The 244930-nt window shown below is 35.4% G+C and overlaps 7 protein-coding genes across 15 annotated transcripts; 5 read left to right on the top strand and 2 right to left on the bottom strand.

Moving 5' to 3' along the window:
- The first annotated feature begins 6702 nt into the window (after window positions 1–6702).
- Window positions 6703–22736, top strand: LOC126763453 (limbic system-associated membrane protein). Its single transcript, XM_050480982.1, has 8 exons — window positions 6703–6837; window positions 9118–9202; window positions 9768–10106; window positions 10600–10869; window positions 11088–11185; window positions 14036–14338; window positions 14514–14684; window positions 17267–22736. Exons 2-8 carry the CDS (start codon window positions 9118–9120, stop codon window positions 17432–17434), a joined length of 1434 nt encoding a protein of 477 aa, XP_050336939.1. The 5' UTR covers window positions 6703–6837; the 3' UTR covers window positions 17435–22736.
- A 3842-nt stretch (window positions 22737–26578) lies between these two features.
- On the top strand, window positions 26579–39872 carry LOC126763458 (uncharacterized). Of its 3 annotated transcripts, XM_050480992.1 has the most exons (7): window positions 26579–26866; window positions 29269–29384; window positions 31832–32119; window positions 38040–38188; window positions 38861–39235; window positions 39301–39461; window positions 39559–39872. In XM_050480992.1, exons 1-6 carry the CDS (start codon window positions 26654–26656, stop codon window positions 39441–39443), a joined length of 1284 nt encoding a protein of 427 aa, XP_050336949.1. In that variant the 5' UTR covers window positions 26579–26653; the 3' UTR covers window positions 39444–39461; window positions 39559–39872. The 3 variants fall into 3 exon arrangements, with proteins under 3 accessions (XP_050336949.1, XP_050336950.1, XP_050336948.1); XM_050480993.1 differs by having other exon boundaries at window positions 38043–38188; window positions 39301–39872; XM_050480991.1 differs by having other exon boundaries at window positions 39301–39872.
- Window positions 39873–45857: 5985 nt separating this feature from the next.
- Window positions 45858–52156, bottom strand: LOC126763454 (GDP-Man:Man(3)GlcNAc(2)-PP-Dol alpha-1,2-mannosyltransferase). Its single transcript, XM_050480983.1, has 5 exons — window positions 52038–52156; window positions 51785–51977; window positions 50895–51353; window positions 47128–47804; window positions 45858–46067 (listed from the first exon to the last, which is right to left on the bottom strand). Exons 1-5 carry the CDS (start codon window positions 52049–52051, stop codon window positions 45986–45988), a joined length of 1425 nt encoding a protein of 474 aa, XP_050336940.1. The 5' UTR covers window positions 52052–52156; the 3' UTR covers window positions 45858–45985.
- A 2538-nt stretch (window positions 52157–54694) lies between these two features.
- On the top strand, window positions 54695–59807 carry LOC126763466 (uncharacterized). Its single transcript, XM_050481002.1, has 5 exons — window positions 54695–54866; window positions 54920–55086; window positions 56765–56898; window positions 58829–58899; window positions 59607–59807. Exons 1-5 carry the CDS (start codon window positions 54786–54788, stop codon window positions 59697–59699), a joined length of 546 nt encoding a protein of 181 aa, XP_050336959.1. The 5' UTR covers window positions 54695–54785; the 3' UTR covers window positions 59700–59807.
- A 5366-nt stretch (window positions 59808–65173) lies between these two features.
- LOC126763443 (dynein regulatory complex protein 11) lies at window positions 65174–73152 on the top strand. 2 transcript variants are annotated; one of them, XM_050480957.1, is made up of 9 exons: window positions 65174–65956; window positions 66038–66368; window positions 66432–66721; window positions 68542–68698; window positions 69597–69863; window positions 71165–71322; window positions 71914–72500; window positions 72580–72704; window positions 72814–73152. In XM_050480957.1, the coding sequence occupies exons 1-8, from the start codon at window positions 65224–65226 to the stop codon at window positions 72682–72684; spliced, it is 2628 nt and encodes an 875-aa protein (XP_050336914.1). In that variant the 5' UTR covers window positions 65174–65223; the 3' UTR covers window positions 72685–72704; window positions 72814–73152. The 2 variants fall into 2 exon arrangements, with proteins under 2 accessions (XP_050336914.1, XP_050336913.1); XM_050480956.1 differs by having other exon boundaries at window positions 72770–73152.
- A 5950-nt stretch (window positions 73153–79102) lies between these two features.
- Window positions 79103–191484, bottom strand: LOC126763455 (transcription factor AP-2-epsilon). 4 transcript variants are annotated; one of them, XM_050480986.1, is made up of 9 exons: window positions 190774–191484; window positions 190661–190708; window positions 104469–104699; window positions 96957–97142; window positions 90058–90265; window positions 87312–87501; window positions 83520–83784; window positions 81750–81917; window positions 79103–81674 (listed from the first exon to the last, which is right to left on the bottom strand). In XM_050480986.1, the coding sequence occupies exons 2-9, from the start codon at window positions 190697–190699 to the stop codon at window positions 81564–81566; spliced, it is 1398 nt and encodes a 465-aa protein (XP_050336943.1). In that variant the 5' UTR covers window positions 190700–190708; window positions 190774–191484; the 3' UTR covers window positions 79103–81563. The 4 variants fall into 4 exon arrangements, with proteins under 4 accessions (XP_050336943.1, XP_050336944.1, XP_050336941.1 ...); XM_050480987.1 differs by having other exon boundaries at window positions 96957–97124; XM_050480984.1 differs by lacking the exons at window positions 190661–190708; window positions 190774–191484 and adding an exon at window positions 142565–143429.
- Window positions 191485–194800: 3316 nt separating this feature from the next.
- Window positions 194801–234633, top strand: LOC126763452 (protein cortex). Of its 3 annotated transcripts, XM_050480978.1 has the most exons (8): window positions 224326–224724; window positions 225332–225483; window positions 225760–225894; window positions 225953–226199; window positions 226306–226488; window positions 229628–230008; window positions 230659–230808; window positions 234165–234633. In XM_050480978.1, exons 1-8 carry the CDS (start codon window positions 224691–224693, stop codon window positions 234437–234439), a joined length of 1557 nt encoding a protein of 518 aa, XP_050336935.1. In that variant the 5' UTR covers window positions 224326–224690; the 3' UTR covers window positions 234440–234633. The 3 variants fall into 3 exon arrangements, with proteins under 3 accessions (XP_050336938.1, XP_050336935.1, XP_050336936.1); XM_050480981.1 differs by lacking the exons at window positions 224326–224724; window positions 225332–225483 and adding an exon at window positions 194801–194859; XM_050480979.1 differs by lacking the exon at window positions 225332–225483 and having other exon boundaries at window positions 224329–224724.
- The last annotated feature ends 10297 nt before the right edge of the window (window positions 234634–244930 follow it).

The raw sequence follows: 244930 nt of genomic DNA, 5'->3' as shown, positions 1-244930 counted from the left end.
GTGGTGTATGTCATCAATGTACTGTACTACCGTTGACAAAACAGCCAATCTGGCACAAATTTACATTTTTCAACAACAATTTTTATTTTTAAAGTTTTTATATTTTAATCATAATTCCCGTTTACGTCATTAAAAAAACTTATTCGGAGTCAGAAGAATCGGAAGAACAGTTGCACGAAAGGTAATTTTCGGTTGAAAGTAAGGGTTTCACTTCTTCATCCAATTTACGAGCCTTACTTTTTTTGTTGGTTAGTATGTTAAAAATATTCAATAACCTTGCAGTCATTGAATAAACAATATCATATTTTTTCATTGTGTTGAAAATGTCAAATTTTGCACCGAAAAGTGATGATTTGCGGAAAGCATTAATTTTTTATTTCCATTTGAGGAAAATGCTTATTAAGTTTGTCGAGGCTTATGGTGATCATGCTCTATCAGAAGGAACATGCAAAAGATGGTTTCAAAGGTTCAGAGATAATATTTTGATGTGAGAAATAAAGAACGTGGACCAAAAGTTTGAAGACGCCGAACTACAAACAATATTGGATGAGGTTGATACTTTAAGTCGAAAGAAAATTACAGGCATGTTAAATGTTGCACAACAAATAATTGTAGACCGTTTGAAAGCTATGGGAAAGCTACAATAATGGGGAAAATGGGTGCTACATGAATTGTTTGAAAGAGAACTGGAAAACTGAAAAGACACTTGGGAAATTTTGTTTCAAAGACACGAACGAAAATCAGTTTTGCATCGAATTGTCACTGGCGATGAAAAATGAATTTATTAAAATCATGGGTTATTCCGGGTCAACCATCACCATCAACTGCAATAGTAGTTTGATTTGGTAAAAAAGCAATGATCTGTGCTTGGTGGAATCAGAAGGGTGTGGTATATCATGAGCTTCTAAAACTTCGTGAAATTGTTAATGCAATCTTTACAGACAACAAATGACCAATTTGAACCAGGAACTGATCGAAAAACGACCGAAATACACGGCAAAGTAATTTTGTTACACGGCAATGCACCTGCACACAAAGCAAAATCGGTTCAGGATACAATCAAAGTACTTGATTGGGAGCTGCTACCCCACGCGCCTCATACACACGACTTGGCCCCTTTCGATTACCATTTGTTTTCATCAATAGGACACGCATTGGTTGCGGTCCACTTTGTTTCCTATGCAGAAGTCGAAAATTGGGTGTCTAATTGGTTTGCTTCACAAAGCGAATATTTCTATTGGCATGGCATCCACAAATTGCCAGAAAGGTGACCAAAATGTGTTAAAAGCAATGGTCAATACTTGGAATAATTTTTTTTTCTTTCCCAATCATTTTCACAATAAACCGGCACACCTGGTATTGAATATTCAGCAATCATGGGTCTAATAGGTAATATAAATTATCTAACCCTTTCGTCCCGAGTGGTACACATATTTACCAGCGCAATTTTAAATACCCTTAAAGTCTTAAATTGCTCTAAAAACGGTATAAAATTATACCAGCCGGTAACTCTAAATATTTTTGAAAGTATGGCAGGCGTAAGTTTTACAGTTTGTCTCTTATCCACGTGTTACCGGAGCTGAATGTGTAATTGCAAGTGATTTTTAGTAAAAAGAGGGCGAATCAGAAGTTACATTATAAACATTTGTTTTATTTCCGTACACGAAACTTAGAGGAACATAGGTAAATATGAAAAAGGTTTTATTTGAAGCAGGTGTATATATTATATGCACTTTTATATCGTGGTACATATATGTACCAGCAGTATTTTTTACTGGTATTTATATGTACCAACAGGTGCGTACACGTTTATGTTTATTCCAGGACTAAAATGTCGAAAAAATCTTTGAGCCAAAAGGAGTTAGAGAGAGTGGTTGAAAGTCTGTCGGATTTTTCTGCGGGTTCATCTGACGAATATGAGCCTAGTGAAGATGAAACAGATTCATCATTTGAAGATAGTGAAGAAGAAACTGCATCAGAAAATGAGAATGAGTGTGAATATATTCAAGGTGATTTTCAGGAGTCGTCAACATCACACCCAGCCCAAAACCCATTGCACGATTCTGAGGATTCATCTACAGAATCTGAAGCTGAATGTTTTCAACCTAATATCATCAATCGCATTTTTGATTGGTTTGAGCCGAGCGATTCATTCCGTCCTGCCAAAACTATTCCACTACAAAGGTCCAGTGAAATATTAATTGATGTATCAAAACAATCCACTGCAATGGAAATTTTCCATAAACTCTTTCCGCATTCCTTATATTTACATATAGTCGCTTGTACTAATCAACGACTTGAGTTATTGAACAAGTGTAAAGGACAACAACAAAAAAATGATAAAACTAACAGATAAGGGTGAAATGCAAAAAATTATAGGATGTATGCTCATCATGTCATATAATAAGCTTCCTGGACTAAAGCATTATTGGAGTCAAAAAGAATCCATGGGAAATCGAACAATAGAAAACTGTATTTCTCGTGATAGATATATGGTCCTTACTTCCAAGCTTTACTTTTCCCAGCCAAATAAACCACCGGATGCCACAAAATCATATTATGTCGATGACTTGATTTCCTGTTTGAAACACAGCTTTAGTAAATGTCGTCAAGATAGTCCATTCCAAAGCATTGATGAGAGTATGACTAAGTTCAAGGGACGTTCTTCTCTAAAGCAATATATGCCCTTGAAACCAATCAAACGAGGCATAAAACTATGGCTTCGTTGTGATGCCGATTCTGGATATACATATGATTTCAATGTGTACGTTGGTAAAGGTACAGAAGTAAGTAGCGATGCACTAACTCTTGGAGAAAAAGTTGTTAAGACACTTGTCGGAACAATTAAAGTTCCTGACGTTGTTCTATGCTTTGATCGCTTTTTTCACCAGTGTAAATTTACTGGAAACTATCAATTTTGCGGCGGTTGGCACCTGCATGACTAATCGCAAAAATGTACCATCAATAACAGGAAAACTCAAAAAGGGAGAATCGAAGTTCAGATGCACCGACACAGGACTTATGTGTACGAAGTGGCAAGATACGAAGGAAGTCTTATTAATGAGTAATTGTCATAAACCTAATGTAACTAAAATTTCAAAAAAGGATAAGACGGGCCAAACAGGGGAAATTGACTGCCCGGAAGCAATTGCATTCTATCGGCAAAAAATGGGAGGAGTTGACCGCGCAGATCAATTCATAAGTCTCTACCATCACGACAGAAAGTCCTCGAAGTGGTGGAAAAAAGTGTTTTATACTTGCCTTGGGATGTGTACAACAAACGCATGGATTATTTACAACGACTTGAGGCGTAAGAATGAGAAAGTTCCTTATCTAACATATGTGGTGAATCTTGCCGAGGAATTGATTGCCGAAGGAAAAAGTACTACTGAGTTACCATTACCAAAAAGAGGTCCAATTTCGAAGAAAAGAAAACTTTATGGATCAGCATTACATCTCCCTATAGAAGGTGCCACTAGAAGACGCTGTACTCGTTGTTCGGTAATGAAAATCCAAAAAAGAACCAAAACGATTTGCGATGAATGTAATGTACCGTTGTGTAAAGATTGTTTCAAGCTGTATCATACAAAATAAACTAATACATTTCCAAAATATATGAGTAACACTAAAAAATATATAAAAAGTTGTTAGCTTCTTCTTACCTGTTGGTACATATTTGTACCAGATAAAAACCCTACTGGTACCCATATGTACCAACACTCCCCCTTCCCCCCATGGGTTCCGTAAACATTTTTTTTAAATTATTTCAAAAGAAATGGTATATGTTGATGCAATATAGTTATTCTAACCTAGTATTTTGATTACATACACGAAATTGGTATTCAGGGACGAAAGGGTTAAAGCCGTATAGTGCTCATCAGATGTAGTGTCATTTGTTTGCAAATATAAACTCAATGTTCGGAAAGCATTTGGAGGCTGGTGAATAGTTTCTTCTACCGATCCCTCGCCGTCACTCTCCGTTCCGCTTAATATTGGATCATCTAATTCAGGGCAGTAATTCTCAACAATATCAGCATCTGTAGGAAAGCCAGTTGTGCAAAGGTCATTATCTACTGCAATATAATCCTGAAGAGTAGCACTGCAAGTTATTTTGTTTGCTTTTAACCATGCTTAGTAATCAGCTTCAATTACATTTCGATATTCATCAGTAGTACTTAAAAACTCAGAGGTATGTCATCTTCCTCTTCCCATTCAGAGTATTGACCAAATCCAGCTTTTTTGAAGCAATTCGCTATGGTTTGATTTTTGACGTCAATATCCCAAGCTTTTGTTACATGATTGATGCAATCCGTAAGTGTAATATCTTGTTTTTCGTTTGCCTCTATACGCTTTAGTGCTTCTTTTACTATTCTGGTACGATAAAAAACTTTCAAGTTTTGAATTACTCCCTGATCCAGCGGCTGTAATTTAGAGGTCATATTCGGTGGAAAAAATGCCAGTTCAATGGCTTTCAGTTTGCTTTGTACGTCTTTAGAATGTGCTGGGCAATTTTCAATAAACAATAAAATTTTTTGGCCAGTACTTTGAAAGCGTTTATCCAAATTTAGAACCCATTCTTCAAAAATTTGGCCAGTCATCCAGGCCTTGGAGTTATAGGCCAGGATACTGCGAGTTGTAGAATGAGAGAAAAGCACATTACTTCGAGTTATAGAAGTCATAATTATGTATTTTCGTTCGAGTTATGGAGAACTTCGAGTTATGGAAGTTCGAGTTACGGAAGGAAATTTATATGTTAATTACTCTCTTAATGCTACTGCCAACCCATTTAGTTCGAGTTAGAGAAAATTCGAGTTAAAGAAGTTCGAGTTATGGAAGTTCGACTGTAAATCAAAATATTTAAATCAGTGGCATTGCTGTATATTCTGGAAAGCTGGGATCTCTTGTATTTGAAAACCGTCTGTATTGGAATCGTATTAACCCAATTGAAAAGTGATACACTGACCTTAGCGGAATAATTTATTACTTTTTTTGAAACTTTGGCGTGTATTGGTCGTGGGTTTAGAAAAAATGTCAAGGAGTAACTAATTGCATTTCTTTAAAGGCTCTTTTCGCAGTAGTGCGTTGACAGCATGACTGCCACATAACGTGTGGTCCATTCCCTGTCATATAGCCTGAACAGGTTTTAAGATGGCACCATCCAATGCATGTATTACACTTAACCAAAGTGGAGTCATCCAAAGTTTTGGCGCAGACAAAATTGAAAAATGCCTTCAGGACTGATTGTACTCATCAAGAAGATATGGCGGCAACTTTATTACCAGGTGTTGCTCCGAGGATTTAAAATTAACTCGTTACTTAGAGATTCCAACAGGATTAGATTTTGTAACCATGTGAGATTCTTCTCTTATATTTAACACGGTAGGTTGCCTTTTTATTTCATGATTTGCCAACACTAGTGTTGTTATCTTGAATCACAGTTTTGTCGTTAAGTTTGACATTTTTGATGGTATGCAAACTCAGAACGTTTTGATATACGAGCACTATTTGTGTTGTTTACAGAAACATAAAATATGCTTTTCGACCACACAATGGAGTTAAATCTCAAACATTTTCGTTGTTCGCTTACGCAGCGCTTCCAAGCAAATGGTTGCCTGTCTTTTTGGAGAAACTGGACATGTCACACCATTCCTAGAATAGTAAATTCTGAGTGGTATACAACCACACTGCCAGTTTTCTTTCAGGAAAGCACGAAACTCAACCGCCGAAAACGGATTGCTCTTCACCGCGATAATGCTAGCTCTCACACAACGTTTTTCAAGACCTAAAGAGGCGGTTAATGTATATAGATATTATTGGAGAATATTCTGAAAAACAATAATGCAATTTTCGATGATTAAACTTGTTTTTGTTCTCAAATCCCGAAATATAAAAGGAAACCTACATATGTATATTAATGTACATTTTTGGGAATTAAAAAAAAACTACTGTATCAATTAGATAAATTTTATAAATATATCCTTTTATTTATACATATTTTAAGAATACACAGTACATTTTTTTAAGAAAAAAATTTAACATTTTTTGAGCTACATATAAGCGATCTCCGGCGGCGTTAAAACAAAAACGTTTTTCCAGCAGTCATTGCCCTACAAACAAATCGAAAATTGACAATCGTTAACTATTTAAAAAAAGTGGAATTTTACTCAAAAGTAGATCATCGTATGGAGAACTTTATATCGTCCAAAGCGATTACAGATTCCTCTCCCAAAATATTTATATTGAAAATATATTTTACAGACATCTTAAAATCATACGTATTTAATTCTTACGAACACACAAGAGCATCAACGGTTCGGATGCGTCCAAATATTGTACCTTACCTTACTTATGTAAAATAAATTTGACAAATGACATTTAATTTTTATTTACTTTTTTCTCATGGAAACCGAATCGAAATTAAGTAAAATTAATTGATACCATTATATATGCAGATGTGAGTTACTTAATTCGTATTTTTATTGAAATAAGTAGGGGAAAAATAGCCTTGAATAAAACTGGGACACCCTTGCGTTGTCGTTGCGCACGGGTTTGCAAAAATGTCAGAAAGTAATACAGTTTCACTTAAATTTAAGGGTTAATATAGGTGACAATATTACTACGTTAAGCTATTTCTTATGGTTTTCTATGAAAAAGCTTAGAAAAGCTCAGGAATTCTCGAGTCTGCGTACTGATTTACAATACGCCAGGACGATTCCTATAGAAATTTGTGTAAGCTATTATTAAAACTGATGTGTTTTTTCTGTAGTGTTATATAAAAATAATAACTAAGTGAAATAAAATATATAAATTTTCAATTGGTGAATTACATCTTTTGAAGTAAGTATGGGTTTCATTTACAATATTACATTGAAAGCGAGAATTGAAGTTTTTGTGATACTGGCCCGATAAATCCTAGTGGCAGAGGGGTATTGATTTATGCCCTATGATTCTTTTTTTTTCGAAGAAAAAAACTAGTTGCATAAGACATACAGAAAACTCAACTCTTCAACAATTATGATTTAAGTATCATTAATTATTCAATGAGAATACATATCACACTATATCCACTGAAAAATTACCCGATGTCAGTGTCCACGCATTACATATGTATGTATGTAGGTGTGGAAATGTTATACGATAACGTAGTGTATCTTTTAATATACATATATATGTATATGTATGTACATGTCCTCTTATGTACAGTGAATATACAAAATGTATATTATTTGTGTGTGTGGTCAGTTTGCATACCTACAATAAATACAAGTTTAACTAGTATAATATGAGCTCAATAAAGTGCTACTACTGCATTAAAATCATCAAATAAAGAAAGAAACATTGAAAACTAAAAAATAAAAATGTAGAAAGCTAAGAAAATGTGCAACTATACTAGTATATTATCAACTTTTTTGACTATTTGTCATTTTCATCTTATCACATACAACGGTATTCTTTAACATTAAAGGCAGCAAGGAGCTATAGACTTCTTATAGAAGAATCGAAGTAGAAAAAAACTGTTCTAAACTCTCCGTTATACTTCAATGTTTCGGAAAATATCGTTTTTATTGCTGAAGTGCATTGGTCGAATGTATTTTTAAAAGTAATGAATAAATCGAAATAGTTTTTTGTTAAGGTGAATAAGACCCTTTTGAGTGATTAGAAATAGTATGCCGCCCTTTCATCGGCCTTTTCAGGCAAGGAAACAAAAAAGTCCAGGGGCCACATCTGAGCTGAAGGGCGGTTGCGGAAGCGGAAGCGTTGGGATGCCGGCCTTGCTTAGGTAGCTGTTCACAAGAAAGGCGGTGTGGCCGGGGCGTTTTCGTGGTGCAACTTCCATTCGGCTGCGATGTCTTGTCGAACCTTATTGACCCTTCGTTTGAGTCTCTTGAGGACTTCCACGTAGAACTTGGTGTTGACGGTTTGTCCAGGAGGAACAAATTCATGGTGGACGACGCCTTTGAAGTCAAAAAAGACAATGGGCAGTATTTTCTTCCTCTCAACTCTTCCCGACCCTCTAAAAAGGCCTGGTGCCACCAAAATACACCACTTTTTGGTAGAGCAACATCTGGGTAAGCCTGCTTGATCATATCAAACGTCTCTGTCGCAGATTTGCAGAGTTTCACACAGAATTATCGCATACCTGCTCTGCTCTAACGAACGCTGCAAAATGTTTTCCTATTATTTTCCGGACAAACCCTGTTACTTATAAAACTAGGATAAAACCGTCTACTTTTTTTTAAAACTAGATTAAACTGTTTTTAAGTACTTGGAAACATTGGAGTTATTGTTTGTAGCGACGGGCTTTACCGTTTATTCAGCTGGTAAGCCAGGATTCACATATGGTTCTTTGCGTTAAGGATTGTCATAATGAATCCCTTTTTCATCACCAGTCAAACGATTTATTTTTGTAGCGTTCAAGCAGCATTTCAGAAATTCCAAGTCGACTTTTAACGTTTCTTGGCTTCAATTAATATGGTACTCAATTAGATTGCTTTTGTATGTATCGTGATGCTTTCTTATATTTGCCAACAATCTTCGTCAAATAATGTTTGATTTTTTTAGTATTCCTACCCAGGACGTTCTTCGGCTTCCAAGCCAAAAACCACTATTAAATCGTGCCACCACGTTCACCCAAATATGAAAGCTTTCGGCTGAGGTTTTCTTCACATTAAAGTAATGAAGAAGAACTGCGCTCAAAACTACTTTTTCAGACACATATTTGAGTGCAAAAGTATTGTAGTATGCACAAAGACAGTAGCTTTAGAACCGAATATTGGAATGATAATCTAGTTGCGCACAATATAGTTACTAGTTATAGAATAACTAGAACAACTCGAAACAATAAATAGTTTTGTAAGAATTATTTATATATTGATTGATATATATTGATTGATCTTGAGAGTTTGACATTTCTGTATACTAACCTACAATAAGGAATGCCAGCAATAGCTAATAACACAAAACTGGCGACTGGCGTTTCAGTAGCCTATATAGTACATGCAAATAGGGATGTAGGAGATAAATGATTTTAAATGAATTTGTTTAATTTATTAGAGAGAAATCTATGTATTTCAATATTTCACAGAATACAATATTTATCCATTAATTTATTTACAGATGGAGTGCATTTTCAGTGCGTGTCATCGATTTACATGGCCAATGTTTTTTTTGCTGGCAATAATATTTCACATAAAAACAACAGGCAAGTATATAGTTATAGGTATAAATATATATGGATATACTTACTATATCTGTACATTTTAATTTGCGTTTAAAGAATATTTTAACATAATTAATTTGGTATAGATTCAGGGCCGGATCCAGAGTAGAATATTGGGGGGGACTATATAATTTTGTACTTGCAACTCAAAGTCTTTTTCTTCGCGGAGTGTCACTCCTCTCTCGCTCTCCGTAAGTATTAATAAAAGAAACCAGGTAGACACGACTACCCGTAACTCCAATAAATTGAAAAAATTAGCATGGAAACATGTTTCAAGTAATTTCGTCAATTCGGCTATAAAAGTTATAGACACTCAGTTAGCGCTCTCGGGTAATTAACGTATTATTTAACCTTTAGTTGACTTGTAGAGAAGTTGGTCCGAATAAATAAAATGTACGCAATTTCTTACTATATTACTAATGCAAAAAAATATTTTGTGAAGTCGTTTCGAGCTAGAAAATATAAGTATAATTGCATTTAATGGAATTTCGAATAATTGTTGTTATTATAACGGAAAATATTTGTAATTTTTTATTTTAACTTCCAGCCTCTCACTCGGATGGACTTTTCACATTAACTGATCATGATTCCCCAGCAGTGTCACCTAAATTTCTATCGCGCGGACATTTGTATAAAGTCATAGTTGGTGAAACTATAGAACTTCCTTGCAAGGTTCAAAATCTTGGATCTTTTGTTTTGTTATGGAGAAAAGGTTCTTCCGTTTTAACAGCGGGTCACTTAAAAATAACAAGGGATCAAAGATTCAAAATTGTGGGGGACTACAATCTTCAAATAGCAAGTGTGAAAACTCAGGATGCTGGTGATTATATTTGTCAACTTGGAGATCAAGAAAATCGGGATCAAGTTCATACTGTGGAAATTTTAGGTATTTATGACTATTTTTAAATTTAAGTCGTTAGTTAGTCGTAATTCTTTCTAAGTTGCCAATGATTGCATAATTGGACAATGATCCAAATATTGGACAAAAATACCAAAATCACACCTGATCCCAAATGACATAAATTTAAATGTCATTAAAATCTTCCACTTTACTATAAATCAAGCATAAATGAAGATTTTGGCATAAAGTTTTTAGTAAAATAAAGTCTACTATCTGAAACCTTTTGGCATAAAGTTTACATTAAAATAAAGTCTACTATCAGAAATCTTTATTTTTTACACAAACAAATTAATTTGGCATACAGGAAGGGATCAATGAAAGGGCTTAATCGAAACTCTAAAGTTTCTCTAGTCTTATTTGAAATGTTTAACAAAACAATTTTGATAGTTATTAATAAGACATAATATATAAGTATAATATGTATGTAATCGCATATTTATATTTACATATATATTGGTAATTAATTTCTCCTTTTCAGTACCGCCAACACTTCGTGCGTTACCGCACAATGGTCAAGTTACTGCTCGTAAAGGAAGTACCGTTACCTTAGAATGCAAGGCCTCGGGTAATCCAGTACCAACTATTTATTGGTTTAAAAAAGATGTGTTCGCGGGCCCAACTCATTTATCTGATAGTTCAACATTAATATTGGAGAACGTCGATAGACATCATGCTGGAATCTATCAGTGTTCTGCGGATAATGGAGTGAAAGAACGCGTATCGATGGACATACAACTAACTATTCTTTGTAGGTTGACCAAATGGTTAAATAAAGTCAATTTAAGTATATTAAAAAAACAACATTTACAACCATTAAATTTTTATATAAAAGTAAAGAATTTAATAGTTATTTTTAAAGCAAACAATTTTTTGCCAAAGCTTGTTACATACAATGCGCGAGTGTTTGTGAATTACAATATGTACGTATTATTCAAATATATATATTTTTTTCTTTTGTATTTAAAGCCCCACCTGAAATAACTGTCGAGAAGTCATGGGTTCATGCAGCCGAAGGTCATGATGTGGAACTTGCTTGCATAGTTCATGGAGATGTAAATTCTGAGGTAAAGAGATTATAAATTACATCTTTTTTATAGTCCAAAGATTTACCAAAAATTAATAATCCCAGTTTTTGTTCTACATATTTTGTTAAAAAATAAACCCCAATTGCAATTATCATAATCTTGTGATAGGCAAATTATGATCGTTACTTCTCTTGGTAAACCCCGGTATTGAATTGACTAGGGTGCACGAAAGCCACCGCGAAATAAGTAAGAATGTCCAATAAAAGAACGCAATTGTGTGACAAGTTACACAAAATCCTTCCTTGTGGTTTCTGAGATGTGGCACCACTCATTTTTGTCTTAAATAAGAGCACACAAATATCTTGAAGTAGGAAAGTGCGAAATAACAATAAACGTTTTTCTTTAAAAACATACACTAAAAATAAATTTTCGAGATTCTTTACATGTATAGAATTTTTAGAAAAAAGGTAATCCTGGTATAACGACTGTTATATGTATGTTAAAATTTACATAGTGAAAGTCGATCAGTTTTCGCTACTTAAATTATTAAGGTTGGCACCTCTTATTATTCAAGAATTTTGTGTTAATTGGATTGGATTAATTTGGAATAGTTTATCGTTGATTTATAAAACAAAAGTTTGCTTGGCATTATATATTGACATCAGATGATAATTTTGCATTGCTTCAAGCACTGTCTCCATGAGAGATTATTTTTTTATGTTTCACACTGTGTCTGGGTTATTTCGAATATTTATAACGAATCCTGATCAGGGAAGACTATGTTACTCTTTATTGCATCAGTTAAATGCAAATTAAGAAGGGGTGACTGAAATATGACCAATCTGAAGGCTTTATTATTGAGCTTAAGAGAAAATCTTTTCTTTATAATTGTATACCTGTCTATCAAAATAAGGTCAAACATCCATTTGATTTTACACCGAATTTATCGCTTAATATCTGAGTTATCTGTATGAGAGACCGTTTTTATACTCCTGAGATACTGGAGCATAATAGTTTTGTCCACCTAAAGAGTTAGATATTATATACTACTGTGATGAAATTGAAAGGTGAATTTTTAATTTATACTTCGCGTGTTTTTCGATTCGGTATCTTTCTGTAAGTTGGTAGTACTGTTAGCGACATCTATGCTAAATTTCACGTCAAAATATACATACGCATTTGAGATACGCGTCGTTTTGTGAGGCTCAAAAAGCGAATTCTTCGATTTTTACTATGTCTGAATTTATTTGAAAGAAAAGTGCGATAATGCACAATCTCATACTGCATTGGTTATTCGTGATCATTTCGCCACATTTTCAACAAATATCGTGCCGCAACCACCGCATTCGCCTGATTTACCTTCGTGTAACTTCTGGCTATTCAGCAAATTCACATGACCACTCCGAGGACACCGTTTTGACTCAATTGAGGATATAAAAGCTGAATCGAAGAAGGCTCTGATGGCCATCACGACGGAGGATTTTCCCAAGTGCTATGATGACTGTAAATTCGTTGGCATAAGTGTATTGAACTTGAGGGGATTACTTTGAAGGAGATGAAGTGGACAAAACTTAATTTGATCACAGTAGTATGCTAAACATATGTATATAAATGATTAGGATGCTGAAACGAGTTGAAATCTAAGCGACTGTCTGTCTGTCGTCTGTGCAAATGATAGCTTGAGTAAAAATGAAGATATCTTAATGAAACTTGGTGCACGTGTTCCTTGTAAAAAGGACGAGTCCGAAGGTGGGCATAATCGAACCCCTGCCTTGCCCACAAAACGCCATTAAAGGAAAACCTATCAAGTGTTACAACTAAGCACTAAAATTAAATATAAAACTGTATTTTGGAACAGGAAAGGGCACTTGTGGTCTAAAAATTAAAAAAGAGGTTTAATGTACATATCTTCTAAATCACATAAGGTACAATAACTAAATTATTTCAGGACAAATTACTTAAGCACCCTAACCGACACTCTACAAATTGATAAAATCAAACGAAATCGGACTATAATCACGTCTACTTTCCGTATAACCCAATTTTAAATTCCATCTGATTCTTTCACTTTCCAGAATGTAACCCAAACACCAATAAATGTATTAAGATAAATCTTTTGCCGAATAGTGCGCTCAAAATAGGCCATCTTATGACCAAAAATTGTCCAAATCGGACCAAAACTATTAACAGCCCAGATGCCGAATGTGTGAATGAAGGTTCCAATTGAGACATTTTTATCCTAAATATCGGTCAATCTTCGAGATAAATTATAGAAATTCGGAGAGAATATTTTTCTAATAATAGAAAAGAGTTGAATTGGATCAATAATTTCTTTAGCCCCCATATATACCTAATAAAAAATTTTTCGAACTTCCAATAGACTTTACAACAAAAGTCTGTATTTGTGTTATAATGGATAAGAAAAGACGAAAACTTCTCCTAGCTTCTATATAGCCGATATATTGTTATTTTCGACTTTAAACCGTTTATGTTGGTCCATATGTGTGATATTTTAATGAAATTCTGTGGACAAATACTCTTAAAAGGTATGTGGTAAAGCGCCGATCCTCTGGTTTCTGTTTTCCTCACAACATATTAAATTTAGCGTCTTTGGTTGAGTTTACGTCACATCACGAAGCCAAGTGCAGTAAGGAAACTAAATGAGTCGATGACATATAGTATATTTTAATAAGAGACCAACTACCGCCAACTTTGTTGAATATATCTCCCGAACGGAGCTCTACCTTACTTGTTGTGAATGTTAATAATATAAACCATAATTAAGAAGTATCATTACAAAGTATAAATATATCGATTGAATTGTTGAAATAAATATTTTTTATTTGCGTGAGACCAACGATTATATATATTAAAATTTAATTCTTGCAGATGCTGTGGTATCAAAACTCCTTTCTATTAGATCCTACCGATAGAAGATCAATGCAGTCCAATGATGACAAATATACGTTAATAATTAGGAAATTTCAACCATCTGACTTTGGAAATTATAGCTGCGTTGCCGATAACGCACTTGGTAGAACGAAAAAATATATTGAAGTCTCCGGACGTCCGGGTCCTGCAAACTTCATATCACCAGCTTTGAGTGGTTATCTCGATCATTATAATTTAACGTGGACTATTGAATCAATACCCGCGCTCGATGAAATTAAACTTTTGTACAGACGACTATTGGTAAGGTTTTTTTTTTTAGTATCATGTTATGGTTTATGCCAGTTTTAGTAGTAAGTAACAATAATAATACAATAATTATTATGTGCAATATAAAAAAAGGTACTTGCATATTCAATTTAAATTTTGATTTATTATTTTTTCCACTAAAATGTATTAATATAATTATATCACTTAGATGAATGAAACGTATCAACATCCAGGAAAATGGCATGAAAATCATATAAATCCAACGTTAATTCGATTTGATAACACTCACTTTATTATGTCACATGTGATAAAAAATTTGGAGCACAATGCAGTGTACGAGGCCATTGTACAAGCCAAGAATAAATATGGATGGAATGAGGTAAAAATATGTTTTTCTTCTAAAAACAATCAAATTTTTTGTTCATATTTCGAACACGCTCAAAATTGGCGAGAATAGTATTATACTACATATGAATACCTATACTTTTCTTTATTTTCTAAACTTCTTGTTAAATACTTCCTACTGATTTTCTACTATAATATTATACATTTTATTCGTTAATAACGAATCGGTATACATACTAATCTCTATAAATTTAAAAATTATATCTCAAATTAATTTTAATATTGGGCGAATTGTATCCAAGTCCTATTTCAAATTTTGTTAAATGTGTATCGATGGTAAACATTACGCCATCTTATTATACGGATATTATAATAATATTTTAACTGTCACATCAGTTTCCGTTTTTCAATCTATTTTTTATATGGACAGGTATAAACGATTTCGGATTTTGTCTTAAAAATATTCACGTGTTCGACTTATTTCTTGAATTTTCATAAAGACTCCGGTCAACTCAGTCTTTATGCATCTTAACTTACAATAAGAATTCAGTATGATATCACAGAATAAAATTAATATTACTCACCCGATAAACTCTCGCCAAAGTTTCAGAATCTTTAAGAAATTGTTTCAATCACACCCACCCCTCATATTGTGGAACTTAGAAAAATTAAATTTCACAGCCAAGATGGGTCGGAATGGTTGCCGTTAAGACATTGTTCTGAAATTCCTATACCACAGTGTGAAAATGGGCGAAATCGGACTACAACTTCCCATATAAAGTAATACCAAATTCCACCAAAGTAGTCAGAATTGAATCATAACTTTTCAAACCCCCAGATACAGACTTATGGCAGACTTTTTACCACAAGTATCGGCCAATCTAGGAGATATGTTATTAAAATTCCTGGAAAATCTTTTTCTGCTAATACTGTACTCTCGTGTCAGAAATGGATAAAATGCGTTTAATACTTCTTTACTATTGAGGATGGTGGGGCCCAACCGTGGAATCGATTAACTCATACATATATCCAATACCACGGATTTTCGAAATATTGCTTTCACTTCCAGAGAAAACTGAGATAGTGTCATTTCAGCAAAATTAAATATCAAAATCGCTTTTCGACTACCAGACCACTGTAGTGTCCTCCAGCTGGTTGCTTGTTCTCACAAAGAGCGAATTTGAAATCACTGTCTCATAGGGTTTCATCGAAGATAGTGAAATAATGTTTTGATATCTTTGTATCTAACATCGTATTTCACGATAAACTGAAAAGGGTTCCAGCATATAATCATATTTCTACTTGCTGTGTGAAGCAGTTGAACTAGCCAGAGCAGGCACCACTCTATAGTTAGACTTCGATAAAGAAGGATTATGCAAAGTACCCGGAATTGTAAATAAAACGCAAAATGTTTAAATATTCATCAATATTTATTTAGTCGCCTTTAAAGTAATCCTCACCAGATGTAATATAATTATGCAAACGATGTTTCCAGTCCTCGAAATATTTTTCACAAGCACTTTTTGGGACGGACTTCAGCTTCTTCAGCGAATATTGTTTCCTCTCTTTGATCGACTGAAAACGGGTTTCATTCCAATGATGGTTGACTTGTTTGCAGGTCAAACTCATAAATCCATGTTTAGTAGGCTGTTATAATGCTCTCCATAAACGTTGGATCAGAATTCGAACAAATAAACATGTCCAAAGGGACTTGTTTACGGTAGTCTTTTTGAAAAAAATTCAAAAACTTTATCGGGATGAGTTTAGCAAGAACACGTTTCATACCCCAAATATCCATCAAATCATTCGAACGGACTCGCGAGAGATGTCGAGCGAGAGGTCGAAGGTCGTAAAGAAAAACGTGACATGAATAGAATATGAATATGATCGCAACTATCGATCGAGAGTATTAGTATACAACATTTTCATCATCAGCTTCATCAGGAACAAAGGGTGGTTCAGAGGAGACATAATAAAATAAGGACCTTTTGGTCCCTGTGGTATAAGAATGGGTCTCTTAACGGCTAAGTTCGTCGTCAGACATCCACCTTACCTACCTACCTAATTAGGTTGGTTCTAATATGAATATCGTAGACACAAAGTAATACAACTTAGTGAGTCTAGCACCAATTATAAGTTAATAAGATACCAAATAATATTTTAGTCCTTTGATGCTTCCGTAGTAAGTTGAAAGATGAATTTCATTGCAACATTTTTTTAATATAAAGTTTGGCAATGCCTAAAAGTACTCCGTCGGCATTCATATCTGCAATTGCGAAAATATAAAATGTTCTGTTACGCCTGAACTTAGCCCTTGCGGACGAGTCTCAGTATTATTTAGTTGGGTGCATATTTAATTATTTATAGCTATATTAAATAATATTGATCATTATCAGTGAGTCTATAGTGGGTACATCAGAAAACTCTTCACAAATTAACTTTGTGCTGAAAAGGGACTCAAAGGTCTATATACTATGTATATCGATCGTATGTATCTATGTAATATAATTCCGATTTTTTAAATTTATAAAAGTGGTTGTTGAATGTTCATAAATAATGTATTTATAAGTCATATGTATATTATATATTCTATATATAAATTATTTTTGCTTACAGATTAGTGACATTCATCAATTCTACACCAGAAATCACGACCTTTTGCTTGACATAGATATGGAGTACAAAATGGGAATTTCGAATGGAAAAGGACACCCACATAATTCCAATATTATAAAGACAGTATTTGCCTATATAATTTTCCACAGTTTGAAAGTTTGTATTTAAGGACTTATTACTTTATTATTCATTAAAAAATGTGCCTTATACTTCAGTTCAATATTTAAATTAATATTTCAAGCATTGTTTTTGTTTTTTACAATACATTTTTTATAAAAGAGTTTAGAACACTACTTACTGGAAACCGTTCTATGTTGCAAATTATCCATATCTTTTATATTTTATATTTCACAATATATTTTTTATAATATAAAAGTTTAGTATACTAGCCACCATAAACCTTTTCATGGGTAAAAAATAATCCGCTCTAAATGTATTTCCAAAAATTTTTTCCTAATCATTAATAGCCAAAAATTTATTTGTAAACAAACTTTATTAACCGGTTATAACTGCCTGCAACTTTTGTGCAGTAGATTAAATAATACAAAATCAAAATTACTACTGGATTTAAATTTTGAAAGCGTTCGTAGCCCTATTGCATTTATTAAACTTAAATCTTTTTATTCTTTGCAAAACTTGTTGAGTGTCTTCGAGCGTGAAGAGTAAATTTTTCATAATTGATCATCATTGCTACAAATGATTTCAAAAAACCATTGTATGTAAGTCAAATATATGTGGTTATAATACAAGTTCGAAAAAAGCTTAGGGCCGTTTTCTCAATACCCGGATAATATGATCCTTAGCCGCTAATAGATAGTTTTAACTGACAGAACCGTTTTCACCAAGTTGTGGGTATTGTGAAAGCGTAAAGAAAACAGTTCACAAAACTTACATTATGGAGACGTAAAACTGTGTAAGCGTCACCGTGTACGTGTATGTTTTCGTTGGCGAAGGGACGACGAGGAAAGACGAAGAAGTAACCGTGCCGCTCGTACTCGGGTGGCATGCCTTTTTCCGTAATTGCCCGCTGATACGCAATTCAGCAAACCTTTTCATTTTGAAACTCTTTTCATGGCTTGGTGTCAGAGGTATATTTACATTATATTCGGAAATTTAAAATTTATCACCCCTTTTTTTATGGAATATGCATATGTGAATGCAAATATATCTAATATGTATATAATGATAGTGAGCGACAAAAGTGGCCCCGTCTGAACGCTGTCTATCCAGCTGATTTTTCTTTTAGCTAACAACTGTAATTACATTTTCTGGTTAGAAATTAACCAAAACTCCTTCTCTCGTAAAGTTCACCAGATAGTTGCTAAGCAGATATTGAGAAACCATTTTTCAAAACATTGCCGGCAAAAGTCTGGTTAAGCGCTAAACCATATATTGAGAAACGGGCCTTATGATTTATTCTCTCATGTTAATAGAGTATTTTTAAGCAAGTGTGCTAAGTACTGGTAGCTTGGAACATCGGTACTCTTATTGTGTCAAATTTTTTTTTAGAATTTTAACTCAAAACTTTTTATATTACAACGTAACTTAAATTTTTATATAAAATATGCGATCATTATATAATATTTTTTTATGTAATTATATAAAAATCACTAATTTATTTTAATTACTGTTCTAATATCTACTTAATAACTATGGATTTTACTATTAAATACTAACTGAAATGTCAAATCAAGACATTTTCGAAGTGTTCAGGAGATAAACCAGCTATGCGTTGATCCCATAATTCAAAGATGTTATCATTTGTGTAGGACAACAATTAATACTCAGTATTTTACAATTAGTACATACTTAGAAAATATATATACATATGTATAGCAGAAGACGGAAAGAACATAATATAAAAATAAAAACAAATCCTTAAAATGTTGTGTTGAAAACAATATATGTATGTACATATATATTACATACATATGTATGTATATTTAACAAAATAAACACAAATATTTTTGAGTGTGGAATACATAGAGAATAAAGTAATTAAAAAGTATGAACATAAAAAAGTATTTACAAATATTACATCAAAAAAGTTTAACCTAATAAGACTGCTACCATTACATAGCACACATAGAATGACACACTTGGAGATACACTTCATAAATTATTTTATTTAAGATTTTAACACTAAAAATAGTAACATGACTGATTCCATATGTTCTTATGCATCTGCATTTCTAAAAACCGAACATAATTTCATTAAATTTGTTCCTTTAAAATGTTTAAATCTTTAATTTAACACACGCTTAGTTCACCCTCATTTATTAACTTTAGGTAAGTCACCATTATTTTTTATTATTATCTTGCCATAAATATTGAAAACTTCCGAGCTACAACATACACCATAGAGGTATTCTTAAATACGTTATATTTTCGACATAAAAAACATCAACAATTTTTTAGTGTAGTTAATAATATAATATAAGAAACTTTTGCAAAAAATATTTAATTAGGTTGTCTGATTTGTCTCGGCGTTAATGATTGGGAAAAATACAATAAAAACCTAATAGCATAATTTCCAACTATGCCTTCAATTAAAGCTCAGCGATAATTCCGTTTTTTATAGCTTTTCTTCAGTATAAAACAGACTCAAATTTTTTTATTACAATAAAAGTGGGTGTGGTTTTCAAAATAATATAATTTTTCGCTAACCTACAAAGCGAAAATCGAAAATCTAAAAATATTATTAAAATCAAAATCTTAATTGACACACATTTCTTTTGTTATTGTTATTAGTTTGATCTGTATGCACATATGTATGTACATACATCAGAAACATATCATTGTTATACCCGTACCCCTATGTAATAATATGTTTTCTTTCTAGGAGAGACAGAATTAGAGATTTTTAATTCAAAAAATATATTTTTTTATGACATACATTTGTAACCTTTAAATAATTTCAAATTAAAATAGTCAATCCTTTAGAACAAGGGACGTATTGAATACTTGTTATCTAAATCCTAAAGAACAGATGGCGTGTTTTACAAGAGTATCTAAGTTTTGTTCCCATAACGGAAAGTTCATGACACCTAAAAAATAATGATTAATGTTGCACTCAGTATGTAGGGACGCGCAATGATGAAACGGAATGATTTCTCAAAATTTGGGATCAATAGCTATTTCAGCGAGACTTATGTAAATGATAATAGTTATAAAATGGATTCAATGAGATTTACCGTGTTATTCTGCGAAAGCGCGAAAACAATTTTAAGAACATATGAATTAGTTTAAAACAAAGGACGAGCCGTTTTCTTTTAACAAAAGCTATTACAAGCATTAATGAAGCTATTAGAAAGATTCCAAATTTAGTCACAGACCTCTCATACGTTCATAAAGATCTCCGTCCTTCCGATTGACTTTATACCGTCCATTTCGGTCAGAGGTATATAACAATAAAACCAAGTGCAAAGGTTTGTCATAATCAATCACATTAACTGCGTTCGAACCCTTCCATACTTTTTGTGCCTTCCTTCCAAAGATATGAATAACATTTCTGTCCAATTTTACTTAATCATGAACTAGCCAAAAACATTTCCATGACTTCGATTCCCATTAAAATTGTAGAATTTTCTTATATACGAGATATGTACACCAAACTTACTACTTAAAATCCAATTAGATTTTTTATTTATAATTAGGTCACATTCGAAGATATGCCATAAATTGTACGTGAGAGATTGATTAGCTATTATAAACCAAACTAATACATGGAAAATAGCATAATCATGATAAAAATCATTTACAACTCTCAAATTGCCCAAATCAAAAAATTGCTAAGGTCCTTCTAACGAACCCGATGTATGTTCTAGTAAATCAATGTAGTTTAATGCTATAAAAATCAGTAATATGTAAAATCATGGTGTAGGTACCTAAAAAGAGGATTGAAAACATTTTCTATAATTTCTCATTAGAGAAAAAATTGTAACGAAAATTTCCAAATAACTACGGTACGAATCTTTAACATACATAAAATTTAAGTCATGTCAAATTTAATATGTGCGCCACTTCAAATTTTGTCAATAAAACGTTAATATCTTTGAGTTTTTTCTTTGTCGTAGAAGGTTATGAAATTCTAAAAAAATGTTCGGAGTTTGAATTTTTTGTTCGCCTAGTAAAATTTGTGTAATTTCCTTTTATTTCATTACTTTTTAATATCAATCCGAAGACGGCTTACAGCTTGCGGCGACTAAAATTGTAAAAAAATGTATATTTGTTTATATGTAAATATTATCCGTTTAGTCCATTTCTCTATATTAGAAATTATTGGTTGACATATGTATATTTAAATAATTTACACCATAGTACTTGTTTCTCAAAGATAAGTGTTCAATTTCCTATCTGAATAATGTTTCATTTAATTTTTAGAACAATCAAGTATTAAGCTAAAAAATACAGAAAAAAATATTTTCCCATGCTATTTATATGGAAAATGAAATGTTAAGTATAGGCGCACCTCTTAACATTAATAATAACAACTCAAAATTTAAGAGGATAATTTTTTTCTTCTTGAATGTTTTTAGCCTGTTTTCAAGATGAAAAAAGATGCATAAAAGTGACATAGCCTAGTACTATGTATACATTAATAGTATTCATTAGTACTATTTAACTACCATTACCATAGGCATGTATGTACATATTTTTAGCACATATGATACTCACATGGGAACGAGTGATAATGGTTAATTTAACTATTTTAGTAGGATTTATGTAATATTAAACAATTATTTATTGTACAAAAGCATTAAACTGAAATTTGTAAATAAATAAAATTATAGTATTCCAATTAATAAAAATTCCACGGCAGCGACAAGAACTTAATTATAAATTGATAGTCATAGGATTGTGCGAAATATATTTTTAAGAATTAATACTTTTGTAATTAGTATTAATTTGGCGTTGCCTATACCTAAAATACATACAAAGTATGCATGAATTGAGAAAAAATGTTAATAAAAATTTATAAGTAAACTATGTATATTGTGAAGTGCAGCTATTTTAAGGAATCACAAGCATGTCATATTACCACATATTTATTAATAGTATGTATGTATAGTATCTGTGCAATAGTTATAAGCAAATTTAAACGAACCCAAAACGAAAATAATTTGGATTGTTATTTTAATTATGTAGATGTATATTAAAATAACATATACTGAATGTTGTAATTAGTGCATAAAACTATTTGAGCTGCAAAAGTATTAGAAATATGATCAATATATAACTTAAGTTAAGGATTTAATTGTCATTATTAAGAAGTAGTAATATTAAAAAGCACATAAAGAGCTCACCTTCTCTTCAACTTGAATATTAGTAATTTAAAATAAGAATTAATACATTTAGAAATGCATATACTTTAAAATAGTAAAGTACATACATACGTAGAAAATGGAAAATTCAGCTGCTAATATTAATAAAAATATTTTCAAATAAAAACACCATATCAAAATCGAAACGACTTTTATAGTTTATATTATTTATGATTAGTAATGTGCGATAAAAAATATTATATTAATTATTGCTTTAAAATTAGGATGGAGTCGTGTGTAAAAGTTCACGCAAGTAATGAAAGTTCTCTGAGCGCCATACACTTGGGAGTGGCTCAAGCAGCTCACGACTTCTGGACTTAGACAAAGTATCCTCCGTCTAGCCAAAGAACATCCGTTAGAGGGTGAGCTATAGGGAGAAAGCGAATCATCCCTAGGGATGTGCACTGGGTTTGGGACACGCCACGTAAAAAACGCCCCAATGACAAAAAAATCAAAGCCTCGGATAAGAGACCCAACTTTTAATGACGACCTTTGCAAACGTATTAAGGAATACGATTTAAGGACATGCACCTGGAATGTCTGGTCCCTTAACAGGTAAGTTGCCGCTGCCCAGCTGGTTGATGTCCTAAAAATAAAGGCTAACATCACCACCGTCTAAAAAATGCGATGGACAAACAAATACTGAGACGAGTAGGTCGTTGTGGCATTTACTACAGTTCCCATATAAAAGAGCGCTAATTCGGTGTGGGAGTTGTGGTGGAAGAGAGATTCCGTCGCCGTGTCCTGGCATTCACTTTCTGCCCACGCCCCGACGAAAGAGAAGGACGATGTGAACAATGATACCTTCTATATGCGCATATGGGCAGGGTGGACAAAGAATGTATCTTTGGCACAATGGTCGGAAAGTTCAGCCTTCATGATGAAACATTCCCAAATGGGTCGAAACTGATCGACTTCGCTGGAGCTCGAAATATGGTTACCTGTAGTACTAGATTCCAACTTTGGAAATTTCACCAAGCTTCCTTTCTGTCTCCGGATCGAAAATCCACCAACCAGATCGATCATGTTGTGATAGACAGAAGACACGTCTCCAGTGTTTTAGGCGTGAGTACGCTCCGAGGTCCTAACATCGACTCGGACCACTATCTTGTTTTAGCCAAGATATGCACTCGCCTCTGTGCAGCAAAAAGCACATGTCCACCATACAAAGAAGGTTCGACATCCAGAAGCTGCAATCACAACAGACAGTCTAACGATTTTCTACTCGACTTGCACTCCTGCTCTCTGAGAGCACTCGTCAGCAACTCGGTGTAAGAGAATTGTGGGACGGAATTTCAAGCTCCTTACGTACAGCTGCAACCGAAACCATTGGTTTTCGGATAATACAAAAGAACACAGGTACTATGAGTACCGAGTCGCAGCGGAGAGAAAATAGACTGCCTACCTCGTAACGTTACGACCGACCACAAGACGTATGGGATGGGATAGATACCGAGAGTTGAAGAGGGAAGCGAGACGCATTTGCAGACAGAAAAAGAAAGAAAGAGAAATGCGTGAGTATGAAGAGTTTGACAAGCTGGTCGACAGGTATAATGCTGGAAAGTTCTACGAAAAGATGCGGCGATTAACGGAAGATTTCCAGACCGGAGCATACTCTTGTAGAACCCAAGGACGTTATCTGGTAACCAATGCTCAAAGCATAATAAAATTATGAACCCGATTCTGCAATCGATGACGGTGGAGCAGATGTTCCATTGCACGACCATGAAGAAGTTCGAATAGAAATTACGCATCTGAAAAACAACAAAGCGGCGGGACCGCTGAATAGCCGAGCTATTCAAATACGGCGGCGAAGAACTGATAAGTACCATGCATCAGCTTCTTTGTAGAATATGGTTCCAATTCACCAAAAGGGAGACCTCACATTCTGTGCCAACTACCATGAAATAAGCCCTCTCAACATCGCATACAAGGTTTTATCGAGCGTACTGTGTGAAAGATTGAGGCCCACCATCAACAAACTAATTGGACCTTATCAGTATCACTTTAGACCAGGAAAATCAACAACTGACCAGATATTCACCATACGCCAAATCTTGGAAAAGACCCGTGAAAAGATAATCGACACACACCTCTTCCTCGTCAATTTTAAAGTTGCTTTTGACAGTATGAAAAGGAGCTGCCTTTATGCTGCTATGTCTGAATTTGGTATTCCGCAAAACTAATACGGGTGTGTAAACTGACTTTGAGCAATACCAAAAGCTCTGTCAGAATCGGGAAGGACTTATCCTTCTTCAATCTGCGAGGTTTATCAATGAAATTCATATAATATGTAAATATTTGGTAATATAGCGCAACAATATATAGGTAGCATTTGCGCTGAAGCAAAGAGACAGAGCGAGTAATATAATCACACCGAAGAGTAGTAAAAGCTGCGAAATACTTATATTTTGGGAAATGTTTAGTATCGCGCCGGTTTAGTATCGTTTATGGAGAAAAACAGGGGGGGGCTACCCCCCCTCACGCCCCCTTATCGGAAAGAGGAAGGTTCGAACTTTTTAATAAACCTCCCCTCGACACCCTAGAGCCACTATAGACCTGTAGGGAGCCCTTTGAAAATGACCAAAAATCGGTGCTTTTGCTCATTTTTCCATACAAACTGAAACCAATGCAACCCAGTCAACATTTTTGTATGGACAATAATTCAAAATAAAGAAAACCAAAATGTTTCAGTGCAATGTATATACATATTTAATTGCATCTATTAATGGTACAAATTATCTATTAATGCTTCAAAAAAAATAACCCTGGTCGGTCCAAAACCCGGGTGTATCAGATTTTTTTCGCATAGAACTCCTTTTTGCGTGGGCGGCCTTCGGCCGCGCTTCAAAAAAAAATAACCCTGGTCGGTCCAACACCGGGGTGTATCAGATTTTTTTCGCATAGAACTCCTTTTTGCGTTGGCGGCCTTCGGCCGCGCTTCAAAAAAAATAACCCTGGTCGGTCCAACACCGGGGTGTATCAGATTTTTTTCGCATAGAACTTCTTTTTGCGTTGGAGGCCTTCGGCCGCGCTTAAAAAAAAAATAACCCTGGTCGGTCCAACACCCGGGTGTATCAGATTCTTTTCGCATAGAACACCTTTTCGCGTTGGCGGCCTTTGGCCGCGCTTCAAAAAAAAATAACCTTGGTCGGTCCAACACCCGGGTGTTTCAGAATTTTTTTCTCATAGAACTACTTTTTGCGTTGGCGGCCTTCGGCCTCGCTTTAAAAAAATAACCCTGGCGGGTCCAACACCGGCTACGCCATCCACAGTATTTTAGCATTGAACACCTTTTCGCGTTCACTTCATACATTTATTGCTAACTGGGCTTAATTTATTCCCTTTTGTTCGTGCTTTCTCGGTAATTTGACAGTTGAAATTAGGCAGTCATTTTGGTTTTTCGCATTATTGAACTCAATGTAGAAAAAGGTGTATTTTATTTAAAGATTTACAAAGAAATTAACAATCAAAAGTAATTAAAAACATTACTAGTGGTTTTTATAATTCATAAGTAATATATGTGCGTGAAAATGTATCCATAATTGGTTTGGTACAATGCACAACAGGTGAAAATACACTAGCATATATTGAGAAATTTGCAAAAAATAGCATTTTTAAAGTGAATTTGTGCAAAAATTTGTGAACCGATTTTTATAAAATATGTTTTAAAATAAAGTTTGATAATTTAAGCATACATTCGTGTTTAAAATTTTTAATTTGGTTGTCTCGTTTAGGTACAGTGAGCCAAAATTAACCGGCGCGATACTAAACCCAACCCTATATTTTTCCCGAATTTGGATAAAAAATAAATATATTACTTCTATTTTCGTTTAATGTTGGCTAACTTTTATCCGCCTACAGTTTATTTCTGTATAAGTTGTCAAGATAATTATTAAGACAACTATTGTCGAATAAGCAATATTCCCTCTGTTTGCGCAATATTGATTTCAATTACATTGGTAATATTTTATCGACTTCCACAGTTATCGGTGTTGTTTACTATTATCTGTTTGTGTAAAAAACTTTGATTTTTAGAATAGTAAAATATTATTTTCGAAAAATGGAAAGTGAAATTGATTGTGTTGCTAGTTGCCCAGTGGGTTCGACAGCACCGAGAGATTCTATAAGTAGTACTGGATCTTCGCTGTCTATTAGTAGTGCTTCAATATCAACGAAAACCGCACTTAACGAGTGCTCCTTGGCCTGGATAAGTTATCTCAGTGCTTTGAATAGTTTATGTACTGCTGGGAGTAAACTAGGAAGTACACTGACGGTAATGCAAAATTATACATTTATATAATTGATACATTTTGGAATTGCTTCGCTGAATTCGGGTTTAAAAAGGGGAAAACTTTAGTATAGCATCCCCCGATTAGCGGATAAAGGATATAGCCGTAAGACTTTTAATTTTGGAGATACTCGAGTTCAAAGTCCTAAAATTAAAAAAATATTTCGTGTAATTTCTCAATTTTTTAAGGGGTTTTCGCTTATATATATTATTCACCATTACATCAACTAACATATTCAATAGTTTTAACATTGCGTTAAATTGTAGCTAAAGCTTTCTTGAATTTTGCATTCAATTGCAAACAAATAATATGTGTTACGGACCAAAATAAATAAAATGAAAAAGTTGAAACTGCAAATACAACAAATATCTAAAGAAAGGTTATACCCTCCATAACACTATTAATCGATGGTCGATCCAATACTGCCATGTTCATAGTTCTTTCGTGTCGAACTATCTTCTGTAACGGGTACCTAATCCCCGTTAGGATGGTAAGGATCAGATAAGTTGATGTCATCCAACGGTAACATGCTATTTCAACAGGGCATGCAAAGAGGTGACTAGTGTCACGCGGAGACTCATTACACGCTGGACATATATTGAATATGTCGGGATCTATTCTGGGTAGTTGGAGTTTAAACCGCTACGGTGTCCAGAACGAAACTGCGCAAGGGTCACTCTCGTTTCTCGTGGCAACTCGAGCTCTTCGTTTGCAATGGGTGGTGATTTCACACCGGGTACGCCATTCATTGGAACACGTTTACCGGTGTTGATGGCTCCACTGTCAATGGAGGTCAGTGCTTGTCGAAAGTTAGTTGCGTCCGAAGTCTGGTCGCCGTATTGTCTAATATCGTGGACGTAATTGAGGAATGACCTCTTGATGTTCCTAGGAGGCGGTTCCGCTCTAAGCAGGTGACTGCAGATTTGATTTCTGTGAAAACATTCCAGCGGAGTTTATTATGCTTTTTAACTTAGGAGACATCCAGAGTTTCTTTGTTGCGGCTCTGTACTTTGGCGATAATCGCGGTAGTATGAGGAGTAAAAGAGCATAGAGAATGACATCTTGACGTTATCGCAATATTAAAGTTAAGTCTGCACTCCTTCGTCCAGTTTGTAAATATGGTCGCTGTGGATTTAGGGGGGCATAGTCTTAAGTTTCGTGCAGAGAAGAAGCGGGAAAGGTCGAAGAGATACGTTTGAACACATACCATCGATTCCATTGCTCGACGTCGGTATCGTGCAATTATCAGGGTTATACGTTATGAAAACTCCCTATGGTGGGAATTTCGAGATATAGAAGTTAAACAAAAGCGGGGATAGGACACAACCCTTCCTAACCCCTTGTGTAATTCTTCTCAATTTTCAATTTTTTCCTCGAAATAGGATGATTGGCGACCGCTCAGGCTTGTGGTGATTTACCATTTGCCGAATCTCCTAATTGAGATCCCTTATTCGGAGGTAGCAGGGATCGGCATAGCGTAAGATTTTGCGCTCATTAGCTAAAATAGCTGCTTCGACTGAAAAATTAGGGCGAGATTCTGGTGGGGCTTCTTCATTGTGCAGGATGTTGAATCGTCTATCTGTTTTCCTACGATCCTCTGACAGGCAGTTAAAGTCGCCTAGTACCCCAATCGGTTTTCACCTCGAAGTAGCGTACCTGTGGTCGGGTGATATCCTGTAGGGCAATATGCAACGGGGGGGTTTCATTTTTTTTTCGTCGAACTACTTCCTGTGGTGGGGTTCTTTTGTCGCCCTTTAAAAAAATTACCCAGCTTGATGCAACAACGGGATTCATCAAGACAGAGTATAACAGTTTTGTTCACCCAAGAGTTATTTACATCCCAAAAATTATTTTTTGTACTGTACAAAACTAAAGCAATAGAATGTTTGCATTTCATTTATTATTGTTCCTATTTTCTCTTAGTATAATAAATAATACATAAGACGGATGTTATGAACAGATGAGTGTAAAAGTTTCAAACATTCATCCATTAATACTCGCCAGTGTATATATCTAGCTAACATATAAAATCAATATTAAGTTTTTGTACGAAAAATGTTTTCATGTAACAAAGTATATTCACGAAATTTAGCATGGATTATTGTCACAGGCATCGCTATAATATCACAGATCAGATTACTATATGATATACATATGTGACTGCCACACAAACTGAACGATCAAAATCGATTAAAATACTCATTAACTTCAAAATATTAGATTGCTAAAATGTTGAACATTTCAAAGTATTCTTAATAAAAATTTTGTATGCTATACGATCCCCTCACATTTGTTAACAATTGATTGTTAGATAAGGAAATTTTACATTTATTGATATATGTAATACGTGTATTATTAGTTAATTTTTCCCATTATAATTTTTTAGGTACTGGAACAGTGCGGTTTATTTGGAGAAAAAGCTCCAAAGGGTTATGCCGAGAAAAACTTTTTTCACAATCACCCATCCTCCTATTTAACGCACTACTGGAATGATTTAGCCAGGTGAGTCAGAAAATAAAAGCCTTATTGCCTTCAGCAATGGACACTTAAGGTCATTTTTATATCAATTTTGAACACACAGGCACGTAATCCGATAAAGGGTATTACAGTTTTTTTGTTTGGTAAATGGTAAGAAAAATTGTGTACAGCAAATAAATTCCAGTAAACCTTTCGCAGGAAGAAGTTCAAAAAAGCATGACTTAAAATATATAACATTGTTATGGAATCTATATTTTTGTTAAGATATCAGTATTGCAGCCCAATTTCAGGATTTTATAAATTTTAAATATTATTCCAAAAGGAATAAATCGATTAATACAAATAGCAGATTTGATTTAAGTGGAGGAAGAAAGCAGCATAATAGCCTTGACAGACGGCAGCTTTAATCTGTAACTGTGCACTTAATCAGATCCAAATTTGTAGGTGACAGACGGCAGCTATGCGAGTTTGAAACTCTCGTAAACAGTGATTGCCATTTTTATAATATTTTCAATGAAAATGGATAGAAGATAAACATTGCGATTGTTAGCCGACCAATTTTTACAAAACCATTTTTTATTACAAAAACATATCAACACGTTATTTTTAAAACTGCATTATAACATAAAACTTCTTGTTTTATTATTGAAAATTTGAAAAACAGCTGTCGGTGTTGCTTGTTTTTCATTTACAATAGATTAAAACTAGCGATTTTTAACAATGCTGCCAACGAAAATGCAACTAACTCTCTAAAATTTTGAGGATTAAATGGGAGTTAGCAATGGAGTTAACTTCACTAACTCCTGAATTAATCCGGATTAATGCAGTTCAATGCTATAAAACAGACAACGGCATTTTCCTTTTTCCATTTCGCATCTTTTAATAATAATTACATATATAATTTGTGATCGTTTACTAACCAATATAAAATACTTAAAATTTCACTGTTCCCACTACAATCGGGTCTACGTAACCGGAATAGCCAAGGACTGTCAACTCGGCAGGATTCTGCCGAAACTACTTGTTCTCTCTCTATATATATTGCTCAAGTTCCTCGTCTGCGATTTGTGCTGAAGTAAGTTCATTCGCTGGTACTGTCGATTCGCGACTAAGTTATCTTTACTGGACAGGCTGTAGATATAAGTAGTCGCTCGATTCAGATCCTGGGCAAAATTATGAATTATTTTCCTGAAGAAATGCAATGTTTCCCAGTTTAGTCCATGTCTTTGCTGGAAACTACCAACATCGTACTCGGATATGATAGCACAATGATAACAAAGCTATCACCTCAGTTCAGGCGACTGCTTGTGGAAGCATTTCACTGAAGTCCCTTGAGTGTACTCGTGGAGGGATATCTGCAATTTACTATAGTTTTTAGAGAATTTATTGAAAAAATTATGGAGTTTTCGGACTGTTGTGAGTCATTCGAATCTTGATCGAAGACTCCCGCTGTGTTCTCTAATATTTCTAGAGGCGATTAGGATCTCATTTTTATCGACAGGATATATATAGGAATGGCATTGGTAAATAGGCAGGGTGGTGGTCTGACGACTAAGCCTAGGTGCACCTAGTATGTGACATATAGTATAAGGTAATAAGGTAACAACTACAAATCTATGGAATATGAAATTCTTTAGTAACATTTATACACTCCCGCAGCATGTCGCTTCAGAGTAAAATAGTTTTTTTTTTTTGTTTAGACTGATGTCGTCCTTTTAGTAGCATGAATGTGGTTATTATCCGATATTACCCATTTTAAAAACGTAGAAATGTTAGAAAAATATGCTACCCCTAACTTTACTTGTTATAACTTTGGTGGTTTGCCATGAACGCTTTTAAACCCCTTTTTAACCCACAGATCTCCCCCTCTACAATGATCCCTTTATGAAGTTTTTTAGCTTGATTTTTTGCCTTGGTCTGTGGTCTATTTGAGGTGTAGGTGTCCTGATTACGATGTTGAGTTAAAAAATTTTACATCACGTACATTTTCCATCAGCTTAACCCTAGTGTTAATATACTTATCATTTTTGGTTTTAGCAACACAAAATTGGCAAGAAACAGCATCTAACAGCACAGTCGAAAAATATCTGTAAACTTGAGTTATTTGAACTCTGCACTTGGTATTACACCAACCAGGAGAATCCGTATACCAAATTTCATCAAGATAGCTCCTGCATTAATGAACAAATCTACTATATTATGACAGTATATTGCGAAAGTGTAATTAATATTATCTTTCTATCTTAAGTTCTTGAAGAAGTTATTGCAATTGCTTTTAGAAAATCCCTGTTATAAGATAACATTTGAAATAAAGAAACAGAATTTAGGTTTAGCAGTACACGCGTCAACTAATTTAAATATGCTCAATTAGACATTAATCCTAAAACATACAAACATGACTGAACTAAATCGTTTTCATTTTTGCTTTCACTCACAGTTAAAATATATTAAGCCTTCTACATTTCTTATAGAGCAACCGCAGTGGCTACAAGTACTGTCAAATCGCATATCATGGCACTTTTACAAGAGTTTGTTGTATTATCAACTCTTGACCCATCCTCGATTTGCGAAATAGAACAAAAGCGCTTGAGAGATCACAATGAGCTAATAATTATGGAGAATGCACAGGCTATGATAAATATACAACATCAATTCTGCGCCGCGAGTTATGATGCCTTTTCGTCTTTAACTTGCTGTTTTGTCTGTCAATCACCTGTAGGTTTCCCTCATGAGTCGGATTGTGCCATGATAAAACAAAGGTATGTACCTTAAAATATTGTCTTGGTATTACAAAAATCTTATTTGCCGATGAATTCTTAAATTACTAAAATGTTTACACTGTGAAAAAAAAATGTTTGTTAATAACTAAGTAAGGATTAAATTCGGACGTAACTGAACATTTTATATTCTCCCAATTTGCAAAATCAAAGGTGGAGAAATATATTAAAATTAAGCTACAAAAATAAAATTTCGGTTGCTTCAAAGCTATAATACCCAAATACAAAAGTTGCCTTACATGAATTGTGATTGGTCAGTTTGTAAAGCAGCTAAATGGTAAGAAAATAGATGAAGTTCGATCAAACCCTCTTTCTGGCATTTGAAAAAAAAAAACTAATCGACATAACTTCTCAAGCATAATCTGGTTTTGTGTTAAATATGTATAAAATTGGTCTAGGTCGTAATCTAAAATACCCCCATTCTAATGATTTACGCCAATAAAGTTTACTTTTTTTATACCCTGAACAGGGTATATTAAGTTTGTCACGAAGTTTGTAACACCCAGAAGGAAGCGTCGGAGACCCTATAAAGTATATATATAAATGATCAGTGTGTTGAGCTGAGTCGATTTAGCCATGTCCGTCTGTCTGTCTGTATATATACGAACTAGTCCCTCAGTTTTTAAGATATCCTTTTGAAATTTTGCAAACGTTATTTTCTCTTCAAGAAGCTGCTCATTTGTCGGAACGGCCGATATCGGACCACTATAACATTTAGCCGCCATATGAACTGAACGATCGGAATCAAGTTCTTGTATGGAAAACTTTCACATTTGGTATAGATTATTTTTTAAGGCAACAATGTAATATCCGAAGAAATTGGTCAGATCGGTTAACTATAGCATATTGCTACCATACAAACTGAACGATCGGAACGATCCGTTAAAACAACAACAACAACGATCGGAATCAATTTCTTGTATGGAGAACTTTCACATTTGACAGCGTATCTTCACGAAATTTGGTATGAGTTATTGTTTGTAAAAATAATGTAATATCTGAAGAAATTGTTCAGATCGGCTTACTATAGCATATAGCTGCCATACAAACTGAATGATCGGAATCAAATGCTGGTATGGAAAACTTTTGCATTTCACAAGATATATTTACGAAATTTGGTATAAATTATTTTCTATTATATACCACGTAATTTAATGTCCGTTCGTTTTGTAGTGTTATTATATTATGACAAAAAAAGCACTCGGAAATTGTAATTTAATTCCCCGAGTAAATGATATTACCTCCTCCTCGTTGGAAAGATCAGGTGGAGAAGGATCTACCTTCCCTTCGAATTCTCACTACTGGCGCGCTATTGTTAACTACGCCAGTGAAGAAGAAATGATGTTTCTAAAAAATTTATTTTGCTAATTTGGTAGGATTATCTTTAATTATTATGCCAAATATGAGCGCGATCTATCAACCAGTTTGTTTACAGCAGCTGCTTAAGTGGGTACATCTCAGTAGTGCGTTGCGATTTTTACATTGGATAAAAATATCGGACAAAGAATTTGTCCCAAATTTTGTATTTCTAACCAAATGTCGTGTGCGGAATCGTTGCGTTCCAACAATTCAGTTGTATGAAAACCACAAGCCTACGAGTGGTGCAAGGCCTTCAAAACGGTCTCGAGTTCGTTGAAACATGTTTCGTTCTGGACGACCTTCGACCTCTTCAACTGATGAAACAAAAAAAAGTGAATCAAATAGTGTTTGAAATCGTTAGGCAAGTGTTAGAAAGATGGTAAGAGAGTTCGACATCTCTCTCGAGTCCGTTGAAGTTATTTTGGTGATTATTTTGGCTATGAAACGCTATATCTTTTTCAAAAAGAGTACCGTAAATAGGCCTCTTTGGTCGTGCTTGATCGTGTGAATTTCGATCCCACATTCATGGAGACCATTATAACTGCCAATGTGACATGGGTTTATGAGTTTGACATACAAACAAGTCAACAAACGTGGAAATGGAGGGGAAAATCGAGCCGAACCCATGAACACCACTCCAAAGCCGCTCAAAAATCAAGGTGTTGCTAATTGTTTTTTTTTTGCGATATTCGTGGTTTGGTGCATCATGAATTTGTTCCGGAGGGACAAACGGTCAATAATTAGATCTATTTGAGAACATCCGTCGAAAGATTGTGACCGAATTTAAACCCAAACACGCAATGAAATATCATTGATCCACCACCGTTTTCATCATATTTGGCTCCGTGTGATATTTTCTTGTTCCTTAAATTAAAATTGCCACTCCGTGTAACCCGTGAACCCGTTTTCAGTCGATCGAAGAGATAAATCAAAATTCGCTGAAGACCATCCCAAAAAGTGGTTATGAAAAGTGTTTCGAGGACTGGAAAAATCGCTGGCATAAGTATATTATATCTGGTGGGGATTACTTTGAAGGCGACAAAATAAATATTTATGAATAATTAAATATCTTGCATTTTATTCTCAATTTCGTCAAATATCGAATGTGGAATTCACATGCAACATAATTTAAGATTATATATATGAAGTCTAGCCAACCTCTGAAAATATTTCTCCACATTTAACCGTTACAAAATTGCAATAATTTGAAACGTTCGGCTACAACCGAGTTTATATCTTCCTTATTTGTTACAGGACACTAATTTCAAATATCTTTTTGGTTGCATTGCAAATGTATTTCGTCGTATTTTTATACACGTAATATTTTGCAGAGTGTATAATAGTTTTGTTATTTTTAACATTGAAAACCAATCCAGGTACAGACAGACTACGTAAATCAAATCACCGGGGTGACTACACTGTCTTTACGAATATTCTTTGTATACTCCTTATGTATATCTTTATATTCCTCCTATCAGAACTCATCATCGGTTAGCTTGCCCAATTTGTAGAGGTCCTTAGCATTACGCCTAATTGATCCAACAAGGCAGCTTCGAGTCACCTCAAGTTTAATTAAATACAGATCTCAGTTTGAGAATTCTATTTGAAATCTCACATGACTATGATCAAAAAACTAGGATGTACGAAGCCCATTCCAATTTTCATTATTATTTTGCAAACCTTTTAGTGTTATATCAAAAACGTTCTTCGTTTGACGCCGCCTGCTCGCACCGCCAAGACCTGCTCTAGAAACTAGTCCAGATGCTGTGATGATGACGTCAGCGTCGCCCAAGGACATCGACAAGGAGGACACCGCTAAGAGGATTTCTGCCGCCTATTTTTAATGTATACATATGAACTTGTATTTAAAATAATACAGTCCTATTAATTTAAATAGGCTTGAAACTGCTTGTCGTACACATTGTTTTTTGACACTGTATCTACAAGAATCTCTCTTTATTCCATTGTCCGTACTCAACCGTATGATTTTCAGAGAGACCTGGGAAGGGAGTATCCATTAGTAGGTAGTCTTCACTGTTATGGTCTTGCGTTTGAAGGTACTCAATGTTATGCATCGACTGTGCAATAATTTTAGCCGAGAATTTCGCCGTAGTTTCGATATCATTACAAAAAGATTTCCAAGAGTTTCTCTTCCGCTTTTCCTTACTCTTTTTTGTTTGATCTCAGAACGATGTAATAATTATTTCAATCCTCTTCATCTTGGGTTGGTTTAGCTAAATTAAATTGCTTCCTGTAATTTTTCAATTTCGGATGACCATCATGAAGGTCGGTGCTATTGGTCAAGCCACCTCTAATGCTTGTCGGCAAGATTCCGTGAACCGTTTAACAAGGCGGTTTTTTTATTGTTCTTTAGTTGTAGTTGAGGAGTCATAGGAATACTTTTTTTTAGCGTTTACACCTGTCAGTTCGTTTTCTTATGATTCCTGAAATTGTTGACGCTGTCTACAATTTCTTTAACTATATATTCAATATATCGTTGATCCGAAAAGCCTTCTACCGCTGTTGCGCTAGACTAATTAAAGATAAACGCACATAATTCAACTGTTACCATGACAATGACGGATCCGGATTGCTTAGGAGCACCTCGTGTGGCCCATTTATCAGCGCGCTTGCACCCATTTCCATTGAGCACTGGAAATTTTTATTTTGGGATCTCCGTCATCTCACCAATGTTAATGCGGTTCCAGGCCACATCATTTAGCTTTGTCTTCTGCTCTCTGCTTAGCCTTTTCAGTTGTCCCTTGACTGGCGGTTCAAGCTTAGAGTTGGCAGCTCTACTTTTGGCATCGCTTTCCCTTCTTTTCTTTCTAGCCATACTTCCAGTCTGTTTTGGATCCCCAACGGCGGTAAGACTCTTCATTTAAATGCTGTACTATTCAGAAGCCCCGAACACCCAACTATGAACTTGACTTGTTTCAGTCATTGTGTGAGAGCTCACATCGTCCTGGTGAAGAGTGAACCGTGTTCAGTGGTTGGTTTTCCTGATTCTATGAAAGAAAACTGGCAAAAAATGGTTGTGTTGTGGTGCTCTGCGTTGTTCCAGTGGTATGGTTGCGACATGTCAAGTTTTTCCAAAAAAAAAGCAGCAATTTGCTTGGAAGTGCTTTGTGCGCGACCAACTTTGTTGGATTCGGCTCATACAGTCGACTGATGTTGACTTTTCATACGCGTAAATCCACAATTCATCACCTGTGACGATGTCATAGACGTATTTCAAAACACCGCTATCGTATTTTGTTAGCATTTCTCTAGACCAATCGAGACGCGCCAAATATAAAAGACAACCTACGTAAGAAGTCAGACAGCGATACCTTCCAACAGCAACAGGGGCGAACAGTTGCCAGTTCGTTCCCGCCATCGTTGTGATGGCTGACATGGACTGTCATAACTTACCTATTTATAATTGTTAAGGGGTAGATGTAGTCAGAGACATGAAAAAGTTACAATTTTATATAAGAATTTTATTTTATAAAAGCGACTTGACGTAACAGAAATTTGACTATCACTAATCCTTGGAGATCCATCTTAAATCAATCGAAAAAAAATGTTTTATTAAGTTATAATCTAGTAGCTTGTTTTTTAAATGAACAAAACGGTGGCCTGAAGAAATTTTGTTTCAGATTTTCGAAAAAAATCCAAAGGTTAATTGTTTATAAAAAATCGAAAAAAAAAATCATTCTATCAGGCACTAATTGTTCATATTTAAAAAGCTGTATAAATTTCATTGAGATTTACCGAGTGGTTTTCGAGGTACAGTGGTCACAAGTTATCTTGGGAAAAATGTATTTGAAGTCTTATACGAACGTTCCACAGCACCTGAAAATTCTTTGCTAATTATCGAATAACTCGAAAAGTATTTGTCGGATTCACAAAAATCAGATCAGATTTGAAAAAATTGATCAGAGAATATTACAAATTTAAGTAAAAAATATTACAAAACTAAGTAAAAAGTTTGTACAAAATAACTGATTTGAAATATTTTATAAAATATTGGCTCTAGTGGCTTCAGTAGGTAGCAGTTACCAATTTATGATATTATTCACAGTCTTTTAAACACTATTGCCACATTTTTTTATTGTATTTGATAATGATACCCACTGAATATCCTACCCAATTTGGAGGCGGACTTACCACTTTAACTAAGAACAACGTTGCACTATTTTTTAAATTCTGAGAGACCGATCAAAACAGAGTAATCAAAACGTTGTTTTCGCAGGATCGTTGTATCGAGAAAGAAGCTCCAATCGAGTTGTCAATACCTTTTGTTGGTTGGCCAGTGTAAAGAGGTGAGAATCGCTGTGATGTCATCGTGTGTGGTGTTCTTGGTGTGGTGCATTGGAATGTGTCAGTGTTGTGCGTTGTAGAGTGGTGTGTTGATGTAGTGGTTGTGTGATTTCGGTAGAAATATGAAATATTATTTTGTTCAACATTCAATTTTAAACCTTAGATTCGATAATTATATATTTTTATTCTCATACCCATAAATAGCTAATAAATTATCCGTAAATTATGTATTTATTAGCAGATTAAACACTGACGCTCGATCTCAAACTCCCTCACCGAACTTTGGTGGAATTAACAAAACAGACACCTCTAGAGGTAGTTGCATAACAGAACAGCGGTCACATTTCCAAAGTTCTTTAACTGGCCAGCAACTAGATCAATCCACAAGTAAGTATAATATTTTGAAACTTAATTTCGATATATACGACGAAATTTCAATGTCCAAAAAGGTAAAAAAAAATAATAATATTCAAAAATTAGCACTTTCCAGCTTGTTTTGTTATCAGGCGAGAGGTTACGTTTCATGACTAATCCCAAAGACTAAGGTTATGAAAATTATCGTATTTGGACAGCTGAATCTGTATTGACCCAGCGATTTCGCAGAGACCAAACCAAGTCCGAGTACGAGGTGTAATTGATTAATAAATGAAGAAATACCGTAGTTTTTTCCACCCTTGAACGAAGTTCAAGTAAAAGCAAGTGTTTGGTTTGAAGGTTTGCTTGATATCGGTTTGTTCATAAATACTAAATAAAATTGGGAAAATTTAAGCACATTGATATTAATATTTCTACGTATATCAAATCATCGACAGATGATTAGGAAATATGACTTAACCTTTTTATTGAGTAGTTCGCTTGTAATCGATTTAATCATAAGAAGATCCCCAACATGCTTGTAAATGGAATACGTGTACCAAATACGTTTTAACCACATAGCACATATATTTTGTATAATTAATTTGATTAGAAATTTCCTACATTAATTTATAGAAAATACCACAAAACTTTATTTTTAAGTTTTAATAAACCGACATTTTCATTTATTTACATATTTTATAGATTCGATGGATCCAACTCGCGGACCTTCGCCGCTGCAGGCTATATTTGAAAACACCAAAGGACCACTACCAAATCCAGGGCATTTGCTAGCAATGAAAAGTCCGTTTGCTAGAGGAGAGAGGTCTCCACTGAATATTCCCTTATTCCCTTTGAACGGTCAACGTAGATGGTCTGAAGCCGCTGCAGGTGAAGTGATAGATGAAAATTCGACCGATGCCGAAAATCAAATGAGACGATGGTCTATGCCATGGGAAGCGGTAAAAACGGATCAAAATACAGTTACATGGTATCAAACTCGAATAATGCCCATAAATAATATCAACTTACTTAATCATAAAACGCCGTGTTCTGATAGAAGCGTATCTAATACACCTGGTGCGTTAAAAAAAACAGGGAACTTTATGAAATTTTTATTAACAATTTTCGATTTTCCATTTTAGATCTAAACTGGCAATCTTATGCAACAAGTCACGATGGGTTGACGGAAGCAATTCAACTGCTCTCCTGTCGACCTTCAAGAGTTCAAGCTCAAGGTTTACAAGGATACACTTCGCAGCACACGAATATTCAAAACATTGAATAATTATGAATCATTGGATATGTATGAGATAACAACATATCTATATGAGTTTTTTAAATATAAGAATTAGAATCAGATCTCTGAGTTTCAAACCAATTTAGGTATTTTTATATTCTAGCATATTAGCTCTCAGTGGCGTTTTGCACGTTCGGGCACGAGTGCACATTTTGAGGGCTAGATAAGGGGATCATCCCGGGCAAACATGAAGAGGGAAGTGAGAGCAACGTATTTTACCACTCCTTATTTACAAATGAGAGTAACGTATTTTGCCACACCATGTTTACAAATGAGAGCGCGCGCATATATGGAAAGTTGCACTGTGGGTAATAACTGTAAAATTGCCTAACAATTTTAAGTTTCTTTGTAACTACTATAAATTTATAAAATGTAAGACAAATAACAAAAAGTATAATAAATATTTTATTTTAGTAATGATTTTTTTAATATGTCTTTATAACAGCATTTAATTTATTTTATTTGACATAATAAATTCTATGTTTGATTTTATCTCATTTGCTGTAGCTACGCACATTATTGTACCAAAATTTAAATCAGATAACCTACTTCTTATTTTATGTTTGTTTAATTTCATTATTGAAAAAAATTGTTCACAAGTGTAGGTGCTTCCAAACATAGATATAATTTTCGAAGCAAAAAGTTTCAAACAAGGATATTTCTTTACACAAAGATCTTTATAAAAAGTAATTCTGTCTGAAGTTTGCGCAAACTTATTTTTTAAATTAGTGTAGAGCACTGCAGATCTATTAGTTCAAGCTGTAACTCCTGTGGTGCATTGCGAACATCGAAAGTAAAAGGAGCTACGAAAATGTCAAAACTTTCTTGAAGTGTGTTTAATACTGTAAATCTTTCACAGAATTCAACTAATAAATTTGAAAGCTCACAACAATATTTTTCAACGCTCAGCGCTTGATTTTCACCTAATGCCCTAATACCTGAGACAGACATGTAGTAACAATACCAATACCATCCATTGATAACCTGCATTAGACACCTTTTACGCAAATATACAGTGATGTGAACTGCCTCTCTTCTCAAAAACTTTTCCAGCTTTGCATGTAAACGTAAACTCAGTAATACCGTTTTGCTGGAGTATATACCTTTTCTACTTAAAAAGCTGCTCATTTGTAGGAACCGCCGATATCGGATCACTATAGCATATAGCTGATTACAAATTAAACGATCGTATGGAAAACTTTTTTATTAAACAATATATCTTCCAGAAATGCAGGATCGTTTATTACAAGGCTGTGGTACAATCATCCAACAAATCGCCTTGGAGGATCTTATTATTTGTTGTTTTTTTCTCTTTTCTTTTATATTAATTGAAACCGATGAGACCTTCCACTGCTGTTCACATAAACATCTTCATCATTTTCAAGTCGTTTTTTTGTTGCTATATCGGTTTCGGCGGGGTCGGACCATAAAGAGAGGGGTGTTAGATGAGTATAATTAGGTGGGTACGCAAAGTGCTCGTTAGAGTCGTGTGGGAGCTCGTTGCATGGTATATCGGGGTTGATTCTGTATAAGCACGAGTTTAACCTGCAACAGTATCCAGAACGAAGCTCCGCAAGGGTCACTGTAGTTTCTCTGCGAAAACATCCGCAGAAACTGCATGGAGAAAAGTTTGTTATGTTCCTTAACTGGAAACATACGGACCTCTCTGTAAATGTACGACCCGAGATATCAAGAATCATCCTGTTATAATCCGAAGAGCAGTGTTCTGAGCTTGGTTCCTTGCAAAGAAGAAGCGATAAAGGTCGGAGAGATAGCCGTTTACCTTTGAGTACATGCCATCGATTTCATTGCCTGTCGTCAATAGCGTGCGATCATCCCTGAATAAGGTGATATAAATTCCTGGAGGAAGCGTGGATTGTTCAATGTCTTCAAGTAGCGTTGTGGAGTTGACGGTGTCAAAGGCTTTTAACGGGGGGGCTTTTGGTTTATATCATGAACTATCTGGGCGTTTATGACGCTAAGTGCTGTGGTGGAGGTGTGCACTTCGGGGAAGCCATGCTGCTGGTCTGTTAGACTCAGGTAGTTAGTAAATGTCGACAATGACGGTGAATGACTAGCAAGGCTTCAAGTGACTTCACTATTTAAGAAAGGAGAGCTATTGGGTGATAAGACTCCCTTTTGTTGGCGAGTTTTCTAGGTTTCAGTAGTAGGACCACTCTTGCAATTTTTCACACATCAAGTATTTGAAGAGTGGTCATTGACAGGTTATGGACCTTGGTTAAAAAGCTTACTTTAGTCGAGCCTAGGTGCTTTAGCATCAGCATGTTTATCCCTTGTGGTCCACTCCCTGTATATTTTAATGCTTGAGCAGGTCTTAAGATGGCTCCATTCATTGCATGTATTGCACCTAACCAGGTGGAGTACGGATGGAGCCTTCTAGGCAAAAGCAGCTGAAAAATTCCTTCGGGCTTGGGTTTTACTTAATGCCAGCATGAGTCAGGAGGATACGGACAACCCTGCTGCTAGGAGTGCTCCAGTGATGTCAATCTTAACCTCGAAACAACAGCCCTTGGCCGGATAAAATCGCGGTTAATTGCGGTAACGTAGAAGCGGCTATTGTGGGAATTGTCGCTTGTTAACGTATGTTTTGTTGCTGCAGCTGCATTATGGTACACGATTCGAAAAATTTCGCCCAGGGTAATTCGTCCTTCCGCTCCTGTAGATCAAAATTGTTTTGTATCTTTTCTTTCGAGTCGCTAGCAGCAGCTACTTTAAATCTGGCTTTAAAAATGAGATGATGATCGCTTGCAACATCAGCTCCACACTTATTCCATACGTGACAGAAGCTAGGACTGCATAAGGTAGTCAAGCCACTTACGACTTAAAGCTATCTGATAAGTTTGATTCTCACTCACCCGAACACGTGTTATTTTGTGGATGAGCTTTTGATTGGTCACTTGAGCATTCATACCACAGATCAAAATTAATATATCACCCTTAATTACATAATTCAATACTGACGCAGCTGTAAAATACTTTCTTAGCTTCAACATTTCCTAACTTCGTTGAGACAATCTTCTGAGTTATGGTCTTGTTTCGTGCTCTTGTACGCAGCCTCACCAAGATGTTCTATCCGAGTGTACTTTCCGTAGCATGAAAGTCGCGACACGCCGACGCCCTTTTCTCTTTTTTTAGTGAGTTAGTTCGCAAGAATTAATTAATTTAACCTCACACGAATCTACCCATTTAATCTCTTTACGCAGTCGGTTCCAACAGTGAAAGCACATCCCATGTTCCTATTCCCGATCCTTTCTCCATGCTGCAGATCGCAAATTGATCATAATTATACGTATCTTTGTTTGTTACGATTTCTGTAACCAAGATGGTGAATGAGTAGATGATTGGCCTTCTGCAACCGAGCGTAGTTCAACTATTCCCTCTAGACTGACAGCAGGTAGGAGTTTTCTCCGCGCTGATGATAAGGTTAAACTTACCTTGGTTTTGCTCGGTAGTCAGTCTCTTTCGCAATAAACAGGGAATATCGCGTGAACGTGAGGTTATCGTTTAGAAGGGATATACTAAGTTTTCGCATCAACAAGCCCATTGCCCATTACAGGTGCTAGTTAAGTCATCAATTTTGTTTTGTTCAAGTATTCGTGTTCGCCACAATATCGTCATTAACGATGGAACGGCAATAAAATACATTGCAAATGAGTTCAATGTACTGTTCAAACTGTACTCTATTGACTAACTATCAGTGTGAATTTAAAATGCATAATAGCATAAGAAACGTAACGAGGTCTGGCTCAACTCATGGCCGAATTTTTCTAATAAGAATTTAAAAAAAAACCTCGCGCTATTGCAGAGCATCGGAATTGGCGTCGAAAAAACAAATCAGTTAACTTACAGTCCGGTGACATATTAAAGTAGTAGTTTTGAAGACAAGGATTTGTGGTAATTATCAAAGAAAAACAAGCTCAAAGGATGGTCATTCGCAAAGGAACATTTTAACAAGCCAAATGAGCGCTGGAGAAGCGTTCTATGGACAAATGAAAGTCCATTGAGTAAAATTTAGCAATTTTGTAAAATTCAGTAATATAATGATGTTACCATTTCGGAAAATTAATCTCAAAATCTTAATTGAAATATTATTGGGGACATCTGCGCTTTTTGAAACCCAAAAGAACTGTTTTGCGAAATAAACTTAGAGATGAAACAGCTTCTGAGGTAACTTTCTTTTGGAAAAAAAACATCTTCAGATTACATAAAATTTTGTGAATTCAGTACCGAGTCACAAAATTAGTGCAGCCAAAGGGGGTCATACATTTAAATAAAGTCTCCTTTCTTCACTTTTGTTAAGTTTTAACTTGGTATTCTTTGTGGTTCTAAGTATCATATACTTATATGTATGTATGCTTGTATGAGCGTACTCTTGTACAACCCCCAAAGGTGATCTAGTCACTGATGCCCAGAGCATACTTAAATTATGGAGGGAACACTTCTCCAGCCTGCTGAATGGCAGTGAACGCACAACGCCAGGAGGAGGCGAACCCGATTCCCCAATCGATGACGATGGAGCAGACGTTCCATTACCCGACCATGAAGAAGTTCGAATAGCAATTGCCCGCCTGAAGAACAACAAAGCGGCAGGGGCCGACGGATTGCCGGCCGAGCTATTCAAACACGGCGGCGAAGAACTGATAAGGTGCATGCATCAGCTTCTTTGTAAAATATGGTCGGACGAAAGCATGCCCAACGATTGGAATTTAAGTGTGCTATGCCCAATCCATAAAAAAGGAGACCCCACAATCTGCGCCAATTACCGTGGGATTAGCCTCCTCAACATCGCATATAAGGTTCTATTGAGCGTATTGTGCGAAAGATTAAAGCCCACAAACAAACTGATTGGACCTTATCAGTGTGGCTTTAGACCTGGCAAATCAACAACCAACCAGATATTCACCATGCGCCAAATCTTGGAAAAGGCCCGTGAAAGGAGAATCGACACACACCACCTCTTCGTCGATTTCAAAGCTGCTTTCGACAGCACGAAAAGGAGCTGCCTTTATGCCGCGATGTCTGAATTTGGTATCCCCGCAAAACTAATACGGCTGTGTAAACTGACGTTGAGTGACACCAAAAACTCCGTCAGGATCGGTAAGGACGTCTCCGAGCCGTTCGATACCAAACGAGGTTTCAGACAAGGCGATTCCCTATCGTGCGACTTTTTCAACCTGCTTTTGATATTGATATCATCGGCCTCAACACCCGCGCCGTTAGTTCTGCTTTCTCCAGGCTGGACAAGGAAGCACAGAAAATGGGTCTGGCAGTGAACGAGGGCAAGACGAAATATCTCCTGTCATCAAACAAACAGTCGTCGCACTCGCGACTTGGCACACACGTCACTGTTGACAGTCATAACTTTGAAGTCGTAGATAATTTCGTCTATCTTGGAACCAGCGTAAACACCACCAACAATGTCAGTCTAGAAATCCAACGCAGGATAACTCTTGCCAACAGGTGCTACTTCGGACTGAGTAGGCAATTGAGAAGCAAAGTCCTCTCTCGACGAACAAAAGCTAAACTCTATAAGTCACTCATAATTCCCGTCCTGCTGTATGGTGCAGAGTCTTGGACGATGTCAACAACTGATGAGTCGACGTTGCGAGTTTTCGAGAGAAAAGTTCTGCGAAAGATTTATGGTCCTTTGCGCGTTAGCCACGGCGAATACCGCATTCGATGGAACGATGAGCTGTACGAGATATACGACGACATCGACATAGTTCAGCGAATTAAAAGACAGCGACTACGCTGGCTAGGTCATGTTGTCCGGATGGACGAAAACACTCCAGCTCTGAAAGTATTCGATGCAGTACCTGCCGGGGGAAGCAGAGGAAGAGGAAGACCTCCACTCCGTTGGAAGGACCAAGTGGAGAAGGACCTGGCTTCGCTTGGAATATCCAATTGGCGCCACGTAGCGAAAAGAAGAAACGACTGGCGCGCTGTTGTTAACTCGGCTATAATCGCTTAAGCGGTTTCTACGCCAATTAAGAAGAAGAAGATGTATGTTTGTATATCAACTCATGAAATTAATAACTATTTTTAAGTTTTTATAAAATAATATTTAATTGGTGACTTCGACGTTTTTATTAGTTGAAAGAATTTATAAGAAGTTTTTAAAAAGCCATTTTAAAGTTAAACAAAAAAATTCACGACTTTTGTATCTTCAAAATACTTGTCGACTAGTTTGCTCTGTTGTAACATGATTAAAAAACTAAGTCCTTTTCTTGCTAAGATTATTTATTTTTAATTTTTTAAACAGGAAAAACAAAAACATTGTTATATCGTATAATTTACTTTTTTCCAAAGCCTTGCAGTCAGAATAAAAAAAACTGAACGTACATGAATTTAAATATTCAATGCATTATAAAAACATATAAATTAATATATCTTGGATTTAATTTCTTTTTCCAAAAAGGAGATAAATCACAATATACTTATCTTACAAAATTATTTAAAAACAATCAAGTCAACATCTATTTGATTTTATAGGAAGTCGGGAATGCACTTCATGATTCGTTAAATAATGGAGTCACTGCACGAAGGAAGTTGACTTCGAACTCTTCTTCCGAAAATCTTTCCACTGATGATCTGAAAATACAAATAAAATTTAAAAAACCTTACTCGTTTAAAAAGAGAAGTTCCAAGTTAAAGACCAATATAACAAAAGATCTCTACTTAATTTAATTAAAATAATAGTTAGTTGGACCAACTTAAACGGTTTAAAATCAGGTAGTAAGTCAGGAAATCGGGTATATTGGCGGTATATTAGTTTAGCTGTATAAGTTTCACTAAGATTCCTCAAATATTTACAAATTTATATGGTAAAAGTCAAGCGAATATTTGGGAATCCTTACATTGGGCATATGAAGACTAGGGAAGCGTAGAGGCGATTTTATACTTTTTTGCACACGGGCGCATACATATCAATAATCTTTCTGGATTTTCATAATTGATCTCAGTTTGATCAATAATTTCAGTAAAATTCAGCAATATGCATTGAGGTCCACATATGCGGCTTAAAAATGTATGGTACGATTTGACAATTTTCAGAAGTGAGAGATCACACCTTAAAGACATTTTTATGCAAGTTTATATATCGCTAACTTCATGAATGCTAAATATATATAAGTGATATAAGAGAAGTAGGCGTGGTTGTAGACCGAATTCGCCCGTGTTCCATTGCTTATAAGCACATATAGCACATAAGGCTTTCAAGCATCATCTTGGCTTAACGCTTCTGAGGTATTAAACTGTGGTTATTCACTAATCACAATTTAATTAGTTTTTAGCATAACCTTTATATGATGGATGGGTGAGGTTATTATCTGATTTTACCCATTTTTATGTTGAATAAGGAAAACCTTTACTTCTTGTCAATAAGTCTCGTTGATATAGTTATACTTAGTGATTTGTAGGATATGTATATTAAACATAGTAGCGGCGTGGCTACAGATTCTACTGCATTCCTGACATCAAATTAGAGTTTTGTACTGATCTTAATTTAGGTAGACATTTTGCTACATCATATAATTTTGGCATATATTTATCAGAAAATACAATTACATTGCGCCTAATTGGATCAATTCTAAGACTGTATACAATTACAACCAAATAAGATTAACCTAATATTTTAGTCGATTTCACTTACCTCGCTGCATTTCGAATTGTGTCATTTAACTCCTTCGAATTATATATAATACTTAAAATACAATTCGCGTATTCAATAGCGGAAACTGCTAAATATCCATTTTGGCTTCCTTCAGACGTCTCGATAATATCTAATAAAGGCCCTCCTGATCGGTGAGCAATCATTATCATACCAGCAGCCATGCATTCAACCACTCCGATTCCAAAGTGTTCATTCCACATTGTATGAATTCCAATTCCTGCTTTTTGATATAACTGCAGAAGATCTTGAAAATGAACGTTAACTTTGAATTCCACTGAGTTTTCAAGTGACAGATGCTTTGCCAAGTCTTGCATGTTTTTAAGACGTTCATAATCGCTTTCATTTCGACATGAACCGACAATGACAAGTTTTACTTTATTCCATAGATCTTCATTTCTCGATAAAATAGTTCGTAGTTCATACATTGCTTGCAATTGTAGTGGATGATCTTTTTCTGGTCGGAATTGACCAATGGATAAAATTAAAATATTATCTGTATTTTCATTGCGTTTCAGCTTTTTAATATTCTTCACTTCGCAGGGCGGGTATACGCGATGAGTTTTAAATGGTACTCCCCATAAATCGCGAATATGATTTTCAGTCCATGTGGAATTAACCATGATAGTGTCAGAGCATTGGCCAACCCAGCTATAAAGCTAAACACGAAAAAAATAATTTTTATATATATTATAATAATCGGTTATAATAAGTATATACTGGCAGAATAGAATTACGACTGTATTTATTAGTTATGGTTATAAACTTGAGAACGCTATGGTCAAAGTAAATACTCTTAATAAATATGTTAACATTAATCACACGATGAAAAGTGAAAGCTTTAATATTTAGCTATTATTGAAGGAACACAGTGAAGTCAAATAAGTAAAAAAAAAAGGTTCTAGATATAGATAGTATGTAGGTTAATTAAAATGAAAACACATCCAACGTAATGACGAATAAAAAGTTTAGACGTTTATAGAATAAGCATCTTAGAAGGTTAGGGAAAACTATGAATCATTTTGATTAATTTTTGGCCAAATTTACCAAAAAATGGACCAATGGAATTTTCGACACTAAACTAGTGTATATGCAGCATAAAGTCAACCCTATATATAGGGGCTAATAGAAATATTAACCCGATTCAGCCCGTTTTTGACAATATTATTAAGGTAGGATTATTCCTGAATTTTAATTATATTTCTCACACATTAACCGTATTTGCCGTAAAAAGTTAACTATGGGTACTGCGTTCAAATATTCGGTACCTAGGGGTTTTAACAAGATTGTTTGGATTTAATCATAATTCAAAGGCACTATTCGAGGAAAGTGAAAGAATCAAATGATATTTAAAATTGTGTTAAATGGAATGGTGATAGTCTGATTTGACCCATTTTCGCACTGAATCATGATAATATCAGAAGAATGTATATCCAATTTGGTTGAAATCGGTCAAGCAGCTACCGAGATATGTGATTTCACCTAAAAGAGGGCGGTGCCCCGACACTTTAAACACGGCTGCTTTAAAACCCTCCACGGAGAAATTATGTCTATTGGATTATATTGGGAGTGAGTGGGGTTATCATCCGATTTCTCTCATTTATACACTGTCGTAAGAAGGATTAAAAAAAATTGTATTGTGCAAATTTGGGTGATATAACTTTTTTTTTTGATGATATATGTATATGAAGATTTTCAAACCTCAGGTGACCCTCTTTAATATGATTCGCTGTGTCAAAAATGCGGCTAAATTATGGTACTTTATATGTTTACGATTAATTGCGTTTTTGAGCGTGGCAATGGTCCGATTATACCCATCAGCGAATTCATCCTTGCTTTTTTGCTAACATATGTGCCAAGCTTTATTAAAATATCTCAATTTTTACTCAAGTTACAGCACTCATTTATATAATATCTATTTCGATTAGTTTTATTTGATACAAATAACCGTTAGATGACTATAACTATTATTCACTGTAGCAACATTTTGTCAGAGTATACAAATAATTGAAATAAAATTTGAATTAATTTTTTATTCTCGAAAAACATGTACATTTTTTATATCAAATACTGGATTAATTGAAAACAATGGAGAAACTTTCTAATATCGTCCAAAATTTCAATTTAATGAAGTGGAAGTGGATATATAAGTGAAAAATACGTACTTTAAATTGTTCATTCTCTCCTATATACACTCATACCCATTTTATCCCGGAAAGGCTGAGACGGTATTAAAAATTTAATTTTCAATTTTTACTATTAAGTCAAAAAATAAAATTATTAAATTATTAAGATAACTCACAACCGGATGTTCGAAAATATAGATTAGGTATGTGGGGGCTAGGGAAAGCATAGACTCGCCTATGGGGTTACATGGGTTTTACAGTTTCAAAAACTCGAAATTTTTTTTTGTCTTATTAAATTCTATAACATCTCTAGAATATTGTCCTAAATTTACAAGGTCTTGAACGAAGGATGTTTTTTTTTTTTAATTACAACTATTTAAAAAAAATATTAGAAATTTACATCGAAATTTGCATTTTTTTAGAAAAACATGTGCCAAAAATCCAATTTCAATTTTTTTTCCTTCGTCCAATACCTAGTTTATTGTCTTTACTAAAACACGTATTTTTTATTTTTATTTCGTCGTAATGACTGCCATTTTGATATTTTTTTTTGAAAATTCTACAAAACGTTTATTAAATATGAGTCTTTTACATAAAAAAATTTCATTAAAATATTTCATTTTTTATATGTAAAAAAATTATTGAAAAAAGGCCGTTTTTTGCACGAGGAAACCCATGTAACCCCTTATTATAAGTTTTTAAGCAATAATAATAGTTTAAAATGAAACAGTTCACACTATCTACACGGAAAAGCAACATTTTTAATAGAAAAAGATGGATCGTATTGAGTTGGTTCAAACTTGACTGGGAGATCTTCAGGTGCGAGTCAATGCTGTTTAGCATTCGGACTATCTACTTTATGCTGATTCAAGATCTTCAGAAAGATAAGCACTGAGGATGATGTTAGCGCATTACAGCAAGACCTCGATAGACTTGAGGAGTGGTGCGACGAAAATAAATTAAGTTTGAATTTGAAAAAGTGCGTGGTGATGTTCTTGTCACGGTCCTTTAGTCGTCGTACAGTCTACCAGTCAAAAAGAACCGTATTGCTGATCATCAGCTAAAAGAATCACGATACGTTCGTAAGGCTTCGTGGTGCGTCGCATGTGAAAGATCTTGGTGTCATGATCGACAATGCACTACATTTCACCGGGCACATTGACAAAATTACATCACAGGCATACAGGACGCTTTATTGTGCGTCCTTTACTCAAAACAGATGTACTCTTTTTTATTTTTATTTGGGGCGTAAAGGAAAAATATTCGAATGACTAATCCATTTGGGATTTTTTTTGATTTCAATTTTTTTGCCTTTAAATCTACAAAACGTTTATCTAAATATGAGTCTTTTACAGACTTTAAAAACAAAAAACTCATTAAAATATTTCATTTTTTAGCAAAATCAAAAAATTATGAAAAAAAAGGCCGTTTTTCTAGGGTTAACGAGGAAAATTAATGTAATGTATCAATACGGTATTATTATAAGTGCCTTTTTAAGCAATAATAATAGTTTAAAATGAACCTATGTTTTCAGAATATATGTATTTCCATTATTTTAGGTCTTACAGACAAAGTGTTAAGTGAATAAAACTAAATACTTTAATAAACATTTCTCATACGAACCTTAGCGAACAACCAATAGTATATAACCTTCAGCCATGTAATGAATGGATTTCTAACAACGTATGCTTGATTATTGTGGCAATACTCCCGTTGTTGAACACGCCGCAGCATATCCATGCTTATTGTAGGATAGTGCACATAGCATCCAACTTTACAGCCACCAATATAACGGAACAAGGGTAAAGTAAAAGCATATCCAGTTGTGTCTATATAAATATCCGGGGGGAATTTGCAAAGAGCCTCTAATCCTAAAATAATTGATCCAAGACTTTGGCCCAATAACGTAAAATACGGATAAAACTTCGTTTCGACTAACATTCGGCGTTTTAAGTACACAAAACTTGTATTTTGTTCGTCCACATTTATGTTGAAAGTACCTTGCACTTTTTTTAAAATGCTATTTGGTGAACTGTCGATATCGCCTGTGTATATCACAATTTTGATATTGTCATATTTAGCCTGAAATAATATACACAAAAAATAATCGTTAAAAAAGTTATACTTTCTTATAAAGAAAAATGTAAGCGGTGAACCATTATCCCGCTGTGTTAAAATAAAACCTCAAGAGAACACACTGAACTTCTTTAAGAAATTGACATATTGTTATAATCAATTGCAACGTCCTGAAATACTGCGTACGTTATAAATTAGTAGAATATATTTTATATAATTTATAAGCAAAAATAAATTTAGTATATTTAATATGATGGCAGTGTTATTTAGTTATATTTTTATAACATTGAATTCTTATCAAAACTTTATAGAATAAAAAATATATATTTTTTGTCGTTATTTTGAGGTTTTTATCAAAAATATTACGTGTTATGTCTATAAAAAAGACTTCAATTTATGAAGCCTATAGAAAGATACTTGTATTTAAATTTTCTTACTTGCAAGGCCCGCACTGCACACCATAGAACTCTCTCTCCGCCGCCTCCAGCATTACAGTATGGATGAAAAAATGCAATGTTCACAGTACCTTCAAAAGACCCATTGAGTTTTTTCTTGCAGCTTCGCACCCAATTGCGGAGAGTAAATAAAGATATGGCAAATAATGCCAAAGCCGACAATAGTATTCCAAATCTAGGCAAATATTATAAACTTAATATAAATTCGTGCACATTATTTTATCCCCTTACCTACATTATTGATATCATTGTTTTAATTACATCAAATACTAATTTATCAAAAAACACGTCACCTATAAAAAGAAATCATACCAATGCCGTTTACAAAACATACAATAGACTACCCTTTAACTTTTTTGCTATCTAGGTGGGCTACACACAATATATCGATACATTTATCGAAAGAAATTTAAACACCCTGCAAGTCATCTATGGTTTAAGTCACCGGTTAATAATCCAACATTACTGCCAGAGCTTTCTGTTAAGGTTTCTATGAGTCTCTTAAGGCCCAAGTAACAATTCTAACCGAAACTGTTGTGTATGTTTATACTTTTCTTATGAAAGGTCTTTCCTTTCAAATGAAACCATGCCTAATTAATTTAAAACTCCTATTTATTTTATATCTAATTTTTTTATCTTTTGCAATAAAGTTTTTATATCCAAACCACCTCTGCGATGGCAGGCACCTGGTTGCCGGGGTCGCACGCCTTTGATGACCAAGAGCAGTCCTCTCCTAATCCAGGGTGTTATACGACTCCAGTGTCCATTGGATGATTAGCCTCCAGGAGGTAAATTCGGCAGTATTTTAACGGAACCTTCCCAACACCGGGCCGCCTTGGGAAGTAACGGTGTCCTTACCGCGTCAAGGGATTCTAGCATTAAGGACCTTTGTGTTCGCTTTGATATAGACCAGACCTGGAAGGTTACCATGATGAGCCAAAGTTGGTAACCGGCACATAGCTCCGGAGCTAAACTTTGGTGAGGGACAAAGACTTGCCCCAACATTGGAGTGATACTAAGTTTAGCTCTAAGAAGGCAACAACACCAGTTCAGCCGGAACCGAACTCGGTAGTCAAAGTATGGCTACAAAGAAGTGAAGGGAAAGAGATGCCAACTTTAAGCTTGAACCCAGTGACAAGCCAAGGGAAAACGATCAGATCACCGATACATTGAATGAATAGTTGAGGAAAGTGTGGACAGAGTCAACAATTACAGGAATAAAAGGAAAACAGGTGTAATCGATAAAAACTCGTGTTCCTATGATTCCAATTACTACTCAAGGACAGAAGAGACAGTTAAACGATTCAGAGAAGCCTGCCAACAAGCATTAGAAGTGGCTCCAATAGCACGAAATATTCAACCCTCATTACAGGAAGCAATTTAATCTAGCGAAACCATTCCATTATGAAAATGATTCAGATATTTATTACAACGTTCTAAGGTAAAAAAAGAAGAAATAAATTCAAAAAAGAAACTGTTAGAAAACTTTTTGTAAAGCTATACCGGGTAAGCGGAGTCTACGATGGCGTAGTCTATCAAATTGCTGTGATATCAGTATGTAAGAGTCAGCCACTTCCGTTGCTTTTCGTTGCTTAGGTTCGTCTATGATCACTCTTGAAGATCTGCCCACACTCGCTTTCTGGAAGATAGTCAATCTGCACTATTTCCTTTATTAGCCAAGACTTGGACACCAGTTCCTCCAATCGGTGGTAACGATGTTCCTATGCCCGAAGGGTCACTGCTGATTGACCAAACACCACTCATACAAAGCGGGTACGCTGGACAAAATATTCGTCTGGTCTCCACCAATGACTTTAACCTCTATGAATCGCCCCAACACGCCTCGCTGATAATAACATTGACAATTCCAGGTGTTCCGCTCTGGTTACCGCAGGAAGCTTATCAACCAAGATTGGTTTATGGAGCTATTCATCATCCGCAATGCACGCAGTGACTCATGAACCATGTCAGCAGTAGCCGGTAGCAATTGTGTCTCCACCAAATAACGCGATAGCTAACGGGCCGAATAACCAAATTGCCAAATAGAGGCGGTGTGAGCGAAATTAGATTCAACCCTTGACGATACGATCAGACAATTATCTAAAAGAAATAGATAAAAGAGCTATATTAGAAATAAATTCCAAGAAATGTTCCGCTTGTCTATACATGTTAACTCTGTGAAGAACGAACGCAAAATGGAATGGGCAAACGAATTCATACCGATCGAAAACTGAACCATGTCAGCAGTAAGCAATTGTGTCTCCACCAAATAACGCGATAGCTAACGGGCCGAATAACCAAATTGCCAAATAGAGGCGGTGTGAGCGAAATTAGATTCAACCCTTGACGATACGATCAGACAATTAAAACTGCGATTTGCTGAAGTATACATCTTCTTCAGTGAGTTCAATTGAAGTAGCCCTATCTCGGTGGATATACCGCATCCAACCAGACGATTATGGTTCTCCACGAAGCGTTCAGTATATGATTCAAGGGGCTTGAGCTCTTGTTGACTGTGAAACACATCAGCCTTTCATGGCATCTTGGGCAAACGTGCATGTGATCATTTTAGAGCTTTTACTGTCGAATGCCAATTGAGCTCCGCTGAGAAACCGCACAACCAACTAGAGTTCTATGTGCCCAATAGCTCATAAAGGGTATACTTGTGTGCACACCGATCGTAAAAAATCGAAAATTTTCGCGAACGCGGAATCGTATGCACACAAGAAAAAAACACATATATCATATGCGTACATACTTGAACACTTCTAATATATTAGTTGAGTTGAAACAAAATTGTTAAGATATTTGGAATTGTGCGTGTAGACGCTCAAAACTACAATAAGTAATTTATTCAACAATATGAACGAACTTAATGTTAAGTCGATATATTGGATCAAGTGATAGAACTATGTACGGTTAAGAGATTTATTGGAGTTGTTTCATCCATTATCATTGTTTTTATTTTTTAAAGTGAAATGAAATGGAGTACTTACGCCCAGTATGGAATTGTTTAAGAACATTTTGCGGATGTATACATTGTTCAGAAGATATTGGAAATCAGGTTAGTTTAGGAATGCAAATGATACGTTGTATCTTTATCAATCACTGTTGCAGTATAACTATGAGCCAAGTGAACGGACTTACCTACTAGCAGATCCTGCTATTCATAATAGTCCAGCTTTAAGGCAAACTAATTCTGAAAATCTTAGCAACGAGTTTGCGCAATCATTACCTAAAAAAGATGAGAATGCATTATGTCGCTTAGTGCAAAGTACAGCTATGTAAGTCAATTTAAATTACTATTATATTGTTTATTGAAAGGTGTTATTATATTATACAAAATAATCCATATGTAAAAACCGCAACTGTATGGTACAATAACAGTAAGAAACTTAAGAATAAAGACCTGAGGATTTTGGGTTAAATAAGCGCGAAATCCTTATTAAAATAGTATCCAACAAAGGAGTGCTAAACTGCGTATGAGAAATAGAGGGAGTTCTTGGGCTTAAAAATATATATGTATATGTATATTTACATATAAAGTTGATGGATTTGTATAGTTTTTGCGGTATTTGCATTTAATATTCAAAAATCGAAAAATTGTATTCTTTAGATAGGTCTGTATACTTGAGCTTGGTGGCGCTCTGTACCTTGGTAATGATCGTGATCATATTCGAAGTGAAGGAGTACAGATTATCAAACGTAACAGGTAGCCCCATTTGGACAACTAGATAGTTCGTTGTGATGTCCTGGTCCTAAGTACGGATCAAAAAGATCGTATCTTCTCTACAAAGCGCTTACGGTCAGCCACAAATTTATTGAGCCGGCTAATATCTAATCCAGCTTATTCGCCGGGTTAGTGGAAGGTATGGCAACCAAAATGCTTCAACCTTAGTCTGACGATAGATGGACAGTGGAGGAGAAAGTGTCCTCTAAAATTTTTAGTCTCACTTGTTTCTATTATATATACATACAATATATAGTTAGGCTGCTTTTTCTTGAGAGGCCATCGTATTCAGATAAGTTTAATATGGAAGTAAATTGATGCTATAACTAGTGATGACATGCACTCCTTGGCAAGTTTAGAGCTCACTGTCGGTAAACTCATGGCCTGTATAGCAGCTCGGCTATCGGAGTGAATGCATACCTCCCTAAAAGAAGTCGCACTTCGTTGAAGTACTTTTTGTTCCTACTTAAATAGTAATTTTTTGTAGAGTCGTCCACAAAAGTTTTTATATATGGTTGGTGTGGGTTTTGCTGAGGAGAATATTAGACTGCTTCAGTGAAGAAGCAATAATGTACATATACATATAACGTTCACTTTCAAACTCGTCAATTCCTTTGATCGACGTCAATACCCATAAAAAACCATAAAAGTCGATATTTATTTTCAGTTGTCTCTTATTTAGCAAATAAAGAAGAGCACTACAGGTTTATTAATTAATAAGCTAATAGTATATGGAGTGAAATGCTGAGCAAAATGGCACGAAAAAGGGTGCACAAAGCTTTTTCTTGAACATTATCGTTTTTCAATTCAAATTTTTACGCTATTTGTAAAAAATATAAAGAGAAAAAATCAAGAAAAATTTCATTACCCTTTCGCCAATATCTTTGTACCACAAAATGTCTTTCTGAAAAAAAACTTCATCCGGGTACAACAGATGTGTGGTTGTTGTAAAAAATAATGAGCATAACAAGTGGTGAAATGACGTCACATTCTTATCTTGGCTGTTTATTTATCTACGCTTCAAAATGCAATTTTTACACAACATGGACAATGAAATTGCAAACATTTCTGCATACCCAAATTAAAAAAAATGTGTTTTTTGAGTCATGTAAATGAGCGATATGTTAAATATTTTTATAGCATGGTGCTAGGTCAGAGATATAAATAACTTTTATATTGTAACTTAAAATATAATAAAGTTATCAAATACACAAATATTCCTGTTTTCTTAGGAACATGATTGATGTGGGTGCTATGGATTTACATAATCTTGAAAATGAAGAGTACAATGATCGAATAAAGCTATATTCTCAACGCCTGCAGCAACAATGGAATAGTATTCAACACCCTGAAAAAGGAGCCTCAGGTACATATTTTATAAATACACACATTTTAATTTAGTATTATCAAATGTGAAAGCCCTATACAGGGTCCGATACTCGAAGTATAACCAACTTCAGACCCTTTGGGCAGCTGTCGCACTGGAATCAGCTGTTTATAAATTTGCTGAATAACAGTTCGGAGTATTGTTTACAAGTGTACAAAAGCGTTTTGCCAAAAGTGAACGCAAAAAAAGTGATCAGCGATGGAATTCAAACGTAATAGTGTGATTGCTCTATATTTATATGGAAAAACACAGCCAGCAATTTTTCGTGAGCTTAATGTGAATAAAGTTTTTGTTTACCGCAACACCACTCGTTACAATGATACTGGTAGCATCGCAAAACGCAATGGAGGTGGTCATCAAAAGACTGCAACGACACGTGAGATGGTTCGGAAAGTGAAGAAGCGACTTGAGCGAAATCCACGACGAAGTGCCAATCAAATGGCTAAAGAACTGAAAATATCCGACCGCAGCATCCGACGCATATTGGAAAATGAGCTCAAGGTCAAGCCTTACAAGTTTCAAAAGGTCCATGATCTCACACCGAAGCAGCAACAAGTAAGACTTGAGAGAGCGAAGTAGTTGCTTCGCTTGGCCGAAAGCGTCAAATTCCGAACATTGTGTTTTCTGACGAAAAAATTTTTCCAATTGAGCAATTCGTAAACTCTCAAAACGATAGGGTTTACTTGACCGACCGTTCATACGAAAATCTAAGTCATCGGGCCGCTGTCACCGCAGATGGGCGCACTCCAATTGTTTTCATCGGGCCTGGCGTCAAAGTAAATGCGACATATTATCGGGAAAGTGTTCTGGAGGATGCTTTGAAGCCGTGGGCAAACAAACATTTCGGTCGCAAACCATGGACGTTTCAACAAGACTCAGCACCGTCTCACAAAGCGCGACTGAACCAAGAATGGCTGAAAAACAACGTTCCGAACTTCATTACGACCACACAATAACGAATTCACCAATGGATTATTCTCTCTGGGCCATTTTGGAGAACAAGGTACCAAGGAAAAAATACACCAGTCTCGAGATGCTGATGAAAGCCATTGTCCGTGAGTGGGCCAAAATACCGGCAAGTCACATTCGGGCAGCTTGCGATTCGTTTTTTGACCGTCTCAAGGCCATAGTTAAGGCAAAAGGAGGTCATATCGAGCAAAAGTGAATTGGTCCTGAATTTATGATTATTTTCACACATTTTGTACTTTAAAGTAAATCAAAATAATTTTCCAAACCGAATTTCGGGTTTTTTAATTGGTTACACTTCTTGTGCCGGACCCTGCGGACAGTGTTTTATTAAACTTCCAATTAAGGAGGGGATTGGGACACTTCGTGTAAAAATAGGCATGCTTGTGTAAACTTTTTGTGAACACAATTTAAATCTCTTTAATAAAAAACAATGCTATGTTGTAGGTATGATTTTTACGAAGAAATATTACATATGGAATTGGCAGCAATTATTTGAACGTATCTTGGAAAAACGAGTGTTAAAATTTTAAAAGACTATGTTTAGTAGTTTTAAAGTTAAAAAGGGCACTGACTTTGAAAACGATAGTTGTGTGGTAAAAGTTTTGAAAACTGATGTAAATTCTTTATAAGACACTCGACTTGAAATTTAAGCACAGCATCCATGAGATATAATTATGTTAATAATAAAATTAAATTAGCTAAGCTCATATGTCTACACTTGTAAATAGATTGCACACATACGAAATATGTCTTTGCATTTTGAAAAATTCTCTCAGCAATCGCTCATTTCATAATATTTAGACCAAATCATCATTCGAAAACAACCAAGTTGTTTTTATTTTTACAATTATTTTATTTAAGTTTAATTATTCATTTGTGCAACCAATATAACAATTAAAAGTTTTTATCCATATATATTCTTTCTTTTTTAATTTTATAGGATTCCTAAGAGATATACCAAATGCAAACGATCAATTATGTGTGATGAATTCAACAGACGATTTGTTGCAGGTAATTTTGCATTTAAATTTAATATTATAAAAATTTAGAAGTACACTATTGCGCATGAAATAGAAGGTAATAGGTTAATTAAATCGTAAATATAATTGTATATGTTTTAGAATTTGGTTATGGCTTAATTTATTCTGGAAAAAAACTTCGCAATAACTCGTACAAATCTGATTTTCCCTTGGCTCAAATTAAATTTTAGACCCGGACAAAGACACTCCCATTCGCACTTTAAAATTTTCGGCGTCATGTTCATAAACCCAAGTCTTGGCACCAATAATGATCCGTTTGATAAATCCTCAGCTACGTTATCAAACATGTATTTTGCGTCCTCTAATCGACGTTGCTTTTGCAAAAGATTCATGTCATTTGGTATGAATCAACTAACTCTTTCTTCATAAGAAAAAAAAAATACTTTCATAACATATAGTCTACCACAGTATCCAAGCGTGCCCAAAATTGCCTTATGAATAACGAGAGTATAATCGGTTATACCCAAACATGGCCCGTCCTTGTTTTATATAAAGTTTTAAGAAATATGTCCATGCTTTTCGCTTGAAGGCGTTTTTCTTTATCATAAGCTTTTTGTGTTTTTGTTTGCCGTTCTGAAAATTTTGAGTCTATACTAAATCAAATTTATTCAAAATTTATACAAAAAATAATATTTTTTATAAAAAAAAATTAACTGAACTATTTGGTTTTTATTTCAGATGTCAAATTTTCTACGTGAAGGTCACGCTGCATTGTTAAATTTGCGAGTCGATCACAACGAAGCGATAGTTGTGCCATTTAGAATACCATAGTGATGTTTTTCTACTAATCTTTCGTTATAAAGAGAAATAATAATAATTATCAAAAATTAAATTCAGATATTTTATATTTAAAATAAATAAGAAAATTAAACACGGTAACTGATTACGGGAACACGGTTCCTTGTTGTTGTTGTTGTTGTTGCGGCAGAATTCTAAAGAGTTGACAGAGCTTGGCGCGATCAAAATCTGGATCCGTTCCGGTTACGTAGACCCGACCGCCGTGGGAAGGGAATAATCCTTCACTCTAGGTACTTGACGAGTAGCTCAGGTTGCAGGTGTTAAAATTGGTAATCGGTGTTGCGTGTTTATCATTTATCTTCAAGTGCCTTAAGAAAGCACGATTACATAGTCAGACGTTAACGTATGTAATAAACATGGGAGTATAGATTGCTGAACGTTATCCAGTCAAATATCGTTTAATTCATGCGTTAATTGCCAAAGGTATCTTTTAAAGTATCTATAAGTACTTATGGCTGTATTGACTAAAATACCTGAAACTTTTGTGTACGTGGGATCACTCTATTAGTTAATTATAAGTTATAATCATGTGTACGCGAATAAGCAAAAATCGCCAAAAATTATTAGAAAATTAAGAAGCCTGCAATTAAAGGTTGACAAACTTAGTTTAGAAAGAAATATTTATAATAAAGCTGTGTGACAATCGGTAACTCTTCTTTGTGTTCAATTGGAGTGATAAAATTTGCTGTGAGGACGAATGGAGTCGTTACGTAAAATGAAGTCCTACGGAGAGTTCTGGCTAATTCACATAAGTAGAACTTTTGCTTCGCTTTGCTTCACAAATTTTCTTTGGCAGAAAAGTTCGATGTATGCTTCTGTATGAGTACGTTTACATTGAAGCGAAACGCAGCCATGCAGATATTCTGCAAGCAGATCTGCGGCTAAAATACATATGCAGTATTTTTTGACAAGCAGATAATTATTGAAGGTAAATAATTCAAAAGTTCGTTGAAATTATGTAGAAAAGGAAGTTAAGAGGAAAATAAGAGTGCAGAAATTGCTTATAGGTTTAGCAACCCGAAGAGATACATTGCTTTTCTGGGCTTGTGCTTAATAAATGAAAAGAGAACTCGGATATGAACGATATACATATGTACATATGTATGTTACATACAAACAGAGTCAAAAAGACAATGCATGGATTTTTTTCAAATTTACTTGCACATATTAAAAAAGTAGTTCACTCAGTTCCAGGATTCTACACGAATGGAAATAGATCAGTTTAATCTACTGCTTAAGGGGACCCGGTGGTCTAGAACCCTCAAATTAAGGGTGTTTTCTTGGATTTTTTTTTAAGTTTTAAAAAAAGAGCAATCAATTTAAAATTTTTACAGTTTATTTATACACTTATGAAAAGTATAAAAATATTTTTTTGTTAAATAAAAAAATTTTTAACAATATTAAAAATGGCGTCCAAAAAAAGTTATCTTAAAAGATGACTCCCGGTGCCGTTGTTGATTTTGACTCTTCTGAACATCTGAAACATAAAAACCAATTAAATTATTAATCAGTAGGAGTGTAGCTATCGCTTGGACTACAACAAAAAAAAATTGAAAATTAAAAAAATTTCGCGCTTTTGAAATTCAGATTCTGAAAACAGCTATTTTTGGACCAGTTTTAGATCGAAAAAAAAATCGAAGTTCTTAAAATTAAAATTTGATCGTAGTCCCAGCGATAGATATTGATCTTATAAACACCATATTAAAATTTCAAGTGATTCGGATGGATAGTTTTTTTTTCATCAACGGCACTCCGAAAAAATTGTTTTGAGATAAATGAGTTTAAAGTTTAGAGTGTCTATATACATACATATACAATGTATGGTTATACATATACATATGTACATATGTATATGTACATATATATAGCCCTACCTATTAAAACGGCTTTCTACAGCTAAAATAATGTGAGTATCCCTCCAAAAATTGTACAGTATATTCCTAAAGGACTATACTTTCGAACTATCAAAAAAAAAAAGTAAACAATCGATTTTTGAAAATTCTAGACCGCCGGGACCCCTTAATATAATTAAATACGTAGAGTAAAACAATTCCATATGTTGACGTATGTACATATGTATGTATTGCCAACAGAATGCCGGCTACCAATAATATTGTTAGTATATTTTGTTTGTTTATTATACATACATAAGTATATTTTACATATAAGATTAGTAATTAATAAATTTAGATATTTGGCGCATGGAGTTTGTTGCCAAATGTTGGCTTAGGTTTTCAGAGTAGGAGTATCGACTATTAGCAAATTATATTAAAAATACAAGTATGTGCAGCTATTTGAGATGAGCTTTCCAGTATATACTACATATTTGGAATAATCAAATGAATAAGAGACAGTGGTTTCGGAAAGAGAAATTGAACTGGAAGAATGAAACTCCTAGAAGATGAAAATCTTCCATGCAGTTCGATAAAATTTCGATTTTATTATGTGGGAGATGCTGCTTTTCCTTTGATGAGGCCATATCCAATTGTTTGAAAGTGTTTCACGAAAATGGCAATCAAATAGTAAAAGCAGCAATAGTTTTGTGATATTTCATAATTCTACCTTCTATTATACCACTAATTTTGTTGACTAAGTAAAGTAATAGAACGGCAGTAGAGACAACTTGTTGAACTTGCCCTTACCTTAAAGTCTGATATTGTCAAGCACTAACACATAACATGGAGACCGCTTAAAAATCTTGAAAATTTTGCACGAATAATAAACTCATAGTTTTCATAGTTTTCGTGTATCTCAGATAGCCCGTCAATTTCCTTTCCTTTCCTTTCTCTCATTCTTGTTTTTAAAAATTATTACCCTGATCTACAGGAATGTAACGATAATGTTACATACTTAATTTGGTTGAAATTGGACCAGTAGGTAGGAAGATATGTGATTTCACCTAATATAGCTTGGGAGATATATACATACATTAAAATTAATAGGGGTGAGGCCGCGCCCACTTTATATATATATGACTCTTTATATATCTCGATTAGTTTTAAGTGTTACAGACAACCGTTCTCTGTAGAGTATACCTGACATGTTGCAAGAGTATAAGATCATCTTTGAAACCAAAAGCATTTTGATGTCCCGCCACTCATTTTATCGAGATAATTTACGCATTGACCTGTGTGTTCGTTTTATATCGAATAACAAACCTAAGTACAACAACAAACCTAAGTATATCCAAAATTATACGTTCACTTGATTTTGATTGATATTTTACCAATATTTTAGGTTTAAAGTGCTCTTACTCTTGTTTTCCTTAGCCGAGAGGTGCTGCGACTTTCACGATCTTGAAGAAATCCTACGGACCATCGAACTCTGACTAATACGTACTATTTTTAAGACGATGGTTTTTGTATTTGGTTACAATTTGGACTGTAGCCGTTGTATTCCGCCACTTTAGTATGTAAGCGTGACACTGTACAGAAATGGCTGGGGAATTAATGTCAAGGCTGCCTTGGTTCCGTTAAAACCGTAGCGGTCCTGTCATCAATTAGTTGGTGTGGTAAGCGCGTTGGTCGGTACTGAATACTCTGCATCATAAGGGCGAGCACCCTCGCCTCATCATTGAGACAACCTTGGCCATGAATATCGACTACCGGTAGGTGGATAGCGGCTCTGACTGGGGACATTTATATCATGGACACTAATATTGACCAACAAAACACGCGAGAGAAAGTGGTTCGGAATCGACCTCTTCGAAAAGAGATGTAGAGTAGTAGACGAAACCGTCTTCCGATAGTAGCTGTGCAAGTGTTAGATAAGGGGCAACGGCAGCGAAAAAGCTGACATCTGATCGTCAATACAATTGAAAGTAGGAGTTATGGGCGTTTCTCACACACGTTTGTGGAAAAATTCTTTTAACTCGTGCAGTAAAAAACAAAATATTTCCTTCGTGCAGCACATCAGTTCTGTCTCCAACAGTTTCGTCGTTTTTTGAATTAGTTATTTTCCGTGGAGTAATTCCTCAAAAATAACTCGTTCGAAACTGAATCTGAAGTATATCAAATATCAAAAAAAAAAAAAAAATTAGCTTCCATAGAGCGATAGCGACTTTCCTACAGATTAATAATCTTTTTGAAATTTTTGTTTTAGATCAAAATTGCGGCCGCAATCGTGGACAAAAGTACAAACCCTTTTTTTACGTGTAATTTCAACAATTTATCTAACTATTGTACACCCAATAAATAAACATAAAAAAAATCATTTTGTATTCGTCATGAATGTATCTATTTATAAAAAACTGGACCGATTAGTTAATTTCAACATTAAAAAAAATATCGCGAAAATCAGAGGTTTTTCGGAGGGTCACACTGAGACGATCCCTTAAAGAACAAGAAAAAACGTTAACTTCGGTTGCACCGAAGCTAAATACCCTTCACAGGTGCATTTCTGTTAGTAACTACATATGTGTTCAGTTCGTATGGAAGCTATATGCTATAGTTAACCAATCTGATCAATTTCTTCGGAGATTACATTGTTGCCATAGAAAATAACATATACCAAATTTCGTTAATATATCTTGTCAAATGCGAAAGTTGTCCATACAAGAACTTTTTTCCGATCGTTCAGTTTGTATGGCAGCTATATGCGATAGTTACCCGATCTGAACAATTTCTTCGGAGATTACATTGTCGCCTTAAAAAATAACATATACCAAATTTCGTTAATATATCTTGTCAAATGTGAAAGTTGTCCATACAAGAACTTGATGCCGATCGTTCAGTTTGTATGGCAGCTATATGCGATAGTTAACCGATCTGAACAATTTCTTCGGAGATTACATTGTTGCTTTAGAAAATAATCTATACCAAATTTCGTGAATATATCTTGTTAAATGCAAAACATTTCCTTACAAGAACTTTTTTTAGATCGTACAGTTTGTATTGCAGCTATATGCTATAGTTAACCGATCTGATCAATTTCTTTGGAGATTACATTTTTGCCTTAGAAAATAATATATACCAAATTTGGTGAAGATACATTGTCAAATGTGAAAGTTTTCCATACAAGCATTTGATTCCGATCGTTCAGTTTGTAGGGCAGCTATATGTTATAGTGGTCCGATATCGGCCTTTCCGACAAATGAGCAGCTTCTTGAGAAAATGACGTTTACAAAATTTCAAAACGATATCTTAAAAACTGAGGGACTAGTTCGTATATATACAGACAGACAGACAGACAGACGGACAGACGGACATGGCTAAATCGACTCAGCTCGACATACTGATCATTTATATATATACTTTATAGGGTCTCCGACAAACTTAATATATCCTGTTCAGGGTATAAAAATCGTATAGTGTAATAGTGAATTGGTTACACTCGTCTTGTAAGGGTTATGATTGAAATGAGCCATGATGATTCAATAATAATTCAATTATGTTATGAGTATATTCAAATTAAATTTTTGTATTGTCAAAAATACAATAAAAAAATTAATAAAAATAAAATTCGCGTCAAAATTGTTTGTGGATAAAAAACTGCAAATATGTCTTTTGATTTTAATTACAAATTTTGGGTTGGCACAAAAAAGGATATTGAAGACATTATAAAAAGGCAAAATATATTAAAAAGAAAAGAGCCAATATCCAATCCGTTGATTACGTATAGAATATTTTCGGAACTATATGTATTATACGTCGAATTGGTCAATAAACTGAGCTATGTTTATAACTATACGTTTCAAGTTCAGAAGCGTAAAGTGGTTAGACCATTAGTCGAAGCTGCCGTTCGACGTTTAATGGAACTAAAAACAGAGCTTAAGAATTTGGAATTAAGTGAATATGTTTACACCGACAAAGCCTTAATTGCACGAAAGCTCAATCCTTATGATTTGGTTATATGGCGTTCTCCGCAATTTTTATATCGTCGTCCACCTGAACTACAAAACATACTGTATGATAATAGAATTTTTATGAATGAAGAAGAGAAAACTGATGCCGATAAGAAGGATAAATTAATTTTGAGTGAGGCAGTCAAGCTGATACAAGCTCATGAAAGGGCTAGAAGCGCTCGTGTTTATAAGTCCGCCATCAAATACGATAAGAGAAATCTCAAAGTGTTTCAACGGAGAAAAGTTCATTACACATTTACTTATAAACCCGATCAACCAATGAGCATACCAGTGAAAAGAACAATGTTCAATGCGGACTTTGTAAAACCAAATGAACACTGCAAGTATTTAGTAGGAGCAGATAAAATTGAGCGAAAATCGAAGGACGGTAAGTAAGTAGGTATAGTACTCGTAGTAATACTTTTTATTATTATTAAGCCTTGTAAATGTATATATTATAAAATTGTAGAGATCGATGAAGATGAACTTAATAGAATTCGTAACGAAGCAGCATTAAAGATTCAGTTAGCATGGAGGGCTCATAAAAGTCAAAAAATACTTAAGAAAAGGCATATTTTTAAACAAACATTGTACGGTATGAGAACTAAGAGAAGGTTAATTAATCCAAACCAGTATATGGATTCTGTTATGGAAACATACAGAAATGAAAAGTTGAAGATAAAACTGGATGAAGATTTCATTCGATTGATGACTGATGAGCGAACCAGATTGTTGCAAGAAAGGTCGCCATGGATAATGGAGGACATATCCGATCATATACGTGCATGGTTCAAGGAATTGTAAGATTAGCATTACAATATTATAGCATTAGAAAGTCATATTCTAAAAATATCTAATTGCAGTTACGATAAAGTGGGAGATTTTCATCCATATCCGGATGCGCTAAAATCTGGAACTGTTTTAGTTTTGATCGATGAAACATTTTCTCCAGAGGAGTTTAAAGAAAAGTTGAACGAAATGAATTTATCCAAAGAAGAAAAGAAAAAAAGAGCAGAGAAAGCCAAACAACAAAGAAAGAAAGAAAAGGACAAAATAAGAAAAGAAAAAATCAAAGAGGCTAAGCGGAGGAAAAAGATGAAGGAACATGGCATTTATGACATAGCGTATGATATGAAGACTAATAAAAATATATGTAAGTTATTTTAATAGTTAACTAATTCATACCTAAATTCTGTTTCATTAACTTATGAACTATGGGGTAATAACAACCCTAAGCTTCTAGTAACAGGTTATTTTAATTTTATTCATCTAACGGTGCTCTTGTGCGTACCTTTTCAACCAGCCCCACAGCTAGAACTAATCGAAATAGATGTGAAGTTATAAATTCAGAATATTTAGGCAATTCCCAGTCTACAAAAGACTGTTGTTTGACAAAGTTTTGTAGCTCAGCCACAAATTATAATTAACCTAAAACTTCAAATTGAACAGGAGTGGTTTAATAATGTCTCATAAATTTGCTACAAAACAGCATAAGAGAAAACATTAGCTACTTTATGATATAACATTTGTCTGGACAAAATCAGATAACTACCACGCACATCTTTCTTGAAACGGTTATACTGGAATCTAACCTACAGAATATGATAAAAACTGTATGTTTGTCTTATACCGCAAAATCGATTAAGGGGTTACATGGGTTTCCTCAGGTAAAAAACAGCATTTTTGCAACAATTTTTTTCTCATATAAGAAATGAAATATTTTAATAGAAATTATTATTGTTACAAACATACACTATTAACAAAGAAATTCTGAAATTTTTGGAAAAAAATATTTTAAATTCGGCCATTGCGACGCCATTTCCGGTGACCCCTCGGAAAAAAGATGCATCCGCGTTGGCAGGATAACTCCTTACAGGATCATCTAAAGTAAAAAAATACGTCTTTTGGCTAAAACTTTAACTTATAACTTGGACGAAGCTAAAAAAACCACTGAAATTTGGATTTTTGGCAACCATTTTTATAAAAAAATAAATTTCGCAGAAAATTTCGCGACATTTTTGTAATCGTAGAAAAAATCTTTCGTAGAAGTCTTTAAGAATTTTGTTCAAATACCATTGAACATGCTTACTTATCAGCAAAGCCGAAATACTGTTAAAAATAAATGCATGCAATGCACATCTAATAATAATAAAAATGCATGGGGACACAAATCCTAAATTTACAGATAAGATAACATTAAACATACACACATAAATGTATTGACAACAACCCCATATCAAGCAGTACATACAAATATATATTCATACACATATATTTAGTTATTTAAAATAGTTTCCTAAAATAGTATAGAAGCAATGAAAATATCAAAATAAAATTAGAATGAAAGATTTCTCAGCTCAATGAAGGTCTTTTCATTTCCCCCCACCAGCGGTAAGGTTTGATAAAATCTTCATTGAGTTTATAACAAATTGTATCTCAAAGACCTGTTTATTTTATGAAGATCGGTTGAGTACTTTTCGCGAAATCTTACCAAACAACTTAAAAAACTAAGTTTCGAGAAAAACGCGTTTAAAGATGGGACACTTAGCCTAGCTAGCCCCGAGCGCACAAGTTCTCCACGCCATATCTCCGAAACTATTACTCGGATCAACTTGGAAATTTACTACAATATTCTAGACGTTTTGAAGAATTTAATTAAAGAAGGGGGACATTTTTTTATATTATACACACCTGTGATTCTTCTAACGTGTTTATTGTGTGCCGTTTACGTATAGGTATAATCAAGTATTACATCTTCTTCGAGTTAAACAAACCTTTGATGTTACATAATAACGCCGGTATTTGATTTAGGGTTAGCCAAAGGGATAGATATCGTCACGTCATATAAAATAACGTTTTTATTTGTAATTATTCTTTCGTCACTAGTACGAGTATAATGTGTCGTAAAAGGAATAGCAAACCTCTTAATTGGGGACCATTTTAAAAAGGAGACTATATGTTATTCTCTTGCAGTGAATATTGAGCAAACTATAAAGCAGTACTCTATTGACTGGAGGATGATTGATGAATATCTCAATAAAAATCATGAAGCAATAAAGGATTGGGTGACGGAAGGAGAACTTGCAATTATACACAGAGAGCTAAGAGCATTGGTGGATGAATATATGCGGTAAGCAAATTATTTCTATTATTATTTTTCCTTATTCTGGAGCACTGTGAGCATATATTTCCGTCAGTAACTAAGACATCTAATTAAGTGAACGTATTATATGGACATACTATAGTTTGATACCGAAATTTTATTAATTCGATTCGGTCAATAAATTCCCACAATCTCCATATGTTAATATTTGTAATTAATCCATTTGATTTGAAAACATATTCCAAAACATTTTAATTAAATGCCAAGGGTAAGTAAATCAATCCATTGGTGAATGTATCACCTATGCAGCACTCAAAAATATTCTGAAAAATGTTAGCATAAATAACAAAAGATAAATAAAAATAAAAAAAAAATATTCCTCGTGGAATTCAAGAAGAATTTTCTACCTAATTTCCAAAAATATTTTTAACAAATTCGGAATCAAAGAAAGTGCATCTAGTGAAAGGCATTAGTATTGACCCGCTGTGTATGATTACTGAAAATTTAAATAAGGGATAACATGTCGACCTACTGTAAGACCCCATAACTCAGTGGGCTGAGCTTGTTTTACCAAAATTTTAACAGGATAGCAATTCAAAACGGACGAAAAAGTGCACGAAGATGATTTAACCTTTCTTACATCTCACACAGCAATTGTTTTTAAATTGTAGACAATTAATATAAAAGAGATAAAAATCCGGCTGTATGTAGACTGGTATCACTTGTGAAATACGTTAGTGTACCTAGACTCTGTAAAAAGTACATATTAATGGATTTATTCCGCTATTTCTAAGCTATTATGAAGTCGTAAAATTATGACTTGTGGTGTAGGGAAGTATAAGTTAGTTAGGTATTAATATTAAACTGTAATCTTTTTGACCTTGATATTTATTTTAAGTAATAATTATAATTTTCTTAAACTTAGATTGGAATATGAAATACTTCGGAAAGCTCTTTGCATGGACCTAAATAAGAAATATAAACCTCAAAGACACAAAAAAGCTAAATCTAAAAAAAAGAAGAAGAAAAAGAAAAAGGTTAAAGACATGACTGCTGATCGTACACTTGAGTCATTGTATGAGGAGTTGAAAGCAGAAGGCATAATAGAGAAATGCGAGAAGAAGACATTCGAGTCGTTTATTTCGGACTTCAACTTTGTTGCAGATGACACACGAGACGAAGATCATTTGACGTAAGTTTCTACTTTTTATCAAATGTAATTATATTAGTGGATTGAGTTGTTAAAAAGTATTTGAGTATTTAGGAATAGCACATTAACGGTTTTTGGTAACCATCTTGTATTGATTTAATCTTTTTTGTACAACGGAAATAATACTATCTCTTAAACTAGACAGTTCATTAACATTTGTCCTATAGTTCTCCTAAAAAGTTTATGACGAGTTGTGTTCAAAAATATCGGTAATTTTCGTTTTTTGAAAAAAAAAAAATATTGATTCGTCTACGCTAATGTTGCCAGTGCTTCTTCCAATCGTCGAAACCCCTCTCTAACTCGAGTTTTGGGACAGCATTTAGCTCAGTTTCAGCGATTTTCATCTATTTTCTAAAACGACGGCCATTTAAGGTTCTCTTTATTTTTGGAAATAGGAAAAAGTTACACGGAGCCAACTCTGGTGAATACGGTGGTTGATCGATGGTGTTTATTGTGTTTTTGACTTTAAATTCGGTCACAATCGTACTCAATTTTAAAATGAAAAATACCCAAAATATCCACCGAAATCATTCGAACGGATTCCCAAGAGATGTCGAGCTGTCATCTCTCTAAAACTTGTCTATCGATTTTGAAGCACCACATCCTTCACTTTTTTTAATATTTTCATCAGTTGAAGAGGTCGAAGAACGATCTCTCGACCGTCTTTGAATGCTTTGTACCACTTTTGGGCTTATGATAAAACACAAGAAAACCTGACGTAATTTTTTTTTATTATTGTTTAGTGACCCTTGTAAATTCAAAATTTGATATACTTAAGTTTGCATGTGACGTAAAAAGTTAAAATTTTGTTGAGTAGTATAATAACGGGAGTTTCAATACGTGTCTACAAAAGTAGACCGATAGGGATAGCAAACGACGCCATATTTTTTCTGGTTCTTTTGACATTTCTCTTCAGTAAGGTTTGCGTTTCATCGTGGAAAGATATATCATCCAACAATGAGTCGAAATTATTAAAATTTACTACCGAAATTCGGAGTCAGTGGCTTCAACTTTAAGGGCTATTAAATGTTACACTTCATCAACTATCAACTTTATAATTCGCTCATTTGTTAAAAATTTTAATATAAAATTGTTAAAATACAAAATTTAACATTTTATGTTGATTTGCGTAGAATACAAAATTTGGTTTAATGAACATACATACATATGTACATATACATATACATATACATATACATATACATAAGTATGTACCTTATTATTTTGTATATAAAGCTGCCTTAATTATTTAACGATCTTTTATCTCTTGTCTATATTTCCAGCACGTTGGGACCGGCTAAAGGCGATATTAAAATGGTTGTTCAAGAATGCATGCTTGGTTTGGGAGAATTTACTGTAGATAAACCGAAATCTCTTTGCATAGCGGGACCCTTGAATAATGGAAAGAAGTTGCTTTCTCAAATTATTGCATTTGAAATAGGTAACGTAGCTCGCAGGAGTAGTCATAAACTGAAATTATATTCGTATACCTACTCGTACATATGTACATATATATGTATGTATTTTCGATTATGAAATAATGTGATTTAATGTGAAGAACATAATTAGTTGGTTGAGTTTGTTACACTATTGCATGTATAAGTAATAATGGAAGATATTCAATAATTCGATAAGATTTTCGTCATTCAAAATAAAACTTACTGACTTCAGTAAAGCCTTCCAGAACATTAAAATTTTTAGTATGTATCCAATCACTACTCCATCTAATAACGGATATTGATCCACACGCTAGATTTTTATACTCTTGCAACATGTAGCCACAAAGTATAACAGTTTTGTCAACTAACGGTTGTTTGTACCACCTAAAACTAATCGATATATTATACATACATAGATAAATGTAGAATTAAACTTAGGACTGCCAAAAGCTCTGTTATAAGTTCAGACCTAACAATCGCTTCAAACAATCTTATTCCTTGCTTATGCCTACATATATAGTACATTTTTGTGTATTATATCTCAAAATACCATATGTATATACGTATGTATGTTCATTTTTCAATTGCCACAGATGCTGTGTTTATGAATCTCAGCCCAGAGAAAACCCAAGCTTACAGTAATGAAGACTTGAACTATTTAATGCACGTGGTTATGAAAGTTGCAAAAGCGTTCCAACCAGCGATAATATTTATACAAGACGTTCACAGAGTGTTTTGGAAAAGGATTCCTAAAGAGCAGGAGTATTTGAATCCTCGGTTGCTTCAAAAAGTTATCAGCACGAAGATTTTAAAAGCAATCAAAAAAGAAGATAAAATAATGCTTTTGGGCACAACGGACGCACCATGGTCAGCAAAACCAAAAATGAGGCGTGTGTTTCAAAAGTCGTTATTGATTCCCAGATGTGATTATGGTACCAGCTTCCTGCTTTGGCTAGAAGTTCTGGCAAATTATGCTGGTGATGATTCCGTCGATGATTACGTTTACTCTGCATTAGCTAAGGTGTTTAAAAATTATAACTCCGGTGATGTCACGGATAATATTGCAAACACTTTAGATGTGCGCCGCCGTATGAAATTGAAGTCGAAACCCTTAAGTCCTTTCGAGTTCTTAACAAACTTTATTGGCGGAAATCCACCAATATTTCCACCAGAAGAGAAGGTAATTAGTATATTGTCGTAGTAGGTCTCATTGAGTTTGAATAGATTCATTCCATTAATTGTAAATTATTTTGTTTTAGCTAATGGAAAAGTTTCAGAAATGGTACCAGAAAGCCAACAAACTCAGTATAGCAAGACGAAAGTTTTTCAAGAAAAAGGAAGAGAAAAATAAGAAGAAAAAATAATCTTATTATATTTATGTCAGGTAAAATTGAATAATTTTGTATTCAAATCAAACATTTGCTGAATGATTTTCTTATTTAAATTTAGAGCATTTTGGATTTCCAGAATTATGTTTTTATTTTTCACAATAGCAATGATGCGTTGGATTTTGTTCTTAATTTCACCTGCATTTGTCACCCACTTTCTTAGGAATTTCTAGAAAATTTTAAAACTTTAACCCCGAAAATCAATACTCAAAGCAAAATGAGTCACTAATTATCCGAAGGTACTGCAAAAGATAATTGATTTTCGATTAAAAGAAACTTGATTTATTCGATCTAAACTTATTAATTATATGAAGAAACTTTGGAAAAGGCAGTTTTATGATATGGGCGATGTTCTCAGTAGATGGAAAGGCTAAGGTAAAATTGTAATCTCTGTTGAATATATAAAATAAAACTGATGATTTTAAATATAAAGAATAATAAAAAGTGAAAAGAGTGTTTTAATAATCTATTTTCAATTCCCGGTAACAAATTTCTTCAAACAGTAAGAGTGATTAAATGAATAAGACCTGTTTTGCCCCTGCAAATTAAGCCATTTCGCAGAAATTTGAAGTTTTTTCAGTGCCGTTATTTTGTGGTTGAAATTTTAATAGTCTCATTTAGATATGTAACTATAAGTTAAGCCGAGATGACAAAATAACTAGAAACGCTCGAGCTTCCCAGCGACATCGCTTCTCTCTTTGTGCTCTTGAAAAGTTCAAAGAAGATCCGATTTTTTCGAGTCAAATTTTGTTCAGCGATGAGGTCCATTTCTGGCTCAATGGGTATATAAACAAGCAAAATTGAAGCATTTGAGATGAAGAGCAAGCTGAAGATTTTCAAGAGCTGCCATTTCATCCAGAAAAAACAACGGTTGGGTGTGGTTTGTGGGCCGGTGGAATCATCGGTCCATATTTCTTCAAAAATGAAGCCGGTGAAAACGTAACCGTTAATGACAACTATCATAGCGCCATGATAACCGACTATTTGATGCCTGAAATTGAAGTTCGTGATCTCGGCGACATTTGGATTCAACTGTACGGCGCCACTTCCCACACATTGCATCAATCAATGGATTTATTGAGAGAATACTTCGGTGAGTAGATAATTTCAGGTTTTGTGCCGGCCTATTAACCGTTAGACTTTTTCCTGTGGAGATATGTAAAGTCTAAAGTGTATGCGGAATCCCGCTTCGATTCAAGTCTTGGTGCAAAACATCACGCGTGTCATTCGGCAGTTACTAGTCGAAATGCTCGAAGGGGTCATGCAAAATTGAACTCAACGGATAGTTAACATTTGAAAGAGATAATCTCAAAAAATAAATGCCAAAGAATGTTCTTTCGAATGATAATAAACATTTTCCATTAAATTTGAAGTTTCTGTATTCTTCTTCTTAATTGGCGTAGACACCGCTTACGCGATTATAGCCGAGTTAACAACAGCGCGCCAGTCGTTTCTTCTTTTCGCTACGTGGCGCCAATTGGATATTCCAAGCGTAGCCAGGTCCTTCTCCACCTGGTCCTTCCAACGGAGTGGAGGTCTTCTTCTTCCTCTGCTTCCCTCGGCGGGTACTGCGCTGGAGTGTTTCCGTCCATTCGGACAACATGACCTAGCCAGCGTAGCCGCTGTCTTTTAATTCGCTGAACTATGTCAATGTCGTCGTATATCTCGTACAGCTCATCGTTCCATCGAATGCGATATTCGCCGTGGCCAACGCGCAAAGGACCATAAATCTTTCGCAGAACTTTTCTCTCGAAAACTCGCAACGTCGACTCATCAGTTGTTGACATCGTCCAAGCCTCTGCACCATATAGCAGGACGGGAATTATGAGTGACTTATAGAGTTTGGTTTTTGTTTGTCGAGAGAGGATTTTGCTTCTCAATTGCCTACTCAGTCCGAAGTAGCACCTGTTGGCAAGAGCAATCCTGCGTTGGATTTCCAGGCTGACATTGTTCGTGGTGTTAATACTGGTTCCTAAGTAGACGAAATTATCTACAACTTCAAAGTTATGACTGTCAACAGTGACGTGAGAGCCAAGTCGCGAATGCGACGACTGTTTGTTTGATGACAGGAGATATTTCGTTTTGCCCTCGTTTACTGCCAGACCCATTTTCTGTGCTTCCTTGTCCAGCCTGGAGAAAGCAGAACTAACGGCGCGGGTGTTAAGGCCGATGATATCAATATCATCGGCATACGCCAGCAGCTGTACACTCTTATAAAGATGGTACCTTCTCTATTAAGTTCTGCAGCTCGAACTATTTTCTCTAGAAGCAGGTTGAAAAAGTCACACGATAGGGAATCGCCTTGTTAAATAAAATTAAAATGTTCCAAAAATGGGTCAAAACTCACATTGTTTTCTATAGAAAAGGAAATGATTTTGCTCTGCACAATAAGGCTTAATTCCAACTCAGATTGTCAAAATTAAGGATTGTTCGCGAAAACTGGTATATAGTACATATGTATCACTTATGGCGTTCATTTTGTTAAAAGTGATCCTAATTTCTGAAAATTAAAATCACAAAAAAGTTGATAGAGCCATCATCGGAAAAGCAGAGCCAAACCTTTTAAATCGTCCGGAGAGATTATGACTGAAATAAATGAGGTATTTGGGTTTAGCATATCCAGTAGGCATCTTAATGATGCGCAAACCATTGCTGTCCAAAGGAAACATAACAGTATTACTGAACGTTTAGAAAATGACGTTAAATTTTGAAAAAAAAGTACTTCAGAGCGATGAAACAAAGGTGAATCGTATTGGATTCGATGGTTAAAAGGTGAATCGTATTGTCCATCACCCCAAATATCAGGAATATAACTCCACATACACCACAAAAACCGTTAAGCACGATAGTACCGTGGAAGCGTTTTCCTGTTTCAGCGTTGGACCATTGGTGAGGATGGATTGTAAAATGGACCAATTTTCATACCTCTAACTTTTCAAAAATATTATGGAACCGTTCGCATTCGAATCGATGCTAAGAAAAAAATCAATTCCACTCAGTAGTTGCCATAAGGGGTTACATGGGTTTCTCAGTTTCAACAATTTTTTTCGTCTTATTAAATTCTATAACATCTCTACAATATTGTCCTAAATTTTCAAGTTGATTCGACTAATAGTTTCGGAGATACAGTCTTGAGAACTTGAGCGCTCGAGGCTAGCTAGGCTAAGTGCGCCATCTTTAAACGCGTTTTTCTCAAAACTATGTTTTCAAAGTCGGTTGTCAAGATTTCTCGCGAACTACTCAACCGATCTTGATGAAATTTTACACAGGTCTTCGAGATATCATTTACAAGGTCTTGAACGAAGGATTTTTTTTAAATACAACTATTAAAAAAAAAAATGTCGAGAAATTTTCATCGAAATTTGCATTTTTTTTATAAAAACGTCTGCCAAAAATCCAATTTTAATTTTTTTTCCTTCGTCCAATACCTAGTTTATTGTCTTTACTAAAACACGTATTTTTTATTTTTATTTCAGATGATCCTGAAAGAAATTCTGCTGACAACGCGGATGCGATTTTTGAGGGACTGCCGGAAATGGCGTCGTAATGACTGCCATTTTGATATTTTTTTTTTGAAAATTTTACAAAATGTTTATTAAATATGAGTCTTTTAAATAAAAAAAAGTTTCATTAAAATATTTCATTTTTTATATGTAAAAACAATTATTGAAAAAAGGCCGTTTTTTGCCCGAGGAAACCCATGTAACCCCATAAGTTAGTGGAGAGTTTGCGACGATAATGCCAAGCAATTATGGAAAAGTGTAGACAGACTACAAAGTATTAACGTTATGAGCACTTAAAAGCAATAACACTTAACATTTCTATTAAATTTTCTTAATTTCCACAGAAGCGTTCTACTGTAATAATAATTTCTATGACTAACCAAATTATACAATTGGAAACTGAATAGTTAAAAAAAAACTATTAAAACATATTTTTAACTTACTTCTTCCTTAATTTATGTTATACTATAAAAAATTTTATTTTGTCTTATATTTATATTATTAATAAACGTCGTATTATTATATGCTCAAAGTGTCTGTCCATGACTGTACATAAAAACTGCGAATTCGTTTGGAAAACATTTAATATATTTATTTTTTGTAAAATGATTTTGAAGATAAATTAAATCTAAAAAATTACTTATAGATCACTATGGCTAAGTATATATGTATTAATTTGGAAAAAGTAGCATTATCGGCTAGTGCTCCAAATGTAATCTCTTATGCAATAATACATACATTTAGTACGATATACATTCTTTATTTTTACTACTTATCAAACTAGTTGAAAACTTTTAATTTAGAATTTAGCTATGCATTCACATGGACATACCTATAGTTTAAAGCATTTTCACTAATGTGCTTAGTTAAAAATATATATATATGTACAGTACATATGTATGATATTATATATGATACTTGATAAAGGTCGGTTTTTTCTCTGACTTATATCAGACCCAAACACACATCTATAGATATACATATGTATGTATGTAAGTACAGTACACACATGCGACGAATTAAAAGCATTTATCATAGAGTAAATTTGACTGCCGTTCTAATTTCCATACTAATATAAAATTTTAAATTAAATACATTTTAGATACATATTGGATTTTTGTTAAAAAATGTTGTATGTTCCACAACTTTTTGCAAATGTGTTTATATTGTTTTTTAATAATTAAGCAGTTTGTTGTTGAAAATATTTAAAAAAATTTATGGTATTAATTCAAATACATAACTGCTCCATTTCTCTTTTGTTTAGCATACAAGTGGATAGTGATAAAATATTTAAGAAGTGAAGGAGATGGTGAAGTGAAGGATATGGTGCTTGAAAATCGTTAGACAAGTGTTAGAGAGATGGCAAGAGAGATCGACATCTCTGGCGAGGCCGTTCGAATGATTATGGTGGATATTTTGGGTATAAAACGCGTTCTTGCTCGACTCGTCCGATTAAAGCTGAATATTTTTCATAATGAGTACCGTAAACAGGTCTCTTTGGACTTATTTGACTATGAGTTTGACATGCAATCAAGTCAATAATTATCGGAATGGAACCTGTTTTCAATAGATCGAAGAGATAAAACAAAATCCGTTGAAGGAGCTGAAGGCCATCCAAAAAGTGCTTATGAAAAATATTTCGAGTACTGTATTTTGGTGTGGATTACGGGAGGCGACAAAATACATATTGATGAATAATAAAATATTTTGTGTTTTATTAACAATTTGCGGGTACTTATTTCTCACAATGTATTTTTTACCCTCGAAACTTATAGATTTCATGAAAGAAATAGCTAGCCCACTTTAAAAAAAAAGTGTTTATTTTATAGTAAGCGTTCTTTTCCTATATTAAGTCAAAATAAAGGTGTAAAAATAAATAATTTAAACCAAAAAAAATAAAATAAATAGTATTTGAGTTATGAAAGGGTAACTTCCCACCAAATTTCGTGAAATATTTTTTTTAGTATACATAAAAAAATATAAAATCTAATAACTTGGTTATTTGAATTTTGACATAAAATCTTTTTCTGACTTGAGATAACCTCTAGATAACCCTTAAAAATTCAATTCAGATAGCCCGTAAATTATTTTTTCCTTAATTTTTGTTACTTTATATTTCTTTTCCAATTGGTTTATCCTCACTGATCTTACTTAGGCTTTTTTTAAACTAAAGTAAGCTTCTGATCATCATACTCTTTGTTATATTTTCTCATAAACCCAATATACATACATATGTATATATGTACATATAGTACTACATGTACATATGTCTAATAAATTCATTTGTGGTTGCAAATTTACATATCGTATCCTAAAAAGCAAAAAAAACTTAGCATCACTTTTCACAAGTTTGCAAGCGAAGGAAAAACGATATATTAGAAACCACTCATATTGAAACAAAATTTTGAGTTTTGGTTATGAAATAGTTATATAATGGTTATATCTGTTAGGGGAAGCGTCAAATTTTATGCATACACATATATAATAAAATGTAGTGAAACGTAAGCAACAAAAAGCTCCAGTTTTATTTTTTGATGCTTTGTTTGTTTTGCATTTTAGGTGACGATCCACTTGGGTTTTGTGCTAAAGTCAGCTAATATCTCCATTCACATCTTTAAAAAATAGCTCAAGATTGTCGCTGAACTATTTTTAACAAATTTGATTATTAAAAAAAAATTAATATATAATTCAAAATCATATACTAAACAATTTTACAAACAAGGAAATATATATTAAATTATTGTAATGTTGTAATAGAATTTATATTAGAATTTACTTATGGCGCCTTTATTTCTGTTTGTTTGTCATTAATTCCTTTGTTTTTATTTTATTTTTACATACTTACAAAATGATATATATATTTCGATTCAATTAACCATGTTATTTACCTGTATTAGAATTTACTTATGGCGCCTTTATTTCTGTTTGTTTGTCATTAATTCCTTTGTTTTTATTTTATTTTTACATACTTATATAATTATATATATACAAGTCTTATTTATTTAATAATTTATTGCATTTAATAATTGAATTGATCTATAATTAACCAGCCAGATATTTTATTTTTGTTTTGTAAAGGCAGACACTAATCTCCATTGAATTTTAAATACTGGGATATTCTTCTATAATAAATAAATGCGTTAAAAGGGAGGCTTAAGTTGAGTGACTCTGATTAGACGGATTTAAAGATTCATTGGTACAGAATACTATGTACAAATAAATGATGATTTTATGAGACATGTGGTTTTCAAAAAAAAAAACTTTATTATAAAGGCAAGAGTCGAAGGTCAAAGATCGAGAGGTCCAGTTTTCAACCACTTTTTGCAGCAGTTGGGGCTGTACGTCAGCAATAACGCGCTGAATATTCTCTTCCAAGGCATAAATCGTCTCGTTCCCATAAATAGTGGTGTTAAATCGCACTATTTTAGTGGCCACGCCACAGGCCCACAAGGAGAGTTAGCGCACTCAGTCATAAATCATGACTCTATAGCGTTCCCTATTGATTGTAATCTTTTGGGTGGCTTAAATTTTGAAGAAATTTGGTCCTGTGATTACCTCTGTTCATAGATTGGTTTGTTTAAGAACTTAACGCGTCTCAACAATGGCTTGTGGATTTTAATCACACCAAATGCGAAAATTTTGTTTATTAATCGACCTATTCAATCAAAAGTGAGATTTATCGCTGAAGAAAACTTTCTTGCGAAAATCGGGAGCGGCGGCTATCTTGTTTTCAACTCATTCGCCGAACGTGCCAAGAGCTTAACGGGGGTTCGGCTTCAATTCTTCCGCGAGTTGGATTTTGTAAGTACGCAAACCAAGATTCTTCCGCAACATCTTCCATAAAGTGAATGGGCACAACTCCAAATGTTGCACGTGATGACGGATGGACGAATTCGGGCTTTCTTCGATACTATGCTCTACCGCAGCAAAACGCGTTATCCACTTGAGTCAACGTGGTGCGAAACCGATCAATGTTTGTTCGAATAATCGACTACTCTGGGTGATTGCGACGGAATATTGGACACCGGAACCGAACCATTACTTAGGTAATACATTTTCACGATATGTAAATGTTGTTTCGGAGTTAATCTACTCATTATGGAATGGCAAATCAAATTGAGTATAAATCAAGTAACAGCTGTCAAAAAATGAACGACACGCCTAAAAAAACATCCGTTGGAATGAGCGTTTGAAGTTTTTTGAATGTTGTGCTTTCGCCTGTTTGCAAGTTCTTTTTAAACATATGAAGGAGTGGAGCATCCTACAATGTTTAAACCAGCGATAAAGGGATGCTCAACTTATTCCAGTGCGCCTCAAAATTAGCGTTTTTTAAAACATTTTGAATTGCAGCCAGATCAGACAAAATACTTGTGTTTGGCTATTCAAATTAAAAGCCCAACATTTATTATGATTACAAGTCATTATACATATGTTGGCCATTTTATATATGGAGAAACTATTTAAATATTTTTTTTTACGATTTTGTGGTATATTAAAACAACTCAACAACAACATCAAGTGATTTAACCTTGTTATTAAATATTTAATTAATGGGTTTAGTCATTTTCAATTGAAAACTAATACTACGATGCATCACATCAGAAACCATTTGGTCAAATACATTTTAATTACGCGTTTTCTCCAATTTTTATTGTTTTAAATTGTTTATTAGTGTTTTAGAACGGCGGTAGCAAATCCGATCTCTCTTTTAACTTTTAAAGTTCAGAAACTGACTTACGCTCACAGTTCCAATGACATTAGATTTGAGCATCTCTTTATCACTCGTTTAAACCATATTCTCAAGGCATTTTATGAGGGAAAGGTATAAACGCATGTGTTTAACACTTCTTGTTTTGAGACGATAACTTCACCGAAGTCTTAAAGTTAGACAATCAACCAATCTATTTACAACTTCTGTTATATAAAACCTTAACTAATAATTGTTATTGTTGTTTCTCATATTCCTTTAATTTTTACGCAGCAAAATATTATAACTGGCGGGTATATGTACATATGTATGTGCGGAAAATACCTTCAAAAACTCTTTCAAAAAACAAACAAACTACAGTTAATTTGTATTTCAATGAATATTTATGCATATGTATCTATACATACATACATAAGTATATACATAAGTATGTGTCAGAATTGTAATTATTAACAAATAGTATATTTATAACTGCATATGCATATACATTACGAATTAATAATAAAAATAACGGCTTAATCAATATTAAAATTAAAATTACGCTCGATGAACTAATATTTTATTTACTTTACTTAAACTTATACTTTATTTCGTTTAAAACGTTTTTCTTGTTGTGTTTAATAAAATAAAGCAAACCCGGCCTATCATTTCTTGTCACTATCAATTTTGTTTTTGTCCAGCGAGGAGGACACCATGCCGCCACTATTTGAAGGATATAATTTATCTAAATAGTTGAGTGATTCATTGAGAAAAGTCTGAAATTGAGAGAGAGTGCCATTAGTATGCAGTCATCAATCATTTATATTTTTAACGAAGTAGAAAATCGTTACCTGGAAAGCATGCAGTACGGCCATTATAGCGGGCGATCCAAACCCATGAGTAATCAGAGAGAAGTGTGTGAGGTGACGCTGCATAGAAGGTTCCAGTAAATGTTGTGATCTCGTGCCGTATTGTGTTGTGCGATCTTGACTAAGTACTTGCATTAGTTCCTTTGTTATCTGCATACATTATACAAAATTAAAATATGTATGTAGTGTTATTTATACGAATATTTTTAAAAAATGTAACTTTGTAAATGACTGTAAACAAAAACAATAAAAATGCTATAAAATCCATCACAGGTAAATTTCCTTTACTTAAATGTAAAAGCCCAGAGGTGAACTAGTGACTGATGCCCCGAGCATACTGAAATTATATAGGGAACACTTCTCCTGTCTGCTAAATGGCAGTGAAAGCATAACACCAAGAGATGGTTCCCCAATCAATAACGATGGAGCAGACGTTATATTGCCAGACCGTAAAGATGTTCGTATAGCAATTACCCGTCTGAAGAATAACAAAGCGGCGAGGGCCGATGGATTACCGGCCGAGCTATTCAAATACGACGCGAAGGACTGATAAGGAGCATGCATCAGATTCTTTGTAGAATGTGGTCGGACGAAAGCATGCCCAACAATTGGAATTTAGTGCTCTACCCAAACCACAAAAAGGAAATGTCAAAATCTGCGCCAACTACCTTGAGATAAGCCCCCTCAACATTGCATATTAGGTTCTATAGAGGGTGTGTGAAAGACTAAAGCCAACCCTCAAAAAACTGATTGAGCCTTATCAGTCTAGCTTCCGGTCTGGAAAATCAACAACTGACCATATATTCACCATGCGCCATGCGTCAAATCTTGGAAAAGACCCGTGAAAAGAGAACTGACAAACACCACCTCTTCATCGATTTCAAAGCTGCTTTTGACAGCCGAAAAGGAGCTGCCTATATGCGGCGATGTCTGAATTTGGTATCCCCGCAAAACTAATACGGCTGTGTAAACTGACGAACCTCTCCGAGCATTTCGATACCAAGCGAGGTTTCAGATATGGCGACTCTCTATCGTGCTCGTCAATATACTCTTGGAGAAAATAATTCGAGTTTCACATCGATATCATTGGCCATAACAACTGCGCAGTTAATTCTGCTTTTTCCAGGTTGGGCAAAGAAGCGAAGAAAATGAGTTCGGTAGTGACCTGGCTACACTTGGAATACCCATTGGGAAAAAAGCTGTAGAACGACTTCGCTAATAACAGACAGAAGGTCGTGGCTAAACCGACTCAGCTCTTCAGGCTGACCATTGAAGTACTAATATACACATGTTTGTATATATTTTGGGTGTTACTAACTTAGTGGCTATGGTTTCTGTATAAATAATATGGTATAAATACTACCAGAACTGAATTATGGTCCAAAAAGAATTTTGACATTTCTTCTTATTGGGATATACATAGTACATATACGTTTATTAAAAAGAAAATATATACGTTGATATAAATTCTCCAATTGATTTTAAATATATAATTTTATATGAGGCTCATAACAATTAATGCACTGAAATTAGTTAGTATAGTTCTAGTGATAACAGAATGGGATAAACTCATATTAAAATAGATGGAAAACCACTATTTAATTCCACTTAGTTATTATGGTTTTTAATATGTAGCTGCTCTCGGACAGTAAGAGATGCACTAATCTAACTATAAGACATTTATTTTTATTTTTATTTTCAAAAACTAAGAAAACGAAAAATTGTATACATTATTTCAAGTTGTAGCGTTACCTGCTGTGAATGAATAAGTAGTTCTTTCCTGCGATATGATTCTTGGGGTTCTGTTTGATGTCTAATGACGTATTCGGCTAGCTGACGAGCTGGAAATTCAGTTTCACAAACGAAATGGAAATCTTTTGCCAGATGAGTAGCTTCGCCCTCTACTAAGGACGTGAGTAATGTGACATTGGCAGCCTTTCGTCTTCCCGCAGGTAAATTTAAACCAATTTTTTCAAGCTTTTCTCTTAGTAGGCGTCCACCGTTCTTGCTCTTAGCTCTATAAGAGTAAAAATATCATAATATATATAAATAAAGAATCTTAATATTCAAATGATTTTTTTTTATTCGCTCAATTTGTAAGTATAGAAGGAAATGTTTTCAGTAGTTGCATGTTGTTGCTTGTAAACGCAAAATTCCATATACATACATATTTCTTTAACTCATCTAACATCAGTAAGTTTCATTATTAAAATTCGTTTTACGTCCGGGATATGGATCAACCTAACTAACACATATCTCTTTATTCATTATATAATATAAATCCATTATTTTTTCAATAGATGGCTTTAGTAATCTACAGCTGGGTTCGACACGTCAAGCGTTACTCCCCAGCGATTCGAGCAACCTGTACCACTTTCTTAAACAAAAGGGCAGCAGTTAGTACAAATTCTTTTTTTGCGATAAAAAAAGTTGCTAGAACCCTATATTTTTGTTTTCTATAAATTTCCATAATTGTTTTTAAGCCCTAAGTTTAGAAAATACAAGACAAAATTAATTTGTATTTTCATTTGTTATTTAACCGTTCACAATAGTAAAACTGATCCAAAATATGCAAAACAAAACTTGGTAGCATTGAAGATAGTGGTATCCCTATCCTTTAATGAGATATCCGCATACTCTCTTGCACGAATTCAACGAAATACGAAATATACGCAAATAAAACGGAAGTCAATAGGCTGAAAATGTAAATATGTAGGGTTTAATCGCTACTTTGGTTTCAGTGATCCGTTCCAGTAATCCTCTGATAAACAAATTGCCTAAAATATCGAAAAAACAACAGAAATCAACAAGGTTGGCGGTCATTTGGGAATCGTTGTTGAATGTAAATAAATTCGATTAATTTCTGAAGTGGATGGCTTATGGTAACTTACCACAACGTCCAGCAAAAACGGGATTGAGTCAGCGTAAATGGAGATCAAGCCAAAATTGAATGTCAGGATTAACTTGATCATCTACTATAAGCTTCTCCCCTACGGCAAAACTCTTAATTCGCGTCAGCACTGTTAACAATTGGACCATCTGAAGTAAGCAATCGTCCAGCAGTGGTCAGCTTTAAGCAATAGCAGAGGATTTGTGTGCCATCAGGACAACGCCAGGCCACACACATTGATAGTAACTCGTCAGAAATTGCGGGAATTTGGATGGGATGTTTTTATGCATCTATCTTATAGTTTAAACCTAGCAATCAGTGTTTTCTATCTGGTCCTATCTATGTCTGGCGATTGATTTGCTGGTACATTTTGCTTATGCACGATTTCTATGAAAGTAGCATTGTGAAATTATCTTCAAAATGGCAACAAGTTATCTAACAAAACGGTGAATATTTCTTCTATGTCATATAATTTTAACTATGCCATCAATGAAATTTTTTTTTTACTTCTTCCGTGATGATCAAGACCAGCACGCTACTATAAATGGGAATCGCTATCGCTTAATGATAACCGAATATTTTTGGTCAGAATTGGATGATGTGGACTTGGAAACACAGCGAATGCCACAATCGATTTATTGAAAATCAAGTTTGATGAACGCGAAATGGCCCAGTCAATTGGTGGCCTCGGTTGTGTGATTTGACGCCGTTAGACTATTTCCTGTGTTGAACTTGAAATTGCACCAGTATCGGCCGATTTATGTTTGAAAACCGTCGCAAATTGGTTTCAGCGTCTGGAATTCTGCAAGCGTGTTCGCGGTGTCCATACAAAAGAAATCGAGTTCCATACATAATGGCATCGAATGTACTTTCACGGGAATAAATAATTTCATTGATATCCCAAACCGTTTTTGTTTTATCGAAAAAACTTTTGTAGCACTCTTATTGAGAAACCCTACACAAGGTGTATGGGAACACAAATAAGATCTAGTCCGATTTCATTAATATTCAGAGCTAAACAACATTATGATTAAAAAACAATACCAACACATCAATTTGGCTTCACCGACCATCATTCAACAATTGACCAGTGATACATCGAATCGTTAATTTCGTAGAAAATACAATCGATAAAATACCGTTTTTTGTAAAGTTTTATTCCGTGTCATCATTGCTTTTGACAAAGTTTGTATATACTCGGGTCTACAGAAAAGGCATCAAATTAAAATACATTATACCCAACAATTTTGTGAAATTTAATTGCTTCGTACTTAAAAGATAGATTATATACCGAATTTCATTAAACAAGAGGATGCATATTCAAACTTGCAACTGATGGTTTTTGGTCCATAAGTGGAAGCGTGTTGGGGCCCATTTTATTTTTTTTACCAGTGCAGCTTCCATCTGATTCTAGTTATATTTAGTGTTTCTGACAGCTTTTTAGTCGGTTAAGTCAACTTTTAGTGATTTTCAACATCAACCTTTGTATGGGAGGTGGGCGTGGTTATTATCCAAATTTCTTCGACTTTTTGAACTATATATGGAATTTATGCCTGAAGAAAACGACTCTGTACAGGTTGGTTGACATAGCTATAGTAGTTTCCGCGATATGTACAAAAAAAAAGTAGGAGCCACGCCCACTTTTGAAAAAATTGCCTCCAAATATTTACCACCTAATGCGATCCATTGTGCCAAATTATAAAAATCAATTTTAACATTGTGATACTTTTTATTAGTCCTATTTGTTTCATGAATGGTTTATTTTGAATGGTTCAGAGTTTATTATTTATTTATATATCTTTATTTATGGCTTAGTTACGACACTTTATAGGTTTTCGGTTTCCGCCATTTTGTGGGCGTGGCAGTGGATGATATTTTGCCCATCTTCGAGCTTACCTTCTTATGGAGCCAAGGAATACGTGTTCCAAGTTTCATCACGATAGAAATTTTTACTCAAGTTACAGCTTGCACGGACGGACGGACAGACAGCAATTGTATTTCAACATTTACTCATCACCCTGATCACTTTGGTATATATAACCCTATATCTGACTCTTTTAGTATTTTAGGACTTACAAACAACCGTTAAAATAAAATAATAATACTCTATTAAAAAAAAAAATTGTTGCGAGATTAAAAACATGCCCATTAAATATTCCATGTGAATTCTACCAAACAGTCGGAAATCACTATAGGTACATTTATACTCAATAATTTGCGGTCCGATTTCATTCTAAACTATATTACATCAAATATCTTATATTGTAGATGTAATGGGTCTTGAAAATTATATTTCGATCATTTTATTTTTCAATATCTTCACTGGTCCCTGATTTTAATATTTTATAGTGAACAAAATCTAATGGAATTTATAGTTATAGTCCGACAAAGATATTATTAAGCACCAAATTTAATACAAATTAGTGGAGTAGCTGCTAAAATAATTGATTTTACCTAAAAGTGGGCAATGCCGGAATCCGGAAATCAATTCGTCATCATGAACATTTTTTTTATAAACCCTCTTATTACTAGTAAATTGACTTCTTTACGATTTGCAAACAACCTTTACATGATTAAAGCTTTTAGCAACATCTTTCGAGAATATAACATATTAACATATAGGTGAGTATATAAGAAATATTTATGCTACCAACCTTCGAAGAACTCCGCCAAGTAGAGACGCATTTAGACATTCTGGTGGTGATAACCTTCGTTGAACTTCAGCAATTGTTACTTTGTATTTGGACGTGCTGGATAGAAGGCTAAGTCGTCCCGGAACAGCACAAAATACCTCACTAGGCGAACCAGAGCCGATATTACCAAGCTCTTTCCCACTTTTAATACCTTTAATGAGATATAAAGAGAAAAGTTTATTAAACATAATCCCCTTTTGGTAAACTCATAATATGATCATATTTTTTTGCCTTAAAACAAACTATATTGTTTTCTGGCTGTTGGATTAAACTATTTTTTCGAGAGTTTGAGTCATAAGTAAAAATTACTTTTCATAATAATATAATTTTCGAAATTTGCCTAAAAATCGTCTTAATTTCCTTCGAATTTCGAAATTGAGCGCATAGCAAACTAAATATTAAATGTAGCTAGTATGTGTATTCCAAAACAAGTAAAAATTTAGGCAACATACACGTTTTCCTCTCATTTCAATTGTATAAAAATGTTTGGCCAAACTTATATGGCATATAACACCTGCCACCTGGCCTGGCGTCAAAGTCGCACCTTTGAAAAATATAACAATTTTAAACTACTGGACTAATTTTTGATATCCTTACGAATGTTATCTACTTTTCGAAATGAGGATACAAAAAATAATGAATAGAATTGGAAACAAATTCTTAAAGACAGATATACGAATTAATCAAATATTGTAAGTCTTCAATTAACTGAAAATAAATTTTTTTAAATAATTAGGGGACACACAACTTGCCATAACGCATCGCAAAGTCATAACATAAAACTTTTACACTTGTTTAAAAAAAAACTCTTGTTGGATGACATACAAAAAAGAGGTTTCCTAATTACAATTCTCACCATTATGTTTTCGGTTCGTTATAACTTGTAACTTTATGGGACTCAATTAACCCCCACATGTGTAACATCCAAAAAACATACCAGAAAGGAAGATAGAGATTGCTAAGTGTAAACTTTGGCAAAAAACTTATCGTAACTATTAATAAATCTTTAGACGTGCCCCGAAGGTAGTTCTGTCCTTCAGAGAATTATGCTTTATACGAGTATCTTTGATCGACTGAAAACGATTTCCACGGAGTAGCAATTTCAGTTTGAGAAACAAAAAAATCACACGCACGAAAATCCAATTGTTCTTCCACAATTCCGATCGTTTTCGTCAAATGTTCCTCAATCCGGCCAAATAGAACTCCTTATTGACCGTTTGTCCTACGGAACAAATTCATAATGCACCAAACCACGAGTATCGAAGAAAAACAATGAACATCACCTTTTTGAGCGGATTTGGCGTGAGTTTTTTGGTTTCGGCTCGTTTTTCCATCCATTACGATAATTGTTGACTTGTTTGCATGTCAAACTCATAGACCCATTACTGATCGGCAGTTATAATGCTCTCCATGAATGTGGGATCGGAATTCGCACGATCAAGCATGCCCAAAAAAAAACGGTTTACAGTACTTTTTTTTGAAAAAATTCAGTTTTTCCGGGACAATTCGAGCAAGAACGTACTCGGGAGCGATGTCGAGCTTTCTTGCCGTCTCTCTGATACTTGTCTGTCATATATTATATTTTCAAGCACCATATCGTTTTTGAATATTTGCATCAGTTGAAAAGGTCGCATTATTTGAAATATCATTTAACCGGGGAATTTAATTACAATTTCTGAAAGCTTTTTTGTCAAAATGTATAGTATGCTTTCTTGGGAATCTTGAACCAAAGTCAAAATAAAACACAGCGACAACACAGCTAAATCGACTCCGACGGGACTCCGACGTAAGATTAGCTAACATTTTAAAATCAAGTGGACAAATTGAAATCCATATACACGATTGAACTTGCTATTCACAAGAGTATCTAGATATTTACACCCATATTTGAATGTGTATATACCATATTTCTGTAGCGGTGAGTGTATTTTGATGAAAATTGAACATGTCGCTTGCGTCACAGGGATGAATACGCCAATGTACGAGTAAAAGTATAAACATATGTGACGATACGTCCATTGTACATATAAATATATATATGTATATGAAGAAATGAAATAATATTTGGGGCGTTTGTTTAAATATAATTATGCCAATTAGTAGTGTGCGAAGATCGGTAGGGGTTCTATTACACAATACCTGTGAAATATGAAGCAAAAAGGAATCTAACTCCAGGTGTGTGTTTGTTCATTCCTCTTTTCCTCATACAAATGTCATCCAAGTTTCAGCCACTTTCAAGAGGATAAATACTATATATATGGTACACTAACAACATAAATACATAAGGAAGAGTGCATGCGACTGCGCTATTGTGAACAATGTGTATCGGATCTTATTCCAATTTCATAATGCAGTCGTGGTTTCATTTCGCTGTTCCGAATTTTACACTGTCGATATTTACAGAAATTTCAGATTGTTTGGCGTTAAATAGCTTATGCTGCTAGTATAGCAGTTTGTTATAATTGTATACATAAATATCTTAAAATATTTATATAGTTAATCTACTTTTTACTTTAGTCTTGAACCGAAAACCTTCATTCATTAAAATAATATTTAAACCTTATAATATATATACAAGTATAATACTTAAATATAAAAAGTATAATGACTTTTGCCCTAGAGCACACGTAGACGGAAGATGTTCATATGAGTAGATAATAACTGAGTCGTACTATACACCTTGGGAAACGATCATAATAATACTTACTTTTAATTAGAGGTAGATCTGACATAAACGCGACATTGTCATCTATACCGGGATTTTGGACATCATCAACGGCATTCTGTAGTGCTTGATGCAAAGCTAAGGGATCATGTTCGTGAGCAAGCCTACCACCATGTGTGGCGCCTCCTGATATAGTGCTACCATAATCTGCTCGTCTATCTGTGTATGGGAAACCATGAGACAGCTGCGCCTGGAAACAATATTTTTGAAATTTGAATTTAAGAAATGTACACTTCTGAATTTTTGTCTTATAACTTAGAGGTACATTAGAAACATTGATAACATTTACAACGACTAATGCTGTTAATGCTATAATTAGCTATACTATAAGTATATCAGCATGACATACTTTTAGTTTTTCGTTAGTTATTATTATAACTTTTTTTTTCTATATGTATATGGGCCATTCCATCAATTGGCGACATGGTTTTGTACCCGTGGTTCTCCGATTTTGACGAAACTTTAGAATATCATAATATAGACCGAAATAAGAATATCTGTAAACCTTTTAGTGGTCAAAGTTGTTCCATTGTTTTTTGGCGCGCAATTCAAATTGAGATCAAACAAAAAAATGACTATTTCTTTTATTTTTTAACGACCTCAAAATTGAGTGAAAAAATTTTGCAGTTATCCAATTTTATGTAAAAAAAATCTCAGCTTTCTGATAAAAATATTTTCAAAATCCAAAAAAAATTTCTAAATCCAAAAAAAAACATTTTTTTTCCAAAAATCCCGTTTTTTGTGCTTTTCCCCCAATTTTTTTCAAAATTGACTTTTCATTCGATTCCTCGTTCAATTTTACATAAGAATCAGTGTTCAAAAATTTGGGACTCTAATCCCATGAAGAGCAAAAAAAATTCAAAGTTGTCGCTCAAAATCCAAAAAAAAACATTTTTTTTCCCAAAAGTCCCATTTTTTGTGCTTTTCCACCAACTTTTTTTCAAAATTGACTTTCCCATTCGATTCCTCGTTAAATTTTACATAAGAATCAGTGTTCAAAAGTATGGGACTCTGATCCCATGAACAACAAAAAAAAAAGCAAAATTGTCGCTATACGGCGCATATTTTTATGAATGAAGACACTGATTTCTTCATTAATTCAAGTCTAAGAATACAATTTACATATTTACCTCCTTCACACAACCTTCTAAGCGAACAGACTGCGCCGTTATTGAGTAATTTTGAAAATAATGAATATAACAAAGTTTGCATACCTTTTTGTAAGTGCTGCCGGAAAACAGAAGAACTTAAGAAAGCAACCTTGAGCAACTCAACTCTCGAAAAATTTAGTGGAAAAAATGATAACCGGCGACGAAGACTGGCTACGTACTAAAAAATGGTCATGGACGCAGTTCTACTGCAGAGATTGCAATAGAGAGAATAAGAGTCAATAGAATGCGAGCCAAATAGCTTGATGCTGGTTACAACAAGGTAGACATCCCTGGACGGAGGGAGAGTAGAAACTGACCTGCAATAGGTTGATCTTGGAAACCTTGCTCTGAAGCAATGCGAAAGCGGTCCCGTGGCAAGCGACAAAAATACATGATAGAAAATATAACTGATTGCATAATTTAAATCTGATGCTCGCCGAGCTGTTTTCACACTCTCACAACATGTTGGTAAAGAATTTAATAGTTTTGTTCACCTAACGGTTGTTTATCACACCTAGAACAAATCGAGACAGATGGGGAGATGTATATTATTAATATTACGGGTGAACCAAGTAAAGGTTTTTTTCTCAATAGCCTTTTTTGACAGATGACGCGTGAGTCGTGTCAAGCTGTCATGCTATTTTTGTTCAGTATTGTTTGTCATTTCACCGTGGGAAGACTTACGCCTGAACAGCGCAAATCGTTCAACTTTATTACGAAAATTCACGTTCTGTAAAGAATGGGTTTCGCTCAACTTATCACTCAACCATCACACATCTTGAGCATTCATTTATGGGCTCTTGAAAATTTCCAAAAAGATCCGACGTTTTCCAGCCAAATTTTGTTCAGTGCTGAGTTCTATTTCTGGCTCAATGGATATGTAAACAGGCAAACAGGCAAGCATTTGAAGAAGAAATTCAAGAGCTGGCATTTCGTACAGAAATAACAACGGTTTGGTGTGGTTTGTGGGCCGGTGGTATCATCGCTCCATATTTCTTCAAAAATGATACGGATAAGAACGTAACCGTCAATCGCGACTGTTATCGCGCCATGATAGACTTTTTCTTTGGTGATATGTAAAGTTTAAGTCTAAAGTCTTCGAATCAGGTCTTGGAGCAAAACATCATGCCATTCGCCAGTTACCAGTCGAAATGCTCGAACGAGTCATCCAAAATTAGACTCAACGGATGAACCATCTTAGACGTAGCCGCGGCCAATATTTGTAAGAGACAATCTTCAAAAAATAATTGCCAAAGAATGTTCTTTCGAGTGATAATAAACATTCCCCATTAAATTTGAAGTTTCTGTGTTTTTTTCTTTAAAAAAGTGGGGAAGCTTGAAATGGATCATATTTTATGATTATACTAACAAGCAATATTTTTTCAAAATATATAAAGAAAAAACTGCATGGGCTTTTTGGAAGCTTGTTTGTCAGAAACTAAATACAACCATATTTGTTAGTTTGTTGCAAGGTCGTGAGCATTACTAAAGTTGTGATGGTTGTACCACACAATACACATTGTAACATATTGCCTAGCCACAAATCAATGTGAATGGAACTTTCTTTCTCTATATTTTATGAGTCTCGTAACGTTCAGTTTTTGGTTAAATTAAATTCATTTTCTTATTTACATACGTGTATGTATGTATGTACACATAACGTTACATATTTGCACTTATGTTTGTTTGAATGTATATTTGATTCTAAGTTTTCATATTTGTTAAAGTAAATACCCTCCTTGGTAGTATTTGGTGGAGGAATTTTTCCAAAAAGTAGTAATATCAATGCTTAAGATTAAGGGTTGCTAAAAGTGAATTACCAACCAATCCCGCTTAAGTAGCTGTGATTGTTTTGTCTTTATAAGTGATGCAACGAAGTGGTCTCGAGTCGAGCAAAGTAACTTACCCCAAAGGAAATTCCATAAATAACTTGTTAATAAGTATGAACCTTAAAATGGAGTAGGTAAAAATATTTTAACTATTTTGTTTGGAATGTTTTCTTGCAGCGCAGAATGCAGTCAACAAAAAAGTACAGCGGTCTTTATGGCATGAAAATAAGCTTCACGTCACTGCATAAATATTTAAGAACTTACTTATACATAAATATGTATGTGTTTTTTAGACATTGCTTTTCAAGAAGAACTTAGCTTTATTAAAAAAAGAATACGGGTAAGTGTCCTCAGCGGCTGGCTCAAATTCCTGCCGAAAGACACCGCTTTTTGCAGTTATTCTCCAATCCTCAGGCACGAAAAATCATTAACTATGAAAATACAGTCTCCATTGAGCGTAACATTATAGCCGACTTCGGTTTTGAAGAAATATGGACCAATTATTTCCTCTGCCCATAGAGCACATGAAACAGTGACTTTTTGATCATCTCATCAACTATTTGCAAATGTGGTTTCGGGGTAAGTATATTTATAATGAAATGACAAACCAAACTGAATATAATAAAATGCAAGAAAATGCTGTCAAAAAGATCTATTCCGAAAAAAGGCCTCATTGAAAACCGCACGTCTAAAAAATGTCCGTTATACATGTTAATGAAATCTTGAGCCTTTATTTTTTTGGCACATGTATGATTCTTAATTTATTATACCCCCTAGTAATTTTATCTTTTAAAAGTTTAAAAAAGTGGGATGCCGCCACTATATGGTTTAATTTACACATTGCTCAACCCACTAAAGCTAAGATATAGCAAGGCCAAGGGTCAAACGGTTTGTTAATAAATTTTCTACTCTGAAAAAATATAAGGTAACAGAAATATAATACAGAAATTTGCTATTTTATTTCAGAAAAAAAATGAAATAGTCTGTCTCCATTTTTGAATATAATAAATAATGCTAAGACACCACTGAAGTTACAAATTGTAGCTATGTAAATTGTTAATAAATCCAATAAGATCCGTAACTGAAAGTGCGAAATTTGAAACGAAGCGGCCTGATAGAGAACTTGAAATAGATGCTATATACATACATTCAGCTCCTTCTTTGATCTGTTGGATTGTAACATTCTCCGCGGTTTATCCTCCAAATTTTTTAACGTAATAGGCATCAAATATATAGATATTTTGCTTGTAACGCTCCGAAATCGAAGACAAAAAGCTGTGAAGCATTTTCGATCCCTTCATTCAGACACGAAAATTTCTACGTGAGAAATTGCGAAGAATACTACAGGGTCTCAATGTACATTCCTCTGTTGGATACAATCGGCGAAGATTTGAAGACGTGCTTTTTTAGAGGAGTATTGGATGGATTTCAACTGAGTTCGTTGCTTCTAAAAAATGGAAAATCTTATTAACTGCTTGACAGATGGATTCAAAGGCCTTTTGGATAATGACAACGTCGTGCGACATTTGAAGCTCAAATGTGAACTTGATCACTGGCAGTGCCATTGGGTAGAAGCAAAAATCAAAGGACGAGAAGTTACCGACTACTGCATCGGGAACGTTGAAGAACTGTGAAGTAGATCTACATACACCCCATAATTCTTAGTTTCCTTCGCATATTCTGCACACTTCCTGTGACGAATGCAAGCTCTGAACGCTCTTTTTCGACACTTCGCATGAAAACGTGGCTGAGGACAAACATGCTTCAAAATATTTTGATCGGCCTGGCGTTGCTGTACACACTTCATGACATTGAAGTCACTACAGAAGAAGTTCGCGAAAAATTCTCAAAACTTGGCCTACATCGTTTTGTTTTGTGAAATTTTTCTATTCAATACACGAACTGACTACTAGCACTGACTACTGACTTACTAAGCACTACATTAGGATAAAGAACTGTAATTTGGCACAAGTGACCGCAGTTGTAGTGAACCAAATATTTTGAAAGAAATGGGCGTGGCATTAAACTTTTCATTTGGGATGATGCAAGAGGACTTTATAGGAGCCGGGTCAAAAATGCACAATGGGCGTGGCACTACCCACATTTCGGTGAAAAGCCATTTCTCATGACCTACTGGACCAAAGTTGGTATAAAATGTTATCTTAACAATTTTTTCATATACTCCGAAAACGAACGAAATCGGAATACAACCCGCCTTTTTCGCAAATAACCTAATTTTAAATTCTATTTCATACTTTCACTGTGTGAGATATACAAGTATTATAGAAAATGATAAATCTTTTCTGATAATAGTATGCCTAAGTATATGCCAAAAGTGGATTGAGTCGGATCAATAAATCCCTTAGCCCCCTTATACCTAATAGAAAGGTTTTCGAAATTCCAGTTGACATTATACCACATATGTATATATATCGGTAAATGTGTGAGTTATTTTAATAAAATTGAGGGAGTAATTTTCTAATAACGGTGCCTCTTTGTGTTTAAATTAGATAAAATCGTGTGAAAGCTTGCCCTAGAACCCATATAAGTTACAACCCTTATGCGCCTGAGGGTATTTCACTGACTTTGATCCTGGCAGGTTACAAGAGTATGAAAATCTAGGTTACACCCGTTCTTAGCCCTTCCTTACTTCTTCATTCAAACTTTTATAGTTTATACATTGAGATTTTAAGCTTTGGAGTTCTGCCTAGAACTAATGACTTTTGGCAAAATGGCCAAAATTTAGTTGGATTCTAGCGCCGACGAATTCAACTACTTGTGGTATAATTTATTATTGTGACGTTTAATATACAAGGTGCTTTTCAAAGTAAACAGGACTTTTTGAATCTAGCGCCCCCTGATGGCGCCATCTAAATGTCGGCTGACGTTAGAATCTGCTATCTTTTTCGATTGAGAATTTCATGACATTTCATCGTTTGAAAGTGAATTTATTAAGTGTCAGTATGTTTGTGTTATCGGTGCGAAAATGAGCTTCGAACAAAGAGCCAACATTAAATTTTGTTTTAAAATTGGTAAAACTTTTATGGAAACGTTTCAATTGATGAAACAAGTTTATGGCGATGATTGCCTATCCCGTTGCAGAGTGCACGAGTGGTTTCAACGTTTTCAAAGTGGTCGTGAGGACATAAATGACGATCAACATGTGGGCCAACCAAAATACGTGATCACCGGAGATTTCTTCGAAACTGTGCCGAAATCACCATTGAAATTCATAGAAATGGAATTGAACATCTCCAAAACATTGATTTATCGCATTTTGACCGAACATTTGGGCTTACGAAAGATGTGTGCACGGTTTGTTCCGCACAAATTGACTGACGACAAAAATTGCTCAGAATCGAACATTCGAAGGACGCTTGTGACCGATTTTTTGACCAAAAATCACATTTTAACCATTAAACACTCTACGTATTGACCTGATATGGCATCGTGCGACTTCTTCTTTTTCGGAAAAATGCATTTGCCCATGAAACGAAAATAGCAGACGTAGAGGCCATTCAAAAGGCTTGCACCGGCATACTGGAGGCCATACCGGCCAACGAGCTAAAACACTCGTTCAACATGCTTTTGGACCGTGCAAAAAGCTGTATTGAAGCAGAAGGAGACTATTTTGAATAAAATAAATTTATTTTGCCGAAAAAACCATTTGTTCTGTTTTTTTTTTAAGTCCTGTTTACTTTGGAACGCACCTTGTATTCAGAAGGATCCCGCGTTTGGAAAACTTTTATTTTAAGTGGACACTTAACCAATTACCAAATAGCGATAATAAGCTAAATCACTTTGTTATAAGAGTTAGTCGTTAACGTAAACATTCTTTCAAAGTTGTGTGTTATATCTCTATGACGTATTATGATTAAGAAAATATTTGAAGAGCACTTACCACATGGCCTTGTAGCTCCGCTTCTCTATGAGATCTGTGTATACCAAGCTGATCTTGAGTTGTTCGTAAGCCCGCTAATTGGTTATAGTGGTGCAAAGGGGCATGGTGCAGTGATGATAACGGTTGTCCATATGGATCTGTACCCAAATATTCTAAAGCTCCATGGTTCTGTAAATATGCAGGTACCTAATCAATATTAGATTAATTATGTAATGCCAAATGAACTCTCATTTAATACCAGACTACCTTATTACTAATAGTATTTTAATTAGTTAAAGTAAGATAAGATATCCGTTCTCACTTCTACTACCTGATATACGTATCATGTTTATACTAAGAAATAATCAAACATTAATTTATACTTTGGTATAATATAATTAGACCACAATAATACATAGGTATATATATTATAAGTATAACTATCCATATAAGTTTTGAAAACATTTTCTATATCCTGAACAGGGTATATTAAGTTTGCCACGAAGCTTGTAACACCCAAAAAGGAAACGTTGGAGAACTTATCTAGTGATTATACCATAAGTTCCGTTACAAGTTCAGACCGTTGCGCTTGAAACTTTAATACATTTTTATTAATGTTAATTAAATTTAATAATGTGTATGTTTAATGAGCGATATAGAATTTTGTTTGACGTGATCACCTCTTGTTTTCACAAGTCTCAAACGATTCTACCATTGATCATTAGCAGCACCCACAGCTATTATTGGTATTGACGAATTTTTTAAGACTCTTCTAATTTTACTGGAACAAGCTGAAGTCTAGACTGAAACCAGAGCTGCAGATGATTGGCTGTCGGGAAGATCAGAGTTGAGTTCATTGGCATATATTACTTTTAAGCCACTGTTGAGTGATTTTTGCCTTGTATGCTGGAGCAGAATTTTGCTGAACGATCCAATGATTTCCATCGAAAAGATGCTTTACCACGCCTTTTAAACCATTCAGCTAGTACACCTATGACCCAGTCTTTTTCGCAGAAGTAAAGAAGCGTAACGGCTTTATGGAAGACTAATCCATTACAGCAGCTGGATAGCGAGCACGTTGAACCTTTTGGAATGACATTTATTGCGACTTCGGAAGTTGTTGCGTAGATTTTGTCGTTTTGCTTAATAAAAATATCTTCAACAGTGAACTTTCTTTGCACGGTCGTTGACCGCGGGCCACTGTAACAGCTGTTTGTATCTGTTGAGTCAAATTTGCTTCAAGCACGTTGTCTGAAGATGACCAGTTGACCGACGGCATGCTTTTATGTGGAGATCATCGCAAATGAATCTTGACATTGATGTGGTCGATATATCCATTTATTCCCCTCAACATAAGTTTCTGTTTTCTACGTAGATTTCTGAAAATGTGTACGCGAACAGTTTTTATGGCTGAATTGGTTCAAACTATGTGAGGACGACAAGTTTTCTTTCTGACACCAACTGTTGACGTTTGTGAAAATATCAATATCGCGGTAAATAAATATTCTTCGAAATTCCAAGTTTTTTTAGAAGATCATAAATTTCACTTGCGCCTTTTCCACACTTATTTTCTTTACCACCCCACTCCGCTGTTATAAAGCGAAAGCAAACACTGAACTGATGATTATAAATCAGTTGATGTTACATAAAATTATAAAACAAAATTTTGTGTTTTTTCGAAATTATCCTTATCTCTATACTGTAAATCTATTTTGACATAATTTATGATAAGACTTTGTATATAAACGACATCACAGTTGTAAAATTTTTTGTGTTTACCATTATGAAAATTATAAAAATACGAAAATAGAAGGATTTATTTAAATAATGAGGCAAACCGCAAGAAAATAATTAGAATTTTAGAACTCACATTTTTTTAGCTTCACTTTTATAATAATGCCCCTAGTCTTTGCTACCAAAATGCCAATCACGAAAAAAGAGTATTGGCGTTTCTGGCGATCTTATTTTCGCGAAACATAAAACTAAAATCTCAACGCTTTATGTTTAGGTTATTCTGTCTAACGATCTCGACGATTGGCCTCCATTTTCTTCCCAACTTGCCATTAAAGCTGATCGATAAAATTTCAAGTCCTTGCAAGGAAAACTTTTTTATTTGACGAGATATCTGCACAAATAAATCGAAACACAACCTTCTTTCAAACTATCCGAAAAAAAAGTGAGTCCGTTTATACCGCACGACTGAAGTGAAACTTCTTTCGCTCTATCTATATGTATATATATGAATGTGTGTGTGCAATATATACATGTATGCACATATAACTAATGAAAACATAAAATAATTTATTAATTTAATTTATGTTTTCATCAGTAAATTAAATTTTTGCATAGATCAGGTTCTTTTTTCCATTGTTTTTTCGTTATTTTCATTAGGTACAAAATCTGTGGTTGATTCCAAAACCGAGACAATAAGCAAACGAGAAATACGATACATATATTTTAAATGAAAATTCAAAATCTAGAAAAAACTGCATCGATTGTTGTTCCATGTCTTATAAGTTGAGAGACGGTCATTATTCATTTGTAATTCCAACGTAACGTTTATCAAAATCTTCGGATGCGAAATTGATATTGAAATCTCCTGCGAAAATTCAAAATTCGTTTTACTAGTTTTGAACTACACGTCCATAAATCATAAGTCTTCTGTATATAAACTTTAGATATTATAAAACAAAATAACAACTACATTATTTCTATAAGATTTATCATTAACTTCCATTTGATTACATGTTCAAACGATTTCACCAATTATTTTAATGATAAAGACAATTTAAGTATTTTAAAATTTACGGATTATAAATTTTACATCACAGTTTTAAAACTTTTTTTGTGTTTACCATTATGAAAATTATAAAAATACGAAAATAGAAGGATTTATTTAAATAATGAGGCAAAGCAACAATGAAAATAACGCTAGAACTTTTAGAACTCACATTTTTTTGATTGGGTCTCACTTTTATAATAATCTTGTCTTGAGTCTGTTGTCACACAAAATGCACAATTTCACGTAATTTCTTCTTAAAAAGCAGCTTTATTGGCTTCACTTTTCTGATAATTTGTTATTATTTGACCCGAAACATAACATAAACTTTAAAATCTCAACAGTAAAATTTGAATGTATTTTTATTCTGTCTAACGATCTGAGATGTTTCCTCCTTTTCTTCCCAAGGCTAGCTGCCATACAAGCTGATCGATAAAGTTCAAGTCCTTGCAAGGAAAACTTTTTTTATTTGACGAGATATCTGCTCAAATAAATCGAAACACAATCTTTTTTCAAACTATCCGAAAAAAATCAAAATAAATATTTATTAACCTTTCACAGCTCTAAGAAATGCACCTGTCAAGGGTATTAGCCTCTGACAACAATGTTAAACAATGTGTGAATGGAAACATACATTGTGACAAGAACGTATCAGGAAATTGTAAATAAAACCCAATATATATTATTTTATTCTTCATCAATATTTATTTTGTTTCCTTCAAAGTAATCCCCAACAGATGTAATACACTTATGCCAATGATTTTTCCAGTCCTCGAAACACATTTCATAAGTACTTTTTGGCCTTAAGCTCTTTCAGCGAATTTTGTTATATCTCTTCGATCGAATAAAAATGGGTTCCACGGAGCAGCAATTGCAGTTCGGAGAACAAGAAATAACCACATAGATCCAAATTTGGTGAATACGGTGGTTGATCGATGATATTCATTGTGTTCTTGGCTTTAAATTCGATTACAATCCTGACTCGATGCGAAAAACACTCCGTTTTATCAATACGATTCGGGCAAGAACGCATTTCATATCCAAAATATCCACCAAAATCATTCGAACGAACTCGCGAGAGATGTCGAGCTCCATTTCTCTTCAATCAGCATATCTTTCAATTTTTTAATATTTTCACCAGTTAAAGAGGCCGAAGGTCGTCCAGAAGGAAGGATGTCTTCAACGATCTCTCGACCGTCTTTGAAGGCTTTGTATCACTCGTAGGCTTGTGTTTTTGATAAAACTGAATCACCGTAAGCCTTTTCCAACAATCGCAACGATTCCGCACACCAAATTTGGTTAGAAATACAAAATTTGAGAAAAATTCTTTGTCGGATATTTTCATCCATTGTAAAAATCGCAACGCACTACTTAAGTATCTGCTGTAAACAAATTTGTTGATAGATCGCGCTCATATTTGGCATAGTAATTAAGGACTATCATACCAACTTAGAAAAATGCCTTTTTTTGAAATATCATTTACCCGGGGAATTTAATTTTCTGTCTCAATGTATTGTATAAAGAGAAATTTAGATATGCTTTACATATTGCACATTTGAGTGTTTCACAGATTGCTATATATGTATAGTATACATTTTATCATAAGATTTAAGCGATGGACTTCATGGACCAACTTCTTAATGTTATTATGTCATCGGTGTATATTTACTCTATCTATAGCAATTAAAAAGCGATCATTCACTAAATAAGCACACATGAAGAGTTTTATAGGAATTAATATAAAGGGGCATGGCGTCGCCCATCCTTAGATGAAAAACCTATGTCTCAGAAACTAGTCGACCATTCCTATATTACGGTCTACAAATGGGCGAAATCCAACTACAACCACTCTTATTTCCCACAAGTCACAATTGTAAATTTAATCTGGTTCTTTCACCTTACAGTAGGTATGTATATATAAATCTATCATCAATGAACATATTGGAATTCAACTTTGCACAAATAGTTTCTTCAAGGTATTCCAACGCACTTTTGAAAATTGTCAAACCCCGATATAACTTTTCGAGCTCCAGATATCGAATACTTGTATGTATGTATGTGAATCTCAATGTCTATCTTTCACTTTAGGCTCGTAGCCAGGATATAGTTTCGGTAGAGGCTCAAATCTTGGGGGAGGGGAAATCGCTAGTTGACAAAAAGTAAATAAAGTAAAAAACTGTCATGATAATATGGCTGAATATTTAGCTTGCAACCAGCCACTGTACATATATTCACCCAAAATCCAGCGATATAATATAGCCTGAACTTTATTTCATCTGGGATTGAACAACAATTACAAAATTTCTTTTGATGTGTACGTATTTCTTCAATTAATTGATTTCCATTAATTTGTTTTATTCAAATGCTACACGAATTCAACACACTTATTAGTGTGCAAAATTTATTTACCTTATGATAAAATAAAAAAAAAACTTGGATTAATATTATAATGTTTTATTTTAATGAATATAGATGTAGGTTTAATAAATGATCAAAAGTTCAAATCTTTTAATCCGTTGTTCTTCGAAAGACATTAACATAACCGTTATGATAGTCTGTACTGTATAATACTGCTACACACCATCTAGATTCTCTGAACTACTAGTACTTTGTATTTTTGGTATTTACAAAGAAGGAGGAAACGAAATTTGTTCATGCTGGCTTCGCATTCTGGATTTAGTTCATTCTCCACTTCCGTAATAGCTTTCAATGCGCGTACGTAGCTCACGTTTAATGTCTTCAATTGACTCAAAACGATTTTCCCAGGGCGGTTGTTTGAGTTTGCTGAATTGCCAGAAGTCACACGGAGCTAAATCAGGCGAATACGGTGGTTGCGGCATGACACATTTGGTGAAAAACTCACGAAGAATCAATGCAGTATGCGACGGTGCATTATCATGGTGCAAAAACTATGAATTGTCGGCCCATAATTCTGGCCACTTTTTACAAATAGATTCGCGCAAACGACAAATAATACTCCTTGTTGACAGTTTGACCAGTCGGAAGGAATTCAGAGTGCACTACACCTCGATAATCGAAGAAAACTGTCAACATAACCTTGATTTTGGAACTGCTTTAACGTGATTTTTCCGCTTCGGCACATTTTTGCCACGATATTCGATTGATCATTCTGTTTCATATTCAAGACTCATCGCCAGTAATAATACGTTTCATAACATCCTGATAGTCGAAAAGCATTGTTTCATAGACGTTAACGCGACGCTGCTTTTCGAAAAAAATTGAGTTGTTTTTGGAACCAATCGCGCTTTTACTTTTCTTAGACCCAAACGATATTTCAAAATGATTTCCACTGATCCTTCCGATATTCCAACGATGCCAGTAAGATCTCTGACTGTTAATCGTCGATTCGCAAGCACCAATTCCTTTATTTATTTATTTGATTATCATTTAATTTTGACGGCCGTCCTGGGCGTGGTTCGTTGTCAACGCGTTCTAGACCCTCTTTGAATAATTTGTAACTATCAAAAACACTTGTGAGAAACAATTAACACCGAAGGGTTTTTCACAAAATTTAATGAAACATCTTTGTTGAATAATTTCATTCATCGTAAATATCGCCAAATGCCCTTTATGTATTTCAGAAAGACGAGCTTATACCAAACACTAATGATTATTTTGATGTGATATTTGGCACAGATGTCACTGGCAGTCATATCAACCTAGAAAAAAAGGTCGACGAATGGGTTTATGTGCGAAATTAAATTAAAAAATCATGTGATTTTCATTTCTTTATAACCCCATATATGGTGTTAATTGGTACCAGCCGAATTTAAACCGTTTACGTTGATCAATAACCGTGATAATTTAATGAAATTAGGTAGACTTGTTTTCTTAAACATAATGTGGTTTAGAGCTGAATATGTTTGAAATCAGAATAGATCTCATGTCCCTAATATAATGATACCAATTTTTTTGGTGGACTTTTCCCTCATATACCCAATATAATAAAATCAGTGCCGTTGGTTGACTTTTGTTTATTTTGATCTAGTAATGAAAGTAATAGGTCTGTACCTATAACATAAGTTCATTCATGCGCTATTGCAAGATCCTTTTGACCCAAGATCGATCGTGAGAGATCCAGTGAGCTCTTTGCCCTTAATAAGGCTAACTTCTTAGTTGTGAGCGTTTTTACAGGCCATTGCCCTATCGGCATCGATATCAATACATTTCAACACTTCATTATTGATTATCCCGCGTTTCCCACAAGAAGGCTTAAACTTGGGAGCTCACACTTTCACATATCCTGTCGTGCTGGTGGGAATAGAAATAAAACCAATTTATCCGACTATAAGATCGGATGCTATGCTATGGCTTTACAAAGGACTGCGTATGGTAGTTTAAGTGTGATCTATTTATCAGCCATCGATCCTAACCTTACCTGACCTCTCATAACCATATTCGAAATATTCTTGGTGAATTTTTATAAGATAACTTGCGCTAATAATTATGAATTTATTCGAATGGAAAAGTGAAGACCGCAGGGGAGGATATCAAACTGATCTCAACATCTAATCATCATGAGCTTATGTTTTGTCTATCTCTATTAGATTACAAACAACATTTAGGTGGACGAAAATGTATACTGTACAACTGAGATTGTGAGATATATACACATACCTTACCCTTATTTGGTTATTGGAAGTTATAAGAAGCTATAAATAATAATGCTAATAATAATAATATTGTCACTGATTATCAAAACCAACTGCTAAAATTACAGTTACATGTATTACCTGTTGTTGGGGCGGACTTTGAGTTGAATGATGAAACGGTGGAGGAAAGTAGGGCGGTTGGAAATCTGATTGAAGAGATTGGTGATGCATTGTTGCTGCGGATCCGTGAGTACTGCCATGGCTACCGTGTCCAGAAGAAGGTCCTCCACGGCCACTGTGGCCACCCGTATGTGTAGTGTAAGCCGGGCTACTGCTTGATAACCCCAAGCTGCCATGACTAGTGAGGCGTTCCTGGAAAAAGGTTTTAATTAGTTTTATAGTATGTTGAAATATTTGTTTCATAAAGTAAAAATAACATAAAGTGCGACTTATTTCTTCCCATGGATAAAAACTCATTTGCAAATAGAGGCGGCTTTAGGAATCTTAAAATTTTCGGATAATGTCACATATGTATGTTTATTCGTCAGTACCTATGTATTAACGGGTGATCCAAGTAGAGGTATTTTTTCACGTGGTTCGGCATTTCGTCGTGGAAAGGTTTACTTCTGAACAACGTTTACAAATCATTCAACTTTATTACGAAAATTCACGTCCTGTAAAGAATATGTTTCGCGCGCTTCGTTTAACTTATGATCAACATAATCGACCTACTGAGCGTACTATATATGTATCTTGAAACCCAACATTCATTATTGATAATATTCGACCAAATAGACCACGTCCAGCACGCAGTAAAGAAAATATAGCAGCCGCAGCTGAGAGTGTACTCGAAGACCATGGAGAGTCGATTCGGCGCCGTTCGCAGCAACTCGGACTGACGTATGGAACGGCTTGGCGCATTTTACGTCGGGATCTTAAATTGAAAGCGTGCAAGAACTGAAGCCGCTCGACCTTCCGAAATGTTATCGCTTCGCTCTATGGGCTCTTGAAAAATGCCAAGATGATCCGACGTATTCGAGCAAATTTTGTTCAGCAATGAGGCCTATTTCTGGCTCAGTAAATATGAAAACAAGCAAAATTGCCACATTTGAGATGAAGAGTAATCTAAAGATATTCAAGAGCTGTTGTTTCGTCTAGAAAAAAACTACGCCTTGATGTATTTTGTGGGCCGGTGAAATCATCGGTGCATATTTCTTCATGATGCCAGTGAGAACGTAACCGTCAATGGCGACCGTTGCCGCACCATGTTAGCCGACTATTTGATGCCTCAAATTGAAGCTCGTGATCTCGGCGACATCTGGTTTCAACAAGACGGCGCCACTTCCCACACATCACATCAATCAATGGATTTATTGCGAGAACAATTCGGATAGCAGATAAGTACGCGTTTTGGGCCGGCCGATTGGTCACGAAGATCGTGTGATATTGCACATTTAGACTTCTTTCTGTGGGTATAATTAAATTAAATAAAATTTCCTGGGGCTAAAATTAAAATCAGTTTTATGGCATAATTTTATGTAGAGTATTGGTTCAAAAAGTAAATTTAATATTTAATGGCTACTTGAAGAACCTCAATGAATGGGAAAACCGTTTCAAGTCATGTAGTGATACCAAAATAACAAAAAAATTATGATGTTATTGCTGTCCTCCTTTTTACAAAAAAAAAAAAAAAACATTATTACGTTATGTAAAATGCAAAACAACGTATCATAAAAAAATAGAAAATCGCTGTTAGATATAATAACCAATATATAACCATTTTATAACCAAAACATGAATTTTGTTTCGACATGAGTGGTTACTATTATAACGTTTTTCCTTCGCCTGTAAACTTATGAAAAGTGATGTTACGTTATTTTGCATTTTAGGTGATGATTATTATTTAGCTTTTAAGTTCTATTGCATCAATCAATATTCGCTTGACTTCTATTGTTATCAAATTTGCAGAAAAGGTTAAAAAAAAGTGAAGAATACTCCATTCTCAAGGCGCTCATATTTATAATTGTAACTATTATTACTTTATAATTTAATTTAGAAGCTATAACTTTGTAAGTGAGAACTTGTCTAATTTTTATCACTTAAGCGAAATCGGAATTATCGGCTGAAATGATCTGTACAGGATAGTTAACATACTATTTATTCAATTCGTATTGGAGAGCAAGCAGCAGAGACGCGCACTAATTTTTTCGTCTAATTAAAAAAAAGAGATTTTCAAAAATTCTAATTTGTCGAATGCTTTTAAATAAGCACCGTAAGAAAATACGATTTCTTGCAGTTTTGTACGGTTAAATGTTTTCCGTTATTTATAACCATAGATTTAGATATATGTAAATGTAATTATTTATTTTATTTTTTAATAGTTTTACCTGCGCATTTATAACTGTGGGCATGTCGATATAGGCTAAAGTCATATTCACATTTTTTGTTTTGAATTCAGAAACTTAATTCAAGACGTTTCTTTAGTATTTTTTAGCACATAAATTTTGCTATTGGCACTTAATAAATAACATTTGCATAAATATGCGATATAAGCTTTATGGATTAATAATTTAATAATATTTTGCTCATAGCCACATCAAATTCTCACACTTATCTCGAGTTACAATAACAAGCACATTAATTGTATAGATCTAATTCTTCGTACAGGAGGAAATAATGCGACACGATTCCACCTTCACGCATTACGCGGCAACTGCGAATAAGAGTGCGTTAAAAATATTTGCCTTCTTACACCGCTTAGCACTGAAACAGGCCAAAGTTGCCCAAACGACGCAAACGCGTATTTTGCATTTGAAAAAAAAATCAGCAACCTATTCTACGTTATAGCAAAATGTAATGATAGCAGCGTGGTATAAGAACCATGGAAGAATGGTGAGTTGTGAGTACGCGCAACACACATACAGCGGCACACGACGGCTTGTCTGCTTATCCCGGCAGCACTGGCTTGCCAACGACCAGAGTCCCAGCTCGTTTGGCGCTATAGTTCGCAGCGTTCATCCACTCGTAATATTCGGGTGTTTCGTGTTGAAATTTAACTACCATTAGCTACTAACTGCGTGCGCTGCTACGTGTAACTTGAAAGAGCGGCAAATGTGAATAGAACACACTCGTTTATACACAAATACATTTTGTGGGCTTTATACATACATACAATAATACATACATACATATTACTTTGCTACCGTACGGAGACAAAATGACAAGCAGTAACAAAATGATTCGATATCATTAAACAAATTCGTCAATTTCTCCCGAGGTTAAGCACATAATCCAAATTTTTATTGCTAATATGAGTATAAGTTTATCGCTGGCGGAATTATATTTGTAACCATAAATAATCAATAACGGGGCAAGATTGATTATGAATTGTTTGAAGGTCAGAAGCTAAAATGTTGTGCTACGATCAGATCTCAGCATCTGAGTTAGAGCGCTAAGGTTAAGAATTCGGATGAGATTATATTTAGTTTAATCTGAATATTAAATGATATAATATATATATATATGTATGTACATATGTTTAGTGAAATTCCTCATAACCGGACACGCACCGTTGCAGCGCTTTTGTCTGGCTAAGGGGCTATTCGTATATGGGGGTGTGACAAACGTTAGGTTAGGCGATAGGCCAATGAGCCAGCATAGACCAAGTTTGGACCTTTGATACCAGATGAGGTCCAGTCAAATTTTAGGATGCCTGTGCTTGAGACGAATTTTAACAGACTCTGTGGTCTCACTATCGATGCCTTTTGTAGTTGATAATACCGTGGGAACCCCAGATGCTTACAGCGTACTCTTGCCAATTCGGAACAAGTGCACAAGAGATGCTCCATTGTTTCCCTGGTACCTTGGTCTAGACATTTGCTGCAGTCTTCTCGATCTGTCAGCCCCATTCAGCGGGCGTGTGTCGCTACCAGACTGTGACCAATTGGTATTCCGATCTACCGCCTTTCACGTGGGGCGTGGCAAAAACGAATATTTAAATTGTATTTTTAGAATTAGAAGCTGCCACTAAGAACTACTTATATTTCTATTGGACTAATAAATGCAAACCAATGTCAGTCAGGAATGAATGAATGACAATTAACCCATTAGTTTTCGTTGAGTCACCGCAAACCAGACGGCACTAGCAAAAACAATTTCTTTGCTTTTTTTTGAAATGTTGTCCGCTTATTAGAGATAATTTGAACGAAATATTATCAAAATAGTGTCCCTGTCTGGTCATTGGAACTTACTTTCCGCTTATATGAATTGTTTTTGTTTGAAAGTAATAAAGAAAACTTTGTGTTCATGACATTTGTCCAGTTATGGGAGATGTCCGGCTATGAAGACTGTTCGTAATGGGTAATTTCACTGATCTCAGCATTTCATTAAGCTTTATATATTAGAAAACTATTTACCCGTTTTAACCATTTTCAGCACAATGGCACATTATTAGCTGGAAAAAATATTTGCGTAAACCTTTGTTACGATGTTTCCACTGGTAACTAAGTTATATATAAATATAATATTTCAAAGTGAATGAATCGGTTGAATATAAAAATGTGTTATGTGAGAATGTCAGGATAATGTTAAGTACCGAATTTCGTTGAAATTGGTCGAGTACTGCATGAGATATTAATTCTCACCGAAAAGTTAGAATCCATTCCGTAGCATCACTGGTGTGAATTTTAATGCTTTTGGCGTATTTAACTGGACAATTGAAAAGTCTCTGGCTTATCATAACTAAAAACATTTGGTAGGCAAAATTTGCTTTTTTATTCAATATAGTTCCCTTTGAGGATGATACACTAATTACAGCGACCATCCAACTTTTTGATATAATTTTTGTAGTACGATTTGTACTTTGTTTCAAAATAGGCCAAAGTTTGGCGATGACCTCTTAATTGACGAAGATGAAGGGCCAGATCTGAAGAATATGATGGATGCGGAAGTAATTCGAAGGCCAATTCATGGATTTTTGCCATCATTTTCACTGACTTGTGACACGGAGCACTTTCTTGGTGAAACAGTACTTTCCTCTTCTTCAAATGTCGACGATTTCGTCCTTTTCAAATGGTTCAATAACACAATCTACTTTTCGCTGTTGATGGTTCTTCCTTTTTCAAGGTAATCAATAAAAAATATGCCAGACGTCTTAACCTTTCCTGTCTTTTATGTTTTCCGCGCTTTAAAGCGGGTTCATCGTGTGCAGTTCATTCGGATGACTGCCGATTGGACTTCGGAGGGAACTGATGGAGTCATGTTTTATCTGTTACTCTTGAACATCTCGAAACACTGTTCCGAATCATCAACTCGTCGTTGTTTTTGTTTAAATGGGAGCTGGTGCGGCACCCACTTTGCACAGAGCTTTCTCAAACCCAAATATTCGTTAATGATATGACAAACATTGTTCAGTTGATATCTTTAGTTGTGCCTGCCGAACATATTCTTTCTACGGTCATCCGAAATATTCGGTGCTTATTTCACCACGTCTAAACATAGCATACCAATCCTTAATAGTTAATTTTCCTGGGGCAGTGTCTTGAAACTCGTTATCAAGCTAAATTCTTTCTTCAACTGTATTTTTTCAAAAAGCAATATTTTGTCAACACACGAAATTTCCTTTTATAAACTTTTTCACAACAAGAAAGGTTAATCACTCAAATGATATGATTCACACAATAATGATCCGGCAGCTGTTAAATTTATACACGTGCCTTTTGAAGGTTAGGGCTAGCTAAAAACCATATCGATTCAATTCTAGTAGCGCCATCAGGCGGAGGACTTTTCGATTGACCTGTTATTTTGTGAGTTATCTCACTTTTAGACGCGGTTAACATCCACGCCATTATCATCATTTAACTAATGGATTTCAGATAGAGAATGTGAGAATGAAAGGATGCGAACTTGCAGAGAGGTCCAACCATTACTTTAACTTTGTATAACTTTATACGGCAGGGAGTTTGAAATTCCCCCTGGAATCATCAGCAATGCGCCAGGAGGTTTTATCGAGATTTTAATAAATTTCGCACGTATATTTCCACATTGGATGTTAAGGATGACGTCATAGAAAAATCATTGCACAATTTTCCATTTTTCGATTTATCGAGTCCATGTACATTACCCACGCACTACTAAAATGTATTGCAGCTTACTTTTGAGTGCACACATGCATACAAACATACGTAGTTGTATGGTTACTTGTGAAAGTGTAAACTTCGTACCCTTCAGCAATCTCTTATTTAACAATAGCACAAACTGTGTGAAAGGAATAGTGATAATATTATCAAAATGACATTTGACATCCTGTAGGAAAGCATTATGAGCTGTTTTCTTTGAACTCTAGCCAGTCCAGGAAAATATAACATTCACTCACTTCCGCGAATCGGTTTCGACATTATGTTTTGGAATCATCGATTTTTATTCATATGGGCATGCAATCTACATACATATTTACAATATTAGATTTTTGAGAAAAATTCAAATCGATTTTTGAATTCAAATAACGTAAAATGAGCGTGTATTTCTGAACAAAGTGCCATAATGTCAGTCGCGACATGTTTGCTTTGCACCAAATTCAAAAGTTTTATTGAAATGTTGTAATATTTGAACGTTTAGTGAATTATTAAATATATTATTTTTATAAGTGTTATTTTTAATGCAGAAGTTTACGAATACTGTTGAGTCAAGATCGCGAAACTGACAGAGGACGAGTTTAAAATGGCACAAAAAACACTATGTTAACTAAAGTCGGATTCAATGGGCTGTAAAAACTTTTTTTGATAGTTAAAAGAGTGGTAACTCCCAAGGTACTACATTATTACAAAGTCAAGTCTAACAGGTCAGTACAAAATCTACGCAGGTAATGCCACTAACTACGAAGACATCAGTTTTCATGTGTCAAAAAATGTTATTGAATGATGTTAATGGTGCTCTTCCTGATTACTCAATATACTTCACTTCCAAAACAGAAACACTGACATTTACTATCACCACCATGGTATCCACTGCTAAATAAATTAGTTTTCCTAAGCTATGGAAAAACATGTGGTTTCATAACAAAAATATATACGAATAAATAGGCATCTATATTTTATTATAATCAAGTCAATTTTTTTAAATATATTCGTATTTATACGCAAGTTTGAAATTCTTTCGTTGGCCGAAACTTATGCCTATATTACAACGCCTGTATCTGTCTAACATAGGTGAGCACAGAATTGCAGTTATTTGACAGCTGAGCTTTGCATTTAGGGCATTGAATGAACTTCTTTACATTTTGGTAATGAAAGGAATCAAAAGGTATTTGGTAATTAAAGAGCACTAAGATATGTATTATGATTCTTCTTCTTTATTGGCGTAGGCACCGCTTACATGGTTATAGCTGAGTTTACAACAGCTGGCCAGTCGTTCTTCCTTTTCACTGTTTTCGTCAATTGGAGATTCCAAGTGTAGCCAGGTCCTTCTCCACCTGGTCTTTTTAACAGAGTGGGGGTCTTCCTCTTTCTTTGCTTCCCCCGGCGGGTACTGCGTCGAATACTTTCAGAACTGGAGTGTTTTCATAGACGCAGTCTTTTCATACGCTGAGCTATGCCAATGTCGTCGTATATCAGCTCATCCTTCCATCGAATGCGATATTCGCCGTGGCCAATGCAATGGACCATAAATCTTTCGCAGAACTTTTATCCCAAAAAACTCGTTGCCTACTCAGTCCGAAGTAGCACCTGTTGGCTAGAGCAATCCTGCGTTGGATTTCCAGGCTGACATTGTTGTTGCTGTTAGTACTGGTTCCAAGATAGACGAAATTATCTACGACTTCAAAAATATGACTGTCAACAGTGAGGTGGGAGCCAAGTCGCGTGTGCGACGACTGTTTCTTTGATGGCACGAGATATTTCGGCGTGCGTCGGAAGCTGTACACTCCTATAGAAGATGGTACCTTCTCTATTTAGTTGTGCAGCTCGAACTATTTTCTCCAGAAGTATGTTGAAAAAGTCACACGAAAGGGAGTCGCCTTGTCTGAAACCTCGTTTGGTATCGAACGGCTCGGAGAAGTCCTTCCCGATCCTGACGGAGCTTTTGGTATTGTTCAACGCCAATTTACACAGCCGTATTAGTTTTGCGGGGATACCAAGTTCTAGTTCGATTAAATAAATTCAATATTTAGCTTAGAATATAGTACTTAATAAAGTAATCTGAGTGTATGGTATATTCCGCAAGTTTTATACGATCTCTAATATTGTTATAAATTCTTAAACTTCTTGCAAATAATTGTATATAAAAATCTCTTTGAGTAGTTGTTTTACCGATTGTATTGCATTCATTCGTAGTAAATTCATTGCCGCGCAGACATGCAACCTTCTACTATTGGATGCATAACTATTAAATATAACGTTAATAATTTCATATACATACATACGTACATGAGTATGTACGTGTATGTGACTCAGTGCCGACCTACACAAGTCTCGTCTGATATACAAAAGCGCGCCCGCCTGTTAACTGTACGTTAATAAGGTTGTCAATTTAGTTACGGCGTCCAAATCTAAACAACTGCTGGAACGATGGAAATACGTGCTCTTACCTTATTTGGAGTCTATTACGTAAGAAAGGATACCAGCAACATCTTATTAAAATGTTTACGCCATAATACAAAGAAATTATTTATGTCTCTTAAATTTAAAACTTGCCGAGTGACTTATCAAGCCCATCGGCTTATGTTTACCTTTTTTTCAAATCGATGCAAATATGTGCTTATGTATGTATATATTTGTGTATCAACTTAAATTATAATTGTAATATGAAGCAAAAGAAAGAATTACTTAAAATATCGGTATGAACCGATTTTGATGGTACTCAGAGCAAACGTCACTGCATATACAGGGAGCGCTGTCCAAAGTAGAAATTCTGTCACAGAGTATCATAGTTTTGTTCACCTAGCGAACTCTGCAGCTTCACTATCGATACCTCCAGCAGTGTATCATCTAACACCACTGACCCCCCACCGCCCACATGCTTAAAGCGTAGTCTTGCCAATGCGGGACAAGTGTACAAGAGATGCTCCATTGTTTCCCTGGTGCCCTGCTCTCGACATTTCCTGCAGTCTTTTCGTTCAGTCAGCCCCATCCTGCGCAAGTCACTACCATACCGTACCCAGTTAGTATTCCTATCATAGAGTCTCTTCAATCGAGTGAAAATAGGAATTTTATGTACTTCCGATCTACTGTTTTGCACATGACTTTTGCACTTTTGCACTTAGGTAGCTCGTTCCAACGTGTTTTGATTTTCTTTACCATGCTTGTTTTGAGACCGTCGCATACACAATGCATGGGTTTCTCAACGTTTATCAGGTTTGCTATTCTTGGCAATCTCGTTCACTATTTCATTGCCCTCGATGCCAGTGTTTGCTTCTGGTCATACTTTCCACTTCCGCCCTGCTTCCCAAGACACTTCTGGTCGATATGCGATATGCTGCTTGGCTATCTACGTAGTTGTTGACTCTGGAATTGCTTGAGGTGCAGTATAGGCCAGCCCCGCGGCTTTCGCAATAGCAAATTCCTTAGGCCTAACTCTGGACAGTATGTTCCGGCACCAACTCCATCGTCCATTTTCGAGCCATCTGTATAGATGTTTAGAGTGTTTACGCTAGCCATTTTTTTATTTCCCAGTTGAAAAGTGGGATCATGTAGTCTGTGTTTGCCCAACCGCCATTACCCACCGAGCAATGCGCGAAGGTTCTATATGTAAATTTTCCTTCAGCCAGTAGTCGTCTCGTCAATTTTGTTAAGCAGTGTTCAGCGAAGAGGTCTGTAGGTGGCAGGTTTAGTACTAGTTTTCCACCATACTACTGCACCGCAGAACAGAATTGATCTTACAATAGCGGTGTAGCACCATAGCATGAGAGAGGGAGAGAGCCCCCAGGTTGTGCCGAGCATCTCCCCATATTAACTTTTAGACTGAACTACTTAAAGTGCAATAACTTACTAAATCATTACGACAGAAGGATTAAACTTCACATCCGAGATGATACGGAAGGGGTTGATAAGACTCATTAGTTATAGGTGAAATCCTACATTTAAGGAACAAAACGACCAATTTTCGCCAAAATTTGATCACAATATTATCTTTACATTGATATCTAGCGACAATGAGCGAAAACGGGCAACCAAATAAATTTAAATAAATAAAAACAATATGTCAATTACATATACATATATGTACGTATATTAGGGTGGGTAAAATAAAAGCCATTACTTATTTCCTTGGTACTCTCTACGAACAGCTCTCCAAGTATGTGCTCTCATTCGACCTCACCAAGCGACATCGCTCTGTGGGTAACGTAACCGTCAATGGCGATCGTTATCGCGCGATGATCGTGCGAAGAACGTGTGATAGCACATCGTTAGACTTTTTACTGTGGGGATATGTAAAGTCTGAAGTTCATGTGAACAATCCCGCTTCGATTCAGGTCTTGAAGCAAAGCATCACTCGTGCCATTCGCCAGTTACTAGTCGAAATACTCGAACGAGTCATCGAAAATTAGACCCAACGAAGGGACCATCTGCGACGCAGCCGCGGCCAACATTTGAAAACGATAATCTTCAAAAAATAAGTGTGAAAGAAGGTTCTTTAGAATGATATTTTTTCTCTAAAAAAGAAGGAAACCTCGAAATGGATCATCCTTTAAGAGAAATTTTATATTTGATAATAGGACTAATTTCTATCTGATAATAAAGAAAAATATAAAACAGTAAGGCGGACGACGTTTCAGTTACAATTAAGAGCTCACACTTGGAGAAACTTTTTTAGTGATGTCTAAGGATCTACCTTTCGGACCAAGGCGAAAAAATATTGTGTTTTTAGCCACCCTAGCATTACCCATGTGACATTTTATTCCGTTTCAACCTAAAGTTTAAGATTAATAACCTGTTGTTACATTATTAAAAACGATTAAGGAATATGTAAATTTTTTGCTCTGACCAATGCCTAAGAATATTGTGCAACCAGAAAACAAAGCTAATTGATTTTTACCTCTTCAAGAAACTAACTTAATGTCTATAACGGTTACACTCATTCATTCGCAGCAATTTCAATACATATACATACGTTTGTGTGTATATGAATGGGGTTATTCACAACCTGGGTCACTTGACACACTTGAATAAACTTCTAAATTAATAGTATAGTCAAATTTATTGCTATTACTGTCTATCTGTAAAGAGAAAAAAGAACAATGTGATAGTGCAAGATATGTTAATGCAGTTTTGCGTCTAAACATTAGTTGAAGCAACCACAAAACAAGAAAGGATAGCTTATTTTTCAAGTCTCTTGTTTAAACATAAGCCATTTGAAGTTAAGCCACTAAATGAATACACGAAACACAAGGATAAACGCGAGTAAACAATCATAAAGCTTCACATTAGGTTAAGGCAGTTTCTTACGAAAGTTAATATACAAAAAAAAACAAAATAACACTAAAGAACAAAATAAGAACAGGTGTAGTTCTTTTATGGAAGGTCATCAGCATCCAGTATTTTGTATCAGATGCGAACAAAATATCTTCGTATGACGCGCTTATGATATTTTTATACCCTGAACAGAGCATATTAAGTTTGCCACGAAATTTGTTACACCCAGAAGGAAATGTCGGGGACTACAAAATATATGTAAACTTAGCCATATCCGTCTGTCTGTCTGTATATATACATATATGAATGTATGCGCACTAGTCTACGTGAACAGATACTTTCACGTTTTGGGCCGGTCGATTGGCCACCAAGATCGTGTGATATCACACCGTTAGACTTTTTCTTCTGGGGATTTGTAAAGTGTTAAGTCTATGCGGACAATAACGCTTCGATTCAGGTCTTGAAGCAGCACATCACGCGTGTCATTCGCCAATTACTAGTCGAATTGCACGAACGAGTAATCGAAAATTGAACTCAACGGATGGACCAACTGAGACCTAGCCGCGAAAAAGAGATAATCTTCAAAAAATAGATACCAGAGAATATTCTTTCGAATGATAATAAACATTCTCCATTAAATTTAAAGTTTCTGTGGTGTTTTTTTTAAGTAGGGAACCTCGAAATTTATCACCGTTTAGTAGCTGCCATACAAACTGAGCGATCGGAATCAAGTGTTTCTTCATTTTACGAGATATTTTCAGGAAATTTGTCATAGTATTGTGCGAAGCAACGCTATAATCTTCGAATAAATTGTGCAAATCGCACCACTATCACATAATGCGGCTATGATTCAAGGGAATCAAGAATTTCTTGTTTGAAAACATCTTTATTTGTTAAAGGGTATTCTAGCTTCGATTCGAAGTTAATCGTAAAGCAATACTAATTTATTGCTGATATTTCGCTCTTTCATAACAGATATTTAATTTCAACTTTTGAAGAAATAAATCATAATAGTAGGCTTGTATAAAAATATGTGCTTTTGCCTACAATATTAATGGAACTTTTGATTTCTGCAAATAAAATGTGTTTTCACGACAGACCTAATATATAGAATTACACATACTTATTTACTTTAATGCTAGTGTGTCTCAAATTAAAATAATTTTGATTGATTACTTTGGATTATCTTGTCATTCACCAACATCAAATGGAATATTTATCAGCTTCAAACCTGTTTATTTTTACGTTTATAAAAAATCTCTCGGCTGTTTTTTCATTACTTGGCTATACGAAGTAGAAGCTGGTGAATTATATAATTTGGTACCTAAATACCTAAACATTCGATACCTAGTATCTACAAATATACATACATACATATATGAATATGTACATATATGTGCAAGTATGTGTAGAGCTTTGGCGTGTAAATAGAATTTCGAATTTTATTTGTGCCAAACTCGCAATCAGAAATCGTTTTAACAGAATCCAATAGTATGTTTTTATCTTTTTAACTATAAGTTTACTTAAAAAAGCTAAAGCGAATTTTCTGTTGGTTTAACTTGACCCTTCCACTTGAGATTTATTTTCTTTAACGCTCGGTTCATTATTTATACATGCTTGTGTGCATATGAAGTGTTCGTACGTATCTACGTGTATTACGTTGCTCATAGACACACATACATACATACATGTGTGTATTTTTACCGTCTTGTATTCGTATGTTAGATTTCTATTGTTTGGCATGAATATGCTGAAATTCGAAATGAAATTAACACTGGTCAATACTCCCGTAAATTATATTGGAAGCAGAAGGCTTTGAGGTGCTTTACGATATTTTTTTCTACTCTCCACCAATGTTTAATTGCGCAAATCCAGTTTTAAGCAAAAAAATATTGTACACCGAATTTACACAGCCATACATGCAGGCTATGTACCGGTATATTTACAACAACTACATAGGCAGCCTCTTTATCTATTACACATTCACATTATTAATTTTCGTCATTTCACTTGGCATTCAAATGAAATTTTATCCACTTCCCTATGATCAATTGTCATTAAGAGTTCTTTGACTCTAAACCTGGTAAATTTTATATCATTGCACAAAATAAATATGTCCATGTGCAAATGAATACAACTTTGAATGCTTATAAATATGAGTGAGTACTTAAAAAGGTTTATTTATTTTGTTTCAACAGCAATATGTATGCTTGTAATAGTAACTACATACATACATACATATGTATGTATATACATTTGCCAGTAGAAATCCGTTTTTTCTAGTGTTATTCCACCAAATTTTCTAAACATGTTCGACTACATTCAAAACAGTGTTCTCAGGTGGTGAGTTTAAGTCTCTGGGACCATAATAAATCAGCCAATCCTTACTAATTTCCACTTTATGCTTTGAATTCAACTGGGACTGAGATCCAAATTATACACTAAGACTTCAATTTCTGCTCCAACAGATGCTTAAACTTGCAACGATTCATTTTACTCTCAATAAAGGCTAAAACTCCAACTCTAGCTCTCCACACCAATAAGCTCCTGCCATCATGCTTGACCGTTGATAAAAAGTCCTTCAGATCAAGCTCAGCCTTAGTTTTGCTTCAAACTTTTTCTCTTCCATCTCTATCATAAATGTTGTGTTCGACTTATCTGGAAATAAAACTTTTTTTGCAAAAATCCATTCCGTTTTCTTTATTTTCTTTGGCCGATATAAAACGAAAATTTGCGTTTTTTATTATGAAATAAGTGGCTTCTTGTGTGATGTTCCTTTGTCTAACACGACATCGTTATATAGTATCTGTTGCGATATAATTGCTATATATTCGGCTAATTTTGGAGCAGACACTTTTTTGTGATTAAAGCGGAAGTCTCTACGAGCTAGTTTCCTCGTAATACCACTGCGCGGCTTAAAGGGTTACATGTGTTTCCTCTCGTAAAAAACAGCATTTAATCAAAATTTTTTTCTCATATAAAAAGTGAAGTAATTTATTAGAATTTTTTATTGTTAAAAACGTACGCTATTAACACAGAAATTCTGGAAAAAAATATTTTAAACTCGGCCATTGTTGGCAGGATAACTCCTTACAGTTTCATCTATAGAGAAAAAAAACGTGTTTTAGTTAAAACCTTAACTTAGAACTTGGGCGAAGGAAAAAAACTGAAAATTGGTTTTTTGGCAAACATTTTTACAAAAAAATGATAATTTCAGTGAAAATTTCGCGATTTTTGTTTTTTTAAATAGTTGTAATCGAAAAAAATACTTCGTCCAAGTCTTTAAGAATTGTGTCTCAAAGTTCTGTGTAAAATTTCATAATGATCGGTTGAGTAGTTCTCGAGAAATCTTGCCAACCGACTTCAAAAACACAGTTTCGAGAAAACCGCGTTTAAAGACAGCGCTAGGCTTGGCTAAGAGCTAGCCTTGAGCGCCTAAATTCTTAAGGCTGTATCTCCGAAACTATTACTTGGATCAACTTGAAAATTTAGGATAATATTCTAAAGGTGTTGTAGAACTTAATAAGACAATAAAAAAATAGATTTTTCAAACCCGTAAGCCCATGTAAGCCCTTAACTTCAATAGAATCACTATGTTTCAAGTTTTATTTAATGGTATATATTAGGGTGCTTCAAAAAAAAGTTTTTGAATTTTTTTTCAACTCTTACCCCCTCAAATGTTAGTGATTGACAAACAAAAAATCCTCCCTCAAGCCAGGCGCTGTAGCTTAACTCTAAGGGGTCGCTATTTTTTTTTTTTTTAGGTTTCCATACATTTTACATAGGAATTTTCGTTTTTTCATTCAAACTAAAATTTCTCCAACTAATTTTCATTTCTCAAAAATAACCGTCACATATTCAGAAAGTTCACTTTTCAAATTTTAAAAATTTCTGCGACATAGTTGCTCGACCCAAGTTTAAAATTTGTGAAACTTAACCATATAATTGTATTGTATGTAGATTTTTGTTAGAAAAATTTTTGATTTTTGTTCCCATAACTTGTTTGCTTTTGTTAAAAATTTATTTTTTTCTTTCTTTGGGCTTGCTCTTACAACGTGTTTACCTAAAATTAATTTTCTGGCGGGTATTTACATTGCTAAAGTTTCGAAAACCGAGTTACATACATATTTACTTTACAGTTTCGAAAAATTATGAGTCTGTGTTATTTCTCAGCATTTTAATAATCGTAAAAATAGCTTCAGATCTAATTTGTAGATTTTCTTTTAATTAATTCTAAATAATTAAAGGTATTAAAATTATTTGTTTATGATCTTGTTTGGCTCCTCCTTCGATGTAGTTTTTATCTCCTCAATTGTAGCTTAGTGTTGTCTTTTCAGCGGCCTTTTCAGTTTGAACAAAAAAGTCATAGGTCATCAGGTCTGCATTGTTTGAGGTCTACATTGTTTTGAGTAAACTCAAATATTGGCCCATGTATGCAGTATAAAGTCAGCCAGAAGTTCGAAAATTATTATATTAAATATATTGCGACTCAGGGAAGTATTGACCCGATTCAACCAATTTTTAATACACCGAAATACTATAGTTAGATTTCTGTCTGAATTTCAATGGAATATCTTACACTTTTTTTACATGAAGTAACTGTGATGTCATGTTTATCAACCGATTTCATTCATTTTCACTCTGTGTAATGAGATACTTAATCGCATAAGCGGTTAAAGAAAAGAATGAGATACTAGAGAGATATTTTTTCAAAGTTTGGTTGCTATAGCTTTAATAGTTTGTGAAAAGGCGAGTAATTAGTTTTTCAAGTTTTTTTAGTAAAGTTATCGCAGATCTGGAGCTAACATCCTCTCGTCATCATGCTCATGTTTATATATGTATGTATGTACATATGTGTGTACTATATATGACTTTATATCTATTCCGTTTAGTTTAAACTAAACAAAACTATTACACTTTGTGCAACATGTGGCGAAAGTAGAAAAATAGTCCCAATTAGATTGTAAGGACATCCGCCCGTAAATCTTCCAATTGACTTTGTCCCTCAACATGGTTCATTTATTAGTATAAATTAATTCATTCATTATACCAGAGAACGTAAATTATGACCAGAGAACGTCTATCATAGAAAAGGAAGAAAAAGATGATAAACGTTCTTTGATATACGTTCTCTGAGTGAACGAATAATCCGCCGCTAGATGACGCCCGGAGCGTGGTAACTGCCTTGCCGACAGACAATTTAGCGAAGTTCTGGTGCGAAGGTGCTGAGCTTAGATGAATGTGGCAAAAGATTTACCAGAGTATTGAAATGTTAATGAAGGGAAAGCAGACATGTAAATGAATTCATTAACATTATCTGTGGAGAAGACGCAAAAAAAATATAAATAGGCACAGATAATTTCCTCTATCATGATTAGCCTCGCCAAGGCGACTACAAATTCTATATTACAAAAAATTCATAATTTATAATTAGATATATAGGGGTATTTTTTGGAGTGTTAATATGTATATACATATATACATACATATATGTAATGTATGTATGTAATTTAGGGTTATGGTTAAGAATTTATCTTTATTACAAATATAAGGGTTTGCCATTGTGGTTTAAAAATGATTTCGGGCAAGTGGCCATCCAATTAGTAGTAGTCCAATTTTCCACCACTTTTTGCAGCAATTGGGTTGAAAATTATGTCAGTAATAACGTGCCGTATATTACTCTTCCAATGCGTCAATTTTCTCGGACTTTTTTGCGTAGACAAGCGCCACACCACGTTCACCAAAAGTTTCCTTCCATAAATTGATTATTTCGCCGGCTTGTTGGAACAAAAGTTCGTTCACATCAACATCCGCAAATTGAGGCCCAACATGGCTTTATTCCCCATTGTGTGTAACATTATCGCCGCCTTGCTTTTTGAAGAAATATGGACCAATGATTCCCTCTGTCTATAGAATACAACAAACAGTGACTTTTTGAAAATGTAAGAGCGTCTCAACAATAATTTTTGGCATTTCAAATTGTCGCAAAAATGAGCTTTGTGAAAATCGAGACCGGTGGCCATTTCGTTTTGGGCCAATTCACCGAACGTGCGACGCACTTGATGTTTGTTCGGCTTCAATTCTTGCATGAGTAAGATTTTGTAAGCCCGCAAACCAAGATCCTCTTCCATAAAGTGGATGGGCACAGCTCCAATTGTTGGTCAAGATGACGGATGAACTTATTCGGTTCTTCGTCGATACTTCTTTGATAATGCGCATTATCCACTAGAGTAAACGTGGTATGGACTCTGAAACCGAACCATTATTTTGTGCATTATAAAATGGCAAAGCAAATTGAGTATAAACCAAGTGACAGCTGCCAAAAAAGTCAACTCCAAGAAAAGTATTACCTTATTGAATAACACAAGCCTAAAAAATACTCGTTTTGTGATATAAAACAGGAAGTCGTATTGAAGCTTAGTGAGTATAAGTCAATGACCTACATGCATATGTGTATATAGTATACATATACATATGTATAATAATAGAACACATCGGTTCACTACTTCGGAAAGATTTCAACGGCTTTTAAACTATGAGAGTGCATACATAAATAATATTCGGCCCTTCTTCGATTTGAGAATAAGACTGATACAACTACATACTTTCTTGTCTGATTGCAAAAAGTTCTCAAAACCGTAAAGCTAAGCTTGAGGTCAATTCACAGTCAACAAATTACTTCCGGTTCACGAAATTGATCATTCGATTTCGTTTTGGTGAATATGAAATTTGTGAACAATCGAGTATGTGTAGGAGCAAGACTTGTAATTGGCTAAAAACAATGCTCAAACGGTGCCCCGCTTTTTCTCAATTGCTTTCATCTCGCGCTATAAATGGATGGCAGGTTCTGAGTCTGCAATAGTTCTGTTAGGTTACAAAACGCATAATCGCAAACGCACCTTTCATATGCATAAACGGATATACATATGTACATATAGGATATGTATGTATGTATGCGAAAACAATATTCATAACAAAAGTAATGAATTAAGCCGAGAATACCTAAGACGAGGACGGTAATCGATTTTAATATATTATGATTTTACTGTGTCGGCCAGACTACGGTTTCACCAACGCATGCAAATTGAACAATTTTTAATGAAGTAGTAAAATTCATTCATAAATGCATTCACTGTCTCCGGCAGCATGTCTAAACCAAATTGTCTGCAGAAGGAAATCTCAGTAAGACACTCAGAGATGCAAAGGCATAACATTTCATATAAACATATTTCGAGCGCCTCAATGCGTCTCCACACATGCATACATACATAGGTACATATATACATACGTACATGAATGTGTGTATTCTGCATAAATATGTAATATGTGTGAGTGTAAACAAGAAAATTCCATCGTGCTACTACTTGTACATACTGTAGTTCGCTCCTACCTTTTGAGCTTGTTTCAGACCAGAAAGTTTACAGGCTAACCTCTTTCCAATATGAGTCTATATGCCGACATACATATGTACATACATGTTTGCTCATTCTTGTACGCACAACCATGAAATACATACATATACATATAACTATGCCCGTAGCCCTGGTGGTATCCAGTAACCCTTCAAATTACAAAACAAAAGTCTTCCTTATTATGTAAAATATGTATATACGATGAACTTGAAATAGATAGTATTTTTTTAAGTACTGAAATTTAGCGTTTTTCTAAAATTTCGTTTAATCAATAATAAAATCAAATGCCATCTGCAAGACGCGACTGTAGCATGCTTCTATAATACAAAGTTCCAAAAGTAATGACAACTGAAATCGCAAGTCCTAAGCCTCTACTTGTATTTCAGCAGTAAGATTGCTTGGCCGGGAATGTAGGTCGAATAGCGAAGTAATTGTAGCGAAAAGTCAACGAAATAGGCTTTTTCCGAATAAAGTAATCAGTGTTATAATTTCCATTTGACCTATTATTGACTGAGGACTCCACATAGCAAACAAAACCACAAGTTATGTCTTAGGCAGTCAATGAAATAAGAAGATAATTGCTCAATTACCTTCATCTTTGGATGCTGCTCATCTTACACTCAAGTTTTCTTAAGCTTTCATTTGAATATGCTTTCAGTGGAAAAGTATGGTTTTAAAATAATGATATCCATTTGTTTTGGGGTTAGTGTGGAAATGTTGGGGGCACAATAGACCTAAGTTCGTGGTGCATTCCACTCTTATCAAGTGTGGAAATCTCCGTATTGTCTAAATTTCATGCAAAGCCTGTAATATTGTGCCAGCTTTAACTAAAGAATCACAACCACTTACTATTTGAATTCTTAATATATTGGCAATCGCTTTCCTACTGGGTCATTTCTCATGCATTCGTGGACGCAAATGCATACGCAAGGCACGAGCCCAACACACGTTTCTGTTTTGAGTGCGATTAATTAAATTTCATTGTAGTTGTTTTAACTGATTCGGCAAATGCATACGAATATGAATGCGATGGTATCCTCCGAAAGCGAATTTATTTTTGTAATTAGAAACGATTCTAAAATACATTTATTTATGAAGGCAGGAAATTACACTTTAGTTTATAGAATTGGATTGTCAAACTAAATAAAAATTGTACATCATCCACACATACATATGTATGTGTACCAATATTGAAATTAATTTCTAAATACCCATGAAATTAAAATATTTACTTACTTATTTATTTACTATTTTAAATAATTCTGTTTCATGAGTTATGAATATACATATGCTATATATATATATACACATATATGTATATATATGTGACCTGGTCTACGGAAAGGGGGCTTAGGTGTCAAAAAAAGGAGAACAATTAATGAGATAACGAGAAACTGACGATTATTTTTAACAGCTTTTCCCAGAAAACTAGTTTTCGCACGTTAGCTCCCTTTCGTAGACCAGGTCACATATATTGATCCCAAGCTCCAGGAAAGGCCAGAATTTGGCTTCAAGGCTTTTAGTATTGAGTAGTCGAAAGTCTTTTCGTATTTTTAATCAAACTTCAACTTATTTTTCTTTTTTTATAATGAACTTTAATGAACCAAATATGGACCATTTTGTGACATTGACATTATTCCATCAGTGCAAAACTTTTCTGGTTTCTCGGCAAAAAACTGCGACAAGTAATTTTCGCAGGCTCTTGAAGCCAATTTTACTCCATTTGGGGAGTTCTGCTTTGACCGAAACAAATGGTAGTCCGCAGGTGCAAGGTCAGGGTCGATTCATTAAAGATGTGTGCGTTGTCCTGATGGAAGACGATGCCCTTTCTGTTGATCAGTGTTTTTTCGATTGCTTGCTACAATCTCATCAGTTGTTGATAGTAAAATTTAGTATCAATCGTTCGACCAGGCTGGAGCAGCTCATAGTGGATGATTCCTTTTCAATCCCACAGCATAACCTTTCGAGACACAATGAGACGTCAATCCTGGCTTTGCTGCCATTTGTTGAGCTCCACCACGCTTGGACCATGATCTTTTTCGCATATTATTGTCGTATTTGATCCACTTTTCGTCTCCTGCTATCATTCGCTTCAGAAATGGTTCGATTTCATTTCGTTTCGTTTCAGCAAAGAATCACAGATGTTAATTCGGTCCATTAAATTTTTCACAGACAATTCATGTGATACCAAACATCGAGCTTCTTTTTGTAGTCAGCCTTTTTTAAATGGTTCAAAACCGTTTGATGATGAATGTTAAGTTCCTTAGCGATGTCATGGCTGCTTATGTGACGGTCTTGGTCAATCTTTTCCATAATTTCATCGACTTTTTCAATGATAGGTCGACCAGAGCGAGGTGCATCTTTCACATCGAAATTTCGAACGGAAGCGAGCGAACCATTGTTGTGCTACACGAACTGATACAGCATCGTCTCCGTAAATTTCACAAATTTCATTGGTGGCTTACGTGACATTCCTCCCTTTTTTCAAAATATAGCGAATTTCTTTATTATTTTCACTCATTTTTGAACAGCTGTAACTTTTTTTCAACTTCCCCGATTTTAATTTTTTTAAATGAAGCTTAAAGTCTCACCTTTTCAACACTGTATGGTATGACACAATGTGATTGGTAGCACTGGAGATACTATTGTGATCACATTGAAAGGTGAATTTTGTCCATTTCATTTCCTTCAAAGTAATCCCCTCCCGCTGCAATACACTTATACCAACGAATTCGTCATAGCACTTGGAAAAATCCTCCATCGTGATGGCCATCAGAGCCTTCTTCGATTCAGCTTTTATATCCTCAATTGAGTCAAAACGGTGTCCTCGGAGTGGTCATGTGAATTTGCTGAATAGCCAGAAGTTACACGAAGGTAAGTCAGCCGAATGCGGTGTTTGCGGCACGATATTAGTTGAAAAAGTGGAGAAAAATCACAAACCAAGGCAGTATAAGATGGTACATTATCGCATTTCTTTGTTCAATAAATTCAGACATAGTAAAAATAAAAAGAATTCACTTTTAGAGCCTCACAAAACGACGCGTATCTCAAATACTAATGAATTTTTTGACGTGAAATTTAGCATAGATGTCACTAACAGTACTACCAACTTACAGAAAAAAATTTACCGATTCGAAAAACACGCGAAGCATAAATTAAAAATTCACCTTTCAATTTGATCACAGTTATACGACCGACCAACGGCATCTATTGATAAAATACGAAAAGACTTTTTCGACTACCCAATATACATATTTATATATGTATACCTATGTTATTTAATCACAATTTTTAATACAGATAATATTACATATGGAGAATTTTCTCAGAGATATACATACATATGTATTCTGCCATATTTCCGAAAAACGTTAATATACAAATTATGGGAGTATGTAAGTTCGGGTCCATCCGAACATTTTATACTCGTGCATCTTGCAAGGATCAGGGCGAAATACTAGTACATACTTAGGTGCTGACAAAACTTTATATTGTTGAGGAAGAACTAATCATCCATCATCCGATGAAATCGTGAATAAATTAAAATCAAATTTGGTATCTTCTTGACTTATTTTAAAGTCCATCAACTTAGACTTAGTTTTATTGCTATATTTTAGTTCGCGTCAGCTAATAGGCATTATCTTAAAGACATCTTCAAATGAGATATGTGTGATATGTGATATCAACTCGACCGAAAAGGCTAATTATAATATCTTGAGTTGATGTGGAAAACGTCCAATTGGTAATTCATTATATTACGGATATGAGGTTTGGACCAAGGTATAGACCAATTCCATTCTAACCCCTAAGCCACTCAATTTTAACAAACCTTGACCATTTAGTTTTATAAAAATATCACACCTTTTGAACAATCTGAACGGTTTAAATACAGTTGGAAAGACGGAAATCATTTTGTGGGGTACGAGTATATTGGTAGCAGAGAAAGGGCCGGGCTGATTGCATTAATGTTGGCATTTCTCAAGTATTTTCAAGAGCATATTTTCAAGCAATTTATATATTAATAATATTCACTGACCGACATATTCGGCATAAAACTAGTTAAAATAACGAAAATTATTATAAGTAATAGAATAGGAGTGGGGTGGTATTACATTTAACATGCCACAGACTAATAAAATGACTCCAGGACTTGATCAAGATACCTCACATACCAGTAAATCAGCTGGATGTTTGAAAATGCTGATATGAGCTATGTACATGTGTATGTATATGGAGGCTATGTTAAGCTTTCGTTCAATTTTATCCATTTTAGACACAAGGATACACTATGCTGTGAACACGCTCTCTTATATCCATTGAAATAACTAATAAATAAACTCATCCGGAAATTCGAAAATCTTTACATTAGACACACAGACATACTATTATACCTCACATATTTTCGGTCAAAAGTCTACTGTAGGTACTGTGGTCTACATATACGGCACATATGGGCTTGAACAGTTTTCGTTCGATTTGGACAATTTTGGTCATACTTCTTGATTCGTATCCCGGAAAGTAAATGAATAAAACGGAATTTAAAATTCTGTTCTATAGGACTTAGCATGGTTGTAGTCCGATTTCGCCCATTTTCGCATATTTTCGCGCAGTGACACAGGTTCCGATATAAGTGATTTCAGCTAAAAGAGGGCAATACCACTCCCATTGTCCAACTCCACTCTTTTAAGCTCTCTAATATCATAGTTAGCGATTTAACGTGCTTTCAGTAGTTTCCAACAGTACTGTTTTTTGAGGAGTTAGCGGGGTTATAACCCGATTTCATCCATTTTTACAACACGAATTTAGTTATTATAGTTTTAAAGGTTTGGGCGAAATGTACATTAACCTATTTTTTCCACAGATGCCCTTTGCTATCGCATCCTCTGTGCCAGATTACAGTTCTATGTCTTAGTGCTTAGTTATGACACTTTATAGGTTTTCATTTAATGACATCTACGAACTCGTTCTCCTTTTATTTATCAAGGAACACGTGTACCAAGTTCCATTGCAATTTTAACTCAAGTTTCAGTGTGAACAGACGGCCACTCGGAATCAAACTCGTCTCGTCATCCTGATCATTTATATACAAGTATAAATTACTCCATATCTATCTCGATTAGTTTTGTAAATAATTTATGTGTTCTATGAATAATATGAATAATGTAAAATGTTTATATACTTTCTTACACTAAGCACAAAGCCAAGCCAACACCAATACGTCCAAGGGAACACACTGCTCGCGAAGTGACTAAAATAATCAGAGAAGTGAATTCATCATAGGCAAATTGACGGTAGAGTCCTACGTACTGATGCTGAGTACAAATTTAAAACCCGTAGAGGAAAAAAATGGGCTTACAAGATAGCTTTATATGCCAGCTGGACAATGACCGCAAACATGTAAGTCGGGTTGCGAAAGAATATTTTGATAAAAAATCGATAAAGCTCCTACCATAGTCTACCCAAATCCCTGACTTATATCTTATCTTATCTTATCTGACTTATATCGTATTGAGCATTTATGACAACAAGAGATTTTTATTAGATTGAAGGATTCCTGGGAAAACATACTACAATCGCTTCTTCAGAACGTGGTAGACAGCATGCCTCGACGTTGTTTGACTGTAATAAACGCAAAAGGTGGCAACACTAAATATTGAAGCTCTGCTTAGAAGGTAACCCTATAATAATCGATGATCCAAGTAGAGGTACTTTTTTCAAACCTTTGTTTTATAGACAGACAAGAACATCGCTTCGTTCTATGGGGTCTTGAAAAGTTCCAAGAAGATCCGACATTTTCGAGCCAAATTCTGTTCAGCGGTGAAGCCTATTTCTGGCTCAAAAGGTATATAAACAAGCAAAATTGCCGCGTTTGGGACGAAGAGCAACCTGAAGAGATTCAAAAGCTTCCAATTCATCCAGAAAAACAAGAAAAAACGTTAAGTTCGGTTGCATCGAAGCTAATATACTCTTCACAGGTGCATTTCTTTTAGTAACTATGTGTTCAGTTTGTATGGAAGCTGTATATGCTATAGTAATCCGATCTGAACAATTTCTTCGGAGATTACATTTTTGCCTTAGAAAGTAATCTATGCCGAATTTCGTTAATAAATCTTGTCAAATCAAAAGTTTTCCATACCAGCACTAGATTCCGATAGTTCAGTTTGTATAGCAGCTATATGTTATAGTAAGCCGATCTGAACAATTTCTTCGTATATTACATTATTATCCTTAGAAAATAACCTGTGCCAACTTTCGTGAAGATACATTGTCAAATGTGAAAGTTTTTCATACAAGAACTTGATTCCGATTGTTCAGTTTGTATGGCAGCTATATGTTATAGTTGTCTGATATCGACAGTTCTGACAAATAAGCAGCTTCTTGAAGAGAAAATGACGTTTGCAAAATTTCAAAACGATATCTTAAAAACTGAGGGACTAGTTCGTATATATACAGACGGACAGACAGACAGACGGATAGACAGACGGATAGACAGACAGACGGATAGACAGACGGATAGACAGACGGACATGGCTAAATCGACTCAGCTCAACATAGTGATCATTTATATATATACTTTATAGGGTCTCCGACGCTTCCGTCTGTGTGTTAAAAACTTCGCGGCAAACTTAATGTACCCTGTTCAGGGTATAAAAACGGTTTGGAGTGGTTTGTGGACCGGTGGAATCATCGGTCCATATTTCTTCAAAAATGATACCGGTGAGAACGTATCCGTTAATGGCGGCCGTCGTCATGATAACCGACTATTTGATGCCTGAAATTGCAGCTCGTGATATCCGCGACATTTGGTTTCAAAAAGACGGCGCCACTTCCCGCACATCGTATCAATCAATGGATTTATTGAGGAACACTTCGGTGAGCAGATAACTTCACGTTTTGGGCCGGTCGAAGATCATGTAATATTAGGTTGTCAAAAAAGTCTTGCGGTATTTTCGCTAGTTGGCGCTGAAAGCGCGTAGTTCTAGTTTTATTCGTCGCATCGGGTCATGCTATACCTTTTTGGAAAGCTCATTTCACGCGCTAACACGTGTTTGATTGATTGTCGTTACTTTTAAGTCGTTCGAGAGTTATAGCGTCGCAAACATGGAGCAAAATAAAGGGAAAATACCGCATATTTTACAGTACGACTACGATAAAGGCAAAAATGCATCTCAAGCCGCCAATAAAATGTGTGCAGTTTATGGACCCGATACAGTTTCCATTTCCACCGCACAACGATGGTTTCAACGTTTTCGTTCTGGTGTAGAGGTGGTCGAAGATGCGCCACGCTCCGGAAGGCCTGTCGTCGAAAATTGCGATAAAATCGCTGAATTGCTCGAAAGAGACCGGCATAGTAGCAGCCGTAGCATCGGTCAAGAGCTGGGCATGAGTCATCAAAAATTCATTTCAATTTCAATAAAAAAAAAAATTCAATAAAAATACCGCAAGACTTTTTTGACAACCCATTATTTCCCTTTTTTATACATACATATGTATTTATTTAAATTTAATTTTTTAATGCAATACACCCATAAGCTAAATAGAAAAACAAGCAAAGCAATAAGTTTTTATACATACTTGTATATGTACATATATACAATATGTATGTATATATTATAAGCAGATACATTTTCCAATTAATGACAAATCTTTATTTGAAATAGTAAGGCAAGAATTAAAACGTCGCAATTATGTTTGTTGTTTGTCAAAATTTTACATTCCATTTGACAGAAAATTCAAAATTCAAAATTTGTTTACACCAAAGTAAGTTTTTTCACCCTAACACAACACAAAGAAAAAAGTTATCCCTTGGCGCACAGCCTTAGTTGCATATGCTCAGAAGTGAACTTAGACGATTGACTGTGCAAAAGCGTGTGTGCGAATATAATCCACCCCCATTCAATTAGTCAAATTATAAGGTAACCTTTTTTGGTTCTCAGAAAGTGGTTAAGAATTTAAACTACGCAAGGCAAGACTGCAGCATCGAGACTTCGTTCTAAGCAGGTACTTCGGCAAAAAAAAATACAAAAAACTAAAAAAGAGAGCAACGAGGTAAAGTCATCGCCTACAAACGTAATAAATAAGCAGTTACTAAAAAATAAAAAAAGCGAATGTCTTACTAAAAACTATTATACTCTGTTGCGAGAGCATAAAATAAAAAGTGGCGATCGCAAGATTGAGTCGCGTGATGCGTTGCCAAATATAATTTATGGGAATCGAGCGTATACGGTTTGCGTGCAGTGGCATTATGTGGGATGCAAAAGCAAATTGCCGAAAACATCAAAAAAAAAAAGTAGAATAAAAAGGGATCGGAATGGACACAGTTTTGTTTGATTGTTTTAAGGAATATGCAAACCCTTTATTATTAGTGCAATTTTCCCATAAAGCTCTCTCGCATCACATCAATATGCAAAATTATTCAAATTGCAACTCTGGGTAGTCCGATGCAATGCATCACACTGACTGCACAAAACACTGGAAAATTTTAACGATGCTGTCGAGTTCAATATTTTGCTTCGTCGCTTTTAATTGAACACAGCAGAACGAAAATATTAATGAACAGAAATAATGACTGCGTTTATATTTTATTACATAATGCATTTCACGAATATGTTAATATGTATACAACTAAATAATTTTTCTCAAAACTATGGTTTTTATACATTTGTATATGTGCAACAATTGCATCTGCACATACATATGTACGTACATAAATGAAAGTATTTATTAAATAGGTAACAGGCATGACGTGGATTATCGGTTGACGTTGAATGCTGACGTGCTTTCGCGTAATCGAGGCTCTTTCTGATGTGGCATTAATATGGTTCATTAAATAATTAGTTGTGGTGCAGGTGATGGTTCTTCATCGATATATTAGATATAATTCAATGAATTATTTCGAATTGCTTTTGACTTAAATTCCAAAATGCAAAGTTAGTAAACGCCTGTCGGTGACAGAAAGGTCATAAATATGAATAAGAGATCGTCGCAGTGTGAAATTTTCCAAAAATGCATTTTTTTTGCTGCGCTATCGATAGTATAAACAGTAATAAACGTTCTCTCTAATTTTGAAATCGAAATTCAAATCATTACGATCGCTACAGCATTTCTTGTAGAAAGGGAACAGAGTTGGGAACGGGGCAACTCCAATCTTTAAACGCGTTTTTCTCAGAATGGTGTTTTTAAAAATGGTTTCCACTCTCAAAGGAAGAGTTTTGAAAGTATCTAGTTCCAATTTGGCGAGAATATTTTTAACGTCAATCGTTATCGCGTTATGGAAGCTTTTCTTTTTTTAAATCTTTCCTTTTTTTCTACGAAAAACTGTCGAAAAAAGGGCCAAAATCGATACTTTTTGTTCAAACCGCAGCCATTTTGTCAAATTTAAAAAAAAAGCTTCCAAAGCGCGATAGTGACTTTCTCACAGATTAATAATCTTTTTAAAATTATTGTTTTAGATCAAAATTGCGGCCGCAATCGTGGACATCGTGCAGAACTTTTTTCTACGTGTCATTTCAACAATTTATTTAACTATTATAGACCCAATAAATAAACATAAAAAAACATTTTGTATTTGCCATGTATGTATGTACATATTTATTTATAAAAAGAAAAATTGTTCCGATTAGTTAATTTCAGCATTAAAAAAAAATCGCGAAAATCAGTGATTTTTCGGAGGGTCACACTGAGCTGATGCCTTAAATGTCACATCATATAAAAAGGTAAGTAAAGGATGAACCATTTCGAAGTACCCTATGTTTTTTAAGAAAAAACACAGAAACTTCAAATTTAATAGGGAATGCTTATTATCTTCGAAAGCACCTTTTTTGAAGCTTATTCCCTTTCCCTTCCCTTTTAAACTAGGGCTTCGTCTCAGCTGTTGAATCCAATTTTCGAAGACTCGTTCGAGCATTTCAACTAAAATGTGCCAAGTCGTTCCATACATCAGTCCAAGTGGCTGCGAACTGCGCCAAATCGACTCTTCATGGTCTTCGTGTACGCTCTCAGCTACGGCTGTTAGATTTTCTTCACTGCGTGCTGAACGTGGTCTATTCGGTCGAATGTTATCTAATAATGAATGCTGGGTCTCAAAATAGGTGATGATGTTGCGAATAATACGCTCAATAGGCCGATTATATTGACCATAAGTTGAGCGAAGCGCGCCGAACAAGCTCTTTACAGAACTTGAAAAAGTACCTCTACTTGGATCACCCGTTAAAATATCGGGCAATTCTTGTTTTGTTTGAAGTGGAATGCGGAGATTTCACGTTACAAAGGATTAGGTGGAGACTTTTAAGGCAAAATAAAAAGCCTATTGTACGGTCTTAGAACCTTTATTGACGATTTTATATTTGTAGTTAGTTTTGTGTCGAGAAAGTGACCCCACATATGTATTAAGACCTCAGGATTTCCATTTTTACCCAAACAAGAGCATTGAAACGTTTTCTTTCACAAGGAGTTTTCCTAATTGCAGTTTAGAAAAATGGAGACGTATATTTAGGAAGAATTACCTCGTCGAAACTTAGTACTTATTAATAAAGGCTTCAGAGCGGCCATTGTATCGGGAATAGACTTAGCAGGGAGTTCAATTGCAAGTTCCTTACACAACTTTTTAATATATGTTTTGTCTCCTTACAATATTCATCAAGACTTTTTTACTTCCAATGCCATGTTATACTTAATATTTGAGCAAATTGTGCAAATCGGACCACTATATCACATGGCCTCCCTACAAACCGTCAAAGGGTATTCTGGTTTCGGTGCATTTTCATTTTTTTAACACAGTTTGTGTACATTTAGTTATTGTAACGACAGAGCACTGGAGCTATAGAATAAAATATTTTTCCAAAGCTTAAGAGGTGAAAAGCTTTCAATTACCGGTATTGAGAAATACTAGTTTTATTAAGCCTAAATATAGGAAAATTTTAAGTACAATGAGTGTATTAAGAACTTGAGGTTTGGTGAAATTGATTCTAAATTACAAAATTATACATTTCGGTATGGTTTAAGTCGGTTAAGGTTTCATACCACAGAAAACCAACACTAAATTTTTAATAAAAAAAACTAAAAAAAATATTTTGAAAAATTTTCAACCGTGTTTGGGGTTTAGTGTGTTGGTATAAATTATTCGTTTTATTATTTCATACAAGATAATATTGAGGATCACAAATTGATATATTTTATTAATTTATATAGATAAATAAATGCAAAACACACTATTCGTTTGAGTTTGAGTAAGAAAACAAGAGCATATACACTAGGCGTCAAATGAAAGTATAAATGTAGTATATACTGGCAACCTCAGATCATTAATTTACTTCCTACATTTTTGCTTAAGAATAAATTCATAAAGCATTTTATGTAGAAGCACCGTTATGTAAATAAACAGTTGGAGTAATATTTACACTTATTATTTAGACGAAAAAAATATTTACTGCATCGGGAGTGATTAGTCTTCGCTGGTGAGCCTATGAGTGCGCGTCAAATGAAAGTATAATTTTAGTTTTGGTTAATTTTTTTCAAGGTAAAACTGAATTATACTATATATTTAATACATTTGTATTTATTAAGGGAATTTATGTTATGGTGAACAATTTTTTTTTCTGTTCTTAGTAAAAAATATAAAAAATTGAAGAGAATCGGATCTTAATTGTAGAAGATGGGAAGAGGGGTGAAACGTATCAAAAAAATGTATGAAAAATATTCCATTTCGATCAGAGAGGGGAGAAAAAAGATTTTTGAATAATCCAAGAGAAGAAAGAAGAAGCAAGACTCAATACGGTGGAGGTCCAAAGTCCAAAATTTCTATACACGCTGAGCGACTTGTACGAGAAAAGCTCCTGAAAACCCTGAAATTTTATCACGGGAGTTGATTAAAAGTTTTGGTTTGGATGTTTCCATTAGTACAATGAAAAGAAAATTACAAACATCTGGTTTTAAAAACTATGTCGCAAATAAACGAGCTATGTTTTCCATTTCGAGTAGGAAAAAAGGACTAGAGTTTGCAAAACAATATCCAAATATGCCAACCACATTTTGAGATAAAGTAATTTGGTCCGCTTAATTCAAATTCGAGCTAAGGAGTTAAAAAACATGTAAGGGAGTGTGGTGTAAACCTTCAGATCGCTTAAAACCACAGTGCATACAATCATCAGTGAAGCATGGAGGTTGTTATCTCATGGTTTGGCGCTGTTACTCAAAATTTGGTGTAGGTAGTGTACTTAAATTCGATGGACGAATGATGGTTGCTTCATATGTCGACATTCTTAGCGAAAATTTTAAAATAAATGCGAAAAAAGTTAACTTGGGGTCGTTTATCTTCCAATAAGATAAACGCACATCTCGCCTGACTACTCGCTTTTTTGAAGAAGGCTTAAAGAAAAACTGTCCTGGCCAACTCAGTCACCGGATTTAAATCCAATGAAGCATTGTGGTTAATTTTTGATTCAAAAATACCAAAAAGCAGCCGTACAAACTTGGAATAATTTTTCTTAGAGACGAAGCGTCAACTTGACATTATTCCAATGAAAATATAAGAAAATTTGGATCGAGGCATGCCAAAACGTCTTCCTGCAGTAACTCAGAATAAAAAAGGCAATATTAATTACTAAATTTACTTTTAAACCAAACGTTTCGTATTTTTTTCAAAATTTATACTTTCATTTGACCACTTTTATTTAAGAGTCCCTTTTTTAAAGTGGAACAAATTTTTTTCCTTTCTATTCCGGAAATTTTTTTTAAAATATAATTTGTTACTTAAATACTTATGTACATAAATGTAATAACTAATGTATGAATTATTAGTTTTTTATTTTAATAAAACTGCACTGAAATAACGTCTGTGAAATTTATACTTTCATTTGATGCCTAGTGTATGTATGTATATGCAAAAATAAGCAGGTTCAGAAGGTTGACTTCGGTTGCAAAGTGTGCGGACAAGAACTTGATTTTGATCGCCCAGTTTGCATGGCAGCCACATACATATGTATGTATATGCAATAGTCGTCCGATCTAAAGAATTTCTTCGGATCATCGATATCGGTAGTTCTGACAAATGAGCACCTTCTAGATGAGAAAAGTACGTGTGCAATATTTTTGTTCAATGTCTTAAAAGTCGTTCACTACTTCGCTTATATACAGTCAGACGGACAGAGGCACAGTTGGACAGATTGACGGACGAGACTAAATCGATTCAGTTCATCACACTGATAATTATCATTTTAATCTTAATATATACTTAATACATCCTGTTCAGGGTACAAATATTGAAACATATAGTAAAATGCAGATAAAATGTCCTTCAGAAGGAAACTCCTACACACTCCAAAAACGTGCGTAGTCTTAAACCAACTGTGTAATGTTCATGTTGGGTAAATTATCATAATGAACACTTGGTATTTGAATGGTATACATTTTCCAATATGCAAGTTTATAAACTAAATTCCGATTTACATATGTATGTATGTAATATTAAGTGGATAGTAATTGTTTTTGCGTGTATTGAGCTGATCGATTCTCACATGTCTATGCTTATATAAATTTAAGTGTCAATCACTGGCATTTACGTTTATATACTGTTAATTTGCAAGAAATCGTCTACGAGTGATGTGTGCAATGAGTTCTGTTGACAGATAATTGCCTTGCGTAGAAGATTTTACATATGCACATAACATGTACATGTATGTATGAGATATACAAATCGCTAATCTGACTGTAGCATGTACATACATTCATACATACATACAAGTATGTATACCATCTTGCAAAAAGTACGAGTACAAGTATAATAGCAGAGAACGTATATCATTTGTATTATAATTTACGTTTTCTGATAATAGTTTAGTTCAAATCACTGGCCGTCCAGCGACCCTCGTCGTTTCAACAAGTCTCTGTCTTGTGACCGGCATAGGGTGACACGAATCGGAGCGACATATTCAGGTGAAAAGTTAGAATAGATGTATCGAACTGAAAGCTTGCACACGGTTCTTTTCAAAAAGCTCATTCGAAATCACCGATATCGGCCCACTATGGCATATAGCTGTCATACAAATTGAACGATCAAAATCGGAGTAAAATGTTTTTTTTTAACTATCCAAGTAGAGGTACTTTTTTAATAGCCGTTTTTTGACAGATCACGCGTGAGTCGTGTCAAGCTGTCATGTTGTTTTTATTCAGTATTGTTTGGCATTTCAACATGGAAAGACTTACGCCTCAACAACTTTACAAATCGTTAAGCTTTATTTCGCGCGCTTTGCTCAACTTACGGCCAACATAATCGGCCCACCGAGCGCACTATCCACAATACTATCACCTATCTTGAAGATAATATTCGACCAAATACGCCACGTCCAGCACGCAGTGAAGAAATTATGGCTAAGCTGAGAGTGTACACGAAGACCGCGGAGAGTCGGTTCAAAATTGCTGCATTTGGGACAGGGAGCAACCTCAAGAGCTGCCATTTCATGTTCGAATGATTTGATTTCCGAGATTTTAGCTCGTCATCTCGGCGACATTCGGTTTCAACAAGAGAGCGCCACTTCCAACACTTCGCATAAATCAAAGGATTTATTCAAAAACACTTCGATGAGTAGATAATTTGACGTTTTGGGCCGATAGATTGGGCACTAAGAACGTGTGATATCACACCGTTAGACTTGCCACGAATCATCAAACATTGGACTCAAGGGATAGACCATCTGAACGGTAGCCGCGGCCAACATTTCTAAGACATAATCTTCAAAAAACAAATGCCAAAGAATGTTCTTTCGAAAGATAATAAACATTCCCCCTTAATTTAGAAGTTTCTGTTCTTTTTTTCTTTAAAAAAGTAGATAACTTCGAAATGGGTCACCTTTATCCTTTTATGCCAGAAAAAATATATCTGAAGATATCATAACTTCTATATAGCCGAAGTTAACGCTTTTGAATCAGTTATATTCTACACAGGTAAGTTCAACTCACATACATAAAGACTTTTTCACCAGGGGTTAAATGGTCTAAACATTTCCTTTCAATAGGTAGTCGTGTTAACTCGGATGCATAAACGGCTTTAGAGTTAAGGCCCCGTTTTGCTAATTCTTAGCTCAAAATATAACTATATGCCAAAAGTTTCCATTTAAAAGTCGTAATGAACGCGAATCAAAGAAATATGAAATAAATGTACCATAATATGTAGCTTCTGCTCGTTAATATTGAAAACATTTCGAAATGAAAAGTTTTGCGTGATAGCCCTCAGATGAATTCCATACAGAAAACACCTCAAGTAGAATATTTACCGTTTATGCTTATAGGCTTTACCCTTGTAGAATATAACCGAGTAGAAATGAAACATAAACATGGTATTGCACAGAGGGGGTTCGATCCAAGCAACCATCGCTTCAAGTGCATCCTTGATACCAGACGTTTGAAGTCGACAATAAAAATGACAGTTTTTTCTAAAAATTTTAAAGAAGCATAAATAATATTTGAAGATATTATCATTTAAAATATTAAAACTTTTACCTTTAATATAGGTATGTACATATGTATGTATACTAGTTTCGGTCCTAAAGACTCATTTTAGTAGAATGAGTTTTGAAATGCGTTTATGACTAACATTCTAAGTGTTCTAACGTCGTCTTTACATCACATACTTAGTAGACTTGCGGATTTTTGGCAGTATTCTTTGATTTTTTCTTGGTGCAATAATTGAAAAGGGATCAAGAAATGGAAAATAGCTCAATTTATTATGCAACTTCGTTAACTGTTGACGCACCAACAAATCAGCTACATATTAACGCAGCGGCATCAGCCGCTTCAATAAAGTCAGGTTAGGTCGGAATGCTCTTAGAACATTTTTTTTGTTTTGGCGGCATTCTGCGTACTTCAAAAATACATTTAGAGCTATTTCCATAATAGTTTAAGGAAATTTCAATTCAATTGAGATGGACTAACCGAAATCGATGAAATCATTTTGTCATTCCCATTTTATTGCTTGCATTGCTCATCATAAGCCTCAGTCAAATTTATTTTCGGTCTAATTTAGTTCATACTTAATAAACATATTAGCAAGTGGAAAAAACTATATTTGGAAAAAAAACTATACCTGTAAAAATTACTACTTGATGGCATGAGCGATGGATTATATGGCCCGATATGGTTCATATCCTAGAAATAATGTCTTATTTAAAAAAGTATACATTTATCCTCAAAATATTTGTATAGTAAGTCGATAAATGTTCAGGATAGGTGAACAACAAATTCCCCGATTCAACCTACATCTGATATGAGTTAAGTTCTAATATATTTTCTTACGGTCATTCTGTACAGTTTTATTACAAGAAATCAATATTTACCATATACTCGTATTACTTAGCTCAATAAAAAATTATATATTTTTATTTCTTGCCCGAGTTATCTTAGCAAATTTTAATGTTTTCAAGTGTCCAGATTACGAATTTATTCATGAAAGTAGTGAATATGCTTTTATATGGTGCACTCTCAGACTCCTTAGCGAAAAAATGCGAAAAATTATGCGGAATGTTTTATTAAAAAATCAAACGTGGAAATAGCTAGATTTTTTCTCTACAAAACGTCCTGTTTTACTCAATGAAAATCTCACTTTTGTTTCAAAAGAAAATATTGCTTTAGTTACATTTGTAGAAAATTTCCGAAAATTAGTCTGGAAAAGTTAAGAGGTGGAATATTTGATGGTCGTTCCATGCGGCACTTAATGAAAGATACAGATTTTATTAAGGTTTAGCTGTTCCGGAAATAAGCTAACCCTTTAAGCACCAAATAATGAAAAAAATCTGCAAAATATGCTGACAAACTTTTAGACTCTTTGAGCAAATATGAGTTCCAAATCAGATTATCACCGCAAACATCTGCTTAACTATTGAGATAATTGGAAAATTATAGTGAGGAACAGAGAGCGCCTCCAGCAGAACCTAAAAGTGTTGGAAAAAGGATATCAAAGTAAATGTAAATGGGATGGTCATGGTTAAAAAGAGATTGTCAACTGGAAAATTATACAAGCAACGCTTCATGAAAGGAGTTTTATTCAAATATAGCATATGTTTTAGACATTTTTCTTTCTCTTTATTCCGTTGTATGCTTATTTTCCAAACAACTGAGCACTGATATTATAAAAAATCTGTTCTTTTATTTGCTGTTTCCTGATTTTTGTGATGTAAAATGAGAAATAAAGTTTTAAAAATACAAATTCTAGCTGAAAATAAGATTTTTTCAATATGGATGTCGAGGCTTCGAATGAACGGGTATTATAATAATGTATTTGGATGGGGGGAAATAAACATTTACTTGGCACATGAAGATTATTATATTAAATATATCTTTATACAGTTTAATATAATGGTGGAAAAATTACAAATCGACCTTCTAATATCAAATCCTACTAAATTGAAAAAAAAACACATTCTAAATCCTAGATATGAGGGTGCTTCATTGCAATGTATAATACTGTAATCAGTTCGTGTATCGAATAGAAAAATTTCACAAAAGAAAACGATGTGGACCAAGTTTTGAGAATCTTTCAGAACTTCTTCTGTAATGACTTCAATGTTATGGTGTTTGTGCAGCAACGCGTGCTCGTTTTCATGCGACGAAGTGTTGAAAAAGAGCATTCAGAGCTCGCATTCGTCACAGCAAATATGCAGGACATGCGAGTAAAACTATAAATTATGGGGTATATGTAGATCTACATCACAGTTCTTCAACGTTTCCAATGCAGTAGTCGGTAACTTGTTGTCTTTTTATTTTTGCTTCTACCCAATGGCACAGCCAGTGATCAAGTTCACACGTCGCACGACGTTATCCAAAAATCTGTCAATCTATCATCCTATCAAGCAGTCAATAAGATTTTCCATTTCTTTGGTTCTCAAAGCACATACTTTTTCTGGAAGCTGCAAACTCGGTTGAAATCCATCCGATACTTCTTTAGGAAAGCGCGTCTTCAAATCTTCACCGATTGTATCCAACAGAGGGATGTACACTGAGACCCTTTAGCATTCTTCATAAGTTCTCACGCAAAAATTTTCGCGTTTTGTTTGTCGGCCGCAGTTTCTTGGTTTTTCTTTGTCAAATTTCAGTTCCACTTTTTTCGTGTCTGAATAAATGGATCGAAAATGTTCCTCAGCTTTTTGTCCTCGATTTCCATACGTTACAAGCAACGTATGTATCATATTTGATGCCTCTGCCAGAACGATCGATTCTTTCTGAATCACGCGGAGTGAATAAGTTAGAGATAGAACATCACATAGGCAAAAAATCCCTATTATAAATTGAAATTTGCCAGGGCTGCGATGAGTATCGTTGCTTTTCCCGTTGTTTCCTTATTTTTCCAGCTACTAATTTTCTAAGTTGGAAAACTTGGAGGATCAGAATGTATCAAACGAACATATCAAAGATGGAGGTGAATGCAGCATCTATTTAAAGTACTCTTTCAAGCCGCGTCACTTCAAATTTAGCACTTTCAGTCAGTGGCGTAGCCAGGGGGGGCTAAGGGGGTCGTCGGCCCGGGCGCAATGTCTTGGGGGCGGCAAAACGATCTTCGCTGTTTTTTAAAACTCCAATTCGGGCCAAAATTCCTGCAAATTGTGTCAAAAGTGTACAAGATATAGGGCGAAAATGGGTTTTTTCTATGGCTATTAATAAGATGTCTTGTAAATTTACTATCAATTTTCTCAAAAACCGTATTGTGAGAATTTTGGAACTTCAGGAACTTCTAGTTCCTAAATTTTATATGCTTAATATCGAAGATATTTTGTAAAAATTCACTTTTGTTCGAACCACCTCATGAAACTTGTAGGTAGGTAGAGATAGGGGGGCGGCAGAACATCCTTGGTCCCGGGCGCCCGAAGTTGTAGCTACGCCACTGCTTTCAGTTATGGAGCTGATTGGACTTATTAACAATTTAATCTGCATACGTTGCTTCACTTGGGGGGTATCTTAGCATTATTAATTATATTCCAAAATGGATTGCTTGTGGATTATATTTCTGTTACTTTATATTTTTTCAGAGTAATAAAATTACTAATAAGCCATTTAGACCTTGGGAGGCTGACTGATATAATCGAATTTATGGCATTTGGTGCGAAGATACTATACACATTCGAATATCCTAATTCGCAATGAACTTCACTTAGATATGTACTATTAAAACCCCGACTTCAAAATAGCCAAGGCACTCCTTTTTGTATTGGCGGCCTTCGACCGCGCTTCAAAAAAGTAACCCAACCGAGGGAAATCATCAGCTCTTTCGCTTAGTACTCCTTCTTGAGTTTGGGGATTATGTGCTTGGAAATATAATTTTTAGTGGTTTCGAGCCTCGCCCTATACATACACATACATATGTACCATAAATTAAGTTGAACTCTTAGTAAACTGCAAAACATAATAAGCAGTAATTAACTACGCATCCACTCACCATCATGAATTTTTGGTCCTCAAACTGGTGATCACTGGTTCGATGTAGGATATGCATTTGTAAATATGGTTTTAACTTCACGAACTAATTTGATGAACTTTTACAATTTTAAGAGTGTAAATAATAATTACAGGTACGAAGAATATCCGCTATTAACTTTTATGATACACTAATGGCACTAAAAAAGGCAACTATATGATAATTCATATTGGCAATTAAACGCTGATTGCACATTCCTTTTCAGGATCACTCGGCTACCAATGAAGTAGGAATTTGAATTTGATTTTTTACAAATTACAACTGAAAATCTGGTTTTACACTTCACACTATTAACGCATTAACGACGGCTTTCACAAAACTGTTTGTATGTATGTATGTACATATTTAAATATAATAACACAAGATAATATTCATATGCGACTGGCGTTAGTTGAAACTTTAAAGCTTTACCAGTCTGTATTGACGACTTTGTTCGGTTCTTATTTTTGTAAAAATGTATGTATACATACACAAAGGACTTATGTATTGACTTTCAGTTGCGTATTTCGATTTTGTCACATGCATGTGTTTTACTTGATAATGATTTTTTTTGGCGTCCTTTTGGCGAAAAGCGAAAGAAAAAACAAAAACAAAGCGCGACGCACTACAATGGGTTGGCGTTGAATATCAGCAGCAACCCGAAAACGACATTTACCCTTGTGCAGTCAGAGACGGTAGTTTTCGACTGAAACTAAATTTTCTGGTTGGACGTAAAGACCTTTAGGGTATATAGGTAAACAACTACTACTTCTGTCGCGACTGCCGCTGATGCCATGGTAGCTGTCGAGCAGAGAACACAGATGCTGTTGCGTTGCTTTCGGCTGCACTGCCTCGGTTGTTGTTTCCATATTGTTTTACTGGCCAGTAGATCTCCTGCTATGTGCAACTTCAACAATGCCACTGGGGTGAACAGTTCGTAGCAGCTTCAAACTGACATACTACAATGAGTCAGATAAGGCACGAGAACAGTTGTCTCGCTTTCGGCCGTTTCAACAAAGTGTACAACTATAGCCCGAAAGCGCATTCGCTCTTTCGGCTGCATGCTTCTGCCTGCGGCAAAATCTCATTTGTCGAAACCATCTCTTTATATTTCCCAGCCTGATGCTATTGCACATACTGTTTTTTACATATGTATGTGTATGATATTTCGCCAGGTGCGAACGCTTCACCATAAGACGCAGAGGAACACACTCTCTCTCTCTCTTAGCTGATAAAAGAGTACTTCGGTTTATATAAGTGTATAATAAGAGAGACCTGAAAGCTCAAACAAGTGAGATATACATATGTACCAATATACATATGTATATCCTTGCTTTGCCGTAAGACTTTACTTTACTAATAATAAAAGCGTTGTATGTGTACATATGTATGTATGAACTTTAACTTAAAAAAAAAATAATAAGAAAAAATAATTCGAGCACTTAAAAGCTTTTACGACATCATTGTTTTGTTTTCTAATTAAATGTTAAATAAAGAATTGAAAATTTCAGAACAGTTTTTTACTTAGACATTTCCAGAATTTTCATAAAGCAGCCCACACCCCGGAAAAATGGACATCAAAGTGGTGGCGATATCCCCAAAACTGAGGAACTTGGCTAAATCGATGCAGCTTGTCCTGCTGATCAATTATATACCGCCATGGACACATAAATAGCGCACTGGGTCATCAAATAAAAAACATCTATTTAATCCCTAAGTTTATCACTTACGAATTTAACGAGGCAAGAGTTTTATTATAAAAATTATTCACTTTCATATTACTAAAACCCTAAAACAATGCATATTTTGTAATCGTTGATAAACCCGAAATCATCAAGTGTCATCACCCACTTTTTGACATCGTTTCTTTGGGATTGCATACCAAGCCTCCTCAATTCCTGCCCATAAATCATCAAAATTTTTGAAGTTTTTGTTTGCTATTTCGGTCTATAAATTTTCTTTTGAATTCAGATCCGAGCTTTGCGCAGGTCAATCCAATATTCCTATTTTTTCATTGTCGAGCCAATGCTTTACTCGCTTGAGGTGTATTTCGGATCATTATTTTGCATAAATGTATAGTTTATGGACATGGATTCAAAGACAAATGGCTCCATTATATTTTTAAGTCTACCCCAATACTGATGCCGATACATTTTACTCTTTAGGCGAACAATTAGCACAACGCCGTACCATGAAGACGCGCCACAGACCATGACACTTCCACCACCGTGCTTTATGTGTTTTTTGATGTACCTAGGGTTAAGGGCGTGTCACGGTATAAATGTTTTTGCATCGATCATAATTCCTTGGCTGACTTAAAAGGATCTGATTTGCTCTTCCGTACAATGGTTTTGTCAACACTAATATCTGTTTTATGTGGTCTTCGTTTTCTTAATATCTTCGCAAAATCAAATTAAAAGCACGGGAGACCTTCACACAAAATTCAAAATAAACTGCGAACCTAAAAAATTACTATTTATGTGTTCACTTCAACAAGACACAATATGATTGCCGCTTACAAAATTTAATAGAATCTAAACGGTAGCTTCATAACGGTAACAAGTAGATACATACCACATTTTTTCAGCTACTTTACGATTATAGAAATTAGAAGTAATATTGGATTCGGATCTGTGCTATTTTAATGTCCACGACTGTATGTGCATAAAACAAAAAAAAAAAATCTCTTAATATTAAAAGCTCAGAAACTTGTAAAAACCTGGCATTAACTCGATCTAATTACTTTTCGATCGATTGATCGGTATCGGCCAGTATCGTCCAAAAGAATCGGCAATGGCATCAGCATACTTAACCGCTTTTTTTTTAATATGCAATCCAGGGCTTTTTGTTTCTTTGCTTTTTTAAATATTTTAAAGTTTAAATAATTAATGAATCCTAGCAAAGCCTATTTACCAATCAACTTAGTGCCTATTTGCTTTCCAACTCAACCTGGGCTTCTGTCATTATTTCTTTGATTGCGATGTTACAAATAAAGCTGGAGCATATTAAAAATGATGAAACAGAAATGTCAATGCTAAAAGCTAAGACAGCATATTCTGTGCCAGAGTTGTTTATTTCAATGGTGCTTGATCCTCGCTTTAAACACAAATATTTTTCAACTGAGGAATTTTTTTGCTAGTAAATTGTTATATTTTATAAAAGCAAAAACATAGAAGGATGGAGTCATGTGTAGAAGTTCACGCAAGTGAGGAAAGTTCTCTGATCGCCATTCACTTGCCAGAAACAATTCTTTTTCATACATATATGTAATTCAAGCAGCTCACGACTTCCGGTCTTTGACAAAGTATTCTCTGGGTAGTCTAAGAACATCCGTTTGAAGGAAAAACATCCCCTCCGCAGAGTTGTGCGCTGGGTTGGGACCCGCCACGTAAAATATCATGCCAATGAAAAGGAACAACAAGCCTCGGATGAGTGACCACCCTTTTGATGACGACCATGGAAAACGAAATAAGGACTACGAATTGAGGGCGTGCACGTGGAATGTCCGGTCCCTTAATTGGGAAGGTGCCGCTGTCCAGCTGGTTGATGTCCTCGTGAAAGTAAAAGCTGACATCACCGCCGTCCAAGAAATGCGATGGACGGGGCAAGGACAGAGACGAGTAGGACCTTGTGGCATTTACTACAGTGGCCATATAAAGGAGCACAAGTTTGGTGTGGGACTCGTGGTGGGAGACAGACTCCGTCGCCAAGTACTATCATTCACTCCGTTGAATGAACATCTAGCCACAATCCGCATCAAAGCGAGGTTCTTCAACATATCGCTGATTTGCGCCCACTCCCCGACGGAAGAGAAGGACGATGTGACCAAAGATGCCTTCTATGAGGGCTTGGAGCGCTCTTATGAGAGCTGCCTCCGCCACGATGTCAAAGTCGTGCTTGGCGACCTTAACGCCAGGGTGGGCAAAAAAGGTATCTTTGGCACTAAGGTCGGTAAATTCAGCCTCCATGACGAAACATCCCCAAATGGGTTGAGGCTGATCGACTTCGCCGGGGCCCGAAATAAGGTTATCTGTGGTACTAGATTCCAGCACAAGAGAATACATCAAGCTATCTGGCTGTCTCCGGATAGACGGAAGACACGTCTCCAGTGTTCTAGACGTGTGTACGTTCCGAGGTCCTAACACCGACTCGGACCACTATCTTGTTGCAGCCAAGATTCGCACACGCCTCTGTGCAGCAAAAAACGCTCGTCAACAAACACAAGGAAGGTTCGACGTCGAGAAGCTGCAATCACAACAGACAGCCGAACGATTTTCTACTCGGACTGCACCCTGCTCTCTGAGAGCACTCGTCAACAACTCGCTATAAGGGAACTGTGGGACGGCATTTCAAACTCCTTACGTACAGCTGCAACCGAAACCATTGGTTTTCGGAAAATGCAAAAAAACAACTGGTACGAGGAGTGCCGTGTCGCAGCGGAGAGAAAACAGACTGCCTATCTCGCAACGTTACGATCGACCACAACACGTACGGGATGGGCTAAATACCGAGAGTTGAAGAGGGAAGCGAAATGCATTTGCAGACAGAAAAAGAAAGAGGCCGAAATGCGTGAGTATGAAAAGCTTGATAAGCTGTCCGACTGGGGTAATGTTCGAAAATTCTACGAAAAAATGCGGCGGCTTACAAAAGGTTTCAACACCAGAGCATACTCTTGTAGAACCCCCAAAGGTGATCTAGTCACCGATGCCCAGATCATACTTAAATTATGGAGGGAACACTTCTCCAGCCTGCTGAATGGCAGTGAACGTACAACGCCAGGAGGAGGCGAACCCGATTCCCCAATAGATGACGATGGAGGAGACGTTCCATTGCCCGACCATGAAGAAGTTGGAATAACAATTACCCGCTTGAAGAACTTCTTTACTGGCGTAGACAACGCTTACGCGATTATAGCCGAGTTAACAACAGCGCGCCAGTCGTTTCTTTTTTTCGCTACGTGGCGCCAATTGGATATTCCAAGCGAAGCCAAGTCCTTCTCCGCTTGGTCCTTCCAACGGAGTGGAGGTCTTTCCTCTTCCTCTGCTTCCCCCGGCGGGTACTGCGTCGAGTACTTTCAGAGCAGGAGTGTTTTCGTCCATCCGGACAACATGACCTAGCCAGCGCAGCCGTTGTCTCTGTTCATCGGGAGAGGGCTTTACTTTACAATTGTCGCGTTGACAAGAGTGATTTTGCGTTGGATTTCAAGGCTGATATTGTTGTTGGTGTTAATACTGGTTCCAAGATGTACGAAATTACCTACGACTGTAAAGAATGCGATGACTGTTTATTTGATGTCAGAAGATACATATTTCGTCTTGTCCTCGTTCGCAACCAGACCTATTTGCTTGGCTTCCTTCTGTCTGTGTTTTGAACATATTCATCGATTTCATTTTTTAAAAAAATATAAAAATCGACTAATTTGGAAATTCATACTTCGCGGATATGACCTTTGCGGAAAGCTCCTGGGTGGGATCGTTCGACACCTTTAATTTATTTTCCAATCCTTCTATTTGACTTATTCTACGCTTTCTTTTTGACTTTGCACTTTCTGCACCAAACGAAATAAGATTCAACAGCACGAAAAAAAGTATACTGAACTGATTGAATTGAATGATATTTCATTCAAAGTAATGGAAACTTGAAAAAATTTGAACTTCTACGACTCCTATTTCTATAACTCAAAGTTCTCCATTAATCGAACTCTTGAATTGGTTTTCCTTACTGCAATGCAATTGAATGCCTTATAAAATATATTATAACATTTATTTACTAATTTAAGAAAACGCTTCTATATTTTGGAAGTGAAATTCTAAGTAGCAAAACTCCTGCATTGATAACGATATTTAATTTGGTTTAAAAGTAAAATTCTCTGACAGCATTGTTCATTTTACCGCTAGTTATCAAGAGAAAATTAAATGACAAGAAACACGAAAGAGAAACGGCTAGACAGTCTCTTAATTTCCATCTTTAACTAAGTGTTTGTGGCGCAATCCATATTGGTACAAACAAAAGTTCGAGTTACTCTCCAACCATTCGAGGTTGATTTCAAGCCACGCCCAACTTACTGTTTTCTGTTCAAGAAGGCTGGACGTTTGTGTTAGCTCCGAAGCGTGCTTGCAGCATTTAAAACATTGAAGGCCTACGGAGCCGCACACATACAGGGGAGAATCACTAAACCACTCACGGCCACGGCTACGAGTGATTTCACGCCGGCTACCGATCAATACAAACCGACCCGAACATGAGGTACATAAATATAGGTACACAGAACTGATGCACACACATACCATACATATACATTTTTCTTACCAGCCGCTATGTACACAAATGCTTTATGTGCTCGTGGCTGTAGTCGTGTGCACTACAGGCATAGTATTACAGCGATTTTGCCCTTAAGGGAGGTGGTGGCATTGGCTTGCGCTACTGGCGGGGTTGTGGCAATAAGCAGGCAACCTGGGCGTTATTTTCGTTTTGTTTCACTTGTTTTGAGCGATGATTACATCTAAACATCATTCGCAGGCTTCATCTTCTGATTTTCGACAGCGAATCAACAGCGCATAGCTGTTGTTTTTTTACCTCGTGCGTGGACAATACGCAAACAGCCAATTCGTATTCTTAATTTAATATATTTAATCTCTCGTATTTAGATACAATACTGGTCTACAGTGGTTTTGCTGTCCTAGATATAAGATCGATTTTGAATACATACATACCTACATATATACATACATACATATGTATGTACATATATTTGTGCTCACAATTCATGAAGCTATCAATAATTTTGTACGATTTGCTCTCGCACATATTTACATTTTTAAATTCATATTTTCATTACAAAAATCAAAAATCTCGAAACAAATTAACATACACATATGTATGTATACATAGATATTTATAATATCAGTTTTGTTTTGAACAACAAGGATACATCTCAATAAATAAAGAAAAATGTCGAAAACCTGTGTAATATTTCAATAAAACTCCATTTTTTATAATTTTCTTGTCGACAATCTCTTTTTTAGGTCCAGCACTAATCTGATATGATGTGGCGATCCCATCGACCTTTTTTCGCCAATTTTAGATTCTAAATTGTAGATTATCCTCAAACTTATCCAAATGATTGCGGAGACCAGCCGAACTTGGAACTCATATTTGCCTTCTCGAGTCTGAAAGTTTTTCAGCATATTTTTCACAATTTAATGCTTTATGATCACCTGCGACATTTTCGACTAATAACAAAAAACATTTTCAAGCTTCAATATCCGAAACAGTCATAACCTCGATAAAATCTGTATCTTTCATTAATTGTTGTATTAGAGGACCATCAAGCTTCGGAAGTCTTCAACGAATGTACATAGTTAAGACAATAGTTTTTAATGTCCCTATACGATGGACATTACGTCTCGTATTAAATCACTGAGTTCATTTTGAAAAATAACTTTGGCGTAGATGTTTTACCCTTTCATCCACTTTCAGCTAAAGACTTGTCTCGTAGGGGTGAGTAAATCAACAAATTTTGTAAACTTTAAATCTAGATAACTCAACGCTTTGGACAATATATAGCCGTATTTCGTAAAGATTCTTTAACAAATAAAAATGGCTTCCATACTTGAGTTTCACCCAACAGTCTGTATGGTAGCTTTGTATACTATATAGTGATCCCATATCGGCGAGCAGGTTCTTGGCGAGAAAAGGACGTGTGTACCTACATATGTACTACATATTATATATTTATGTACTTCACATATCTTATCTTTACCGTAAAACTTTTTGTAATATTATGTAATGCAAGCGAATATATGTATGTATGTATGTATGTACATAAGAACTTTACCATGTAAAAATAATAATAAGAAAAAATAGTTTAAAAATAATCGCAAATATATTTTCTTCGATTTTTTCCTTTATAGTAAAGAACTTTTATCCCGCTGGACGACATCGTCTCTCACGTAGAAAGAAGCCACACTATTCTGCGCAGAACTTTATTTTGAAAAGCTCGAATTACATTCGCTGAATACAGCCCATAATTTGAATGTCATCCTGGTTTTCAAAAACATAATTTTTTTCTAATAATTGAAAGTGAGTTATAATTAAAATTATTTATTAGTTAATTATGAAAATTAAATGTCAATATTTTGTTGAAATTTCTTTGCTTTTTATGACAGTTTTAATACGTTTCGGCATAGAATCCCCTAATAATTTTTTAACAGGTACATACATCCATGTACCACACATTTTCGGAAATTGAAAAATTTTATTTTTCATTACTTTACTCTTTAGCATATGCCAAAGTTCGAATTCGAATTGGGGCTATTTGACATGTATGGTTTCTTGAATGGAGTAATTGCCATATTTTATTAGCTTAAAAGAGTAGTGAAAATTAAAAAGCTTGATTATAAAAGATGAACCATTTCAGGGTCCCCTACTTTTTGAAGGAAAAAACACAGAAAGTGCGCCAAGTCCTTCCACACGTCGGTCCGAGTTGCTGCGAACGGCGCCGAATCGACTCACCACGATCTTCGTGTACACTTTCAGATATGGCTGCTATGTACATTTTCTTCATTGCGTGTGTCCGTCGAATATTATTCCATATTTAATGCTGGGTCTCAAGGTGAATGATAATGTTGCGAATAGTACGCTCTGTCTGGCGTGTGTTCTTTACAGAACAGGAATTTTCGTAATAAAGTTGAACAATTCGGAAACATTGTTCTGGCCTAAGTCTTTCCACGATGAAATGCCAAACAATACTGAACTAAAAAAAATAATATGACAGCTTGACATGTCTCACGAGTGATCTGCCAAAACAAGGCTATTGAAAGAAGTATCTCTACTTGGATCACCCGTTAGTTGTACATTTTTATATATTTTATAACTACACCAATAAATTCAAGATCACCAATTTCATATTAAGAAAAAATATCCAGATAATTCGAGGTCCTCTTTTCTCGACCTATTAGCCACTAATTTTTGAACCGTTCTCCGACTTTAAGGATCACGTAGGAAGACGAAAAATTTATTTTGAATGCATCAGAAAATAAAACATTTTTCCAATCATCTCAGATCTTAGATACATACATATGTATGTATGTATATGTATGTGTTTTAATACCATTGCCAATTTCTATATTATCCGAGTTGACAAACTCGCTCTTCATATGCTCTGAATTTTTAAAGTGATTCGACGAACTCAGTTACTTTAAGATACGCCCTCCTGTTATATTGGGTAGTCGAAAAAGTCTTTTCGTATTTTTAATCAAACTTCAACTTATTTTTTTTTTATATTTATAATGAATTTTAATGAACCAAATATATACAATTTTGGTCGACCACTTTTGTCATTTTTTCGCTAGAGACATTATTCCATCATAGTACAACTTTTCTGGTTTCTCGGCGAAAAATTGCGACAAGTAATTCTCACAGACTTTTCTTGAAGCCAACTTTACTCCATTAAGGGAGTTCTGCATGGATCGAAACAAATGGTAGTCCGATGGTGAAAGGTCAGGGCTATATGGGGAATGCATCAAACCTTCCTAGCCAAGCTCCTCCAGTTTTTACCGAGTCATCAAAGATGTGTGTGATCTAGCCTTGTCCTGATGGAAGACAAAGCCCGTTCGGCCAGGCTAGAGCAGCTCATAGTGGATGATTCCTTCCTTTCCAATCCCACACCAAACACTCAGCATTACCTTTCGAGGCGTCAATCCTGGCTTTGCGACCATTTGTTGAGCTTCACCACGCTTGGACCATGATCTTTTTCGCAAATTATTGTCGTATTTGATCCACTTTTCGTCTCCTGTTACCATTCGCTTCAGAAATGGTTCGATTTCATTTCGTTTCAGCAAAGAATGGCAGATGTTAATTCGGTCCCTTAAATTTTTCACGGACATTTCATGTGGTACCCAAACATAGAGATTCTTTTTGCAGCCAGCCTTTTTTAAATGGTTCAAAACCGTTTGATGATGAATGTTAAGTTCCTTAGCGATGTCATGGCTGCTTATGTGACGGTCCTGGTCAATCTTTTCCATAATTTCATCGACTTTTTCAATGATAGGACGACCAGCGCGAGGTGCATTTTTCACATTGAAATTTCGTTCGGAAGCGAGCGAACCATTGTTGTGCTACACGAACTGATACAGCATCGTCTCTGTAAATTTCACAAATTTCATTGGTGGCTTGCGTGGATTTCTTCCTTTTTTTATACAAAAATTTCAAAATATAGCGAATTTCTTTATTATTTTCACTCATTTTGGAACAGCTGTAACTTTTTTTCAATTTCCCCGAATTTAATTTTTTTAAATGAAGCTTAAAATCTCACCTTTCCAACGCTATATAATATGATACAATGTGATTGGTAGCCCTGGAGATACATATATGTATGTACGACTGCACGACATCTATTGACAAAATTCGAAAATACTTTTTCCGCTACCCAATATTGTCTTCTTTTTACTCCCTGTGCCGGGCTTCACTTAATAATCAAACTTTTTGAAAACCTTAAAGAACGTCGTAAAATTCAAAAAAATTCTCAATCAAATTATCGCGCTTATGTCAAGGGGGCATAATTCAGTTGGATTACACTTTTATTTTATTATTTTCATTTCTTTAATAACTCTTTAAGAACATAAAAACAAATCTAATACTAAATGTATAAGAAGAAAAAAGGTCCAAACTGATTTGAACCTCTTCATCACTATCATGCAAAAGCAAGATTCGCTTATGATGCCATACGATCTTGTCCGCTACTGTATATCAGACGCGAGCTAATACTCAATTATTTTTTTCACTAGTGTATATGTATTTCTGCAATAAGAGAACTCATAACATCTTCAAAGTGCAGACACAGTTAATATAAAACAACAATATTGAAAAAGCGTTTTGATTGGCAATCACTGCGAGTACGCGGATATGCTTAAGCGTGATTCCATATACCAAACACTAAATCTGTACATACTTACATATAAATATGTATGCAAACTAGTTTTACTTTTAATATCGTTATGTTCATATGTGAATATGACATACATACATATATGTACATATATTTCAAAATAAACCTTATGAGAGTGGGGAAGCGCACTTATTACGGAGAAAATAATTTGAGAAATCACACTAATTTGAAGTTCGCTTGGGAATACCAAATATGTATTTCTCTTTTAATAATCACGATATCAATACTCCAATGAGCGCGGTCTGTAATCTTATCTGCGAAAATCTCATTGAATACGAACGCTCGTACACGAAGTCGATACTTTAGTGGGAGCTATGAAGGCCCGCGGTATATCACGAGTTTAGCTGCCGGGTAAGACAACAATATACTTAAAATCGTATTAAACAGGTACAGGTACGAACAATCGCAAGAATCCTGACAGTTTACGCCAATAAAAATGCTACTTCTGGCTATTTCGAAAATTTGAAGAACCAACATACATATATTCATATGTATGTATGTATAGTATGAACCGAAAGTGCTTGGAATTTAAGTACATGTTCTCCGTATGGTAATTATTATCAATGTATGTATGTTCATATGTATGTAGATTTTGTGTCGAACCTATATACATACATATATGTATGTATATGTTTTTTTTTACGAAGAGGAAGCATCGTCATAGTGGAACTTTAATGCGAAATAAACCTCCGGCCGTAAAGCACCGATCCTCGCGTTGCCACCGTCAAACATTACATTGGGAGAATGGTTGACTAAAGCTTATCTGTAAGTGATGGACCGAATACATTCAAGTTACATTTACTTGGCATCGCCTCTGTTTGCGAAATAGGAACACGATGATACCCAACTTTTTTTTTGTTGAACACCGAAATTAATTGATCTCTTAACTTACTTTTTCTTCAGACATTTGCGAGTATTGCAACCACCCTTCTCACATTTTTTTTAAACTAAGGCAGCCCTTAGATATTTTTCTTCCCTTTGCAGCGACCGACGTATATATTTTGGCCGACTTCGAAATTTTATAAATTACAAAAACAATTTTCGAGTATTATATTTTTTTACCATGGTATACCCATACCCTTGTATTATAATTCCACTTGTAATCAAAATATGTCAACTAGTAATATTATGTAAATACATTTGCTTCAGTTTCAAACTTCTATTTTAAGCATTTTAACCGTTACCTGCCTCGGCAGTTTACATACAAGGTTATTTATTTATGAGCTATGTAAGAGAATTTGAATTTCACTGCAAAGTTGAAAACAAAAATTGCAAAGCTTACTATTTTTGGGAAATGCTAATAAAAATTAATCGCAATGCAAATATTATTTACTTGTTCAATACAAGGTAATCAACTATGATTACAATAAATCATGCTCTTTCTTCTAGAATTAGCCAAAACACACATAAATTAGGCTTCTGGAATGCTTTTCACTGTTGTGTTCAAATTCAATGTATTTGGTAGTTAGTGATTAAAGCGACTTTGAGAAAAAAGAAATTTGAGTTCTCCGGAAAAGCTTTGAAAAAGTACTCGTATATATTGTGTACATATGTATATAGGTCACATTATTAAGAATTTTTTACTGTAAGATATTCTAAGACCCTTTGAAACCAATAGCTTCTGGAAAAATTAAGTAAATAACTCCTGCTTAATTATTTAATTAAATGCAAAAGTAATCCTCCTATCAGAAGATGCTATAAATTTTGCAATTGACCTCTAATGTCAGTTCCGTTTTGGATATCAATCAGAACGTGTGTTTATTTGACCAATAATTCGGTGGTACAAGAATTTCCTGGCCGTCCGAAGAAACATGCGACGTTTAGCCGCTCACCTCGAAGAGACTGGCACAACACGAGATGCTGCCAGGCGTTGCAGACGTCGGAGTAGCCGTTCTGCAAAGAATATGCAGCATGTCATGGAAGCGTCGACATCGACCGCCAAGTCGTGTTTCCAACATTTTGGTACAATATTTGAAGATGTTTCCGTACAAAGTCCAGAGGGTGCATCAGCTGTTAGCTGCTGACCGCCAATCGCGTCCAACATACGCTCAAGCCATCCTTAATCACCACCAAGAGGAAGATGATTTTCATCAAAAAAAATCGTGAGTGATGAAGCCCATTTCCATCCTAGCGGGTACGTAAATAAGCAAAATTTACGCTTCTGGGGCACTGAAAATCCGCGTGTAATCCACGAAGAGCCATTACACCCGCTCAAAGTCACTGTATGGTGTGCTGTTTTCGCTGGAGGAGTCATCGGACCTTTTTTCTTCGAAGACGTCGCGGGCCAAACGGTTACTATGAGTGGTGAGCGCTACAGAACAATGATCAACGAGTTATTTTTGCCGCAACTTGATGAATTGGGATTGGAGAACATGTGGTTCCAACAGGACGGTGCAACGGCACACACTGCACGTGCCACAACCGATATGCTGAAGGATGCATTTCCCGGGCGCCTAATCTCCCGTTTTGGTGATTTGCACTGGCCAGCAAGATCGCCTGATTTGACCGCTCCAGACTTCTTTTTGTGGAGCTTTTTGAAGTCGCGGGTTTATGTCAACAAGCCTCAGACTCTTGCAGCTCTTAAAGACAATATCCGTCAAGAATGTGAGGACCTATCGCCTGAAGTTCTGGCCAAAGTGATGGAAAATGCCATAAAAAGGGCTTAAATGACAATCAACTGTGGCGGCAGCCATTTGCATAATATCATATTCTCGACTTTATGTAAAAAAATTTAAAAGACCAAAAAAAAATGATCCACAAGCAGAATAAAGTTTTTTTATTTTTTAAATTAGAAAAAATCGGAAGTTGAATGAGTCTTAGCCATGTCCGTCTGTCTGTATATACGTGAACTATTCCCTCAATTTTTAAAATATCTGTCTGAAATTTTTGAAAATTTTTCTCACGTTCTTTTATTCCCAAGATGCTCATTTGTCTGAGCCGCCTATATCAGACCACTATAGCATACATATGTAGGTTGCCCATTATATTTCGGGATTTGGGAATCCTATAGCTGCAGTCTGGGAACTCATAAGTTTATCGTAAAATTTGACACTTTTGTTGTTATGCTTATTCAGAACGTTTTGACATATGAACGATATTTGTGTTGTTACAATAACTTAAAATATTCACTTCGGCCTAAAAATGAAATTTAAATCGCGAACATTTTCGTGCGATTATTTTATACAACTTTCGACGTGGATTAACGCAGCATCAGTACATTGATGATTAACTCACCTTTTGGCGATGAAGCTTCATCAAGGACGAATTGTTTATAGAAGGTATGTTGAATCCAATCGAGGTCGTAGATCACTCCAAGACGAACTTCGTGAAAGTCGCCACAAAATCCGCAAAAGGTCTCCGAAAAATCTTGTTCCAGAAACTATAGATGCTGTGCGCTAACTGATATTGTGAGAAACTATCGTTTGATCGTAGCAAAATTGTTTCACGTGGGATCCCACAAAATTTGTTGATCGCTAAAAAAGGAGCGTGTCGATTGATAGAGAGTCACATTGTCATAGACATGTTACGTATATCATGAATTTATACCAATGAGGCTGAAAGTAAACAGTCGATTGTATGGGCGTTACAATATGAGCCGAACCCAAAGAGTTTTAAAAATGCGCGCACGAAGCACTTCCAAGCAAATGGTTGCCGGTTTTTTTTTTGGAAAAAGCAAACACGTCACAACCATACCACTAGAAAAAAACGGAACAGTATATTATAAGTGATATACAGCCATTTGTTTCTTTCTTTATCTTGTCTTTCAAGAAATCAGGAAAACTAACCACCGAGGACGGATCACTATTCTCCACGACAATGCGAGCTCTTACACATCGACTAAAACAAATGTATTTGTCAGCACTTAAAACATCTATTTCATCAATCTTCTATCGTGTAGTCTTGACTTGGCACCGAATAACTTCTTTTTAGTCCCGTACGGAAAAAATAAACTAAGCGTTCAATGTTTTCGACATCTGAAGAGACGGTTGAACGATCAAAACGCAAGTTTTGGAGATAACATAATCAGTTCGGTGGGATGTCTGAAGGTAGCGCTCCAAAGTGTTTAAGTTTTGATCTCCCAAACGCGAGGCAGTCAAGATGGAAATGTCGAGATGTTTTCATCTCATACGTTCCATTCTTGAAATCCAGCGCAGAATCACTCTTGCCAACAGGTGCTACTTTGGACTGAGTAGGCAATTGAAAAGTAAAGTCCTCTCCCGACGAACAAGAACCAAACTCTACAACTCCTTGATCATCTCCGTCCTGCTATACAGTGCAGAGGCATGGAAAATGACATCATCTGAGTTCTGAGAGGATTCGACGCAGTAACCGGCGATGGAAGCAGAGGAAGAGGAAGACCTCCACTCCGTTGGAAAGAAGGACCCGACTACACTGGCGCGCTATTGTTAATTCGACTATAACCGTGTAAGCGGTGTCTATGCCAGTAAAGAAGAAGAATCCTATATCCAGCTCGATTAGTTTTAGGTGTTACACAGAACAGCTAGGTGAACAAAACTATTATACTCTGTTGCAATATATTGCGAGTGTATAAAATCTTAAAGCTGTGACAAACATTTATTATAGCAGAGTTAAAAATCACCCTTTGATCCATTTCGAGGTTCCCTACTTTTTTAAAGAAAAAAACTGAGTAACTTTAAATTCAATGAGGAATGTTAATTCGAAAGAACATTCTTTGGCATTTATTTTTTGAAGATTATCTCTTTCAAATTTTGGCCGCGGCTACGTCTCAGACGGTCCATTCATTGAGTACAATTTTCGATGACTCGTTCGAGCATTTCGACTGGAAACTAGCGAATTGCACGCATGATGTTTGGTCCAAGGCCTGAATCGAAGCAGGATTACCCGCATAAGCCTTAGACTTTACATATCCCCACAGGAAAAAGTCTAATGGTGTGATATTACACGATTTTGATGGCCAATCGTCGGGCCCAAAACGTGAAATTATCTGCTTACCGAAGTGTTCTCTCAGAAAATCTATTGATTGATGCAATATGTGGTAAGTGGTGGCGCCTTGTTGAAACCAAATGTCACCAAGATCACGAGCTTAAATTTCAGGCATCAAATAGTCGGTTATAATGGCGCCATAACGGTCGCCATTGATGGTTACGTTCTCACCGTTGAAGAAATGTGGACCAATGATTCCACCGGCCCACAAACCACACCAAAACGTTCTTTTTCTGCATCGATACTCTATTTATTATGTGGTTGAGGAATATTTATTATTGTATAATATCTTAAATAGCTTAGGGAAATGAGTTGCACAGATACTATCCAATTGGAGGTTATAATTGCAATTTGTCGTATATGTACAACAAACGCCAAATGAGGAAAGAGTTTTAAAAATGCGCCTATGCCGGCGGTTATATAAAGCCATTGCGGCGAAGGAGTTCAGTTAACTGCACGCAGCTAAATACCTACATACCTACGTACATAAATACATATCGATGTTACATATACTACATGTACATAAACACTTTTGTGCCTGTGTGTTGAAAGATTCTTATATGCCTTATGCCTTTACATGCATGCAGGCGAATCCATATACTTCAATGTACACGCATTCAAACATATATGTATAGAGAGAAATATGCTTGCATGGCAGCAATAAAAATCCTTTTGGGTACTGCATCTGTGCATCTTTTTAATCCGTTTGCTCTATTTGCGAATGCGAAAATGAAAAGCAAAGTTCAAGCCACAACTAGTAGGCATCCTCTCGTATCTACGTATGCGCCGAAATCATATAAAAATATGTTGCTAATTTTTTTAGAAACGGTGGCTTTTGCATTCTTTCGTACGATCGGTTTCAGATGCGGTTCATGCCTCGGGCTTGAATGCGATCAGCGGAAACATCTGCATCTGCTCTTTATTAATACACGTGAAGCTGCATCTCCTGCTTCCACAAAATCAGGTTTGAATACTTTAATTTAAACATTTGTATCTATGTAATATCAACATGTACATATGTATGTGAACATATGCATGTGGTGCCTATTGATTTTGAAACTTACATTTGCTTTTATATAAATTATATCCCAGATATAGCACAAAATGTGCCTGTATGTACCTCAAAGTAAAACCTTAAAGGAAAGCGCTTTACCGCAGGTGTATTCAAATTATGTATTACATACATACATACATGCTGCGTATGTTTCGTATAAGGTCCTTTAATAATATTTTGTATACTGACTTCCGATGTTGGGTATCTGTTACGGCAAAAACTTATTCATATTGGTGAGTTTTATGCTCTAAACTTTAGAAATCATTCTCAAAAATTCGTTTTTTAAGTTGTTGTCGAATCATTTATGTAGTACTTATTTGGATTGCCATTTTATTCGAAATTTACCGGAAATATTTTCAGTACTGAATAAATAATGCCTCGTGCCATTTACATAGAAAAGAAATACGCGCTGGAAGGCATGTAAAGAGCAGCTAGTATTTGCATCAGTGGAAACCTTAGAATAACACCAAGGAAGGCCCTGGACGATATTTGTCATTTACTCCCTACAGACTTTTCTGTAAGTAACTAGCAGCGAATGCAGCGAATAAGGAGCATTCTAAGATACTTGTTAAGTTCCCGTCTCTACCCAATACCACGGGTTGTCATAATCTCTTCAAACTTAACTTAAACTCGGTGCCGTATATTGCGTTTCTATCAGAGTGGAGTAGTATAGATGAAACCTGAACAGGCGCCCAGAGATAAGTATCTTTAAGGAAGGGACCAAAATAGATAATCGAGTGGTGGTGGTGTTATCTCACCAAAATTAAGTACCTCAAATGCTTTTCGATTATCAGACGATTGCAGTGTCTTCTAAGTGGAGATCACAGCAATTCATCAATATAGCTTTCCTTTATCAGAGAGCAGTGAGATAAATGCGAAGTGAATAGGGACGCAAAGATAAGTATCTGTACGGATGGGTTCAAACTAGATAATCGAGTGGGAGGTGGTGTCTTCTCAGCAAAATTAGATACTAGAAATGCCTTTCGACTACTAAACTACTGCAGTGTCTTCTAAGCGGAGATCACAGCAATTAAAGAAAACCTATTTGTAAGGAGTCTGCTCCCAGCAAGAAATATACCTTGGTCTCTTAGTGAATCTAACATCCTATTTCACACTAAACCTGCAATGGGTTGCAGGACTTAGTGATATTCCTGGCAACTGTGAAGCAGATAAACTTCCCGGAGTAGGTACCACCTTACATTTAGACTCCGATAAATAGCGGATATATATGTATATGTACATATTTCTCTGGTTACGTGCAGATATTTAATCAATTTCCGACTTGCTTAACAAGCAGACAAACGTGGAAAAAATAGAATGTGGGCCGCACATGCCGACTATTTAAACTCAAAAGGAATAACATAAGTAATCTAGCAGGAGTGCTAATGGAGGTTAGGTTAATGGAGCACTGTCTTGTTGGCAAATATGTCAACAGACTGGCGATATCACACATTGTAGAAACCGCCAAGAGGTAGGAGATGAAGAGAGTATATCGCATATGTCGGCCGAGGATTTCCTGACTTTTTGAATTAATGAACTTCAACGAGAGTGCAGGGTGGTTCTTAGAGGAGAAAAGAGTATGGAGAATTTTTGGGATTTTAGTCCCATTGGTTTCACAATATCGTCAGACATCCACCCTACCTAACTAAATCAATATAATTCGATATAATAAACTCTTTTGTAATTTTAAGAATATGCTTATTTACAAAAATATGTTATCAAAATTTGTATAATGTGGCAAGATGTTGCATAATAATAAAATTGTTATGACCATCTAAGAGTGAAAACGTCACATTAATTAAGATATACTGTATAAATTTTACTACGAAGTGCTACTGACGTGATATCCTTAGCTTCTATGTATGTACATATGTATATTCCGAATATTAGATTCTCAGTTCAGTATATATCGGATAACATTTTCGCTCATTAATGAAATTATATTAGCACAATACTAAATTCGTAACAACTATGTCAAGTACTACTCATTTGTCGGACCCTCCCATATCGGATAACTATAGCATATACATATGTATATATGTACCTTAGAGTGATTCAAAAAAAAAAAAAAAAAAAATTTTTTTTTTCGTTTGGTACTCGGAAAAATAGGTTCCTAGATACCTCTAAGAAAGCCTCTCCAAACATGATTTTTTAATTGTAACGGGAAGGTTCTCCTACATACAGTTTTCTATTTTTTCTTATTATCAGATTGAACAATTTATATCTCGCTTCGAACTACTTGAAAAAGTATCTTGTTTCTTAGATTTTGTGGGAAATTGAATGCTCTACAAAAAAGGTCTACTATGATTTTTTCGTAAACCCAAACGTTTAAAAGATATTAACAGTTAAAATTTGATTATTTTTGGGAAAATTTTTTATTTCTTATGAATTTTATAACTCAATGAAAAACAAGTAAGGAAGGGCTAAGTTCGGGTGTCACCGAACATTTTATACTCTCGCATGATAAAGTGATAATCGAGATTTCATTATATGTCATTTACATATTTTTCAAATACCATATTTTTGTAAAGTTTTATTCCGCTATCATCATTGGTTCCTAATGTATATACTCGTATTATACAGAAAAGGCATCAGATGGAATTCAAAATAGCGTTATATTGGAAGAAGGCGTGGTTGTGAACCGATTTCACCCATATTTCGTACATGTCATCAGGGTGTTAAGAAAATATTATATACCGAATTTCATTGAAATCGGTAGAGTAGTTCCTGAGATGTGGTTTTTGGTCCATAAGTGGGCGACAGCACGCCCATTTTCAATTTTTAAAAAAGCCTGGGTGCAACTTCCTTCTGCAATTTCTTCCGTAAAAACTGAATTTCGGTTAACGTACTTTTAGAGAAACATAACCTTTGTAAGGTGGGCGTGGTTATTATCCGATTTCTTCCATTTTTGAACTGTATATGGGAATGCCTGAAGAAAAGGACTCTGTAGAGTTTGGTTGACATAGCTATAGTAGTTTCCGAGATATGTACAAAAAACTTAAAAACGCCCACTTTTCCAAAAAAAAATGCGTCCAAATATGCCCCTTCCTAATGCGATCCTTTGTGCCAAATTTTTCTTTAATATCTTTATTTATGGCTTAGTTATGACTCTTTATAGGTTTTCGGTTTTCGCCATTTTGTGGGCGTGGCCGATTTTGCCCATCTTCGAACTTAATATGGAGCCAAGGAATATGTGTACCAAGTTTCATCATGATATCTCAATTTTTACTTAAGTTATACGGACGGACGGACGGACAGACAGACATCCGGATTTTTCGTCACCCTGATCACTTTGGTATATATAACCCTATATCTGACTCTTTTATTGACTTACAAACAAAATGAACAAAAATAAACTCTCCTTAGCAACACCGTAGAATGATGAAACTCATAATTTTGTAGGAAATTTACTGCTCTATAAAAATGGTCTGATATGATTTTTCGATTAAGTTAAGCGTTTACGAGATATTCATCGTCAAACATCAATGCATATTAAGGTGGATCAAAAAAAATTTTTTTTTTTCGTTTGATACTCTGAAAAATAGGTTCCTAGACACCTCTAAGAAAGCCTCTCCAAAAACCTTATTCATAATGATTCGAGATTAAAGAAAAAACCCAGAAACTTCAAATATAATGGGAAATGTTTATAATCATTCGAAAGTACATTCTTTGGCATTTATTTTTTGAAGATTATCCGCTTCAAAAGTTGGCCGCAGCTACGTGTCCGATGGTCCATCAGTTGAGTTCAATTTTCGATGACTCGCTCGAGCATTTCGACTGGTAACTGGCGACTGATACGCGTGATATTTTGCGCCAAGGTCTAAATTGAAGCGGGATTGTCCACATAGACTTTAGACTTTACATAACCCCACAGGAAATATTCTAACGATGTGATATCACACGATCTTGGTAGCCAATAAATTCATTGATTGATGCAACGTGTGGAAAGTGGAGCCGTCTTGTTGAAACCAAATGCTGCCGTGATCAAGAGCTTCAATTTGCCGTCGGTTATCATGACGCGATAACCGTCGCCATTACTTTACTTGTTAAAATATATTCTTATTTTTCCGTTAGAAGTGGAAATAATGTCTGATTTCTCAAACACTGTTATTTTATTGTTTCATTGAACGTGCTAACAGCTGAAATTTGCCGTTTTTTTCAAAACTAACATACATATTTTGCTAACATTTTGATGTTTACATAAGTTGTACTGGTGCATCAGATCATTTTAAATTAAAAACTTTTATTTTATAAGTTGCTATATATGCCTTATACGGATTTATAGGTACTGGTATTTTCTTGTTCGCAGCTGTAAATACACTCGTTCTTATCTAAGGAAATATTTTTAGGCATCAAACTGTATTTCCGGATAAATGTACATACATAGTTATGTTTCACATTAAGTGATTTAAGCAACTGTGAATCCTGATCCACCCATAAAAGTGCGTTAACATCAGAACTTTTACGCTTGTACACGCTTCAGTCGCCTAGTCAAAGCGGATGCGCTCCAATATCAAGATTGAAGAGAGTGTTATGCGTGGGCGAGCACATGTAAATGCATATGTGTGTGTGTATTTGAGTAGCACCACCTGTAGATAGGTGTTTTCACATACATATGTATCGGGTTTCTTCTGGACTTAGACTAAAGTCCTAAGGAAACCATTAATTAAATAACTTGCGTAAACTTTTCATTGTTTACATGTGTATATACAAATAGATACATATGTATGCATGTACATATATGGACCAGCTATGCGAAACGTCAACGTTATTGTGCGTATGTACTGCGCCACACGGCAGACCGTATGCAATAAAAGTATTTTACAATTTGTTGATTTACAAGATCTGTCGCAAAAGAAACAGGACTGTTAAAAAAAAACAACAAAAAATTAATATTTTTCAAAAGTTATATTTTTTTATTCAAAGTAGTTTCCTTGTGCTTCGATACAGCGTTTAGCCCGGTCAATAAGCATTTCAAATGAGTGTTTAAGGTCATTTTTCTTTTGGATAGCTGAAATATCCTGAAACCAGTGTCCTTTCATGGGCAAATGAAGTTTTCCAAATAGGTAAAAATCACAGGGTGCCAGATCAGGTGAGTAGGGTGAGTGATTAATGGTTAATATGGCGTTTTTTGTCAAAAAATCAGTGACAAGCGTCGACCGATGACACCGCCTATTATCGTGCAACAGGCGCCAGGACCCTGTCTCACGGTATTGTGGTCGAGCACAACGAATGCGTGACAAAAGACGCTTCATAACACCAAGGTAAAACACAGCATTAATCGTTTGACGAACTCTCGGTGTACAATACCCTCGGAATCGTAAAAACAAATCAGAATTGTCTTTATTTTTGACTTCTGAAGACGACTTTTTTTCGGCTCGTCTGGATGCTTCATTCGGCACTTTGACGTTTGGTTTCGGGATCATATTGAAAGCACCACGTTTCATCACAAGTCACAATCGGATATTTGTAGTTTATGTCCGTTCTCGACTCCTTAATCAAATCTCTACAATATTGGATTCGTAGAAATTTTTGCTCTTCCGTCAATTTGTGCGGAACAAACTTGGAGCACACCTTCCGTAGACCCAATTTATCTATCAAAATGCGATGAATGAAGCCTTTGGTGATATTTAACTCCATTTCCATGTAAGGCAAAGAAGATTTCGGCTCATTCTTAATAAATTCCTGCACTTTTTCAATATTGTTTTGGGTAATCACTGATTTTGGCCGGCCCGACTTCTGATCGTCACAGAGGTCCTCACAACCTTCTTGGAATCGCTTAAACAACTCATGCACATTACTACGGGATAGGCACTGATCACCATAAACTTTTTTCATCATTTGAAATGTTTCAGTAAACGTTTTCCCAAGTTTAAAACAAAATTTAATATTTGCTCTTGGTTCAAAATGCATTTTACGACCGATGACCAAAAGCTGCTGTCACTTTTTGATCGATAACATCGATTGTAGTTATCGAATTATCTTAAAATTTTACGAAATGTCAACAAGAGATCAAACTTTTTATTTCATATACCCACAAATAGGTCGCCACCAGAAACAGTTATATTCAAAAAGTTCTGTTTCTTTTGCGACAGACCTTGTATTGTTTGTCAGTTAGACATGACTTTAATAATTTTCATCTACTAGATCACAGTTAAAACAAGTAAGTAAGTAAGGGCTAAGCTCGAGTGTGACCAAACTTTATATAAAAAATGATCCAAGAGACTCCGACTCTGACTCTCGATTTATATTTTGTAAAATAAAATTATCTGATGAAATCTAAAATTGTTATATATGGTAAGTAGGCGTGGTTGTAATCCAATTTGTCCTATTTTTACATTATAGCATAAGAACGGAAGGATAATACAATTCATCAAATTTGGTTAAAGTTGAGCGGCGCCACGCTCATTGTCCAATTTATTCCTCAGATGCTATTATTTTTCTATTTATTTAGAGATTATCGCACTTTTGGTAGTTTTATTTATACGGGGAGTTGGCGGGGTTATCACTCATTTTCAATCATTTTCGCACTGTTGTAAGAAATGCCGAAAAAAATTTGTGATTAAAAAAATTGGTCAATATTTTGCTTAACATAAGTGGTTTATGACTTGTGTACGTTGAACCTAGCAGGAGGTTGTCGTTTTTATTGCAGTGGCAGAAAACATTCATGAAGTATTTTGGAGGAATGCTGCAGGTTTGATAGTCCTTGGTAAGATACACTGAGCTGCTCCGTAACGATGAAACAGTGGGTAGGGAGAGGCATTGGCAACAACTCCCAGGCATGCGTCATGCAAAGTTGCTAATGAATGGTTACAACCTCAAAAGGTTTAAATATGTAATCAATCTCTCAAGGAAAAAACTCAGGCTACTGGTCGCCTTCTACACTGGCATTGCAATATCAAGAAGAACTTATTTAACATGGGCCTAGCTTCTTGTGCAAATCGCCGGTTTTGCGACTTGGAGTCTGAAACACCAGAACACCTGCTAGCGACTGCACAGCAGGTTGTAGGCGCAGGACAAAGACACTTGGATCCGTGTTTCCAAATAGGAATCACATCGCCTCAATAGCACCTAGCAGTATATTGGGAGGTTAGGAGAGGGCACAATAGACCCTAAGTCGCGGTGCAATCCTCATTTAATTACCTATCTTTCTATCTATCTACGTACACCCGACTGTGAATGGCCTAGTAAGAGCTCACTTTCCGTCTTTTCATCCTGTTCACCTATGTATATATACATAAGTACATATCTCATTATCTATCTTGTTTATATTTTAGGTGTCACAAAAAACCGTTAAGTGAACAAACTATTATACTCCGTAGCGACATGTTGAGTGAGTATAAAAATCGAGTTCCCTTTAATTGTTAAACATACTGTAGAGCCCGCAGTAAGTAACTGCTTTCTCATTGGTGCTTGCATGAAGTAAGATAAACGGTAGCTGAACGATGTGTTTTGTATATATGTATATATATATATACGCGTACATACATTATATATATTTATATTTTATAAAACACTTATGCGGATATTAAAATAACGTCATTGCAGAAGTTATAAAATAACTATTTTTTTATTTTTTATGAAAAAAACTAGAATAAGTAGTTTATTTCTAATGGTGCGGACATTGATATCATTGATTTCAACAACTGCTGTTAATTCTGATTTTTCTAGCCTTGATAAGGAGCACAGAGTATAAGTCTAGTAGTGGACAAGACGAAATATCTTCTGCCTTTAAGCAAACATCATCCCAATCACTTGGCTTACACCTGGCTGTTAACGGTCATAACTTTGAAGTTATATGTAGATAATTTCGTCTATCTTGAAACCAGCATTAACACCAAAAACAATGTCAGCCTTTAAATCCAACGCAGCATCATTCTTACCAAAAGGTGTTACTCGGGACTAAGTCCACAAATGAAAACTAAAGTCCTTTTTCGTCGAACAAAGACCAAACTCCGCAAGTCCGTCATTATTTCCGTCGTGCCGTATGGTGCGGTACTCGGGACTAAGTACACAATTGAAAACTAAAGGCTTTTTTCGTCGAACAAAGACGAAACTCCGCAAGTCCGTCATCATTTCCGTCGTGCCATATGGTGCGGAGACATGGACAATAACAGCAGCTGATAAGTCGGCGTTAGAAGTGTTCGAGGTCATGTTGTTCGGATGGATGGGAACATTGCACTATAGCACATAGTATATACGAGTGATCAGGGTGCCGAGCTGACGCAAATTTAACCTAAATTCTGCGAAAATACGACGTTTCTCTTCCACTGTTAGCCACAGAGTAACCCATTGTAGGCATAAAATGGATCATGGAATCTATGGCATGTCTACAAGGATTTCCTTGAAAGAATATCGAGCAAGAGCAACCACAAAATCGTAATCCAAAGCCAATTTGTTACTTCCTTACAGCAGAAAATATCAAGGACGTGCTGAGCTTCTCTTCTGTTGAAAATTACACATTTTTTTCTTGTAAAATATTGAAAATGTCAAAGATTATTTCCTCTAATTTATTATTAATCTGCATTTTCTTATAAAATCTGCGATATTTCAATTTTAAGTTAATTTAATTTATTTTAATTTTAATTGTCTCCCAAGCTCCTTCAACTTGCACGTTTAACTTAAGGGGTTAGGAGTAGTCAGAATTTTCAAAAAAATTACTTTTTTTTTGCATTTTCGTTAAGTATAATATCTTAAAAATATTCTCTGAAAATTTCACGTTGATCCGATAATCAGTTTTTGAGTTATTCGAGAAATAACAAAGAGAGCTCGGGCACTTCAAAGCGCTAGTGTGAAACTTTAAACGCGTTTTTCTCAAAACTATGTTTTTTGAACTGGTGACAACTGTAACTCGAAAACCGCGCAGTACAATTTAATGAAATTTACACAGATTTTAGAATACATAATAAACTCGGGCCTGATCGAATAATTTTTTTTTCAAAATTTCGATTTTTTAAGACCAATTAACTGTTGATTTTTTCGCAAAAAAATAGAAAAAAATTTCCTGAGACCACCATTTCGTTAATTTTGAAAAAAAAAAAAAAATTCTTCGATCAGGCCCAGGATTATCTATTTAAAAAACTATTTTTTTTTTGTCCGATTGATTTTAGATGAATCTCCAAGGACTTATGGTTGTCACCGCAAGTACCTTTTTTTGGAACAGGGTCAAAACAAACAACTATAACTTTGGAAATTAAATTTTTTTTTTGAAATTTTCGTGACTTCAAGTCAACAAATTCTATAATAATGCCATATTACAACTTTTATAAAATAACACGATTTAATAACAAAAAAAAATACTGAAAATTCTCATTTTTTCTTGCCTCTGACTACCCGTAACCCCTTAATTCTCTTTCTTCTGCCATCAAAAATCCCACTTCCATGGCTCGATGTGTTTATTTAAACTTGTGCCATATAATAAATATGTGTCTTTGTTTGAATTCTATCAGTCGTAAAAATGTCGGGTGCACAGTTATCACTCTGAAGGCTGAGTACTCAATTCCATTTACACATTGCTTTCTGGATCTGGGGCCAACAAACCGTCGCTTCGCCTTATTATTCGTTGTTATTAAATTTTTGTAAAAAGCCGAGTTTAAATGATTATTGATGCGATGACGACTCAATTATATAATGTTCGGAAGTTTGTGTGTTCACGTTTGCGCAAATGAATACGTTGATTGCTTCACAAATAATTATGTACACATACGCCGACATTTTATTGCATATATTTGACAGACACTGGTCACGGTTGTACTAATATTATTATTAAACAAGTGTTTAGGCATTTCAGCAAGCATTCAAAACATACACGAACACCGTCAAGGCGAGAGTAAACACTTTATTGACTTTGTGGATTCTTTAAAAAGTGAGCGTGGCGCTCGGCGGGATGCTATTCAACAGCCATGGGGGTTCGTCGGGCTGCCACCTAGCTGCTTATATTCATACTAAATACTCTATCGCTGTAAGTTTATCTCTGCGCGTGTTTATTTGCTTTGCCGGCGCATTGTCAGTTGCGCGTTGCATTTGCATTGAGCTCAGTATTTAGAACGAAAAGTGCGCTAACTCTTAGTTTAACTTGGAAATTTATTGCTGTTAATTTTAATGTAGTCTACTTCGCATGTCTGTCGGTATATTGGTCCAACCATCGGCTGGCCGCCGTTGCCATCTTCACTGCAGCGTCGCGAACTCAAGTGCAGCGCATGCGAACTGCAAGAATCTGTATGAAATTGTGTCCGCAGCAATTGCAGCGCGTGCCGACCCCCACTGACAAATTTGCTTTACAGCCAAAACGAGCTCGGAATACGCGTGAAACATGATATTCGTCCATAAATATAAATCACTTTGCATACAGCATCTTCGGAGCGAACTTTTGGCACACGCCTATTTCGCAAAGTATTTTGACATAGATATAATGCGCTGGATGAAATCTTCTTTGACGAAATCAAGTATTTATTGAAGCGATCTCGATTTTGAGCAGTATAATGATAAGTTGGCTTATTGGAATGTATCTTGTATGTGTTAATACATATGTATATAAAAACTGACTTTGTGCTGAAAAAATGTTTCATTTCTCTCCCGAAAAACTTGCAATTTTTGGTTCAAACAATCAGTAAATCGTAATAAATAAAACAATAGATACATAAATTGTAAGTCTCATAGACGTTTTCATTAATATTGGGAACTATTCATCTTAGTAATGCTTGCAATCATACGTGATGATATTTCAATATGTACTCGTATATGAAATTAAGTCACATTTCAAAGGTATCCATTAAAAAACCGGTTATGTAATTATGGTTTGGATTATATGCAGCAATATAAATGTGAATGGGTATATTCGCTTTATTTACACGCATTATTCGTTGTTATTGTGGCGTCATGCTGCAAAAGAATACCGAACTAACAAGAAGTCCTGGCGAGTCAAAAGCCAGCATGTGGTTTTGTACGTGACAATTTCTTAATTTTATCGCGGTTTTACCACAACATAATTGGATGTACTTAGATGCGCGTTTATAGATATTAACAAGAAAAAAACGTTAACTTCGGCGGCAATGAAACTGCAATACCCTTTACAGTTGAATATTTTATAGCACTAATGGGTATAAAGGATCTCTATCCTGATTTTAATCGGTCAGTTTGTATGCAACTCTATGCTATAGTAGTGGAAACTGAACACTGAACTCAATGAAAAAAAATTATTATGAATAGATTTTTGGAGAGGCTTTCTTAGAGGTGTCTAGGAACCTATTTTTCGGAGTACCAAACGAAAAAAAAAAATTTTTTTTTTTTGATCCACCCTAATATGCATTGATGTTTGACGATGAATATCTCGTAAACGCTTAACTTAATCGAAAAATCATAGGAGACCATTTTTATAGAGCAGTAAATTTCCTACAAAACTGTGAGTTTCATCATTCATAATAATTTTTTTTTATTGAGTTATAAAATTCATAAGAAATAAAAAATTTTCCCAAAAATAATCAAACTTTAACTGTTAATATCTTTTAAACGTTTGGGTTTACGAAAAAATCATGATAGACCTTCTTTGTAGAGCATTCAATTTCCTACAAAATCTAAGGAAAAATATATTTTTTTAAGTAGTTGGAAGCGAGATATAAATTTTTCTATCTGATAATAGGAAAAAATAGAAAACTGTATTTAGGAGGACCTTCCCGTTACAAGTAAAAACTCTTGTTTGGAGAGGCTTTCCTAGAGGTGTCTAGGAATCTATTTTTCCGAGTACCAAACGAAATAAACATTTTTTGTTTTGAATCACTCTAATTGTAGATATATATATACATATATCCGATTCAGGGTATTATAAAAGTGATATTTTCAGCAAGCTTACGGAGTTTTGTTAATAAAGTCAGAAATATTATTCTTATCGAGTTCATCACTATATATCGAGTAATATATATCGGCCAATCTGTCAGATATATGGTATTATAGAAAGACAGAGAGAAACCTTTTCTGATAATACTGTGGTGATAAGGTGGCACACCTCAAAGGCACTACTCTTACAAATTTGTATCTGGCTTGAGTGCTTCTAGATTTGTATTCTGGAAAGTAAAAGATTCAGATGGAGCTTAAAATTGTGCTATATGAGAAGTAGGCATGGTTGTGTTCTGATTTCGCATATTTTGCAAAACACTGTGACATGAAATTGTTGGGATAATACTACATACCTACAGACTTTGGTTGAAATTGGTCGAGTAGGTTCTGAGATATGTGTGTTCCATCTAAACTAAATATGGGCGCTACCAGGCTCATCGTCCAAATCTCGGGGATAAAATTGTATGTCTCTAGCTCATTTATTTATAAACTTTTGGTAGCTTTTAATAAAGCCATGCATACAAATATGAAAAAATGCCTATAAAATGTGAGTAACTACACTTAAATTTTATGGTATTTTGAACAAAAAAATATTGGAATATGATGCAATATGGAACCAAATTCAATCTGACAAGTTACTATGTTCCAAAACAATTTTTACTTTTCACCTTAGCACATTTTCGATGCACTAGTCGTTTAATACTAAGAAATCTACCTACACTTCCTAGTCGAAGGAAAAACGCTTGCTTTAATATTCTTATTAAAAATCTGGAGTTTTGCAGTTCTTTTCTCTTGTTTGAAAAATATTCTTACAGTTAAACTACCATGGCTCCAACTTCTGTAGCTCGAAGTTCTCCATAACTCGAACTCTTGAATTTGCAATAGAAGTCAAATTTCATAAAAATTTCCTTACATAAATCGTACTTTAAAATTGGCACGAGATTCTCTAAGTCGCATTATCGGGGAAATCCCATACAGTTTCTCAAGCTTCTCTTCGTATTTATCACTTCAAACGTTACATTTCGAGATTGTGTTAAGGTGAAGAATGATATTTTCTCAGCCAGATTTATGAAAGATGTTATTGTAGAACCGAATATTTCAGACCCAACAAATATGACTTCTATCGCCTTGAAAAACGATAAGGAGTCGGAAGATAAAATGATTCAACCTTCATCGATCGAAAAATGATAAAACGCATTCCTTTGCAATTTTTAATTAGTATGTCAATACGAATATTTACACAACTGACGATCATTACAAATCACTAAACTGATTATAATCTTTTTTACTGAAGCAATCAAGCAAAATATACATACATACATATACATATGTATGTTCAGCCAAAAATTACAGTATACATGCTTTATGTACATAAGCAAAAAGCTTTTTGTGAAGCGAATACATAAAACAATGTATAAATCTATATTTTACAGCTTTTTGAAAAATTTTAGGTTTTAATGAAACTTCTATAATTCGAAGTCTCTCTAACTCTACAAGTAAGACTCTTTATGGATTATGGTGATTCAAGTTAGGGAAGTTCAACCATACTTCTACGCACCATGGGACCGTCTCGTCAGGCATCTGGGTGTAGATTGTTGTGTGGAATTTCTCATTACTTTTTGGTGCTGAGAAATGTGGAGTTTGTCACATTCTTATTTCTTCGACAACTGTTTTGGGCGACCCCCACTGGTGCAGCAAGCAAACAACTTTCTTGCACAAATCGCATTATTAGTGTATATGGCATAAATATTTCACATTCTACAATTTCCAAAATCGGAACATAACTCAAGCTCCCAGATACCAAATGTGTAGACCACAGAGCATATGCTTAATTTTTGGCAGAAAATGTTAGACATTTTGTGTGGTGATTATTGATATTCACAGAGAATATTTTCTTGATTATAATGAGGCTTGTGTTAGAAATGAGTAGGTTGGGTCAATACTTCCCACATACATAAGTATCTCTGGTTGACAAATACTCAATATGTTAAATTTAGACTTTCACCGGCTCTGACTCATGCATAATGCGAGAGTACAAAATACTCGACATGATCAAAGTTGGGGGAAAGTTTGTTTTGTCCCAAGGACTATCTAACATTATTTTCAGAATTCCTAACTATTGAAGCGTTTTCCACAGTAACAGTATATTTACTGTTGCGCCGTGCAGCCTCCTTCGGAGAAGTGACTATCCACTCCGTTAGTTGTCCGATACAAGCTTTGGTCTAATTATTTGGGTGAAAGTAAATTTTTTTATTCCTATAGATCGATTCGATTTAAAAGTATAAAATTGGTATACTGCATTTATATGACATTATGGCATATGCTCAAAACATTGATTTTATACGAAAGATTACAAAAACATTTTTTAGATATGTCAAAATATTTGTAATTCACAAAAATTGAGCATTTTAAAACTCATATTTATCCCTAGATTCGCCCATATGTACAATGTACAATAGCATTATATTTGCTTTGATAAAAAATTCTCAGCAATTCCCACCAACGACTGCTAATTTTTCTGGTATTCAAATGTCATAAGCTTGTGGAAATGATTTCATTATGGGATAATGTAATTACCTGCACTATCGCGCGCCGTGACAGCCATACGTAACACATACACATACATATGTATGTATGCATAGTTGCAGTTAGATATACAAATTGAGCAATATGATGCGATAGGTATCGAAACTGAGCGCAGAGTTGGTTGTAACATCCTTAAAGGCTATTTAAATGCCAATTATGCACGCCTAAAAGGATTTTCGCTTATGAAATATCATACTCCGCAGCGATATCTGCTTATCCAATGTTCTGGTTAGGCTAATAATTCGTTATGTTAATATTACAAGCACTGACATGGCGCTGAGGTAAAATGCTAGTGTGCGGCAGATACGAGTTTCAGTCCGACGGCATCACGTTGCACGGCATTCATTATCAACCACTAAGAGGCAGCAGCTTACGCAGCACGTGACCTTGTTTATATCCTTTGAGAGCATTCAAGAGCCCTATTGCCGTGCTAAGTGATGAATTGTGTTCACCGAACTTGAGGCCGAAGTTATTAGAGAGGATGTCATCGTATTTAAAAGCGAAAAGCCAAGACATGTTAGTGGCAGCGAGCGCCGTTTGGACGTGATGCTTATGTTTTTTTATGATCCGCCGTCGATACGTCAAAAGGCGTGTAAAAACAACGCCGCTTGTTAGTACAAGTATCAAGTACGAGTTGGTTCGACCGCGCCAGCGAAGAAAGAAAACGACAGAGGAGACACCTGAATGGTGGGCCATAATGAAATTCCTTTCATTGTCAGATATTTAATGCAGTTCGTACGGTAGTGTTTATTTTAGGGTTGTACGAGTATGATGTACTTTTTATATTAGTCGTAGTGAACTTAAAAAGGTTACCACATTCATAAACGGATACATTACGTTAGTCACGTGCTCGTTGTTTGTGCAATATTTAATTAATTTCATAAAAAACGAACAAAACACTTCAAAATTACTACCTGGATATATGTACATATATCCATATGTATAGAATGCTCATGTATATGTGTCTGTGCTCACGTGCATGTGTGCGTTTGCATGTACAAATTTGTATTGTTTTTTTCTCGAGAGAAACTCTCGTGTTTTGACTGAGCGCTCTCTGCCCGCATACAAAATACTCAGAGTGCTAATTATTTTAGCACTATAATTTTATACTCTATTTAATTTTCGCCCCTTAACGGGTCTCAACGCAACTGCATTCTGGTTGAAGTTATGAAATATTATCGATATCAACTCAATCCGTCAAAAAATTCGGTTGAGGTGTTGTCAACCTTCAACTTCCTTTATTGGTGCTATTACGGATTTCAAATTCTATGGAAAACAGATAAATAAACTATTATATTTATAATTTTAATCGATTTTAATCAGTTATTTTGTGCAAATACATAAAGAGGTTTGTTAAGCTCGTGGAATACCGAAACTGGACCAGGCAAGCTGCAATACAAAACAATAAAAATAGAATTAAGGGATCGTGGGAAGTTTGTGAACGAAGAGAGTCTATAAAATCTACTATCCCTAGGAATCTACTTTTTATAGTTAAAATTTTGGAGCGTTTTGCACACGAATATGGTGCCTATAATAGTTCGAGGTTCCCTACTTTTTTTTTAAAGGAAAACCAAAGAAACTTCAAATTTAATGGGGAATGTTTATTATAATTTGAAAGATTCTTCTGCATTTATTTTTTAAAATTATCTCTTTAAATGTTGGCCGCGGCTACGTCTCAGATGGTCCACTCTTTGAGTCCAATTTTCGTTGACGCCTAGGTTGAGCGGCTTCAAATTAGAAATCTCTTACATAGCGCCCTAAGTTCAGCGACAAAAAAGTCTTTAACAGTGTGATATCCGTTAAAACTTTTTTCTTTATGTTGAAGTTCGTAATACCAAACAAGTAAGGAAGAGCTAAGTTTGGGTGCAACTACACTCTTGCAACTTGGAAGAATCAAAGCCAGGGAAATACCAAAGTAAAACCAATCATATAGAGTAAAGTAAGCCGGATATTCGAAAATCCTTACATTAGTTATATACTTAGGGGCATGGTTAAGTTTTCACTCAAATTAAGATACACTGTTATAAGTAAAACACGCTCTTTTCATTGGGATAACTCATGTATTGGCTGATAAATGCACCCAGATGTTCGAAAATCTTCATATTGAGTATATGAGGGCTAAGGATTGATCCGATTCAACTCATTTTTGACATACAGACATACCATTATAGGGGAAGGATTATACCTTAATCTGAAATATATATATCACACATTAACCGACATTTTCGATCAAAAGTTAAATAATTTCTTTTATGTGTGCGGGGTCGGTATCGGTACCTAGGGGCTTGAACAAGATTTAAAAAATTGTTGGTCATAAGGTGGCATACATAAAAGAAATTATTAATTGCTTCTTGATTTCTGTACTGGAAACTGAACGAATCAATTGGAATTTAAAATTCTGACATATAGGAAGTAGGCGTGGTTGTTGACCGTTTTCCATTTGCACAATGTGACATAAAAATGTAAGAAGAATGCCACGTACCAAATTTTGTCAAAATCGGCTGGTCGGATCCCGAGATAGGGGATTTCACAAAAAAATTAATTTTTACTCAAGTCACAGCTTGCACGGACGAACGGACGGACAGATAGACAGTCAACCGGATTTCAATTTTTCTCGTCATTCTGATCATTTATATGTATATACAATAGCCTTGGCAGACGGCAGCGTTAATCCGGATTAACTGCGCACTTAATCAGATCCAAATTTGTAGGTGACAGCCGGCAGCTATGCGAGTGTGAAACTCTCATAAACAGCTCCTTGTCCTTTTTATAATATTTTCAATGAAAATTGATAGAAGATAAACATTACGGTTGTTAGCCGACCAATTTTTACCAAATAATTTTTTTTACAAAAACATATCAACACGTTATTTTTAAAACTGCATCATAATAAGAAGTTTTATTGATATTTTTGAGAATTTGATAAAAAGCTGTCGGGTGCTTGTATTTCATTCACAATAGATGAAAATTGGCCATTTTTAACAATGTTGCCAACGAAAACTCTAAAATTTTGAGAGTTATTTTTTTCAGCAACGGAGTTCATCCTGAATTAATCCCAAAAAATGCAATTAATCTGGTTTAACGCTGCCGTCTGTCAATGCTATAACCCTATATCTATCTCGATTAGTTTTAGGTGATACGTACAACCGTTAGATGAACAAAACTATAATGCTCTGTAGAAACTGATTGCATAAGTATATAAGGAGTTTGGTTCAACTTGAGTTGAATTGCTTTAACTTCAATTCAACTGAATGCAGGTGAGAACCGTAATAGGGGTGTTTATTTAGTTTAATAAGGTGTCTACAGACATGACAGATAATGTTCCCTAAAAAGTAAACTTCTAAAACATGTTACTATTTTTTTAAATAATATTTGTAACATTCAATCTTAGTTACCTATTTTTTAAATTGAATAAGAATAATCGCCTGAACAGAATAGAAGGTCGTCCAGAACGAGGCATGTCTTCAACGATATTTCGACCGTCTTTGAAGGCTTTGTATCACTCGCAGGCTTGTGTTTTTGATAAAACTGAATCACCGTAAGCCTTTTCCAACATTTCCAACGATTCCGCACACGAAATTTGGTTAGAATTACAAAATTTGAGAAAAATTCTTTGTTCGATAGTTTTATACATTGTAAAAATCGCAACGCACTACTGAGGTGTAAGCCGGGCTTAAGCAGCTGTTGTAAACCAACGCTCATATTTGGCGTAGTAGTTAAGAACAGTCCTACCAACTTAGCAAAATACATTTTTTAGAAATATCATTTACCTGGGGAATTTAATTACAATTTACGGGTGCTTTTTTGTCACAATGAACATATATACGTAGGTAGCTATATATATTTCTGGCCTAATAATATAAATAGGCATATTTATCGATGAATATGGTTTTTTTTTTAAATTTTTTTTTTTGTCGATTGCTGTTTTGTTTTGGGCTCATTCGCATAGATCCATGATCTTATAAACGTCTTTTGAAGCACCGCGATCGTATTTTTTCAGCATTTCTTTACACCAATCCACACGAGCCTTTTTTTTTGAGCGATTGTCAAATTGTGCGGGATCCAACGAGAACAAACCTTTTTTACGGCCAGGTGTTCATGCAATATCGAATGTATGCTGGTGGAAGAAATGCATAGGCATGCCTCTATCTGAAGGTATGTTACATGACGGTCTTGCATTATCAGTTCACGTACGGCATCGATGTTTTCTGGCACAACGGCTGTTTTTGGACGACCTTCACGGAATTCGTCTTTGAGCGAGCGTCGGCCACGATTGAATTCGTTGTACCAGTTTTTCACAGTGCTATAGGATGGTGCTTCATAGCCATACAAAGATTTTAGTTCATCGATGCACTCTTGTCGTGATAATCCACGTCGAAAGTTGTGAAAAATGATCGCACGAAAATGTTCACGAGTTAATTCCATTTTTTGGCCGAGATGAATTTTTGAATTCCCTGTAAATAAAACAATTCACGATTAAATGACAAAACGTTCTGAGTGATGTTATGCTAAAAAATGTCAAACTTTCCAATGGAAATGTCAGATTGCACCTGGCAACACTTAGTGTTGCCCTAGGCCAGAATATATATAGCAGCCTCCATACATATAGTAATTTTCGGCTTTCCACTTAACTTTAAACTCTTTTTCGTTGATCAATGATTTGGTTCAGAGAATACTGATAATACAGATTAAATGCACAATTTCTCATACGTTTTGTTCCGTTGTTTTTTATTGGGGCTTGATTTATATACTGCAAAGTTGAGAATGGAATGGAATTCATATGTTTTCGGCTATAGTTTGATTTACTGTTTTTAAACAACGTGATATTATTGGTGTAGGTCCGCAGGTAGGAATTTTCTTGTTTTTAAATTAATAAAATACAATATTTGATTTGTAATCCAATCAAAATCTGATAAAATAATGTATGTTGAATTCATTTTCGAGAGTGTGCTTTCCATCTGAACGTAGCCCTCTACACTTCTTTTCTTCTTCAATGATTTGCGTTATAGCCGAGTTAACAACAGCGATAATCGTTTCTAAATGGCACAATTGGATATTCAGCGTAGCCAGGTTTGTGGTCCTTTGTTTTTTCCTCTGCTTACCCCGGCGAGTACAGCGTTGAATACTTTATGGATATTTTCGTCCATTCGGACAACATGACCTAGCCAGCGTAGTGTCTTTTAAGTCGCTGAATGGAATTCATAATCTCGTACAGCTCATCGGAATTCGCCGTGGCCAACGCGCAAAGGACCATAAATCTTTGAACTTTTCTCTTTTCGCAACGTCGACTCATCCGTTGTTGACATCTAATTTGGTTGATATTATTGGGTTTGTCGAGAGGACTTTCTTTTCAATTGCCTACTCAGTCCGAAGTAGCACCTGAATTTTCTTGACATTGTTTTTTAAATTAATAAAATACAATATTTGATTTGTAATCCAATCAAAATCTGATAAAATAATGTATGTTGAATTCATTTTCGAGAGTGTGAAATGTTCAGCTGCATCTGAACGTAGCACCTCTACACTTCTCTCGTTTACAATATGTGGATGCATCCGAACTTGACTGTTTCTTACTTGTTTCAAGTTATTATATCGTTTCAAAATCAAACTAACCAAAATACTTAGCATCTGTTAGGCCATCTGAGGTGTAAAATGTGTATATAATATGAATAAAGACTGTCATCTGCAACGAGTAGGCGCTACACACTGGTTTTAATGTATTATATGAAACGCAAGCTTTTATTAAATTTCTGTGTATAGGTGCAAGAAAGAATGACCTATAAGAAAAATTCACTTTGACGTGCAGTTGCAATCTTGTGGCCACGGTGGATTACTGCTGGTTTCATTAAAGCTTTGAGAAACTGATTAATAATTCTTGGCAAAACAAGTAGAAAATAATGCTGTGTTTTGATTACATATCGGCAAACATGAGACACAAACATACTTACATACATTCATATGTACATATGTATGTTTATGAAGGCTATGAATTTGTAAAACAGTGCGGTTGAAAGTGTTGAATAGCAAAGAGTAATCAACTGTTGTGGATTTGTCACCCCCAGTTAAGGGCGTTTGATGTATTATTCGGTTCATTTGGTCGACAGGTCTAGACAAACATTATGCGACTACGAGAATACGCTTAATAGGGGAAGGACATAAGTGGCGAATGTACAAACAGACCGCATTCAATGCCACACACTCGCTTTTGTGGACACGGTGAAATCTGCTTTTATTTACCACAGAAAAATAATAATATCTGGACCTATTCTTTAAATATGATAGATGTATATGTACATAAGTATGTATGTATAACAGAAGAAGCCATCTTTGACACATACATATTTTTAGACGTTCCAGCATAGTCATTATCAATCGGCACTAAAATTTTTGCATTTGATATACATATATTATGTATGAGTTATCTGCGAGTATTAGATTTACAATCAACATTCAATAAAAAGTTACCTCAAATGAATATCTGAATGATTACGTATAAAATGTACTGAAGAACCCCAAAAACGCCAAGAAAACCTCATATTATATTAAATTTTTGTACATTTTCTTCGGTTGGAGTGTATTGTAAAAAGTGTTTGTAGCAGACAAGCACTTCGCCGTCTTCTATTCAAATTATTTTATCATCTACAGTTGGGGTTAAAATTTAGCCACACAAACCTGATCTTCACTTTGCTATGTAACTCTATTATTCCGCCTAAACGATAACGTTAATGACAAAAATATAACCCCCAAACTAACTTTCGCTTTAAAGCTGAAGGGCATTTGCACTTCAATCGAGACTAAATTTCACAAATGAATTGGCGCTGAGACTACTTACAAGCGTACATATGTATGAAGTATATATATATTTTAAATAAATATACCCTGCAGGGAGTGCACCATCAAACTAGTCGGGAAATATACTGGTTTACATACAGAATAAACTGAGTGAAATTTAACTAGTTAGGAAAAGCTCAGACTTATATCAATTATAATGGATGATTCATTTCGAAGTTCCCTACTTGTTTAAAGAAAAAATCAGAAACTTCAAATTTAATGGGGAATGTTTATTATCATTCGATTGAACATTCATTGGCATTTATTTTTTGAAGATTATCTTTCAAACATAGACCGCGGCTAGGTCTCAGATGGTCCATCCGTTGAGTACAATTTTCGATGACTCGTTCGAGTATTTCGACTGGTAACTGGCGAATGACACGCGTGATGTTTTGCTCCAAGACCTGAATCGAAGCGGGATTGTTCATATATACTTTAGGCGTGACATATCCCCACAGGCAAAAAAGTCTAATGGTGTGATATCACATGATCTTGATGGCCAATCAATCGGCCCTAAACGTGAAATTATCTGCTTACCGAAGTGATCTCAATAAATCCATTGATTGATGCGATATATTGGAAGTATCGCCGTACAGTTGAATCCAAATGTCGCCGAGATCACGGACTTCAATTTCAGGTCTTAAATAGTCGGTTATTTAAGGGCGCGAAAACCGTCGCCATTGACGGTTACGTACTCACCGGCATCATGTTTGAAAAAATATGAACCGATGATTGATTGAAACCGTTGTTTTTTGTGGATGAAATGACAGCTCTTGAATCTCTTCAGATTACTCTTCATTCCAAATGCTATTCTGCTAATTTTGCTAGCCCATAGTTCTTGCACAAGCTGTATTTTGTACGCTTTTAAGTTAAGATATCCATACGTCAGTACGAGTTGGTTCGAATGGCGCCGAATCGACTCTCCACGGTCTTCTCAGATACGGTTGCTATATTTTCTTCACTTCGTGAAGAAAACGTGGTCTATTTGTATAATATTATTCAATAATGAATGCTGGGTCTCAAGATGGGTGATGAGGTTGTAAATAGTACTCTCAGTAGGCTGATTACCATAAGTTGAGTAAAGTGCGCGAAACACATTGCTTACAGAACGTGAATTTTCGTAATAAAGTTGAACGATTTGTAAACGTTGTTCAGGCGTAAGTCTTTTCATGATAAAATGCCAAACAGTACTGAACAAAAATAACGTGACAGCTTGACACGATTCACGCGTGATCTGTCAAAAAAAGGTTATTGAAAAAAGTACCTCTACTTGGATCACCCGTTAAATTTTTTTTTAAATTTATCTGGTTCCTTCATTTTTCAACATATAACTCAAGAGTCAACGCCGCTATCGAAATAAAACTTTGCATAAATAGCGCCTTTGAGGTACTCCATTTCAGGTCTAAACATTTTCTAAACCGGACCATAACTTTCCAATCTCCGAAATAATGATTTTATGTACTCCAGCAGACATTCTACCGAAAATATCGATAAATCAGTGAGAACTTTATTGAAATTCGGAGAGAATATTTTTCTGATAACATTGTGCCCTTCTATCCAACAGGTTAAAATTGGATCAATATTTCATATTATAGAGATTGTAAAACTTCTTTTTACCTACATATATACCGTACCTAGATGTGTGAAATCTGTTTGCCAATTATCCCAGCTCTTCTATATTAATTATCATAATTTTCGTTAAAATTGGGCATTGATCCAAACACAAAGTTTGTTTTGACATAAGGACACAATATTGTTAAGGAATTTAGCACTTAGGTTAACATATTATGTATGAAAAGTTATTATCCGGTTTCCACCATTTTTATACTCTCGCAACAAAGTTGCTAAGGAGAGTATTATAGTTTTGTTCACATAACGGTTGTTTGTAAGTCCCAAAACTAAAAGAGTCAGATATAGGGTTATATATACCAAAGTGATCAGGGTGATGTCTGTCTGTCCGTCCGACCATCTGTCCGTCCGTCCGTCCGTGCAAGCTGTAACTTGAGTAAAAATTGAGATATCATGATGAAACTTGGTACACGTATTTCTTGGCTCCATAAGAAGGTTAAGTTCGAAGATGGCAAAATCGGCCCACTGCCACGCCCACAAAATGGCGAAACCCGAAAATTTATAAAGTGTCATAACTAAGCCATAAATAAAGATATTGAAGTGAAATTTGGCACAAAGGATCGCATTAGGGAGGGACATATTTGGACGTAATTTTTTTGGAAAAGTGGGCATGGCCCCGCCTCCTACTAAGTATTTTGTACATATCTCGGAAACTACTATAGCTATGTCAACCAAACTCTACAGAGTCGTTTCCTTCAGGCATTTCCATATACAGTTCAAAAATGGAAGAAATCGGATAATAACCACGCCCACCTCCCATACAAAGGTTATGTTGAAAATCACTAAAAGTACGTTAACCGACAAACAAACAACGTCAGAAACACTAAATTTTACGAAAGAAATGGCAGAAGGAAGCTGCACCCGGGCTTTTTTTAATAATTGAAAATGGGCGTGGCCTCGCCCACTTATGGACCAAAAACCATATCTCAGGAACTACTATGCCGATTTCAATGAAATTCGGTATATAAATTTTCTTTACACCCTGATGACATGTACGAAATTTGGGTGAAATCGGTTGACAACCACGTCTTCTTCCAATATAACGCTATTTTGAATTCCATCTGACGCCTTCTCTGTATAATATATAGTATACATTAGGAAATGAAAATACAATTCAATACTAAAGTACACAAATTGATCTAATCTAATTAATTTTACAGCAAAATAAAAAAATATGTAAATGACGGATAATGAAATCTCGATTATCACTTTATCATGCAATAGTATAAAATATTCGGTGACACCCGAACTTAGCCCTTCCTTACTTGTTAGACATCGGATGGCACACCTTAAGAAATGATACACTATTTTTGCAACGTCTTATTCGAAATCTTCATCGGTCCTTGATTTATACAGCATAAAGTGAGAGGAACAAATGGAATGTAAAATTTAGTTATATGGGAAGTAGACATGGTTGTCCGATTAGTTTCTCAAAATTTCACTTTATAATACACATAATAACGTCATGTTTCCACCTAATTTGCTTGAATTTGGTTTATTATAGTTCTTAGGTATGAAATTTAACCTAAAAGTGCGTAGAGCATAACTCTTTTTCAATTTTTACTCCGCGGCCTTTCCGTTCCTTCTCCTGACATATTTATTGGGTAAGTTATCGCACTTTCAGTAATCTTCAACATCGCCGTTATATGGTTAACAGGCGATTTGATACCTTACATCACATTATAGTTATGTATATACCTTCAGCTGCGATATAATTCATTATCATTTCGTCCATCTGCAATATCAAAATCAACTCATGGTGGCAGGGCCACGACTATCAAATTTGATCAACTATAACGACTACAACCACGCCTACTTCCCATATAACAAAATTCTAAATTTCATTTAATACTTTCACTTTCCAGTACACAAATCCAGCACACAATTAGTGATTTTGAGGTATGCGAGCTGGCTGCTAAAAATTGTCAAAATCGGATCATAACTACTACTATTTAAGAACCCACATACCGAACATGTGGACCCCAGTGCGTACGGCCGACTTTTTACCGAAATTATATTTCAATCTGTGAAATGAATCGGGTCTATTCTTCCCTTAACCTCCATATATCTCATGTAAGACTTTTAAAACATCAAAAGAACTTGTATCTTTAATGAAATTAGATGGACACGTTTCCTTAAAAGTTAAAAAATTATGTTAATGCTTTGGCGCTCAATATAAATTATGCTTGGTCTATACTTCATATCCGTAACATATTAAATTTCGATAAACTCAATATAACAATGTTAGCCTCTTCAGGTTAGGTCTACTTTAGTTTCAGGTCAGGCGGTTATATCACATTTTTATACCCTGAACAGGATATATTATGTTTGTCACGAAGTTTGTAATACCCAGAAGGAAGTGTCGGAGACCCTCTGAAATATATATGTATATAAATGATCAGTATGTTGAGCTGAGTCGATTTAGCCATGTCCGTTTGTCTGCCTGTCCGTCCGTCCGTCCGTCCGTCTGTATATATACGAACTAGTCCCTCAGTTTTTAAGATATCGTTTTGAAATTTTTTTTTCGTCAAAAAAAATATCAATAAAGTATTTTTTTATACCCTGAACAGGGTATATAATTTTAGCCACGAAGTTTGTAACGTAGGAAACACCATACGCGGTCCTTTGAGAAAGAACAATGCAGTAAGCAACGGTGCATTATCGTGGCTCAAAAACTAAGAGCCCATAATTTCGGCCTCTTTTTACGAATAGCTTCGCTCAAATGACGCAGAACATTCAAATAGTATTCTTTGTTGATAGTTTGGCCGGTCGGAAGGGATTCGGAGTGCACCACACCGCTATAATCGAAGAAAACTGTCAACATAACCTTGCTTTTTGACCTGCTGTGACATGGTTTTTCGGCTTCGGCTCACCTTTGCCACGATATTCGGCTGATTGATCGTCTGTTTTCGGATCGTACACATAGATAAAAGACTTATCGCCAGTAATAATGCGTTTCATGACATCCTAGTAATCGAGAAGCATTGTTTCACAGACGTTAACGCGACGGTGTTTTTAGAAAAAATTGAGTAAAATCACTCAATTCCAATTCGTTCACTTTTCTTAGACCCAAATGATCTATCAAACTGGTTTTCACTGATCCTGCCGACATTCCAACGATGCCAGTAAGATCTCTTACTGTTAATCGTCGATTCTCAAGCACCAATTCCTTTATTTTATTGACGTGTTGATCATCAGTGGATGTTGACGGCTGTCGTGGTTGTGGTTCGTCGTCACCTCATTCTTGACATTCATTGAATAATTTGCATCAATCAAAAACATTTGCCCGCGACAAACAATTATCACCGAAGGCTTTTTCCAAGATTCCGAACGTTTCGGCACCAGAAATTTTATTCCGCACACAAAATCTAATAGAACTTCTTTGTTGAATAATTTCACTCATCGTAAAAATTGTCGAATGCACTTTATTCACTTCAGAAAGACAAGCGTATACTAAACACTAATGATTATTTTGATCACAATCATACCAACCTAGAATTTTGGATTTTCGCGCGAAATTTAAATCAAAAAGTCTTACTATTTTTTGCTCACAAAAGTATGTCCGACTATCTGTTTATACGCGAAATCTTCTCAGTTTTTACGTTATCGCTCTGAAATTCGGAACACATCCTTCTCCCTCCAAGCAGCTGCTGATTTGTCAGAACCGTCGATATCGAACTTCAGTATCATATGCCATACAAACCAAACGATCAAAATTAAGTTCGTGTATGGAAAACTTTTATTTGACAAGATATCTTCAGGAAAGTCGGCACGGTTTAATATTCAAGGTTACGCTAAAATACCTGAAAATATTTTCCAAATCTGATCTCTGTAGCTTTCATACAAACTTAACGATCTTCGCTCAGCAATATCCCATAGCCTTAAGTATTAGAACTAAGTATCAATATTTATTGTCTATATAGACAATAAAATTTACTCCAAGTCATATATCGAAATATTCAGACCAAATTTATATTTTTTATATCATTTTATTTTTTTATATCAACTTTCATAAGGAATTAATAAGTTTCGAGTATAGATGTTGTTTTTAATCCAGCACTTCAAAATTTCAAAAAGTAGTGGCATACGTTAAAGGGGGGAGTTGAGCACTTAATTTTTTCCATTTTTTTTTGTCTTAAATGAATGTTGTGTCAAAATGTCGATTGAAGCAAAATTGGCGGTCATGTGTGCGGGGTATATTCAAAAAAAACTGAATTTCGTATTTTTGAAAAAAAAAAAATATTTATTATAGTTACTACATTAATATTGTTGTCTTTAAAATAATCCCCAATCGATATTATGCATTTTTGGCAGCGCTTCTTCTAATTGTCGAAACGGTTCTCAATCTCCACTTTTTTGGATAGCATTTAGCTCTTTTAGCGATGTATGATGTAAACCGTGGTTATAAAACGATAATCTTTAAAGTTCTCTTTATTTTTGGAAAACAAGAGTGAAGTTGCGGAATTCAGAGACAAGAAACGAATTGTAAACTTTTAACAAACGAAAATAGCCGAGCTCATAAAAACCCGTCTAATTTCAGCGGCTGCTAAAGACAAAGTAAGCAAAGAATACAGCTGAAAATTGTGTCGTACTTCAGGGGCACATATTCCTGAACATACATAAGTAAAAATTGACAATTGGGCTCTGCAGAACTTCCAAATTCCCATTATTTTTTAACACACCTCGTATTTTTATTGTACCCTGAACAGGGTATATTAAGTTTGCCACGAAGTTTGTAACACCCAGAAGGAAGCGTCGGAGACCCTATAAAGTATATATACAAGGTCTGTCGCAAAAGAAACAGGACTGTTAAAAAAAACAACAAAAAATTAATATTTTTCAAAAGTTATATTTTTTTATTCAAAGTAGTTTCTTTGTGCTTCGATACAGCGTTTAGCCCGCTCAATTAGCATTTCAAATGAGTGTTTAAGGTCATTTTTCGGAATGCTCTTGAGAATATCGGTCGTCGCCTTTTGGATAGCTGAAATGTCCGGAAACCAGTGTCCTTTCATGGGCAAATGAAGTTTTCCAAACAGGTAAAAATCACAGGGTGCCAGATCAGGTGAGTAGGGTGAGTGATTAATGGTTAATATGGAGTTTTTTGTCAAAAAATCAGTGACAAGCGTCGACCGATGGCACGGCGCATTATCGTGCAACAGGCGCCAGGACCCTGCCTCACGGTATTGTGGTCGAGCACGACGAATGCGTGACAAAAGACGCTTCATAACACCAAGGTAAAACATAACATTAATCGTTTGACGAACTCTCGGTGTACAATACCCTCGGAATCGTAAAAACAAATCAGCGTTGTCTTTATTTTTGACTTCTGAAGGCGACTTTTTTTCGGCTCGTCTGGATGCTTCATTCGGCACTTTGACGTTTGGTTTCGGGATCATATTGAAAGCACCACGTTTCATCACAAGTCACAATCGAATATTTGTAGTTTATGTCCGTTCTCGACTCCTTAATCAAATCTCTACAATATTGGATTCGTAGCAATTTTTGCTCTTCAGTCAATTTGTGCGGAACAAACTTGGAGCACACCTTCCGTAGACTCAATTTATCTATCAAAATGCGATGAATGGAGTCTTTGGTGATATTTAACTCCAATTAACTCCTCACGACCTTCTTGGAATCGCTTAAACCACTCACCCACTCATGCACATTACTACGGGAGAGGCACTGATCACCATAAACTTTTTTCATCATTTGAAATGTTTCAGTAAACGTTTTCCCAAGTTTAAAACAAAATTTAATATTTGCTCTTTGCATTTTTCATACTCTCGCAACAATGCAGTTTTGTTTTAAAACTAAAGAGTCAGATATAGGGTTATATATACCAAAGTGATGACCAAAAGCTGTCTGTCCGTCCGTCCGTGCAAGCTGTAACTTGAGTAAAAATTGAGATATCATGAGGAAACTTGGTACACGTATTCCTTGGCTCTATAAGAAGGTTAAGTTCGAAGATGGGCAAAATCGGCCAACTGCCACGCCCACAAAATGGCGAAACCGAAAACCTATAAAGTGTCAAAACTAAGCCATAAATAAAGATATTAAAGTGAAATTTGGCACAAAGGATCGCATTAGGGAGGGACATATTTGGAAGTAATTTTTTTGGAAAAGTGGGCGTGGCCCCGCCCCCTACTAAGTTTTTTGTACATATCTCGGAAACTACTATACCTATGTCAACCAAACTCTACAGAGTCGTTTTCTTCAGGTATTTCCATATACAGTTCAAAAATGGAAGAAATTGGATAATAACCACGCCCACCTCCCATACAAAGGTTATGTTCAAAATCACAAAAAACGTCAGCAACACTAAATTTTACGGGAGGAATGGCAGAAGGAAGCTGCCCCCAGGCTTTTTTTAAAAATTTAAAATGGGCGTGGCGCCGCCCACTTATGGACCAAAAACCATATCTCAGGAACTACTCTACCGATTCGTATATAATGTTTTCTTAACACTCTGATGACATGTACGAAATATGGCTGAAATCGGTTCACAACCACGCCTTCTTCCAATATAAAGCTATTTTGAATTCCATCTGATGCCTTCTTTGTATAATACGAGTATAAACATTAGGAACCAATGATGATAGCGGAATAAGACTTTACACAAATACGGTATTTGAAAAATATGTAAATGACGGATAATGAAATCTCGATTATCACTTTTGCGAGAGTATAAAATCGAACTTAGCCCTTCCTTACTTGTTGACCGATAACATCGATTGTAGTTATCCAATTGTCTTAAATTTTTTACGAAATGTCAACAAGAGATCAAACTTGTTATTTCATATACCCACCAATAGGTGGCGTCACCACAAACAGTTATATTTAAAAAGTTCTCTTTCTTTTGCGACAGACCTTGTATAAATGATCAGTATGTTGAGCTGAGTCGATTTAGCCATGTCCGTCCGTTCGTCTGTCTGTCTGTCTGTATATATACGAACTAGTCCCTCAGTTTTTAGGATATCGTTTTAAAATTTTGCAAACGTCATTTTCTCTTCAAGAAGCTGTTCATTTGTTGGAACTGCCGATATCGGATCACTATAACATGTAGCTGCCATACAAACTGAACGATCGGAATCAAGTTCTTGTATGGAAAACTTCACATTTGACGATATACATATCTTGACGAAATTTGGTATGAGTTATTGCTCATAGAAATAATGTAATATAGGAAGAAATTGTTCAGTTCGGCTATCTATAGCATATAGCTGCCATACAAACTGAATGATCGGAATCAAAGGCTTGTTTGGAAAACTTTCGGATTTGACGTGGTATCTTCATGAAATTTGACATGGATTACTGCTTAGGGTAATAATATAATCTCCGAAAAAGTTGTTCAGATCGGATTACTATAGCATATAACCTCCATACAAACTGAACACATAGTTACTAAAAGAGTGTGAAGGGTATATTAGTTTCGGTGAAGCCGAAGTTAACGTTTTTCTTGTTTTTTATATCTGTTTGTTAAAGCGTTTTCTTCCCAAAATCACGTTTTCAAAGACAGTGCCCCTTATAACTTCAAGACTACCGATCCATTCGAAGTTTTATGCTTATTTCAATATAAGTATAATTTACGAGGCAACGCCGCGGCTCGCCGGAGCGTTAAATTCAAACATGTTTTTTTCTCCAAAGTGTTCACATAAATGCAAAATTTAAAATTGGAAAACCCTTTCGGCGTTACCTGGGAATAACTATTGTCTGACGAATGAAATTTAATCTTTCCATTTTGATAATAGAACGAACCTCTTTTTTACCTAGACGCGTTCGAATAATTGTTGGCATTGTCGCATTTCTTTCTATACAGTACCATTGGTTTTAACAGTGTCGTCACAAAAATATTCACAAAATACGAATTAAATCTGTTTTTAAACATATTTTTAACTATAAAACACTAAAATGAGTTGAATATTAGTAAAGCGCTCTCGATAATACTAATTTATAAATATAAATGTAATCAAATAAACCGTTAAAATGGAGCTCTGAATTTGGTTTTATTTGCGTTTATCGCATTTACTTTGATTTGCATTTATACATACATACTTATGTATATGCTTATACACAAGAGGCATAAAACTTAGAACACATTCTGCTTCAGTCATATTTTTAGCAATCGTCGCTTTCTTTTAATTGTTAGTAATCAAGCATATACTATATGTGTATGTATGTAACGGTACATACTCACTTCTTATGGCATGTCAATACGTTACATGCTCAATATTACCTGCCAAGCGTTAGCATCCAAAGTTGCCAGGAATGACATGTCCAATTCCTGCAATAAGTGCGATTTATTGAAATTAATAATATTATGTTTAGTATTTGTGTTTTGAAATTCACCTTCCTTCGGAAGTTGCTTGGGAAATCCAGTGTGAAAATTACTACTGAACTTGGGTGGTTTGATTTTAAGATTTCGTGCTTTTCTGGATTTCTTACAAAACGGAATTTGTCGTTAACACATTCACTAACACATCATTGATTTGTCGTTTCTACCGTCGGCAATGCTGCTAACCTTATTTATGTATAACTAAGTACTAAGGATTACTAATAAAATTTTCACAAACATTCAATTAAATCTTCACGTGCATACATATAAAGCGGTCACTATTTTCGAAAGCAGTAGAATATTGCCAGTATATTTCGGAATTGAGTTATACAAATTTGAAAAAGGCCCTCATCCGGTGAGTTAATTTCCGTATTGTTTTACCGTTCGGTTCACTTTGTCTTTTCAGAAATTTTTTTACTTATGCATACTCCAGTTGTACTAGATATTCCCTGCAAAATAATGCGCCGAAAAACAACAATAACTTCCGAATCCCCCTTGTGGTTTCGGCCACAGACTCCAGCAAACTTGCAAGCGTGATGATATTCCTGGGTGATTGCAGCGAAGACCCAGCCTTTGGCTATGTACTACCTGGGGGAGTACACTTCGCAGCTTCTGTGATCGACTGTGCTATGCCACATTGGGTTGATGTTGTTGCTTCTGCTGCTGCTGCACTTGGTAACCATTTTCATGCGTATGAGCATGAATGCTGACTATCATCGTGCGAGTACACCTACTCGTGCCGTAAGATAGCGAGGGCTTTCCAAAACGGAAATCTCTTGTAGTTGCGTTTGCGTATGTACATGTGTACATATGCATGTATACAGGCATAAACATGTGTATATAATGGCCATACATTCATCTGTATGTATGTATGTATGTTGGGATGGCAGCATGCATGCACTTAACTGCCAGGGGGTACGCAAGTTTTGTAGTGGTCGCGTACTGGCTACATACGTGATTCTCGGCGTTTTCCCCACCCTCACCTGCTGAGGTAGCTAAAATCGTAGAAAAGATAGGCATACGCCGGCCATCTCAAGTAACCAGGTGGAGGAGGTGAAGAGAACCATATCTACGTGCTTACATATGGTACATATGTATGTACATATGTACTATATACATAGATTTGTAAATGCTATACTTGTGAGCATTCTCGTAGCTGTAGCCATATGAACGTACATATGCCAAAGGCCATCCTACAAATGGATTTGCATGTAATCTTATGCTCGTTTAAGTGTAACGGTATATGTGTGTGTATATAGTTTAATATATGTTCACATGAATCCTCTACCTTGATTTAATATTTGCAGCTGGAGCTGAAACAGCGCGCAAGCAGGGACTTTGCTTATTTAAGCCTCGAGGCAGGCAAACTTTCATACAAATACCCCTCGCAGTCTCAAGCATCCTTCCGCAACACCACCACGCATACATGCCTATATATTTTGTATATATGTACATACACACATACTATGTATCTTTGTATATGCTATATGTTATATAAAAGTGTACAGCAATGAGAAAAATAATTGTGTTTCTTAAATTTTATCTTTTGGATGGCATCAAACCAAAATGATTTTTGTTAAAGAGATTGTTTTGTAATGTTTGCTGGATACATCGACGTCAATAGATAGAAAAACGTCAAAAACATTTGTTATATCTCAATAAAGCGCAGTTTATGAGAATTTCTTGTTTAATTTTCCAGTTGGACGTTTCTTTTTTAAAGACCAACACCAATTTATCACCAAGCGCCGATCCCATCAACCTTAACACTTTTCTTCTATAAATTTTTTATGCCGGTGGAACTGCTCTCACATTTCGTACTATAATTTCTGAAATATCCGAAAATTTACCCGGTTGATTGCGTAGATTGTCTGACTTGATACTCATATTTGTTTTCGAATCTAAAAATTTGTCATTATATTGTCCACAATTATTTCCTAATCTTGTACTTTATGGTTACCTAAAAAATGTTCGAAATCAACACTAAACTTTTCCAAGCTTCACTTTCGGGAATGACCATAACTTTGATAAAACCCGTGTCTTTCATTGATTGCCGAATTTGAGAACCATAAAATATTCCACATAGTATACACTTCTTCGGAACTTTTCTGCAAATGTTATCGGGTTATCCAAGTAGACGTACTTTTTAGTCTTTTTTTGACAGATCACGCGTGGGTCATGTCAAGCTGTCATGTTATTTTTATACTCTCGCAACAAAGTTGCTAAGGAGAGTATTATAGTTATGTTCACATAACGGTTGTTTGTAAGTCCTATAACTAAAAGAGTTAGATATAGGGTTATATATACCAAAGTGATCAGGGTGACGAGTAGAGTCGAAATCCGGATGTCTGTCTGTCCGTCCGTTCGTGCAAGCTGTAACTTGGTAAAAATTGAGATATCATGATGAAACTTGGTACACGTATTTCTCGGCTCCATAAGAAGGTTAAGTTAAGATGGGCAAAATCGGCCCACTGCCACGCCCACAAAATGGCGAAAACCGAAAACTTATAAAGTGTCATAACTAAGCCATAAATAACGATGTTAAAGTGAAATTTGACGCAAAGGATTGCATTAGGGAGGGGCATATTTGGACGTCATTTTTTTGGAAAAGTGGGCGTGGCCCCGCCCCCTACTAAGTTTTTTGTACATATCTCAGAAACTACTATAGCTATGTCAACCAAACTCTATAGAGTCGTTTCCTTCAGGCATTTCCATATTCAGTTCAAAAATGGAAGAAATCGGATAATAACCACGCCCACCTCCCATACAAAGCTTATGTTGAAAATCACTAAAAGTGCGTTAACCGACTCACAAAAAACGTCAGAAACACTAAATTTTACGGAAGAAATGGCAGAAGGAAGCTGCACCCAGGCTTTTTTCAAAAATTGAAAATGGGCGTGGCGTCGCCCACTTATGGACCAAAAACCATATCTCAGGAACTACTCTACCGATTTCAATGAAATTCGGTATATAATATTTTCCTAATATCCTGATGACATTTACGAAATATGGGTGAAATCGGTTCACAACCACGCCTTCTTTCAATATAACGCTATTTTGAATTCCATCTGATGCCTTCTCTGTATAATACGATATATACATTAGGAACCAATGATGATAGCGGAATAAAACTTTACACAAAGACGGTATTTGAAAAATATGTAAATGACGGATAATGAAATCTCGATTATCACTTTATCATGCGAGAGTGTAAAATGTTCGGTGACACCCGAACTTAGCCCTTCCTTACTTGTTATCTTTAAAAAAGTAGGGAGCTTAGAGTTCGGGTATAAGCTTCGTGCTCTATGCGTTTCGCGTAATTTTGGAGTAGTCTCTGCCTCATGTGGAATACATTTTAGATGGATGCATGGAATATTCGCATTTTGCCAGGATATATGTAAATTAATACAACTACAAGATAGGTACAAAGGTGTAGATATGTAAGCATATACACATATTATATATATACTATATTTCATAAGTATGTTTACTTGGATATGACTCCTATGTACTGGTAAGTCCTACTCCCACTACATTATGAAGTGCAAGAATAATGCCTTTTCTGCCCGAGAACATTTCGCTTTGGGGATGATTCTGCATCTTTATTCCGCCGCCCTTCGTGGAGCGACATCATTGGTACTGTAGCTGATGAACTTGCGTACATATATCGACCTACATGGTTATCTACATAGTATGTATATTATACCTATATAACCACATTCATAAGCACGTAGCGCTGAATTGAACGAACTGCACAAAATGTACATATGTATGTGTGTATCGACGACGATTATCCCGAAGCAAAACTTGAGATGGCGAACCAATTCACTTCTGGGGCATTCGTCTACTATTTGCACATATCATGCGAGTAGCTGCGGACCTACGCCGGTAGCAGTCAGCGCTGCCTGCTGTTAAAACTCTCCGAAATTCAGCAGACCTTTCAGCGCATGTACAAAAATTTTCTCTTTAATAAAAAGACTCTCCCGAGCCTTTACAAGTACATTTTCAAATATGTAAAGTCAGATTTTAGAAATATTGTGTATGGAACTGCGTCCTTATTCAAACGTTACTCAAACAGTATGGAAAAACCATTTCTATCAAATGTAAGGATATTTTCATAATTTTATAACGGTAAAGTACAGTTTAGTTAATCGCAAATGACGCGGCAGTTCGAATATGAAATAATATTGTGAAAATAAAGCGTCCACCGCCACCAGAGGAATAATTCATAATTACAACTTTTTATCTTAACAATAAAAAAAAATTATTAAAAGGTTATAAATAAAAATACAGAAATAAATTTAGTTTATAACAGATTCATTGAATTATATATTTTTATTCGTCCTACAGTGAGTGCTTCTAAAATTCCTTTTTTATGAAACTCGCCTTCTATAGTTGGAATAATTATAAAAAAAAAAACAGATATTGGTTTCTTAAAATATTAAATTTATTGATAAATTGATGCATCTTACAAAATAGCGTCCGTGGGGTAGTCGTCAGTGTCGTATTTATGAGACGTTGTAACAGGCAAGTGTAGTAGTCGGTTGGAGCTTCCGCCGCACACATTTCGGTCAATTTCGCTTTAGGTTCATCAAAAATCATTTTGGAGTTTTTTTATGTTTGGTCCGCCGGCTGTGAAGCACATACATATGTACATGTGTATTTTGATTTCTGATTTCAAAATATATGGGTTCAATAACCATAGGATTCCTAAGGATACATTTAATACATTCAATATTTTCTTTTATATTGGTTGTCAAAAAAAGTCTTGCGGTATTTTCGCTAGTTGGCACTGAAAGCGCGTAGTTCTAGTTTTATTCGTCGCATCGGGTCATGCTACACCTTTTTGGAAAGCTGATTTCACGCGCTAACACGTGTTTGATTAATTGTCGTTTCTTTTAAGTCGTTCGTGAGTTATAGCGTCGCAAACGTGGAGCAAAATAAAGAGGAAATACGGCATATTTTACAGTACTACTACGATAAAGGCAAAAATGCATCTCAAGCCGCCAGTAAAATTTGTGCAGTTTATGGACCCGATACAGTTTCAATTCCACCGCACAACGATGGTTTCAACGTTTTCGTTCTGGTGTAGTGGTGTCGAAGAAGCGCCACGCTCCGGAAGGCCTGTCGTCGGAAATTGCGATAAAATCGCTGAATTGGTCGAAAGAGACCGGCATAGTAGCAGCCGTAGCATCGGTCAAGAGCTGGGCATGAGTCATCAAAAATTAATTTCAATTTCAATAAAAAAAAAACTCAATCAAAATACCGCAAGACTTTTTTGACAACCTATTATAAACATAACATCAATACTTGAATAAAATGCTGCCCTTTTGAAATTAGGCAATATTAACTAAAAAAAAATTTAACGCTTAAAACAAAATATGTCAGCACATTTAACAAGAAAAGGTTTCGTATACTTCCTAGAAGGTAATTCCCCTTTTAACGTAGCGGCTTATTTCGTTTCAAAAGATTGCTGAGATTATTGTGTGCTCAGTTTTAATTCGACTAAAAATGGCGTCTAAAAAGAGAAGCTCCCAGCGATGAAAAAAAATTATACCAAAACCAAAAAGAAGAAAAATATTTTCGTGAATTAGGTCAAATTGTAACAAGATCTCATACTTCTGAGCAGTAAGCGGGACAAACTTTCGAAAAACATTGTTCCGTAGCATCAAAACCTCGTTCTGGCAAGTAAACCTAGCGTGAAAGATGTGAAATATTACTGTTATTAAACAAAAACCTGAGGTAACGGTTTCTCAAGTAAACGAAAATTTCGAAAAATCGTTCAATAAAGATATTCATGGGGATTCCGTAAGGAAAATATTAAAAAAATGGTGATACCCATATATACATATAGTCCAGGAAGCCATACATTTTCTTTTGGAAAAGGTCCTATCCTCCAATAAAAGCGAATACTGCATTTTGGCATTAAAGAAATAAAGCTTTGGTAGCGTAAGAGCGGTACAGCCCTCGAATTAGGAAACCTCTTACCGCCTGTGAATCAAATTTGAATGCTTTAAAGCAATATTGTTATCTACGGAGACTTTCAGCTAATGCTTTGGCTGATTTTTTTTTCGTTTTTAGTCAAGAAAATACATATTGACATTTCTACTAACTAAGAAATCTTTAATTTTTGTTTTATCTAATCTTGCGAATGGATACTTTGTTGGTTCATTTTATTGAGAAAATTGCTGTTTCCATAAAACGAAAGTGGTCATTAAGCACTAGAAATTATTTCATTAGTTTTTTGTAATTTTTTCATAAAAATGATTCCAATACCATAACTTGGTACAAAAAGAAAGAGAGCTTATGCTATAACATTAGAAATCTTTTGTGGGTGCTCCGAATCATATCAAACTCTCTCACAATTGTTTCACTTTTAGGTCGGTCGATTGACCACCAAGATCGTGTGATATCATACCGTTAGACTTTTTCTTGTGGGGATATGTAAAGTCTAAAGTCTATGCGGATAATTCCGCTTCGATTCAGACCTTGGAGTAAAACGTCGAAATACTCGAACGAGTCATCGAAAATTGTACTCAACGGATGGACCATTTGATACGTAGCTGCGGCCAACATTTGAAAGAGATAATCCTTCAAAAAATAAATGCCAAAGAATGTTCTTTCGAATGATAATAAACAAGTTGAAGTGTCTGTGTTTTTTTTTTTAAGTAGGGAACCTCGAAAAGGATACTAGCTTCATCCGCAGTTTTACTCCTTTAAATAAATTTCAAAGAGCATTAATATAAAGAAAATATATATGTACATATAAATAATGTTGTAGGCGGTTAGTCATGGAATGGATCAACTTTGTTAGGTCTTATTTCAATGGGATCATGTGCCACTCTTCGAGTATGGCAGACTTTAGTGCAGTGCGATTTTTGAGCTTCGGGTGGGTTATCAATGACCTTGCTACAGTTAAAAAGAAGCCAAGTCCGCACTTTATGTTTTCTTTATTTTTTTTCTCCCACATTCTTGTTTAAGTTAGTTGAGGATTTTGGACGACATTCCTCATGATTAGGCGAGCAAGGCCTAGAGAAAAACTGATAAAAAGGTGGGGCTCCTTCCTACATGGCATTGAATAAGTTGTATGGAGTAAGACGGGTTTCAAAATTAGCATTGTAAACGTGTCTGAGGTGAATAGCTTCATTGGAAAACTTAAAAGACATATCAGCGGTATACTTTTTTGGAAACTGTTTCGCAGATACGTTAAGTTCATCTTCTTTCTTATCATAAAACTGCCATAGAAATGAGAAGGATTTTTTCTGTCGTTGCAAAATATTTGAATTCAATTTCTTCTTTACAGCAATTTCTTCAAGTACATAGGCCGTTTCCGTGATGTGTGTTTTTTTTTTTTTGCTAATGGGAACATCGTCTCGACATGCTCTAAATTATCTGCAACAATTTTGCATTCATTATAAAATGTTTTCCACTGGTCACGCAGAAATTGGAAATCCACAAGAAAGCTTTATTATTTCTAACTTCAGCGTTGATGGTGACTTTGATCTTTTTGAGAACCAGCTTGTTTAATTAATTAACTGAACCATATGGAGACCATCAACACGAACTAAAATTTGCTCATATATTTCAAAATTCCATCAATGTCTGGAAAAAATTCGTAGGTCGAGTTTTAAGTTTTTTCAAAGCGTTTGTCAATTCGAGAATACTAAATGACTTTATGGCATCGATTCTGGCAGAATCTGTATTAGAAAAACTGTGAAGTAAATTGAGTATTTTGAATTTCAGAATTTCCCAACATTAGGCTATACTAATGGATTATCCAATAGGGATGATATGATTTTTAAGTATTATTTCGGCCATTTTCAATATGACATAATCTGTAGTTTTTTCATTGTATTCAGTAATGTTTACAATTTCGATATGGAGGGATATACTCAAGATGTTTACAAATTATTATAAAAAAATTGTTACTCAAGACGTTTACAAATTATTATAAAAAAAATTGTTTTACAATTGCAACTTTTCGTGCGCTTTTGCCATTTTATGTTCGTAATAATAGTCTAGCTCTGCTCGCTATTCTTCTAATTGTTGAAAATTTTGAGCGCACATTTTTTACTAATAAGACCAAGAACTGCTCGACTTAATGAAAATATTGCTGCCGTTCAGACAAGTGTTGCTGAAGACCGGAATTTGTCGATTCCAACATGCTCTCAAGATTTGGGACTGTCTCAAACCGCAACCTGGTGGGTTTTAAGAAGGGATTTGGGCTTGCATGTATATAATATTGTCCTCACTCAAGAACTGAAGCCATTGGACCACCGTAAACGTCGTGGATTTGCTGATTTTACCTTGGAACAACTTGAAAGCGATAACGATTTTTTAAGAAAGTCATCTTCTCCGATGAGACTCACTTTCTTCTGAGTGGTACGGTAAATAAACTGATTCTGTTGCGAAGAAAATTCACAAATTATTCATGAACAACCAATACATTCACCTAAATTGACAGGTTGGTGTGGTTTTCGGTCAGTTGAAATCATCGGTTCGCATTTCTTTCGAAGTGAAGGCGGTGACACCGTGACTGCCAATAGAGTGCGGTATACCAACTTTTTATGATCGTAATTAAAACAAGATGTGATTTAACACCATTGGACGTGAGCGGTGTCTATGTACGCCAATAAAGAAGAAGAAGAATTTCCATTGGTCTTTAGCAGTAAACCAGACGCTCTTAAAGCTTTAGAAGTCAATATTGATTGTGCTATTCATGGCTCATCATCTTCATCGAATTCCGAGCAAAAGAACTTGCAATAGCTTTGCCGGTTTCTTCGTGACATTCTACAAAAGCGAGAAAACGTTCCTTTATCGGTAATGACAATCATTAAATAAATGTTCGAGTTAATCTCCTATCAAAATTCTAATTTTTAACTATTTCGAGAACTTCGGATGTGGTGAAATCAGAAGAGAAGGGATTATTTGAAAACAAGAAGAAATTGAGCTATAACACCCTTCACAAATATAACAGATCCTTACAAGAACTTGGGTTTCATCGCCAGTGTTTATGGCAGCTATATAGTGCTTCCATCTCAACAATTACTTGGAGGCTGTACCGCTGCTTGCATTATAATTTATGCAAATTTTCGTAAAGACACTTTGTCCAATAAAATATTTTCCTCACAAACACATGACCGACGGACGGAAAGGTTATATATGTATATACATTAGGGTGGATCAAAAAAAGCTAATGTTTTTTACTGCTTCGTAAAACACTATTGGTTGATAGACGAAATATTTTTTGGAGTAGTTGGAAGCGAGATACAAATGTTTCTATCTGATAATAAGAAAAAATAGAAAACTGTTAGGCGGAGGACCTTCCCATTCCAATTAAGAGCTCATATTTGGAGAGCCTTTCTTCGAAGTGGCTATCAACCAATTTTGCAGAGTACTAAGCCTAACCTAACCTGACAAGCTGGCCGATAGGAATAATGCTCGACTAACAGAAGTTTTTAGACAGGAGCATACTCTTGTAGAACCCAAAGAGGTGATCTAGTGGCTGATGCCCAAAGCATACTAAAATTATGGAGGGAACACTTCTCCAACCTGCTGAATGGTAGTGAAAGCAGAACATCATGAGATGGTGAAACCGATTCCCCAATCGATGACGATTGAAGCGGACGTTCCATTGCCAACCATGAAGAAGTTCGAATGCAATTAGCCGTTTGAAGAGCATCAAAGAGGTGAGGGCTAATAGATTACCGGCCTATTCAACTTCGACGGTGAGGAAATGATAAGAAGCATACATCAGATTCTTTGTAGAATATGGTCGAACGAAAGCATACCCGACGATTGGAATTCAAGTGTGCTCTGTTTAATCCACAAAAAAGAGACCCCACAATCTATCGAGTGTACTGTGTGCAAGATTAAAGCCGATCGTTCGATACCAAACGAGGTTTCAAAGCTACTTTTGACAAGGCGATTCCTTTGGTGCGATTTCTTCAAAAATATACTGTTAGAGAAAATAGAAAATAATTCCTCTCGAGATGCAAACGAGTTTAATCGAGCAGGTACCATCTTCAATATAGAGTGAAAATAATAGCTGTTGGCGTACGCCGATGATTTTGATATCATTGGCATCAACAACCTAAACGGCGCTTCTGCTTTCTCCAGACTGGATAAAGAAGCGAAACAAATGGGTCGGGTAGTGAACGAAGGCAAGACAAAATATCTCCTGTCATCAAACAAGCAATCGTCGCACTCGCGACCTGGCTCCTACGTTTCTGTTGACAGTCATAACTTCGAAGTCATACATAGTATTAACAGCAACAACACTGTCAGCCTCGAAATCCAACGCAGAATAACTCTTGCCATCAGGTGCGACTTCGGACTGAGTAGGCAATTGAGAAGAAAAGTCCTCTCACGCGAACAAAGACCTAACTCTATAAGTCACTCATTATTCCCGAGATATACGACGACATTGACATAGTTCAGCGAATTAAAAGACGGCAGCTACGCTGGCTAGGTCATATCGTCCGAATGGATGAAAACACTCCAGCTCTGAAAGTATTCGCCGCAGTACTCACCGAGGGAAACAGAGGAATAGGAAGACCTCTACTCGGTTGAAAGGACCAGGTGGAGAAGTACCTGTCTTCGCTTGGAATATACATATGTACATACGCACCATAAGTATGTTTAGATGAATGAATAGTATTTCTGTTTTCAAAATTTATGTTACTAGTAAGAAGTATACAAAACGCCCCTTGAACATTTGAAAACTATTAATAAAAAACCAACAGTTTTTTATGTGGAATGCAATTCCACTTTTTTCTTCTTTCTTCCAAAACACATAATTAACAATTGACCAATAAGTTTAAATGTTGCATTCTGCGACTTCAACGCTTTCTTTTATCGCTGCCTCGGCGCACAAGCAGATGGATGCACTGCAACGCCGATGGCTCGAGACTGCCTCCAACAGTTTATACACAGAAGACGGCACAATCACTCGAATTTACCGATGTATTTATGTTTTTGTATATTTTTGAGTCATTAAACTTACTGAAATTTTGAAAAATTGATAATAGATTGGAATTTAATGGCTTTTCTATTTTCAGGAGGTACAAAATCTGAAACATTGTAAATACGCATCTACCTCTTTAAGAGCGTGTGTCTTAGCCCCTTTGATTATTGCAGCCCAAAAAAAGAAAGAAACAAAAACAAAACAAAACAGTAGTATGCCATATAATTTATGCTGTTCAGATAATTTGTTCAATTTTACTAATTTATTTTTAATAATTTATTTTGAAAGCGCTTAATTATTCATTATTCTATTGATTACTGCCCACTGCCTAGAGTATGGGCCTACACCGATCAAAGCCGTTCAGCTGAGCGAAGACATTGCCAAATTTCTATTCAAGCCTAATACGATGAACAACTTGACCAATACGCAGGCGTGCGCCGTCGGTACAGGGGCTTACATTGCCACGTGATTTGACTTTGTTTATTCTTCATTATAATTTACATTGGAGGCTGATCGTCGAAGATGAGTGATATAAATGCGGAGAGACACACACATGCATGCCATATGTATGTATATAGTTGACTAAAATCGTATATAGTATGTATGTATATGTAGAGCGTTATATCTGTTGGCCGAATTGCTGCAGTTCATTAATATCTTCAGACGATCGAATACTCTTTCGGTTGCCGTTGTTATATGTTTTTATTATTATTGTTGTTGTATACGTTTAAGTTTATGTTGACGCTGATGCTGATGCTGTTGCCGCTGCCAATGCAACGCCATCCAACACACTAATGTTAGATACGTGTGCCCAGAGTGCACAGGTTATTGCGCTCAGACCTGCCGTCGGCACGCGATGGATGGCTGGATGAATGGCTAGATGGATGGCGATGCTGCAAATCGAGCTGACGATAACCAAAGCGTGTGCGTTGCCACACAAATGACGTGTCTACGGGAATTCCTCGAAAGCGACGCATAATTGCTATTTGCATTAAGGCAACCGTAATAGGGGACCTATATAATTACGGCCGAAGGTGGATATGGCAGGCTAAAAGAGCATTCTTTTTTTTGCTCTGCGAATAGGTCGGTGATTTTAATAGTACTTTATAACCGCTAACCGCTCGGCTGTGTTTGCGGGGGCTGCAATCTGCCACATAACCTTAAGAATACCACTCGTTTTACAACGTTGAGGCATTATAACCTTATATAATATTATGTATGTATGTAGACATAAAAAGGTATGCAGATACTTACCACGACATACTATACATATGTATGTACTCGTCATATGCGTATGCACGCATGCTCATTTGCTTTGTTGCGTCGATAACAAATTCGTCGGAGACAAGTAGGAATGTCAGAGTCAGGCAACATGCACCAAAAAATGGGCAACAGGTGGGGAGGGCCCGACATATTGCGCTAATGTGCAATTTGTAGTTGCGATACACAGACGCAGTGTCGGGCCAAGTCGGTTTGTCAAACCACCAGACAGCCAGCGAAGGAGACGGAGGTGGTGCATAAGCTGTTGCCACATGCCTGCGCCTGCGCCTGTGCCGCATTTGCTAAATTCTGATGTGCCTGTCAATGTGGTGCAAACGCTTAATCGTTCCCTTAGAGTTCTTGTTGTGGCAGCCGTAGCTCTGGTGATCGCGTTTCTCTGATCCCGAAAAGGAGGAGTAGCGCACATAGCGTAAGGACTGTCCCATCGAATGCCACAAGCAAAAAGTGGGAGTTGCAATAATTGTTTAATTATAGGATTTGGCGCGCACGGTCTACTCTCTTTTCAGTCCCTCCTTGTTTTGTTCTTTGTTCCACATTGACCGCACATGCTGTTGTTGCATTCTATGCCTGCACATCATTATGAACAGCTAACAGCTAACAGCCATTCGCATTACGATTGTGCAGGAGTAAACGCCAAGGTGGGGTGGCACCGCAAAGCGCGCTCTTATTTATGCATGGCCTGTGTATGCACTTGTGCACACACATATACTTACTTACATACATATGTATTTGGTCATCAAGTTTATAATGCTTCCACAGCAGCCAGTCAGCAACCGCCTCAGCAGACAGCCGCAGACCCGAGTGCACATCAAGTAACTTTTTTGCTATTTTGTCATATGCAATAAGTAAGAGTTTGCATAATGCCACGCTTTAATTTGGTTCGCGAACGAGTGGATGCCATGCGCCAGCACAATACGCTTCGCTCTGTCTCGCGTTGCCTTCGCACGGTAATTCACGCAAAGAGAAAAAAGATCGCGAGCTAAGGCAATGTCGGCGAAATAATCCTGCCTTCGTTATTAAGAGAATTGTGTATAAAATCATTCAATAATATTATAGAACGATTTCTTCCTGGAAAGTAGTACCAAATCTTAACTTCTCCAAATATAAGAAATATTTCCATATTCAAAATTATATATTTTTTAAATATACAATATGTATTTGAAACATCAACTATGGTGTTGAGCTGTTGAATCGCAGATATCGAGGGTTTCGATTGATCGTCGTCTTCTTCTGACTCTGGCACCACATTTTGGCTTCATCATTCATTAACTAAAAGCTAGGGATTAACGGTATCCCGATCTTACGCATCTCTTATGATGTGATTAGAAGTGTATTGAAAATGTTCTTCCTCTACTACAATGACTTTTTGATACTCACACTGGCAAGCAACCCTCAGAATCAGCCACGTCAGACTACAAGATCTTCAATCCAAAATAATCTTCAACTTTGTGAGGTGTACTATATACGAATACTACTGTGTTCAAGACGTAAGTAATTCCTTCCGCCGGGCCAAACTTCTAACAAAAAATATTATTTGAGCTTTATGCGCCGTTTGTTTGAAGCTATTCGTCTGAAACGCTCGGAATTATTGACGAACAACTCTTGTTTTCTTCATCACGATAATGTACCATATCACACTGCATTTGCTCTTCATGATTTTTTTGCCAAAACTCGACTTATAACATTCCGCGAGCACCGTTTCCGCTTGAATTGGCTTCGTCTGACTTTTGGCAAATCAATAAACTCAAAGACCAATGCGGAGACTGATGACTGCTACTCATAGAGCACACAGTGACTTTTTAAGTGGCAGGCTTCCTTTGAAAATCGGGATCGGTGGACATCTCGTTTTGGACCCATACAACAAACGCGGATCTTTATAAAATGGCAAACTAAACTGAGTAAGTAAGTAATAACTGTCAAAAAGGCCAACTCATAAAAAAGTATTGACGAATTAACATTAGAAGCAAAGCGATTTCTGCGTACGAGATCAAATCGCTCCAGGGATGTATAGAACGACTGAGCAGTCTATCAGATCGTAACCAAGTGCACCTTATGTGGGTGCTAGGTCACAAAGGTATAGCCGGGAATAAACTAGCTGATGAGCTCGCCCATTCCGCAGCATCCACCAACATGGCAGGACCTGAACTTTTAATTGCGGTTGGTTCGCATACCCAGGAGTTGCTCCGCAAGCGTGAAGCAGTGGGTAAGGGGAGGTTTTGGCAACAATTCCTAGATATGCGCAATAGCAAGTTGCTAATGGATGGTTACAACCTTAAAAGTTTAAATTATGTAATCAACCTCCCAAGGTACAAACGCAGGCTACTTGTCTCCTACTACACTGGCCATTGTAAATTAAGAAGCACTAATATAACATGGGCCTAGCTTCTTGGGCGAATTGCCTGTTCTGCAACTTAGAGCCTGATACTCCAGAACACCTGCTAATCGACTGCACAGCAGTCTGTAGGCGCAGGATAAAGGTTGGATCCATGTTTCCAAATAGGGATCACATCGCCTTAATACCACCTAGCAGTGTATTAGTGTTTATCAATTTGCTTTGGCTAGGGCAGTCGTTGTGACTTAGGAGAAGGCTCAATATACTTCAGGGCGCGGTGCAATCCTCATTTATCTATCTAATCGAATCTAACATCACGTCTAAAAGAAACACCCGTTACTTATATTAATTATAAATATTTGTTTTTTCAAAAAACAAAACTTCAGATCAAGTAAGTCTATTTTCCCAATAATTGCTTGCAAACACTGAAAAATCACCGAGCGTTTTTCCGATTAAAAAAATATTTTTACAAAATCCGTCGGTCGTGCTGGCACCCTTTAGATTCAGTGCTGCTACTCCTCATATCCCATCGAAATAAGCAAGTCTTATTATACTATCGCCAAAGAACATACACGCATAAACTTGGCTTGTGCTAAAACATTTACCATCTTAAGGAATCCTGCAATCGCCAACATCAGCTGCAACAAGCCACAGCAAAAGCTTGCATTAACATTCTTAAAAAATTTCGGTGAGTAAAGGCGGCATTGTGGTAAGCGTCTTTAAAAATTATGAGTGATATTATGAAGCTTCCTCCGGCTGCGCTTGCCAGCCTGTGCGTCCGGTAACATCCTTTAAAGTGTTCGCTGCAGTTGCATTCTGCTCGTTGCCAGTTGCCGATTGCTTAAGGGCAATCGTGTTTGATCTCGCGACTTTGTTATATCGATAGAATAAGACCGCATATAATAGTAGTAATATTTTATTCAGTGTCCACTGTACTGTACTGTTCTAAACTGCTGCCACGTCAGAAGCTATAATCACAGGCAAGAATCTATACTCGGCTTAATGCCGGGACGTAATCGAAGGAATGAGGAAAGAGGAAAGACATTAGCATAGCGTTGGAGTGTATGTGGCCATCATTTACCAGTTCATTTTGAGATCAACGGCAAACGGCATTGTGGAGCAACAAAAGCGGCGTAACAAATGTATTCAACATGCCACTTAAAGGCTCCATTTTCAAAGCGCGCAAAGCGTGTATGTGTGTGTGTGTATGTACGAGTATGTAGATGTAGGTTCAGTTACTCAGATATGGCCTCTAAAACTTGTGACTTTTTGAAACATTAAACAAAATATTGAAAGAATACGAGTATTGATCCGTTTAAATGTCAAACAAGTTATTTAATATACTAATTTTAGCTTTTACCGAAAATAGTTATTGTAATTAAAATTTTAAAAATTTGTTGTTTCAGTGTTTTCTTAGAAAACATTTGACTCACGATGTTCGTAATATTTATACACTTAGAACACACGAAACTTCAATTCGGTTTGTCGTCCTTTTCATTGGCTAGCGAATTTATTAGACTGTTTTTTACGTTTGTTGGTGAACTTCTCAACTCGAATTTATTAGCGCCCGCAACGCGCGACCCCTCTTTATCTTAAAAGTGGTGGACGTGATAAGAATAATAAATCTGTTGAATATCTGTGGAACAATGCAATTTGACGCTGATGCAAATTTTCGAGATTACACTGTGATTACGTGTGGTTAAGAGCCTGTTCAAAACCTTTATCCAATTTGCTAGTAGTTTGTAACATTTTATTTATTGAAGAAGCCAACGCTTGCACTCACGAGCAGCCATGCCCCTCATGCGTCAAAATATGAACGCGTACAGGAAGATATATGGAAGTTAGTTTGCCGTGTGCCACGTTCATATGTATGTATTATATACAAGTATGTATGTATGTCTAAAGCACATAATTCGAACATTGAAAATGCAAATTTTTAAGAACGATGTTGAGGCCGATTAATTTTAGAATTTACTGCTTATCAATATTTCATTCAATCAAAAATCTTTTATGTGGTTAAAATGTATTTGTAAACAGGTATGTGTGTGTGCATAAGAAGATGGGAATTTTATTTTAAATACGAAGCTCGGAAACACTTTTTCAAGACTATTAAATTTACTTCTCATTTTATAAAAATTAAGTAAATAATATCAAAATTATATAAGTTTTATTATTTTATAAAATTAAGGCACACAAATATTCTTAAATTTTTCCATAACTTGGCTGTTTTAGGGATACGTTATATGGCATCTGGTGCAATTGTAAGTGTATTCTTCGAATAAGCGACCACAAGTTAATCACATAGTGCAGAGGCAAATTTGGCTCCTTGAAGTAGCTATAAACGTTACCTTTCGGCATGGCCTTCTTGACATGTTCGATTCAACCATCAAATCTCTCCTACGATTGTATTGCTGTTTACTGTCTGTTGTCTGTGCAATCAATCGAGAAATCCAAAAGAGAGATAGGTTCGAGACGTTAGAAAAAAATGTCAGATAATTCGCCGGGATCAGCGAATATTAATTTTCCCGAGTCTCAAGCATCAGCAGTACAACTTTAGGCGAGGAAGCTTATCGTAATTAATGAATTGTTTAGTGCACTTGAAGACAAATTTTCCGCTCACGAGTTGGTTTACGAGCACACAGAACAGAAGGTATCGATTCGAACGTGAAAAACCTGTGGAAACATACCTTAAAGGAGAAAATGAATCAACTGAAATGTTTGTGTACTGCATAATAGAGGAAAGCATTTAAGTCTACTTTTGTAAATTCGGAAATTGTTCTACGATTGTACCGGTCTATGGTGGTACCAAATTGCATAAGATACTTCTTCAAGGTGGAGTTGAGACTAAAATCGACTCCGTACAAGTATGAAGGAAGACTGACTCATTGAACTAGTTATTCTGATTTCATAAATAGATAAACTACACGAACTTGATTTCGGCGAAGTTTTTTGATTATCTATTATCTTCTGATCAGCGCATGAAAAAGGAATGTCATCTGTTGACAGAATCTCTATGTGAACCATATTTAAGGCATTATCTGCATATTCGCTTTTTAAATGACAAGAATTAATGGTGGATCTGGATTGATATCTTTTTCTTCAAGTGCTACGCAAAGTGCGCAGTTTACGCAGTAGAAAAAATCGTAAAGAGTCACTCCAGTAGCATCATTTCAATATAAGTATGTACTTGTATATAATTCTTCTTCTTCTTAATTGGCGTAGAACCGCTTAATTCGATTATAGCCGAGTTCAGCGCGCCAATCTTCTTTATTATATTCGAACTATGTCGATGTCGTCGTATATCTCGTACAGCTCATCGTTCCATCGAATGCGGTAAACGCGCGCGTTAAATCTTTGCAGAACTTTTTCTTCGCAACGTCATCATCCGTTGTTGACATCGTCCAAGACACCATACAGCAGGACGGGAATTATGAGTGACTTATAGAGTTTGGTTTTTGTTTGTCGAGAAGGAGCTTTCAAGAGAGAAGAGGCTGTTGGCAAGAGTTATTGTGGAAGGTACATTTTGGTTCCAAGATAGACGAAATTATCTTGTACTGTCAACAGATACACGATGCGACGACTGTTTGTTTTTGTCGTTCACTACCAGACCCATTTTCTGTGCTTCCTTGTCCAGCCTGGAGAAACTATTTGATGATATCAACATTTTATGACCTTTCTAATTGGTCGAACTATTTTTCCAAAAGCAGGTTGAAAAATTTGATAGGGAAGTTGAAACCTCGTTTGGTATCGAACTCTGATTGACGGTTGGTGTTACTCAACGGATTAAGCCGTAAGTTTTGCGGGGATACCAAATTCAGACATCGCGGCATAAAGGCAGCTCCTTTTCGTGCTGAGTCGAAAAGCTTTGAAATATACGAAGAGGTGGTGTTTGATTCTCTCTTTTCACGGGTCTTTTCCAAGATTTGGCGCATGGTGAATATCTGGTCGATTGTTGATTTGCCAGGTTCTGAAGCCACACTGATAAGGTCCAAAAGAAAATAGAACCTTATATGCGATCTAATCCCACGGTAGTTGGCGCAGATTGTGGGGTCTCCTTTTTTATGGATTGGGCATAGCACACTTAAATTCCAATCGTTGGACATGCTTTCATTCAACCATATTCCACAAAGAAGCTGATGCATGCACCTTAGAAGCCGTGTTTGAAAGCTCGGCCGGCAATCCGTCGGCCCCTGCCGCTTTGTTGTTCTTTAAAGCTATTTAAGACGTCTTCCATCGTCATCGATTGGGAAGTACTCTCCTCAACAATGCCATTCAAAGAAGTGTTCCCTCCATAATTTAAGTATGCTCAAACAGTGACTAGATCAGCTTTGGGGGTTCTACAAGAGCATGCTCCGGTCATGAAACCTTCTGTAAGTCGCCGCATTGTTTCGTAGAATTTTCGAGCATTACCCCTGTCGACCAGCTTATCAAGCTCTTCGTACTCACGCATTTCAGCCTCTTTCTTCTTCTGTCTGCAAGTGCGTCTCGCTTCCCTCTTCAACTCTCGGTATCTATAGTGTAAGAGTAGGCAGCCTGTTTTCTCTTTGCGAAACGGCACTCCTCGTGTTTTGCACTTTCCGAAACCAAAGCTGTACGTAAGGAGAAATGCCGTCCCACATACTTATAGATGACGAGTGCTCTCAGAGAGCAACCTCGCACGTCGAACCATTCCTTGTGTTTTGGCGCGCATCAGAGGCGGGTGAGTTTTAGTGGTTTTGTTCAACCTCGGAGCGCACGCACATCTAAAAACTGGAGACGTGTCTTCCAGGTATCACAACATGATCGGCGGTTGGTAGTTTTTATAGCTTGATGAACAGATACGAAAGTACTACAGATAAAGATGAGCCCCGGCGATAGTCAATCAGCCTCAACCCATTTGGGGATGTTTCGGTGGAGGCTGAAGTTAACCGTAGTGCCAAGATCCTCATTTGATACCTTACAAAGTTTCATGTCTACAAAACGAAAGTGATGAAAAAGCATTTCAGGCAATCGTTTTTCCGTCGTTAAAAAAGTTATTGAGCAGTTGATCAGCAGAATTGTGCTTTAAAGCATTACCAGTATAACGACAGTCTCTTTCGAAAGATTTATTAATTCACATTACGAATCATGTATGTCCATCGAATTTTTGGACGGCGGTTTTAATCAGCCTTTGTCATTTTTATATTAATAAATAAAAACCTTTATTAAGGGACCGGACATTCAACACTTAATAATTCGTAGTTTTATTTATTTTGCCATGGTCGTCATCACAAATTTCGAACCATTTGATATTTCAAACACTCTATAAAACTCGTAATATTTTAAGAGTGACTCGAGTTTCAAATTAACGAGAGTCGACTGTACTTGCGTGTATGTACTTGTATATAATGTTATGTACTGAAAAAACACGTCACAATTTTGATTATTGTATCGGGTGATCCAAGTAGAGGTACTTTTTTCAATAGCCTCTTTTTCACAGATCATGTGTGAGTCGTGTCACGCTGTCAAATTATTTTTGTTCAGTATTGTTTTGCATTTCATCATGAAATTCACGTTCTGCAAAGAAGGTGTTTGGCGCTTCGCCTAATGGCCTACTGAGCGTACTATTCGCAACACCATCACACATCTTGAGACCCAGCATTAATTATTGCATAATATTCGACCGAATAGACAACGTCCAGCAAAAGTAAACCGGAAGTTCGAAAATCTTTGTATTATATTAGGTTGTTAAAAAAGTCTTGCGGTATTTTCGCTAGTTGGCGCTGAAAGCGCGTAGTTCTAGTTTTATTTGCCGCATCGGGTCATGTTATACCTCAAGCTCATTTCACGCGCTAACACGTGTTTGATTGATTGTCAATGATTGATCGTGAGNTATAGCGTCGCGTTGGAGCAAAATAAAGAGAAAATACGGCATATTTTACAGTACTACTACGATAAAGGCAAAAATGCATCTCAAGCCGCCAATAAAATTTGTGCAGTTTATGGCGATACAGTTTCCATTTCCACCGCACAACGATGGTTTATCTGGTGTAGAATCGAAGACAACGTCCAGCGATAAAATCGCTGAATTGGTCGAAACATAGTAGCAGCCGTAGCATCGGTCAAGGCAGCATGAGTCATCAAAAATTCATTTCAATTTCAATTAAAAAAATCAATAAAAATACCGCAAGACTTTTTTGACAAACCATTATTAGGTATATGGGAGCTAAGGTAAGTATTTCAGACATTCAGACATACTATTATAAAAAAAGGATCCTCTCCAAGTTTTAATAAGTTTTAATTGGATATCTCACACATTGACCGCTATTTTCGTATAAAAGTCAACTATAGGTACTGGGGTGTACTTAATCGGCACATAGGGGGTTTGAACATTTTTGGTTAGCTTTGGACAATTTTTGGTGATAGGGTAATATATGTAGTTTAAAAGCACTTTTTGTGCAAGGTTTTATCCCATTGTATTATTTTTTCAAAATTTGTTGCCCACAGGAGCCCCTTGCTATTGCTATTGATCCACTGTGCTAAATTAGAGTTTTCTATCTTAATTTAGTACTTAGTTATGGTCCTTATTAAATTTTCGGTTAATAGCGTTTTGTGCGCGTGTTAGTGGTTCGTTTGCGCCACAATATTGTCTACTTAATTTCATTAATAAATCAAACTTTTGACCAATATAAACGCTGAAACGTCAGACGGAAAGTTAAAATGGGTACAAATAACGCTATTATTACGAAAATATTCTCTCTGAATTTCTAAAGCCGATCAGTAGCATCCTCAGAGTGCGCACCAAAGACGCTTTTGCTGTTGTGCAGCATGGTATCGAAGAATACCTGAATGTATTGGTAGGATGTTGATGTAGAGGACCTTTGGTTTCAACAGCACGACACTACGTGCAATACAGCCAAAGAAACCATCAATTTATTGGAGGAAACTTTTGGTGAGCGCATTATCTTGTGTCGTGAGCTTGTGACGTGGCCTCCAAGATCGTGCGATTTAACACCGCTGGGAAATTCTTTGTGGGCTTAAGTGAAGGCGCTTGTCTACGTGTTAAGACCGAGGCTATTGACGCTTTAGAAGCGCATATTCGGTAAGTTATCGGTAACATACTGCCACAATTGCTGCAAAAAGTGGTTGAAATTGGGTCTCTGGTCGGAATTTATTCGAGCAAGCCACGACGGTCACTTGCTCGATATCATTTTTAAAACATAATTAACTTTATAATAAATTAAAATGTTTGGTCATAATATTAAATTTTATGCGTTTTTTTCGTCAGGACACACTTTTAACAGAAAAAGACGTCTTCGAAAGTTGCTTAAGATATCTCACTTAATGAGCGACTTACAATGTATAAAGTCAATCGGAAGTTCTAAAACAATTTTAATTCGCAGATGCCTATCCTACGAGTACGTAAACAATAATGGGTAGGTAGGAGTTGCCTCTTTGTAAAATAATTGTTAGAAAATTAACTGAATTAATTTTAAATCTTTAACTCTATCATATTTAACCTCTAAAATAGCCAAAACGCATTTAGCTGTTTTTTTCCAACTTAGAAGCATATGCAATGGCGATTCCTAGCTCATTTTATGTGTGGCAGAGATACGTACGTACTACATATTGATGAATTAACGTGATACCCCTACTGGTTTCTTGTAGATCGCGGTTTCCGAATTAGGCAGATGGCGCTACAGTTCTTTATCTTCATTAAATACATAAGTAAACAGTCGCAAAAGAGAATTCAATTTAAGATTGACAGGTTCATTTGTTAATACCCTTATTTGTAAATACATTGTTGTCGACTGCTCACTTTGTGTTCGGCGGTGCTCTTTTTGCAGTGTGTTTGTAGCCTATGCATTCATAACTTGCACTTATGTTTGTACATATGAAAGTATGAAAATTCAATCGACCGAGCAGAAGAGGGCGGAAAACAATATAAGGATTATGCTTTTGAGAATACTACAGCTACATTTCCTGCAGCGACCGACAATCAAATTGTCGAAACTGAAAGTATATAAATGCATTTATATATACCGATATGTATGTATACACATGTGTGTGTGTGTGTGTTACTGCGTTATTATCATTCTTATCCTGTTATGCAGCCGCTGCGGCTGTCGATTGTCCGAAATTGCATAAGGATCCGTTCTTTTAGGAATTTATTACTTCCACTTGATTATGCATACACATATACCATACACGTACATACATATATTTATGGTACACATGTGAAGAAGTGTAGATGTGTTTGTGCATTGTTTACATTTATAAGTGCTAAGCACACTCAAATGGAATTGTATAAACTGTAGCAATGTGTTTTTTGCGCACAAACGTTTTTTTGCCAACCAAGAGGATAATTAATTTCGTGGGAAGGAAATGAAGAGCATCAATTAGTCGGTAATACTGAAACTGAGCTACCTTAACGAATACTCTAGCAGTTTAAGCTTTTAAAAGCGCCATAGAAAAAGAAAATAAAATTGGGAAATCGCAAAGATTAGAGGGCTTGTTTCTGCAGTGTTTCAGTAAATATTGTTAACCAATTTCAACTGGAAATGCGTTGAGTGCCTGTGAAAGCCTTAACAAAATCGGTGGAGCCGTTTCAGAGATTCGCCGGAACAAATAGACAGTCAGACAAACATTTCAAAAATGTAATTTGGATATGTATACAATCAAAATTCAAGGATTCAAGGATATTTTTTGGTGATCCAGTCGATACGTGTACCATTAATAATAGGTTGTCAAAAAATTCTTGCGGTATTTTCGCTAGTAAGCGCGTAGTTCTAGTTTTATTTGTCGCATCGGGTCATGCTATACCTGGAAAGCTCATTTCACGCGCTAACAAGTGTTTGATTGATTGTCGTTTCTTTTAAGTCGTTCGTGAGTTATAGCGTCGCAAACATGGAGCTAAATAAAGAGAAAATATGGCATATTTTACAGTACGACTACGATAAAGGTAAAAATGCACCTCAAGCCGCCAATAAAATTTGTGCAGTTTATGGACCCGATACAGTTTCCATTTCCACCGCACAACGATGGTTTCAAAGTTTTCGTTCTGGTGTAGAAATGGTCGAAGATGCGCCACGCCACGCTCAGGATAAAATCGCTGAATTGGCCGAAAGAGACCGGCATAGTAGCAGTCGTAGCATCGGTGAAGAGCTGGGCATGAGTCATCAAAATTCATTTCAATTTCAATTTCAATAAAAATACCGCAAGACTTTTTTGACAACCCAATATAATAAGTGAATCAATCTTCAGCTGCACATTGCCTGGTGTCATTTTGAGTATTCCTGAAGAATTTAAAAACTGAATTGGAAAATTTACGCTTTCATTTTTATCAACGACAGCTTCGATTGATTTAAAAGACAGTAGGTCGCCCAGAAAAAAATATTTTATCTGGAACATGCGGCATCAACATACCAATATTTCTCGATTACTGAGGTAGTTATCATTGAAGTAATTGCTTTGTGTGTCCGGGAAAATACTATCAATTAATAAAGTTTTGTGTAAACCTGTCAAAAATAATGTGGAAGTTAAATGCATTGCTTGTTTGATTACTCTATGACTCCATTCCTAATATCTAGAAAATGTTAAAAAATGTTTATGGTCAATCGAAGTGTTTCCACTCTTCGCTATAAGAATAATTGTTTTAAACACACGGTACATCCAAGAAAAAACGCTTTGTTCATCAGTAGCAATCAGCATAATCCGACTAAAATTATTTTTTCAGCTGCCGAAACGTTCACAATGTTGGAAAGGCCTTCGGTGAGAATTACTTCTCGCGAGGAAGTGTTCTTTTTTTTTATAGGTACAAATTATTCAAAGAGGGTCGAGAGCGCATCGGTGACGAATCACTTCCTCGGGCCCTATTCTGTAGCTCGATTCGAAAATCAATTTACTCAAATCGGATTTTTTATATTCTGTAACTCGATTTTCGGATTTTCAAGCCAATTTTCGAATAAAATATTCGTTAGCTTTTGAGTTGTAGAAAGCAAAAACGAATATTGTACGTATTTTTTCTGGCACAGGGTGGTTCAACTTTCGCATAATGATAAAGTAGATCCGAATTTCGAATAGAATACACTTTCGAATCGAGTTACAGAATAGGCCCCCTGGATGGTCATCAACATCAAGTGATGATCAACACGTAAAAAAAATAAATTGATGCTTGAGAATCGACGATTAACAGTTTGTTAGAATATCAGAAGTATCAGCGGAAACCATTTTGAAAGATCATTTGGGCCTAAGGAAAGTGAAAGCACGATCACTAATTTTTTTCTGTGAAACAATGCTTTCCGACTAACAGGATGTCATGAAATGTATATTACTGGCGATGAGTCTTGGATCTATTCTGACGACCCGGAAACAGAAGATTAATCGGCCGAATATCGTGTCAAAAGTGAGCCGAAGCCGAAAAAACCACGTCAAAACAGGCCAGATATCAAGGTTATGCTGACAGTTTTCTTCGATTATCGGGGTGTGGTGCACTCCGAATTCTTTCGACCCACCAAACTGCATTGAATCATCGCGAGTTTTTCATCAAATTTTCAAACAATATCGTGCCGCAACCACCGAATTCGCCTGAATTGGCTTCGTGCGACTTATGACTATTCAGAAAACTCAAACGACCACTCCGGAAAAACCGTTCTGAGTCAATTGAAGACATTAAATGTGAATCGTTTCGCATGTTGAAGGCTATTCCTGAAATTGACTTTAGCAACTGTTTCGAGGATTGGAAAAAATGTTGGCACAAATGTATTGGGACTGTTCGCGATAATTATTGCTAAATTGCCGTGATTGTATTAAATTTTAAATTAATCTTTCTACCAACATTTATTTTTCATTACATATGTATCTCTGGTAATGTAAAATTGGTCTGCTTATCGAATTCGGTAGAATATGTGCTCCACCACAAATCCACAAATCGATGCTAAGGTCTTCCACAAATTTCAGTTGTTCACGATGTTTGTAAAACCCAGAAGGATATGTCGAAGACGCTATGTATAAAGTATGATCAGCGTGACGAGCATGATTTATTTAGAAATGTTCGTCTGTATGTCATCTGTATATAAACGAACTAGTTTTTAGATATCGATTATTTGACAAAGTATTTCCACGAAATTTGACATTCTTATGTTATTATTTAGATCGGACTAGATCTAGTTTTTTCTAGTTTTATTTTGTACCGCCACTTATTTATACATATGTATGTAGTATATCACGCATAATAATTAATATACGGTTTGCACAAGAAATAAAAAAAGTTCAAATATCGATTTGAAGTGGGTTAGACCAAGGTTTCGACCGATTTCATTCGCATTTAAGGTAGTAGTCTGGTAACTTGGGTTCAAAAAATCGAAAATTTTGTTTGCTTAATTTGAAAATACAATGTCTTAAGAATATACTGTAAAAATTTCAGACAGAAATATTTCGGCAATAATAACAAGTTTCCTAGAGCGCCTCGGAGTCCTCTCTCGCGGAGTTGTTGAACTTTAAACGCGTTTTTCTCAAGACATTGTTTTTCTGGTCGGCCCGGGTCCTTACTTTTTTTTACTGAACCGATTGCTTTCAAATTTGAACAGGCTGTTTTCTACACACTTATAGTTCTCGTCGGTACCAACGAGATTTTTTTCATCCCTAACTTTTTGTTTTATAATCCTTTGCTAAAATAAAGGGACTTCTAGATTAAAAATAATTAAGAATATTTGATTTCAGATAACATCAAGAGCCAAAATCACCCGCACCACCCACGTGCATTTTGTTTGAGGTTCCAACTTCGAGTGACAATAACAATAGTAATAAAGTATTAAATTTTTTCAAATAAATTTTTTTTATATTTTCAATATGTTAGTAAAAACACTCTATATATTCAAGATAATTCATTTTTATTTTCCTATAAAAAACCATCTTCCAAAGTAGTCATGAAAATAGGTAACCAGACTACTACCTTAACGCTAAAGCATGTTGCGATCAAACACAAAAAGATCGCTTAAATTCATTGAAATATAGTATATACATACATTATATTGACTGATCTAATCGGAACTTATTTAATTTATTCTACTTTATTCGTATATTAGAATAACGAAAACATATACGCACTATTCTGGGTAATTCATGAACCGATAATATGAGAAATAGAAGTTTCGCCCATATAGCAATCGACAGACAGCGCGAAGGAACACCTGAACCAAGTTTTATCAGACATCTCAATTTCAGTAAATCAATACGTCTCGCCATTGTCATCATTTTGATATATAAAAACGTTCCCAGCAGGAAAATAAACCGAATATATCTTACTCCTACAACCCCTTCTTGTCGCCATACACATTTGATTAGATCCAATTTTTTTAAAAACTTGTTATAATCATCAGCATTGACTTTCTCAGGTGCGAAAGTGCCGTCGGTGAATCCGGTGCTCCACTGTCAAAGCTAAATTGCTTGGTCATTAAAATATTAGTATTACTTATCTTACTACAAGCTTGGAAATCTTCTTGATTGTTTAGCAGTTGTGATCGAGTGATCTAATTGTGCAATAAATATTATTATCAATAGCAAATTAGAGTCGGTCATACTTAAAAAACTCGTACATTTAATTATAGATGACTGGGTATTCTTTTTATAGTATTAAAATACTATATATTCATAGTGAATGCAGAACATTTTTCTCCAGATATTTCGGGGATGCAGCTACCAAAAACTAAATTGTAAATTATACGGTCGCTTAAGCACCCTTACCGCAAAAACTATAAGTGTTTCGATCCCTCTATGTTTTTTACCGTACAACAAATGTGTGCCTATATAAAGATGGGGATGTCTACATACATACATACATATACTTATGTATGTACGCATAAGTCTATATTGCAATAAAACCATTTGGTCTGGTGTCAGTGAGAGCATAATTAAGCAATTTTTTACCTCCAATAGCGATGTGTGCAACTCAACAACTGGCAGCATAAATCATCCCGTTGTTCGCACGTTGTGCACACACACACACACATACAAATACAATTTTCTAGGCAGTCATTAGTTTGTTTGCTTGTTCGTTTCATTGCTATGCATGACAATTTCACGAACACCAAATTTAACTTATGATATGGAAATGCAGAAGAAATTCCCGCCCAGAAATCACACCAAAATGTGGCAACCGATTATTTGCGGAAAACAATCGTTTTTTACGACCGCGTGTATATTTTGAGTATATGTACATACATATGTATGTATAATAAAGGCCTTAGCCATTGACTTAAACGTACAGTACATGCATAATTGATTTACTTTTATTGAACTAGTCTAATTTTAATAAAACGGAACTGTAAGTAGTAGGTGTCGAATACCCATTCGCCCTCTTGGGAAGACACACTCTAACCGCATACTCATATTTACATATACATATGTACATATACAAAAATTTGTATACGAATACGAAATGGTGGATTTGGTGAATGAGCGAACATTCTACATCCTTAGCAAATTTTTGTGAATAAGGATAGTGAAAGTGAGGTATGTATACTCTGTGTATGTACATATGTATATAATAGACGTATGTGGTAATCGAAAAAACCATGATCAATCGTTAAACTCATACTTTCTACCGACCGATACAACCGTCAACAAGGAATACTCTTTGAGTTTTATACGTCGCTTGCGCCAAGCTATTCGTTAAAAGCAGCCGGAATTATGGGCCGACAACTCTTGGCTTTTGCACCACGATAATGCACCGTCGCATCTGCATTGATTCTTCGTGTGTCTTTTGCCAAATTTTTAACCAATATCGTGTCGCAACCACCGTATTCGCCTGATTTAGCTCCGTGTGACTTCTGGCTATTCAGAAAACTTTAACGACCCCTCCGTGGAAACCGTTTAGAGTCAATTGAAGACTATTCCGGAAATTGACTTTATACCGCATATATCGGCCAACATGTGAGTTATCTCAATAGAAATGAGAGAGCATGTTTTACTGATAACAGTGTATTTTTATACCCTGAACAGGGTATATTAAGTTTGTCACAAAGTTTGTAACACCCAGAAGGAAGCGTCGGAGACCCTATAAAGTATATATATATAAATGATCAGTATGTTGAGCTGAGTCGATTGTCTGTCTGTCTGTCCGTCCGTCTGTCTGTATATATACGAACTAGTCTCTCAGTTTTTAAGATATCGTTTTGAAATTTTGCAAACGTCATTTTCTCTTCAAGAAGCTGCTCATTTGTCGGAACGGCCGATATCGGACCACAATAACATATAGCTGCCATACAAACTAAACGATCGGAATAAAGGGCTTGTATGTGGTATCTTCTTGATATATTCACGAAATTTGACATGGATTATTGCTTAAGGTAATAATATAATCTCCGAAAAAATTGTTCAGATCGGATTACTATAGCATATAGCTTCCATACAAACTGAACATATAATTACTAAAAGAAATGCACCTGTGAAGGGTATATTGGCTTTGGTGCAGCCGAAGTTAACGTTTTTTCTTGTTGAAAGTATACTTTAACTGTTTCATAGAAGAAAAAAAAAAAAAATCATAAAAACGAGCCTTGTTTTACTCGAATTAACCTTAGTCCCCCTCTCAAGTACGTATTAGAATACAAAAACCACAGGGGCTCAGAGCTTACTTCGCACTTAGATTAATAAATACGTATGTATGTATTCTTTCGTATCAAATAGTTATGTACTTTCGAAGGTTTTAGCGACTTATGTAACAATATTTTGACAGACGTTCGTTTGACAACATCAAACGTCAATTTAAATTTACAACTTATTATCGTTGCCATAACTGCAAATTCATGTTGACAAACCCTTTAATCGTTTTCGCTACATTTTTTACTCATTTAAATTACCCCACTTCGGATGAGGTAACGATTTTGAGCTGCAGTAAACGCAAATTGTCGGATCATAAACACAAATTGAAAAAATTACCATCTGTCAAAATTCACGACACCACTTCACAAACGCCTGTGTACCTTCAAATGTTGGTATACCCAACCTCTCAACTCAGTCAGACCCACAAATGTGTGTATGTGTGTTGCAATGTAATCTTTTGAATCCTTTGTTACAAATAGAGTGTTTAAACAATTTGCTGATTGAGTCGGGTGTTCGTTCGTCTTTGCTGCGCTAACCTGCCGACTTTATTGGCTTGTGGATATACATACATATGTATGAAGTTATATAGTATATGATACACACGAACAAATATTAAGAACAACGCACAATTAGGCTTGTGAGTATTTATTTATTTTACATTTGTCCCAGTCTACACTTTTTATGGGCGCACCGAGTGCCAAACGTTAAACTAGCCTAATGACAAATGAGTGACTTGAGAATGTGCGAAATGTGTGACCAGATAAGGGTGTGGAATGCGGCCGACGACTCTTTAAAGTTTGAAATGATGTATCCATTAAATTGCGCTATTACACCCCCAATTAGTTCGAAATTGGCCGCATAACCACGTAGAATGGTTTGCTAATATAGGGTTTGCTTGTTAAAATGTCTTGTTGTTGTTGTTGTTGCGTTTCATATACCCGGTTTATTTCAGCATTAACATAAATTTCACCTACTTCTTTTTATAACATGCGGATATATTAGGTTGGTCCACATTTTTCCAAAAATTAAAAAATATTTTACTTTTTATTTTTTAAAAGTAAATAATATTCAAAAGTATTACCATAAAGTCACACAAATTATACTAAAGCCAAGCAAGATATAATACCTAGATGCATGAAGGCAATTCCTTTGGTTTTTTTTCTATAAGTGCATTATAATCGTAAGGGTGTTGTCTTTAGACCTGTGTTACGTGATTTATACTAAGCTTGGTTTGCCATTTCATGATGAACAGACTTACTCTGGAACAACGTTTGCGAATCGTGCTAATTTATTACTAAAACAAGATGGCCACGGATCTCGGTTTTCACAAAAAAAATTTTGTTCAGCGATGAAGGCCCCTTTTGGTTGAAAGGCTACTTTAATAAACAAAATTGTTGCATTTGGAGTGATTACAATCCATAAACCTGACACTTGAAAAGTCACTGTTTGGTGTGCTCTATTGGCAGAAGGAATCATTGGTCCATATTTCTTCAAAAATGAAGCCGGTCATAACGTCACAGTCCATGGGGAACGCTATAGAACCATAATGGATTTTCATGTCTGAATTAAAGGATGTTGATGTGGACAACCTTTGGTTCGAAAAGGAAAGAAACTTTGGGTGAGCGCATGATCTCGCATCCTGTGGTGTGGTCTTGGGTTTTTGGCACTGTCTCCGGGATCGTGCGAGCACTGTTGGTGCTTTTTTTGTGAGGCTTATATGAAGTTAAGAAATTTGAAAGTAAATAATTTGATGTGTTAAACATATATCCATACTTTAATACATTTTAATAAATAAGTCTAATTTAGGTTGTGGAATTTGATTATTCTTCTTTACTGACGTAGACACCGCTTACGCGGTTATAGCCGAGAAAACAACACCCCCCCACTTATTACTTTTTTCGCTATTTGGCGCAGACACCAAGTGCAGCCAGGTACTTCGCAACCTGATCTCTCCAACGGAATAGAGAGATTAGGCCTACATTATCCTAAACTTTTATTAAACTTTTAAAGCGTATTCATATTTTAAAAGAAAGTAGTTTCAGAGTGTCAGTAATACCGTGTACCACTTAAGCATATTGAAGCTTCACGCACAAAATTGTGTTGCCCTAATGATGAAGCAATCACGCGTACGCTTGAATACGCACACATTGCACAAACACTAATATTCAACATAGTCAATAAAATTTCAAAAAATAAACTGTATTACTGGTTATCAGTTCATTGCATAAATAAAATCTAACCGGTTCATTGAATCGTCTCTGTCTTGGTTTCTTTGAAAACCTCTTTGATCATAAAAGATTTTCTGATCATAATTTAAGATTTTTCAAAGCTATTTTCGGCCAATGTACATATAAATATATTGCATCAGTATTATCAAAATATAGATTTTAGCAATTTAGTGAATATAATGGAAATCGTTTTAAGGAAGCGTACTAACCCATATGGAAAAGAAGACAGAAACTAAACCAAAATAGGAATATTAGCATAAAATCATCTACCGAAGTAATGGATATACATATATGATTTCAGCTAATGGTGGGTTGTGCCACGCCCATCGTTCAATTTTCACATCAGCTTTAAAAAGGCAGCTTGTACACTAAATGTCTGTTGCGTTTTTCGATATTAATTAATCGTTCTTTTAGTTTTTTTTTTTAACAAAGCCATTATACATACATACATATGTGGAGTGGGCGAGGGTATCAGTCGCCTATTTTCACTAAGTTGATAGAGGAGCGCAAAGATTGAATTTAGTTTTCATAGTTTTATAGGTTTAGGACATACATACATATGTACATTAAACCTATAAGAGGTCAGGCCCATGCCCACTTTTTGAAAATTTTCACCTCAGATGCTCTTCACTTCTGCAATCCCCTGTTCCAAATTCTAGTTTTATATCTTAATATGGTGCTTAGTTTATTCTTATAAGAACTATTATTATTTTTGGAATAATGTGCCTTTTAGCGACCAAAGCAAATTTGAGGTATTTGAAATGAAAAACGAACGAAATTTTAAGTAACAAGAAATCAAGCGCTACTTTATCACGTACCCAAGCCATTGGATCACCCCCACAATCTCGGAGATTTAATGGAAATACAAATACACCTGGACATACAAATTAGAAAAAAGACAATCAGCAGAAAGGAATAATATGGAATATAACGGGATACAATTTTGCCACCTTATAACTAAAAATAGTCCAAATCCAACCAAAACTCTTCCAATATCCGAATATGTGGACCCCAATATCTATAGTTCACTTTTGACCGAAAATATCGGTCAATGTATGGGATATACAATTAAAACTCAGAGAAAATCCTCTCCTGATAATAGTACTCTAAGTGGATTAACAATGCGTTGGAACGGGTCTCTCTTCCCCTGAGCCCCCATATACATAATATAAAGATTTTCGAACTTCCATGTGATTATATACCGCATATATCGGTCAACATATGAGTTATCACAATGAAAATAAGTCAGCGTGTTTTACTTATAACAATGTATCTTTGTGCTTAAAATAAATAAAATTGGTTGTAACCTAGAACCAGCTCCTATACTTCTAAACTAATATCAGAATTTTCGCACATATGGTTGAGTTTTCTCCATATGATTGGAGATTGTACATTTTTTATTATGTGGCATGTTAATATCGTGTGTTACTGGCAAAAACAGATACAATCGAGTCAATATTACCCCCAATTACCATATTTCCCTGAAGTAATTTCCGGAGCTTTGATTCTTTTAAATTGCAAGAGTATAAAAATATCAATTAGTTTAGGGTCCGTTCCTACCGGGACATATGCTGTACAACGCCAAGCGCTTCAACACGTAATAAAAAAGAATTATTCAACAAGAAAAATTAATAATTTACAATAAGAAAAACAACAATTAAATTAGAAGAATCCATAAGCAGTAAGGATTGCTTATAAGAAAGATAGCACATAGGAATAGTTGCAAAAAAGAATACAAGAAAACTAAAAATAGGGCATTATAATAAGTAGTTATGTGAAGACGTAGAAGCACGAAGAAAATTGTATTAATGGAAACGTCGTCGAAACACTGAAGAATTTTGAAGTAGTCACTTTACTAGACAAATTTGACGCTTTCGTCTCTGTTGAAGATTAACTAATCTTAAAAATTTATCAAGATTTCGCCATACAAAAATGACACGCTAAATCTCTCTAATCTAATTCATCTGAAAATCTACTTAACACATGAAAAAATGCATCCATTATTTCTATTATATGGAAAATATTAAAAAAACCGTCTTTTTATCAAAATCTAAATCTTTTCTTTTGATAAATTTAGTTCTTGAATAAGCACTTTTCAGTGAGACTGTTGGGTTATGAAATACTTAAATGAAAGAATAACCAATATGCATCTCTAAAATTTTAGTTCTAAGCACTTTTCCGACGTATTGAGAGAATAACCAATATTTTAGTTAAAGTCAATGGAAGTTAGAGGATGGGAGGGAGAGAGACAATAATTGTAACTAATTAGATAAATAATGATATTATTGTCAAACTTAGTACACGTATTCCTGAACACCCTTTCAACTTTGAGAGACATATGGAAACAATACTAAGTCCGTAAATACGAACGAGAACCAGATGTGTGTCGCCCACTACCAGCACTTTCCCATGCAAGCAACGTAGTATTTTGCAAAACTTAAATTTTATACAGAGAATCGCATGCAAGGAGGAGGTGCTGCCACCTAATTTGATTACCTTTCTAGTAGGTCCATGCCTTCAAACGCGCCATGTTTCGGTCTATCGACGAAATGCAAAATATAACAAAATATGGAAAAGTATGAGACCCGATTCCCGAATAATGGTAACTTTATATGAACAGCTAATTTGAATTGTCAAACTCTCGTGAATGAAACAAGTAAACCAAACTTTTAACAAAAGCTTTACAGCTTTATATTATATTTTCTATGATTATTTTCTTTTCTGTTCGAATGGAACTTTTATTAAAAATAATATTGACTTCTAAACAACTTAACATATTGAGTGATGGAGGTAGTAACAGCGCATATTTACATACATATGTACATTCGTTTTGGATGCACTATATATAATATACACACATACATATGTAAATATGTTATCTAACATATGGTTTGTACACACCTGTTTGTACAAACTGTGCAATTATGAGCCTCAAATTATTGCGTTTTTAACGAAATTAGTCTTAATATTGTAATTTATATATTGTTTTGTGATTTTTTTAAATTTTACTGTATTGTACTTATTTTTAATGTAAATATTTGTTTATAAAATAGCAGTGATTATTTTATGCTCAGCTGCATTTACAATATTAAATAAAATATATGGATTAGGAAACTCTGTTACTGTCTAATAACGGCTCTTGGACATAGTAAAAATGGCATTTTCTTTGGTCTCTTTTGTTATGTGAACTGTTGATAAAATATTTTTAGAACGCGAAATCAATGCTAATTTGATCGGTATGAATGTAGATGGTACTACTCGAAATTGTTTTAAAGCTGAGATGATCGCTAATCTGAAATCTGGGAAGGCGGACGCTTCCATCAAAAAGCGTGACAGCCAATGGGAAAATGAGGTTGTGCAGGTAAACAAGGAAAATATCTAATTAATAAAAAAAAGCCTTTAAAGCACAGACTACAGATACAGCTGTTGGTTAAACTGACCGATCATATTCAAGACAAGGATCTTTATAAAATATGGTTTTTCTTTATTAAGTAACCTTAATTCGAAATAAAAGTTGTTTTCCGTTTTGCATTTGATTTAAATTTAGTTATACTTAAGTATAGTTGAAATGCACCTTTGAAGGGTATATATTATTCTGCGTATCAGAATTTTAAATGTTTTCTTCTTTTGATTTAAGGGCAGAACCTCGTTTCCCGATATTATTGCTCTATCTTATGGAGATCGATTTATACCCCGTCGATATTATTCCCAGCGCTTAAACCAAAATCTTAAGTTTGCAACCAAGAATATGGAAAAAGATGTTCTGAAAGTGGTATGTATTGACATTGAACAAAAATTATTATTTTTTAACCAAAAAAATTCTTCTTCAGCATTTTTCAGCTAATTACTGGAGGCAAAATAGCCTGAAGATTGCAATCAATAAGACATTCGAGTTGAAAGAAGATAGAATTCTACAACTTAGTGATCAAGTAGTAAAAGGTTTGGAAAGTCGCTCCAATGTACTTCGACGTCTTGATGTACATGGTGATGAATACGATTGGCGGTGCATTCCGCGTTCAAAGCCTCTAGCATTTGCTGAAACCACACACGACTCTCCCGGTTTTGATTCGATGTTCGGTAATCCTGACTAATAGTTTAAGATTTTTTACCTCATAGATGTATATATTATCTTAAGAAATGTATGTATTCTGCAATATTTTCTAAATACTTAATTATTTTTTAGATCCAAATATGGTGGATTGGTCGGTGAATGGACAAATTGTAGCTTCTTTCGGACAAGACTTGATAATTTGGAAACGTACGGATGATGTTACAATGTTGTTCAATGTAAAAAGTATAAAGTCTTTGGCATTTTCACCGGATGGCAAGACTCTGGCAATTGGATGCAAAATCAATGAATATCCAGGTAAGATGGCACAACTGTCGTGTACATAATTAAACTTTTAGAAATGTTTAATATAATTCGGGTAAATTATTTAGTATATGTATGTTGTGACAAAAAGATACCGGAAATTGTAAATTAAGCGCAAAATATTTAATTATTAATCAATATTTATATTGTCATCTTCAAAGTAATTCTCACCAGATGTAATACACTTATGCCAACGATTTTTCCAGTCCTCGAAACACTTTTCATAAGCACTTTTTGGGATGGCCTTCAGCTCCTTCAGCGAATTTTGTTTTATCTCTTCGACCGATTGAAAACGCAATTTCAGTTTGGGGAACAAGAAAAAATCACAGGGAGCCAAATCTGGTGAATTTGCTGATTGATCGATGGTATTTATTGCGTTTTTAGCTTTAAATTTGGTCAAATTCGTGACCCGATGCGATAGTGCATTATCATCACGTAAAATCCATGAATTGTTCTTCCACAATTCCGACCGTTCTCGATGATTGTTCTCACGCAAACGCCTCAATACGGAAAAATCTAACTTTATATTGACCGACTGACCCTCCGAAACAAATTTATGAAGCACAAAACTACGCTTATCGATAAAAACAAAGAGCATCACCTTGATTTTTGAGCGGCTTTGGCGTTGTTTTTTTGGATTCTGCTCGTTTTAATTCTCTCTATTCCGATGACTGTTGACTTGTTTGTATGACAAACTCGTAAATCCATGTCTCATCGGCAGTTATATTGCTCTCCAAGAATGTGGAATTCGCACGATCAAACATACATATACCAAGGAGACCTGTTTACAGTACTCTTTTTGAAAACTTCAGCTTTATCGGGACGAGTCGAGAAAGCATGCGTTCCACCAAAAACATTCGAATACTACTGAAGATTTTCTAGCACCATATCCTTTACTTTTTTAATATTTTCATCAGTTGAAGAGGTCGAAGGTCGTCCAGAACGAGGCATGTCTTCAACGATCTCTCGACCATCTTTGAAGGCTTTGTACCACTCGTGGGCTTGCGCTTTTGAATCACCGTAAGCCTTTTCCAACATTCTCAACGATTCTGCACACACGAAATTTGATTAGAAATGCAAAATTGGAGACAAATTCTTTGTCGCGATTTTTATCCATTTAAAACCGCGCGCAACGCACTACTGTGGTGTACCGATATTAAGCATCTCTGTAACTTGGTCCTTCCAACGGAATGGAGGTCTTCCACACCTAGCAACGGACGAGTTGTGCGTCGAATATTTTCAACTGGAGTAAAACATCCATCCGGACAAGGTCTGTCGCAAAAGAAACAGAACTGTTTTAAATGAACTGTTTGTCGATGTCGTCGTATATCCGTACAGCTCTTCGTTAAATATGAAATAAAAAGCAAAAGATCATAAACATTTCGCAAACTTTTAAGACGAAATTCGCAACGTCGACTCATCAGTTGTTGACATCGTCCAAGCCTCTGCACCATATAGCAGGACGGGAATTATGAGCGACTTATAGGGTTTAGCTTTTGTTCGTCGAGAGAGGACTTTACTTTTCAATTGCCTACTCAGTCCAAAGTAGCACCTGTTGGCAAGAGGTATTCTGAGTTGGATTTCGAAGGCTGACATTGTTGGTGGTGTTAATGCTGGTTCCAAGATAGACGAAATTTTCTACAACTTCAAAGTTATGACTGTCAACAGTGACGTGAGTGCCAAGTCGCGAGTGCGACGACTGTTTGTTTGATGACAGAAGATATTTCGTCTTGCCCTCGTTCACTGCTTGTGTTTTTGCTTCCTTGTCCAGCCTGGAGAAAGCAGAACTACCGGCGCAGGTGTTGAGGCCGATGATATCAATATCAAATTATATTTGGATAGGGAGTCGTCGGTCTGAAACTCGTTTGGTATCGAACGGCTGAGATGTCCTTCCCGATTCTGATGGCGCTTTTGGTGTGATTCAACGTCAGAAACACAGCCGTATTAGCTTTGCGGGGATACCAAATTCAGACATCGCGGCATAAAGGCAGTTCCTTTTCGTGCTGTCGAAAGCAGCTTTGAAATCGACGAAGAGGTGGTGTGTGTCGATTCTCCTTTCACGGGTCTTTTCCACCGAGATTTGGCGCATGGTGAATATTAATCGGTTGTTGTTTTTCCAGGTGAAGCCACACTGATAAGGTCCAATCATTTTGTTGACGGTGGGCTTTAATCTCTCACACAATGCACGATAGAATCTAATACGCGATGTTTAAGAGGCTTATCCCACGGTAGTTGGCGCAGATTGTGAGGTCTCCGTTTTTATGGATTGGGCAGAGCACACTTCAATTCCAATCGTTGGGCATGCTTTCGTCCGACCATATTATACAAAGAAGCTGATGCATGTTCCTTATCAGTTCTTCGCCGCCGTGTTTGAATAGCTCGACCGGCAGTCCATCAGCCCCGGCCGTTCTGTTGTTCTGCAGACGGGTAATTGCTATTCGAACTTCTTCATGGTCGGAAAAATGGAACGTCTGCTCCATCGTCATCGAAATCGGCTAATTGACCTTCTAAACACTGTATCGAAGCATTCACTGCCATTCAGCAATAAAAAGTGTATAACCCTCCAAAATATTAAGTATGTTCTGGGCATTGTGACAGTCCGATTTGGGGGTTCTACAAGAGTATGCTCCGGTCTTGAAACTTCTGTAACGTGTTTCTTGGCATCATTTGTTTAAAAAGTGGTCGTGGTCCCTGTCCATCTAATAAATTGAATTAACATATCTCTCAAATCTATAAAGCTATATCAACAAGTGCGCTGAGGACAAATCTCTCTCTCTCTCTGGAATTACTCCAACAATGTTAACTGGTTTTGGTTTGTAACATTTTCCAGACATTCCTATATTACTATTGTGAAAATGGGCTAAATCTTACTATATTTTGGTTTACAAAATATATGTACATCCATCAATAATTTTGAATTCAACTATCTTCAAGTCGATAAATGCGTTATTGAAGTGTGGAATCTCTCTCTCTCTTGGTTTTAATAAAATTAACTGATTTGGACTGTAAATATATTTCTGTATGTTCTGCTGATGCCCGCCAACATAATTTATTATTTTCACCCGGTGTTAAAAGCATCTAAAATTATATTAAATTATACATACATTTAAATGTTAATAATTATTTCTTTCAGTGTTGGAACTGTGGAAAGTTGTTAATTCAACAAAGTCTTTGGTTATAAATGGAAAAGTATTCTCTGCAGACCACTCAGACCTACATTGCTTGATATGGAACCACTCAGGATCACAAATTATATGTGGAACAGGTTTAGGTTGTTTATACGTACTCTCCGTGCCGGATTTAAAAGTTGTAAGAAAAGTTCGGCGTCATAAGCTGCCGATCAACAGAATAAAGCTGTCACCGAATATGAGATACATTGCCAGCGGAGATACAAGTGGAGACATTGTGGTCTATAATTGGAGCTCCTGTGATGTATATCTGGTAGTTTGTTCCAAACGCAAATTGCACACTCATTTCGATTGGCACCCCTGGAATGGAGATGACTTGGTTATAGGTAAGTACTTAAAATAGTTGCCGTTCTCAAGTATAATAATTTGATTGTTTTAAAAAAAATAATAAGGTTTTTGTATTAGTAGTGTTTTATAGTTATATTACAGTTTTCATTTTTATACTCTCGCAATTTTTAAACATTTAAGTTAAAAATTTTTAATTCAAACTAAGGCTATAATACCCTTCAGAAATACAATGTTTCCATATAAGAACTTTATATAGATCGTTCAGTTTGTATGACAGCTAAATACATACTACTTATAGTGGTTCGATATCGGCGGTTCCCCTTTTTCGAGAGAAAAGGATATTTGCAATATTTCAGATCGATATCTCAAAAACTGAGAGATTAGATCGCGTACAAACGACCATGGTTAGATCAACTCAGCTCGCCACGCTGATCATTTATATACATACATATGTACTATATATTGTATTTTATAGGGTGTCGGTGTTAGAAACAGAAACTTCGTAGCAAATTTAATAAATGATGTTCAGGGTATAATATTTAGGTATTTTCAAGAATTAATCAAACGACCACTTGCTAGTGTAATTAATCCGGTGTTTGTGGAAAGTATTTTTTTATTTTATTTATATATGTATGTACATACATACATTATTTTATTGCTTTATACATAAATATCGCTATATTTTAAGCCGAAACGACACCAGCATCGATCGTAGTTCTACACGTCCCAAGCAAAGAAATAGTGGCATACTACCAGAGGATGGACCGAAGAATTATTATCACCTATATCACCTTTAGTAAAATTACGGCTGAACTTCTTGTGAGTGTTTCCATGGCAGGTGAGTGATATGGCATTAACTCAGTATATTATTAGAATATTTACTGCTTGTTTTAATATTCAAAACACATTTTTGTAAATTATAAAATTAAGATACAAAGTTGTTATTTGGCGCAACGATTATTAGGATGACACACCTGTGGTTTGAAAGTGTTTTCAAACTGGAAATGGTACCCCCCAAAAAAGTTTAATGTATATTTCTCCCAAACACTCAACCTATATTAACCACCTTTTCCCCCTCAGATGGAGTGGAAATAGGTGAAATCGGATTATAGCCTCACCCACTCCCCATATAACGATAATGCTGAAAACTACAAAAAGTGCGATAAATCAGTAATTATACATATATAGTACCTCAGAAGCATTATATTTCACATCTTATACCATATAGAAGGGCCTCAGAGGATTCGTTCTCAAAAGTGGACAAAGAGGCTGTCACCGCCCAGTGTTAATCTTATATGTATCTCAGTAACTACTTCACCAAATTCGGTGCGTAGCATAACCTTTACATTCTTATGTTACATTTAAAAGATTCGGACTGTAACCACGCTTACTTCCATTAGTACAACAGCATTTTAAAATTTTATCCGGTTTAATGACCTTGTCAAAACAAAGCTTTGCACTAATACATCAAATCATTCTGATCCAAAAACTTCCGAATCGGATCATACCTTTTGAAGCCCTCAGATATCGAATAATGGACCTCTTTTTGCCGAAAATATCGGTCAGCCTGTAAGATCTTGTGTAGAAATTCGGAAATAATATACATACACCTAATATATATATGTATGTATTAGGGTGTTTTTTTTGAATTATTCATTTTTTTCAATCCCGTCATGAACTTTCCTTGGAAATACCCTAAAAAAATTCCCTGTCCATTGAAAATACATGACAATCGTAATTTTTATACTCTCGCAACAAAGTTGCTAAGGAGAGTATTATAGTTTTGTTCACATAAGTCCTAAAACTAAAAGAGTCAGATATAGCGTTATATATACCAAAGTGATCAGGGTGACGAGTAGAGTTGAAATCCGGATGTCTGTCTGTCCGTCCGTCCGTGAAAGCTGTAACTTGAGTAAAAATTGAAATATCATGATGAAACTTGGTACACGTATTTCTTGGCACCATGAGAAGGTTAAGTTCGAAGATGGGCTAAATTGGCCCACTGCCTCGCCTACAAAATAGCGGAAACCGAAAACCTATAAAGTGTCATAACTAATCGATAAGTAAAGATATTAAAGTGAAATTTGGCACAAAGGATCGCATTATGGAGGGACATACATATGTATTTGGACGTAATTTTTTTGGAAAAGTGGGCGTGGCCCCGCAACAAGTATAGCTATGTCAACCAAACTCTACAGAGTTGTTTCCTTCAGGCATTCCCATATACAGTTCAAAAATGGAAGAAATCGGATAATAACCACGCCCACCTCCCATACAAAGGTTATGTTGAAAATCACTAAAAGTGCGTTAACCGACTAACAAAAAACGTCAAAAAAACTGAATTTTACGAAAGAAATGGCAGAAGGAAGCTGCACCCAGGCTCTTTTTAAAAATTGAAAATGGGCGTGGCGTCGCCCACTTATGGACCAAAAACCATATCTCAGGAACTACTCTACCGATTTCAATGAAATTCGGTACATAATATTTTCTTAACACCCTGATGACATGCACGAAATATGGGTGAAATCGGTTTACAACCACGCCTCTTCCAATATAACGCTATTTTGAATTCCATCTGATGCCTTCTCTGTATAATATATACATTAGGAACCAATGATGATAGCGGAATAAAACTTTACACAAATACGGTATTTGAAAAATATGTAAATGACGGATAGTGAAATCTCGATTATCACTTTATCATGCGAGAGTATAAAACGTTCGGTGACACTCGAACTTAGCCCTTCCTTACTTGTTTATCTTCAAATTTCTATAGCTCAAATATATTGTACGGCATCGCTTTGACTTTAGACGCATATTCCTTAGAATTGTACACTCTACAAAAGTGCCCATTGCAACAAAGTCGTAACTCCCACCGGCGAGGTAGTACGGTGCTCTAAATCTAATTTTTCCATGAAATTCGCATTTTTTTTTTTGTATTTATCTCATAAATGACAAGAGTTACAAAAAAATGTTCAAGACAAACTTGTAGGAAATATTTGCTACGTTTCGTCTACGTCAGCCGCTTTTTTGCCTTGAAATATTTTCAACCTAGCCTTGCATACGCCGAAGCTGATTTTATTATCAGCTTTCGATAAAGTCCCTATCAACCCCTCACATATGCCAACAAATATTGGTTTATTGAATTTGTTTAGTTTCCAATCTTTAATCAGCTGCCAGTCGTCTATGCCAGGTATAGACTTCTGCAGCTTGATACAACATAGGATCGTTTTATTTCTTCTTCATTGACTGAGGTGCGGACAGCCTGGTCTTTGGCAATGTTATCCAGAATAAAAACTGTCCTTTGGTATCGACTTTTCCTGACTTGGTTCAGAGTTCTTCCCTTTCTTATGCTGATTTGCTACTTTAGCAGCCAGTTTACGTTGTTTGGTACATATGTATATATGTATGACTGCTTTTGGAGTGGAGCATTCTGCAAGTATATTTATTCTTAAGTTACTCTGCTGTGGTAACTGCTGTATCCACCGGCGTACTGCGCTGATACATCCGGGAGCACTTTTATAGGTCAACTGGTGTCTTCGTCGGACTCCGTTATCTGTACTCTGTTGTCGAAGTCGTTGTCCCTGTCAAGGCCTTAGTTGTCAAGGTGTTAGAGGTTGCTATTCTTTTATTTTCTTTATTTGTGTTCATTCTGTTCCCACTAGTCAGCCGGAAGGGGTTGGCCACGCAGAGCCAGTACGCGTTGTGAAGGCATTAGAATACCTCCGAACTCATCCGGGCATCAGAGGGGACCGTTCACGTTCAACTATGCGGTTACCGTAATTCAGCCAACACGGGCACCTCGACACCTTGGCTTTGGGTGGAGTTGACACGAGTGTCCTCACACTTCTAGAAACAGGGGATGAGCGTAAAACAAGGGTTCATTCAACCATATCTTAATTATGGGAATTATAAGGTATCTTAGTTCGCAGTAGAAATGTGTGTTCCCATTTGGGTTGCACCTATTACTTTTACTAAAGCCACTTCGCCACGGCAAGTCGACCAACGCTGAAGGTGTAGAAAGTAGGAAAGTATAAAAAAATGCCAAGAAAGTCAAAAGTACGACTTTTTTTGTTTTATATTAACGTTTTGTATATTTCTAAATATAATGCGATTTATCATTCAAACGAATTTTCGGCAGGAACATTTTGTATCAGCACAGTCTGAAAACAGTTTTGAATTTGTTTCTTAAAGGTGACGATGGTTGCTGGGATTTCAAAATACTCGTCATGTCTTCCTTGAATCGTGTTGTAGATTTGCTATGCATTCCGGAAAGTGGAGTTCGTTTCGTGGTGTGGAGCCCAGATGGTACCCGATTGGCGACATCCGGCAATGATGAAACATTAACAATATGGAACTTTTGCGCCGAAAATAAAACAGAATACGGTCCGAGTATATCAAGGGAAAATACATGTGAATTGAATTCTAAGTTTGGTCCCATATTCAACTCCTGGAATTGTCTCAAGTAGTTTACTATTTGGAGATGTAAAAGGAAAATTTTAACTTGTGTATATATGAAAGTGTATGTAAATTTTATTGATATTGTTTTTCCTATTTTTGCACACATACAGATGTATGTATGCACTTATTGGTTATTTCTACTTAGGGTTTTATAGAAAACTGAAGATGGTGCTTATATTAATTTTTGTATTTTTTTATTATATTTATATAGTGCATTTGTTCAAAATATTCAAATTAATAACAATTACGTCAAATTGTTGAACCTAATTCACCCAAAGTATATACATTTATTAAATAATTGCATGTAAATGAAAACAAAAACAAAGAAACATTTATTCGATCGACTGAAACCGGCGTCCACGGAACGGCAATTTCAGTTTGGGAAACAAGAAAAAATCACACGGAGAAAAATGTGGTGAATATGGTGCTTGACGTTGGTATTCATTGCGTTTTTGGCTTTAAATTTGGTCACAAATTCATGATGCATCAAATCACGAATAACGATTTTGTATCGGCACCTTTTTGCCTCCATTCAGATGATTGTTGACTTGCTTGCATGTTGAACTCATAAACCTATGTCTCATCGGCAAATAATGCTCTCCATGAATGTGGAATTCGCACGATCAAGCATGTCCAAAAGATCTATTTGCGATACTATTTTTGAAAAAAAAATCAGCTTTATCGGGACGAGTCGAGCTTGAACGCGTTTCATACCCAAAATAACCATCAAAATCATTTGAACCGATTCGCGACCGATGTCGAGCTCTCTTGTCATCCATGTCTTTCAGTTTTTTAATATTTTCTTCAGGTTATGAGATCGAGGAGAACGAGCATCTCTTGATCGTCTTTGGAGGCTCTCGTACGCTTGTGTTTTTGATAAAACTGCAATCCATGCCAAATTTCGTGAAAATACTTTGTCAAATTAAAAAGTTTTCCATACAGCAACTTTATTTTGTTTGGTCAGTTTGTACATACACAGCTACATACATATACATACATATACATACGATATCGGCAGTAATATTGAACGAATAGTACTCGTATTATTATGATAACAAGCGTGGGTTACAAGATATACGAAAACTAGGACCCCATGTTTTTCTTAATGAAAAGATTAGTGGTTGTTGCTAAAAACTCAGTTGAAATAGGAACATTCGACATTAGTTTCGATGTAAATTTCTGAAAAGCTCCAATCGAAATGGCGTCTAATATTAGAGTAAGTGTGGGTAATATGGTATACCCATTTGTATTTTGGCTATAACTATGAAAAGATTCATAAGAAACCTTCAAAACTGAATTGTTTCTAGTATTTTAATATTCGCAAATATAGCCCTTGACCTAAAATGCATAATATTGTATGGTGTAAAATTTGTGATTAAAAATGTGAAAGAAGTCAGAAACTGGCATTATGAAAAATGCGCGGGTAATATGGTATACATGGTTAGGTTAATATGGTATACTCTATATACTCTATACCATATTATACCTGAGACAGACATGTAGTAACAATACCATATATGGTACAAATACCACATGTGTGTCACCAAATACCAGCAAAACACCATAGGAACAATATGTGACCTGGTCTACGAAAAGGGAGCTAACGTGCGAAAACTAGTTTTCTGGGAAAAGCTGTTAAAAATAATCGTCAGTTTCTCGTTATCTCATTAATTGTTCTCCTTTTTTTTGACACCTAAGGCCCCTTTCCGTAGACCAGGTCACATATAGTATTTTGCTGGTAACAATACTACGATGTTTCATTGTGGTATTTGTATAAACACAGCTAAAAAAAGGTAAAAAACTTTGCTAAAAGCTTTTACACAAAAGCTCTTCGAAATATTCCGTCAAAATTACTTCAAAAATAATAATAATAATAAGAAACAAAAACTGGAAAATTATACGAAAAAGCCGCGCATTTATTTAGGGACTTCTGAGGTGAAGTTTTTGGGGCCAAAACATTGAAAAACTACGAGGAACCCACAAAAATAATCATGTGCTACAAAACATGTGCGCACAACTGGAAAACGAGCACAAGGTACGGTTGAATGCTGCAGAGATGCGTACGCGGTTAAATTATTTAACTAAAAGATATACATACATACATATGTAGGTATGTAAGAACCAGTCCATTTATGGAAATATTCTTATTTAATTCTTCCAAATCTTAAATTTTTTAGGTAAGAAAAACGCAGTGGCGTAGCTAGGGAGGGGCGAAGGGGCCGTCGCCCCGGGCGCAACTTCTTGGGGGCGGCAAAATGGTATTTAAAAACTTCAATTCGGGCAAAAATTCCTGCAAATTGTGTCAAAAGTGTACAAGATATAGGGCAAAAATGAGTTTTTTCTATCGCTTTTAATAAGATGTCTTTTAAATTTACTATCAATTTCCTCAAAAACCGTATTGTGAGAATTTTGGAACTTCAGAATTTGCTTGGCGTTCCTAAATTTTATATACTTAATATCGGAGGTATTTTGTAAAAATTCACTTTTGTTCGAACCACCTCATGAAACTTGTAGGTAGTTAGATAAAGGGGGCGGCAGAACATCCTTGGCCCCGGGCGCCCGAAGTTGTAGCTACGCCACTGGAAAAACGTAAAATTGGTCCTAGTGGTGGATCTCCGTCAAAGTGAGAGCTCTGCAACGACGTGCAGTGTCGGACAGTTTGAAATCAAATAATTTATTTGAAGTAATGGACGAAAGTTTAATTTACGGTACATAATTAATTATTTAAAAATACATATTTATTATTATCATTTGTTTTTTAGAACCGAATTGTGAAGAATATTTAATTGATTGTGAATTTGATGCAATGGAGGTACCGTTGAGTGAACAATCCATTAACTAATTCGAGAAATGAACGCAAACGAAAACGCCAAGATGATCGCTTTTTCCAATTGATAAAAGATGAACAGGATATGATGCAGAAATATTTAGAAAAATCATTAGAAAATGAAGAAAAAGTTGCAAAATTACTAGAAGAAAACAACGCATTGCTTTCTGCGTTAATAAATAAATAAACATATTTATTTTAAACATATTTTTTTATTTTGTACATTTGTTTGGTACTTGAAAACAATTATACTAATGGGTAATAAAATTAGTCATTAAAGCGTTTCTTACAGCAATTCCACTGTTGTTTGTATCACTTACGGAAATGCTTCTTTGGGGCTGCTGCCTTGTACTTTGGATGTCTGACTGCTGAATCCAACACTGATTGATGTTATCGTTTCTGTTGTTGCAAATATTATGCATAATACAACATGCTTTTATAATTGTGTTCACATTATTTATGTTAACTTCCAAACCTTTACCAATTTTGCGAAATCGTGCTTTCAAATGACCGAATGCGTTTTCAACAACAGGGCGGCAAGAAGATAATTTTTTATTGAATATGTTTTCACCTTCTATTTGGTCAACTGAAAACGGCAACGGTTTCATTACGTATGGCGAAATCCGCAATAGGTAAAATAGGTACTTTTACGCCATCAACGAATTTTAAATGTCTTTCAAATAGCTTATTATTCATGTGATAAGCCTTTAATGCCGAGCATTCAAAAATGGAAGAATCGTTACATCTTCCCGGTACTCCTATGTTTATATACATGGGTGAACCTATAACGATAGTCTACAGCAGCAAAGAGAATCGTTGAATACCATCCTTTAAAATTGAAATAATCTGAAGCTTCACATTTTGGAGGTTTCACTTCAATGTGACATCCATCAATCGCTCCATAGCATTGAGGGAACCCCAATAATTCAAAACCATTAACAATTTCTTCGATTTTAGCTTGTGTTGGTGGATACGCGTCCAACATTGTTTCTTGGAATACGGTATAAATTTCTCTACACACCTCAAGAACTATTCCTCCTACTGTTGTTCTACCAATTCCAAATAAGCTTGCCACTGTTCTATACTCTGCTGATGAAGCTAATGAATAAAGCCCGATACCAATTCGCTTTTCCAACGAAATAGCATTCCTCCAACGGCTGTCCGCTCTCTGTAAATTCTTCAATCGATCAACCAAATATTGAAACGTGGGACGATCGATTCGGAAAGTGTTTTTGAACTTATCGTTCTTAAAAGTAGGAACATCATTCTCCCAGAAGCTTGATTTTTCTACCTGTGAAACATTTGGAGTTATATTTAAAAGTTTGCGAACATCTTGTATGACTTACACATGTCCAGAACCGTCTATATTTTCCATGTATTTTTTTAGGAATGCCAGGGTCATGTACCGCCTTATTTTATGGTGAGCTCTTAATGCACACTTTACCCACTTTTGTTTTTTATGTATTATTTTCTCCATTGCTCGTATATATTTATTGTTTAAATTTTTTTTTGAAATATTTAATGCTTATGAAACAAAGGTAGTATTCCAGTTTACTACATTGCCATGTGTGTCACCAACGTAGTAAACAGAATACCATGATACCTTTACTATGGTATTGTTACTACATGTCTGTCTCGGGTATTACCCGCACAATACATTATTAAAAATGAACATTTAAAAATTTGACAATTAAATATATTCGATGTTTTATTACGCATCTATTATATACATATGTATGTATGTATATTATAAAACCAAATCAAATAAAATTAAATGAAAGAAAAAGGCCTCCTTGGCTTAGTTTTTTTCGAAATCAAATAAAATTAGTTTTTGCAAATAAAACACTCCAGAAAAGTTTTATATGAAGGAACCGCAAAGAAATATAGCACTTATCTTTGGAATGCATACGTCGTGAGTCTAAATCGCTTCACATTGTAAACAAGAAGTCCATTTTTGTACCTCTACATCTTGTTCCCAACGTTTTTTGCTAAAAGTACAAAATGGATCTTTAAATGGAGGTACATCAGGGAATTCTTCCTCGCCATCCGATTCTTCGAAAGGTACACTACGATCTGATTCGCTACTTGAATCGTGCCGCTGTTTTGTTGAACAATGTGCTTTCTTAGAATACAGCGTTTTTTCTTCTTGGCGGAATTTCGAGCAGCTTTTTTGCCAAACTATTTTGCAACTATAATTTGTACGGAGAGGTTGTCAAAAATGTTGATGAACTTTGATTTTCTTCCTCTACTGTTGGCTATGGTTCTCCTTACTTTTTGGGGCGCAGAAATCATCCACGGCGTTATATGAGTTGCAGCTGCGTTCGATGAAAATTCACCTGTGGTTCATTTGAAAACTTCAGAAAAATTTTGAGAAATACAATAAACGTTTACCTGCGTTACCATGCGTTGGACATTTTTTTTTTTGATAATCCAGTGCTTGCTCTGGCTATGGAGTTAACAGATATTGGCCGGAAAGATTCCAAACTTTTTAAGGGATTTTCAGTTTGGACTGTGGTTAAGGATGAGTCTATCTGCGCTTTCTCTATTTCTCCTGCTATAAAATCGGCTTCTGTGAAGATTTTTCTATCTATAGGAAAAATTCCAGTACTTTTAAGGCCACTGATAGCTATGTATTTCACCGGTTTGAACTTTCAAATACGTTTTTGTGAACAGTCCAACTAAATCATACAGGGTTACTTTGCGGGCTTGTTCTCGAATGAAGCGTCTAACTTGATCACTATAACACACTTTCAGCGGACCCATGAAAGTTTTGTCTAATGACTGCATTTTACGAGTCGAATGTGGTGGCAATGATAAAATAACAACACCGTTTTCACGAGCTAGGTCAAGCAATTCTATATCGCGAGTGTGGCTAAAATGCCCGTCTAAAACTAATGAAATTGGCTCCTCTTTCGTCGGTTTTGTGTGCTCCAAAAAATGCCTGAACCAATTTGTCAAAATGGGTATTTGTACCCATCCAGATAGATGGCACGAAGATTTCGCTCCAGGTGGAGGAATATGGAGGCACGAAAGACCCGCCAGCACTCATGCACGTTATAACAGTTATAAGGGATGCACGTTCTGCGGAAGTCATGGCGCCTAGTTTTCGGTTTGCTTTTTGTGCAATTATTTTAGTCTGTCGAGATTGAACCACTGACAGCCCCGTCTCATCTACATTCCAAATATGGGTTGCTGGGAAATTATATTTCGTATACTTATTTTCAAGTAAATTAAAAAAGGAAGCGACGTTTTGGCGAGTTAATCCTCTTGCCTTGTTGAAAGAAGTGCCAGTTGGTGTAGGTAAGCTCAAAGTTTTACTATGGCGTTTGCAAAACCCATCCAACCAGTCTCTGCCTGCATATTTAGCCAACACATCAAAATTATTAGGAATATTGTTTTTAAGTGCCACCTGAAATGCAAGAGATCGTAAGTCCAATCTACTTAGCCCCCAAAAGCGAGATTCCATCTCCAAAGAATAACTGATAAGCTCGTTTTCAATTTCTGCGCTGAACACAGGTTTCCTGCCTAATTTTGTGGAAAGTAGTTCCTCTGTCGGCTTCTCGTTTCTAGCCATTCGCTGTAATATTGTGTGTGGAACTTCAAAGGTTTTAGAGGCCAATAGTATGCCCATTTCTCCGTTTTTCACAGCTGCTATGGTCATTCCCATGTTCTCTTTATCCCACTGTCTGCGTTCACCTTTTTTCGGCATATTTGGAATACACTTCAACAATAAAATGAAAATAAGCCGGTAATATGGTACACTATACCATATTGGCCTCACGCTGGTTCACCATATTACCCGTTCTCTTTACTATCACATTTTTACTAATATTTTTATTTAAAGTATCAAATTCTTTCAAACTAACCTTTCGTAAATGAAGTTTGGTAAATTACCTATAGATTTAAATAAAAATTTCTTTCACCAATTTTTCAGTACGCCGTGCTAAAGAGCTTCTATTTCACCATGCAAAAATATCCGACATGTAAAATTACACGCTCTTAGCAACTGAGAAAAAACTGTGCCGTTGAAGATGCCGTTATTTTTTTCTTCTCTTTCAAATTTCACAGCTGCTGGCATTATATAAGGATATGAGTTTGCGTTTACCCATTTGCCATTCATACGACTGCATCGACAGATAATACTTTTAGTTGTATACCTTTAGGAGCACTCTTTTAATTCTGATGTTGAAACGTTTGGTCGCCTTACCACAGTGCCCCTCAAACATATAACGACTTCGAAAACGTCAATTGCAATGCATACGAAGTATGTATAAGGGGATACTCTCATGTGATTGACAACAAAATTCAATCATTTTAATTTTTTAATATAAGTATTTTTACTTGTATTTAGAAATGTACAAAACATTTTTTTTTCGTTTTTTACATTTTTAATATTTTTTTTTTAATCAAAATAGTCCCAAAGAAAAATAAGTAGTTCACTGGTCATGCTGATAGCGGGCTGTTCATGTTGTCTGAAATAAAAAAATCGAATGGATTGTTATTCAGTAGTTCTGCGGCTATCGTCTCTACCAAATATAACCAATTTCATTTAAAAAAAATGTCGAACTTCAAAAAAAGTCACGAAAATTTTGTTTTTTTGTTAAAAATCGATTAAAAAATTTAGGACCATGACAGTTTCAGAAAATGATGATTCGAGAATAATGCGTTTAGAAACGTAGCAGCTGCAGACTTCAATAGGTTTTACTGTCAAAATATAAAAAAAAATCGATTTTTCGGAGTGATTACATTACCCCATAATGTTCGGGAATGCGCAATGACAGATCAAATCGCTCGTCACAAAAAAAGTTGGTGCTTTTTGACATTTACATAGATTTTCGTATTAATTATACTAAATTTTGCATTAAATTCCGAGGTTTTGGCAAAAAATATATTTATGATGGCAAGAAATAAAAATATTTTCATGAATATTTGAATGATGTTTGTGCTTCCATTTTCGATGAAACTGGAGTAATTATTTTTAATCGAAATATTTGATTATAATTTGATATTTTTGTGTCTTTATTTGTTATTTATATTAAGGTCTTTTATAGAGTTAGAAGGCCGAATTTTCCAGAATTTTTTCCGAGAAAACTTAGCAATTCATTGATCCAAAAATTTTTACACATGGTGTCTTTTAACTATATTTTAAGACTTACACCCCTATTCTGTGCACTTGACAAATTAATAAAATATTGAAAATTAACTCAAATATTTATCAAGCGAGATATACATATACCTATTTGGTATTCCGTGGCAATCTTGATAAAAGTAAAAGCTTCAATTCGTAAAGCTTTTCCCCACACATGTGGTGAACAAAATAATGTAAATAGAAAACAGCTGATTTCTATTCAAATTATTCGTTAAAATGGACTGTTCTGCAACGTAAGTTTTCAAATTTTAATTATTAACAAAATTTATAATTTAACTTTTATTTTATAGTAAACCCAAACACGATAGAGCTACGCACGAGCAGCTGGAGGCATATGTCTTGTTTTGTCAAGGACACCTAAAAATAGGTACGGGGAAAAATTGCCCAAAAACGTCTCAACGGATGAAGGAGTTGCGGCAACCGCTGGCAGATCAACTTAATTCGTGCAGAGGACCAATGTGAAGTGCTGCAAAATGGAAACGGGTAACATTTTAGTTTATTTTTGATTTATTTATTATATTGTGTTAATTTGTAGACGTTAGGCGTTTGGAAAAGCCAACTGCGCACTCGTGCAAGGCGGTTGAAAATGAATCAAAAGCTCACAGGTGGAGGTCCAAGTTCCAAGCCGATGTTGGACTTTGAAGAAATGGCTTTGTCTACATTTGGCTCGGCTGCTGTAGATGGGATACAAAATATACAAAGCCTTGGTTTAACGCCAATTGAGCAAACAATTGAATGCGCAATTGCATCACCCACGGGTAGTCCTCTGCAATTATGCAGTCAGGTAAAAGCAACCCTAAATCCCGAACACCATCCAGCCAGTTCATCGACACCAACTACATAGTATCTTAGCTTGGAAAACCAGGTAAGTTTTCATTATGATATAATTTCAAAATATTTATATAAATTTTTTTTGCAATTTCTTATTACGTTTTTTCTTTTAAGGATGCTTCAACTTCGGTGCTATCGCGAAGTGCACGAAATAAGCTCATCAGCACTTTAATAGCGGATATACATACCAAAAAGGAATGCTGCTGAAGAGGAGAGGCGACGGGAGCATCGTGAAATGATGCAGGCCATTCTAGGCCTAACTAATTCAATTACTAGAACCCTTACAGTTAAAGGTAGTGACGTTTTCTGATTATCATGTGGGGCCAGTTCATCAATTAGGCGGCGGCAAATTTCACGAGTTAACCGAAAATTTTGCACAAAGGTATTCTCGCTCAAAGAAAATGGATTGCTATCGTCGCGTAAACATTTTAAATGCCGCGCGCGATTCCTATTCTCACAATTTTCATCTTCGTTTAACAATAATAACAAAAGTAAAATATCTTCCATTTTCACAACAAGATGCACAATCAGATATTTTATTCATAACGAGCACTGCTGTCAAGAGCATTTGACATCTTAACAACTTATAAAGAGAAGAGCTTTTTATTTCAGACACAGAATACCAAATGCTTGATAAATTTAAAACTTTGACAAGTTAGAAATATGTTGAATTTGTCAAGTGCACAGAATAGGGGTGTTAATATTAGTAAAAATATTTATTTGGAAAGGTTGCCAACAGAAATGGGAATCCATTTGTTAAATTATTAGAGCCAAAAAATTTATTTTTTATATATCCCAAAGTTTTGCCTCTTTTTTGTTTACTCCTAATGAGCAATGCGGCAGTCAGCAATTTTTCGGATTTTGCTCGTTAAATGGATGCTCAATTGCGTTTTTCAACCCGACTTGGACTAATTGAAGTTAAGACAATTCAACTTCAGACAACCAAATTCTTTTCTGGTAATGCGAACTTCAACTAAGGTTCAATCGAAGTGTGATTGATGTTGCCAACCTAAAAAAGTGAAATTTGACAGATAATGAAGCAGCTGAAAATTTTTAAACGACATATTTAAACAATTGAATTCAGTTATCTCGAAAAAGTGATTTTAAATAATTTAAAAAAAATGGATATATGTAAGTTTTGATTTAATGACGAAATATTGGGGGCAAACTTGACATGCTACATATACGAAAAAGCCTTCGTGATTACTCAAACTTTAGAATATCATAATATAGACCAGAAGAAGAATATCTGTTAACTTTTTAGTGGTCAAAGTTGCTCCACCGATCAAACAAAAAAATTTTAACAACCTGAAAATTGAGCGAAAAAAATTTTGAAATTATCCAATTTTATGTAAAAAAATCTCGGCTTTCTGATAAAAATATTTTCAGAATCAAAAAAAAATTCAAAATCCAAAAAAAACGTTTTTTGTGCTTTTTCACCAACTTTTTTTCAAAATTGACTTTTCCATTCGATTCCTCGTTCAATTTTACATAAGAATCAGTATTCAAAAATATGGGACTCTGATCCCATGAACAGCAAAACAATGCAAAGTTGACGCTTTACGGCGCAGGCTATTAACTCCTAAAGCTATACTTGTCAAGGAGGAAAAAAGCATACATAGGGGCCATCCATAAATTACGTCACACCTTGAAGGAGGGGGGGAGTGTATGATTCAGAATGGACATTGTGTG

The sequence above is a fragment of the Bactrocera neohumeralis genome, chromosome 6 (assembly GCF_024586455.1).
Source record: "Bactrocera neohumeralis isolate Rockhampton chromosome 6, APGP_CSIRO_Bneo_wtdbg2-racon-allhic-juicebox.fasta_v2, whole genome shotgun sequence".
NCBI classification, from domain to species: domain Eukaryota; kingdom Metazoa; phylum Arthropoda; class Insecta; order Diptera; family Tephritidae; genus Bactrocera; species Bactrocera neohumeralis.
This window is presented reverse-complemented; position numbering and strand designations above follow the sequence as displayed.

Bases quoted from the DNA above. Each gene is read 5' to 3' on its own strand.
- LOC126763443 (XM_050480957.1), top strand. From the start codon at position 65,224: ATGTCTTTTGATTTTAATTACAAATTTTGGGTTGGCACAAAAAAGGAT. The intron at 68,699-69,596 runs GTAAGCAAATTA...TCTTAAACTTAG, and splicing joins TTGGTGGATGAATATATGCG to ATTGGAATATGAAATACTTC. The intron at 69,864-71,164 runs GTAAGTTTCTAC...CTATATTTCCAG, and splicing joins CGAGACGAAGATCATTTGAC to CACGTTGGGACCGGCTAAAG.
- LOC126763453 (XM_050480982.1), top strand. From the start codon at position 9,118: ATGGAGTGCATTTTCAGTGCGTGTCATCGATTTACATGGCCAATGTTT. The intron at 10,107-10,599 runs GTATTTATGACT...TCTCCTTTTCAG, and splicing joins TCATACTGTGGAAATTTTAG to TACCGCCAACACTTCGTGCG. The intron at 14,685-17,266 runs GTAAAAATATGT...TTTTGCTTACAG, and splicing joins ATAAATATGGATGGAATGAG to ATTAGTGACATTCATCAATT.
- LOC126763455 (XM_050480984.1), bottom strand. From the start codon at position 142,621: ATGCATATCCTACATCGAACCAGTGATCACCAGTTTGAGGACCAAAAA. The intron at 104,700-142,564 runs GTGAGTGGATGC...ACCTTTTTCCAG, and splicing joins AGGACCAAAAATTCATGATG to GAACGCCTCACTAGTCATGG. The intron at 83,785-87,311 runs GTTGGTAGCATA...TTACTCTTATAG, and splicing joins CTTGGCGGAGTTCTTCGAAG to AGCTAAGAGCAAGAACGGTG.
- LOC126763452 (XM_050480978.1), top strand. From the start codon at position 224,691: ATGGAAAAGTATGAGACCCGATTCCCGAATAATG. The intron at 224,725-225,331 runs GTAACTTTATAT...AAATATTTTTAG, and splicing joins GACCCGATTCCCGAATAATG to AACGCGAAATCAATGCTAAT. The intron at 225,484-225,759 runs GTAAACAAGGAA...TTTTGATTTAAG, and splicing joins GGGAAAATGAGGTTGTGCAG to GGCAGAACCTCGTTTCCCGA.
- LOC126763458 (XM_050480992.1), top strand. From the start codon at position 26,654: ATGGAAAGTGAAATTGATTGTGTTGCTAGTTGCCCAGTGGGTTCGACA. The intron at 29,385-31,831 runs GTGAGTCAGAAA...CATTTCTTATAG, and splicing joins TACTGGAATGATTTAGCCAG to AGCAACCGCAGTGGCTACAA. The intron at 39,236-39,300 runs GTGCGTTAAAAA...TTTCCATTTTAG, and splicing joins AAGCGTATCTAATACACCTG to ATCTAAACTGGCAATCTTAT.
- LOC126763466 (XM_050481002.1), top strand. From the start codon at position 54,786: ATGGAGTACTTACGCCCAGTATGGAATTGTTTAAGAACATTTTGCGGA. The intron at 55,087-56,764 runs GTAAGTCAATTT...CTGTTTTCTTAG, and splicing joins TTAGTGCAAAGTACAGCTAT to GAACATGATTGATGTGGGTG. The intron at 58,900-59,606 runs GTAATTTTGCAT...TTTTTATTTCAG, and splicing joins CAACAGACGATTTGTTGCAG to ATGTCAAATTTTCTACGTGA.
- LOC126763454 (XM_050480983.1), bottom strand. The intron at 47,805-50,894 runs GTTCGTATGAGA...TTTCGTGTTTAG, and splicing joins ACTATTGGTTGTTCGCTAAG to CTTTATAGCTGGGTTGGCCA. The intron at 46,068-47,127 runs GTAAGTGAAATC...TTGTATTTTCAG, and splicing joins ACAATTCGAAATGCAGCGAG to ATCATCAGTGGAAAGATTTT.